Source organism: Eumetopias jubatus, unplaced genomic scaffold (genome assembly GCF_037043125.1).
Source record: "Eumetopias jubatus isolate StellerSeaLion01/CBP00866 unplaced genomic scaffold, mEumJub1_p1.0 scaffold_8, whole genome shotgun sequence".
Classification (NCBI taxonomy): Eukaryota; Metazoa; Chordata; class Mammalia; order Carnivora; family Otariidae; genus Eumetopias; species Eumetopias jubatus.
In genome coordinates, this window is record NW_028274814.1 from 95,462,555 (window position 1) to 95,742,610 (window position 280,056).

The following is a 280,056-nucleotide window of genomic DNA, read 5'->3' on the forward strand; positions in this document are numbered from 1 at the left end:
TTTCTTCACTCTTGGCAAAAGAGGAGGAGTTAGTTTTGTTTATCTTGACAATTGTATGTAAAAGCATTTGGCATGCCTAGTACATAGGAAGTGGTCAATAAACAGTCACTGGCATTTTAGTGTTCTCTGTCACTTAGCTTCTAGTATTGGTCTATTCCACATGGAGGCACACTTCTAGGTGCAGATCTAGGCTTTAACTTCATGGAGTCTAGCCTGTTCCAGGACTGGGCACACCGTCTTGCCCAGCTGTGTCCCAAGATATCACAAGCACAAATAAGTGAAATTGGCCTGAAATGTGCAATTCCTGTGGGCCTAATTATGACAACATTGTTCATACTTAAGACTCTAGGAAATTTAGGGGTGCCTGGCTGGCTCAGTCCGTGGAGCATGTGACTCTTGATCTTGGGATTGTGAGTTTGAGCCCAACGTTGGGTGTAGAGATTACTACAAAATAATAATAATAATAATAAAAGGGGCACCTGGGTGGCTCAGTCAGTTGAGTATCTAGCTCTTGATTTCAGCTCAGGTCATGATCTCAGGGTCATGAGATCAAGCCCCATGTTGGTCTCCACACTCAGTGGGGAAATCTGCTTGAGATTCTTTCCCTCTGCCCCATCCCCAGCTCATGCAGGCTCTCTCTCAAATAAATAAATGAATCTTTAAAAATAATAATAATAATAATAATGATAAATGAGAGAAAAAAGACTTAAGGAAATTTGACAAATTTATAGTATGTTTTTGTTGAGTTTGGTGACCCGAACTAAGCTATTTTTATATCTCGAAGAGCGACCTAAAGTGCTAGGACTGCCCTGTCCAATCTTTTAGGGTAGGGGTCTACATACATTTTCCAAAGGGGACAGAGAGTATTTTAGGCTTTGTGAGGCTATACGTTCTCTGTCACTTCTCCTCACTTATGCTATTGTAGCATGAAAGCAGCCGTGCTACACAAGTGAGCGCTGTGTTTGAATGAAAACTGAGATTTGAAGGTCCTATAATTTCCACATCGCACAATATTTTCCTTCATTTGATTTTTTTTTAAAGCATTAAGAATGTAAAGAAACATCCTTAGTTCACAGGCCATGCGAAACGGGCTGAGGGCCAGATGCAGCCCCAGAGCCCTAGTCGGCTGATTCTTCTGTTTCCAAGACTAGGTAGGAATATACAAGAATCGTCAACCCCAAGAGGGAGCTCTAGGATTTGCTCTGTGAATTCAGAGTAGACACCTCAGTTTGGGCCTTTGTAAAGGTCCCCGAGCTGACTAGGCTAGTCCAAGTTTCCCCATGCAGAAGAGCTTTGCAGAAGAACCAGGAAGCACAAGGACACTGACTTATTTCTTCTATTTAATCACACACGCTTGTCATCTTTCTCTTTCATGAGCGGCTGCGAAAGCATCAGATCACGAGGAATTCCTTTCCTAACCTCCTAAACCTATTGCAGTTTAGTTTCTTCCTTCACTCTGATGTCCACATCATCTGAGACCTTGGGGTCATATCCAACCAGGCATGTTCCGGTTTAGCTCATCCAACTGAATTGATCACTTTCTTTTCCTTGAAACCTCTTCTCTCTTCTCTGCATTCCTCTCTCCAGGATTTTTTTTTTTTTCTGGTTGTTTTCTCACCGGTCCTTTCGGCCAATTTTTCTGTGTCCTTTAGTGTTCCTTCTTTCTCTCTGTTTATCCTGTAAATATATGTATATATATTTCCCCCCCCCAGGGTTGTCTTGAACCAGCATTTTTTTTTCTTACTTACCCATGGCTGCAAATACTGTTTTTATGCTACTTGTCCCGGGCCTAGATTTCCAGTCCCAATTCCCATGCTGAGCTCTGGGCTGTACATTCATTTACCTCCTAGAGAATATATTTAGATGTTCTGCGGGCATCTCAATTGAACATGTCCAAAACCTAAGTTACTGTCTTCTGTTCCAATCTTTTCCCCATCATGAATCCCCTATCTTGATAGACGGCATCAGTACCATCCAGTTTGCCATATTGTCAGCAGTATACAGGATCTCCCCAACTGAGGCTCCTCAGCTGAGAGAGAGTTGAGAGAGAACTACGATCTCTGTTCACAGAGGTGAATCATGTGGCCCTTTCCCCTGGCCAAAGATGATTGGATTTGGGGTGGATACTTAACCCAATCTGGATCCATCGGATTATCTCCTGGGATTATCCTCAGCCACTAGGGGTGCTTGAGCTACAGCTGGTGCGGCTGTGTGCATGGAGAATAGAAAATTGGTCTACACAGAGAGATTGAAGTTGACACACAAAGAGAAGAAGGGAAAGTTGAAGAAATGGATGGAGTAATCTTGACTCTGCCGCCGCCCCCCAACTTCCCAGCTGCCTGTGCCCTGCCTGCAGGGCTGCCTGTGTCCTTGAGTCACCACCCTCTGATATAAAATAGCTTGCCTCTAAACATTTGTAATCAATTACTATATTAAATTTTCTCCATTGAGTTATCTAACATGAATTTTGTGTTCCTGTCTGGACCCTGACTAATGTAAATATCTTTGCAAAGGAGCACAGAGGTTGACATCATTTATTTTAAGAGCTGCTTATGTTTCACTGTACAAATTTCCACCATTTATTTCATCATTTGGCTATTGATGAAAACTTGTTTCCAAGTTTTTTGCTACTGCAATTAGTGCTATAATGGACATCTTTGCATATATATGTATTTCTATAGGACAAAGTAAAATTGCCAGAAGTATTGCTAGGTCATAAAGGGAAATATATATTTTTTAATTTTAATTATATTCCCAAATTTCTGCCAGAAGTTTGTACCGATTTATACTATCAACAGTTGTGTATTAGAGTGCCTGTTTACCCCCTGGCCAACTCTTGGCTGATCTCATAGGTGAAAAATATTCCATTGTTTCGATTTGCATTTCTTTGCATTCTGAATGAGAATAAGTATCTTTTCATATATTTGCTAGCCATTTGCATTTCTTTTTCTGTGAACTGCCATGTAAACAGGTTTATTTTTTGCTTTTTTTTTCCACTCAATGTTATATAACAGGAACTTTAGGACAATAATAAAAAGCAACATCATTAATAAAGACTGCATATTATTCCATTCTGACAATACCATAATTAGTCTTTTATTATGGGAAACAATTATTGTTTCCAATTTTTTTATAACACTTATAAATTCTTAGATAAGGAATTATCAGGACAAGGGTGTGTGTGTGTGTGTGTGTGTGTGTGTGTGTGTGTGTGTGTGTGTGTGTGTGTGTGTGTTGTGTGTAAGGCTTTTGATACACACTGCCAGGCTGCCCAATGAAAAGTTTATCCCAGTTTGGGTTCCCACCAGCAGGCTATGAGGGTGCCCATTTCCCCATACAAAAGTATTCCGCCAAGAAGTAACTTAGGGAGTTTGTATCATGAACTGCACGTGCAAGATGATCGATCCCCTGACCTGCGGCCTGAGTAGTCAATCTCCAGAATTGGATGTTGAGGCTGCTCAGGTCTCCAGCATGAGCAGTTTCCTTTATCCATCACGGTGGAGTTAAAACTACAGACCTGTCCTTTTCAATATGTTCTCATTCATTCCACAACAATTTATTGAGCACGTATTGTGCTGCGAGGCTTTTTCTTGCCCTGCAGGTCTCCCATCAAAAAGGGTGAAAGCCACAGTTACCCATAATTAGAAATACCATGTATTTAGAAAATGCTTGGGTTTTGGAGAAGGCCCAATCATAGACTTGTGTGGATTTAGGCAGGGTGCTTAATTTCTCTGCACTTCAGTTCTCTCTTGTATACAATTGAGATTATGAAACTGGTATCAGAGGACTTGACTTGAAGGGCCTGAGTGCCTGGCATATGTAGGCACATGTAGGTGTTAGCATAGGAATTAAACGTGTGGGCTCTGGAGTCCGGATTCAATCATGGCTCCATTGCTTATTGGCTTTGTGACCACAGGCAAATTACATAACCTGTCTGTGCCTTCTTTCCTCAATTTAAAGTAGGCATAAACATACTTACCTCATACCGTTATTGAGACGATCAAATGAGATGATATATGTAAAGTACATAGCATTAGTACCTACAACCTAGTAAATGCTCAATTACTAAAAGTTATTTTAAAACAGCTTTATTGAAGTACAATTTACATATAGGCATACTTTTATTGTGCTTCAATTTATTGCACTTCACAGATACTATGTTCTTATAAATTGAAGTTTAAGACTTTTGTGGGAGGAAGTAACCGCAGATGTGGTGGAAATAGCAAGGGAATTAGGATTAGAAGTGGAGCTTGAAGGGGCGCCTGGGTGGCTCAGTGGGTCGGCATCCACCTCTCAATTTCAGCTCAGGTCATGATCTCAGGGTCGTGAGATGGAGCCCTGCATCAGGCTCCACACAAAGTAGGGAGTCTGCTTGGGATTCTCGCTCTCCTTCTCCCTCTACCCCTCCCCCCCCAAATAAATAAATCTTTTAAAAAAATAATTGGAGCCTGAAGATGAGACTGAATTGCTGCAAGCTCATGATAGAACTGAACAAATGAGGAGTTGCTTCTTATGGGTGAGCAGAGAAAGTGGTCTCTTGAGGTGGGATCCACTCCTGGTGAAGATGCTGTGAAGCTTGTTGAAATGACAACAAAGGATGTAGATGATTAAACTTGTTGATAAAGCAGAAGCAAGTTTTGAGAGGACTGACTCCAATTTGAAAGAACTTCTGTGGGTAAAATGCTGTCAAAGAGTATCACATGCTACAGAGAAATCATTCGTGAAAGGAAAAATCAATTGATGTGGCAGACTTCATTGTGATCTGATTTTAAGAAATTGCCACAGCCGCCCCAAACTTCAGCAGCCACCACCCTGATCAGTCAGCAGCCATCAACATAGAGGCAAGACCCTGCACAAGCAAATATAACTCACTGGAAGCTCAGATGATGGTTCGCATTTTTTAGCAGTATTTTAAAATTAAGGTATGTACATTGATTTTTTTAGACATAATGCTATTGCACACTTAGTCTACAGTATAGTGTAAACACAACTTTTATATGCACTGGAAAACCAAAAAATTCATTTGACTTGCTTTATTGTGATACTCGCTTTATTGCGGTGGTCTGGAACCAAACCCACGTTATCTCCAAGGTATGCCTGTAGTGTTAAGGGCTGAATTGTGTACCCTCCCAAATTCCTATGTCAAAGTTCTAACCCCTGGTTTCTAGAATAGAACTGCATGTACTTGGGGTGCCTGGGTGGCTCAGTCGGTTAAACATCTGCCTTTGGCTCAGGTCATGATCCCAGGGCCCTGGGATTGAGCAGGGAGCCTGCTTCTCCCTCTCCCTCTGCCTGCCACTCCCCTTGCTTGTGTGCACTCTCTCTGTCAAATGAACAAATAAAAAATCTTTAAAAAAAACCAACTGCATTTAGAGATAAGATCTTTCAAGTTTTAATTAAATTAAAAAGAGGCCATTAGGGTAGACACGAATCCAATATGACTGGTCCTTACAAGCAGAGGACATTTGGACACACACATGGGTGGAGGGAAGATGATATGAAGATAAAAGGAGAAGACCATACAGGCTGTGGAGAGAGGCCTAGAACACATTCCTCCCTCACAGCCCTCGAAAGGAACCGACCCTGCCCATACCTTGATCTTAGACTTCCAGCCTCCACAAGTGGGAGACAATACATTTGTGTTGTTTCAACCACCCAGTCTGTGGTGCTTTGTTACAGCACCCCTAGCAAACTAAAGCACATACCGTAAAATTCACCCATTTTCGTGTATAATTCAGTGATTTTTAGTAAATTAAGAGTTCTGCAATCTAATCCTAGAATATTTTCTTCACTCTAGAAGAAACTTTGCCCCCACTTGCATTCACTCCCCATTCCCACCTTCAGCCCCAGACGCCACTAATTTTCTGTCTTATGATTTGTCTTTTTCTGGTCATATAAATCATCTCCAACAATTAGGAAATCTTACATGTCAAGAGCCCTTACCTTCTATATCCTGATTTTCTATTGTTCAAACGTCTTATATTGAGTTTACATGTATTGCCCTGTAACTTCTACACAGTCACATGCCTATTATAGTTTATTTGTAATATAAGACAAAAAATATTCTATCTACTGAAGAATTGTCAGAACGGGATTGAAATATTCAGTCAAAATGACCAGCATGATCATAAATTCAGAAATTGTTGCTTGTTTTTAGCAGTCAATAAGGAAAAAAAGACTCTGAAGGAGAGTGCTCTCTTGAGGTTCAAGAGGATAGAGAGCCCAAGAAGGGTTGCAGTGGAACCGCTCCTGAGATCCGTTGTCGTGGCGAGACCTGAACTGACAAGCTACTCCCCAGAGCTGCTCAGGTCCATCCAGTAACTAATCGGGACATCCCATTAAGACCACACGTGCAGGGCCTCACCCAGACAGCAGAGCACCCCAACTGCCAAATGCAGTGTCCAGGCTGCACGGAGATGGGGCTTTGTGCAACACCCCTTTTGTTGAAAAGATCCATTTAGATGCAATCTAGCGAGGGCATTATGTCAGAACTACAAATGGAGAAATCTTGGCTTTTCTCACCTGGAAGAGCTGGCCCCTCTGTTCACGTTACCAACCCAGAATAACTATAAACTGAAACTGTGGATCGGGGGACCGATAAGTACACATGTGACCATTTATTCAAGAATATTTATCAAGTACCTTCTGTGTGCCAGGTACCTCTCTAAGCCCTTGGGAATCTATCCGTGAGTAAACAAAGGTCGCTGTGCTGGTGGAGCCAGCATTCAAGAGGGGAAAGCCAGAAAATAACACTAAACATAGTCAGAATAAAGAAGGTGACTCAAGTGTGAAGTCGGAAGGTGTGAAGTTAAAATTAAAGTGAGGGAAAGGGGTTGGGAGCCCTAGGGTTGAGCATGGACAAGGTTGTGACTTTAATCTTTCCTTTTTTTTTCCCAAGCCACTTCCTGGGAATTTGAGAAACAAGACAGAGGATCATAGGGGAAGGGAGGGAAAAATGAAACAAGACGAAACCAGACGAAAGATGTGGTTGACATAAAAAAAAGCTGTATGTATTTAATGTATCAACTTGGTGAGTTTGAAGATACATATACAGCAGTGAAACCATCACCACTTTGTGTGCCTTAAACAGACGAAAGATGTGGTTGACATAAAAAAAGCTGTACGTATTTAATGTATCAACTTGGTGAGTTTAAAGATACATATACCGCAGTGAAACCATCACCACTTTGTGTGCCTTAAACAGATCCATCACCTCCAAATTTTCCTCCTGCCCTCTTTGTTTATTCTTCTTTTCTTTTGTCATGAGGTTGCAATTTTATTTTTTTTAAAGATTTTATTTATTTATTCATGAGAGACAGAGGGAGAGAGAGAGAGACGGGGAGAGAGAGAGAGAGAGAGAGAAGCAGAGGGAGAAGCAGGCTCCCAAGGAGCAGGGAGCCCGATGCAGGACTTGATCCCAGGACCCTGGGATCATGACCTGAGCCGAAGGCAGACGCTTAACCATCTGAGCCACCCAGGTGCCCATGAGGTTGCAATTTTAAATAGGGTGATCTCTGTTGGCCTTATTGAGAAGGTGGTATTAGAGCACGATGTAAAGGAGGGGGCGGAGTTAGTTAGCAATTCTCTCTGGAAAACGTGGTGCAGGCAGAAGGAAGAGCCAGCGTGTCCTCTCTAAAGCAAAAGCAATTCCTGGCGTGTTCAAGGAGCACCCAAGAGGCCACCTGGAACAGAGTGATCAAGGGAAGAGTGGCAGAAGCTGAGGACTTTTTGCGAGGACTTCAGTTGTTATTCCAAGTGAGATGGGAACCAGAAGAGCAGTGTGATCGGAATTAAGTTTGGAAAGATCCCTGTGGATGGACCAGAGGGGAACAAAGATAGACGCAGGTGTATAGGTTAGGAGCCTATTTCAGAATCCAGGTAAGACATGATGGCGGTTAGGGTCAGGAGCAGTGGACATGCTGTATTTGTGCAACTGGAGATTCATTTAGCCAGCAAATAATTCATAGGCACTGTATGTGTGCTGGGATGCTGTGGTGACCAGCCTAGTGTTGGTCCCTCCCATATTAGTGTAGGTGACGGTCATAGTTACCATGGATGGAGGGCTTGCTGCCAATCAGGGTGGCTTTAAGAGGTGCAAAGGTGCTTTCTCAGTGAACCTGGATCTACTGCTAAAACTCAGGTGTCACTCTTGTCCCCATTAAAGGGGAGGAAAGGTAAACCCTGAGAGGGTTAGTGAGTGGCACAACAGGCAAAGGCAGAATTCAAGTGCAGTGGGTTGTGTTCCAGAATGCCTCCCTTAAAGATGGCAGCCATGGGGGCACCTGGGTGGCTCAGTCGTGAAGCGTCTGCCTTCGGCTCAGGTCATGATCCCAGGGTCCTGGGATCGAGCCCCGCATCGGGCTCCCTGCTCGGCGGGAAGCCTGCTTCTCCCTCTCCCACTCCCCCTGCTTGTGTTCCCTTCTCTCGCTGTCTCTCTCTGTCAAATAAGTAAATAAGTAAATAAATAAATAAATCTTAAAAAGATGACAGCCATGGCGGGGTTATAATAGGATGATATGGGAGGGAGGAGATGACTTTGAAGCGGAAGTTTTTGTTTTTCTTTTTTTTAAGATTTTATTTATTTGAGAGACCGCAGAGTGAGAGAGAGAGAACACAAGGGGGGGCAGAGGGAGAGGGAGAAGCAGACTCCCTGCTGAGCAGGGAGCCCCACACAGGGCTCCATCCCAGGGCCCCGGCATCATGACTTGAGCCAAAGGCAGATACTTAACCAGCTGAGCCACCCAGGTGCCCTGCAGCTGAGGTTTAACAGTTTGCCGGGGGAAGGGTGGGTGTAGGGAGAGGAGAAAGCAGGGGTGAGAAGAAGAGTGTCTCAGGTACAGGGAAGATCATGTACAAAGACAGACCTAGAAGTGAGAAAGCAGGGCCTTAGAAAGACTGAAAAAAAAAAAAACAAAAACAGAAAAAACCCCACCATGTTGTTGAATCTCCAAATGTGTGAGGGGTAGTGATACAGAATGAACCAGAAAAACAGGGAGTGCAACTTTGGGTTAGTACATCTATGGGTCAATAATCTAATTGCGAGATGTGGTATATATACACAATGGAATATCATGCAGCCATCAAAAGGAATGAGATCTTGCCATTTGCAACGACGTGGATGGAACTGGAGGGTATTACGCCGAGCGAAATAAGTCAATCAGAGAAAGACATGTATCATATGACCTCACTGATATGAGGAATTCTTAATCTCAGGAAACAAACTGAGGGTTGCTGGAGTGGTGGGGGGTGGGAGGGATGGGGTGGCTGGGTGATAGACACTGGGGAGGGTATGTGCTATGGTGAGCACTGTGAATTGTGCAAGACGGTTGAATCACAGATCTGTACTTCTGAAACAAATAATGCAATATATGTTAAGAAAAAAAAAAGAAGAAGAGAGCAGGAGGGGAAGAATGAAGGGGAGTAAGTCGGAGGGGGAGACGAACCATTAGAGACGATGGACTCTGAAAAACAGACTGAGGGTTCTAGAGGGGAGGGGGGTGGGGGGATGGGTTAGCCTGGGGATGGGTATTGGGGAGGGCACGTTCTGCGTGGAGCACTGGGTGTTATGCACAAACAATGAATCATGGAACACTACATCAAAAACTCATGATGTAATGTGTGGTGATTAACATAATAAAAAATTATTTAAGAAAATAATCTGCGTATTTATCTTTAATATTTTCTTCCTGGGAATTTGAGAAACAAGACGGAGGATCAAAGGGGAAGGGAGGGAAAAATGAAACGAAACCAGAGAGGGAGACAAACCATAAGAGACTCTCAATCTCAGGAAACAAACTGAGGGTTGCTGGAGTGGTGGGGGGTGGGAGGGATGGGGTGGCTGGGTGATGGACATTGGGGAAGGTATGTGCTATGGTGAGCGCTGTGAATTGTGTAAGACTGCTGAATCACAGACCTGTACCCCTGAAACAAATAATACATTATATGTTAATAAAAATAAATAAATAAAAAAAATATTTTCTCCTGAGATCTCATGTTGCAAATATATCAATTGGAGGAGAGTGGATCTTGGAGTCAGAGAAGTAATGGCAGCCCAAGAAGCAGCTTGCAGCTTGCAGTGGGAAGGCTAAAGGCCCCAGATCTCCATCACCCCCTCCATCTAATCCAAATAAATATAGTAAATAAAGCAAGGAGCTCGCTATGCAAACACAGCTTCAAGAAAAGTCCTCTGCCTGCATTTCCATCTAACCCTTTTGGAGCCTCCACTACAGACAAGACTAACTGAATCCTGATCTATCATTTATTAGTTTTAACAGGAATTATTTCACATCGATAAGCTTCATTTATCTATTCTATAAAATTGACATACCTATCTCAGGATTATCATCACTCTACTGAGCTCATGCATACAAATTGCATGTTTGACACTTTCTATTCATTTGCAGAGTTCAAATATCTAAATAACAGTTCCACATTCAGATAAAGAGTGCATTTTGATTCTCCCACAAATCGGATAAATGATTTAGTCTTAAGTGATACAGGAATAAATGTTTAAGTTCTACAAACTCCATCCGCTTTAGTCCAGAACTTTCTATTTATTTCAAAATAAGTTGGGAATTTCTTGGCATATGATGTCTGGAAGGAGGGGAATGCACTGACTTGTCAGAGAATGCCCTGGACTTTGAGGGTAAGAGCTGGTCTGGCCCACTGAGAAGTGCCCAGGCTTTAAAACCAGACTAATTTGGGATTAACGGGCAGTGTGGTTGATTTCATCAGTGGCATTGGGAATGAATTTGCACTGTGTTACACTTACACAGCTTTCTTTCTCAGGAGAAATGTTGCCATAAATTGTTTTGTGAGACATCAACAACTGGTCAAGGGAGAAAGTCTTCCACAAAATATTATAGTCATTGGGAGGACAAAACTCTGGGAAATTCACCCAAATTCTTGCGGGCTGCAGACAGACGTCTGCAAAGAACATTAAAATGAGCAATTCGAAAGCATAGTATCATGTATAGTGTGAGCCCACGTGCGTATGGAGCAGTATTTTGTCCTCAAAGCCAAGGATCCTCAAACTTGTTTCCCCAGTTGGCCTTTGTACCCCTCTATTAGTATTTTTTTTTAAGATTTATTTATCCATTTGAGGGGGAGGAGCAGAGCGAGAGGGAGAGGGAGAGGGAGAGAGAAACTTTAGCAGATTCCTCACTGAGCTTGGAGCCTGACGCAGGGCTCAACCCCACGACCCTGAGATCATGCCCCGAGCTAAAACCATGGGTTGGATACTCAGCCAACTGCACCACCCCGGGCCCCTCTAGTATTTCTTCTTCTTTTTTTTTTTTTTTTTAGGATTTTATTTATTTATTTGACAGAGAGACAATGAGAGAGGGAACACAAGCAAGGGGAGTGGGAGAGGGAGAAGCAGGCTTCCCACGGAGCAGGGAGCCCGATGTGGGGCTCGATCCCAGGACCCTGGGATCATGACCTGAGCCGAAAACAGATGCTTAACGACTGAGCCACCCAGGCGCCCCCCCCCAATATTTCTAACTTAAATTAGGTGGGAAAAAGTCCAGTGTACTCAGTGGTTCCAAATCAATATTTAGTCTCAAAAGAATTTGGAGTTGGTAGCGGACCCAGTGACAGTGACAGTTTCAAAGCAAGTGTGGATCCAAAAATGGGAGAGAAACGTCCCTCATGCTTGGTAATCTATAAAAGCCAAGGCTCTCTGTGTGTGGGGACAGGTGGGGGCAAAAGCATGTGTGCAGGGAGATGGACTCTGGGGAGAAATGGGAAATGAACTCTGGGGGAAATTGTGTCTGTGAGGGCAATGCCGGGAGGGAGGGGGCGGGACAAGAACAGAGTGCAGGACTGTCTGTCAGCCTGATCCCAGGTGGGAACAGCCAGCCTTCTTTTAATGTCGTGTGCATCACTGCCTGAAGGTGGCATCTCTCACTCTGAAGGACTCCTGTGGAGATTAAGAAGCCTTGAAATACATTTGTGGACGGTCAGTTCACATCTGTTTTCTATTTGTCATGTTCTGTCAGCACTTCTGTGAGAACAGAGCCATCACACCAGCTTTGGAAGCCAGAGGCAGCTGGATCCTCCAGGCCTGGCAACTCCCCGGTCCATGGTCCCACCTCAAGTGGCAGAAGAGCAGAAAACACCGTCGCAACTTGTCTCCGTCTCTGCCGCCCCCACTAACTCTTAGCTGTACGCAGTGCTTCAAAGAACAAATGGGTAAAAAGAATTCAGCCTGGTTAGTCAGCTGTTCCCATGCCCATGAAACAACACAGCGACAAACAGCTAAGAGGCTTTTCAATCCTCTGTTGTGTTTAATTTGTTATCTAGCAAGCAATAAAAAGAAATTCTCCTGAGTTTTATAATATTTACAGTCCTCTAGCTAGGGAACTGGAGTTTGCCCAGGAGGCATATTGCAAAGTGATTGTCTGGCCCCAGGGAAAGACCCAGAATTCAGTAACACTCTTGTTGGCCTAGTGATGTTTATCAGAACAGTGAAGATTTCCAAATGGCGCTTATCAGTTTGTGAAGGCACTTATCACAAGTAAGGAAAGACTTCCATTGATTTGGTTCAAAGGACAGCCCAAGACACACAGTGGGTCACATTCCCTGACTAGCTCCCTGCAACCCTCCCACCACTGCTGGATGACCTAGGCTGGCTTCACCAGGGTCTGAGTTTAAAATTACACGGCATCTGTGACAGTTCACTTTCCTCTCAGGTCGGTGTGTAATGCTTAATTTTGATTTAAGAATGCCGTTGGTGGGAGATGGATGGTTAGTACCCAATTGTGTCAGGGCCAAATTTTCAAGATCTCGGCTGAATGTCTTCGAAGCTTCTGAGCAGATGAGAAAGGATGTCCACCGAATGCAAGTTGGTACAGCCACTTTGGAAAACAGTGTGGAGGTTCCTCAAAAAATTAAAAATAGAGCTACCCTATGACCCAGCAATTGCACTACTGGGTATTTACCCCAAACACACAGATGTAGTGAAAAGAAGGGCCATATGCACCCCAATGTTCATAGCAGCAATGTCCGCAATAGCCAAACTATGCAAAGAGCCAAGATGCCCTTCAACAGACGAAGGGATAAAGAAGATGTGGTCCATTCAACATACATCTCCAAAAGCTAGTAAACAAAAGCAAAAATGAACTTTTGGGACTTCATCAAGATAAAAAGCTTCTACACAGCGAAGGAAACAGTCAACAAAACAAAGAGGCAACCCACAGAATGGGAGAAGATATTTGCAAATGACACTACAGATAAAGGGCTGGTATCCAAGATCTATAAAGAACTTCTCAAACTCAACAGCCAAAAACCAAATAACCAAGTCAAAAAATGGGCAGAAGATATGAAAAGACACTGCTCCAAAGAAGACATACAAATGGGTAACAGACACGTGAAAAAATGTTCATCATTAGCCATCAGGGAAATTCAAATCAAAACCACACTGAGATACCACCTTACACCAGTTAGAATGGCAAAAATTGACAAGACAAGAAACAACAAATGTTGGAGAGGTTGTGGAGAAAGGGGAACCCTCTTACACTGTTGGTGGGAATGCACGTTGGTACAGCCACTTTGGAAAACAGTGTGGAGGTGCCTCAAAAAATTAAAAATAGAGCTACCCCTATGACCCAGCAATTGCACTCCTGGGTATTTACCCCAAAGACACAGATGTAGTGAAAAGAAGGGCCATATGCACCCCAGTGTTCATAGCAGCAATGTCCGCAAGAGCCAAACTGTGGAAAGAGAAAAGATGCCCTTCAACAGATGAATGGATAAAGAAGATGTGGCCCATATCTACAATGGAATATTACTCAGCCGTCAGAAAGGGTGAATACCCAACTTTTACATCAACATGGATGGGACTGGAGGAGATTATGCTAAGTGAAATAAGTCCAGCAGAGAAAGTCAATTATCATATGGTTTCACTTATTTGTGGAACATGAGGAATAGCATGGAGGACATTAGGAGAAGGAAGGGAAAAATGAAGGGGGGGAAATCGGAGGGGGAGACGAACCATGAGAGACGATGGACTCTGAGAAACAAACTGAGGGTTCTAGAGGGGAGGAGGGTGGGGGGATGGGTTAGCCCGGTGATGGGTATTCAAGAGGGCACGTATTGAATGGAGCACCGGGTGTTATACACAAACAATGAATCATGGATCACTACATCAAAAACTACTGATGTACTGTATGGTGACTAACATAACATAATAAAATTAAATTAAATTAAAAAAAAAAAAGAAGAGATGATGACCACCTCCAAATGCATAAAGGCTGCGTGGGCAGGAGGCTCAAACTCCTCTGACTGTAAACCCTTTGCTTTCCAAGTCTAATTATCAGTGTTCTCCACTAATAATCCTGTGATGTTTTAGGACTGGCTTTAAAATGAAGAAATATTTAATGTTGTTGATCACTATCCTTGTGCTGTGTTGCTAGGACTGTTTATTTATTGGTGTTTCTGTAAAAAAACAAAAAACAAAACAAAAAAAACAGCAGCCGTTTGCTATTGTGGAAACAATCTCAGTGGAAATCAGCAGGACTTAGTCTGATGTGGGCATTTTTGTTGCGTGCCTCCCCAGAAGTGCTTGAGTTAATATTTTTACAATAGAAAAAAAAGCAGGAAAAGCTTTTGAAGCCAGATGTCTCTTTAAAAAACTGCCGATGGGGAATCTTTTCTCATGGTGAGATTTCGGTTAAGGTGATCAAATAAAATCAGTCATATTTAAAGTTTCTGGCTCTTTTGTTTATCTCAGTCAAATAAAGCTGTGTATTCTAGTGAAGAAACCAGAGGTCAGAGGCCAAAGGCCAAAGACAGATTCTGGTGATTGTCTCGTATTAGGGAAGCCATTTTCACAGTGACTTGAGCGTTGGCAGGTGGTAATCTGTTCAAGTCATGTTCAGAGGATGGAAGAGCACCAAAATCTAAGTCTGTTTTGGACTGAAGATACTGTGCTTGCAATTTGTATAAGGCATTTTTTACTAGTTCTCTGATCTGTACCAAATCTTGATTGCCAACTATCTCTCTTTGTTAAATGTCAATAATAAGTAACTGCTAGTCTAAAACGTTCACCTGTCAACAAAGCGATGTAGGTTTTGGAGAGAGTCAACAATCAAGAGTTAAAGTGACTCCGGTTGGTTTTCCCCCACTTATTTCCCTTGGTAGAATCCATCCTCCGGTGGTAGTTAACTCTTGTTTATTTGTTTCGTACTAAGCTAAAACCTACGTAATCTAAATACATTTGGAGCTAATCCTTCAGCCTGGCTATTTGACCACCATCATCCTTGCCAGTGAATTTTCAGTATAATTGACTTAAGTTTCACTTCAGTCCTTTCTCCTGCCCACCTCTCTGACTTTTCTTCCTTTAGTGCCCGACTCAAGCATCACGTCCTGTGAGCTCTCGCTTTCCTATTCTCAGTCACTCCTCCATGAATGAAATCCTCCTGTACTTTGCATATTCCTCTACTGCTCACCACACTTCATAGTCATGTGTTTATATGTCATTCTCACCTATTCAAATGAGAACCCCATCAGGCCAGGGCCTGTGCCTCATTCATCTTTGTATGCCAGCACCTGGCTTCATGTCTGCCATTATAGAAGGCTTGTCTAAGTACTTAACCGATTGAAAGGATGCCATGTGGTGGGTACTCTCCTGGGATAAAAGATGGAGAAGGAGCCAGTCCCTTTTCTCAAGGAACATACAACGTAGTGGGCCAGAGAAGACCTGGCCATAAATACAATATAAGATTATGTGTGACAGGTGGCATTATCAGTGAAATATTCGAGATGGGACTCAAAGGATGATGGGAGGACCTTCCAAACAATAGACCTGCGTCAGCGAAGAGAGAAAGCAGGAGGTATCTAAGTTGTCTGGTGAATTTCAAGTTGTCCAGGTGACATTAGGTAGGTGCCAGGAAATGGTAGGAGGTTATGTTGGAAACCTCCAGATGGCTGAAGGTCATAAGTTTGGGATTTTTTTCCTCAAATGATAGAGGACTAAAAGTCTCTGATGCACCAAGAATGGTGTGGGAGGGTGGACTGTCATTGCTTCGAGGTTTAAATATGCCTGTGTTGCTGAGAAGAATGTGGACAGGAATCTTGACTAATTATATAACTCATTCTCTTAGCTACTGAATGTAGAGCAGTAGAAAGACATGATCACAGCAGTGTTTTAGAAGGACGATTTTGCCAGGGTACAAAGAATGAGATCTGCATGAGGGGAAGGAGGTCAGGGAGGCCAGATGGGAGGCCAAGAGTTTTGAGGGCCTGAAGAAATGCCTGAGAGGTCAAAGGAAAGGAATAAAGTGATTTGCAGACTGGGTCACTGTGTGAACTCCATCAACAGTTAACTAGTCAGGAAGGACTTGTTTGGTCAGGAGGAGGGGGCAAGAGGCAAGATGATGAATTACATTTCAGATGTATTAAGCCTTAAGGTGCTGGAAGCACATCCAGGAGGATATTTCCAGCAAATCATTGGAGATATGTGAAAAGAACATGAGGAAGAGAGGAAGAGATATTAGAGGCAGAGAAATTTGGAAGCTCTTCTCACATGAAGGGATGAGTGGCAAAAGCCACATGATTCAGTGAGTCCATGGAGGTGAGTGGGGCCTTAGAAAATTCCATGACTAAATCTTAGGAAATGATTTCGTTTAGGGGGCAGAAGGAAAACAGCAAGCAAAATCCCCCAGTATTAGAGATCTAAGAGAACAGGGAATAGGGGGCTAAGGGAACCAACCTGGGTGTGGTTTCTAGAGAGGTTTCCATAGATGCAGAGAGTTCAAGGGCAATGAGGATGGAGGAAACACCTGTGTAACATAACTGGAAGATCACTGGCAACTTTCAAGAGGGCACCTCCAGTTGAAAGCTAGGAGGGAAACCAAAATTCTAGCAGGGGATTGCAAACTCAAATGCTTATAATGATCAGAGAGGTAACAGAAGTGAGCCAAGGAGACTGTGATGATCTGATGATCACATGCCCCACCCAAAGGTAGCAGCCATGTCCAGACCATTGTTGCCACATGGAAAAGTTGACCCAGGACAGCCCGCTATCTGACCTTTACAGGGAAGACTGAAATTCTTATTTTTAAGTGAAATTCTCCAATTTTAAAAATATGTGAGAGTCAAATGAAACATGCCTATATGCACTGTATCTGGTATTTGAGTCACCAGTACTAACAACCTATGCTAGGTTTGAAGGCATTGATGAGAGGAGAGGAATCTTCTAAGATATAACCAGTCTGCTGGGTGTTTTAGAGACTGGAGTGCTAGCAGGTAACAGAGAGAAGATGGAAGATTGTGGAAAGAGAGGTCCAAGGGAGGAGGTGGAAATCATGAGATCCATAGGAAGAAGAGATACCTTTTCCTTTCAAGTGAGAGGGATGAAGAGAGTAAGAGAGCAGTGTTAAATATTGAGAATGAGACTTGAGGAAAATTAGGGAAGATTAAGGACTTTGAACTTAATTCCATCAGTGAACTCTAAGAAGTAGATGTTGAGATTTCCTGCTGAGGAAGAGGGAGTCGAGGACTGTACTTGGGCCATGGGAGGTGGGGACTGTAGCAGTAGTAGCCAGGGTTAGGGTTCAACAAGTGACAAATCAAACAGATAAAGATGTGGTTGAGGTTGATAGCATACATCTATGGGGATTTTACATTTAATCAGCACTTTTTAAGTGGCTTCTGCATTCTGGGCACCAGGGGATTTCCAGTCAAGGAGATGGATGAATAAATAAGTAATTATCACAAGGCTGTAAATGTCACAGAGGGGTGCAAAGAGGGTGCTTTTGGGACAAGAGGAGAAACATCCTGGAAGGCTTTCTGAGGAGAGAGGATTTAAGTCTATGTTTGAAAAATAAGTTGTAATAGAGAATAAACTGATGGTTACCAGAAGGGAGGTGGGTGTAGAGATGGGAGAAATAGGTGATGGGGACTAAGGAGGGCACTTGCTGTGATGAGCACTAGGTGATGTATGGAAGTGTTGAATCACTGTGTTGGACACCTGAAACTACCATAATACTCTATGTTAACTACACTGGAATTAAAATTAAAACTTAATAAAAGAAAAGGAAAAAGAAGTTGTAGTCACTATGAAGGCAATGGTGAAAGTCAAAAGAGACAACATATACAAAACATTAGAGGTAACAGCAGGCATGGTGCATTCTGGGAATTTCAGCTAATTCCCTGTGTCTGAAATGGAGTGCCCTTGGCAGAGCCAGAAAGGATGAAATTGAAGAGTAAACACAAAGAAACATGAATGGTCATGGAACTTGGACTTGCCCTATAGACATGGAAAACCCATAGAAAGATTTCAAACACAACAGTGACATCATCCGTTTGTTAAAAGAACACATTGACTAGAATCGAGAAGATCAAGGAGGCCAATTTTGATGTGCCATTACTCAGCCACAGAGGATATATCTTGATTGATTTAAGTTAATAATGACAATCTTAATCTCTTTATCCTCTGATTGATCTAGGGTTGGGACATGCAGCCCACTTTAGGTTAATAGGGTATAAAACAATGTCCACAAGTAGCCTCTGGGAAAGTAGGCTTTGATAAGTAGGAAGTACTTGAGAGGAAAGCTTCTGTTGTCCCTGTTCTTCCTCTCTTTCTGGATGTTCTGTGAAGACTAATGTTTGGAGCTGCAGCAATTATTTTGAGATTATGAGGCAATGAGTATAAGGATGAAAGCAACAAGTTAAAAATGGCAGAAAACAAGACAGATCCTGGGCTCTTGGTGTTGGAGGAGGTCATCAAGAGGATGTGACCACTGTTTGACCCACAAACTGGACCCAAGCAATCAGAGGTTCTTCACCTTCTTCCCTGTCCTTGGAGTATACCTTTCTGCCCATCATTTCTATAACCAGAGCCATTTCAAGGGCACAACTTGAGAAAGTGATGTGTTGTTGAGACTATCTGAACTGTGTATGTGACTGAACCCCATTAAAGCCTCTATATATAAGCCTTTAAGATTCTGGTGAGTGGACATACAGATCTACTTGTCTTGTGGCTACCCAAGATGAACCTTGTGTGTAAGTCCCCTTGCTTATTAAAACTGCCACCTACCAATCTGGAGTAGTCCTCCTCTTTCTTTGGTCTCTCCTTGCCCCCATGTATAGGGGCAGTTTCGGTATTCACTTAGGAAACTCCCAAGGTTGCAAACCAACTAGAGTGGCACTTTTGTTTCCAAAACCACTCTGGGATGACCTGCCTTGAACTTAACAAGTCAGTAATTGGTGTACCCATGGTTTAAATCACGATTAGCTGGATATTTTCTTAATTGCCACATTGCCTTATATGTGGCCATCACAGTAGAAAGTTTAAGAAGGAAGAGATCCTAAACTGCTAAAGGTAATCACTCACATATTAGTCCTATTCCTGTGCTCAAGAGATACGATGCATACTGTTGGTTAATCTACATCTATCACCCATCTTTACCCTTCCCTTCCACATGTCACACCCAAATTAGACAAAGCTACCTTATTCATCCATGTTCTCATCATTGTAGTTTACTTGCTCTCTCCTAAACAGAATTCATTTCTTTCATTTAAAGTCCCAGTGTCACAAGATGTAATGAGCACTGGGTGTTATATACAACTGATGAATCACTGAACTCTACCTTTACCTCTAATAATACACTATATGTTAATTAATTGAATTTAAGTAAAAAAAATAAAGTTCCAGTATCGGGGCACCTGGGTGGTGCAGTTCGTTAAACATCCAACTCTTTTTTTTTTTAATTTTTATTTATTTGAAAGAGAGAGACAGCGACAGAGGGAACACAAGCAGGGGGAGTGGGAGAGGGAGAAGCAGGCTTCCCGCGGAGCAGGGAGCCCGATGTGGGGCTCAATCCCAGGACCCTGGGATCATGACCTGAGCTGAAGGCAGATGCTTAACAACTGAGCCACCCAGGCACCCCTAAACATCTGACTCTTGGTTTCAGCTCAGATCTTGATCTCAGGGTTGTGGGATCCCTGCATCAGGCTCCACGCTCGGCACAGAGTCTGCTTGAAATTCTCTTTCTTTTTCCCTCTGCCCTGTGTGCTCTCTCTCTCTCTCTAAAATAAGTAAGTAAATCTTAAAAAAAAAAAAAAAAGTCCTAGTATCTTGGGACACCTGGCTGGCTCAGTGGGTAGAACATGCAACTCTTGATCTCGGGTCATGAGTTTGAGCCCCATGTTGAGTGTGGAGATTACTTCAATAAATAAATTTAAAAAAATAAAGTCCCAATGTCTTGGTATTATATTAAACTATAGTTAATTATGACATCAGGGGTCTTGTTTTCTCTATCTGTGTGCCCCTAGCACAAAGGCTGGCAAAGAGTAGATGCTCAAAAAAAATGTGTTTTAAATGGAACTTTGATACAGAGGGTTTAAATAACAATAAAGAGAATATTGGACCTATTTTATGTTTCCCCAGATTTGCCTCACTGACCTTCCAGCTGCTCACTGATAGAGAGCACTGATGCTGTTCACCTCCCCTGGTGTGAGGACCATCTCAGGCGTGGCCTCCATCACACCCCACAGTCAGAACTGCAGTGGAACCATGAATATCAAGCCAGCTCAACCTGACTCCTGGAGCCTCTGACTCCTCCCACCACTTCCAGACTCAGAGGCAACACTGTGCCTCACTCGGGCTGTGGCTTCCCCAGTGGCTGCCTAGAGAGGTCTTGGGTTGCACAGCCCAGGAGTGCAAGGGACTTATCACCCTGTGAGGTCTACTTTGCCCAAAGAAAGACAGGAGGTGAAGAGAAGCTAGTACATTAACTCTTTTCCCTTCCTCCTTGAGGAACCACTCTGGGCACCATGATTCCATATGGTGTGAACAAGCAACTCACCATGTTTCTCATGAAGCCGTCACCAATTCCCTAATGTGCCACTTTGTATTTACTATTTCTCCATCCCTGATTGACCTCCTTTCTACTCACTCTTGCAGCTCTGGTATTTTATCTCCTTCTTTCTAGTTATATTAGCATATACCCTTGCCTCAACTGTTGTTTTTTAGGTGAAGAGAAAGATTCTATTATTCAGTATCAGTTTTCTTATTGCATCTTTAAAATATATTGTATATTTGTGGATGCCACCTCAGTTTATATTCTTTCATACATAGGCAGCCGGGGATGCCAAACAACACAGGATTTTTTAAAAACTCTTTTTAAGTAAACCATTATCCATGAGAGACATTTCTTAAAAATCAGTCTGTCCATTTTTTAAACATACTTTTTTAAAAAAGATTTTATTTATTTATTTATTTGAGAGAGAGAGAGAGAGACAGCATGAGCAGGGGAAGGGGCAGAGGCAGAGGGAGAAGCAGACTCCCTACTGAGCCGCGACGTGGGGCTCGATCCCAGGACCCTGGGATCATGATCTGAGCCAAAGGCAGAACTTAACTGCCTGAGCCACCCAGACACCCCCATTTTTTAAACATTGTTAAAGGAGATGAAACAAGGTCTAAAGGGCATCAAATTAATGCCTATGATAAGCAAATATTTAATTGTCCTTGATTTTAAACACTAAGTTGTCCGTTTGAGCTTGATAATGACTCCTTTAAAGTGGCATTATTTCTCAAGGCATCAAGCTTGTGTTGACAAGTTTCTTGAAAGAGAGTTGAAAGAATAATTGAAAGATACACAATTAACTTTTGCTTAATGTTTGGCTATCTTAATGTCATCTTACATCAATAAAAGCTACAGCAAGTGATCAGAGTATTTAAGTTATTTTCTTTTGACAAATGTGGAATACTAGATTATTTTTTAATCATTATTCTGTTTATCACAGTCATTTTTTTGATGCAGTTAAATTTGTTTTATACTGACTACATGGAGGAGTTATGTATAATTAATGGGAATGTCCTCAGGGGAAAAATGAGGCTTCCATCTCAGTGGCAGCATAATCATCATGAATTTATGGATGACTCTTAACTGTAGGGGTCTGGAATCATTAGCCAAAGTAAATGAAAAACATAATTTACAATAAAGATATTAACCTACATAATTTTATCTGAGATAACAAAGTCTGAATATTTTAGCATATTGCTAAGCTACCCAGAACAGAAACACATATACAAAGGAAAAAAGAATACGTATTGGGTCTGCTCTGGGAAGAACAAACAGAGGAATTATACAAGTTGAAAGGGACATATCAAGAAAAAAAAATGGAATACAATAAATCTGGCAAAGATTACATTCTTGATAATTTGAATTTAAAATTATTCAAGCATACATTCTTAAGAATAGAAAAGCCTTCAGAACTCCCCAATTGAGATTGGAAAATAATAGCTTTAATACTAAAATATGTACATATTAAACACACTCAACTCTCAACCATCTGCTAATGGATGAGGGTACACAGGACCTAAAATCAATCAGCAAATGTTTGTTAAATGCTAACTGTGGTGATTTTGTCTAGAGACCACTGCCTGGATACTTGCAACTATGTTCCCTGATCAAACTGGAAATTGCTAGCATCAACTTTGACCTGCTTAATAATTGAGCTTGCCTAATCACCAGGCCCTCTAGAGAAGAGAATATAATAACAGGGAGGGAAGGAATGGTAAGGGAGGTAGGATGGTCCTAAGGGAGGAGAATTTTGTGACCCAAATGTGGCCACCAGCATAAGAAGAATAAGGAAAAGCTTTGGAATTACTTAGAAGCAATCACTGGTATTCTTTAAAAGAGCAGTTTCAGACACTCCATCTTCTGGCCATGATCGAATAATTGGAACTGAGATTAACCTTAAACAACTAGGAAACTGGACAAAATATAGGTAACAACTGTTTTCAGACTTTGGACAACAGGTAGCGTGGGACTGTGTTCCCTTGAAGAGGGTAGCTCTAAGATGGCCATGGCTTTCTGCCTGGAGACATCTGCCTGGCCATAGAGTAGGAAGGTGGATTCCGTGTAAAACACAACAGTTTTATTAAGTTGAAGTGACAAAGATCAGAATTCAGGAGGGCTGAAGCTGCTGGAAGTTTGTAGGGCAGAGTTGCAGAGAGGAGGAAACTACCTAGAAAAAGAGTTCCAGAAGTCTGTATGGCTTTATTTGGAGTCTTTGCTGAGTACAGTGAAATTCCACAGTTTAGGTAGAGAGAGGCTGGGGAGCTGTGAACTGAACAGTTCCTGAGCTTACACAGGGCTGGGATTGCTCAAGTTCTCACCAGGCAGAGAGGAGAGTCCTCACTGATCACTAGGAGTGTTCTACAGAAACCCTCGAAAAACCATGCTTTAGTAATGTTACTAAACTACTCCTAGAATAAAGGCAACTTTACATCCACCCTAAAAAGGCTTAAAAACAAGCCCCCAAAAGCTCAAGTACCTTTATTGCGTACCATAACAAAACACAATTTTTAAAAGGAAGAAAGCAAAACCCAGACACTCACCAATGTAAAACTCAATATGTCCAGCATCCAATAAAAATTTACTAAATGTGCCAAGAAGCAGGAACATGTAACCTATAACCAGAAGAACAATCACCCCCAAAAGACCCAGGAATGATAAAGATGGATAGAATTAGCAGATAAGATTGTTAAAGCAGCTCTTATAACGATGTTTGACTATTTAAGGGAAAACATGAACAAAGTGGGGCGCCTGGGTGGCTCAGTAGGTTAAGTGTCTGCCTTCAGCTCAGGTCATGATCTCAGGGTCCTGGGATCCAGCCCTGTGTTGGGGTCCCTGCTCAGTGAGGAGTCTGCTTCTCCCACTCTCTCTCTCCCTCTGTGTGTGCTCTCAATCTCTCAAATAAATAAATAAATAAATCTTCAAAAAAAAAAAAAAAGAAGAAAAGAAAACATGAACAAAGTGAGAGAGAAATGGAAGACATTTTCAAAAAGTGCAGTTTCAACAGAGTGGTGGAGAGAGACACCAGACTGAAAAAAGGGAAGGAAAGGGGAGCACAACATGAAGGTAGTGGGCAGAGACCGTTTATTTCAGAGGGATGGCTGCAAAGACAGAAAGGGGCAGCAAGGCCTATCAAAGGTTTGGATTATTGTTGTTTTTCCCTAGGAAAAAATGAGAACCTAAGAATGAGAGCTAAAGACAATTGTTAGAAAGAAAGAGGCTGATGGTTCTAAGCAGATTTAGGAGAGAAAAATTTATCTCTGAAGAGAAGAGGAATGATATTTCCCTGAGATGATGGAAAGAAGCTGAATATAAAATAGAGACAGAAAGTTCAAGGGAATTAAACAAGGCCTGGGTAATTAATGGAGTTTCAGTAAACAGAAGGCAAAATCATTTACTAAGAGGCCATGAGATTGGGAAATCCAATGAGTAAAAAAATGAGAAGAAGAAGCCTGAATCAGAGAAAATGTAAGCAATGAATAAAAGAACTACAGTGGGGTAGCCCAAAACAGCCCCATTTCCCCAAACACTGTGAATTGAGTGGATGCCAGAATTAGTAAGAAGGAAATAATAAAATGCAAAGGAGGAGGGTTTGAGTTCAAACGTGAAAAGGAAAATGATTTCTGTTTTCATTTTAGTATACTAAATCCCAGTGAAAACTTTCTGAGAGAATAATGTCAAGGGGATTAGAATGGTGAAGAAACTGTGCCCCAGGAAAGAAGAAGGAAAATGAGAGGTGGGAAAAACTGGGTGAGTTGGACAAGAGTAGAATGGCTGTAATCTTCAGACCAGGAAATTTTATTTTTGCAAGTGTATTTGTAAGCTTGGATAATAAAACTAGGCGTAAGTGACGTTGGGTTGCAATGCAAACTACGAAGCTATTACATTTCTGTGTTGCATGTTGAGGTGAAAGAGTCAAGCCAGGAGTCAGAAGACATGATGTTGTGTCTGGCCTCTGACAGTGACCATCTTTATGGGCTAGTTATCTCATCTCTCTGAGTCTGTTTCCACATCTGTAAAATAGGCAAAAGGCCAATTATGCCTACTCTGAATGAATTTGCACAAATCGAATGAGATTATACACAAAAACACTTTGTTCTCTGTTTAGTGCTATAAAACACAAGACATGTGTAGACCTTTTTTGGGTTACCCACCCTGCTCCCGGTGATTCATCTTTCTCTGAGAGTTGCTTTCCCATCCCCCACTTGGATTTACTACATCACTCCACCCACCTACCCACAATGGATTGGACCAGGATTGAACAATTAATCCTAGATGGGCCAATCAGATTCTCTGGGGAATTTAGAATTGGGACCAAGTCTATCCAGTCTGAACTGATTATTTGAACAGAAATGTAAACTGTGGAGAAGTGGGTTGGTCATCTGCTGCCTGCTGAGGGCAGAGAGATGTGGAGAAAGCCAGTCTAGAGAGAGAATGAAGCTGATAGGCAGGGGGGAACTGAGATCAGTGTGTGTGTTGGGGGTGTGTGTGGAGAGGACTAATACTTTGTATAACTGCACAGTTCTGGGTTCTTCCTCTTGGCCTGACTGCTTTACTTGTCTGGGATTCTGTAAAACACTCCTGTGTCCTAGACAGGACAAATCCTGTCTTTCTTTCTTTCTTTTTTTTTTTTTCCATAATATGGCTCGTGTGTTTTTCTGTACTTTTCAACTAAAGAATCTTAACTAAAGCGATATAATGGGTTCAATAGTGTCCCTCCACCCCACGCAAAATTCATGTCTACCCAGAACTTCAGAATGTAACCTTATTTGGAAATTGGATCTTTGCAAATATAGTTAAGATGAAGTTATACTGGATTCAAATGGGCTTTAATCCAGTGACTGGTGTTCTTAGAAGAATAGAAGGGGGATACAAGAATGCACACAGAGAAGGCCATAAGAAGATGAATGTAGGCAGAAATTGGAGTTATGCTGACACAGGCAAAGGGATGCTTGAGGCCACCAGAAGTTTGAAGAGCCGAGGAATAATTCTTCCTTGGATCCTTCAAGGGGAGCATGGCTCTGATGACACCTTGATTTTGGGCTTCTGGCTTCCAGAACAGTGAGAGAATAAAATGTATGTTGTTTTATTTATTTTTAATTTTTTAAAAAAGATTTTATTCATTCATTTGAGACAGAGAGATACAGAGAGAGAGCATGAGAAGGGGGAGAGGCAGAGGGCGAGGGAGAAGCAGACTCCCTGCTGAGCCGGGAGCCCAACATGGGGCTTGATCCCAGACGCTTAACCATCTGAGCCACTCAGGTGCCCCAAATTTATGTTGTTTTGAGCCACCCAGTTTGTGGTACTTCATTACAGCAGTCCTAGAAAACTAACACAAGGAGCATTATAGAACAATTTATCTCAACATTGCTGTTTTCAAGCTTTGTTGTCGTGGAAAGGGCTAGACTCTATACTAGGGAGACACCCCTGAAGCTAAGTGTCTTCTAGGCAGCCCTTTCTGAGAAAGGTTTGTTCTGCATAAAGTTGTTATATTTCTTACCATGTGAAACCACTGCTACTACTCCAGCCACACATGCTTAGAACCAAAGTTTCCTGGGAATAAGCTAGTCAGAAGGAGGCCAAGAAGAGTTTGGTGTCAAACTGCTTGATAGGGCTCACTCTGTATTAAATGGTGACAAATAAACTCAACCAGGAAATACAAATGCTAATTAAACAAAGAGTAGGCAATATCCTAATCCATGCTGAGCTTTTGTTTCATTTCTCCATGAGCCTATAGATTTCCCTGTCTGGGAAGCTCTGTGACTAAGAATGGCTGCCACAAAGCAGAGGACATCCCATGGTGGCCCATGAATCCCAGCAACAAACCTCCATTATCAGGGATCATCTGGGCACTGATCCTGTTTCAACTTGTTTTAGTCTGCTCAGGATACCATAATAAAATATTACAGGTTGGGTGAGTTAAACAACAAAAAATTATTTCTAACACTTCTGGATGCTGGGAAATCTAAGGTCAAGGTGCTGGCCAATTCAATTCTTGATGAGAGTTCTCTTCCTGTCTTGCAGATGGCTGCCTTCTTGCTATGTCCTCACATGGCCTTTCCTCCGTGGGTGCACAGAGAGAGAGAGGAAGAGAGATCTCTCTGTCTCTTCCTCTTCTTATAAAGCTATCAATCCTATGAGATTAGGACCCCAATCTTATGACCTCATTTAATATTATTAACTCTTAAAAGCCCTATCTCCAAATATAATCACATTGGGGTTTAAGCTTCAACCCTTCTCCCTAACATCTTGTTAGAATCTTTTCAGCAAACAGCTGGCTCATTCATGATTCTAATGCAGGGGTTACATTGAAAGACAATCTTAGATAATTTCTGTCACCTCACCAAGGTACAAAATGCTTCTAATTACATAAATGAGGACACACACACGTATACGTATATACACACATATGAATACATATTTGTAGTATATATATTCATAACTTCCTACATGCCAGATGTTGGGCTAAGTGATTTTTATATGTAAATATATATTAATTCACTTCAACCTTACAACAATCCCATGAGGCAGGTAGTGTTATTATGCTCATTTAATAGTCTAGAAAATCAAGGCACAGAAAGGTTAAATAACTTGTCCAAGCTCATACAGCTGGTATGTGCGAATGCTGGGACTCAAGCCACACAATCTGGCTTCAGAGTTCATGAATTAATAAGCCATAGTCCCAGTTACAAGAGATTGCTAGCGTAGTGGAGCAAGGGACAAGCAAGAGGTATAGATAGGAAGATTGAAATCAGAAAATTATGGGCAACACACTCTTTTGGATGAATTGTCTCTCAGCCTACTAGTCTCTCTGGATTTTGATGGCCATGTACTAACTGACAATCCTGGAGGTAAACACAACTTGTCTTGGAATAAGACTGTATCAGTGTATGGCTCCATGTGTTTACTTTATCTGTCTCTGGACGTTGGGCAAGCCATCCAGTATTTGTGGGAAGAGATGCAAAATCTTTCTCATCACATGTTGTATGTACTGAGCAAAGATCTGGTCGCTGTAAAGTTTTGTCCCCAGGGCAGAAAAGGAAGAAGATTGTGTTCCTTCCCATTGCTCTTACTAATCAAGTGCTCCTGTGTGCTCCAACAAGAAGTTCTTCTTAGTTGGATGAATGGATGTGTAGAGAGGCAAGAGGCCAGGACTTATGGGCTCAAGAATGTGTAAGATTTATTGGAGCTGCTGGTTAGAACACTGCTGTTTTCGTGAACTGGACCAAAATGCTCTCACACCAAGCTTTCACCAATAAAATAAATAGCCTCAGGTGTCTATCGACCTAAGAGGACCTGCCTGTAGTTGATATAATTGCCAAACCACTCACTGGGAACTTGACAGATGAGTCCTTTAGCTTTCAATTCAGGATGAGAATTTGCACCAAAAAAATAAGACTCTCTTTTTAAAGAGAAATATAAATTCCTATTTTCTTAATCTTTCATTTATTCAACAAGTATTTATTGAGTGCCTACTATGTGAAGGCACTGTTCTTGGAGATTGAAATAGATCAATGAGCAAAACAAAGATTTGTGCCCTCACGGAACTTGTATTCTAGTGTGGAGAGATAGATAATTAGCAATAGACATGATGAATAGGTACGTTATATAGTGTATGCTAGGAGTCTATTGGTGTTCTAGAAAAAGAAAGAAGAGCAGAATAAGAGGAATTGAAACTGTTGGGAGCTGGTTGCAATTTTAAATAGAATAGTCAGGGTAGGCCTTATTGAGAAGGTAACATTTGAGCAAAGGCCTGAAGGAGTTGAAAGGATTGGCCAAGTGGACGTCTGGGGAAAGAGCACACCAGACAAAGGAAACAGCAACACAGGGGTGTGTTTGGTATGTTTGAAGAATATCAGGAAGCCAGGGTGGCTGGAGCAGTGGGGTGGGGAGGGGATTGTGGAAGATGGGAGAAGGAACAAGGACCTGTAGGCCACTGTAGAGACTTCTACATTTACACTGTAGGATTTTTATTCTGAATGACATGGGTCTCTATTAGAGGGTTTTGAGCAAAGGAGTGACATGTTCTCTCATGTTATAACCAGATCACTTTGACTGCTGTGTTGTGAGCTGATTGTATGAAAGCAAGAGTGGAAAGGGGGAAACCAGATAGAACACAATTTCATTTATCAGGAAGAGAGACACTGCTAGCATAGACTAGGTTGTAATAGTGGAAGTGATGAGACGTAGTCAGATTTTGGGTAGCATTAGTGGGTAGAGCCCATTGGAATTGCTATGGATTAGACATGGTATGTAAGAAAGAAAAAAAAACAGATGAGTTAGATACCTATGATCATCAAGATGGAGCAGGCTGCAAGTTGTTGGATATACAAATCTGGAGTTCAGGGGAAAAAAGTCTGGGCTGGAGTTATAAATGTGGGAGTTGTTGGCATACAGATGGTATTTAAAGCCAAAGGCTGAATGAGATCACTAAGGAAATGAGTGTGGATAGAGAATAGGTCCGGGGACTGAGCCTTGGAGCATGCCAACATTAATAAGTTGGGAGAAAAAGAGGTTTCAGCAAAGGACATCAAGATGGAGTAATCAGGAAAGGGGAGAATGCAGGAGTGATGTTCTTGACCAGGCGAGAAGGGGTACAATCTGATATACAAGTGGAGGGGTTGGCTCTGAACCGGAACACAGGGAATTCTTCTGTACTAACCACACATTTTGGCTAACTGAAGGCACCTACATATCTGGTGCTGTCTTTATATAGTAAAGATCATTCTTGGTTATCAAGGAATTCTTTTATGGTCTTCCCAAAGCAGTTCCCCAACTGGCCACTTGGTGAATGATAATTTCTTTCTTTTCTTTTTTTTTTTTTAATTTTTTAAAGATTTTATTTATTTATTTGAGAGAGAGAATGAGATAGAGAGCATGAGGGGGGGAGGGTCCGAGGGAGAAGCAGACTCCCCGCTGAGCAGGGAGTCTGATGCGGGACTCGATCCCAGGACTCCAGGATCATGACCTGAGCCGAAGGCAGTCACTTAACCAACTGAGCCACTCACTAACAGTCAGTGCTTCACAGGTGCTGTCACACAGATCTCATTGTTGAACACAACATATTTTCTGTCTTTCTGATGAGATGGCAGCCCAGAGGAGCTAGAGTGATAGCCTAAGTTCCCCACGACCAAGCCAGGAATGTAACGAAGTTCTCGGTGTTTGTTTGTAAACGGCTGCCATAATAAAGCACCACAAACTGAATGGCTTAACAACAGAAATGTATTGTCTTCCAGTTCTGGAAGCTAGAAGAGAGAAATCAATATGTTGGCAGTGTGGATTGCTCCTAAGGCTGGGAGAGAGAATCTGTCCCATGCTTCTCTTCTGGCATCTGGTGATTTGTTGGCAGTCTGGGGCATTCTGACCTCATAGATGCATCACCTTAATCTTTTTTTTTTTTTTTTAAGATTTTATTTATTTATTTGACAGAGAGAGACACAGTGAGAGGGAACACAAGCAGGGGAAGTGGGAGAGGGAGAAGCAGGCTTCCCACTGAGCAGGGAGCCCAATGCGGGGCTCGATCCCAGGACCCTGAGATCATGACCTGAGCCGAAGGCAGACGCTTAATGACTGAGCCACCCAGGTGCCCTGCATCACCTTAATCTTAACCTTTATGTTCACATGGTGTTCTCCCTGTGTGCTTATCTCTGTGTGTCTAAATGTTCCCTTTTTGTAGACACCAGTCGTCTTGGATTAGAGTCTTGCCCTACTCCAGTATTACCTCATCTTAACTAATTATATCTGTGAAGACCCTATTTCCAAATAAGGTCACATTCTGAAATGCTGGAAGCTAGGGCTTCAGCATGTGAATTTGGGGTGGGGTATGGGGGAGACACACTTCTACCTAAGACAGCCTTCCAATGTCACATTTAGTGCCAGCCTTAATGGTATAGATTAGGCAACTGCAGAGCAGGTAGGATTGGAATAAGTGGGATTGAAAAGATCTTCTCCCTTGTGCGTCTCTCTGATGCCAGTCCTATCATTTGAACCTGCCGTCTTTGATGTGACTCTGCTGTAACTGTTTTGACCTGTTTCAGAAAGCAGAACCTTGAAGAAGAAGAGCTAATGACTGGGAAGCTAAAGAGTGAAGGGATTTGCAAGGATAGGTGTTCCTTTAAGGCGGTGGCCATGTTTGATGAATACATGTTTGCCTTTTATTAAAACAACAACAACCCAGCTTCCTCGGGCGTCACTCCTGAGACTCTGATTCCACAGGCCTGGAGCCAGGACCCTGCATTTTAGCATGTTTTAAGGTGATTCCGATGCCGCACCTTGAGAGAGTTACCTGAAGAGCCAGGGGTTCATGGTGTGAGAATACCGAGGTTGGAGCCAGACCAGGCCTTGCCATCCAGAGAGCGGGCAGAACTACAGAGCCCCGGATCTCAGAGCTCCAAGGGCCAGAAGAGACCATCAAGATCACCTCTTCAGATAGAAAACAGAGCCCAGAGGTGGTGAAGCCAGAGCATTTTGAGTGCTTAAGAGCAGAGAGAGAAGGAAAAAACAGGACTTAAATAGAGTAAGAGGATTACAGTGAATAAAATGAAAAGAGAGAAGAGAAATGTGAGGAGCTGCCCTTAAGCCAGTGTCTAGACTAGATAATGTCTCCTTTCTCTTTATCAGGTCACAGAAGTTGTCATGCTTCAGAGGAGGCCACTTTCCTGCTTCTGAGGTTGGTTTGGGTTCCTGAAACAGGTGCTTACGCACGAGACAAAGGACAGGTCTGTTTTTTAATGGGTATTTGTTGGGATCCACTGCTTCTCGTGGTGCTGTATTGTCCTCAGCATACAGACATAAAATAGGAACCCAGGAAAAACACTTTGAGTGTGTGATCGTGTGATGCAATCCATGGATGATCTGCAGCTAACTATGATTAGACTCTGATAGGTAGACTTCCTGAGAACATTCTGAGTAGAATGATCTGTGTCTGCATAATTTCTTTACTCTTCCTTCAACTTCTTGACCTCACTTAGTGTTCATAAGAACCCTGGAATACATATTACCCTCCCTGGACAGATGTTTTAAAGATGAAAATATGACATGCTCTTTTTCTGCTTGTAATCCTTCAGTGATTCCTCACTGTTTACCCATTGGCTCCTTCCTTGGGGAAATATGTTCCAAGTCAATAACCTAAGAGAAAAAAGGGCAATTTGTACAAGGATGTACATAATAGCTTTATTCACAATATTCAAAACTGAGAACAAACCAAAATGCAATAATAAAGGGCAGAGCTAAGCAAATCCTGCCCTCTCACTACACTGGAATACTCTGTACCTGCTTTAAATGATAAGAATCTGGTCTACCCTGAGGCACGAGTGTGTCTCTGTGTCTGTGTCTAAAGGTGGCAAATGTGAAATCAATTTAATAAACAGGATAATGAACACCTTGATTTCAACTCTGTAAAAATACACATGTGCATACTGACAAAGACCGAGCAGTAAAAAAAGTAATGAAATGTTTGACGCTGTATGTGAATCAGATCTGCTGTTCAAGTGTGACATAAACATTTCAGTGGGGAAGAATAATGCCTTTGGAATTTTCTTCTGAGGACTCTCACATAGGATTTTATACTGTGAAGAGGAAAACGAGACATGGAACTCAAAACCTTAAGACTTCAATACAAGAGGGTGGGCCAAGGACACGGTGACAGTTTTATGTTGGGATGGCCGTGTTTGAGTCAAGTTGGAGCCAGGGCAGGGCATGGCCGCCCAGGGCACCTTCACTGAGGGTACCCAGGTAGGCACATGCACCCTTGGCTTGGGGTTCCATCAGTCCCTGCTGCTACCACAGCATTTCAAGGCCAGTGGGAAATCACAGAGCAGGGAAAGCACTGCCCTATTAACTGAGAGAAAAACTGGTCAGACTTGATCAAGCAGAACATTAGTGTGTGATGTCAAACTGACCTTCTGTACAGTTTCAAAGAGGCTTCAGGAACAGTTCAGCAAGCTGTCTTCTCTTTATTGGTCTTTGCTGTGGCCGAAAGCATAAAAGCATGGTACCGAGGGCTTGCTGTTGATGCACACAAATGACTGCGGTACCGTCAAGTCTGTATCTATTCAAATATGTTCATTAGGTCTCTGGCTAGCTTTCTTTCAAGGTTCTTACACCAACCCTAAGTCTTACAGTATTTGCCTTTTGTACTTTTCAGTAAACAATGTTCGCATCACTTGTGTCCTCTAGGTTTGTCATTCACTGTGTACAGAGAGGGAGTGGGGGGTTGGTCAGAAAAGATGTTGCCCTTCTAGATTGTCTGCGTTTTCTGTCCTTGTAAATCTGGGTCACTCAATCTTGGCTTGATCCTGGCTTGATCAGGCCCTGAGAAAAACTGGCTCTTGCATCCCAAACTCAGGTGAGTCTAATTTGTATCAGAAAATCAATTTAATCATTGACAATGAGAAATATAGCAGCCAAGTGGGGCAATATTTGTGTTGGACAGTTTGCGAGTTCTCTTCCCACAAAGGAAACCAAACAAAGATTAGAAGTCTGTTGCTGTGTGAGCATCAGCTACTGGTACAAGCAAGGGTTCTGAGAGAGTTTTATTTACAAACCAATCTACCTAGAATTCCCTGACTTCCTTTCAACATGTACTCCGCTAAAGGCCCAGGGCACACCTCACCTGTTCTTTGAACCTTCTTTTACCTCTGGGTTCTTGGGAAAAATTAATCACTTCCTCGGTCAGGCTACCATAACTTTCATACCTCTATTATAAGACCAATCAACTTGTATTGGTATTACTCAGTAATTCTTGATACATCTGTCTCCTCTGCTGTTTCCATCGTCGGGACAGGGCCTCTCTCATCCACTTTGTTGCTCAATGCCTAGCACATAATAAGTGCTCAGTTGAGGGTTGCTAAATGAATGAGCTATTTCTCCATCTACCCTAATGGCCTTTCTAAATCAGTTCTTATCAAATAGAGGTAGGTAGATACTAAGAGAGAGAGAGCGAGAGAGACAGAGAGAATCCTATTCCCTAACTGTGAGAGACCTGTCCAAACACCATACCGTGGAGAACCCATAAAAGCTAGTCTTAGGCAATACTCAGTGCATTATGTTTTCACGCAGACTGATCTGCTTATCTGATCCTTCTATTATTATTCCCTGGCCTCCCTGTAGGCCCTGACTTATATATGCCTTAATCTGCCTCTTTATTTTAGTGAACAGTTTGACCCCTTCCACAAGCATATCGATTTGGATTCTCCTAACTCCTGTTTACCTGCCCCAGAAATGCTGAATCAGAACCCGCAAGTGATTTGTAGGCATCACGAACATTGGAGAAGCTCTGCTTTAAGTCTTTAGGAGGCCTACCGCTCCTGGCTGCATGGTTTTCCTTTCTAGCTTGTCCTCTGTCTTTCTTCAGACATCAACACCCATTGTATTAGTTATCTATGGTTGCATATAAAATCACCTCAACTTATCACCTTAAAACAATACTTATTATCTTACAGTTTCTGTGCATCAGGAATCTGGGCAAAACTTTTTTTTTTTTTTTAAAGAGAAAGATAGAGAGAGATCAGGGGATGGGGGAGCAGAGGCAGAGGGAGAGAGAGAATCCCAAGCAGGCTTCATGCCCAGCACAGGGCCCGACTCGGGGCTCGATCTTACAACCCTGAGGTCATGACACAAGTGGAAATCTAGAATGGGATGCTTAATCGGCTGAGCCACCCAGGTGCCCCTGGGTAAGACTTATCTGGATCCTCTGCTCAGGGACTCTTACAGGGTGCAATGAGGTGTCAGCTGTCAGCTGGACTTTAGTCATCTAAGGCTTAGCTGGGGAGGAGTCACTCCAAGCTCACTCATGTGGTTGTTGGTAGGACTCATGTCTTCATGGGCTGTTGGATAGAAGGCTTCCTGAGTTCCTTGCCTGGCTGGTCTCTCCACTGGGTGGCCCACAACATGGCAGCTGGCTTCATATAGAACAAACAGATAAAAAAGCAAGAGAGGGCAGGTGAGATGGAAGCCAGTCTTTTTGTAACCTAATCTCAGAAGTGATAGCCCATTATTTTTTGCCTTATTTTATTTGTTAAAAGTAAGTCAGTAAAGGTGCTCTTGGGTGCCTTGGTTGGTTAAGCGTCTGCCTTCAGCTTGGGTCATGATCTCAGGGTCCTGGGATCGAGCCTGGTGTCAGGCTCCCTGCTTGGTGGGGAGTTGGCTTCTACTTCTCCCTGTACCCCTCGGCCTCGCTGGTGCTGTCTCTCCCTCTTGCTCTGTGCATCTCTCTCTCAAATAAATAAATAAAATCTTAAAAAAAAAAAAAAGTAAGTCAGTAGGTCCAGTCTATAACACAGGGAGAGAATTAGACCAGGGTGTGAGTAATGGGAGGGGGGATCTTCAGGGGCTGTCTCAGAGGCTGCCTACTACATCCATGTTCATTTTCATCTAATAACTTGGCCGACTAGTTTCTACTTCAGTTACACATCTGGGTGGTCACACATGGCACCTCAACACCACTTGGAATTTTATAATCTCCAAACTCTCACCCTCTGTGTTTCCTGTCTTGACTACAACTTTTCATTCTCTCTGCTTGTCCCACATCTTCACTCCTATTACACCATCCTTGACAGCAAACAGGACGTCCTATCCCTTCCAGCCTTTCTTGTCCTAGTGTGCTAACCCTCTTCCAGTCTTACTCAAAGGTCCATCCAGGGGGCTTCCTATGAGCAGCTAGTTGGGTATGGCCTTCCTAAAAACCTAGAAACACCCACAGTCACCTATTTGATTTGTGGGATTGTCCCACTTTCCCTTCCTCCACTTTAGGGCAAATCTAGTATTCTCTGCTCTTTCTTCCATTCCCCGGTTGATGAACATGCCTGAAGGAAATCATAAAACCACGCTGATTTGCTTCACTTATAAATGGATGCTCTCTAACTTCACAAGAGAGGTAACACCTCTCTTCGGGAATATATCTCTTCAGAATTTATCCAACATCAGTTCCAGAACTTTCTCATTCTCCTCAAGTCCCCATGGCTACCTTCACTATCCTTGGTCTGTCCTTGGTCTATCCTTAGCTTTCCTCCAGGGGAAGCCTGTTCCCATTTGGCTGTCTCCACTTTAGCATGCTCTCACCTCTTCATTCATTATTTTTTGTCCTTGTCTCAGAGGAATAGGTGCTGGTTTTCCTTTCTGGGTTCCAACTCTTCACATGTCCTTACAATCTATTCTGCCCCACTTCTTGACTTCACTACAGCTCCTCCCTCTCTCTCTGTATTGCCTTCTTCCCCTCAGCTTACAAATTATGTCCACAGTAAAAGTAACCTTGACTCAGTTCCTGCCTCAAGCTATGAGTTCATCACTTTCTTAATTTCTACCACTAAGTTTATTTTTAGTTTTATTATAATATTCAAATATAAAGGAAAGTAAAGGGGTGCTTGGCTGGCTCAGTCAGTACAGCATGCGACTCTTGATCTCAAGGTTGTAAGGTCAAGCCCCATGTTGCGCGTAGAGATTACTTAAAAAAAAAAAAAAAAGAAAAAGGAAAGTAGAACACCATAATAGCTACCAATATACTTGCTCCTTGATTGAACAATTGGCCATTTCTTCTTCATCTTTCTTTTCATGAAGTATTTTAAATTAGAGACATCATGACATTTCACTCCTAAATGCTTTAAAATGCATCTCTTAAAAACAATATCATTATCATAATTAACAAAACTAATAATAATACCTTCATAGTATGTAAGAGACCATATTCATATTTTCTCAATGGTTTCAAAAAATGTGTTTTTCAAGCCAGGATTCAAATAAAAACCATCTGTTGCTCAGGTTGTTGTATGGTTTAATTTTTTTTTTTTTTTTTTGATGTCAACGGTGCTCCCCTCCCTCTTTTTTATGTCACTGACTTGTTGAATTGGGCCCATTGTCCCTAGCTTTGTCCCATCTTCTGGATTGGTCTGATTGTTTCTTTTTTGGTGTCATTTAACATGTTCATTTACCCCTAAATTTCCTGTAAACCGGAGATGAAATATAAAGGCTGATTTCAATTCAAGTTAAACATTTTTGTCAGGAAAATTCGTAGCTGGTGTTATGTACTTTATATTACATCACATTTTAGGCACATTACTGCTGATTATCCACTTTTAGTGATGCTAACATTTATTACTGGGTTAGGGAGGCAACAGCCAGATCTCCCCTCAGTTAAATTACATTTTTTTCACTTGCAATCAGCAAATAATCCATGGAGTGATATTTTAGTACCATTTTGGCACCTCTTCAGATTGTAAACATCTTTTATTCTGTAAGAATGAGTATATCAGTCATGGTTCATTAGAGGAAACAGAAGCCAATCTGGATTTTTTTTTTTTTTCCATCAGAGAGATATCTAATTCAACTAATAAGGAGCTTCCAAATTCACTGGAAGAGCTTGGAAAGAAGGCAAGGCTAGGCCTCCAGGGGGTGAAACAGACTAAATTTAGTACTGTGTCCCAAGGCTCATGAAGCCACCATTGCCATGCTGCAGCTGTATCTCCACATTCTCAAATCTAGGACCTAGAATTTAGCAGAAAAACTTATTGTCTCCATATCCATGCTGTCCAGAAGCAATGGTCAAAGGAACAAGAAGATGGCCTGCCCCTAATTTCTACCTTCCAGATCTAATATAAGTACATTTCATTTTTGGAACCTAATTCATATCCTGAAAACTAAGATATAAAACAGTCTGCATTTTTTTTTTAACTTTCCAACCAGCCTCTGTACACCATAAGCATTAGAGTAGTTGTTGATCAAGATAATCCATGACATCTACCACAGTAGGGCAAGGGCAGTAAAAGGGAATATACCTGAGACTTCTAAGATTCTGTGGCAGGAATAAGGATCTTTCTCTTAGGCTCCCTGCTCTGCAGGCACATTGCAGAATGGAGAAGGTAAAACCCAACGGTTACTACTTCTCCATATGCTTTTCATTTCTGAAGATTATGTTGATATCTCTCATCTACTCTTGCCTCATTTTACATTCTGTTGTACTTGATGGTTGTAATTTTTAAGCTCTCAATTTTATAAGAGTTTTGGGAGAAAAAGAAATAGCAACCTTTTCAGATCTACTAGATGATTGCCAAACTGTTCCACAGACATGTGTGAGTGATAGGATCTCCTCCCATGTCCTTGTGTGGAGGATTTGTGAGATATACCAGCATACCAGAGTGCAGGTATTAATAATTTAAAAAAATTCCCCTAAGTAATTCTAATAAGCCCCACCAATACCACCATTTTTGTATTACTTACTCATTTCTGTATACAACATTACTCTAAAACTTAATGGCAGGTAACAATAAACATTATCTCACAAACAAATATTATCTCACAGTTTCTGTGGGTCAGGAATCTAGTCTTTGTGTTCTTGTTTGGCTATAGTTCACTCATTTTCATTGCTATAAAATGCTCCATTGTTTGCATGTACCAAATTTATGTATTTATTAGAAGAATAAATGGACTAGAAGAATGGATTAGAAGAACAAATGGACATTTGAACTTCTAGTTTAGGGCTATTATTAACAATGCTGACATGAAGACTCTCTTACATGTTGCTCATAAAAAGACTTGTTAGCACATACTTCTTGGGTTTATATCTAGTCCTGGAATTGCTGGGTAAAGGGTATGTGTATTGCCAGTATTTACTAGATAGTTCACATCTCCAAAGTTGTACCAGCAGGTGTGTGAGAGTTACTGATGCTCCCTATCCTTGCCAATGCGTGGTATTGTAAGACTTCTAAAATTTTTGGCAATCTGATGGTTATGAAAAGATATCTCACCCTGCTTAATTCACTGATCACTTGAGGTTGAGTCCTGTTTCTTATGTTTACTGATTATGTGTTTCTTCTGTGAGGTCATTATTCATATCCTCAGTTAATGTTTCAGCTGGTTGTTTTTTGTGGGTTGTTGTTTTGTTTTTTGAGAAAGAGAGAGAGAGAGAATGAGAGCAGGGGGAGAGGCAGAGGGAGACGGAGAGGGAGAGAGAGAATCCTGAGCAGGCTCCATATCCAGCATGGAGCCCCATGCGGGGCTCGATCTCATGACCCTGAGATCATGACCTGAGCTGAAATCAAGAGCTGGATGCCTAACTGACTGAGCCACCCAGGCACCCTTCAGCTGGTTATTTTTATGTTTCCTTGGACATGTAGGAGCACTTATATATTATGCATATTACCTTTTGTTAGTTACACTGATTCTCTCAACAAATATTTACTGAGCACTTAGTGCACTTAGAGGATACAGCAGTGAACAAGACAGAAAAAAAACCCTCTTAGTTCATGAGGCATACATTCTAGTATAGGGAGAGAAACAATAAACACAATAAATAAGTGAAGTTTATGTATATTGGATTTTACATACCCTGGGATAAACGCTATAGGCAGAAATAAAGCAGGGAAGGGGGATAGGGAATTCTGGGGAAGGACTACAACTTAAAATAGGGAGGTCAAGGAACGCTTCACCGAAAGACCGACATTTGAGTCAAACCTGAGGAAGGTGGGGGAAAACAGGCCCCGGGGATATTTGGTGGAAAAACACCTTAGAACAACAAATGCAAGGGCCCTGGAGTTGGAGCATAAATGATTGGTGCAGGGAACAGCAAGGAGGCCAGTGGGGCCAAAAATGAGTCACAAAGAGTTGAGATTGGAGCAGTAAGGTGGCGAAGGTGTATGTGCAGCATGTAAAAGATGTTGTGGACCATTACAAGGACTTGACTTTTACTCTCAGTGAGGTGATAAGCCATTTGAGGAAAGGAAAGATTTGAGCAAAAAAGTGACCCAATCTGATTACTGTTTGTTTGGTTAAAGATTTTATTTCTTTTAAGTACTCTACACCCAATGTGGGGCTCAAACTCACAACCCTGAGATCAAGATTGCATGCTCTACCAACAGAGCCAGCCAGGTGCCCTGACTTATTGGTTTAAAAGGCCCACTGTGGGGCACAAGAGCAGAAGAAAAGTGAGTAGCTTTCAAAATAATCCAGGTGGAAGATCATGGACTGAGGTGTTACTGAGGTGGTAAAAAGTGATTAGAAAAAATTAAAAGATAACTTATGAGTAACTGTGACCCAGCTGAGGTTGGGTAGTATTTGTTGGGTAGTTATTAATTTTTGTTTTTCTATTCTAGAAGAACTTTCTCTAGTGATGCTTAGGACCAGAGACTGTGGATGGAGAAAGCAAAGGTCACCAACCCTTCAGTGGGGATTGGTATGATGATAACAGTAAACAGGCAAAAATGGTAATAGAATGGGCTAAGGTGGTATCAGTAAAGGTAGTGAGAAGTTTTCAGAATCTAGATTTATCCTGAAAGTAGGACTAACAGGATTTGTTGTTATATTGGACATGGAATAAAAGCAAAAGTGAGAAATCAGGGATGACTTTAGGTTTGTTCTGTTTTGTTTTCTTATTTTTTTTATCATAGAAGGTTAGAGTTTTTATTAGTTAATAATGAAAAAACTTCAAGAAGATCAGATTTGGTAGAGAAGATTAGGAGCTCATTTTTGGACCTCTTGTGGTTGAATTGCCTTATAGACATTCAAGTGGAGGTGCCCAGTTGGCAACTGGACATATGAAACAGGCATTCAGGAGAATTTAAAGGGAGTTTTACTAGTCAACATTGTTGAAGTAACAAACCACCCCCAAATCTCAGTGGATTAGAGTAACATTTATTTCTTCCTTTTGTTACATATGGGTGGCAAATTGATTATGACTCTACTCTAGGCTGTGAGCCAGCTATGTCTGATTCAAGTGTATTCTAATTTGAGCCCTAAGCTGAAGGAACAGCCACTATCTGGCACATGGTACACTCGTGGCAAAGGGCAGAAGCAAGAGAGGCCAACCTAAACAATGCAATCCAATTTAAAGCTTCTCTTTGTACATGGCATACACCACATGCTTACATTCTATTTCATTCATTGGCCAAAGAAAGTCACGTAGCCCAGCCTTGCAATGTGACAAAGATGTATATTGTGCACTGAAGAGGCATTTTGAGACAAATCCAAAAATGTGGATGTACGATCTTTATAGAAGGGAGGGAGCAAATTGTTGTAAAACATGGTTCAAACTACCATAAAGTGCGTATAGACATTGAAGAGAAGAAATCCAAAGGCTGAGCTATTTCAACGTTCAGAGGTCACGGAGATAAGGTAAAACCAACAAAAGAGTCTGAGAAGGAGCAAATAGTAAGGTAGGGAGAAAACCATGTTGGAAGTCAAGTAAAGAAAGAGTCTCACAAAGGAAGGAGGAATCATCTTGGTCACACACATTGCTAATAAACAAGCAAGATGAGGACTGATATTAACCAATAAATTTAGCCACATGGAAATCTTTGGTGATCTTGACATGAGAATTGATGATACAGTATAGGGGCAAAAACCTGATCAGTGTGGGTTCAAGAGAGAGTGGGAGGAGAGAAGTTAGAGTAGTGGGTACAGGTGGACTACTCTTTCAAGGATTTTTGCTTAAAGGGGAAAGAAGGAAATGAAGGAGTAACGGGTGGGAAAATTGAGGTCAGTGGGAGTTTTTTTTAAGATGGGATAAATAAAACCATAGTTTCACGATGATAAGATCCTGTAGAGAGGGAAAAAGTGATAATGCCAGAGAGAAAGTAGACAACTGGTATACTGAGATCCCTAAATAGGCTGGAGGGGGTGAGGTCTAGTGTAGAGTAGAGGACTGGTCTTCATGAGAACCATAGACACAGTCTGTTCATAGCAACAGGTGACAAGGCAGAGCAAATGGACACAAGTGCAGGTAGGTGAGTAGGTGTGATGGTGGAACAGATGGTAATTCTTTTCTTATTGCTTCTGTTTCTCAGCTAAATAAAATGCACATCATCAGCTGAGAGTGAGAATAGGGAGAAGTTGTCAGAGGTTTGAAAATGAGAAGAAAATATAAGTAGTCTAAGAGAACGGGAGACCGAATGCACTAGTGAACAATAATGATTGGTAGGTAGCATTAAGGGCCTACTTGAGGTTAGTGATAACTGTGTGGGTTTTGTTTTGTTTTGTTTTTTTCTCCACCCACAGCTGGCAGCAGAGGTGTGGGTGCAGAGTTAAGTAGAGAATTACATTTATCCAGATAAGAAACAGGCAGAAAGTTAGATTTACCTAGAATTTATCATGTTAAAAAAAAAGTAAGAGGGACAAGGTAGTTTAAGATGTACACAAGGGGAGGTACATAATGGTTGATCATGGGATTTAAATTGGATAATAATGGAAGTAGAACATGGCACAGGGTAAGGAACAATAAAATGGTGGAAGATTTAATAGATTATAGGTCCAAATATATTTGACAAATTGTTGGAGTCAGAGATAAGCTCAAAGAGTAGAAGGCCTTGGTCAGAGAGTGTGATGCTTGATACTGGCATTATGGAGGAGTTGTCGTTATGGGTGACAAGAAGATCTAGAGCAGTGCTGTTCAACAGAACTTCCTGAGATGATGGGACGCTTCCATGTCCATTGTCTAATATGGTTGCCACTCACGGCTACCGATCACTGAAAATGGGCCAACTAAGGAAATGAAATTTAAATTGTATTTAAGTTTAATAAGTTTAAAATTAAAAGCAACATGAAGTGAGTAGCTACCAGATTGAGCAATGCAGTTCTAGAGATTTGGCCTTGTTAGTGAGCAGCTAAGTTGGAAGACAACAGTCCTGGAGAAGAGGAGGCCAGATACTTAGGGGCTAGATTACTGAAAGGACCATATCAGGAAATGGATATTGAAACCACCGAGAATTATGACACGAATAGTGTTGGGATGAGAGCGAACTGCCGACTAAAACCTTCAAGGACTAAAACCTTCAAGGAACGACAGGTGTCTCAGGATAGGAGGATGAGGGTAACAAGGAGCAACGTGAACGGCATAGTCACATGACACGTTAATCAAAACAGAGGGTTTTAGGAAGGAAGGAGCGGAGGAGAAAGGTTTAATCGGCAATGCAAGGAGGACACTTACCCCTTTGTCTACATCCAGTGGTATAATATAGGCTTTGAAAATATGTTCTTTCATTGCAAGGAAAAGTTTCTGGATTGTCTTATCACTTATTTATGGTGTCTTTGGTTGAATAAAGTTTTCCTTCTTAAATTTGGAAAATGTATTCACTTTTTAAATGATTCTCATTTTTAACCTAAATTAAGAAATCCTCCCCTACCCCAAGGTCATAAATATATTATCTAAAATTTTCTTTTAAAAGTGTTATAGATTTGCTTTTCACATTTAAGTTTTTAATTCCTCTTAAGTTTATATTTATGTGTGGTATGAGATAGAAAACAAATTTAATTTTTTCCATATAATCTATTTTCTGAAGTACAACCTCACGAAGTTCACTCTTTCTGACGGTGTTACCACCATCATATTAATTCTTGAAATTAGGTCTCTATCCCAGATGATGTACATTTTAATACAATGTGTTAATTGTAGATGTATGCTGCTTAGTACTCTGTGTGTGTGTGTGTGTGTGTGTGTGTATTTTAATTCTACAATTACTTGGCTGTTATTTCTTCAAATATTGTTTTTCCAGCATCCCTCCATTCTTTTGGAACTTGTATTGAATGTAGGCTGGAGCTTCTCAATCTGTTTTTCGTTTCCTGAATAACTGCTTTTTCTTTAGCTAGCTAGCTAGCTCTTTGGCTGTCTGTGCTGTGTTCTAGGTAAATCTCTCAGCACCGTCTTCCAATTCAGTAAAGTCACTCTTCAAATGTATCTAGTCTGGAGTTCAACTCATCTGTTAAGTTTGTAATGGCTATAAAAATATGTAAATTCTAATCATCTTTGGTTGTTCCTTTTTTATATCCAGATGTTTTTTATTTTCTATATACTCACTTTTTACAAATTATTATTAATATTAATAGAAGTTGTTCCTTGGCTTACATTTTTTAACATCCTAAAAACATTTATTTAAAAATAATTGTCAGGGGCGCCTGGGTGGCTCAGTCGGTTAAGTGTCTGCCTTCGCTCAGGTCATGATCCGGGAATCCCGGCATCAAGCCCCGCGTCGGGCTCCCTGCTCAGCGGGGAGGCTGCTTCTCCCTCTGCCACTCCCCCTGCTCGTGCTCCTACTTTGATATGCCCTATTTTGATACAGTTTTGAAGGAGGCCTCTAACTCTTCCTCCAAAGATCTAACCATTTGTCCTCAAATCATTTAACAAATTATTTATTGAATTGCCAGTTTCTACACTTGTTATTTTTTAAATAGTCTCCAAGTCTGTCTTATTCTTCTTTCTTTTTCTTTTTTTGTCTTAGTCTTAGTCTTTGTATTCCCATTGTTACTGCCCTCGTTTCAGTCACTGTCATCCTGTAGACTTTTACCTAGATTGCTGTCTAGCCCCCTAACCCTTGTTGGTCTTACATTCCTTAAACATGCTGTGGTCGAAATAACCTTTGTGTGACAGAAAATTGATCATGTTACTCCCTGCATGAAACCTTCCACTGACCATCTCACTCCCTCAACATGTAGTAAAAACCATTTAATGGGGTTTACCCTTATGTCACCTTATTTCTGTAGCTTCATCTCTTGCCATTCATTCTCTTCACCCTCATCTCTACTGTCCACCCCTAAGGCATTTAGCCTCCTGAATATGCCACGGTCTGCCTCCTTTCTAGGCACATGTTATTCTTGGCCTCTGCCCTACCCCACTGTATCTTTGTTGACTAACTCATCTGTCCAGCAGGTTTACTATGATGTCACAACCTCCAATAAGCCTTTTGTGATTGGCCTTGAGCCCAGATTAGGGGCCTCTCACATATGAGACTTTCCCTATTACAGTACTACCCAGGCAGAATTGCAATTGCTTATTTGCTTCCCGTCTAGACTGTAAGCCAGTTGGAGAAATTTTGTGTTCTGCTTCTGAAACCTTTGCATCTAATACATAGTAAATTTCTACAAGTTGTTTTTGAATTTGATAAAAAGTTATCAACTACAGGGGCACTGGGGTGGCTCAGTCGGTTGTGTCTGCCTTTGGCTCAGGTCATGATCCCAGGGTTCTGGGATGAAACCCCACATCAGGCTCCTTGCTCAGCGGGGAGCCTGCTTCTCCCTCTCTTCCCCGCTCATGCTCTCTCTCCCTGTCTCTGTCTCTCTCTCAATAAAATAAAATAAAATAAAAATTTATCAACTACATGGTATATAGCAGACACCACGCTGAGCTATGGGAATGGAAGAGAAAACAGGAACGACAAGATCACTCCCCTCATACAGCTTATACTCTAGTGAGAGAGACTGGCCATAAAACAAAAAAAAATAAAATAAAAAATCAATTGCAACTGGTGTTAGGAAGAATATAAACAGTTGGCTGTGATAGGGACTAATAGAGGGTCCTACTTAGATAGGATGGCCAAGAAATTCTGCTTTGAGGAACTGGCATTTAAGCTAAGAACTAAGGAATGAGAAGGGGACAATCATGTGAAAAGCTGAAAGTAGAGCATAGCAAGCAGAGGAAGGGCAAGTGCAAAAACCTGGAAACAGGTAAGAGCTTGGTGTGTTCTAGGAACTCTGACTGCGGAGTTGTAACTGCTGGGATAGAGTGCATGGTATGAAATCAGAGGCCTGAGGCAGGTAGCCGGATCACGCAGGGGCTCTTTACCGCAGCCAGACACTTGGATTTGTTCTAACAGGCCGGAAAATCCTAGAAGGGTTTTAAGGGTTTGAGGAGGAGAAAGGCAAGCTTCAATTACATTTTAAGAGTTCGCTCTGGCTGTTTTGATAATGGAACGTACGGAGATCCCCATGGATGTATGAGGGACTAGTTAGACAGCTATTGCAGTAATCTAGGAGAGGGGGCGTGGTAGCTTAAACTAGCATGGTCACAAGTAGGGATGGAGACAAGTGAATTAATTCAAGGTATATTTTGGAAGTAGAACAATTTGAACTTGCTGGTGGAGAGACTATGAAGGGTAAGGGAAAGGGAGGAGGCTAGGATACCTCCCACACTTCTGACTTCAGTGACTGAGTGAATGACCAGTGTTGTTATTTATAGAGTTGGGACAATGGGGAGGAACGGCTTGGGGAGAACACAGGGAAATTAAATATTCTATTTTGACTATGTTAAGTTTGAAATGTTTGTGAAACAACCAAGTAGAGAAGTCATATTAGCAGTTTGAAAATGTTGAATACATTGAATATCTGGAGCTTAGGTGAAAGGTCTAATTTTGACGTAGGCTTCAGCATGAAGCCTTAGGAAATGGATGAGCTCCCCCAAGAACAAAGGCCATGTGGGGAAGAGAAGGTACTACTTAGACACTAGATCAGTTACCAGAGTGTCTCTTCTCCCCCACCTTGTCATTGGACTGAGCTAGGAAATAAATCTATGCATATACATATGCACATAAATATGTATTCACATACATCCACTTGTATACATATATAAAAACCACATTCAATTGGAGGGGGAGATGAACCATGAGAGACGATGGACTCTGAAAAACAAACTGAGGGTTCTAGAGGGGAGGGGGTAGGAGGATGTGTTAGCCTGGTGATGGGTATTAAAGAGGGCATGTTCTGCATGGAGCACTGGGTGTTATGCAGAAACAATGAATCATGGAACACTACATCAAAAACTAATGATGTAATGTATGGTGATTAACATAACAATAAAAATTTTAAAAAACCACCCACATTCACATCCATTTTTATTTCTGTGTCTGTCTACCTATATTGAAAACTGTGAGTTCACACTGCCATGTTCCATTTCAATCCAGTACTATGGGGCTCATTCTCCTATCACTATTTATAACACTCTTCTCTCACAGTGAGAAACTTGCCTGTCATTATCCTCAGGATTCTACTGATTTACTTGATCTCCCCGTGTGTAGCTAATCTCCTGACACCTTTAGGCTGCCACCATGCTAGAATACCCTCCCTGAGCAGGCCCTGTCCCTCATGAGGCTCTTCTGCCCAGGAAGAAAGTTCATTTTTTTTTTTAATTCAGGTTCTGCATGTCTTATTATGTACAGCCTTTGGTACTTTATTTGTTTTTGTTGGTTTTTTGAAAAGGCACTTTTAAAGAGTTACATTTTCTGATTATTGCTTATATTTGAAAAGGCTACAATATGTGATTTCATTTTTCCTATTTCCCAGTTTGAAATGAAAACATTGTTTCTATTTCATTGCTTTTATTGGTTATTAGTAACACTAAACATTTTTCGAATGTTTATTGGCCATTTAAATTTATGTTTCTGTGAATTGTATGGATCCTTTGTTTACTCTATGGGCATTTTTGCACTTTTTTTTTTTTTTTGGCTTAATTTTTCCCAGGTATTTTATTCTTCCTGATGCAAATGCAAATGGGATTGTTTTCTTAATTTCTCTTTCTGTTACTTCATTATGTGTGTATAGAAATCTAACAGATTTCTGTTTATTAATTGTATCCTGAAACTTTACTGAATTCATTTAATTAGTTCTGATAGTTTTTTGGTGGAGTCTTTGGGGTTTTCTATATAGTATCATGTCATATGCAAATAGTGACAGTTTGACTTCTTCCCTACCAATTTGGAAGCCTTTTATTTCTTTTTCTTGTCTGATCGCTCTGGCTAGGACTTCCAGTACTATGTTGAATAAAAGTGGTGAGAGTGGCCATCCTTGTCGTGGTCTTGATCTTAGAGGAAAAGCTTTCAGGTTTTCCTCATGGAGTGTGATATTAGCTGTGGGAGTGTTTTTCTTTTTTTAAATCAGCTTTCCTGAGTTCTTTATCAATTCAGGAGAATATTAATCCTTTACCTATCTAAGTTGTCACCAATATTTCCCCCCAGTTTTTTATTTGTCATTTAAATGTATCTTATTTTGATTTTTGACATGTGGAATTTTTCTTTTTTTGTAGTTAAATTTACTGTTCTTTAGTGGCTCCTCCTCCCCTTAGTTTTAAGTTTAGAAAGAGACCTCCCCTATCCAGGATTTAATAACCATACGTCCCCCAACCCTTCTCCTTCCTCCTCCCTCTCTTTCTCCTCTGTCTCTTCCTTCTTTTTCATAAAGCTGCCTTAAGGCCAGCTTTAAGTTAAACGAGCCACTAAGCCAGCCCAAATCGCTTTGGTCTCTTGTGTGTGTGTGGGGGGGTCTTGTAGACCAAAAAAAACCGTGGAACTGGGATGGATTTCTCTACAACACAACCCTCTCCCTTTCCCTCCTACATAAGCAGTTCAGTGTTGAGCTCCCTAATAAGTGTATGTACATCTGACAATTCATAAACTGCTGCAGTGAAAGGTGGCCTTTAAATATTCTGTATATAAATTTAGCCATTTATACAGAGAGAATGAAAAAAATATGGCCTGATTCTGATCAGATGCTGCTTGTTTCTCCTTACACCATGGGGTTCTGTTCTATGTCATTTCCTTTGAAGTCAGTGGGAGCTCTGTGCAGGACGGCACTGTGAACACCGGGCTCTATACATGAAGGTGAGAACTGCCATTACGATAAACTATTCGGCAGTGTGGTGGAGGGAACATTGGTTCAACACACTTGGTGGCTACCCTGCAGATCCCACTGTCTGTGAGAGCTTTGTTCAACTGGAGCAAACAAGAACTTTTTGAATTTTGACATACAAGGGCTCATTCAGCAGAGCATCCCCTGTTATGAGAGGAAGCACAGTGCTGGGCAGACATTGCAGTTTTTAGCCAGCACACTGAGGGCATTTCTCTCACATTCTCTCCATCTGTAAAGAGACTGTTTTCAAGACCCCAAAATGGTTTTCTATAGATTGGAGAGATGTATAAATATTTTTTACATGTTTGTACTCACGTATAATGAGGGGCAGACTACAGTCATATCAAAGTCGCCAGGCTTTTCAATGCGGAAAGAAAGAATTCTTTGCGAATTTTAGCTGAGCGTGTTATTGGTTGAAAAGCAGAGCTTACAATAGAGGCAGTGAAACTTTGATTTCTGGAGATGATATTGGAAATAAAGAATCATGTACATTTGCTTGCTGTCTCAGGAGGATTATTTTGTTAGTTAGCCCACAGAAACTCTCTCCCCCCCGCCCCCCCGCTTTCACAATGAGTAATGTACCATTTTTTTAGGAAGCCAAATCAAATGATAGATTGAGGTTATTGTTCTATAGACATCCGAATGAATAGAGGGCAAAGAACAAATTGCCCAAACCGATGGGTGATTTTTTTTCACCCACCCCATCCCCTGGCTTTGAAATAGTGGTATTCCCTTACTGATGCCTTCGTCATATCATTCTGCTCCTGTCTCCAGGCCCTTGCTTAGGCTATAGCATACAAGGCCACTCACTTCCAAGGACCCCTCTCAGAGCAGGACACCAGCATTTTGTATTTGTAACATCTCTTATTGGATAGCATCGGAGTGGAGCAGGCATATTTTATTTACGATTTCAAATTCTTTTTCAGAAAACTTGTATCCACCCCTGAATATAGAATACCCTTTCTTTCCACAGGCCATCACGTGGTTAGCATGTAGACAATATTTAAATTCCTGGGACTGGGTGACATCGCCAAGGGAGGAAATAAATGTAGATGGGGGAGAAGAGAGAACTGAGTTCTGGGTCACTCCAAATTCAGGGGACTGAGAAGAGAAAATATATCTGGGAGACCACCCCATAATAGTACACGAGGAACAACATCATTCTTTGAAACAATAGTTATGCTGTAATATAACAAACTAGAGAGTGAATATGCCTTAATTTATATAAGCTATCCTCTACCAATAGCTTCTTAACTCTTCCTCCCACTCTCAGCTTATCCTTTACTCCAGTCTTCTCTTCATATTCCTTTAGGTTAACCTCGGATGAATTTTAGTTTTTTGTAACCAGATGAAAAATGGGAAATTGAGGAAGTACAATATATTACATTTATATGATGAAATACAGTGCAGCTGTGATTTTTAATAAGAAAGTACTCACAAAATCATGTTAAGAAAGAACAATCCCAATTTATACATAAACATGCACACGTACACACACAAATATAAGACTGGAAAAAAATGCTATATGTGATCCCATCAAAAGTGTAACATATTTCTGGGTGGTGGTTTTCCAGGTGACTTTTATTTTATTTCTTAGGCTTTTCTGTGTGTGTGTGGCTTGCAAATGTCTCTCATTAAAAAATAAAAAAGTTGTTGTTGGTTTTTTTTTAAGTGTACATTAATTATGTTGCTTCATAGTAGGGAAACCAGCTTTGATTCTTTACTGCCTGAAAAGATAATGCCCACATATCTTAATTTAGTTGTCAGCACCCTTCAGACTACAGGCCCAACCTGCTTACCCAAACGCTTTGTTTCAGTTAAAGGGATCTGCTCAAGGTCTTCTGAATGTGCTCTGTGCTTTTCTACTGTTAATGCCTTTTTGAAAGCTGGGATCCTTTTTATTTCCTTCTTTTCCCTATAATTTCTACAAATCCTTTAAGACACTACTTAAGTCCCACCTCTTACTTGGTCCTAAGACTGTGCATGAAGGAGGAGGTCTCCAAAGATAAGAGGTTCTGTTATTCATTTAGCATTTACCACACAGCATGTTTTGCACTGTTGTGGTTCCTCCTCTATGAGTCCGTAACTTCTCTCTCCAACTGGCCTTTTGATTCTTAGAGGGCAGATTTTGTGACTAGAATTCTTAGTGTCCCCATACCCCCCGGGTCTTATACACAGTATGTGTGTAATGAACATTTGTAGTAGTTTCGAGTCGGGGTTATTTCAAGTATATCTATACTATAGGTCTATACCTCTATATTTTTGATCTATCTCTTTACATATATGTTTGCATCTTCTAAGTGCGTTGAGCTTATTGAAGGAATAATAACATTTTTTTAAAGATTTTATTTATTTATTTGAGAGAGAGAGAGCACATGAGAGGGGATAGGGTCAGAGGGAGAAGCAGACTCCCTGCTGAGCAGGGAGCCCGATGCGGGACTCGATCCTGGGACTCCAGGATCATGACCTGAGCCGGAGGCAGTGGCTTAACCAACTGAGGCACCCAGGCGCCCAGGAATAATAACATTTCAGCAGTTAATTTACTATGAGGCAAATATTTTAAATGCATGTAGTTATAAACTACTGCTTAAGCATTCTTCCTTCCTTCACAAAAGGTCATTAATCTTCTCTTCAGGAGTATTCTCTTCTTACTGTCTTCTGAAGTACAATGTAGTTTTACTTTTCTTCTTTCTTCCCCTGGTCCCAAATACAGTCTCCACATGTGCTCTACCTTTGTGGGTGAAATGCTTCCTGCCTCAGTAAAATCCAGCTTCTAAACGAATTTCTGTTAGTTTAGAGAGCAACTTGAGGATTTTGCACTTGGCACCGTTTGATTTCCTTGGCGTCTCTCCATAGTCACCATTTAGAAAGCTCCTGGTCTGCAGGATTTCTCTCCATCATACACTCTGAGGAGATTAAAAAAGGATTGTATTACGTTGGCTTGAAAATGTGATGGAAAATGAAATTTGCTTTACCAAGAAAGAAAGCTTTTGAAACTCAAATTGTCCTAATAAGGCCCTTACATAGGGATAGTTCTTGGTGGAGTAAAATGACAGATATGGGAAAAGTTCCTTCTTATTTGGGTTGCCAGTAAGTAAATAGCACAATATTTAAAATCACTCACACAAATAAAGCAAGCTGCAAAACAATATGATTATATTTATGTTTTGTAAAATATAGGTGTTTATATCCTTTATAAAGCAAGCTTTGATTAAGATCTTAAGAAAGGTCCTAAGCACTAAAGAGCTTCTGGTACATATGAAATAATATCCCTATTATTTACTTTAAGATTAAAACAATGCTAAAATTCAACAAGCATAAGGAAGTCCCAACAAATTCTGATTTTTAAAGATCTATGCATTTGTAAAAATGTCAAGTTCTTTATAAAAAAATTTGGGGGGTCTTGAATTGTTGGTGCCTTAAGTACATACTTTACCTGCCTATTTATTGGGTGATTCTGTTATGTTTACGTGAATGTAAGTGCACAGAAAAAGGTCTGGAATGAGAACACCAAATTATTAACAGTGGTTCCACCTGCAGAGAGGAGTGGGCTGGGGAATGGGGAGCATTGTACTTTTCCATTTTACTCTATTTTTTCCCCTCATCATCTGTACCCAAAACGTAGTCATTTATTTTATGTACAATTATTAAAACAAACGCATTGGGTAAGTAAAATGCCTCACCTTTTCTTTTTTTTCTTTTTAATTTGAGGGTAGTTGACACGCAGTGTTACATTCGTTTCAGGTGTACAACATAGTGATTCGATAGGTCTATACATTATGCTATGCTCACCCAAATGTAGCGCCCATCTGTCACCATACAATGCTATTCAGTCTGATTTATCTCACTTAGCTTAATACCCTCTAGTTTCATCCATGTTGTTATAAATGACACAATCTCATTCTTTTTTATAGCTGTGTAATAATCCACTATATAAAAATAAATATATATGTATCTGTTCCACCACGAATTCCTCTCAATCTGTACTTTGCTATCAAATTTTAATATTAAATGCTTATATTTGATAAATGTTCACATCATCTGGAGGGCAGCTCAGATCATCCTCCAAACTGAATGTACTGACTTTTCTTTCTTTCATTCAGTACCATGGTTAGACGGCTACTCAACATTAGCCCTTAGCGCCGTTACCAGTCAGTGAGCTCTCACGGTCTGCCAGGCACTGTGCACAGCTCTGCATGTACTCACTGATTGAACTCTCACAACAATCCTGTGAGGTGGGCGTTACTATCACTGTCATTTGACAGTGGAAGTAGAGGCTGGAGAGTTTTCACTGTCTCATGCAAGCTGGATCATACAGCTAGCAGGTGAGGCAATTGAGATAGATCTCGGGCAGACCGACTTCACATTCTGCATAGGGAAGAGGAAGGAGGTGGAGCTCAACTGTAGTTTAAGATTTTTACTTTACTTCATAGGTGGCAGATACACTGTTGCCTAAATGGGAGGTGAATAAGCATCTAGGTCTGGTTGATGTGTTGGTTGAAAATTACTATTATTATGAGGATGATTATTATAGTATTTAGTAATTATGCAGTACTTTATACTTCAAAGAACTGTGCTTTATAATCATTTATTAGCTGTGTCTCAGAGCATCTCTATGGTACAAGATGCACTTATTGCGCATATTTTGCAGAAAGAGAAATTGAGGCAGAGTGAACTGGGCCACAGTTGCATGAGAAACAATGAGGGTGGAATGCGACCTCTTAAGGTCTGGAGACTCACTGAACAGCCCAATCTGGACAACAACAGAAGTTTAATTCTTGAAACCTTTTAAAGGGAGTTCTAATATTTTTTTCTCATATTTACTTAAAAATTAAATGTAAAATATGGTAAAAATTGGTGACCATTCCCTTTTACATCCTCCATTTTTGAAGATTTTATTTTTTATTTATTTGTCAGAGGGGGCGCATGAGGAGGGGGGAAAGGCAGGCAGAGGGAGAAGCAGGCTCCTAGCTGAGCAAGGAGCCCAATGCGGGACTTGATCCCAGGACCCCAGTATCAGGACCTGAGCCAAACGCAGACGGTTATCTGACTGAGCCACCCAGGCATCCCAGATCCTCCATTTTTGAACTTTTTTTTTCATTTTTGAACTTTTACTGCGTTTATGTCAATGTGACATTTTTGCTTGAATTCAAACTTGTTATCTCCCATTTCTCCACACAAGCACAATTTAACTATGGATATTGGTTTCCAGTGTCAATATTATATTGCTTCAAATTGCTTCCATTGTTTTAAAAAGATATCTTTTGTTTGTCACATGCATAGGGCTGTTCATGATAACTTGCAAAAAAACAAATTTTGTGCAATAATTATATTGGAATTAAAGGAAGTCATAGATTTCTGGCACTCAGTTTTAGATTTATACACTTCAAAACTGAAGATTATAAACATATCAACATGACCTGGGGTGGGAGGGAGAGAGAGAGATGAGAAGGTTCTGTGTAGGTTTATTACAGCACCTGTTAAAAACCTGGAAGAGATAGCATGCACTCTTCCATAAATCTGGTAGTTTCAGTTGAGAGGCAGTCATGGCTCTAGCACATGGGAAAGTCTCAATAAATATTAATTTTGTGGTTAAGATCACGTCTGTGGAGACAGATCGCCTGGGTTCCAGTCCTGGCTCCATTACTTACTAGAACTAGTGGTGTTTGTGTCTCTCCAGCTGGCATGAGGGGGTCGGGCGGAGGAAAGGCTCATACTCCATTACATTAGCTATCATGAAATTTATTCAGGTATTTGCTATTATTTGTCTTTTCGATTTTCAAGGCTGTTGACAAATAACATTAGCTACAATGCCTTTAAAATGTTGGTGGTAGTATTTATCATTTGATGTCTCCGTTTGCCTGGCTTGTTTAGAAATGGTACAACGTGGTATCCCACAATTGTCTACCCCGGAAAAACAATTTAAAACTACCCTAAAATACATTGCAATAATCAGTTATGAGCACCTGTGAAATCTACACTCTTCTATACTTGTTTCTTCAAAACATCCATATGATCCCACACACCAGTCAGAGGCTCCAAACTCAGTGCCCACCACGAAGATTTCGCATGTGAGTGCGGCTGACTTCTTGCACTACCTGAATAAGGAGCTGCATCTGAGCTAAAGACACTGATGCCGTGGGGGATGCACATCCAGTTGGCCAGAGCGTCTACATTTTCAAGAGATGCCAGAAATTGGGATTTTTACTTTACATGATATTTCTCACTTAAAAATTTTTGACTCTATTTATTTCTTCTATTTTTTTTTAATTTTTACCTCTCAAATTTGTTTCTTAGTACAAAAGTCTGTGGGTCAAACAACACATTTGAGGGCCATTTAATGTGAAATACCGGCCAGTTATACTAGCACGTACGTACAAGTACACTGTGCTGTTAGTCAAATCAGCAAATGCTTTCCAAGCCCTTGTGCTAAGGCATGAATAAAAGGTGGGGAAGACAAAATATGACAAAAATCTTCACAAAACTCACAAGTCTAATGGGGAAATAGGCAATAATGTCACAGAAGAGAGTGAAAAATGCTATAGCAGAGTGTGGAACCCAGGACTTAAGCCTGGTGAGTTAAGCATTTGACCAGGCCTACGTTAAAACAGACAAAAAACAAAGAAGCCTATTATTTGAAAGTTTGGCAAACGGTGGACACCCAAGTAGATGGCTCTTTTGTTTCACAAAACACCTTAATGGATTTTTGGGGTGGAAGCTATGCATGGACAGGGCCAAGCTTTGCACGGTTCCAGGGGGACCATTCCTATTGTGGCTTGTACAATTGGCACCCCCTTGAGCACCATTCAGGTTGTATTCTTTATGAATGGTACCCCCTGGATTTGTGCAACCTGGCGATTCTGTCAACAAAGATAGGCCTGGAGTCTGGCCTGAGAGGAGGATTGAGCTAAATCCTTCTACATAATAAAGAGGAATTTTAAATCTTTGCCTAGTGGGTGGAAGCAGGAGGGTGGAGGGGTGTCTGTGATGGTGAGAAGAAAAAGGTTTTGGAGGAAAGATCTCTAGGATGAGGGTGGGCCAGCGATTTGGCAACAACCTGGAGCCCATGAACCTGGTGAGAGAGTCCCTGTAATTTTTAAGAGTCGCATAAGATCCTCTGTCATCTTCTTTAACTTCTAGGAGACACTGACAAATGAAGTCAAACAACTTATTCTTTGGCTTCAAGTATAGCCTTTGAGCCTTTTATGTATGAATCAGCAGATAACCAGGAAAGATTCGATGCTCAGGCTCACTTGGTTAAATATACAATACTGTAATAACTTGCCTTTTTACTGTTTTTCTTCAAAAAGCTCAAAGTGCTTATACTTTTATTTCCTCATTTGTTCTAACATTCCAGTGTGGGAGGGGAAGATTTATGATAACATTATTTATAGATGGAGAAATTGAAATAGAGATTAAGTTGCTTACTCAATGTTGCATAGTTTGGGTGGTGGAGCCCACACTGGAATTTGGTTCTCCAAGCTCCTGCCACGAAGTGGAGAGATCCTGAGTTTTGGAATTAGAGAAATCTTTGTTTGAACAACCCAGAGTTCTGCCCTTTCAATAAGAATGTGGCCTTAAGTCAATTATTTCACCTAGGTCTCAGTTTTTCTCTTCTGTAAAATTAAGACCATAAACCTCATACTAGTGTAGTGAAGATTAATTTAGAAAATGCATGTAAAGCCCTGCCACAGAGCAGTTCCCAAATAAGATTAGTTCCACCCCTAACCCAGTATTATCTGGTTAAATTTCAGTACAGATTTAAAGTAATCAAAAAAGAATCCTCCGTGAATACTCATTTTTTTTTTCAAGCCTCATCTCCCACTGAGAGCAAAACATGAATAGAAATGCTTCCACACATCATTTAATTCAACGGGCGAACTTTTGCTTCGGTGGAGTTATTCCTGTTGGGGATAATTAGAAAAAAAGAGTTATGTGGAAGACAAGATAGTAGAGTGCAGTGTTTCTAAAACTTGAGAATGTATCAGAGTCACCTGCAAGGCCTGTTTAAACACAGATTGCTGGGCTCCACCCTGGAGTTTCTGATTCATGAGGTCTGGAGTGGGGCCTAATAATTTGCATTTTTAACAAGTTTACAGACGATGTTGATGTGGCTAGTCCAGGGAGGATAGCTCAGAGAAGCACTAGCATGGGTACGTGAAATTCAGGGGGTGGGGCCCAGCAATCTGTGTTTTAACAAGACCTCTGGGTAATTCTGATGCACTTAACCAGTTTGAACACCACTGGCATAGTGATGAAAATCATCTGAGGAGACAGACACACGTTCAAATCCTGACTGTGCCATTTACTAGTAAGATCAGTTCTGTGATAGACCTCTAGCATATCTGAGTCCAGCGGGAGGCTGACAAGGTCAGGATTCCTTCTCACTATCCTTCTAAGCTTCTCTGTGGAAAGAGAAGTTAGTGAGTCCTGCCAATCCAGGCTCTGTTTTTCACTTCTTCACACTGTGAGGCGCGAAAGGCTGCTTAAATCTGGGTATTAGGGAAGTATTTACAAACACTTCTGCAAACACAAAAATAAAATAAACAAGACAGCGCTGTAAATAAAGCCAATGGCAAAGGCATTGTTTATATCTTAAATTCATAATAATGGGTTTTGAACCATTTCCATTTTCCTGCCTTTCTTGCTAGAAAATTTTTAAAAACCTTCCTCCCCCACAGTTTTAAGAGCTGCTTGTAAATTTGTTTTGCAGACAGTATGCATGTTAAGAGGATCCCCCCATCCTCTCTCCCATATCTGGCCTCAGATACAGAATCTGCCTCAGATGTTTGGTGCTTTCCTGATTCTGTGGCTGAGGAATTCCTTCCTCACTGCCCCCCCCCCCTTCTTTTCCTGCTTGGCATCTGACCCTGTGGGTCCTCAGACTGTCCTAGCTCCCAGTGTCACAAGTATCCAGGCTGGCCCCAGGACATTCTTTGGCTTACCTACCTTCATTTTTCCTATTGCAAAACCCTCTACTCTTTATTTCCTTAACCTTTTCTATCGCCTATTGCTAACCCCCAGTTTTCCAAACTGCCCCTTACTAGAGTGATCCACAGGAGGAGAAATTGTTCCTATTGATGGTGACGGAGAATTGTTGACTTTTATCCAGTCCTACTTGGTACCAAGTACACTGAAGGGTTTATCATGCATGTTCATTTTGAATTCCTACACAATCCAGAGATGATTATCCGTATATGTATATGTATACGCACACACGCAAATGAGGAAACCGAGGCTTAAAGAAGTCAAGCAACTTGCTCAAGGTGAAAAAGTAAAAGTACATAACAGGATGCAGGCAATAAGATTCCAGAGTCTCCTGGCTCTTGGCTTCTGCTCAAATTCCAAGTATAGGAATATAATTTGCCTCCTGCCCTTAAAGAGCTTAAAAATCTTGTTAGGGGTGGATGAGGTTTACACACACAACACAAGTTAAAATCGAGAGCCACTGTTTGTGGTATTGGGTTTGGTATCTTTGACCGGCTTCCTCCTCTGCAAGATACAGATAAGAACAACAACCTCAAGGGGTATGGGGATGATTGACCGAGTTAAGCATCCGAAGCGCGTAATACAGTGCCTGTAGCGCAGTAAGCGTTCAGTAAATGTCAACTATCTCTATTTTTAAAGGAGGCGGACTGGAGTGGAGAGCATACTGGAGAGTCGGGAGTCTGGCTGTATACGCCGGACCCCTGCACCCAAATTCTCCGATCCTCGGTTTCCTGGTCCGTAAAATTAGGTGGCAGGAGTGGACTAACTGGAAGAGCAGTAAGGGACGCAGCCGTTGCCTGGAGATCCGAGAGGCCTCGGGGCAGAAAGGGTTAGTGACGAGTCTGGGGGCGGCTTTACGGCGCTCAGCGGGAGAGGCCCCGCCCCGCCCCGCCCCGCCCCGCCCCGCCCCGCCCCGCCTGGGAGGCCCTGGCAGCTTCAGCCCGCTAGCAGTTCCGGTGCCAAAACTCTTCCCTCCCCCGCTTCCCCGGAAGTGCTTTTCCAAGGTTCGGGCCGGAGAGAGGCCTTGTAGGCACAGCTGCTGAGCCTCGATCGGCTCCGAGTAGGGGCTCCTGCCCGGGTGGGAGCCCGGGGGTCCGCGGCCGCCGACCCGCGCCTGCCTCCTCCCAGCGCCCAGGCCGACGGTGAGTGGCCGGGGGAGCACACCCGGACGGCCGCGGGCCGCGTCAGGGCTTGTGCTCTCGGGCCCCCGCTGCCCGCTCTACGCTGCGGGCTCCGCTGTCGGGGTGCGGGGAAGGGGCTTGTCGACCGCCGACGTCCTCGCCGAGTCCGCCGGGCGGGAAGGAGCAGGCGGCGGGGCCTTGGGGTGGGCGGGGCGGAGCCGGGGAGGGGGTTCTTGGAGCTGTTGTAGCCGTTGGGACTTGAGAGTGGGGATGGGCTGGGCCTCGGTCCATCCGAGCTCCTCATTTCTGCTCCCCCAAATCTTCCCGTTGCCTCCCGGATTTGGTTTTCTCTGTCGACCTGGGGCTGGGAACATGGACACCAGACTCAATCTTGGGCTCCAGTTCCCGACTTTAGCGTCCTCCGGGTCTGTCCTCGGGTCAGTAATTAGCCCGGGTCCCAGGGGTGTCGTCTCCTCAGTCCCAGGGCTGGGCGATGCATGTGTAGATGCCGGGGGTCTTTTGCAAAGCTTTTCATCCACACCCGCCTAGGGGTTGCCCGGGGATCGATTTGGACTGCTCTCAGGACCGGTTTGGATACGTAGATCAGTGTGGCACCGGCGTGCCTCCCATGATCTTTACTCACTGGAAAGCTTGCTCAAGCTGTTGCTGAAGTCATTTAGAAAAACAGTTTGCTTGAGGAAAATCAGTAGTTAAGTTCCCTTATTTTCTTGCAGACTTAAAAAAAAGGATGCTATTCTCTAATATGCACTCCTAATTCTGGTGGCCATCTGAAGTCACAGTTGAATGGCTAGTTCATTCTGCGGTTATTGCACGAATTGATTACAGAGGGTTGGAGAATTATTTGTACCCCCTCTTCCCCGAAGTTTGTATACCTTCATATTTGGACCTGTCATTTTCCTTAACTTTTAAAGAAAAACTTTTCACAGTAACTCCTTAGAGTTTCCCCATACTGTTAGAGTTGTGCTGCAATGCAGAAGTTCACACAGGTGGACAGAGGTGGTGTGTGTGTGTGTGTGTGTGTGTGTGTGTGTGAACCTATATTTTAGAAGTGTTTACCTCGGATAAATTGAGAACTTCCTAGAGGAGAAAGTGATGTAGGTAGTTTTTTTAGTGAACAGATTTCAGGTAGTAGACTGCTGGAAGGTTTGTAGGCGATAAGAGTTTTCCACATTTAATAGTGATTTTTAAATTACGATCACAAGAGAATGCGGTTACTGCAGGTTGTGACTGTCGTATATACAAACCACCTTTGTGAAACCAGTGGCACTTAACTGCATTTCTCAGCCTGTGCTTATATTAGAACTTACACTGTAGTTTTTTGGGTACTTATCTCATTCTGTCTCCTCCCACTACTGGAAGGGGAGGTAATGTCATGCATTAGGGAAAATACACTGAAGTGTTAAGTTCAGTGGTAAGTGAGCTCTCCTGTGCAAAAGAAAATTTATTTCAGTGTTGTTGATTTTTAGCAGGCAAAGGGTGGATGGCTTCTTAAAAATTCTGTTTCTTTTATTCCTTTACTGACTGTGGTCAAAGGGTGGTTGATTTTTAAAGTCCCTGGAAAAAATTGTGGAGGGAAGATTAGTTGCCCAACTTTTAGATTTAGATGGAAACTGTAGATTCTTAGCTGTTTGAAGTACTTAATTGTTTAGAGCTTATGATTGGAATATCTGCAAAAGGAGTCCAGTTAGATATGATTATGGATCCATACATAGTGAGAGTATGATAGCTAATGTGTTTTGAAGGGAAATATTTTAAGAATTATAAGAGCAGAAAAAGGTAATCGGGGAATTTCAGGTACCCTTAGGCACTGTAAGTTTTATTATGTTCAAGTCCATTCAATAGATACTGAATATTTGCATTGTAAATTTTATTGTATTATTCAAGTCAATGGGTACTGAATTTTTGCTGTGTTAGGCATCAAGCTATATTGGGCAACCGTGTAGGAGCAATAAAAATTCATGTTTTGGCAATAATTTTCTAAGGTGTATCAGAAATCATGAAGAGGTAAATTGTATTGCTTAGGCATATTGCAAAGTTTTTTAATTGTAGGCGGGCGTTGTGTGTTTCATGAAAAGCACTGTTAGGCATTATAGGGTACAAAGATTAAGTATTTGGTCTTTAGGAATTTGAAATCTAGAAGGGGATGTAAGATATTTACATAAAAATATGTAAATACTTACTGTGTGAGTGGTTTGACCTAAAGTTTGGAGTTACATGAAAGGAAAATGGGTTCATTATTAACTGGAGTAATCAGCTAAAAAGTGGAAGGTGGGTGGTGGAGGTAAAAAATACTCTGAAGCTATTGAGCACTTAGCATCATGCTCTGTGCTAGTTGCTTTCCATACATTTTCTAAGCTTCACAACAACATATAAGCATCTTTCTTAATAAATAAGGAGGGCAGTGCTCAAGTATATTAAGTAGCTGAGCCTCAGTTTGAATCCAGGTCCACCTGGTGCCAAAGCCTGTGCATTTCCACTATATCATGCTACCTCTCAATAAACTGGTAGCCTGAGTTTCACATTGCAGAGGGTAAGACTTTTCTAAAACAAGAATTTAGGGGTCGGGAGTAGGTGGATGAAGGCTTTTCAAATAAAGAGAGTGATGTAAGCACAATGGTGGAGGTGGGAAAGTTCATTGTATACACAAAAAAGTTAGTGGACAGGTTTCTTAGAATATAGGGTTCATTTTTGGAAATAAGAGATGAGGTCTGAAATTTTAAGTGGGTCTGGATTGAGGAGCATGTTTAAATGCTGTATTTAGGAGTTCAACATTTAGGAGGTATTGAGAAACAACTAGGTCTAATAGTGTAGTATGTGAAATGATTTGTTGTAGAAAGCCAGCTTTCAGTATAGTATCCACACAGGGCAAGGGCAGTGGCATTGAGATAGAGTGGTGGAGGAGGGATTGTTGGGAAAGGTTTGGAGAAACTGGAAGTTGAAAATTATATTCATTTTAAGTGTAGGTGATGGTGATGGTAGTACTATTACTAGAAATATAGGCAAGGAGGTGCATAATAAGATCAGTTTTGAATATGTTGAGTTTTTTATATACTTGCAAAACACTGGAATTGCCCAGAGGCTTTTGGAAATATGGGTTTGTAGTCCCTGAGAGAGGTCAGTGCTAGGCATATATTAAACATGGATGTAGAGAATGATACAAATGGATGTACTGGTTGAATCTGTATAAAGAGATGAAAGAGCTGAGAGGGAGTTTACAAGGAAAGAGAAAAATGAACCTTTATTTTAGATGGCATCTGTTTAAAACGGAAGGAAGAGATAGTCTGTACTGTATTCTGCTCCCTCCCATCGCAGATTCAGATGGAGTACAAAGAATCTGATCATTGAAAATCCAGTTGGGAAATAAAATTTTCTTGCCTTTGCAAGCAAGGATATTATGCTATCATTACCCCATTTCATGGAGGATGAACTATTTCAGACTCACTGGTTCCAGAGTGTTAGGCTTTAGTTACTTAAGAGCTGTTTAGTCGTTTCTTTTGGGCATTTGTTGGCAAGTGATATGTGAGGATTTGGAAGCAGATCTGTTAGGTATTCTATTTATTCATATTTATGACTTTGAATTTTGGTTTTAATATCAAAAGCCTTTGAATATTCAAATATAATTTTTGTCTCTCCTATTCCTACTGGCTGCTAACAGTGCCTTTCATGGAAAATGGTATTTAATTACATACTTGTCTTCCAACTCTCTTTTATAAGTACTTTTGATTAACACAGGTAGTTTTGTCTTTAATGTTCTGATTATCCTAGAGGGATGGAATGATAAGCTACTTTTTTCCATCATGTAATGATACATATATAAATACTATGTATTTTTATTTGGAAACTAAGGACTAAAGACTTACGGAATTTCATGTAGTTTTCTGTTTGACATTTGAATATGGGGAACCTGTGTATTAATGTGTAAAAGATTGTAATAGTTTGCGGAATGAGGCTTAGAGTTGTAACTTTTTGAGGGCAAGTTTATTATTTTTAGACTGAGTTACCAGGGAAGTGTTTATTTCCTTCTTGAGAATTAATACATTCCTTTTGTTTCTGAGAAATATGTTTTTTACTATATCACAGGCTCATGGGAATGTCCTGAGAGTCCTGCGTCAGTCTTGTTGGAGGCAGGGGGTTTTGTGTGTGCTTTGTCTGGGCTGGTTGGCTTAGTTGCAGTGAGCCTGGTATTAATGAGGCAAAGGTCAGGAGTTCCATTTAGCTTCGGTCTGAGTGATGGCCAGGGAAGTACACCTCTAGCCAGCTGTCTTGGAAATTCCTCGGTTGTCATTGGTCACAAAGGTGACTGGATTAGGGTGGATCTTTATACCACTGAAAGAATATTAGAGGAAACTTATAATGGTTAGTAATTCTGACTCTGGAATTAGACAGACCTGTGTCAAACTTCTTTGTCCGCGATGTTGGGAGAGTCCCTAAACCTCTTCAAGCCTCTACTTCCTCATTATTGAATAGGTTAATATTTGGTTTGGGCATGTCCTACTGTTGTTTTCTTTTTCCAAGTGGGAGTTAGCTGCTTAGACCTGTGGTTCCCCAATGCTGGACTGTGGAGAGGTGTCAGTCCATGACAGAGTTTTCACTTGTCTGAAATGAGAATGAGTTAGCTTTTCATAAGGCTAACTCTGTTGAATTTAAAAAGATAATATTTTTTTCTAAAATTGTCTTTTACCATTTTTGATGTAAGCGTATTAGTTATTTTATGAAATAATGGTGGTGGTAATTGGTAGTTATTTTCTTTTTAAATGTTCTTGGCAAAATAAAAGTTGGCAACTCTATGCTGGTCCCCCAGTTTTGTTTTTAAGATTATGGTTCTGTGAAATCTGAAAATCTTGGCTTAAACAGAACCAGAGAATTGGGGGAGATTACTCATCTCATATACATAGTCAAGTGAGGTTTGAGGGTACATTCTACCCTTCTGTTACCCTATAGGAACTGTATTTTGATTCTCACCACCACTGAATTAATTTAATGTTGTCATGTTTTACATTAAGACTTTCAAGGAGCAGTTCAGATTATTTTCAGTACAAACAAGTTGCTTCAAATTATTTAAGGCTGTATTTCTCAACCAGAGTCCCAAGAGGAAACTGGTGAACTGTTGGGGAGGGCTGCCTGGGGGTGCTGCTGTAAGTCATTACTCTGTTGATTAGCCAACAAGATAAATAACTGGCCTTTGCCATAGTGAAGTAGTAGAAATTGGCTTTCCTTTTCACCTCTTCTGCAGGGAAGATCTTTGAAGCTAGAGCAAGAAAAGCTTTTTTATTTAATAAAGCAAGTAAACCTTGTACAAATATCAGTATTCAAAATGCTTTCTAGAGAAAGAATAGTTCAGCACTTTGCATAATGGGTTATGTAAGTGGAGCCACAGAAGTCCTCCTGGGGACATAAACCAATTATTAGTATAAGCGCTATTGAAATTGCATTCAGTTGTCTAGATGAGAAGTATTTTGACTCCCTTGTTCACTTAGCAGCGTTGGGGGGGTGCAGAAAATTTAAGGTGCAGACCTAGCCTAAATGACTGTTAAAGTAAGGCTTAACATTTGTTTCCTTTTAGTGTTTTTGGTTAGGTAATTTTAAAAATTGGGAGTGCTATAGAAATACTGAATATGTGTTAGAATGCCTAAAGCAAAATTTCAGGTTAGGCTGAAGTAGTTTAGGCCCTCTGTCTTTTAATTTTAAAGGCGACTGGAGGTTTGCTGCTTTAGATATTAAGGATGTTATTGTTTTATAGAGTTTCGTTGTATATCATTGTTTCTGGTAAATAAAAGAATCATATAGAATTTATTTATTTTAACAATGCTTACATTTTTCCTCCAAAATACTCCTATTGGCAGAAATGAATGGTATGCTCATAAATCTGGAGAGGTAGCCCAAAGTGTCCTGCTATAAGTAGAAAATTTCATGATTCCTATAGGGTTTTATTTTAAGAAATCACATGAATTTCATGTTTTGCTATTTTATGTAGATGTAAAACAGTGTTTTAAAGTCAACTAAAATTGGTGCCCCCAAGAAGGGGTGATACGTTCATCCTGTGGATTTTCGTATTTCTGTGACATGGCTTGTATTACAGTTCAGTGGCACTGTGCTTAACTGTTTAATTTTGGCTCATTTAAAAAAAATGCTGTGTTCTGATGGTTTTTGGTGGGACATGGGATGGTGGACAATTATTGACACTTTTATATGTTTTTAACAAACAGCAAACTGTTTTGAATACTACCAAGGAGCTACAGTTTCATGGAAATAAAATGCCTTTAAAAGGAGATTTAATAAATTTTAAGGTGTTCTTTTGTATTTAAGATTATTCAATTATCAATATATTTCTAGTGTTATAAAATATATAGCAGCAGTGTCTAATTGAACTTTCTGTAATAATAGAAATGTTCTATATTTGTGCTATTCAATCTAGTGGCCCTCATAGGGCTGCTGAGCACTTAAAATGTGTCTGGTGTTACAGAGGAACTAAATTTGAAATTTTATTTGGTTTTAATTAATTTAACTTTGAATAGTCCCACTTATGGTCAGTGAGTACTGTACTGTACTAGACGGTGCTGCTCTCAAGGGTTAGGAAGACATGGAGAAGGGAGGTTAGAAATCTTCATGCCACCCCTCAGTTTAGTTATAGGCAAAATTAGGCCCTTGGTAAGTATTTCTTAAATGAAATAATATTTTTATTGTTTCAATTTTAAAAAAATATTTATTTACTTATTCGAGAGAGAGAGCACACGCGTGTGTGGGCTGGTGTGCACGTGTTTGGGGGAGGGGGGCAAAGGGAGAGGGAGAGAGAAACTCTAAACAGACTCCACGCTTGTGCAGCCCCACGCGAGGCTTGATCTCACCACACTGAGCCAAAACCAAGAGTCAGAGGTTTAACTGACCACTCCACCTAGGCGCCCCTATTGTTTCCATTTTTAAGACCAAAGTTTGTGAAGTATTCTAGATTTTTAGAGAGTGATTACTATTTGATTTTTTTCTTCTGTTGATTTTAAAATTTTACTTTTATTACAAAAGCATACAGTATCCTGAATGTACAATTTAAACAATTGTAAAATGAATTACCACCAACTAGCTTGAAATCTAGAACATTGCCAGTATCTTTGAAGTCAGTTTATGCTCCTTACCACTTGTGTTCATTCTCTGACACGCTTCTTAAGAAACCACCATCTAAATTTTGTTGTTAATCATTCCCTTTTCCTTTTAATTTTCACGAATTAAAGAAAATTTCATTTCCTTCTCTCTTCCAGTTTGGAAGTTAAACTTTATGTAGTTTTCCTTTATTTTTGTTTTCCCTCAGTCCCAACAAATTGGATATTATTACCATTTTAAACACTGTTGCTTTAATTTGCCTCTGCATTTACAAGTGTCTTTGCTCATCATTTTCATTTGCATCTCAGACCTCTTGTTTGGGATCTAAGATCATTTTCTCTCTGCCTGAAATATATCCTTTAGAATTTTCTTTAGTGGGGGTCTGTTGTTGGAAAACTTTTCATTTGTTTGAAAATGTCTTTAAGTCTCATTCCTGAAGATAGGTTTTTCTGAGTATGCATTCTATGTTAGCAGTTATTTTTTTCCTTTGTTCATTATAGGTCTTATTCCATTCTCTTCTGGCTTTTATTGCTGTTGAAAACCCTGTAATCTGTCTAATTGTCATTCTTTTATTATAACTATATTTAGAATATTTAGAATCTGTTTTCCACACTTTCATTTTGATATGTCTAGAAGCTGATTTCTTTTTATTTATCATGCTTGGAATTCACTAGGCCATGGAATCTGATGATTGGTGTCTTTCAACAATTTTGGAGAACTTTTGGCCATTTTCTCCTCAAATTTTACCTTCTATATTTTTTATCTGGAACTTGTATTTGAAGTAGGTCTTCTTACTCTACCCTCCATGCCTCTTAACCTGTCTTCATATTTTCCATTTTTTTATCTTTCTGTGTTGTGTTCTGGATAATTAAGTCCTTTCCTCCAGTTAGCTAATTCTTTTTTTTTTTTTAAGGTTTATTTATTTATTTGACAGAGAGAGACACAGCTAGAGAGGGCACACAAGCAGGGGGAGTGGGAGAGGGAGAAGCAGTCTTCCCGCTGAGCAGGGAGTGTGACGCGGGGCTCCATCCCAGGACCCCGGGATCATGACCTGAGCCGAAGGCAGACACTTAACCGACCGAGCCACCCCCGACCGAGCCACCCAGGCGCCCCTCAGCTAATTCTTGCTTCAGCTGTGTTCAACTAGTTTATTGAATTTAAAAAATTTTTTCAACTTTGTTTTAACTATTACATGCATTTTTATAGTAAAATATACATAAGTAGAATTTACCACTTTAAACCACTTGAAAGTGTTCAGTTCAGTGACGTTAAGTACATTCACTATCACCGCTGTCCATCCCCAGAACTTTTTTTTTTCTCCACGAACTGAAATCTCTGCCCATTAAACAATAATTTCCCATTGTCCCCTCCACCCAGCCCCTGGCAAGAACTATGTTACATTCTTTTTCTATGAATTTGACTATTCTAGGTACCTCATTGTAAGTGGATTATATACTCTTTGTCCTTCTGTGTCTGGCTTATTTCACTTAGCATAATGTCTTCAGGGTTCATCCATGCTGTAGCATGTTCATTGAATTTTTAAAAATTTTATTTACTGTTTTCATTTTTAGAAGTTTCTTGTAGTTCCTTTTTAAGACTGCTTTATTCTTACTATTTTTTGGTAGTCTTATACTTTTTTCTTGTTCGTGTTGTCAAGCTATCTTTTATTTCTTAAAAACCTATTAAATATACTTATTTTATACTTTGTCTCTGATAATTCTAATATTTGAAGTCTTTGCAGATATGATTCTGCTATTTGTTTTGCTGTATTAATTTTGCAGAGTGGTTTTTAATAGTACTTTAAAATTGTATAAGTTAGAGCTTATAAATAAACCCCTGGAGGTTAGTATCCTGTTTTCTTAAATTTTGCTCAAGGTGTTATCTGGTTTATTTACTGTACAGTTACTTTTTTTCCCCTTACAACTAATAAATAACCCGTAGGGAGGTATCCTAGTGTTTTATTTTTTCTTGATGGAAAACTAGTACAGTAATATACCTTACATTTGTATAGGGCCTTCTAGTTTGCCAAGCATTTTTATATTTTATGATTTTATTTTAAAGTTCTGGAAATAAAGCCTCAAGAGACATAGCTAATAAGAGGTGGCATTGGAATTCAAACTCGGTTTTCTTAGGATTCTTTTTACAAGCTATGCTTGCCTTTTAGGTTACTAGATAGACTGTAATCCAAGGACATGGTCTGTACACTGTCAGTACCTTGGACTTTTGAATGAAGAAATATAACATAGGGGTGCCTGGGTGGCTCAGTTGGTTAAGCGTCTGCCTTTGGCTCAGGTCATGACCCCAGGGTCCTGGGATCAAGCCCCATGTCAGGCTCCCTGCTCAGTGGGGAGCCTGCTTCTCCCTCTTCCTCTGCCTGCCTCTCCCCCCTGCTTGTGCTCTCTCTCTCTGTCAAATAAATAAATAAAATCTTTTTAAAAAACCCAACAACATAGACATGAGTTGCTGTCTGACAGGTGTTTTATAAGGTAGTAGTTCTATTGTAATTGTGTTATTTATGTATTTTATGTTTATATATACATGTAGATATATATATATATAATGTATAATTATGTACATATAATCATTGAGAGCTTAGAGCTTGTGTGGAAGGGGTTTTTGATGCTTCGCATAACTCTAGCTAAGATTTTTCAGATAAAAAATTGATGTATTTGCCTATAGCAAAGAAAATTTGGTTTCCTTGAAAACAGTATCCTGTATCACCAAAAAGGTGATAAAGATTAGTGAGGTGGATTTTCTGATATTAGTTCAATTCTTTTTCTAATTATTAAACAATTCTTTTAAGACTTAGGTGATCAGAGGAAATGATTCAAGGTTTTCCTAAGGTCACTTTTTGTATGATAAACTAGGATGAAGTGTTGGTTACTGTAATCTTTTGACCTGGTGAATTGGTAGAAGCTGGGCCCTAGCCAAATTCATGCCTTTTTTCTCTTTCCTCTTACTTTTTATCTCCCATTCTTGGTTAAAGCTGGAGGGACTTGGGCATTGAATCTTGGCTAGAACATGAATTCATTCACTGACTGAGTCAGTAAATAGTTCTTGGGAGCCCAGTAGGTATCAAGAACCATGCTAGGCATTGAGGTTAAAATGGAGGATTAAGATGGATGTGGTTGCTGTCATGTAGCACAAACTAGAGGTCATGAACTATTACATCCTTTGTCTGTATTAGTCATTTATATATTTAAATTGAATGTATGTAAGAAAATCATATTTATATCTTTAGACTTTTCTGGCAAGAGAGGATTCTGAAGACTATTGCTTAATGGAATATGTAAGTATAAAGTTTGAGATTCAGAGCTATTCAGTTAAGCATATTCTGAAAATTGACTGGTACTTTCATTTAAATTGAAGCCTTTTATTAAAGCCTGACCTAAGTAAGTTATGGTTCAATCTAAAGACTGCTATTTGCCTCATATGTGGTTTTGTGCATAGTTAGTATGTAGTAGTGTCTTGGAAGTTCTGTATCTCATGGTTCATTTTACATTCCTCTATCTCCCACCCCCTCAAAAAAAAGCATAATATATTTGCAAGCACATGTGTTTTTTTTTTTTTTAACTTTTATTTTGAGGTAGAGACTCATAGGAAGTTGCAAAAATAGTAGTGTCCTATATATTCCTCACTCACTTTCCCCAATGGTGACATCTTATGTAGCTGTCATACAGTATGAAAACCAGGAAGTTGAAATTGATACATTACTGTTAACTAGACTACAGACCATATACAGATCTCACCATTTTTTGAAAATCTGCATTTCTGTGTATGTGTATAGTTCTGTACAGTTTTAGCCCATGTATAGTTTTGTGTAACTACTATAATCAAGATTCGGAACTGTTCCATCACCACAGAAGAATTCCCCAGTGCTACCTCTGTGTATTCACAACCCTACCCAACACTAGTTTTGCCATTATGAGAATAATGTGTGAATGAAATAATACAGTATGTAATCTTTTGAGGTACATATTTTAAAAATATAATTTGTTTTAGGGCGCCTGGGTGGCTCAGTTGGTTAAGCAACTGCCTTCGGCTCAGGTCATGATCCTGGAGTCCCGGGATCGAGTCCCACATCGGGCTCCCTGCTCAGCGGGGAGTCTGCTTCTCCCTCTGACCCTCTTCCCTCTCGTGCTCTCTCTCATTCTCTCTCTCTCAAATAAATAAAATCTTTAAAAAATATATAATTTGTTTTAATTCTAAAAGTAAAATAACATTTCAGAAATGTTAGACAATGGAAAAAAATTTTGAAACCACTATTCTAATAGTCATCATTTTGGAGTTTTTTTCAGCCTCTTTCATACAATGTTTTATGTCATGTTTTTAGTATATGCTCAATTTTGTTTGCTTTTTTTAACTTAATGTTATATTAAATATTTTCTGTTATCATCATACTTAATTTTCACTATTATAAGAAATGTTGCAGAAAACACCTTTGAGCGTATAGATTTCTTCATATTTTTAGTTATTTCCTTAGGGCAGATTCCCAGATGTGTGATATTGGGCCAAAGGATATGAAGGTTTATTAGTCTTGAAACATTTGGTCAAATTGCTTCTCAAGAGGATAGTATTACTAGTACTGTTTCACTGTATCCTTCTTAGATTGGATATTGGTGTTACTTCCCTGACCCTCCCCCCCAACTGAATAAGGTAAAAAAGGTACTTCATTGTTCTAATTTTAGAGTGCAGTTCTTTATGTAACATTTTTTTTCCTTGAAGAGGAAAATTGATTGTAATGTCAGAATGACATGAACCTTTAAAAATGTGATTTTGCTTTTAAGTAATTTAGAAAAGCATTTTAATATCTCTATTAGTGTTCAACAGTTCTGAGCAAGAGGTTGAATCACCAGATCTTTCTCTTTACCTTAACTGTAGCCTCCTTAGTTGGCAAGTTTGTTACCTGCCAAATGATTGCCAGTTTCTGCATGCTTCTCTTTGGTCTCTGCCATTATTTCTTAGTTACTATCCTCAGTCTGGATCCTTGACCTTTCCCCCATCTGTTCCCTCATCAGAGAATGGCTGCCCCCTCCAATGGTACCACACTGACACCTCATTCATTTTTCCTATGTTCTTGTCAGCTTTAAGTGCACAGTCATGCAGACATGTTAATGCATTATTGTGATGTTATCCTTGTGGTTAAGTATAATCCTGGGGGCTCTGTACAGTCTCGTGGGGCATTCATTAGTGTTAAATGTCTTCACTTTTTTGATGGCCACCACAGAAGTTAATATGGCCAATAATGTATGGGGTATATGTAATGTGCATGAATATAAAAAATCATGATACAAGGAAGTTGTACACCTTTTATTTTTGTGGATGTTTTAGAAGACAGCAATATTATATTCTTAGAGCAGTAGACCATCAGGGTAATAACAAAACCCTTAAAGTAAAGCAGAAGTTTTTAGTTGAATGTTACTAAGTGCCATGCACTGTGCAAGTACTTTATTTAGTCTTCACAATTTTCCCATAAATTTTTTTGGGGGTAGCTAGATATGAAGATCTCATATGTGATGTGGAGTAGATAATTGAGAAAATTGGTTAGCAGGGAATCATAAAAAAAGATACATTATTTTTGATATTACCTTGAATATACACTACATTCCTTCACCGTTTTTTTTTTTTTTTTTCCTGTACAGCGTCAGTGTTTTTCTTTGTGGATGGGTCCTTTGATTAGAAATCTAGATTGTCTAGGAGTACCTGGGTGGCGTAGTTGGTTAAGCGTCTGACTCTTGGATTTGACTCAGGTCATGATCTCGGGGTCCTGATATCAAGCCCCATGTTGTGCTCTGCACTCAGTGTGGAGTCCGCTTAAGTTTCCCTCTCTCCCCCCTCCCCCTTACACCTACTTGCTCTCTCTCTTTCTCTAAAATACATAAATAAATCTTTGAAAAAATAATCTGGATTGTCTTTTTAGCATAATCTGCACCCAGGAGGCATTATCTGTTGGATATCCTAACGGTATCCCTTTCCTACAGAGAGAGAATGTAAGGTATTTTTCAATGTGTTCTATAAAATCTTTCTGTGGTTTTATGCCTTTTTCCTTATTCTTCTAAAGCTGTTTTATATACATCTAATTCCATAATAACTTTTTAAAAAATAATTAGCCTTTGAATCTTTTTGAACTTTTCAACATAATTTTCAGAGAAAACAACCCCTTTCACACCCATAATCTGTCAGAAACAGCTGGCTCTTGTTAAGTGTCCAGCTCATTTGGTGAGAGCGGAAGGGTGGAGACATACTAGGAAAGTGGTCTACTTAGAAGACTTTACAGGTGCAAGTGGTCAGCCCATGGTGGGCATCCGGGAGCGGTTTATGGAGGGATTGGAGAGCTTTATTTCTTTAAGTTACGATGAAATAGAGGCCTGTTAAAAGAGTTTCTACTGAACTATTATTCTTACTTCCATTTTATAGATGAGAAAGCTGAGGCCTCAGGGAGTTGAGTAACATGCCCGAGGTCAGACAGATAATAAGCGATAGAGTCCAGGGTTTGTACCTGACATATGTATAGGTTCAGATATAGCATGTCCTCACACCTGCTGTGCAGGTGCTTGATGCCTTTCAGGTCGTCTGATTTAGCCAGTTCAGTGAGTACACTTGAGTGGTCTTCAGGTCATGCTTGGGGATAGTGTTTTTGTAGTTACTCCACATCTCGGGTCCTAGTTTTATTTAGCACTTTAGTATTTGTTTTGTACTAACTCTGTAAAAAAAACAAGAGCGCATACCCGGGTGAAAGTTAGGCTTATCATCATTTGTTTTATTTTGTATTGGATGTGTTATATGTGAGAAATATGGCTAAAATCTTGCAGTGTTGTAACTGCTGAGGAAATTGTGAACTAAAAAACTTAAAGGGGAAAAATGGAGTGGAGAACACAGACATAAACTTTGCTCTTCCTCCTATTAAATTTCCTTCATAGTTTGGGATCAGACCAGTCATCTTTATCCATGTCATTACTTGTTATTTCCTGAAGCATCAGTTGAGCCATTAGGATTTAAAGAAAAGGATATTTTCTTATAATTCATAGGTGTCTTTCTGTGCTCACCCAGAACACATAAACCTTTTCTTGAAAATGTTTTGTCACCTTTTAGAGTCTGGTATGTATTTTTAGTTTGCATTTTGCTTTTTTAGAACAGTAAAAGAAAAAAAAGAAAAAAGAAAAACCTAAAATACTGTTTCCATTAATTTCCAGATGTTAGAATCCAAAAAAGTTTGCCATAAAATAAAATACATGTATTACACAATAATTCATTGGGTTTTCTATTTTTATCACTACAACCAGGGCTTCTGATCACTATGAGATAATTGGTGTGTTGCCACATTGAGTTTTCTAATTCCAGCCCTCCAAAAAGAAATTTAATTATTTTAGTTAGCATAGGAAGCTGTATTTCAGATAGTATATGAGACTATTAGGCTATTTTTAAATCTTGAAAATAGCTTAAGGAACTCTCAGTTTTCCCTTAGGTAGTCCTTGACTCAGGATTGGAACCAGTGATAGGAATTTAAATATTCATTTGTATAGTTGTTAATCCCTGACTTTGATTTGATTATAATTAATATTACGATTAGCAGTACTTTTTTTTAAAGCAGTACTCTTTAATTGAGTGTTTCAAGTACCTCAGACACTCTTGAACATAATGAATAGTTTAGTAATAAATATAGAACAAAAATGAAAATTGTCAGTTGATAACATTCTTGTCCTTTTTCTTTGAAATGTCAAGATACGTAAACTTTGTATAATAATGCTGAGGCACTTTTTACCTCCTGTTTTCTTAAGTATATCTTTATTTCATGAGTTTGTTTGTTGTTTGCATTAGTCTGAATATTTGAATCCGGCCAAGGAATGTGTGGATTTTTTGATATGCCAGCTAGCACCTTTCATTTACTAGATATATTCTAGACCTTATTAGACTAATTGGTTCTGACAACAAACCTTTGTGCTATTTAGTTTGATTTTCTGTTTTGTTTTAAACAGATCATTAAGTCTGTAAATTTAGAATTGTACATAGCAATATAGCTGTGTGCTTAGATGTAAGTCAGTGTTGTTAACGAGAGACCCAATAAAAGGATTTCTTATTTTACAAAAAATAAATGTGATCCTCTCCCTAAATATTACCATGTTATATACTCCACCCCCTTCAAGATTTTTTCCCCTAGTTTTCTGGTTTTATAATTGAACAGTCAGATTGTAATAAACTTTTGAAGCATAGAAGGAGGGCATTAGATTAGTATTAGCAGCTCTATTATCTGTTCTTTTCATCTAGTAGCAAAACCAAAAATCATATTAAGTAGCAACATTTAAAAATCAGCTTTAGAGTTTGAACTGCTTCTTTTAATTTCTTGAGTTTTAGTTGAGGGACTACTGTGTTCAATATTACTTGGAAAAGAGAAAAATACCGTTAGAAAAATAGTATCTCAAAAGTTTGGTATTTTGCCATGTGAAACTTACTGTCCATGACTTTGTCCTTCCCCTTCCCCCCCCCTCCCCGCCCCCCGTTTTTAACTGCCTTTTGGATTCAGTGATTTTGGCACTTAGATTCTTTACTAAATATTTCTGGTGCATGTAGCCATTTGAGATTTAGACCCTAACCGGGAATTCCAGCAAGATAGTTTTTTTTTTCTCCTTTTGGTAAAGCACAGTTTTTAAGAGTGCTGACAGGATTATGTTGCATCCAGTTTTATTTCTGTAATCAAGGTTGCTTTGAGTGAGATAAATTTCTTCACCTATTCATCTATTATACTTTGTTTTGAGTGATGCAGAGTTGCCATAGTTATACATCTTCTCTCTAAGGAGGAGATGAGCCTTCTACTCTGGTACGTTGGTTGTTGGGTAACCTCTAGTAGCGTAGACTCTCAGTCGTAGTTAACATTGCCTGCAGATCAGGAAGTAGAACTATTTATGCATCAGAAGATCAGGGAGAATTGTCTAAATTCCTTAACAAATTTTTAACTTATTCATTATTTAAAAAGAGAGTTATTTATTTATTTTAGAGACAGAGAGAGTGGAGAGAGAGAGAGCAGGAAAGGGTCAGAGGAAGAGGGAGAGAGAGAATCTCAAGTACTCTTCCCACTGAGTGTGGAGCCCATCACAAGGCTCCATCTCATGACCCTGAGATCATGACCTGAGCTGAAATCAAGAGTCGGACAAGGGCACCTGGGTGGTTCAGTCGTTAAGCGTCTGCCTTGGGCTCAGGTCATGGTCCCAGGGTCCTGGGATCGGGCCTCACATCGGGCTCCCCGCTCAGTGGGAAGTCTGCTTCTCCCTCTCCCACTCCCCCTGCTTGTGTTCCCTCTCTCGCTGTGTCTCTCTCTGTCAAATAAATAAATAAAAATCTTAAAAAAAAAAAAGTCAAACGCTTAACCAACTGAGCCACCCAGGTGCCTGTTAACTTACTCATTTTTAACAAAAAGGGCAGTATGTGTACATGGTTCAAAATTTAAAGGTACAAAAAGGGTTTATTGTGAAAAGCAAGTCTCCTACTTCCCTGTTTTGTAGGTCCCGTCCTTTGAGACAGTTGCTGTTTGTAGCAAGTTTTCTACATTTAAACCATATCCACTATTAGCTGTGTTGTTTCCCTTGTGTTGAATATACTATAAATTCCCTTTTTGGTGGACATTAAGTTTGTTTCCCATCTCTTATAAATAATGTGGTAGTGAGTATTGTATGCATTTCACTCCTGTGCAAACATATCAGTACTTTAAATTTTAGAAGTGTAATTTCTTTGCCGATACTATACATATGCATTAAAATTTTTGATAGATACTGACAAATTGTTCTTGGTGTATTCTTTCTAAAGTTAGAGTATTAGTTTTATAAGGCAGTGTTTGCAAAAGTATGATCACTAATTGGTTATGTGTTTATAGCTAGATTTATTTTCCTTATTTTTATTATAAGGTAGTTGCAAATGGATTGCTCACATTGCACAAGTTACATTCACTTGTTTACTTTGTCAAAATGTATTGTTTTAATTACTAGCAGTCATTATAATTTTACGCGTTTACATAGGTAGCCTCTATCTTGTAAACGAATTGTTGAAAAAGGATTTTGGCTAGGGGCTGGATGTAGGGGAAATGGGGAGTTGAAAAAAAGGGATTTGGAATTAGGAGCCTATTTTTCGAATTAGTCCTATAAAAATGGTGTTTAGCTTACTAGGTCAGGCCATAAAAAATGATGTGACCCTTTATATCACAATATTCAAAATACCCTTTATAACACTGGTGGAAATTCATTCATCCTGCTGCATCCCTACCTTAGGGAGCTGGGTTGTGATTTCCATTACCTGGGGCTGGAGACTAGGGGTTAGATAGGGTGATGCCTGAGGAGCAGAATGCCTGGAGGGGGCAGTGAAATGAGTTGGAGGTAAAAGAGTGAACTTAAGGTGGTTTATTCCTTCCTTTTGTTGCTACCTGGCTGTGCTGGGACAGGGTAAGGGAGGGAGCAGGGAAGTGAGAAAGATAGGATTTTCCTTCCTTTTCCTTCTTAGTAACTTTCCTCTTTTATTAGTCCCATTCAGGAGATCCTGATACCTGGGATTCAGGTGAGTTGAGATGAATTAAGGCTTGACAGAGGTGATGGAGAGGGATGAAGAGTGGAAATGTCTGTAAATGTCAGAAGGTTTATAGAGGCTGAGGATAGGGAAGTAGAATAGAAAAGATTTCTAGTGATAAGACAAAGAACCATCTGTAAAGCATTTATAGCTCTCTCTCTTTTTTAATCTTTTATATTTTTTTGGAGGCAAGTGGGTGAGTAGTGTTGAGGGCATTTTAAGCATTGTTTGGGGGGGAGAGGACAGTGACATCTTGGCTTCATGTGTTTTTTTTTTTTTTAAAGGGCACTCTAACCTTTCTTCCTTGAAGAGGAGACATACACAAAGGCTCTGACTTAAAGAGAGTGTTCTATTATATCCCAGTTGGTTTAAAGGTATCTGGGCTGGTCTCACTTGAAGTGGTAGCAATAATTCTCTATTTGGTTCCATGGTGGAGCAAAACAGAGCTGACTTCAGCCGCTGTCCTTCAGACATGTCTAAATTTCTCAGCCTATTTATGAGCATCAACAAACACTTTGTGCATACTTCTGCCATGGCTTGAATGCGTCTATTTTCCTTTAATTTAGCTTAAAACTAGTAATGGAATTCCTGAGGTTTTGAGAGGAATAGTGTTGGCAAGCTTAGTTTTGAAACTAAAGGCAAATTAAGATACCACGCAAAACAGGAGACTATTACTTTAGAAAGGGATCTTAAAACTCTGCTGACATTTGCAAACCCAATGTCTTATATTTATATAAGCTTTAGATAGGAACTGCTATTTTTCTAAAATTGTTGGTTTAAAAATAATTGTTACATTTGTGCATTTTAAAAGTTGCTTTTAACACACTTTGGGTATGCTGGAGCTCAGCCTTTTCAGCAAAGTACTCAGACATTTGGGCATCAGCCCTTTTGGTCTTACTCTGTCTCAGACCATTTAAGATAATTAAGATGGATTGTGGATGTTAGGAATTTGATAAGCTTCCATTAAAATCTAATGTGGTTTAAAAATTGCTTAAAGTGGCCTTTGAATATGTTAAAATATGCTGCCATCATATGAATTATGAAATTTAGCTGAGTATTGCTAAAATGACAAATGCTAGCACTTGTTTGTTCTTTAAGTGTACTGTTTCATTGCCTTTGGAAGAGATTAGCTGCAGGTACCCTGAAGGATTATACTAATTAAAAATAGGCCTTTCCCTGATTAAATCTCTTTAATTCTAACTTTTATGTGCATGCCATTAGTATTCATTTGTGGCCTCAGTATTTATGTAAATTTTGCCCACCAATCCATGAGCTTTTTTTGAGTGCTTATTCTGTGTTAAATCTATCTGTATATTTTATTTTGTTAGGTATCTCTTACTATTTTTAAATTTCTCCAGTATAAGAATTATGTTTTCATATATTCTTTGGTAGTTCCCACAATGCAGTGCAATGAATGCCTTGTTGTGGGTAGATGCTTAGAACTTATTTGCCTGTTTGGCCATTTAATAGATATTTACCCAAAGCTTACTTTGTTCTAGAGGCTGAGGATACAAAGGTAAGGACTCTGCCTTCAAGTTGCTTAGACTTTTGATAAGAGATTCAGAAAATAAATCAATTATAGTTCCATGTGTCATTCATATTTTGAAGTTATATTTGAGAGGGCCAGAGCTCTACCTCTGAGAAAAGTTTTTGTACTCTCTGAGGAATGGAAGCTAACATTTTTAGGTGTCTAAAGGGTTCTATGTCAGTTTATCCTCCTAAATCCTTTGGCATAAGGATGATATCCATTTTAAACATGAGGAAACTGTCTTAGAGAGGTTATATAATTTGCTGAAGGTCACTTAGCTAATAAGTTGTAGAGTTGGGAATCTAACTGTTTTTTCATTTATACCAGGATTTCTTAACTCTTAACACTGTGGACATTTGGGCAGTAATTCTTTGTTGTGAAAGATTGTCTTGTGCATTGAAGGATGTTTAGCAGTACCCCTGGCTCTGCCCTAGGCCAGGACTAGGGTGAAGCAAGGGGGCACCTAAGGCACAAAATTTAAGGATTTTCAAAGTGGCATTTAATTCTCACATCTGAGAAAGTTCTCCCACACCAGCCCTTTGGCTTCTAGGTTTTGATTCAATATTATCTGGTAATGATATGAGAACTAAAAAGCCCCTAAGCATTTAGATGTTCCTTGGGAGCTGAAGAATAGTATGAGAGGAGTTTTTTGCATCTTTTGTCTCCCATCCTAGAACACATATTCTTGGGCAAAAGTGACTAATAAGAAATGATGAGCATGGTGTTATACAGAACTAATGAATCGTTGAACACTACATCAGAAACTAATGATGTTCTATATGTTGGCTAACTGAATATAATAATAAAAAAAGAAATGGCATAAAAACGTGCTAAGTAAATTCCTTCTAAATATTATAGAGTTTATAACCCCTAGGTGATATGTTACAGAACAAAGATACCAATTGCTTCAAATAAATGAAGAGCAAATGGATATATATTTTTATATATTTATATTATATATATAAATATAAATAAATGTAGAGCAAAAACTATTGAATATATTCAGCTTAATTTACTTTCTGCTTGGTGGTCTAGTACTTTCTTGCTAGTGTTGATTTTATTTTATTTTAATTTAATTTAATTTTTTTTTTTTTTTTAAGATACACAGTGAGAGAGGGAACACAAGCAGGGGGAGTGGTAGAGGAAGAAGCAGGCTTCCCACTGAGCAGGGAACCCGCCAATGTGGGGCTCCCGGGATCATGACCTGAGCAGAGGGCAGACGCTTAACGACTGAGCCACCCAGGTGCCCTTACTAGTGTTGATTTTATACCATTAGAAATTCCATTAATTATTTTCTCATATCTCTGCTTCAATATAAGTATACCCTTGTTGTATGGATACACCCATTAATGCCTTTGATTGACTGGACTGTAGTTTGCATGCTAAACTCAATCGAGGTTGTTGGTGTAGTTTTCTAAAATGGATTCTTTCAAAAATTGAGTATATAATAAAGACCTGAATTTTAGGAATATTGAGAAAATAGTACCTCCAGAATTATTAATAGCATGCCAGATTTGGAATCTTAAATAGTTTTAACTTACATTTAACTGTTTGATAAAGCATTAATATTTGACTTGTGATAATACTGTTTTTCTCCTTTATTTTATATTGGCGGGTTTGGGGCTAGATTATAGTAGGTAATCCGAAAAGTTAGTAGAGCAGACAACTCTTATTATTACAGGCAATAGAGAGCCATCAAAGGTTGTTGAATAAAAGAGTAATTTAGTAAAGATAACTTTTCAGGAATATTATTCTCATAACTGTATGTATAACGTATTGGGCAGCAACCTTCACAAAGGTCAGTTTAGAGGCTAGGCAAGAGGACGTAATGTGAGTCTGAGCTAGGATGCTTGAATAGGAATGGAGAAATGAGTCTGGATGGGAACATTTTATAGAATATATTTTTTCTTGATTATAAAAATACAGTAAATGTATAGAATGCAGAAAAATGTGGAGAAGATGGTACCTATTTTTATTTCTATCATCTAGAAATATAACCACTTTAATATTCTCAGGCATTCCTTTTTAGTTCTCTTTCATCTTATGTCCTCCTGAGTGCACCCCCCACCCCAGATTTTGGAGAGAGTCTACAAGGCCAGACTCTCTTCTCATAGATTATGAAGTTTTTAAAGAAAATGGTTTTCTAAGATGACATAATTTTATTCATATGCAACAGGAACCCAACACATGTTTGTGGAATGAATGAATTTAGTAACTGCTGGAATTCAGTGAAAAGACTAAGATAATGCCTAGGTTTTGAGAGTGTGTGAGTAGTGGTAAAAGGGAATTTGGCTAGCTTTTGATGGTGAAGTTGGAAGTGTTGGTAGTGATAGAGTGATCCAGAAGAGAATGGGTTTTATTTGAAGGTATTGAATCAGATGTGCTGGCACAATATCTGAAATTGAAATCTGGAGCTTAGCTGAGTGTTTGAGGTGATCACAGTGAGAAAATGTGGAGGAAGAGTTGAGTTTAGAAATAGCCACAGTTCTGGTCAGAGCAGTGTTTCTGATGCACCAGGTTTTGAGGACCACTCCAAAATGCAATTTTTTCCTTACTATTGTTCTTTGAGTGACTCTTTTACTTAAATACATTTATTTTGAAGGGAAACATTATATTGGTACTAAAATGGCAAACACATGTAACTTGTTTTAAACAGTTGGCAATGGAAAAATGAAAGTGGTGACACCAAATATAATGGTATTAAATTTTAGCTAGATACCATTACCTGTTAAATCCTCTGAGTTTAAGTCTATTCAATAAAAAACCAAATGAAATGAAAAAACAGTAAGACTTTGTAATTAGAAGGCCCAAGGGCTTGACAAGCTAATAACTTTCTCATGAAATGATTTATTATTATATATGTGCCACGTACTGTGGTATATATCCCATGCTTTGGGAAATGCTGAGCTGTGGTAGAGGGCAAGGAATCTGCTGTGGAGACAGAGGCAGCTCGTGGTCAGACGAATGAGAACTAGGAGAGAACGATGATGTCCTAGAAGTCTTAGGGAGTTCCAAAAAGGTATGTGTGATGCTGTTGAAAAATCAAGGAAGGGTTTTTGATAACTTGCGTATCAAGATGTGGTGTTGTCTATTTAATGCACACCAAGAAGTTTCTGCATTCTGGTTATTCTCATATATTTGGATTCAGCCAGGTCCCATCGGCAAACATGTAGAGATTGATAAAATACTTTCTTGGTGTGTTAGCAAGTTTTATCTGGGGTCTATATAAATAGTGAAGAAAAATGTGGAGAAGGAACAAGACAATTATGAGGAAAATACATTCATGGCTTTCAAATAAGTAACTGTTAGAACATTATTTTGGTTATGTTATGCTTACGACAGAGATCTTAGCAGGACTAGTTACTTCAGTAGTAATGATTCGGTAAATGAAATTTGTAGATCCAGGCGTAAAGATGAATTAGGTTGCCATATATATGGACGAATACATAACACACACACCTGTGCACACATATGCATGCACACAGTTACGGTTTCCCTGAAGAAGAATTCTTCCCCCCTCTTTGGATCCTATTTTGAGGAAATTTGATTGTATATCTTCATAGGAATAGTGAAAAATTTTGAGGAGTAGTTAATATGCAGAGTTTTTGTCTCTGAGTCATACTCCAGGGCATGAACCAACACTGGTCACAGACAGATGTGAAGTTCTTTTTACTTTTGGTGGGTTGGTGAAATTAGTGTATTAACACTTTACTTTTATTTTTGTTGTCCTTAAATGAAAATTTGTCCTTGAACTCTGAATGAATTTTGGAAGTTCTTTGAGTTTATAATGCTAAAATCATTCTGTGAATTACCCATAATAGTACTTTGTTGTTTTCTACATTATACAATTTATTTTCAAGAATATCTAAGTAGAATATGTGCTTTCTACACCTTTTTCAAGCTGAATTTAGGTGGTCCTGATTTAAGATTAACCTTTTTAGATGTAAAAAAAAGACTTATATAGGAATATGCAGTACTTGAGAAAATTCATTAAATTGATACATATGATGATTCAGCCGTAGTCCCTTGCCCCCTTTTAAAGAATGAGGTGAAATATAAGTAGACAAAATACATAGTGGCAGTTGCCAGGCCCCTAAAACCTATAACCATCCTGAAGTGTAGTACTGCATCACCTAACCACCACTTATAACAGTGATTCTGTGGGGAAAAAGACATTCATGACTCCCAAGCAACCAACCAAGAAATCATTTTTTGGAATGTACTGTGTTTAAGTTGGGAAGTGCTGTAGAAGTAATTGATTCTGGCAGAAAAGAAATGTGTTAAAAGAGAATTGGGTATCTCTTTTGCCATTATATGCTCTGGAAAGTGCCCGAGTCTGAAGTCTGTATCTAGTGGAAGTATGATTATTACGATATTTCTTTTACATTGTATTAGGGCCTTTAAACTTATTTTGAGCAACATCCTATTTGTTACAACAAAGAAACCAGATGGAAATGTGATCCACTATGTAGAAATATCCTCTACTGCTCTTCTGGAGATTTTTCTGGTTCTGAGTTTCTTCAAGCATATTAGGATTTTTCAACTCTGGCTCTGCAGAGTGTGGAAAGAGGCAAGAACTTGAACTGGCCCCATCAACTGAAAGTAAATTCCTCAGTAGTTTTATGTTGGGATTTCATTATCCTATTGTTTACTAAAATGCCATTCTATTATTATTGATATTTTTACCAGGCTGCAAACATTCTTTAATGGATTGCATTGGTTTAGGCATCTATAAGAGCATCTGTGAAACAACTATGTATGGAAAAACACGTATCTGTTTTGTATTAAAGGGAAATTATTTATTAAGATGGACTTTGCTGGGTGCAGCATGTCCAATTGATAATGTAGTTATTTCAGTTTCTTATTCTAAGAAACCTCCTATATAACACAATTTACTGTGAATTTTGGTTGTGGACTACTCTTTCAGGAAATACTTATTGCCTGCCTGTGTGCCAGGCATTTTTTAAGGTGCTGGGTATACAGCAGAGAATAAGAGATGTGTCCCTGTCCTGTGGAGCTTTCATTCCAGTGAATGAAAGAAGCAGCGAACAAATGAATATGTATGGCTTGGTAATGATAAATACGAAGGAAATGAAAGCAGGGCAGTTTCCAGTTTCCGAGCATGTTCTTCATTATGTTGACCCTTCTTTAGTTTTCAGGCAAATTTATGCTCTGTGTCAGGCCTTCCTGTTGTGGTGTTGCTATTGGTAAAAGGAAACCTGCCGCAGTAGCAGCCTATACCCTTTCCCTTGAGGAGTCCTTGTATTCATTTTCTGTTGCTGTGTAACAAATTGCCACAAACTCAGTGGCTTAAAACAACACACATTTATTAGTTCATGGTTCTATGTGTCAGAAGTCTGGGTGCAGTGTGGCTGGGTTGTCTACTCAGGGTATCACAAAGCTGAAATCAAATTGTCATATGGGCCGAGTTCTGGTCTAGAGGGTCTTCCGAAGCTTACTTCCAAAGCTCAGGTTGTTAGCAGGACTCACTTCTTTGCAGTTGTGTGACTGAGATCCCATTTCCTTGCTGGTTGTTAAAGTAGGAGCCACACTTAGCTCATAGATACTGCTTGTATTGTTTGCCACATGGCCCTTTCCGTTTTCAAAGCCAGCTATGGAGAATATCCCTCATGTCTAATCTGTCTCACCCTCCAATCTCCCTGCTTCTCTGTCTTATTTCTAGACCTAGATTTAAAGGGTTTATGTGGTTAGCTCAGGCCCACCTGGATAATCACTTTTTCTTAAAGCCAACTTTTTAAAAGTCAGCATGATCATGGGAGTGAAATCTATCATATTCACAGTCCCATGGACTGTGCCGGGTATGTGCCCTGGGAAGCAGAGATCTTGGATCTTACAATTCTGCATACCACAGATGGTCTCTGTTGCATGGCTGCCAATAAGTATTACAGTTGCCACTGCTGTGTGTGAAGAGGACCATCAGCAGCTCTCCTCAGTATATTTATTAGATATCACAAGCTTCTACAGTGATAGTAATGGATTTCCCTTGGGCTCCTAAGAGGAGTTTCATCAGAAGTTGTTCGTAGTGAGTAGCCAGAGTGGTGGAGCAGTGTTTCTCCATTTTCCTCGTCAGTGCTGGGAATGAGATGGGGAATGGCTCAGGAGAGAGAGCAGAGTAGAAGGGTAGGTTTTCAAGGCCTGTTTCACCCCTGGGGCTCAGAGTTTAGCTGGTTCATAGAAATGAGATCACCAAGGGTTTTTTGCCCCGCCCCCAAAAGGAAAATTGTATTTTTACAGGTTTTTTAAGATTTTATTTATTTATTTGAGAGAGAGTGCGAGCAGGGTGGGTGGGGGGAGTGGGACAGAGGAAGAGGGAACGAGAGAATCACAAGCCGATTCTGTGCTGAGCACTGAGCCCGGGCGAGCCCGGCACAGGGCTCAGTCTCATGACCCTGAGATCATGACCTGAGCTGAAATCAGGAGTCAGACAGTTAACCTCCTGAGCCACCCAGGCGCTCCTTTACAGATTTTTTAGTAGACAGAGCTTTTAAAGGAATTTAAAGCATAGATCTGGGAGACTGAGCTGAGAGTTTATTTGGGAGACTGAAATGAGAGTTCATTTAGGAAAACTGATGAAACAAAGTATAGTTTATAGAGGAAAATAACTTGTCTACTATATTAGCAATTGCATCCCATTACAAAATATATTTTTTCAGGTAGAAAAATTCTTATAATGTAATAATGTCTTTTCTGTTTAATGCATATTAATAAAACTTTAAAAACACACACTAAACTTTTCCTTCATCATCAAAGTAGTCAGAGTCTGACGTGAGTAAATGGACAACCAGTTCTAATTCCATGCTTCCTAAGTTGGTCACAATTGTGCCTCTGGTTGTAGAAATCTTCTAATTCTTAACACGTTTCCACTTTCCATTCCTAAGGAGTACTGCATGTCATATGGGACCTGACATTACCAATGAGGAAATGGAAGCAAAGGAAATGTCAACCTTCCTTTGTAGTAGACGATTTCTGGCTTATGTGTTGAGTATATATTTCTGTGGGCACATGTCTCTGCTTTTTAGTGGTGGGAAAGTAGGATTTACTGTGTACTAACCTTGGAAAACTAATTTCATAAAATGAAGGATACACATACTATGAATTAATCTCTTTAACAGTAGGGTTTAATGATAGGTGCTAATAACTAAGATTGTATTCTCATATTAGGGAAAAATTCAGATCTGTTGAGTCAGTGAACAGTATGTCCCATAAGTTTTGATTTATATTTTAAAATACACAGGTGGTCTTAGTTACAAATAAACAAGAATACCACTTAAAAGACTTGTAGTGGAACATAAAAGTTTTATTAGACATGGAGCTATGTTCTGTCAGTAACTCGACATTTTGAGGACAGATAGCATCCCGATTCCAATTTGAGATTGGGTACAAAAATATCCTACGGCTGAGAATAGGCAAGTAAATCGTACCAACAAAAACCTTTTGTGTATTTAGATCCCCTAAGACGGGAGGGAAAGTCTTCATTGAGTATGCATGGAAAAATGTGATATATGCTCTTTATGCTTTAGATGGGACCTCATATTTTCTGATGATTACTCTGTACCATTGATTTTCAATGCGAATTCCAAAAAATGTTCCTGCATATGAATTCCTTGTTTGTTTCTTTGTTTTCTGTTATTTTCGTCTTTGGTTAATTAGAACCCCCACTTCTGTTTCTTTATTTTTTCTCTGCTCTTCACATATTCTTCAATTACTGTTTTTATACTACTTTAACCTAAAATTTTCTCCTAGTGTTCAGTAAAGTTATCTTCAGATGTCTTTTATTTTCACCCTAATACTGTTTGAGTTGGCTTTTAAGACATGCTTATTTTGCATAAATTTCTCCTCATGGAGAAGAGTCATTTGTAGCATTAACACTTCTGGGAATTGTTTCAAAATTTAGTTTATTGTCTTAATGTTAATAAGACTTCCAGAAGTCTGGTTTTTGGTCCTATATTCCAAAGAATATATTTGATTTTGTTGTTTTAATTGGGTTGTATAACATTTGGTTTGATCCCAGATCCTTCATAAAATTAAAATTAACTTTTAGTCCTCTTTCTAGTTTATCCAATGTTTTAGAATGGTACTACAAATATAATTGTGCTGATAAATTTGGGAAGTGCCGATATGTATTCTTTTGGGGAAATTATTTGAATAAGATATATTACTATTAATGAGACTTTAATAAATGTTAATACTATACTCAGCTATTAGATAAAACTTTGTGGTGGCAACAATTAAAAATTGTATGATGTAATTTTTAGTAAGATATGGAAGTTTGTATAGTGTTTTTTATATATAGTTATCAGTGAAATGTAACTAAAGTGAAATGGTGTCTAACTGTGTCCATTAGGGTATATTTTGTTGGTCAAATATTTAATTAGTCTAATACACGATCATTGAAACAGACTAATAATTTAATACATAATAGTCCATATTCTGTGTGTTTGTGTGCATGGCACATGAACTGATATATTTTCAAAACATTAAAAATAATAAATTCCTGAAAGACTAATGTAGTACTTTAGTGATTTTTACTATTCCTTATTGAGTTTGTGAATATGATTGAGAAGACACTCAGATCTCAGTTTCTGGTTTGTTCTTGATACCCACTACAGTTATTTCCTTATTGATAGGATACAGATAATAAAATGTTAAGGTTTTTTTTTTTTAAGATTTATTTATTTATTTGAGAGCCAGCGTGCATGAGGGCGGGTGGGGGGTGGGTAGGGCAGAGGGAGAGGGAAAGTCTTAAGCAGACTCCTGGCTGAGCACGGAGCCCCACTTCACGGGCTGATCGCATGACCTTGACGTCACAACCAAAGCCCAAACCAAGAATGGGATGCTTAACTGACTGCGCCACCTGGGCATCCCTAAAAAGTTAATGGATTTTAGGGTCAGATTACCTGAATTTGAATCCGGGCTCCACCACTTAGCTGGATGACTTGGGTAAGCGATTTAATATCTCTGTGCTTCAGTTTCTTCATCTGTAAAATGGGGATACTGGTACCTGTGTCATAAGGTTATTATGAAGACTAAATAAATTGTAAAGTGCTTAGAATAGTGATACACATAATAAGCACTATATAAATGTTCGTTAAATAAGATTTTAAATTACAGTTTACAGGATAATTCTTGCGCTTTTTTAGTCATTTACCAGAATCGTAGGATCCTGCAGTCTCTTCATATTGCAGCCTTCAAATGGTTACCAATTCCTAAGGCTTACTGCTACCACCATCAGCTCCACTTCTCTATTTCTATTTCTGTATTTCTATTTCTTTTACTTCCTGCTGCTGCTGCTTCTGCTACGTCTCCTTTTTCTGCATCTGCATCATCATCATCATCATCATCGTCATCATTAAAGACTCTGCTAAGTTAAGGTAGTTTTCAAGATGTGCCACTGGAGGCTAAACATGGCAAGTTGAAATGCTAGAAGGAGGTCACTCAACTAAGAAGTAGGAAAGTGGCAGATCTGGGATTAAGACTGGTCTTCCACTCCAGGTACGTTGCCTTTGTATTATGCCACGGCTGCTTTAGAGGGCTGAAGGTTGTCCTTGGTTATTTTGTGCCTCTATTCAAGACTTCTTTTCCCTGCTCCTCCCAATCACACATATACACGCATAAAAATATTGGAAGGAAACTTAATTACACCCTTTGTATACTAAGTAAATGGGATCAATTAATTCAGTGGTGGCTTTCTGTGGAAGCAGGAGGAAGCACCTGGCTATTGCTCAGGGGTGTTTCAGTGGAAGTGTAATGTAGAAGCATGAGAGTCTTCTGCTTTTGCCTATGCGGAAACAGAAGGAAGTGAGAGAGACTATAAGGGACTATGACTCCTACCTGCTAGACCAATGAGTGTTTTTCAGTTTGTGATGAATATATTTTTTTAAGATTGATTGATTGATTGATTGATTGATTGATTTAAGGCAGAGGGGGGAGAGAACGAGAGAACGTGCACCAGCACAAGCAGGGGGAGGAAAAGAGAAGGAAAGAGAGGGACAAGCAGACTCTCAGCTCCATGCAGAGCCTGACGTGAGGCTTGACCTCACAACGCTGAGATCATGACCTGAGCCAAAACCGAGAGTCGGGATGATCAACTGACTGAGCCACCCAGGCGCCCCTGTGATGAACATTAATCTACTTACACTAGTAAGAATGGATACCATTTGTAGATGTATACCTTATTAACTTAAAGAAGGGAAAAATTTGGGTATAACAAGTAATATAATTTCTGAGAAAGCTTGTAATAAGTTTGTGACTGATAACTATATGGCACAATAACTTGTGCATTTCATGAATGTGATTATTTTACAGTGTTTCATTTATGTATACTAAACATTTTTCTTTTTTAAAGTTTATTTATTTATTTATTTTTTAAGTAATCTCTATACCCAATGTGGGGCTAGAACTCATGACCCCAAAATTGAGCTGCATGCTCTATGACTGAGCCAGCCACGTGCCCCTTCTTTGATTTTTAATCCCTATTTATGTTGCTGTCTGTTTACAACCAAAATAATTTAGATAAAACATTGAAAAAATTCTGTATATGAATTCTTGAAACAATGACTTTAGCTCTGGAAATTTGCTACCTGAGCATCATCCTCCCTTTCTCTGACCATTAGAATGTCCTGTTGTCTAGAGGACACACTGGAATGGTAGCATATTTCAATTTATTGAAAAGACTGTGGTTCTGATCATAAAAGTTTGATGGTAAGACCCATTTGGCTAGCATGTATTATATAATACTTACTCAAAAATGGATGTTATTTCTTTTTTACAGTGGCTGTAGCATTCCAATACTTTTGGATGTTGTAGGAGATTGAGGTTGATAATGAAGTCATTCCAGTGTAAAAAACTTAACATGTAAAGTTCTATGCAGGATAATGGATAGATTATAGGACTGGAAATCAGGAAATCTCAGCTGTCCTTACACAGTTTTGTTGCTAAACAAAACTTTGTTAGTCTCTTTATGGAAGTGTGATTATAATACTCTTACTCTTCCTCAAATAATGGAATGAGACTAATCAAAATAATGTGAACATTTGATACACAGTATATGTGGTTGATTAAGTTTTATTTTTTCTTCGTGGGTAATTTTCCTTCTGTTTACTGCTTCATTTATTTTCCTTTTTCTGGGTCATTGTCTTTCAGATTACTTTTTAAAAATTTTGCATACATTTGCCTTCAGTATTTCATTATGAAAAAATTTAAGTATACAGCAAAATCTAGAAAGAGCGGCATTGATCTTTCTCTCCAAGTTTCTTCAAATGCTTTTCTACTTGGGACCCAGTTCAAGGCCCATTTTCATTTTCAAGGCAACTCTTACTTTATTTTATTTTATTTTATTTTCTGTTTCACTGTGGTACTTATATAGGCCCTTTTCTTTCTTTTTCTTTTTTTTTATTATGTTATGTTAATCACCATACATCACATCATTAGTTTTGGATGTAGTGTTCCATGATTCATTGTTTGCGTATAACACCCAGTGCTCCATTCAGTACGTGCCCTCTTCTCTAAATTTATAATTATCATTTGTTTCATAGTTTAATACTCAGCAGTTTCACTCTTTTATATTGTTCACGAATTGCTTTCATGTCTTAGTCTTGGCAAGCCTCACCACACACACTTCACACCTCTTCTGCATTGCTAAATTTCAAACTCCTTAGTGCAGGAGTCTTGTCTCATATGCATCTTTCCCTTTCATGTTTCCTAACATGTGGGCACTCATTGATAGATACTTAGGTTTTCTTTGGTCCCTGTATCTCTCACTCTTCCTTGTTTCAGTATCTGGGTGTTGAGTGTAAATAATATAACATGTAATAGTTCTCCCTCATCTGCAGGGGATACATCCAAGGGTGCCTGACAGTGCAGATAGTACCAAACCCTATTATGCACTATGTTTTTTCCTATCCGTACTACCTATGATAAAGTTTAATTTATAAAATAGACACGGTAAGAGATTAACAACAATAATAAAATAGAACAACTACAATAATATATTGTAATAAAAGTTATGTGAATGTAGTTTCTTTCAAAATATCTTATTGTACTGTACTCACCCTTCCTGTGATGATGGGAGATGATAAAATGACTACATGGTGAGATGAAGCAAAGTGAATGACGTAGGCATTGTGACGTAGCATTAGGCTACTACTGATCTTCTGACACTCTGTCAGAAGGAGGATCATCTGCTTCTAGGCTGCAATTGGTTGTGGGTAACTGAAACACATGGACAAGGGGAGAAGGATTACTGTATATGATTTTAAGGCTCTTAAGCCTTTGTAGAAGTTGTTTATATTTGGAAATATGTAGTTAGTACGTGAAGTTGAACAGTTATATGTTGTAAATCAGCATAGTCCGTTAGTACTACTGGGAAGGGAAACCAGGTCTCATGGTTTTTATCTTTATATGAAAAGAACTTCATTAATTTAAAAAAATTAATAGATTCTGATGTAGTTGTTCATGGTTTTAATCTTGTGCTTTGAAGCGTTTTCTTTTTCTGGAATGAGGTTGTTGGTTTTGACTGTGTAGAAGAAATATGTTAATTAGATTATATTTAGTTGGTGAATTTGTACCCACAAGAATGTGACTTTTAAAAAGTTGCAAGTTGCTACAGTTCTTGCAGATAAGATTGTTTCCTGTTTTCTTTTGCATATTTAGTACTTTGTTGATTTTTCCATGAGGTAGCCTTTCAGTTTATCCACATGTATTGTTTGACATTCAGACTTAAAGGTAAATTAAACACTACCATCCCTGGTGCTTACAAATGCTAGCCATTGAAAATGTCAAAATTTGGATTTGACCCAAGAGTTACAAATAATATAAGCTTTTGTATAAATATATCCAAATATATATTCTTAGGGCGAAAGGAATAAATAAAACACTGTGTTTATGGAGTAGTTTTAAACAGTTAGGCTTTAGAATTGCTACATGCCCAAAGTATTTCTCCAGTGAATTGCACACTGTATCAGTTCATGAATTGTGTTATAAGAAAGGTATTTAGTACACTGGACCTCAGTACTACTGAAAATTCAGTAGAATTAACAGAAATCAACATGATAGTTTGAAAAAAATGATGTATACTCAATTGAGACAATTTTAGATCTTTTTAACATGACAGAATCTGCTTTACCTCTTTAAATTTTTATTTAAAAATTAAAGTGATATTTGTATATATGTAGTTTTAAAAGTCGAATAATATTTCAAAGCTTATAAAAACAGCATTTATTCTCTCTTTTTACCGCTAATTCACAATCTTTAGAGGCAGTTAGTTTCAGTTCTTTAGCTATTTGTGCTGATACTTGCCTTTATTTTTCTAAGTCAGTTCTGCTTTGTGTTGGCTTTTCATTTTAGACAGTAGTTCATTTTAGTAGTAGTTCATTTTGATTTCCTTCTAAGAAAAATGAGGATTAGTCATCGTAATTAATCCACTGCCTGCAAACATTTACATAAACTTCCTTTTCTGTCATGTTCCTTTTATAGGATATTGGATTTTTTGGGGGTAAATTCTTTATTTAGTATTTAAATTATTATGACTATGCAAGTATTTTTCTCAGCTGAGTCATAGATTCACTGGGATTGCATTTCCTTTATTGTCCAACTTAATTGTTTTCTCAAATAATTATCTGAGTTTGAAATTTTATGTACTTTGTGCCTATTAATCCATTTGCAATTCTCTGACAACTCTAAGATGCTTTCAGTATAGCTGGACATATCAGGCAATCTCTCAGCCTCATTTTCTTCTTGGAGACTGCCTTTTGTATCCTATGTAGAATGCAGACTTTCACATAATTCTTCCTGGTTTTCAGTAAGGAATTTCGTCTTGCTTTCAGTTGTGGCTTGTGTTACTGAGATCAGGGTCTCTGCTCCATCCTCCCCAGAGATGCATCTCTAGACTTTCTTTCATCAGTGATGAGGAGAAGATTGGTTTTTGGGAGGCGGCCACTTAAATGAAGTTTCAATCTGTCATCTTGTTTCTAGCCCCCTGCTGCATTTTTGTCTTCATCATGCTTACAATATCTGAATTTCTCCAGCATGAATCCACTTACTTCTCTTTTTTATTGTGGTAATATGATAAAATATACATAACCTGAAATTTTCCATTGTAGCCATTTTAAAGTGTACAATTCAGTGGTATTAGGTACATTCACATTGTTCTGTAACAATCACCACTGTCCATCAATCTTCAGAATTTTTACATCAGCCCAAACTGAAACTGTACCTACCAAACTCTTAACTCCCTGTGTCTTCACCAGCTTGCTTCTCGATGGCTTCTTCTTCGGTTTAGGTTTCAGCTTTCTTGCTCTTGTTAATTTACTTACCACTTTTCTCCCTTTCTAGCTTCCACAGTATTGTTGACTTCTCTCATTTGCTGATGTATCTTTCTTCATTTTCTTTATTCTTATGAGTTTTATACTTCTAAAAATTCTAATCTTTTAAGGTGAGGTTTCAGGAAGGAGTCAAAGTCAGTCTTGCTTAACTGAAGGTCTGCTCTCCCCCCTATATTCTTCATTTATCATTTAAAAAATTTTTTTTTTTAAATATTTATTTATTTGAGAGAGTGAGAGAGAGCATGAGCAGGGGCAGGGGAGAGGGAGAAGCAGACTCCCTGCTGAGCTAAGGAGCGTGATGTGGGGCTTGATCCCAGGACCCTGAGATCATGACTTGAGCCAAAGGCAGATGCTTAACCTACTGAGCCACCCAGGCGCCCATTTATTTATTTATTTATTTTTTTAAAGCCCACATGAGGCTTAAACGCATGACCCTGAGTTCAAGACCTGAGCTGAGATCAAGAGTCAGCTGCTTAACCAACTGAGCCACCTAGGCACCCCAGTTTTTTTAAATTAGGAATTTAGATACAGGTGTGCCAGACAAATAAAGGCAGTTTTATAGTTATGTTGGCTGTCAAATTAGGATGCATAGATGTGCTCCTTCTTTATCCCTCGTTCCTATTGTGTTAGGTGGTTTTGATTCCTCAGACCTATTACCACCTCCTCTTCTCTCTCCCTAGCAAACCCAAGATGGGGCCCACTGTGCTAAGACATATTCTCTGCTGCTGCAGCAGTGAGAGCCTGGCCCTTCCGTAGGGAGTGATTTTGGGAGATAGACTGTTACCTAGAAATTTCTGTAAAAGTCTGTTATTCCAAAGTGTAGTTGAGGTTATTTCCTCCTCTGTGCCACTTCTCTTGAGTGTCCTTGACAGATTAATTTCTCCTTCTGGGCCATGACACCTGTCAGTTTTATTTTATTCTAACTACATTAGATCTGTCTACACTAGATAACTACATTATATGATCTGTCTCCTTTCTTTCTTAGACCTAGTGTTTCACAAGGTGTGGAGAGTACTCCCACATTCTAATACAGCTTTTGGTCCATAATGAGTAATGAATAATTATTTACTAAATGAAAAAATAATCCACCTGGATTGATTGAATTTCCTGTTTTCTGGCAAGTATATTATCATCATGCCCTTTATCACCAGTGTCCACTGAATGCTATGCCAGAAACTGTTAAGTGCTTTTTGCTTGTTACTAGAGGTCAGTTCTGTGTGGAGAATAGAGGTGTGGTGAGAATGCCTGGGTTCAGATAAATAAGCAAGTTTTTTAACCTGTCTGTGCTTTAGGTTTTTTTAACCTGTGAAATAGAGATCATATCTACCATGTAATGTTGTGAGGATTAAATTAATACTTCTGCAGTGCTAGATCAATGCCTGGCACATTGTTTTATAGTGAAGCTCTTTTTCATCTTTATGGGGAGATGGCCTCCTATAATATCATTAGAATCTGATGATAATAGATGATGATTTTTGATAGAAAATCAAAGTAAAATGACAAATCTAGCTACTATTAAAATATTTAGTTCTTTGAATTTTGAATATGAACATGTTCTGAAATGGTCTCCATGGACAATAACAGATTATGGCATCTAGATAATTTTAACTGAGAGAAATAGTGTCCTCCATGTGTTGTGTACTGGTTAAAGTTCTATATTTTTTAAATACAATCTAAGATCCCCAAATTCTTTTTTTTTTTTAAGATTTTATTTATTTATTTGACAGAGAGAGACACAGCGAGAGAGGTTAACACAAGCAGGGGGAGTGGGAGAGGGAGAAGCAGGCTTCCCGCTGAGCAGGGAGCCCGATGCAGGGCTTGATCCCAGGACCCTGGGATCATGACCTGAGCCGAAGGCAGACGCTTAACAACTGAGCCCCCAGATTCTTTTCAACAGAAATGTATTAGATAGCAGTGTCCATATTCACGCTCTTTTCTTCCTAAGAAGAGTTTTAGGCAGCTCATTGATGATTTTGATAATTGGCATGCTTGCTGTCTTCTAACATCTCCCTCTGAGACTTTGTGCTGAGAGAAGAGAACCCTCCATTCAGTCAGCAGTTATAGAAAACTTGCTTATGCATTTGAGTGTTGTGGATGCAAAGCAAGAAGGAGGCGTATTTGTTTTCCTCAAGGAACCATCATCCCTTCATCATTTCAGTAATATTAAAATCAGATGTTCTGGCAGAATGTACTCACACTCTTTGACCCAGAATTCCATTTATAATACTTTATAAACAGAATAAAAATGTGCACAGAAACTTATATACAAGGTGTTCATTAAAATAATTATAAAAGCAGAAAAAAGATATGAATTTTGGTACATCCATTATATTTTCCAGGCTTTCAATTAAAAAATGATTATTAAATAATTAAAATTGTATTAAAAAATCTGTTCTGGTCAAACTATGTGTGAGGATGGATAGAAGTTTAGGTCTGTTGTTGAATCCCATGATCTGTGTTAAAGTTTGTTGTGAGGATTAAATGAAACACTGTGTGTAACCTGAAAAAAAAAAAAACAAAACCTCAGTAGATATTTGGGGCTCTTCACGTTACTGTTTTTCCTTACCCTCATTCCCTCCTTAATGGTTTTTCTTTTAAAATCTTCCTCCACTCAGTCTAAACCAGGAATGGCAGTGTTTGGTTTGGTCTGACACCTCCCATTGCTTTGTAATAACCATCTAGAGGTTTCCGAGGCTTCTGCCAAGCTCCATAGAGGTGTCACCTGTTACCTGTTTCGGCCAGTTTTTTGAAGGAGGGGAAGTAGCAGTACTGTATGTCACCTTGGGTTTGCTATCCTTGCTTTAAACTTTGTCTCTTTATACACATAGTTACTCCCATTTCTCTTTGGGTTTTCAGGTATTTTTTGTTCTTGTACCTTATTTTGATAGGAACTTGTTAGCTCTCATCTGCCTCCTTTTTAAAGCGTTTTGATTGTTATATTGTTGTTTGATAGCATAAATTACTCCTCATTATAGAGTAGTAATCCAGAAATAGCCTTAAGTCCTCTTTAGTCTTGTGTCTTCTAGCCTCTCATGAAACCCAAGCATAGTTAGCTTGTAAGCCTGACTTGAACACGCCTCATTTATTTTATTTTTTTTGAACATGTCTCATTTAAAGAAGAGTTAGGTTCTGTGTGAACTTTTTCTTTTTACTCCCTAAGTAGAAAGATACGTTTAGCTTTAAACAAATGCAAAGGAAATTTTCTGTAAGGGATTATGGTCTTTTTTAGGGCAGGTGGATTATAACCAGAAAAATTTTGTTGTCGTCGTTGTTAAATACCATAAGTTTGATTTATGTTGTTTAGGTATAATTCATGCAGTAAACTACAACCAATAAATTATAACTGGTGATTAATGAAATATCCCTTAGCACATAGGCAAAAATGATTTCACTTTTTTTATTTTTAAAAATATTTTATTTATTTATTTGACAGAGAGAGACACAGCGAGAGAGGGAACAGAAGCAGGGGAAGTGGGAGAGGGAGAAGCAGGCTTCCCGCAGAGCAGGGAGCCCGAGGCTGGATTCCATCCCAGGACCCTGGGACCATGACCTGAGTTGAAGGCAGACGCTTAACGACTGAGCCACCCAGGGACCCCATGATTTCGCTTTATAACACATCTTGGAAGTTATATAGAAATGAAGTTATGGGCACTATAAAGGTCTTTACTTTTCTCGATGACTTTTTCTACATTGATAAGTCCAGGATATTTATAAAGTATCATAAATCAGACCTTTATTTATATTAAAAAGAATATTAACAGTTGGATTTTGAAATCACTTGCCTTGGTTTTAATATTTTTTTGTTATTTTTAAATCCAGGAATTAAAACCATATGGTGTTAAATTAACTTTATTTTGACTCAATTTGAAGGACAGGCTGAAGATGTTTTAGTGATACTACTGAGCTAGAAATCATAAGATAGGTTCCTTGGGTAAGATGTGTTTAACCCTCATGGCCTCAGCTACTTCTGTCCTATAACATAATTTAGGACATCTAATGCATGATTGTCATGAACCCTAAACATCTGTGGCCTTTTTTCTTCCCCCACAAATCTCTGCCAAAATTCAGTTTTTTTCTACCGAATTTTTAATACGTTAGGTATATATTAGATGTCAAATGCTTGATTATTTTTTCTAAATTTTAATCTGAAAAGAGTATCAGGTTTTTTTTTAAGGCTATATTTGATTTTGTTCAGATTTTTCTTCTTTTTTTTTTAAAGATTTTATTTATTTGAGAGAGAGAATGAGATAGAGCATGAGAGGGTTGGAGGGAGAATCAGACTCCCTACTGAGCAGGGAGCCCAATGTGGGACTCGATCCCGGGACTCCAGGATCATGACCTCTGAGCCGAAGGCAGTCGCTTAACCAACTGAGCCACCCAGGTGCCCCTCAGATTGTTCTTCTAGTCATTAAAGCATAGTTTTAACTCTGTATGGTAACTGGCTCCTGAGATCCAAAACAAAACACATTTAGTCCCCCAGTTTCACCCTCCCCACAAACCTTGTATCACATTTATATTGACAAGTAATAAAATTAACATATTTGAGCTGTAACATTCTAAACAGTGGAAAAAGCATTACTGAACTGTAAAATAGCCCTGCAGAGAAATCTGGCAGAGGAAGAGGAGTGTGTTTTATATATTGAGAAAATCAGCCTGTGGCAATCAGGCACTTACTTGCTCTGCACCGTTTTAACAGAGAATTGAATAGTTTTGTTAAATATAGATATTTTACCGAGTTGTTTGTTAAAACAAAAGAGGACTATTTAAGGCTTTTTGATAAAATTTTTAAAAATTTTGACCTTACAATGATCCTTAAGAGGCAGAGGAGCCCCTTGGTTGTAGAACCTCAAGTAAATAGCTCCTGCCGGGAAGAAAGCTGTTGAGAATAGATACAAGGTGGTTTTAGACGTGTTAGGTTAATTTCTGTTACCTCAATGATGGTCACTCCTTGCATTTAGTTATTTTCTTCTATATTCAAGAAATAATACATTATTGACTGTATTCCTTTGAAATAAATCTAAAATTGATGAGTTATTTCTCATTTTAATTCAATCATTTTTCTTAGGAAAATGATTATCTAAAATGTGTAAGAATAAGATTTCTAAGACCTTACAGGATAAAGCAGTTGGTTGAAAGTGAACAATACTTTTGTGTCTCTGGAGAGATTTAAAGTAGAGTCTTTTTTCCCATGTGGGGGTGGGGCAAGTGAAAATGGATGTTACCCTTACCTGATTTGTCAGTAAGAATTCCTGGTGGCAGTAAAAACCAATTCAAGCATATCGCGTATTTTAAAGGGATACTGAGTAGAGCTCAGGGGCTCATCAAATTGTTGCTCCAGGGTTAGAGAACCAGTATTCAGGGCTAAGCAGCCAGAAACAATGCCCAAAATCACATTACACAATGATTCCCATGAGGATGCTAGTAGCATCTAGAGACAGACTGACAGACGCCACAGCCTGCCCCAGTGACACGGCTAGCTCTGGATGACTCTAAATGCTGCCACCTCTGCCCTGAACTTGACCTTGCTGCAATTACTCCACCGTTAATGTGGGAGAGAGTTCCTTTTGGTCTCTATTTTGCCTGCTCACTGTTGCCCATTTGTAGTCTAGGCTAGGCATGTGTATTTGGCAGAGCCCATGTCCTACATGTATACATGTGGGAAAGTGTTTAATCTTTTGAAACCATAAAATTGGGGGGGGTGGATTCTCAAATTTAAGATGCGGGAAAACTATTTGACCTTCTGAAATCATAAGGTGGGGAACTTCCCAAACTTAAGGGAAAGTTCAGATGCGAAGCCGACCAAAAAAAAAAAAAAAAAAGATAAACATTGACTGCATCTGATGTTTTATATGTAATATGTGTTGAGTCCTCACTGTGTGATAGTCACCGTGCTAAAAGTGTCTTACAAGCCCTATCGCAGACCATCCTCACAGCATTAGACGTGAAATAATTGGCCAAGAGAGTTCAGTCAGTTCAGAGCTGAAACAGAAACTCAGAGCTATGATTCCAAAGCCTGTGCTTATAACCTCTGTATTAAACTGATTCTTTAAAAAATCCCCCCCATACATTTATCTCAAAATCTTATAAATAAATCTGTTAGATAGACCACTCAATTTATTAAAATCTTATGTATGGCATATATATGTATTTAGGCATTTTAAAGGAAGTTGAAAATTTGTGGTTTTAATTTTCTCTATTTTCAACTGACTAATTTCTGATTCTTTTTCTCATTTTGTGAACTGTAATTTCACATTTTGTGACTTTGCCACAGGCTACAGCCTGATATGGTGCTTTCTTTTGGCATATCAGTGCTTGGAAGCCAGTTACTGAGTGTAAGGGGAGACAGATGGACAAGAAGGAGGGGGGACATAGACATGACCAAGACTGAGGCAGGAAGGGAGAAACATCACACACATACATACACACCCCCCCCCCCCCAGGGAGACACAGACAAATAACATGTGGAAGGAATGGGGGGGGCACACGACACACATGTTATCCTACAAGCAGCATCATTCTTTGTGTCCTTTGTTATTTGTAATGGCAGCTTGAAACACAGTGGAACTCCTCCTCCTCTGCTTTAGGAAAGTCATTGAGGCCTTTTTTTTTTTTTTTTTTTTAAGTTGGAATCAGTGCTTTCTCTAGAGTAAACAGTAAGTTTTAAGCCTCTGTAACAGAATGCATTTTAAATTGACTTATGTACTTCTATTTTAAAACTAAAAAAAATATGTGATATCTAGGAGTAATAAACAGGAGCTGTTATTTAACTTGGGATGTATCCAACTTGGTTTTGGGGGGAGGACTCATAAAGAGAAACTCCCATAGTTACTATGATGTCAGCCAAGTTAGAGTATTTCTTCATAAACCACAACTCTTGTTAATTATTGCTTTAGCACAAGTCTGTCTGTCCTGCAGATTTTTCTATGCTACCAAAATAGAGCTTTATAATACTGTTATTTTATTCACTTGTGCCTTTGGGACTAAATGGGCAGCTATAATTTTTGTGAAAGTGAGTAGGTCAAGTGCCCTTCCACACACATACTCTTGTAGGCAGTCTAAATGTGGGTTTGGTGCTAGAGAAATACTTTATGTAAGGTAAATGTCCATGAAATTAAAAGTGATTTTTGTTGTCTTTACATATTACATTTTTAATATTCAATATACTATGTTTTTTGTCCTTACCTTGGTCTGATCTTTCTTAAGATGTACATTTTAATTTGAGAACTCTTATTTTTCTGTGAATTTCTTGTTTTGTCCAGTGCTGGCTGTATACAAAGGAATTTTGTATAAATGCAATTGATGTTATTTACTCGGCTATTCTGCTACTTTACTTTGAGATTGATGCCTCTTTTATTAACATTTTAGCAGGCCAGCAATCCTCAAATGGGCATAGTCCTTTTATTAAGCTACCAGGTTGAAAATATGATACTGGCATATAGACAAGTTTCTTCTCTTTATGGACATTAGCTAATGGTGAATGTAATTAGTCATCTTTTAAGAGATGTTCTGCTGGGCCAGAGCAGCGATCCATCCAACCCAGACTGTCCTAAAGAGCTGCAGTAAGGAAACAGGTTACTTATTGGAATTCTGTCATTCCTAAAGGACACATAGGCCATTTCTAATTTCCCTTAACTTATGTACTATACTCAGTTTTCATGCATTCTTTTAAACTCTTCAGCATGGCACTCCATTCTGATTATGTTATATATGCATTAAGCTAAAATACTTATTATAGATTTGTTGGAATGGGTAGCTCTGGGGGAAAATACCATTTATAATGTGAACTTCAGTTCTGTCTTTGCTCATAAGCTGTTTCAGTTTCTTCACCTGTAAAATATAAATTGATTTCACAGTTTTTTTTCTCTGCTACTCTCAAAATCTGTTCTGTTATTTCTAATATGGCCAATTCATAAGGCTTGTCTTTCTCACCCTCCTTCCTAGCATTTTCCCCCCCTACATGGCATTTAAAAATAGAATATCATGAAGGAGGGACAAGTTATGTAGGGCCACTGAATTCCTTTGAATTAGCTGATGGCTGTACCGAAAAGTTCTGTGGATTTTTAGGAGAAATGGTATTTAATAGCTGTAGTTCAAAGAAAACAGGTATAGCTTGTATTGAGTGTTTCAGGACATGGATTTATTGAAGGTCTTTTCATGTGACATGAATTCTGCTTTTTAATTCGCTGGAAACTAGTTGAAGACATTTGTCATTCCTTCTTTCTTTTGTCCCTTGTACAGTACCCATTCTTGAGAAATTATCTTAAAAGAGTTCGGTTGTAGAAAAAAATGTCTCTAACATATTGCTGAACAATATTTAGAGCCCAGAACTACTAAAGAATGAAGGTGGTATTTTCCTCCTAACAGATAAAGGAGGAATGTAGAAAAAAATTGTAACTCCTTCTTGGTTGATTTCTACTTTTGAAGTTATGGGTTACCACCTAGAAAAGAAAAGGGCTGAAGTGAGCATTATAAAAATTGTTTCCACTTTTGAGGACATTCATGGAGTTAGGTGACAATTCCTGGGACACATACTTGTGATGACAGTATCTTCAAGAGGAGGGTGTCACATACTGAAGTCTTTTGGTATTTAAGTAACTCAGCTCCCTGAAAGAAAGGTAAACCTACTTTAATATCAAGCCACTTTCCATAGTGACTATTTTATTGTGTATAGTATTAAAATTCATGAAAAACAATTAAGCCACAGACTCTGATACTTAGATTGGTATAAATCTCCTTGTTATATATAATGTTGAAGATATAGAAGAAAATTAACTCCGGAAATATTTACCTTGATGTTCTACATAGAATCGCATGTTAAGATGGCCTATTGTTTCTTACTAAGAAGTACATTTTATATCATGGCCAGCATTTGCCTAGCATGTTTGTATTCGAAACAGAAGTTTTTAAAAATAATAGTTACTCATGCTGTGTGTGTGAGTGCCAGGAGAAGGAAAGGAAGGAGAGAGAGAAAGAGACAAACATTAATTGTAGGGAGAGATTGTATGTGTGATAAAGTTCTAAGAAACAATACTCTGTATGCTATGCACTTCCATTTTGTTAAAATATAAACCAAAATAGCCAATGCTGTAGGTGATGCCCCCAACATTGACTTCAAAACCATGCAGGCTATCCTATTATCTTTATTTAGTCTTAATAGTAGGTCTGCACACAAAGTATTTTGTCATTGAGAAAGAAACACTAAAATCCTGTTTGTTTTTTTTTAAATAGGTTGTATTATTCATAATTGGTGTTCTGGGGGAGAGTATGTCCTCCCCTTCATCATTCCTAACCATCAGTGCAATGAATTAAAGTTGAGAGAGATTTTTTTTAAGTGTTAATTTATGCTGACAATTCCCAGGACACAATCAAGTATTTAGAAGAACAGCATATGTATTTAGGCCTTTGGAAACTTTAAATCATCAGTCTGTTGAGTCTCTTCTCTGTAAAGGAGTCCATTGTTTAAATGGCGTGTTTTTTAGTCAATGGGGATAATTCGTTCCAAGGAATTTTCATTTTCTTCACATAACTAAGGACATTAGTGAAGCAAGACTACCTTTCCTCGGTGATGTGTCCTGATTGTAATTACCTTTTTATTTTACAATACGTATGTTATGTTTATTTATTTTATTGTGTCATAGGCAGTGGGTGCAACTAATAATTATCAGATTTACATTTCTGAAAAATTATTTCTACAAAATATTTTCTGATTGATGACTCATTAGATTCTGTTGAGTATAAAGAACTGAGGCCAGTAAGTGTCATCCCGTGGAGTCAGGAACTAAGGTGTTCCACGTGAGAAAGTTTTCAAAAAAGGAAAATTAGGAATCTTCTTTTTCTTTTTTTCTTTTTTAAAGATTTTTTATTTATTTATTTGACAGACACAGCGAGAGAGGGAACACAAGCAGGGGAGGTGGGGGAGGGAGAAGCAGGCTTCCCGCTGAGCGGGGAGCCCGATGCGGGGGCTCGATCCCAGGACTCTGGGATCTTGACCTGAGCCGAAGGCAGGCACTTAACGACTGAGCCACCCAGGCGCCCCAGGAAAATTAGGAATCTTAACTCTACTAATTTTGTTGTAAATTTTAAGAAGTTAATGGGATACTTTAATGTATGTATTTGTATATATCTACATATCTATATATCAAGAGTGAAAGAAATATTTCAAACATCCGGAAAAGTACAGAAACTGTTTTGATAAACCCCTGTGTACCCCGTCTATTAAATCTTAATGTTTCTTCCCAGACTTCTCTGAGTGTATGGAATAGCCATCAGTGACTTAGAGGTGATACAGGTTAATCATTGTGAAAGAATACCAGTTAGTGAGCTGTGGTGTGACTCCCTTAGACCTCAGTGTTGCATATTTTTCTGATTCATCTCTTAATGCCATAAGTTTCCTATTAATATATAACAGTGAACCTTCCCCCTTGTCCTCTTTTTTTAAAATTTTTATTTTTTTAAAAGATTTTATTTATTTATTTGACAGAGAGCGAGCGAGAGAGGGAACACAAGCGGGGGAGTGGGAAAGGGAGAAGCAGGCTTCCCGCTGAGCAGGGAATCTGATGTAGGACTCGATCCCAGGACCCTGGGATCATGACCTGAGCCAAAGGCAGATGCTTAAAGACTGAACCACCCAGGCAGCCCTCCCCTTGTCCTCTTATCTAAAGCAGCTTTGGAAGAATGGAACATTTCTTATATGAGCCACCTGGATTTACATGTTACTCCTATAGGGCATATGTTGTATTTGTGACTAATAATTTCATTCCAGTTTACTGCAGATTTTAATAGTGAAAAGAAAACAGATTTTACATCCTGGAGCTGTTTCTTTCTGGTTTGGACAAGTTATTTAACCACTCTGTGTGCTCTGTTAATACCTTTTCCATAGAGAAGTTCTGAGAATTAAGTGAGCTAATGTAAATAATTGGCACACAGAAGTTGCTCAAGACGGGGGCACCTGGGTGTCTCAGTCGGTTGAGCGTCTGACTCTTGATTTCGGCTCAGGTCATGATCTCAGGGTCATGAGATCAAGCCCTCCTTGGGGCTCTGTGCTGGGTGTGGAGCCTGCTTGAGATTCTCTCTCCTTGTCCCTGCCCCCCCTTCTGTGTGCACATGCACTCTCTCTCTCTCTCAAAAAAAAAAAAAAAAGAGTTGCTCAAGAAGTGTTACTTTAATATCACAAGCCTTCTTTGACATGGTTGATCTTGCTGAAGTCTGATTTCTAAATGAGGGGGGGTATTTCTGCACAAAAATACTCAAGACTTCTCTTCACCCCCCTCCCCAAACAAAGCAGATTTTAACATTAAACTGCTGATTGTTTTCTTGTACTCTTGGTTTCTTTTTGTACCTAAGGTCTGATAGACACATAACAAGTGCTTTGTGAACCTTAAACTAAGTGAAAATAGATTGTTCAGATGAAAGGTATGTGGATAAGTCAGTTTTGGGGCTATTCTAGAGATCTCTTGCCAGAACTGGTATCTTTGTTTTGGTCTTCGGAGACTATTAAATGTGATCACTGAGTCATACTTGCTGTTTTCTCTGTCCCCTGGCTATCTCTCTTAAGATTTTGAAGCTTGCCAGCCAAAGGATGTTTAAAAGGCAGAGTAGGCTTTAGCCCAGGGGAGTTTGTTTATTTAAAGAAAAATAAGTTCAAACATCCCTACCATGTCATAGCTAGTCTAGTCATGTTAGAGTTAGTGAGTTCTTTTGATTCTTTCTGGTGGTCATGGTGCCTAAAGGTAACAAATTTGAAAGTAGTTTAAACTTTTCCCGAGATTACTTGGAACTTTATAATGTAATCCCAAAGAGAAGTCCCTGAAGGAGTGGGAGGAAAGGGCCATTTATTTTGCTAGTTGTTGTTTTTTAATGGGACTCATTTATTTATTTATTTTTAAAGATTTTATTTATTTATTTGAGAGAGCGAGAACATGAGCAGGGGGGAGAAGCAGACTCCCTGCTGAGCAGGGAGCCCGATGCGGGGCTTGATCCCAGGACCCTGGGATCGTGACCCGAGCTGAAGGCAGATGCTTAACCGACTGAGTCACCCAGGTGCCCCTTTAATGGGATGCATTTAATTCACATCATTTACCACTCCTTCCTAGAGTTATAATACAGCTGATTTAAAAACGAAACAACAACCCAAAAACAAAAAACAAACCCACACTATTGTGCTTCTTTATCATGCTATATCTTCATTAATTCTTTGAAGTTGGGACCATGAGAATCTTTTAAAAGGGACAGTATAGTTCTCCAGATATTTAGACACAAAGATATGGTAGTTGGTGACTTTATTATCATCTCCAAAATACTTCTCCTTACATATTCTCTGCCAGATAAGAAAATCTGAGGCAGATATTTTGCCTAGGGTACCAGGACCTATCTCTTGATGAGATCACTTGTAAAAACCAAGTCCTAGAGGAAGTGGAGAAGGAATAAGACAGAGAGATACCTGGTGTTCCAGGCAGAGGGAAAGACAAGTCCTGAGGCCCTGAAGTGAGAAGGTGCTTGAAGTGTTTAAGGAAAGGCAAGGGGCCAGTGTGGCTGGAATGGAGTGAACAAGGGGGAAAGTGGTAGGAGATGATGTCTGAGAGATGGGGAAGGGAAATATCAGATCATGGTCCTTAAGGCCTTTGTTAGCGATTTTGGCTTTTAGAGTAGTGAGATGGACTCAATTAGAGGGTTTGAGCAGAAGAATGACATGATCTGACTTTCTTTTGAAAAGGATGAATCTGACTGACTTATTGAGGTGAGCAAAGGGAGAGGCTGGGAGATCAGATAGGGAACTATTAGAGTAATGCAGATAGAACTAAGGTGGCATGGACCATGGTGGCCAGAATGGAAGTGTTAAAAGTGTAACATTATGGATGTCTTTTGAAACTGGAGCTCCCAGGATGAACACTTAATGCGTAGTGATGAATATTTCTGCACATAGTGTTTGACCCATTTTTAAATGATGTTATTGCTGGATTCAAATTTTGTCTACTTGATTTATCCATTATAAAGTTTCCCATTAGTCTTTTACCTAATGGTTTTAGCAACCATTGATCATTTTTTAGATCCGTTTTTTCATTGTGTTACAAAATGATGATTTTCTAATCTTCCTTCTACATTTATAATTTGGAATCCTATAAAAAAGAGCTTTCACTTATTGGCTGCTTGGTTACCCTAAGGTATTTTTCATATAAGAAAGCCAGGATAAGTGCTTGATTCTTTCCCTTTATCAACTTTCAGAATAATAAGTTAGTGCTGTAGCAGCCTCTAAAGATGACCATGATTTTTAAAAAATATAAATGTTTCGGGGGCTCCTGGGTGGCTCAGTCAGTCTAGCATCTGACTCTTGGTGTTTCGCTCAGGTCCTGATCTCATGAGTCATGGGATGGAGCCCCACGTTGGGCTCCATGCTCAGTGGAAGTCTGCTTGGATATTCTCTCCCTCTGCCCCTTCCTCCGCTCACGTGCGTTCTCTCTCTCAAATAAATAAATAAATCCTTAAAAGAAAAAAATTATTTAATGTTTCAATGGTAGTCATTACCATTTTGATGTTCAAAATGTCATTATCATTTGATGTTCATTTGATCTTAAAATATGTCTCCAATGTAAAAACTGTAAAACAAGGTCTGAGAAGTCTGACTTCCATCCCTGTCCCTTCCATCCTGCTTTCTCTTTTTTCTGTAGATAATCATTTAAAAATGATTTTGGTTTATCCTTCCAGTGCTTTTTTCCTTTTGAAAGAAAAAAAACCTCAAGTCTATATTAATATTTGTAGTCTTCCCATTTTTTCCTTTCTTTTCTTTTCTTTTTACAAAAAGAATAGCATTGTGTGTAATACTAATTCAGGTATAGCATGGGAAGTAGGGAACTACTGGTCTCGTTGAGGGTTATTCTTGAAACTTGTCAACTTTTTATTCCATGTAAAAGAGTTTCTTATATTCTTAGCTATCTCCACAACAAGCAGCTAAAGAACATACATGTTAAAAAAAAAAGCCTACTTGCAACATTTAGCAATATTTAGCAAAATTATATATGTAGCAATTCCCCTTTTAGAAGTTTTCCCCAAAGATTGCAATAACAAAATTACAAAGTGATATGTGCCTTTGTTCTGGCTTGTACCTATGGCTTTGTTTACTGAGGAGAAAACAGTAACGATGATGTTAGTTGGCATTGATATCATTGGTGTATGCATGGAAGAAATGGCGTTTTGAGAATTTGCCATTTTGAAATAGTCCCAGGTTAAATATCTCATCAATTAAAATTACATCACTCATCAGTTTATTCTTTCAATAAATATTTACTGAGCACTTACTGCGTGACAGTCATTGTCTTAAGTGCTCAAAAGATATCAGTAAATAAAGCCAATAAAAATCTCCTCTGGAGCTTCCTTTCTATAGGTGTGAGGGGGAAAGAGACAAACACGCATCATCAGCTAATTTATTGTTTTCAAATGTAGAGTTTTAGGGCTCCCCTTCTACATCTTCCTTTTTTCTTTTTCCAGTCTGTAAATGGTATTCTTAGGAATTTCAAGACCCTGGTGTTTGGAAGGCATTGAGGACTGAAGAATTTATAGATCTTTATACTCAGTATGTGTAACCTAACTGTATAATTCTGGTCCTGTGGGATGATAGCATATATTCCATCTCTCTCACTCTCTCTCACCTCATCCTCAGCCCTGTTAATGTTTTTTATTAGAAGGTTGCTCAAGAAATTTTTTGATAGTTCCTTTTATAGACACTAAAATTTAGAAAATTGTCCTTAAAGATTTGATGTTTTTGTTATAATATATTCTTAATGACTACATCTTTATTTCAGAAATGACCATTAAGAAGTAGATGCCCAGATACAAAAGTGATGAAACAGTCAATTTGTCATAAAGTAAGATGCAGCTGTGGCTTTTCAACCAGATTAGTAAGTGTGGCCAAAATTTTTTTAAACTTTATACTTATTTTATCTACTTTGAAAAGCATTGAATAAAGAGTATAGTGGACTTAAGTGTCAACTTGTATTTCTGTTTTTACTTTGGATTGTATTTCTGTTTTTACTTTGGTTTGTAGTACAAATTAGAGCATGTAGCTCTAGAAAATGTATGTCTGTGTTGTAATAAAACAAATACAGTTGAATATAGGCTTAATTGCTCTTGATTTTTTAAATCCTTTTCCCTATATTTATTTCATATCTTTTCTTGATTATTACAAGATTATCACAAATTTATTAACTCCTCCTTTACTACCTCAGAATTTGCAAACAAGGTACACCTCATCTTATGTACCTTTTTAAGAACCATAAAGGTAATATTATAAAATCATAGCTTTAGAGGAAATATATCAAAAAGAGTCACCATAATACCACTGTCCGAATACAGCTACTTTTAAAATGTTTGGATATTTGTTTTCCTTCCCAGTCTCTGTTCTATACATTAAAAAAAAAAACAACATCATTTTGATCATAGTGTTGTGAAGATTATGCTTCTTTTATATCTTTTAAAATTAAATTTGTTTCAGATGTTTCTCCCTGCAAATAAAAATGTACTCTTCAGTACAGGGTTTCTTACTGGGGTAATGAAAATGTTCTGGAATAATATGGCGGTGATGGTTATACAACTTTGTGAATATAGTAAAAAACCACTAAATTTTACACTTTAAAGGGGTGAATTTTATGACATATGGATTATACCTAAAAACTACCCTTCAGGATACTAAATCTTGGTAAGAGTAAAACCCAATTGAGTACTGATGTTTTAGAATATGAAAATGTGCTGAGACATTACGATGTACCTAGAAGAAATGATCTGATAGAATACTGTTTTTGTAATAAAAATAATAACTTTTATAAATATTTTAATAAAAATATTAAAATACTTTTATTATTAGAGACTTATTGTCTCTTAAGTTTTGGTAATACCAAATGTCATGGTATTCTGAATGTACTCCATCAGCATTTTGCTAACTTTTTATTTTTAAGAGGCTTCCTGTTTTGAAACTAACATTTCAACTTTTCTACCTGAAATTTTTTTAGGAACAGAATTGTATCTGTTTTTCTCAGAAGAGAATTCCACAAGGTAAGAAATTGTTAATATAGTAATAAAACAAATATAGTTGAATATAGGCTTAATTGCTCTTGATTTTTTTAATCCTTTCCCTTATATTTATTTCATATTTCTTGATTATTAGAATTATTATTAGATTATTACAAGATTATCACAAATTTATTAGCTCCTCCTTTACTACCTCAGAATTTGCAAACAAGGTGCACCTCATCTTATTTGAAGTTAAGATTAAAAGGGTGTGATAAAAGTAGTCACCTTTGGAACTCAAGTACTGCTTTTCATGGCATCCTTGTTCTTAGCATTATTAAGGAACTTAGCATCCTTAGGATTGGGTTTGTCCATTTTAGGAAAAAAGTTTTCTTCTTCCCTTGGGGCCCATTCAACTTTTACCTCAGTGGACATTACCTAAATGACTTGGGGTGGTAGAGGAGTCCTAGAAGCTCTTTTAGGGGCTTTAAGTTAAGGGAGATTATTTACCTATGTTTCCACCAATGAAAATTACAGAACTCCTACATTTAGTTTAAAAAGTGGAATGCTTTCTCCTAGGTAGATAATAAAATATTTAGTCACATTTAGTATTAAAAAAATCTGATCATCTTTACAATGAATTTTAAATCAACATTGATTTAGATTGTTATACTTTTTAGACTTCTGAAGGATGAAATGTTCAAATGAGTAGATAGTAAAATCACCTATTGGTGTGCTTAAAATCAATTGCTTGGCTGTAAGAAGTTACATTGTTTAAATTTTCTCAGGAACTCTTTGGTACAGGTAGTAGTGATCACTGCAGATGAATTTAATCTGTCAACTGGAAAATGCTTATAAAGTGAATTATTCAGATCAGTAACTCTTTCTCATTTATTGTCCTTTGTGCTGAGGGGAACATGCACTCTCAAATACATCTTTCCCACCTATTTTTGAAATTGCTACAGGTTTAATCAGGTCAGTTTTCATCCTGATAACTGAAAACAAAGGGTTAAAATAAAGAGACCCGTTGGCTGCTGAGGAGAGAATGGGTGAGCAAAGCATCATTAGTTTTCACTTCCAAGTTTCTTGTGAAGCTTTTCCCCTATATTCTTCTTCTGTCTCTAGAGGGTAAAGGGAGGGAGTTGTGGAACCTGTGTGTAGCACTATCTGATCCTCCAGGGCACTACTCAAAGGCAGTACTTCAGGAGAAATCCAGATCGTTCTTTTCCTGGACCATTGTGCTTAAAGTGAAAACAGAAATTTCAGAAGATTTAATCATAGTGAACTTGATCTGTTACATTCTGTCCCTGTTCTTTGGGCAAATGAAGTTTGAATTCTTAAACATTAATACAGTCTATGATACGGTGATGGTGGATCGTACTACTGTCTGGTACCCTTAGGCCTCTCCTGTAAGTGTTGGGTAAATATTTATTTTTATAAAAGCCAAGATTCTTTCATAGCCTTTTTTTTTAAGATTTTATTTATTTATTTGTCAGGGAGAGAGAGAGCACAAGCAGGGGGAGCGGCAGGCAGAGGGAGAAGCAGGCTCCCCGCTGAGCAAGGAGCCTGATGTGGGACTCGATTCCAGGACCCTGGGACCATGTCCCGAGCCAAAGGCAGACGCCCAACTGACTGAGCCACCCAGGTGTCCCCATAGCTTTTTCAGAGTAGAAGATAATCAAGGCAAGATTATTCATATCTATATAGTATCATCCTCCTACACAGTCAGAGGTATTAAAAGGACAATGACAACTTTAATAAAAATTACTGTTCACTGTACACTAGCAAATAGTTAAAATGATAAATTTTATGTTACATATGCTTTACCACAATTTAAAAATTTGTTTAAATTTTTGAGCAACTCTGTTTACTATGAAAGAGGATGGTTATGTTTCAAGTATCAGTTTTTAACCTCAAGTACAGGAGTATTGAGTTAATGATATTCCTCAGTTTGTGTCATACCCATCATCATTGGTTCATTAAAGGACTGTTTTTCTGTTTTCCTTTATAACTAGTCCCCATATAAGTGACCTTTTAATATATTTGATATGTATCCCTTTATGTCTTATAAAAGGTTTTATTATTTCATGTATTTTAAATTATACATTAGATCTTAGTCGAATTCTTATAGTCCCCTTCACCTACCTCCCTCTTTATTTCTAAGATTAGGCCACGTTGCTGAGTGCTCATCTAATTTGTTTTGTCTAACTGGTACATTGTGCTTTAGGTTATTTATTAAAATGAAACTGTTAATGTAAAATTCCTTAAGTGTATGAGGAACATTAATGAGCATTTAAGAAAATGAGCATTTTAGAAATGAGCATTTAATTAAATGAGCATTTAAGAAAAGTCCCAATTTGTGGTCATTTTTTTTATATCAGAATTGAATCTGAAGAATGGAATTAGATGCTGTGGAAGATAAGAGGAAATATAAACATCTGTTCCAAAGGCTAAGAGTCTGTTAGAACAATCAAAGGAAAGAATTGTGGGGCCTAACAAAAACATGTATTTTTCTTCTAGAAACAGTGTGTTAAAATGCTCGAATCTCCAGTGTTAGCCACAAAAGCTTAATAGTTGAAAGATAGCAGTAATATTTTGGAACTTCTACATTACCTATTACTTTTTAATTTCTACATTGTATTATATTTGAACATTCATCTTTTTTTTTCTTCTATTTCTTTGAGGCATAACTATGTTCTGTGAATTCTCATCACTGAATCTAATACAGAGTAAGAAGAGTACAAATGCAGGTTTCTAAATTTGGTATGCAGAAATGTAATTTCATCTGTAGTAGCACATTATCAGCAAAAGCAACTTCTCTTGGATCCCCTAACTAGAAACTACCAGAGAGTGGGAACTTTAGAAGCTCCAGGTCCATGGTGATGGTATGTCTTGCAGCAATGAAGAGGAAAGAGAGAGGAACACTCCTATGAGAGGAGAGGGTGATCCCTGACTTTAGAAGAAGGATAATGATAGCTGCGATTGGATCAGGGAAGGGCTTCCAACAGATAGAAAAATCTAAAGGTACCTTGTCGGGAGCAGTTTGTGTGGGAGGAGGATCTTAGGGGCACTTAGTTCTGGGGTCTAAGAGAAAATGTGTTACTGATTCAGTAATGGAATGGAAAAGGGGTAAGAGAATTCATGTTTGCTAAAAGTGAAGCCAATGTTGAGGTTTATTTATTTATTTATATGTCAACACCTAAGTATTTATAAGATCTTTGATGGGAAGACCAACAACTCTGCAAGTTGTTATTGAGTTAGTATCCCATGCATTGTTGAATACTCCCCACACAACAGTTCAGAGAATTAGACATCAGGTAACATAGTCCCTTTTTCTAGTTTCATTAGTTTCTGAGTATTTTATACGGCATAGTAATTTCATTATTCTCACTTTGTTATCTTAAGAGATGGCATAAATAAAACAGTATTCTCATTTTACAAATGATGAAACTAGGAGCGGAGTGAGCTTTAGGTTCTTTTTACTAATCTGTACTGCCACCCTGTCAACTGATATTTTCTCGATATAGAATATTTAATTACTAGTTTTAACATAAAAAATGTTTCTAACCTGGAAGAACCTCGTAGCCTAAAAAGTTTTAAAAACACACATATACCAACAAAAATCTAGCCAACGAATAATTACTGATAGTCACTTAACCTTAAGGTTCATTAAAATAGCTTTAATAAACTAACTTGAATTTTGTCCTCTACTGTTATATAGAACATTATTTCAAAAATCATTCCAATTTGGGGCACCTGGGTGGCTCAGTCTGTTAAGCGTCTGCCTTCAGCTTAGGTCATGATCTCAGGATCCTGGGATCCAGCCCCACGTGGGCCTCTCCACTCAGCGGGGAATCTGCTTGTCCTTCTCCCTCTGCTACCCACCCCCACTCATGCACTTGAGCGCTCCCTCTCAAATAAATAAAATCTTAAAAAAAATTTCCAACTTACAACAAATGCCATAAATTTAATTTTTTTAAGTTTAGAATATGCCTGTTTACTTAAGGATTAGGTGTCTAGTTTTGATGGATGGGAGAATTAGAATTCCCAGTTTGTGGGAATGGAACGAGCAATTTGATCTCACATATTTCAGAATATGGTAATCCCTTCCCCCCAGATCATTTGTTTGTAGTATGAAAATCAGGAAAAGTGTGTTATAAACCTGTATCTTTTCTCCTGAGTGACTTAATTTGGTTCAGGCCCAGCTTTAGTGGTATAAGTACAGATCAAGTTTGGTTTTGAGTAATCCAGTTTTATCCTGGGGCATTCTAGGTCTGGAGTGCCTTTGGATATACTAACCATTTGGTTTCAATACCTCGTTGACATTTGATCCTGTGGAAAGATTGTGAGAGATTTCACATGTAGGTGGTGGGATAAAGGAACACAGATTGACTCATAGTCTATTGAGTAGATTGGAGTTATAGGACTTTGAAGTTTAGCAGTGTTATTGTTATTCAAAAATAGGCTATGGTGTTAAAAAGACAGGTCTTCTGACTCTGATTTCTTACTGTATATTAAGACTTCAAATGTAATTTAAGTAAATTTGAACTTTAAAAAATGTGGATAACTTTATCTTTTTATGAAAGAATACAGTTATTTCAGATACCTTTTTTGTTTCAGGTTCCAGTCTTTAGAATTCCATATGAGCTGCCTTTTTTTTTTTTTTAACTGCTTGCTTTCAGATTTAAAAAAGAAAAACAAAACCAAAAAACCAAAAACTCAGAATAGGTTGAAACCTGACACAAATTGCTGCCACAGAACAAAAGTGCTGATCAAGTTAAATCAACCCCTGTAATGTGTATTGAAAGGAAAACCTCTCCTCTCTCTCCCAGTTTGAAGAACAAGCATTTTTCCTGCCAAGAAGGGCTGACTTTAAATGGACCAGCTGTCCATATTAGGAGCATTGGGTTGCTAAGGTGACCATGGCTGTTTGGAGAAGAATGCAGCTGAGAGGGCAAGTTCTTGATGTGTGAGCTGAGGGAAGGAATGTGGTGTGATTGTGCATCATTCCTCCTAATCACATGCTCACAAAGTGCTGTGTGGGCAGCATGTAGAAACTACAAATCTGAGTGCTAGAGCTTGTGTGTGGTTAAAATCGTTTTGTTTTCATGTGAGCCAGAGGCTTACAGTTTAGATTGAAAACATCTACCTTGTATGTATGTGTGTTGTGTGTTTTGGATGAAGGGGAGGGTGTTTGATGGTAGATATGTTGGGAATGAATTTATTTGGTATGTTGGACACATACTTTCTATTTGTAAAACAAAAATTATCTTGGGATAAGTGTTCTTTCCAACTCATCCTTTTCAGTCATATATACAGTGTTATTAGTTCCCCAAGTGAATGATGTGTTCATCATTCACTTGGGGAACTAAGAAAGTTCACAAGAAACTTGGACACTTTTAGTTTCAAAATTATTTGAAAGTCCTAAGAATATGTTATCTATTTGGTCCATTTCTGCCCTCCACACCCTTTTTTTTTTTTTTTTTTGTATAGTTCTTACTCTTCCCAAGGGAGATCTTATCTTAATACATTGTGTTTCTTCCCTGAAGCATCCCAAGATAGGTTTGGCATTTAGTAAAAATGCCAAATTGGAAAGACCAGCCTTTGGATCTCTGGTTCAAGGAACAGTGGGAAGTGTCCTCCAACTAACAAGGCCATTTACCTGAAACACTATTTAGATTTTACCATGGACATCATTGCTAATATTTGAAATGAGATATAGCCACATACATTGGTATAGACACTTACTGAATGAACCGTGAGGCTTTTTGTTTTTTTACCCTTGCTAACAAATCCTGACAGTAACACATTGAACTTAAATGAGAGCATAAATGTGCAATATCTTGAAGATGTGAAGTCATTGGACATTGGCAGCTCTGTATTACATTAACATCATATTCTTAATCAGATAGTCTACTTGCTTTGATAAAATTGCTGTTGAATTGATTACTTTATAAAATATGGAGGGAAATTAAAAGATTAAAGTAATTTCAATATTGAATTCAGTTGGTTATTCTCATGGTATACCTTGATAAACTTTTGATGGCGTTCTCTATCAACTAAATGCTTTATGGTTTTGCCTTTCACATTTAATTCTCAAATCTCCTAGTAGTTGGTTTTTGTTACAGGTATGGGTTATGAATTCACTCTTTCCATCTGTTTATTAAAATTGTTCTTCATTTCTTCCCTGATATGTGAAATTTCCTGTCATAAATCAAGTTTTCATATATAGGTAGTTTTATTTCTGTACCACTGATTTTGTTTAGCTCTGAATCATTACTGTACTATCTTAGATATCTCAGATACTCAGTTCTGTTTCTTGTCTTGTTCATGACCTCAAAAAAATGCTTTCAAATTTCACCATTTAAAATGATACTTGTCATTTTTTTAAATGATGGCCTTTACCAGATTAAAGAAGTTTCATTCTATTCTTACCTGGCTAGGACTTTTATCTCTTCATTTTAAATCATGAATAGATGTTGAACTATATTGAAAGGCTTTTGTATAACTTCAGCAATGATTAAAATGTTTTCCCCTTAATTTGTTGATGTAGTCAGTTACATTGATTTTCAGATTCGGTTAACTCAGCATTGCTGGGATAAACCCAATTTAGTCATGTATGGATTATCTTTTTTATAAATTATTGGATCTAGTTTGCTTACATTTTGTTTAGGATTTTTCTATTAGAGTTCATGAGTCCAATTGGCTTTTATTTTTCCATTCTTATATTTTCCTGATCAGGTTTTTAACATACCTTTTTAAATGTTAGTTGTGTTAAAATATACCTATTATAAAGTTTACCATCTTACCCATTTTTAAGTATATGGTTTAGTGTAGTGTTAAGTATATTCACATTGGTTGTGAAGCTAATCTCTAGAACTTTTTCATCTTGCAAAACTGAAACTCTGTACCCATTAAACACTCTTCATCTCCTCCTGCCCATTACCCTGGCAACCACCATTCTTTCTATTTTTATGAGTTTGATTACTGTAGATACCTCCGAGAAGTGAAATCATACCGTATTTATCTTTGTGTCTGGCTTTTCACTTAGCATAATGTTGTAGCATGTACCAAAATTTCCTTTTTAAGGCTGAATAATATACCATTGTATGTATGAACATTTTGTTATCCGCTCATCTGTTAGTGGACAAGTATGTTGCTTCCACCTTCTGGCTATTGTGAATAATGCTGCTATGAACACATATGTACAAATATCTCTTCTACATGCTTCTTTAAATTCTTTTGGATATAGACCCAGAATTGGTATTGCTGATAATGTGGTAATTCTATTTTTAATTTTTTAAGGAACTGCAGTCCTGTTTTTCATAGCAGCTACACCATTTATGTTCCCACCAGCAGTACAGAAGGGTTCCAATTTCTCCATATACTTGTCAACACTTATTTCCGTTCTTTTTTTTTTTTAAAGATTTATTTATTTGAGAAAAAGAGTGTGCGTGTGTGTGCACACAAGCAGGGGGAGGGCAGAGGGATAGGGAGAGAAACAGGCCCCCTGCTGGGAGCAGAGCCTGCTGTGGGGCTTGGGGCGCCGTCTCAGGACCCTGAGATCAGGACCTGAGCCGAAATCATGAGTCAGATGCTGAACCGACTGAAGCTGCCCAGGCACTCCCATTTTCTGTTTTTTTGATAGTAGCCATTCTAATGGTTGTGAAGTAGTACCTCATTGTAGTTTTGATTTGCATTTCCTTAGTAACTAGTGTTGTTGAGGATCTTTCCCTATAATGGTTGGCCATTTGTGTATTTTCTCTGGAGAAATGTCTGTTCAAGTCCTTTGCCCATTAATCAGGTTACTTGTGTAGTTGTTACTGTTGTTGCTGAGTTGTAGGAATTCTTTATATATTCTGGATATTAACACCTTATCAGATATATGATTTGTAAATATTTTCTCCTGTGTCATAGGTTGCCTTTTCAGGCTGTTAATTATTTCCTTTGATGCACAGAAGTTTTTAATTTTGATGTAGCTCAATTTATCTGTTTTTACTTTTGTTGCCTCTGGTTTTAGTATCATAGCCAAGAAATTATTGTCAAATCCAGTATCATGAATCTTTACCCCTAGCTTTTTTCTGAGAGTATTATACTTTTAGGTCTTATATTTAGGACTTTATTTTGAGTTAATTTTTGAATAAACTGTAAGGTAAGGGTCCAAGTTCATTCTTTTGCATGTGGATATCTCGTTATCTCAGCACCATTTGTTGAAACCATGGTCTTTTCCTCCATTGAATGGTGTTGGCATCCTTTATCCTGGTTGGGTTTTGATATGAATTAGAACATGTTTTTCTTTTTTACTATTCTCTAGAAGAATTTGTTTAAAATTGTAATTTTTAAATTTTTTTAAGTTTGTTTTTCCTCCACCATTTAGTGGGACTTACCTGTAAAACTCTCTGGGTTTGATGATTTTTTTAGTGGAAAGATTTTAAACTGTAACTGTTTGTTTTTTGTTTTTTTTTTAGGGTTTACTTATTTGAGAGAGAGAGCGAGAGAGAGAGAGCATGAGCGGGGAAGAGAGGGAGAAAGCGGTTCTCGATGCGGGGATCATGATCTGAGCCAAAGGCAGACATTTAACCTACTGAGCCACCCAGGCGCCCCACTGTTTGAATTTTTTTAATAATTATTTTTCTGTTTAGATTCTCTATTTCTTATTTTTAAATGCTCAGTTGATTTATTTGCCCTTTAAAAACTGATATATAATTCACATATAAAATTCACCCCTTTAAAATGTAAAATTCAGGTTATTTTTAATATTTCCAAAATTGTATAACCATCTCCAATATCTGATTCTAGAACATTTCATCATCGTCAGAAGAAGCCCTGTACCCATTAGCAATCACTCTCTCTTCTCCCTTACCCCATCCCTGACAACCAGTTATCTACTTTCTTTATAGATTTGCCTATTCTGGGCATTTCCTATAAATAGAAATATATAATATGTGGCCTTTTTTGTCTAGGATCTTTCACTTAGTGTAATGTTTTCAAGGTTTATTCACATTGTAGCCAATATCAGTACATCTTTCCTTTTTTGTCAGAATATTATTACATTGTGTACATATACCACATTTTGTTTATCCATTAATCAGTTGACACACATTTGGACTGTTTCAATTTTTTGACTATTATGAATACTGCTATGAATCTCCAAATACAAGTTTTTGCGTGCACAGATTTTTCAGTTATTTTGGTTATGTATCTAGGAATAGAATTGCTGGGCTCATATGGTAACGCCATATTTAACCTTTTTAGCATCTGCCAAACTGTTTTCCAAAGCAGTTGCACCATTTTACAGTCCCACAAACCAGTGTGTGAGGGTTCTAGTGTCTCCATATCCTAGCCAACACTTGTTATTGTCTGTCTTTTTGATTATAGCCGTCCTAGCGGGTGTGAAGTGGAATCTGTGGTTTTGATGTGCATTTTCCTAATGACTAGTGATGTTGAGTATCTTTTCCTGTGCTTATTGGCCATTTGTATAACTTCTTTGGAAAAATATATACTTAAAGCTTTTGTCCATTTTAAAATTGGGTTGTCTTTTTATTGTTGAGTTGTAAAAGTTCTGTATATATTCTGGATACTAGACTCTTCAGATATATGGTTTCCAGATGCTTTCTCCAGCTCTTTGGATTGTCTTTTCATTTTATTTCACTGTGTCCTTTGAAGCACAAAAGTTTTTTATTTTGATGAAGTCCAGTTTATCTGTTTTTTCTTTTGTTGTTTGTGATTTTGGTATCATATCAAAGAAACTTTTGCCTAAAGGTCATGAAGATTTGTGTGCTATGAGTTTTATGGTTTTAGCTCTTACATTTAGGTCTTTGATCCATTTTGAGTTAATTTTTATTTATAGTATAAAGTAGAGGTTCCAATTTATTATTTTGCAATTGGAAATCCAGTTGTCCCAGCACCCTGTGTTGAAGAGACCATTCTCACATCAAATTATCTAGGCTCCCTTTTTGACTATAAATATATGGATTTATTTTTGGTTTCTCAATTCTGTTTCATTTGATCTATATTTCTCTTCTAGCCAGTACCACTCTTGGTGATTTGATGCTTGATGACAGTAGCTTTATGGTAAGTTTCAAAATTGGAAAGTGTGAGTTCTAAATCTTTTTGATTCATTTTTAATAGATTGTATTTTCTAAAAACTTTTAAAAGATCTTTCCAAACTTTCAAATTTGTTGCCATAAAATTGTCCACAGTATCCTCTTATCAGCTTTATCTCTGTAACATCTGTAATCATGTTTCCTTCCTTTTTTTTTTTTAGTTTTTCTTTTTCCCAATTAGTTTTTCCAGAGGTTTATTATTTTAATTACTCTTTCAGAGAATGAACTTCTAGTTTATCATCTTGTAAATATTTTATGTCCTTTTAGGTCCTGCTATTTATTATTTCTTTCTACTTTCTCAGAACTTTTAGGTTTTTGTTTTTTTCTGTCCTTTTACAAGGACTTGAATTTGGATTTTTAGTGTTTAAATTTGCCTCTAAGTGTCATTTGAGCCTCCTTCCTACAAGTTTTGATATACAGTATTTTTGTTTTTTTTCATTAAAAAAACTTCGGGATCATGACCTGAGCTTAAGGCAGACGCTTAACCGACTAAACCACCCAGGCGTCCCCAATGATGAACTTCTTAATGACCTTGTCCTTTGCAAGCCTTGGATGCAGTTAATGTAGCAAGTAGGCTGTATATGGCTGCAGCCCTTTTTGACACAACCATTGTACCTTCCTTTCATGGTCATCTTGGAAACAAGGGCTCTATAATTCTGATGACATATATTAGGCCTTCTTAATCTATTTTCCATGTTTCTTCCCCCTTTTCATCTTTTTCCTTTTCTACAAATTCATTTAAGGCTTGCTTGTAGTTATAAATTCTTACAGGAGATATTTTTCATCCTTCTGCCAGCACCAAGGTCAAGGAGGCAAGTGTGCTTGTTCTCAGCTTCTGCTGAGTAGGTTTACCGTTCATTCAGCTCTACTTTGCAGGTGTAGCCTTTTGGATTTTCAGCTACACGCAAAGTTCTTTGATTACATTCCCCTATTGGAGAGTCTCAGGGTATACAGCCTGCCTCCAGCACCAGCGCTGTAGTTTTCAAAGTAGTGTTGTGAGGTGACCTGCAAGTCAAGAGCCACCTTCCAGAGCTTCTGTGTGCATTTGTGCCAAATTAGGAAATTTAAAAATACTAAAGAAATATTTATACAGCATTCTAGATTTAGGCAATAGATCCAGTCTGGGTATCTAACCTATCATGTTGCCAGAAATGGAAATCCTTGATCCATTTCAAATAAACGTACATTTAGGTAAGATTTATGTAATAAATATGGCACAGAATTCCCACCAGCAGGCATCCATTAAATAAGGCTCCTAATTCTATAAGTTTGGATAATTCATTCCTTTTTTTGTGTGTAAGGTACACACACACACACACACCCATACTTAATTTTCTGATTTAACCAACTTAAGGTCTGTTTTAAATTGGACAAGATGGGTTTTCCTGAACTTGCTTAGTATCTGTGGCAGTGGAAAGAGTACTACTTCCTTTAGGTAGGGAGCCCTTGTGTGAGTAGCAATAAGATAGGGGAAAAGGGGAGTCATACCCAGGTATTCTGAACTAGTGAAAGAACAGTTGTACCATTCATCTCCCCTTTAGTGCAGATGACTCGTAGTAAGTTGGGGGCAACATTATAGGCCATCTTTGTCTTACAAATTGATTGTTACAAGAAGTTTGTTAGACTGTTGGAACGGATGTGTGAGGGCACACCAAGCATGACCACATTTAATATGAAACATAAAAGAAAATCTTGCTTAGGATTTTGACCCTCATTTTTTTCTTTTAGAAAAAGTGATCCTGGTAGCCCCTTATTCTTGCAGAGGCTTCCTCTTTCTGAGAGTACTGCAGCTTCATTTTTTCCTTGAGGCCAGGAAGCTAGTCCTTTTTGGCTACTTGGATCTCCCAAAGCAGCCTTAAAGCTTACTTCTCTGTTGAGAGAAGGCTCTGAAAAGATTTATCTTCTCTGAAACTATTAATATTGATACTTTTTTCTTTTGTTTATTAATATGGAGAATTATTTTGGTTTTTCTAATGTTAAACCAACCTTTGACGTTGTTTGCTAGTATTTTTGTACAAGTGTTCATGAAGGACGTCAGCCTCTAATTTTCTTTTGTTGTGCTGTGCTTGGAATCAAGGTTATACAAGTCTCAAAATGAGTTAGAGAGGGTATCTTTATTTTCTGGAATATGTTGTGTAAAATTATTTCTTAATTGTGAATTCATCTGTGAAGCCATCTAGGCCTAGAATTTCTTTATGGGAGGAATTTTTGACTCCTGATTATTTTAAGATTTTAAGGCTATTCATATTTTTGCTTCCTCTTGAATTAGATTAGGCAAGTTAATTTTTTCTAGGAATTTATCTATTTCATCTAAAATCTCTAATTTTTTGGTATGATATTATTGTAATCTTATCCTTGGAATATGTAATTTTGAGCAGTTTTCAAACTGTTCTGTGGACCTTATGTGGGTCCCCGAGATCAGGTGGTCTGGGAGGTCAAAACTATTTTCATAATAAAGATTTTTTTTTCTTTTCTACTGTGTTGACATTTGCAGTGATGCTCTAAAAGCCATGGTGAATAAAACTGCTAACACCTTAACACAAATTAAGGCAGTGGCACCAAACTGATGTATTATATTTTTCATTGCCATGCATTCATAGTTTTTTTTTTTTTTAAATCCAGTTTTAATTAAGAATGTCCTGATGTGGGGCGCCTGGGTGGCTCAGTCAGTTAAGTGTCTGCCTTCAGCTCAGGTCATGATCCCAGAGCCCAGGGATCGAGTCCTTCGTTGGACTCCCTGCTCAGCCTTTCCCGCTGCCCCTCCCCCGCTTTAAAAAAGAAAAGAATGTCCTTGATGAAGTAATACAAATATTAATTTCTTTTTTTAAGATTTTATTTGAGAGAGGGGGAAGGTGAGAGAGAGAGATCACAGGCACGAGGGAGGGGTAAAGGGATTAACAGAGTCCCTGCGGAGCAGGGAGTCCGATGTGGGACTTGATCCCAGGACCCCAGGATTATGACGTGAGCCGAAGGCAGACGCTTAGTGGACTGAGCCACCCAGGCGCCCAAAAATATTAATTTCATTAGATCCTGACTTTGAGTACTCGTCCTGTGTACTGAAGCATGATCATCATCTTCAGAAAAAGTGCTTGCTCAACCGAGATGTGAGCTGAACTAGCTGCTTTTTTCTGTAACACCTCCTTTTTTCCCCCTTGAATAAACAGGATAGGCAAACTTCAATTATTTGAACTTATGTATTTGACATTTGTTTTTCTCAAAAATGAACTAAGTGGGCCTAACACTTCAAGAAAAACAGTTGTATTTGTAGCCGATCTTAAAAAAATTTTTTTTTCAAGTAAGATTTAGAATTTTGGAAAACTTTTACCTAATACTGTGAGCTTGACAGCTTCCCAGATACTTAAAGGCTTTTCTTGTGAAGTGAGTAATGATATTAAAGAATGTGATTTTCTTTTTCTTCATATTATATTCTGAATTGTGTCAATTTGGATCACCTGCATAACTCAGTGAATTAGTATTTTCCAGATGACCAATGTGTAATGATACTAAATCACATATGGGTAAAAGATCCATTCTAAGTGCAAGATAAATCAGTGGATTTTAATGTAATAGAACATGAAAAGTTCATTGGTACAGTTTTAGAATCCACAGTGTAACGAGCCTTCAGGAAAATACCATTTGTTGAGTTCAGGTGTAGTTTCAAGAATATCAACAGTTATTTGCAATAATTATTAAAATATTCTCTTTCCCAACTGTATATCTGTTGTGAGGCTAGATTTTCTTCATATGCTTATATACTTTAACCAAAACAGCATATTGCAGAATCAGTCTTAAGAATCTAGCTGTCCTCTAGAAAGCCAGAAATTACAGATATTTACAGAAATATAGTGTCGCTTATCTTAATCAAGTTTTTTGGAAAATAAGTTTTTTTTTAAACAGTTTTTTTCCATATAGATGTAATTTATATTAACACATCATAAGCTTATCCTTTTAAATAAATTAATAAATATTTTAAGCATTTCTCACATTTAACTTCTAATTTGGTAAATATCAATAGATAATAACTCAGGTAAAACCTCTCTCAAATAATTTTTTAAAAGTGTAAAGGGGTCCTGAGACCAAAAAGTTGATGAACTGCTTGCTGACCTACAGAAATCATAATGACATTTCATTTGTATTTCTGACATTATGCATTTGTCCCTCTTTCCTTTTTCAAAAAAAAAAAAAAGGACATGTCCCAATTTTATATTTAAAAAAAAATTCAGTCTCCTTTATGGTTTTCAGCTTATTTTCAAAATAAATCTGTAAAATGATGTTAAATGCATCTATAATTGCATTAACTGATTTTAAGACTCTGTAGGTCTAGTACAGTCTATGCATGAAAGTATTTCTATATCTTGTTATGCAAGTTATCCCAAAATAACATAAAATTCAATTAAAAACAGGCCCTCCTGGAAGCAGTGACATCCCAGTAGCAAGAGCACACCTGCTTCCCAGATCTTGGCTTCTAATACAGCTCTCTATGAAAAGAAACCAGGGCTCCTTGGAGAAATGGCTGAATCAAGGACTGGGGCAAGCAATATGTAAGATCAGCATAGAGCATCTTGTAGTGCCAAAAAGTAAGAAAGTGCTTAAACTCATAATGATGGGACTATGTCAGAGGGATGTAGGAGCCAACTGAAAGAACTCCTAGTGGTGAAAGGTGGACAAATTTGAGCAAGAAAATAAGTGTAAGGTACTACTGGATTATAACCCAATTATAAAATAAATACCCATGGCTCCATATGGTTTAAATAAGTTGTTGAATAAATAAATGAATGGTGAAGAGACAAATCTCCTGTGCAAAAGAACTCCAAATAATGTATGTTGATACTCCATCTTCAACAAGGTAGAGCATAACTCCTCACTCCTTGAGCGTGGGCTGTGCATAGTGACTATCCTGTTAAAGAGTACACTAATGAAAGGAGATTGGGAGCAGTAACTTTACAGTGGAGAAATCTGATAAACACTACCTTAGCCAGGTCAATAGTGATAAGTCCTATTGATAGTTTGTTCCAAAGGATATGCTGTGATGAAAATGGCACTTTACCTCTGTGGTCTTCCTCCCCAAAACCCATGACCCCAGTCTATTCGTAAGTAAAACACCAGAGAAATCAACAATAGAGGGACATTCTGCAAAATACTTGACCAGTATTCCCCAAAACTGTCAAGGTCATCAGAAACAAGGAAAATCTGAGAAACTGTAGCCAAAAGGAGCCTAAGGGAATATAACTAAATATAATATGGTATCCTGAATAGGATCCTGCAACAAAAACATTATGGGAAAACTAAGGGAATTTGAATAAAGTGTGGATTTTAGTTAACAGTTTATATCTATATTAGTTTATTAATTGTAGCAAATGTACCATACTAATGTAAGATGTTATTAACATGTAACACCAGCTGTGGAGTCAGTCTTTGGGAATTCTGTACTATAGTCTCAATTTTTCTCTAAATCTGAAACTGTTTTAAAAATAAAGTTTATTTAAAAAAAACACTGAGTCCCTTAAGTATGTTTTTAAATCCAGAAATCATGTACTTAACAACTTATACCAGATTTTTGCTCATATTCCACTCTTAAATACATATTACTCCTGGAGCAACCCAAGTTTTTAAAAGTCTAGTAAAAGAGCAATTTGCTTGAGGGTGTTGCATAATTGATTCTTATAAACAGGCCCAACATTTATTATGTTGTATTTGATGCCAGCTTTTGGCCTACTCACAAATGGTAGAAAGTTGTATTTATTGATCTTAAGTCCTTTTTAGATTCATTTTAAATTTTTTATCTTCAAATCAACAAAATTTTTATTAAAAAATATGGACCATACCTTTGAATGTATAATTTGTTACTTAAAAGCCCTTTCTTATTCTTTGATATAATCTTAACCATATTTTTTTGGTAAAGATTTATTTATTTGAGAGAGAGTGTGCCCACGGGCGTGCAGGAGCTGGAGGTGGGGGGCAGAGGTGGAGGGAGAGGGAGAGAATCTCAAGCAGATTTTCTGCTGAGTGCAGAGCCCTATGCAGGGCTCCATCCCTTGACCCTGAGATCATGACTTGAACCGAAATCAAGAGTCTGTCACCTAACCAATTGAGCTGCCCAGGTGTCTCAATCTTACCAGATTTTTAATTAGTTTTTTTATTTGAGTGTAGTTAATACACAATGTTACATTAGTTTGATCTTAACACATTTTTAATAATTTAAAGAGAGTACTGGTTTCAAACAGTAAGTAATTTCTCTTTTTCAGAATAGATTTGCCTTAGTCACTTGAATGGTGATTTGGTTATCTTTTTATTACTAAGTATCACTGGAGACATATATTAGGAAAACAGCATTTATTGCCTCCAACCCACCTATTTTCTTGTTGGGGGGGGGTGGGGATGGGGAAGCGTGTACTGGATATTTTCCCCTAGTAGCATATTTAGTTTTGACAAAATAGACGTACTAATTTGTAGCGTTTTAATTAAAAACTGAAAATGTGCATGCTAACAAACCCAATCTTAAGCAGTTGCAACCGTGTTGACAAGAGGAACAAAGCCTTATTTTGTTAGCTTTACTTTTGCTTATTTGTAGATGGAAGAAGAAAAAGGAGTTCTTTTGTCCTTTGAATTTTTAAGCAGATTTTTGAGTCAACTAGTATAAAGAAAGAAAATATTTGAAGAAGCTAGCTAATATTAATAACTAAATCATTTCAGTAGCCTGTGAAATTCCAAACTTACGCTTTCCACTTACATAATTGTATCCCTCTTTTAGCAGAAATATCTACCAAATTAACAAGACCAAAGAAATACCAAATAATTAGACCAAAGATACTGGTATTGAAATTGCATATGGCAGGTAATTCAGGTGTTATTCAAAGAAAATACTAATTTATTAGGCATCTTTTAAGGTTAAAAATTACAAGAGCTTAGGGAAAGGTTTAGGATCAGAAATCCAACATAAATAGTAGTCTCAATCCTCAGAAGTCTGTTCATCTTCACCGAGGTCTGTGCCAAGACTGTAGAACTTCAAAGAGTGACATAGCTTGGTGGAAATAATACAGCTTGGATAATGATTTTTGAGGCAATTGAGTTGCCCAGTTAGACTCTTCAGGTATCATCACATCTGCTACAGCTGCAATCCAAATGAGTCTTTGAATCTATGTAGTATGAGAAGGAGGACATCTGGTACCACCTAAGTCTTGTGAGTAGACTTGCTCACTTTGACAGCCCAGGGATAACACTGTTTCTGAGAGAAATTTCGTGATACCATATGCTAAATTTTAAAGCATTTTCCATGAAATAATTGTCAGGGTTCAGACCAATCTAAGTAATAAATTTTGAGCTCCATTTTAAAATGTAATCTTAATAAATAACGATTAAGTAACATGTTAATTAGTAAAAATATATGATTATTTGGTTGTGGTTTTATTGATATGTTTTCATATTGAAGAAATTCAGGGGCAAAATTTATCAGTAAGTATGTTGTGATTGTGAAGCATTACCTAGTACCTATTTATTCATTCAACTGAAACTTACTGAGCATTTAGTATGTGTCTGGCACTGTTTGGACACTGGGGATATAGCAGTGAAGAAAACAAAGTCTTTGCCCTCCTATGGAATTTATATTTTGTGGTGTCTATGAAGGATAGCAACAGGGAATCCAAAAATGAGTCAATATGTAGCATGCTAGTTGGTAATAAGAAGTCATTTGAGAATAATATAGCAGTATAAGGGAAAAAAGGGAGTACCACTGTGACACAGGGGTTTACCTATTTCATATAAGGTGCTCAGGAAAGTCCTCTCATAAATTGATCTGTGAGTAAAGACCAGAAACAAGTGAGGGAGCAAGGATAACTGTAGGAAGACGGTTTCAGATAGGACAATAGTTGCAAAGGCCTGAAGTAGGAACATGCTTAGTGTCTTTCAGAAACAGCCAGGAGGCCAGTGTGGTTGAACAGATTGGGGTCAGGGGGAGAATTAGTACATGAGATCAGTAGTGGAGTGGGAAGGAAGGGCAGGAAACAATACTAAAATATTTGGGATCTTGTAGTCCAGGCCATTAAAAAGTCGTTGGGGAATAGAAGGAGACATTCAAGGTTTTGTCTGGAAAAGTTGTGAACAACTTTGAGATGGGCAAAAAGTGATAAGCAGGTTTTTATCTTGCTCATCGATCAGGTTTATCTCTGTCTCATTTTCTTTGAGTTACTTTACAATTCTGTAATCTGCAGAAAACTGCTAAAATCGTAAACAATTTTCATTCATAGGAGTGCAAATTAATTGTGTCCAGTGGAATACAGTTGATTATTGCCCTTTGAATATACCCATTTTACATCTATTTGTAAATTTACACCAGAATTCCCTATTCTTTGTTTGTGTGTGGGTCTTGGAATTTTTCTTTCAACCAGTTGTAACATTTTAATGACTCCCTTATTAATGAATGACTTAAATAATATCTTGGACATATATTTATTTTACTTTGTGTAATGAGTCATGATTTTTTATCATTAAAAAAATTCAGTATCACTTTTTGATAGAATTAATGTGCTGGTTGCTCTGTTGAGAAAAGACTGGAGCAGGACAAGAGCAGAGGCAGATTAATTAGAAGCCTTTTGCAAAAATTCAGACAAATGATGGTAACTTGAGCCAGAGAATTAGTGGTATTAATCATAATAAAATTTAGTAAAGTTAGATTTTTTTCCCTAAAAAATAGTAAAAAATCCTTTTCCCTTTTATTTTTAGGTTGGTAATTTTTATTTTACTTTCTTAGATATTTTGTTGTTTTGAATAAGAAATGTAAGAGGTGGTGACCATGGCTCTTTTCTTATAAGGTAGTTTTTCTCCAGTGGTTAGAGGGCAATATATAATTACTGTATTGAAAACATCAATAGCAACTTGTATCAATCAGGGTTCTGGCAGGAAACAGGACACTGACAAGTGTAATAGAAAGAATTCAATGATGGGATTATTTGCAAAATTAGACAGGTTAAAGGAAACCAGCAAGGAATGATGACCAGGCTAGTTAGCAATAGTAGGAAGCTATTACCACTTCTAGATCTAAAAGGGACAGGGGAGCGAATGAGCACCCGAACCAGCAAGAGCCCTACTTACAGGAGCGGGGTTGCCTGATAGGAGCCATCAGAAAAACTTTAGTGGGGAATGGAGCCACAGCCAACCTGGTCTGTTGGCATTCCATGCAGGTCAGGCTTCTAGAGAACAGAGCAGAGTGGCTCTGGAGGGTCAAATGGAAAATAGAATTGCAGATAACTTTTAAGTTCTGTCATAAAAACAAGTAAGCAAACAAACTAATGGGCTTTAAAAAGAAAAGAAAGAGTTACTTTTTTAGTAGTAGAAGTTAGAAAAACTCAGTTGGGTAGGTTTTAATGACATTAAACTAAACAGGATTATTACAACTAAAAATCAACCATAAAATTTGGCTAAGACTTAAAGGTTGTTTTTGTTTTTTAAGATTTTATTTTTAAAAATAATCTCTACACTCAGCATGGGGCTTGAAGTCACAACCTCAAGATCAAGAGTCGCATGCTCCACCGACTGAGCCAGCCAGGTGTGCCCCAGAAGTTTTTTTTTTTTTTTTTTAATTGCGGTAAAATTGGTATAGGATATATTAGTTTCAGGTATACAGCATAATTTGGTATTTGTATACACCACAAAGTTACCACATGAGTCTGGTTTCCATCTGTCACCGTGTTATCGTGGTATATCGTATTGACTGGTTTGCAGATTTTAACCATCGTTGCATCCTTGGAATGAATCCCACTTGATCATGATGCATGATCCTTTTAATGTATTGTTGAATTCGGTTTGCTGATATTTTGTTGAGGATTTTTGCATCTATGTTCATTATGGATATTGGCCCTTAACTTCCTTTTTTTGTGGTGGTTTTGGTTTTAGTACATCCTAATCCTGGCCTTGTAAATGAGTTGGAAGCATTCCCTCCTCTTCAGCTTTTTGGAAGAGTTTGAAAATGAGACGTATTAATGTCTTCTTTGAATGTTTGGTAGAATTTACCAATGAAGTCTGGTCTTGTACTTTGTTTGTTGGGAGGTTTTCCATTACTGACTCAATCTTCTTGGTCTATTCAGATTTCCTATTTCTTTTTGATTTAGTCTTGGAAGTTGTGTTTCTAAAATTATCCATTTCTTCTTTGTCCAGTTTGTTGGATTATAATTGTTCATAGTAGTCTCTTTTGATCCTTTGTATTTCTGTGGTATCAGTTGTGACTTCTCTTTCATTTTTGATTTTATTGAGTCTTTTTCTTGGTGAGTCTAGGTAAAGGTTTGTTTATATTTTCAAAGAACTAGCTTTAGTTTCATTGATCTTTTCTATTGTTTTTTTAGTCTTTCATTTATTTCCACTCTGGTGTTTATTATTTCCTTCCTTCTATTAACTTTGAGCTTTGTTCTTTTTTTTTTTTTCCTAGTTCCTTTAGGTATAAAATTAGATCAGTATTTCTCTTGTTTCTTCAGGTAGGCCTGTATCATTGTGAATTTGCCTCTTAGAACTGTTTTTGCTTCATCTCATAGATTTTGGATGGTTGAATTTCCATTTTCATTTGTCTCAAGATATTTTTTAAATTTTCTCTTTGGTATCTTCATTGACCTTTGGTTGCTCAGTAGCATGTTGTTTAATTGTCACATATTTGCGATTTTTGCAATTTCCTTCTTAACTGATTTCTAGTTTCATACCATTGTGGTTGAAAAAGATGCATATTATTTCAGTCCTCTTAAATTTTTTTAAAAATTTTATTTATTTGAGAGAGAGAGCAAAAACATAAGCTGGGGAGAGGGGTAGAGGGAGAGGGGGAAGCAGACTCCCTGCTGAGCAGGGAGGCTCAATAGGACCCTGAGATCATGACCCGAGTGAAGGCAGACACTTAACCCACTGAGCCACCCAGGCTCCCCTCAGTCCTCTTAAATTTGTTAAGATTTGTTTTGTGGCTCAAGATATGATTTATCCTGGAGAATGTTCCCTGTACACTTGAGAAGAATGTGTATTCTGCTGCTTTTGGGTAGAATGTTCTGTATGTATCTGTTAAATTCATCTGGTCTAATGTGTCATTTAAATAAATGTTTCCTTTATTTTCTGCCTGAAAGATCTATCCATTGATACAAGTGGGATATTAAAATCCCCTGCTATTGTATTGCTGTCAATTTCTGTCTCTAGGCCTGTTAATATTTTCTGTCTCTATTTAGGTGCTACTATGCTAGTGCATAAATACCTATAAATGTTATACTCTCTTGTTGGATTGATCCCTTTATTATTATGTAATAACCTTGTCTTTTATTACACTTTTTAAGGTCTATTTTGTCTGATAGGAGTATGGCTACACCGGCCTTCTTTCTATTTCCATGTGCATGGAATGTCTTTTTCCATTCCTTCACTTTTAGTCTGTGTATGTCTTTAGATCTGAAGTGAGTCTCTTGTAGGCAACATATAGATGAGTCTTTAAAAAAAAAAAAATCTGTTCATCCATTCTATGTCTTATGATTGGAGAATTTAGTTTACTTACATTTAAAATAATTATTGGTAGATATCTATTTATTGCCATTTTATTAATTGTTTTCTGGCTGTTTTTATAGTTCTTCTCTCATCCTTTCTTCTCTACCTTTGTGTTTTGATGCCTTTCTTTAGTGTTGTGTTTAAATTTTTTTTCATTGTCTTTTGTGGCTCTACTATAGTTTTTTGATGTCATATTTTACATCTTTTTATTTTGTGTATCCCTTAATAAATTATCATAGTTATAATTAATTTTACTACATTTGTGTATTTTCGCCTTTACCAGTGAGATTTTTACTTTGTGTTTTCTTATTATTCTTTTCTTATTCTTTTCAGCTTAAATAAGTCCCATTAACATTTCTTGTAAGGTCAGTTTAGCTTTTGCCTGTCTGGAAAACTTGTTCTCTCTCCTTCAATTCTGAATGATAACCTTGCTGGGTAGAATATTCTTTGTTGGAACTTTTTTCCTTTCAGCACTTTGAATATATCATGCCACTTTCTTCTGGCCTGTAGAGTTTCTGCTGAATATTCAATCTTATTAGGGTTCTCCTTATATGTAACAAGTTGTTTTTCTCTTACTGCTTTTAAGATTCCATATCTTTAACTTTTGACATTTTAATTATAATGTGTCTTGGTGTGGATCCCTTTGGGTTCATCTTATTTGGAACTCTCTGTGCCTCCTATACCTGGATGTCTGTTTCCTTCTCCAGGCTAGAGAAACTTTCAGCCATTATTTCCTCAAGTAAGTTTTCTGCCCCTTTCTCTTTCTCTCCTCTCCTTCTGGGACCTTTATAATATGAATGTTGGTTTGCTTGATTTTGTCTTATTGGTCTCTTAAGCTTTCCTCACTTTTAATTGATTGATTGATTGCTGCTCTCTTTGGGTGAGTTCCACTGCTCTGTCTTCCAGGTTACTGATCCTTTCTTCTACTTCATCTAGTCTGCTGGTGAACCCTGCTAGTGTGTTTTTCAGTTCATAGTATATTCTTCATGTTGGTGACTTCTGTGTGGTACTTTCTTATATTTTCCATCCCTTTGTTGAAATTCTGTCTGTGTTCATTCATTCTTCTCCTGATTGGTGAGTCTTTATGACCATTACTTTGAACTCTTTATCAGGTAAATTATCTAACTTATCTCTGTTTCATTAAAGTCTTCCCTGGGGTTTTATCTTGTTCTTTCATTTGGAACATATTCCTTTGTTTCCTCATTTTGCTTGTCTTTCTGTATTTGTTTCTATGTAGTAGGTAAATCACCTATCTCTCCCAGTCTTGAAGGAGTGGCCTTGTGTAGATGATGAACCTAGATGAACCTATTGTTCAACCTTGCTCTAGCTCTTGGTTGTTCCTCAAACCTTTGTGATTGTCTGGGTAGCCTGATTTACTCTCAGCAGGTCCTAGTTGATGAGGATGTGCCAAGACCTGCCAGTGTTCCAGAGGGAGTGATCTCAATCAGTACCTGGTTTCAGGCCAATTGGAAGCCAGATCCTCAGGCTTTTAAACTATGCAAATGTATACAGTACTGAGGGACTGCAGTTCATAAACCCTGCTGATTTCCAGACCAGCAGATCTGGAGGTGTCCCCTGGGCCATAGTTGCAAAAATCTGGGCTTCAGAGGAGTCTGTAAGCTCGTTTCTGGGAAGTACCAGTGATCTGTGGTGCAGCCCAGGGAGGGCACACAGATGGTGCCTCCCTGCTTATATTCCCTGACGGCACCTCTGTAACCTCTAAGTGTGTGGCACACCTGAAGCCTGTACCTCCTGGTACTGAGGGTATGTTTCTGTTTGCTGTTTGTGCAGTGCCTTGGGTGTAATAACCTGCCTAGAACTGTCTTTCTGATTTTTGTAGTCCTGTGGAGTCCAGAAGTGCAAGCCCTTTGGCTTCCAGGCCCAGGTGGTCAAGGGGCATCCCCTGTGTGGACTGTGTTCACCCATGGGCTTTATGAGACTGCTAGAGAGTGCCAAGGATAGAATAAACCTGCAGTTTTAGCAAGGCAAGGAAAGAACTTTGGGGTGGGGCATGCCCGTGGCTTTGGTAAGGCTGTGTCTGCATGTGCCTGCCTGCAATGGTAAGGTAGAGGGAGAGTACAAAAATGGCACTTGCTCATACCTCTCTCCCCAGAAAAACTCCCAACTGGTTCTTCCTCCTTTAGCAGATACTTTAAGATTAGTAAATACGTCTCCTTCACATATAATTCAGTTACCTCTCAAACTGCTGGTTTTGCACGGGATCCAGGGATAAGTGAGTCCACACACACGCCCCTCAAAAGGAGTATCTCAAGATCCCCACAGCTCCCCAGGGCCCCTGGACATAAACCCTATTGGTTTCCAGAGTCACATGTTTTTGGGGACTTGTCTCTCCGGTATAGGTCCCAAGGGTTGGGGTGCCTGAAGTAGTGTACAGACTTTTCACTCCTTGGGGAGAGGCTCCAGACTGTGAGATTACTTCTTACTGTGGGTGGTTGCGGTGGAGGGTGAGGAGGTAGGATAGTTGGTGAGACCATGTCTCTGCCGCACTTACCTAACTTGATGTGGCCCTTTTATCCCTTTTGGAGGGAGCTGTTCAGATGGCTAGTTTTCAGTTCTTTTTTAATGGGATTTTTTTCATATGTAACTGTAGATTTGGTGTGTCCCCGGGAGGAAGTAAGTTCAGGCTCTTCCTATGCCACCATCTTGGACGACTTTTTACAAGTTTTTATATCATATTAAACGTTTTATTTTGGACTCAGAAGGTTAAAAATGCCTTTCTGGGGGTGCCTGGGCAGCTCAGTTGGGTAAGCATCTGACTCTTTATTTCGGCTTTAGGTCATGATCTCTGGGTTGTGAGATGGAGCACCATGTCAGGCTCTGCACTCAGTAGAGTGCTTGAGGTTCTCTTTCGCCCTCTCCCTCTATCCCTCCTACGTGCTCATGTGCACACACACACACACACTCTCTCTCTCTCTCTCTCTCTCTCTAAATAAATCTTAAAAAAAAAGCCTTTCTCTTTTGTATGTGTTTTTCTTAGAATTAATTGAAAATGATTTTTAAAACTTCATAGAGCCATTACTTTATATTTCTAATACTTAAGAGCTTTTTTGTTGTATCTTTCCCTTTGTCCTTTTAATGCAGGTGTTTCAGATTTACTTTAGTCCTTGAAAATTACTTCAGTTGAAAAAAAGGTCAAAGTCATCTCATCAACTTCTTGACCAGTAGTGGAATCTGCTGAACCTTGCTAGTGACTGGGAACTCCGTTCTTTTTAGAAGATGAAGTCTGTTTTATTCTCACAGATTTCTGTGTTTTGGTCCAATTTCTGTTTCAGGAGCAAGTGAAGTCTGTTATTCCATGAAGCAGAAAGAAATTTGATGACAGCTGGCTGTTGCTTCTCTGCTTTTCCTTACTGCTAAATATTCTTTTGTTCACATGAACTTTCCATGGTTTCTGCGGTCTTACCGATGAGACACTGCTTCTTATCCCATCTCACCTCAAATCATTCTGTTACTTAGGCTTTTGTGATAGCACCCTCTTTGAGATTTTCTTTTGCGTTCTTGCGTTCTTGGACGGTGCCTGTCCAGTCTCTTTTGTGGACTTCCCTTCCTCTGCAGTTCTCTTAAATATTGGTATTTCTGAGTTTCTGTAGGTCTTTTCTTCTCACTGGGCAGTCTCATCTTGTGCCATGCCTTGCATCCATAAGTTGACGACCTAGATTTATATCTCCAACTCAGATCTTTTTTCCCCACCTCCATACCTGTATTTCTGTTTGCCTGTTGCCTATTCCCACTAGGATGTCTGACGGGCATCGCAATGTGTTCAAAACTGAACTTACCTGCTTCTCCAAACCTTCTGTCTTTCCTGTGTTCCCCAGCCCAGGTCAGTGAATGTACATTCCTTGAGTCTTGCTTTCCTTCCCAGTTTAATCAGTCATCAAGTGTTATTGATGCTAACTTTTATATTTTGATCTAATCCATCTTTCTCCATTTTCATTGTTCACTACCCTAATTCAGACCCTGCCCCCAATTGTTATTAGTAATAACAGCCTCCAAACCTGTAACAACCTTATGAGGTAGGTGGTGGTGGTGTTTTTAACTTACCTATGAGGAAACATAGATTCAGAGAGGTTAGGTAAGTATTCAGATTTCTGTTGCCCTAAAGCCCAGGATATTTTCATTCTGTCATGCTGCCTTGCTGGCCTTATCAGAGATTGATACTGCCTTCTGCTGGCGGAATTGAGAATGCTAAAAACAAAGCCTTTTATTTTAGATTCTGATGTGGTATATTAAAATATATTAAGATAGCAGAGCTGTCTTAGGCCATTTATCAATTATATGAGAATTAAAATTTTGCCTTAGCTGCATTCTGCCTTATTTAGCAGTGTTCATAGTTTCAGAGAATTCACATTTGCAGTTTGCATGTAGAAAACTTTTAAGGCTTTGACAAGAATGTTACATGTACCTAATTATATGAGACTAATATTCTTTGTAGCTAACCGTTGAATTAATTAAGTTCACAGATTTCTTTTTAAAAAAGGAGTTAAAGTGATAGGTTTTCAGCCAGAACTGGTGAAAAAATATTGGGAAAGTGAGACAGAGTAAAACATCTTAGAAATTCTCACTGTTTTCTGTAAACATTTGTTTTCTCCACATTTGCCTTTAAAAAAGAAAGAAATATTCTCACCATTCCTTTAAAATTATATTTTATCATAAGTTGTGCTCAAAGGGAATATCCCCAGTGATCTTAGCTGTACTTTTGAAGATAACTCTTCAGAATTACCTTGACCTTGGATGATTGATATCCTGAGTTTAAGATCAAGGTAAAACTGAAGGAGAACAAACCAATGAAACCTTTAGGGAAAGAGTGCATATTGTCTTTGTTAATTAAAGTGGTAGACAGAGAAGCTAAAAATTCTAAATTTGGCTTTTAGTAAAATTTGGATTCATTTTTTTCACTTCATTTCCCCATTTGAAGAATGAAGAAAAGAGTACCTAGCAGTCTGCACTGAAAGATTGTAATCTAGACAAATATTTATCTAGGCTTAAAAGAACATTGGGTTTTGGACACTCTGAAATCCTGTCACTTGATTCTAATGATCTTCTAGCATCTGGGAAGGAGCAAAGAAAAGATTTTTAATGTACTTCCCTAGTGTCATTTGTAATGAGTTGATAGTTTTCATTGACTGTATCCTATACTTCATTGATTCCTTTTTTTTTAAGATTTTATTTATTTATTTGACAGAGACACAGCGAGAGAGAGGGAACACAGCAGGGGGAGTGGGAGAGGGAGAAGCAGGCTTCCCATGGAGCAGCGAGCCCAACACGGGCCTTGATCCCAGGACCCTGGGATCATGACCTGAGCCGAAGGCACACGCTTAACGACTAAGCCACCCAGGCGCCCCTACTTCATTGATTCTAAGAGACTTTTTCCAATTTTATTAATAGAAATTTAGGTGTCTCTTACAATCAGTGGCATGTCATAGTTCAGTTGGCAACTTTTTTTCTTAGTGGTGTATAAAATATCAGCCTTAAACTCAGTTGTGTCTTAGCTTTGATGAAAAACAGTATGTATCTCCATTGGTATTCCAAATAATAACAACAGGAGTAATACTTTGTTACTGTGGCCTCCATACCTGAGGATCTTTTTTTGGTCACATCTATTTTCTTAAACAAAACTACGACTAGAAAGTAAGCAAAAAAGGCTTCCAATGCTTAAAATTGTTATATAAAGCTCATGAAGTAAATACCATGTATTTTAACAGAAAATATTCCTTTGTCTCTGAGTACAGGGTGTATTTTGCACCTATTCTTAATAGGCTTAGTTATCCGATTATAGAGTCCACAAGGATTCAAGAGTAAAAAAAAAATGCACATGCATGTTTAAGTGACAGTTCTAGGACCTGCTGTACTATCAGCTGAGAATGAGGGTGACCATAAACAAAGAATTAAAAAACTTTTTAAAAAATGACACAAAACCCAGAACTGGCCACATAGTGCTAGTTTAGTAGGGACAGCCAGCCTGCTACAGGTAAATCAGCCTGATTACAGCTTGGAAGAAACTCTATCAAAATGCAGTCTGTTTGATTCTACTGGCACTTCCTCTAAGGGACAAAATGTATTTTATTTTTTCATTTTTGAGTGGGAAACATTTGTTATTGATTTAGTTTCCCCTCTTATTGCTTAATGGAGTACTAGAACATATTTTGCCTTGAAGGTAACAGAATAATAACTTTTATGATACCTTTCAGACATCGGAAATAGGATTTGATTGTTTAATCCCAGTGGTCTCTAGATCCTGATCATACTTGAGTTACATTTGTAGGCCTTAAGGCTAAGGGTTGGACATAGGTTGTAGGAAGGTACTAGAGAAGGAAAAAAGTAGAGGAGAAATACCTAAAGAGCACATAATGGTACTGAAGAATGTTTCTGGAAGCTCTCAGTGGGCAGTTGTGCACCAGACGTCCAACTGCATTGTTGTTATTTTTTTTTAAGATTTTATTTATTTGAGAAAGAGAGAATGAGAGAGAGAGCATGAAAAGGGGGGAGGGTCAGAGGGAGAAGCAGACTCCCTGCTGAGCAGGGAGCCCGATGTGGGACTCGATCGTGGGACTCCAGGATCATGACCTGAGCATAAGGCATTCACTTAACCAACTGAGTCACCCAGGAGCCCTGTTATTATTTATTTTTTTTAAGATTTTATTTGTTTAAATAATCTCTGCACCCATTGTGGGGCTGGAACTCACAACCCTGAGATCAAGAGTCACATGCTTCACCAACTGAGCTAGCCAGGCATCCCCAATTGCATTATTTTTGTTTGAAATAAACCCAAGCTATGTATCTCCACAGATTCTTAGTATTACGGGAGCCTTTCAGGACATTCTTCTGAGACATGTGAATTCTGAGCACAACTTTGCTGGCTGTGAGCACCTTTAGCCTCAGAGTGGATGTTAAGTTCTGTGTATTGGCAGGTTTCCAGCATTTACTAATTAGGTTATGCCTACTTAAATACTCCTGGCAATTTCCCTTGGCCACTGCATTCTTCACACTCTGCCCTAACCTGTTTTGTATGCAGTCTGCCTTTGGGCTCTGCTTAGACATTTATAACTTTTCTTTCAAAAGAAGTTTTTAATAAAGTATTGATTTGTATATTTTTTAGTTAATAATTTATTTTTGATTATAAAAGCAATACACTGTAGAAAATATAAAGAGAAAAATTTGCTCTTCATCCTACTACCAGTGAACAAGCGTTAATATTTTAGTGTGTTTTAGTCTAGTCTTTTTTTCTGGGTTTATGTGTTGTGTGTAGGGGTGGGAGAGAGAAAAATAAGTGTAAATGTTATTTTTTAAAACGAGAAGCCTCTTACATTTGCTACTGGGCACAAAGTAATTTTTAACATAAACTTTATTTTTACAGAACAATTTTAGAATCACAGAAAAGTTGGAAAGATAGTACAGAAATTCTCATATGCCCTTTACCTGGCCTTCCCTAATGTTAATCTTACTGAACTATGGTACATACTTCAAAACTAAGAAATTAACACTGGCACAATGCTATGGACTACAGACTTTATTTGGACTTCCCTAGTTTATCCACTCATGTCCTTTTTCTGTTCCAGAATCCAATCCGGGATACCATATTGTATTTTAAAAGAACAGTTTTTTTTCTTATTTTCTGCTTAACTTTATACCATGAACATTTTTTTTTGTCTTTAAGTGTTCTTTAAACAATGCTTGTTAATGGCCCCATAAGAGCTGATCAAATGGATAGATGTACTCTGATGTAAATATTTCTGGTTAACCTTGTGTGTTGGGTGGCATTTTGTGAGGTTGAGGAGTGTTAGAAAACACACACACCTCAACCATTTTTTTTAGTGGTGTACTTGAATTGGGTAATTTTAATGCTAGATTATAACAGTAATTTTGAATACATTACTCTAAAAGTAGAAAATAATCGAGCTTATTTTCCTTTGAGAATATGTTTAAGAGCATTTTAGGTTGAGTTAAATGCAGAAAATGATGAGCTATTCATGAAGCAGTTTGTTTTGAAGGTTATTAGAGTTGCTTGGCATTTGCCTAACCTTACTTTAGGCAGATTGTATGTGTACATTTTATATACACAAACCGATATTTAGCCTTTTAATATGAGTCTAGTACTAGCATGATACCCATCTGTGTTTGGAAATACAGATTTATGGTATATTCTGCCTATACACTTAAATATTCAGTTTTGAAAATTATCACTTTATTTCCTTTTCTGATATCCTTCATTAATGTTTATTTAGTTCTAGGTTAAGCATATAATAGAAAAAGCGAAGATACTTAGAGATTTTCTTGCATGTCTTATATTATTTTGTAGATATTTACAGCTTGATTGATACTGAATAAGTTTTGTATTTAACATGGAGTTTGAAGGTAGAGTGGCTTGCATTTAGTGTTTTGTTGTTTTACAGAATTAAGCCAGATGCTTTTTAAGAACTATTTAAGAACTATACTAAGCAAAATACTGTAAAATTCATATTTAGATTTTACCTCTTACTGTTGCTCTGTTTAGTGAAACCTCATAGGTTAAATATTTATTATGCTAGAGTTCAATCCGGGCTAGTAGACTACTCTCTATTAGGAAATTTATAAACTAGAGGTTTATTATGAGGGTTAAGCAATCGTTTGTTAATTTGACACAATTGTATGAATTAATATATAGAAATGACTGAGTTGAGGAATATGAACATGGAATTCTGATATATAGTACTTAGAGAAAATTGAATGCACTAGCTCTGTAAGATCAAATATATTTATTCCAATTTTCAGAGTTAGTGATAAATCTTTTCTGGAGAATGCCTAGACTTTCTTACTGCTATCTTACAATTATGTCTTCTCTCTGTGGTGCAGTCTGTGGATTTTTAGTGGAGAGAGCTATGCAATCTGTTATATAGAATGTTCATCACTTTGATGTTACTGGAGGATGGTATTTGATTTCCTTGTACATATTTTTATGTCACAACATAAAGTACTAAACTAAGAGTTTTTTGAGAGTTCCCAAGGTTGATGATAGTTTTTCCTATGATTCAAGGTGCTGGAATTGTTGCCATTGGTACTGATTACATTATTGAGTTAGCTAAGGCAGAGTGACTCATCTGCTGGGTTTGCACATCTGTAGTTGTGTTTTTATATCTTAGGTCAGAGATTATGGACGCTCAGACTTAATTGTATAAATTTCATCAGCCGTGTTTCTAGGTATGAGTATATTCCAAGGTTATAGATCACTCCAGGATTGAATTATGAGCAGTATAATTAAAGGCAAAGTGGTGTTTTATATCATCTTCCATTTTAATATTTCTCGTTTTATTTTTATCAAGCCATTTTAGTACCATTTTCTGACTATTTGCTAAGTGCACACATACAATTGTTGATAGGTAGATAAATGGTAAAGATAATAGCTGTAGATTCTTCCATTTCATTCTTAAAAGTCAGAATGTATGATTGAAAATGACTTTTTCAAATTCAGTGTGTGAAATATGAGGTTAAAGTGGGTAACTTTTTTAGGGTCTTGAAGGAACAGCTGAGGTTTAGGTCATCATCCTACAGTAACATTCACTTGTAGGCAGGTCTAGATGCTGTTGGGAGAATGCTTATGTTTATAGATGGATGCTGTGATTGGTAGGTTAGACTTTGGGCATCATAGACAACAGTAGAACACTATTAACTGTATTCTTAGGAATTAATTCTTAGGAATTAGAAGTTCGCCTTGTACGGACTCTAGATTTTTAGCTTCTATAGGACAGTATTTTGGTAAGACATTAGTGGCATCTTTAAGATTATAAGGGAGAATGTGAACTATGGCAGAGCAAGCTGGCCCTTCATGAAATGGCACGAGCCTGTCTTCCTACCTATCTCTTAATATTTTCCCATGCATACCCTACATTCCAGCTGTACGGAATTATTTGCTGCGTCTGGAGCAGGCCATATCCTTTTATGCTTCTGTGCTTTTGCCTGCACTCTTCTTGGTCTGGATTGCCCTTGCCCTAGCAAACTCCCCCCAATCTTTTAGGACTTGACTTAGAGGTTACCTTTCTCAGGAGGCCTCCTGTCACTTGTCTTTCCTTCTGCTGTGAGATGTTCTGATGGCACTGGCCTATGGGCTTGTAACTCATTGTTTTCATTTTCTTGTCTGTCTCCCTCACTAAACAGTAAACTCTTTGAAATCAGGGAATATGTCTGTATCTTATTTCTAGCATTTAACTCAGTGCCTGGCAAAGAGAATTGGTGCTCAGGAAATACTTGTTGAATGCTTCAGTGTGAAGATGGAAAAATTAATGGGCTCAATTTTTTATTCTTTTATTCTCTCCTTAATATTGATAACTGTTTACAAATTACTATAAACCTACTAAGTAATTTTTTGCTAGCTTTAGTCAAACAACTATATATGAAATAAGGAAATGTTACTTTGTTAATATTTTAGATTTATCCACAGGAAAATGAATTGCTAACAGTTTAAATATACATAAGTATGTGCTTAAGTTTTCTTGATCATGCTGGTTTTACTTATCTCTTACAGAGAAAACAGAAATGAGAGGAATCTGGTTTAAATTGCAATACCAGGAATTTAGATTAGACATAAAGAGTTTCCAGAAAATAAAGTACCAGATATTGAAGTGTGTAAGTAATGTAATTGATTTTTTGAAGAATTTAAAAAGGAGGGTGGTGTGGTTAGATGTTTATGAATTGCAAAGTAGTTCACCAACATAGTCCCTAGTAAAATAAAAAACCTAAAGGAAGAAAAATCTCCTTGTATGGACTTAGGAATATGCAGATACAACCATATTCATGGATAGATGCTTAAAAAACAGTTGGGTACTTTTTTGGTTTTGTGTGTTTGTGTGTACTTCAGTTTTCAGCTAACAAGGAAACTTGCAGGTGTCCTTACCTTTCTCAGAATGTCTCTGGTTTTGGTGACTAGCAGAATATACTGAGAAATCTCTCCCCTTAGCTTGTTTTGTTTGTTTGTTTGTTTGTTTGTTTCTTAACTCTTCTTAAGAATAATATAAAGAATAAAAAATCCTTAGCAGTGTTAAGAATAAGCAGGAAATGAATACATACTAATAACCAGTCAGACCACTGACATAAAGAACACGGTTTTTGAATGTCATTCTCTTGATTGTTTTAATGTAATTAAATGTGGCGGTTAGCTGTGCCCCAAATTTAGAGTTATATTGCTATGCTTCTAACTATAGATATTCTGTCCTGGCTACATTTGAACAGAACTACTGTAGAATAAGCCAAATTCACCCTCAGTGCTAGTGAACTGAAAGAGCAAATATACCTTCCTAAGCACCAAATTTATAATCACACTCATGAATAGAGTTCAGTGTTCTCTTTGCTTGTCATTCTGCAAGAATCATATTGGAATAATTTAAGACAGCTTTACTAAATTTATTAATGTAGCTCTTGTTATGAGGATAGTGCTTAAGTTTTAGGCTTCTGTGCTTATAGTGCAAAAGGCTCCTTTGTAATACAAGAGACAGGATTTTACCTGTAGTGGTGATATAATAATTCCTTGTCTTTTTAAACACTATATATTTTTCTAAATGTTTTGATAGCTAGAATTTATTTGGTTTTCACAATAACTCTGTGAAATAGGTATCCTAATCTTATAAATGAGGAAATTTAGGCACAGAAAGGTTGACTGACTGCCATCTAAAACATTGTTTTAAAATAAGTTATTGTTACTATTTCAGTGGCTAGCATTTACTAATTGCTTGCTATATACCATGCACTGGTTTAAGCTTTTTATATATATTAATTAATAAGAGCTTGGGCTTTGGAGTCAGATTTGGATTTAATTTGGCTCTTTCTCTTATTAGCTGTTGACCTTGGGAAAGCTACCTAACTTATTCAAGCCTTGGTTTTCCTCATTTGGAACACAAATATAATGATAGTACCTACTTCATAGGGTGGTTGTATAGATTGAGATAATCCAAATGAATCTATGTCTAGTATACAGTGAAGGCTTTAAAAATCAGTTTGCTATAGAAAAATAAGGTGTTAGTAGATAATATGTAGTATAATTTTCAGCTTCTTGATAATTTTAGTGTAAAATCATTGTATTCTTCTTGAGTATGTAGTCATAGTTGATCTGATATACCTATTTTACAAAGTAACATCCATGTTACAGCAAGATTATAGCTCCGTATAATGTCTATAGCTACCTCTTTCCTCTCACTACCTCCAAATCAGCTTTTGGTTCTAAGCCTTTTGCTAGTGGGAAGAAACCAAAGACAGTTAACAAGTCATGGATAATCTCCAAAGCATTCATGTTTCAGAGTCAATGCAGGACACCTGTGATCCATCTGGGTTATGTTCATTCCAGGAGTGCTGTAGTATATCAGTTATTTGGAACTCAGAATGTGTTTTGGTATAGAAAGTATCCTTTTGAACGAAGCCCACAAAGTCTTTTAATCCCTGATACAACTGACATGCTGAATATTTGCATTGGAAAAGCAGTAAAAGCAAGTAAAAACTTGACAATACTTTGGCAGTGCTAATAATCAAGGAAATAAAATGATAAAACTAGATATATATTGATAGAAAGTACAGTGGAACAGGAAGCATCAGTAATCTATCTCCCCACCTAGGCAACAGTTGCACTGGCAGAATCTTTTATAGCTGCTTTGGTACTTCCAAGTTACTGAAGTTATTGAAGACTTGCATGTGCCAGAAGGCTTGGACATAAATTGCGATTAATTTCAGTCAGTTTCAGCTCTTAGCACAGCTACCCAGCTTTTCCTCCCAGCCCTGTGCAGCTTATACCCAGCTTGTGAGAGCCAAGATAGGCAGAAAAGATCCTCTTTTCCAAATGTCAGAGATCTGTGCTTGGGTCACTGACTGCTGCTTCTGATCACAGAGGTTCACACAAAGAAGTGGGCAACCAACCATTGTTGTTACACCTTCCCCCATTGTTGCAACCCCCTCCCCTCCAGCTAAAGTGACTTCTAGGATTTTAAAGGACTAGTACCTTCTTTTGCCCCATTCATTTTTCTCTTTTTTCCCTTTTGGGAAACAGACATTAAAGACCACAACATTCAAAAACAACTGCATATACAGGGAAAATTTGAAGGTGACCTCATGTGTCCAGATAAAGGCCCAGAAAAGTTCTGAGAAGACAAGACCTTAAGTTCACATGTCAGGCTGACTGTTGGCACAGGGCCAGCCTACAACAATCAATAAAATAAAAACAATCACAAAAAACAGCAAAGGGGAGAATCTGATTTCCAGAATTACCATATTTTTAGATTAAAATGTCCAGTTTTCAGCAAAAAAATCACAAGGCATACAAAGAAATAAGAAAGTATAGTCCATCTAAAGGAAAAAAATAAATCAACAGAAATTGTCCCTGAAAAAGTCCTGATGATAGACATATTACAGAAGATGAAAACAACAGTCTTAAAGATGCTCAGAGAACTAAAGGAAAATGTAGAAAACAAAAAATACCTTTAAATAAAGAGAAAACAAAAAGAAATCAAATAGAAATTCTAGAGCTGAAAATTACAATAACTAAAATGAAAAATTCAGTAGATTCAAAGGCAGCTGTGAGTAGGCAGAACAAAAAGTCAGCAAACATGAAGATGGGACAATGGAAATTATCAAGTCTGAGGAATGGAAAGAAAACAGATCGAAGAAAAATAAATGGAGTCTGACGGAGCTGTGGGACACAGTCAAGTGGAGCAACATACATATTATGGGAGCACTAGAGGAGATGAGGGAAAGGGGAGGAGAGAATATTTGAAGAAATAAGGGCTGAAAACTTCCCAAATTTGATGAAAGACACAAATATAAACATCCAGGGAGCTCTTTGCACTCTAAATAAGATTAGCTCAAAGAGACACATCCAAGATGCATTATAATTAAACTTCCTAAAGCCAAAGACAAGGAATCTTTTCTTTTTTAATATTTCATTTATTTATTTGAGAGAGAGAGAGACAGAGCACGAGTGGGGGGGGAGGGGCAGAGAGAGAGGGAGAAGCAGGCTCCCACTCAGCAGGGAGCCCAACCTGGAGCTTGATCTCAGGACCCTGAGATCATGACTCGAGCTGAAGGCAGGCGCTTAACCAACTGAGCCACCCTGGCACACCCCAAAGACAGAGAATCTTGGAAACAGCAAGAGAGAAGCAAATCATCACATACAAGGGATCGTCAATAAGATTATTAGCAAATTGCTCATTGGAAACTTTGGAGGCCAGGTGGCGGTGGGCTTATATATTCAAAGTGGTAAAAGAAAAAAACTGTCAGCTGAGAATTCTGTATCTGGCAAAACTGTCCTTCAAAAATGATGGGGGAGATTCAGACATTCCCAGATAAACAAAAGCTGAGGGAGTTCATTACCACTAGATCTGCCCTGTAAGAAATGTGCAAGGGAGTCCTTCAGGGTGAAAAAAGGACACTAGACAGTAACTTGAAGCCATACGGAGAAATGAAGATCTCACTAAAGATAAATACAGGGGAGTTATAAAAGCTAGTACTATTGTAACAAAGATTTATAACTGTACTTTTTGTTTTCTACATGATTAAGAAACTAATACATTTTTTTAAAGATTTTTATTTATTTATCGAGAGAGAGAGAGAATGGTAGAGAGAGAGCATGAGAGGGAAGAAGGTCAGAGGGAGAAGCAGACTCCCTGCTGAGGAGGGAGCCCGATGCGGGACTCGATCCTGGGACTCCAGGATCATGACTTGAGCCGAAGGCAGTTGCTTAACCAACTGAGCCACCCAGGCACCCGAAACTAATACATTTTAAAGGGGAGAAAAAGCTAGTCTTGTAATTTTGGCTTATAATTCTTTTGTTTTCTATATAAGAGACTAATACAGTGTCTGCCTTCAGCTCAGGTCATGATCCCAGGATCCTGGGATCAAGACCCACATCAGGCTCCCTGGTCAGCTGGGAGTCTGCTTCTCTCTCTCCCTCTACCCGGCCCCCCCCCAGCTCGTGCTCTTTCTCTCTCTCTTCTCTCAAATAAATAAATAAAATCTTTTTTAAAAAAAAGACTAATACCTTTAAAAGAATGATTAGTTTATGTATTTGGGCACACAATGTATATATAAAGATAGGTTTGGGACATCAGTAACTGAAAGGAGAGTGGGGATGGAGCTGTAAAGGAGCAGAGGTTTTATATGTTACTGATGTTAAGCTAGGATAAATTCACATTGGATCATTATAACTTTAGGATGTGAAATCTAATCCCCATGGTAACTACAAAGAAAATAGCTATAGAATATACACACAGAAGAAAATTAGAAAGGAATTTAAACATTTCACTATAAAACAATCATCTAAACACCAAAGAAGACAGCAATATAGGAAATGAGGGACAAAAAAGCTTAAGGCATATAGTAAACAAATAGCAAAATGACAGAAGTCCCTCCTTATCGGTAATTAATTGTAAATGCACTAAGCTTTCCAGTCAAAAGACATATTGGCAGAATGGATAAAAACACATGATCCAACAGTATGCTATCTACAAGAGACTCCCTTGAGATCCAAAGACAAATAGATTGGAAGTAAAAAGGTGGAAGAATATATTACATGCAAATAGTAACCAAAAGAGGGCAGGAGTGGCTATACTAATATCAGATAAAATAGACTTTAAATTTAAAAAGGTAATAAGACGGATGCCTGGGTGGCTCAGTCTGGTTAAGCATCTGTCTTCTGCTCAGGTCATGATCCCAGGGTCCTGGGGTTGAGCCCCACATCGGGCTCTCTGCTTAGTGGGGAGTCTGCTTCTCCCTGTTCCTCTGCCTGCCGCTCCCCCTACATGTGCTTTCTCTGTGTCAAATAATAAAATCTTTAAAAAATAATGAAATTACAAAGTTATAAGAGACAAAAGGGTATTATATATTAATAAAATATTCAACAGAGCAAGAAGGTATAACAGTTATAAACACTTATGTACCTAATAGACCATCAAAATACACAAAGTAAAAACTGACAGAATTGAAGACAGAAATAGACAGTTTTACAATAGTAGTTGGAGACTTCAGTACCCTACTCATAATAATAGATACACTATAAGTAAGGAAATAGAGGGCATAACCAACTAGTGCTAACAGACATACAAAACATTGAAAGATTTCACGCAAAAAAATTTTAGGACTAATAAACGAATTCGACAAAGTAGTAGCATACAAAGTCCATATGCAAAAATTAGTTATGCTTTTCTACACTAACAATGAACAACCTGAAAGAAAATTACAAAAACAGTTCCATTTACTGGAACAGTGCCGTTAAAAAGAATAAAATACTTAGGAATTAAGTTAACTAAAGGGGTAAAAGACTTGTACAATAAAATCTACAAAACATTGCTGAAAGAAATTAAAGAATACATAACTAAACACACCCCATGTTCATGGATTAGAGGATGTAATATTGTTAAAATGTCAGTGCTATTCAAAGAGATCTGCAGATTCAATGCAACCCCTATCAGAATTCCAAGGATTTTTTTCCCCCAAAATAGAAAAACCCATCCTAAAATTTATATAGAATCTCATGGGACCTCAAATAGCCAAAACATTTTTTTTAAAGGAATAGCAAAACTGGATGACTCACACTTCCAGATTTCAAAACTTACTACAGAGCTACAGTAATCAAAACACTATGGTACTTGCATAAAAATAGACTTACAAGACCAATGGAATAGCATAGAGAACCCAGAAACAAACCCTCACATATATGGTCAACTAAAGTTTCACAAAAGTGCCACTACCATTCAATGGTGAAAGGACAATTTTTTCAACAAGTGATTCTGGGAAAACTGGATATCCATATGCGAAAGAATGAATTTGGACCTTCACCTAACACCACACATAAAATTTAACTCAAAGTGGATCAAAGACCTAAATATAACACATAAAACAATACAGTTCTTAGAAGAAAACATTAAACAAAAGCTTCATGACATTGGATTTGGCAATGCTTTCTTGGGTTATGACATCAGAAGCAGAGGCAACAAAAGCAAAAATAGACAAATTGGACTTCACGATTATTCAGCAGACTAAAATGGCAACCCATAGAATGGGAGAAAATATTTACGAACCATATATTTGATAAGGGTTTAATATCCAGAATATATAGAGAACTTATTAAAGTCCAAAACAAAAGAACATTCCAACTCAAAAATAGGCCAAGAACTTGAATAGACATTTCTCCAAAGAAGATATATGAATGATTACTAAGCACATGAAAAGATGCCCAAGATCATTAACTATTAGGGAAAGACAAATCAAAACTACATTGAGATTACCACCTCATACCCATTATGATGGCTGATACCAACAAACAAAAACAGAAAACATGTTCGTGAGAATGTGGAGAAATTGGAACTCGTGTGCCTACTGCCATTGGGAAAGTAAATGATGCAGCTGCTGTGGAAAACAGTATGGCAGTTGCTCAAAAAATAAGAAATAAAATAACCATGTAGTCAGCAATATCACTTCTGGGTCTAAATTAAGAGAATCGAAAGCATGGTCTCAAAGAGATATTTGTACATTCATGTTCACAGCTGCATCATTATTCACAGTAGCCAAAAGGTGGATAAATGTCTATCAGTAGATGAATGGGTGTGTATGTGTATAAATGGAATATTGTTCAACCTTTAAGAGGAAATTCTGACACCTGTTACCACATGGATGAACTTTAAGGACATTTTGCCTAGTGAAATAAGGCAGGCACAAAAAGATAAATACTGTATGATCTCATTTATATGAGGTACCTAGAGTAGTCAAACTCATAAAAACAGAAAGTAGAATGGTAGTTGCCAGGATTAGCTGGGAGGGGAAATGAGCTGTTTAATGGGTACAGAGTTTCAATTTTGTAAGAGGAAGAAGTTCTGGATAGTGGTCACACAACAGTATTGAATATATTTAACATGACTAAACTGTGCACTTAAAAATAGGTAGGATGGTTAATTTTATGTTATGTGTATTTTACTCAAAGAAAATTAGGGAAAGAAAAAAGTCTAAATGTGGGACAGAATCAGTTTTCAGACATTTTGTTGGATGCTTTTTAATATTTTCAAGAGCTGTGTAGGTTTGGTACACTGATTCTTTAATATGTTTCATTTCAAAACTGAAGACTTTTCCTTGATTTAGGATTATGGAAGGATCACTCTCACTTCTTTTAATAATATTTACTATGATTAAACTTATTTCAGGATGGGAGTTGTGAGATGCTTATAAATGCAATGAATAAAAAGAGGAAGAGAGATTTTCCTGAGTTAATTGGCTGCCTAACATCTCCCAGAAGAGAGAGATGAACAGACAATATGTATTCATATAAGGGAAGTGATTTCTGTTGGAATTAGCTAGATAATTTTACAAGCCAAAGACAAAGCATAATATATATTAAGCTTCTGGAGAAAAGAAGGGTGTGTTAAGGCAGAAGCACTGGGTTGCTGCCCACTCTAACATGGTGTGTTGCAGCTTATGAGGGGCACAAGCAAACACCTGACCAAACTGCTTATTTTGTATATTGGTTTGAAGTCGAGAATTGAAAATTTTGTTTGCATGTGGGTTCATGATTTGAAAATGTTCATTGTGGATATCAATTGTTTGTTAACTCTAGTTAATATATAGATTAAAATGAGACTATTTGCAAAACCCCTAATGCCTGATACAGTGTAGTTATTCAGTAAATGTTACCCATGTTTGAGTTTGATTTTTTTCTGTGTTGTAAAAAGGGACTAGATTGACCAGGAATTTCCCAAAAGCACATTGCAATCTCTTGAAACTCTAGATTGTAATTTATTGCTATAAGGTATATCATGATCCTGTGACTGTGTGGCATGCTTGTTCATATTAACTGTCTCCTGATGACTGAGTCCTCTGATTTGGTTCTGGAGGGCTCTTGTAGATGAGAAAAGTACAGTGGGTGGACTCTAAAGAGTCTGTTCTTAGGAGGAGTGACGGTGAGGTTTAAGAAAAGTGACTGGAAGTGGAGAATTAGCCTGCCACTCAGTGAAATTAGAACTGGAAAGGAACCTCGGAGGTGGTTTATTCTGACCTTTCATTTTATGGCCGAGGAGACTATAGAGAAGTGGTTTGTCCAGTGTCATAGCTGTAGTGGAGAATCAGAGTCAGCGGCTTCTAAAGCTTCTGATATCCAAACATCCTGGAACTTAGACGATAGCGTTTTTACTTGACCGTGTGAATGATAACCTATACGTGTCATTTGCATTTTAAAAATAAATCTTATATTTTTATACTTGAGTTTATTGAAATAGATTAATTGAACTAACAGTGCTACCAGAAGTCTCATAAGGAAAATCATTGTTTTAAAAGAAGTAAGAAATTCCTGACTTTTTTCTGTTTCTAGATTAAGTCAGCAAACAAAGAAAACATGGTATTTTGAAGTATGATTAAACTCCTGATGCTGCAGAAGAGGCTAAGAATATTAATGGCCAGATCTAGGTAAGTTGAGGTTTACCGTAGGGAAAAAAAGAAAAAACTGTTAAGTTCACATTATATTCTTTTAAACAAGAGATTTTAGTTATGTTTTCTTGAATGCAGTCATGTTGCCTCCTGACTTGCTGTCACCTCCAACAAATAGGGACAAATGGCTTTAATGAAACTAAGGCAGTGTTTATGAATTTAAAATAATTAGCCAACTTGCTGCAGTATTGATCTTCCCAAACGGTAGCAACCTTTTGCTCTTGAATGTACCTTTGGTTACTTTCCCATGTTGCTTTCTCGAGAGAGCATAGTTATGTTTTTTTTCCCCCCTTGAGGACAGTTTTTATTTTTTTTATTCTTTTAATGTTATTTATTTTATTTTATTTTATTATGTTAATCACCATACGTTACATCATTAGTTTTTGATGTAGTGTTCGACGATTCATTGTTTGTGCATAACACCCAGTGCTCCATGCAGTACGTGCCCTCTTTAATACCCATCCCCAGGCTAACCCGTCCCCCCACTCTCCTCCCCTCCAGAACCCTCAGTGTGTTTCTCAGCGTCCATCGTCTCTCATGGTTCGTCTCCCCCTCCGATTTCCCCCCCTTCATTTTTCCCTTCCTGCTATCTTCTTTTTTTTTTTAACATATAATTCAGAGCATAGTTATGTTTTTGCTGAGTTATGAATTTGGTTGGATAAGATGGTGAAATCATATGGCTTCTCATCAAGTGTTTACAGTATTAATGCACATTATTAGGTCTTACACAACTCAGATGTAGTCTCCAAATATTAATCTGGTGGTCATAAATGCAGAATATCTAGGATCATGCCTTCTCCCTCGCCCTGGAGTTTGTGGTTTGGGAGGAGGACTCAGATGTGGATGAGACTCCACATTAAAAAGTCTCCTTCTGTGCTGGAAGATTGACCACAACTTGCCATTGTTTGAGCTGTTTCAGTCTCCCGCTTCTCCTAAGCCTGTTATTCAACCTTACCAAGGCCTCCTGTTCCTGTTTGCCTCCATTTTGTCCCCATTTCATCAGGCCTCTTCTTTCTTTACTTCTGTCCTGACCAGACCTGGTGATCCATCACTTCAAACCCCTGTTATTGCCAATATCCTTTAATTTCCTTGTCCTCCTAACCCTCTGACCCTGGGTTACCTGAACGGTCTGCCCTCTGAACTGCTGAGCGCTGCTGCAAACCCAGCATCATCTTCCTCTCCAGCCTCCGCTGAGCTCTCAGGGCAGCCTGCTTAATCATCCTGCCACCTTTCTGGGGGCAGCCCCGCTGTGAATAATCCTACCTTCTCCTCAAGTCCCTCATCCTGCAGACTGGCCTTCTGTTTCACAAAGGACATTCAGGATGATAGATGTTACCTGCTTCAGCTTCTCTCCTATGCTCCAGCCATCCTTATTGACTTCCCTCTCTCCTCAGAGGGCAAGGCATTCCTACTTCTAGGGGCAGACTTCTCATTCTGGGTCCTGCAGCTCCTCTTCTCCGGTCTCCCCTTTTGTCGTGATCCATCGTGTAGCACATTTTTTTCCTTTGCTTTTTGTCCTAAAAATTTTAACCTTTCTTGACCTACTAATCACAAACCTGCATGAGTCTATGTCATCTGAAAACAAGTAACTCAGGCAACATATTTTCTTTTGAAACCATGTGTGTCTACACTGAAGCACTTTGCCCTTTCCTTTCTGAACCTGTTCTTGAAAGAGCAGTTTCCATTCCTGGGGGGCTACTTCCTTATCTTCCATTTGTTCACTTCAGTTTGGTTTCTGCCTCTACCAGTCTACCATGAGTGGAACCCTCCTTCTTGACACTTTCTTTTTTCAGTTGGTACTGTTTTGATTTTTTTTTTCCTCCTTCACTTCATCCCTCTCCTTCAATACTTTCACATTTCCCAGAATTAGAATTGAAATTCCCCAGAATTCCAACTGTAGACCCCTCTTTAGGGGTCTCCCCGTCCTTGGGCAGTGTGTTCTGCTTTATGACTTCAAATACCATGTGTGTATCAGTATTTTCTCTCCTTCCTCAAATCCATACTCATGTATTTAACTCTCTGTTGCATATCTCCATTTGGTTGTTCTTTAGAATCTCCACTTAACATGTCTAAAACTGAACTAACCACCATCACTTCCACTTGAAGACCACCGTGGTTTTCTGTCTCAGGTAATAGAACCAGCACCCACCATCTGCCACACTGGAAACCGTCTCTTCCTTCCTGTCTGCCTAGCCAGCTGCTCCATGCTGCTGACGGGTCTCCCTGAATAGTTTAAAAATTCCTCTTTTTTGTCTTTATTCCTAGTATTGCTGCTCTGGTGTTAGGTCTGTAGCATATCTCATTTTTCAATATTCTCCAACTGGTTTTTCTTCTCTGAACTGAACTGCCACTTAAATTTATTCTGCAGGTGGATATATTTAAAATGAAGTCCTGAGCACCTCACTTTCCTGCTCCAAATTCTTCACTGGCTTTCCATCATGTGTAGGATAAAATCTATTCTCCTTATTAGCATGGCATACAAGGCTTTTGGGTCACATGTTAGGCTTTTCATTAATTGTTGTTGTACTGAATTGACACATTTCGTGTGGATAGAGTTTTCAAGTAGGTTGCACCACCACCCACATATCCTTGACAACACAGGAGGTGCTGCCTTTAACAGGTAGCCTGTGAAGGTGGCAGGTAGAAGAATGATTTTCTAGGGGTCCCTGGCCGGCTCAGTTGGTGAAGCATGTGGCTCTTGATCTCAGGGCTGTGAGTTTGAACCCCACGTTGGGTATAGAGATTACTTAAAAAAGTTAAATAAAAAAAACTAAAAACAAAAGAAGAATGATTTTCTCCTTCTTTTGAGAAATAGTTTAAAAACATTCCTTTGAGGCACCACCTTTTGAGGCAGAAGCCACACTGTAGTAATCTCTTAGCTCTTTATGTTCAGGAACAGGTCGGTGGTGAGGATGGATAAGACTTTGTTTCTGTCATTTATCCCTCTACTGAAAAAAAAATGTTTTTAGTATTCTTTTGCCTCTTTCTCATCCCATAATTTATTAAGTAGTTTTCAGGCATTCCTTGTTTTATTACACTTTGCTTTATTATGCTTTGCAGATACTGTGATTTTTACAAATTGAAGGTTTGTGGCAACCCTGCTTTGAGCAAGTCTATCAAAGCCATTTTTCCAACAGCATTTGCTCACTTTGTATCTCTGTGTCATATTTTGGTAATTCTCACAGTGTCTCAAACTTTTTCATTATTATATTTGTTATGATCTGGGATCAGTGATGATGACTCACTGAAAGCTTAGATGATGGTCAGCATTTTTAGCAATGAAGTATTTTTTAATTAAGGTACATACATTGTTTTGTTAGACATACTGCTATTGCACATGAATAGACTGTGGTATAGTGCAAAACATAACTTTTATATGCACTGGGAAACCCAAAAGTTGATTTGACTCGCTTTGTTGTGACATTGCTTTTTTGCCATGGTCTGGAAGCAAACCTGCAGTATCTCCAAGGTGTGCCTGTATTAATTTTTTTTTTTTAAAGATTTTATTTATTTATTTGTCAGAGAGAGAGTGGAGAGCACAAGCAGGGAGAGTGGCAGGCAGAGGGAGAAGCAGGCTCCCCGCTGAGCAAGGAGCCCGATGTGGGACTCGATCCCAGGACCCTGAGATCATGACCTGAGCTGAAGGCAGACGCTTAACCAGCTGAGCCACCCAGGCGTCCCAAATCTTTTTCTTTTAAATACCTTATTAATTTATTTGTCAGAGAGAGAGAGCACAAGCAGGGGGAGCGGCAGGCAGAGGGAGAAGCAGGCTCCCCACTGAGTAGGGAGCCCGATGTAGGACTCAATCCCAGGACCCTGGGATCATGACCTGAGCTGAAGGCAGGCACTTAACAGACTGAGCCACCCAGGTGCCCCTAATTTTTTTAAATTAAACACTTAGGGACCACGTCAGGACATGGTTATGTCAGGTGATATGCTTAGTGCCCTAGAAAATTAAGAAGAGAAGGTTCCTATCTTCAGGGAAATCATAGTGAAGTCAATGTTGAGACGGATAAACATTACAATAGAATGTGATAAACGCCATGATAGAGTCATATCCATTTGACTTGGAAGACACTGAATGCCATCTAGCTTCAAGTTACTTGGAGTCCCAGATCCCTACCTTGTTGTTCAGGACCTTTATACGGTTTGGGCCCTGCTTGTGTTACGGCCGACCCTGTACTGCAGTCGTTTTGGACACCTCACTTTTTTTCTGAATGCAGTACCACCTTTCATGATCTTTCATGACCTTTGTCTTTGTATTCTTTGTACTCTTAACTGTCTCAAGTACCTATTTCTGTTTTTTGCCCAGTGCATTGTTTCTGTGCACCCTTTTGAGTACCAGCTCAAATGGTGCGTCCTGCCCTGCTAACCCAGAAAGTTACTTGCTCCCTTTTCTGGGCCCACAGAACTCTTCTCATATTTTCATATAACATTTAATCATAATGCATTATCTGTTTACATCTCTGTCTCTCCCTCTAGACTCCTGACTCTTCAGAAGTACATACTGTGACTTAATCATCTTTATGCCATGTTATTTAGCTGGCATATTACTTAGAGCAAACTACCAAATACGAGTCTTAATTAACTTTACTATTTTACTTAACACTTCTTTTGGTTTGTGCACTGGTACACTTTTTCATCTGCTTAATACTTGTACCTGCCAGCATTCTTTACCTTTGTTTAGTACAGTGCAGTTCATTCAGCTCACAAGAGACTTAGAGCACTACTCTGGGCTCGGTAATGTGTTAGGCGTGGGGAATGCAAATTAGTTCTTGGGAAGGAGCTTACAGTGCAGGGGGAGCAATAGTTAAGTAAACAGATGATCTATCACAATTTCTGCTAAGTAAGCAATGTGAAGAATGCTATGATACTGGGAAGCCCAGGGTGCCTTGGGGGTGTAACTCTCCCAGTTGCTTGGAATCAGAGAAGGCTCCCCGAAGGAACTGCACAGTAGGATCTTGAGAAAGGAAAGGAGCAGCATGGAAGGATGTGGGAGGACAAGTTGCTCTGGGGCGACTGCTGAGTGTGACTTGGGAGGGCTTGAAGCAGAGACAGAGGGAGTGCAGACTAGCTCTGTAGCCAAGGACGAGTTGGTGAAGAACCTTGTGTCATGCTGACAAGCTCCAAATGTTTTTCTAAATGTAGTGTGAAGAGCCCCTGAAGAATTTTAAGCCAGTTTTATCAAATTTAGGTTTTTAAATATTAAATAGCTTCTTCTGCTTTCTTCCCTCCCCCTTTTCCAAATATTGTCACATTCATTCTGATTCTTCCCCTTTTTTTAAGTGATGTGTTGAATTTTTCCTTTGTTCATTTGGAGTTTTCTTGAACACTTAGTGTCACCTATAACCTATTATCTCTAACCTTGTGTGGGAAAGGAGGATTAGACAGACATGCTCTGTCAGTTTTGCCAAAATTCTCTATGTTGAGTTACTCCTTGATTGTTGGGTTATTTTTCTCTCTTAATGAATATTCCAAATTTGTTTTTGTGTCTTATTTACCAATCAGCTTTTGCCTGGTGAGGTACATAAAGGATATACTACAGTGAGTAATAAGAATCAAAATACCTTCCAACCTTAAAGTCCATCATCCCTTTGGAATTTTATTAAAAGAGGGACATGAAATTTCTGATAAACCATTGAGGGTTAATTCCATGAATGACTTTATTTAAAGTGCTACATATGAGATGAGACCTTAATTGGTTTATTTGTTTTTTTAAAAGATAATTTTAAAATAGGCAGACCTTTGCAAATTAAACTGGCAATTTGAGATTTCTATGAAGTCTACCTCACAAAATTATTTTCCTTGTCACTGAGCAAAATTTACCAGCTGAATGTTTGAAATCTAGCTCAGCCCTGTACCTTCTTGGGCTTAAATTTCCTCATCAAAATAATGCAGGACTTGTGATAGATGATTTCTAAAGTCTTTTTCTGTTTTATGAGTTTTGTATCCTACATTTAATAATTTTTTCCAAATTATCTTTCATGTAGTGCTCACATGGTCTTCTGAAGAAGCCATGGGTAGCTGTTGTAGCTGTCCAGATAAAGACACTGTCCCAGATAACCATCGGAACAAGTTTAAGGTTAGTAAAACTGGTTGAGTTATATCTCTCTGCCTACTCGGATGTTCTTCTTTTTCTTCGCATTCTATATCATACCTCCTCATTTTTATCTCCGGACTCTTCTATTTCTCTTTGTATCCATTCTGCCTTTTCTTGTTTTAACAGATGATGACAATATGTTCTTACTGACAGTGTGGAATCCTCTTTTACTTTCCCTTTGGTCCTCTCTATCCAATTAGAGCCATACAGTTCTAGTAAAAAAACAATTTTAATGCCATTTTATAGGTGCCTCTTCAGTCTGGTCACCACCTCCCAGTCATTGCTTCACGTCTGGATAATTTCTTAGCAGAACTCTGCCTTGAGTCAGTCACCTTTGTGATCCATCCTGCAGTTGACATCATATTAATCTTCCTCTTTCATCATTCTAAAACTTCTAGTGTTCTGTTACCTAGAGCACAGGTGCTCCATTTCTTACCTCTCCACAGCCATTTAGTGTCTCCCGTAGCCTGACCTCAGGTTGTCATACATCGTGGCCTCTGGATCACACAGACCCAGGTGTGAGTCGAAACCGTGTTGCTTTGTAGCTTTGTAACCTCAGGCAGGTTACATTATCACTGTGTGTTTGTTCCAGTTTTGTACAGTACAGTGGAAAAAATAGCATTACCTGCAGTTTAGGATTGTTATAAGGATTAAATGGAAAAAATATGTGGAAAGCGCTCTGCCAGCCCCAGGAATATAGACAGTTTTCTCCCAGTGTTACCTACTCCTCATAGTCTCTGGCCATTGTCAGAAACTGAGCAGTGCAAGGCCTCCCATTCTGTGAACTCTGTGCCAGTCTTGTCTTGGTCTCCCTGAAACATACCTTCTTCGTCTCTGCTATAGCACTGCATCTTTAGGATATGCCTCACAACCCCTGACCCACTGGTTCTCTCCTGAGGCCCAGCCGAAGTCCCTCCTCTTCTCACGTGAAGGCTTCCCCAGCCACCCTAGGCCACAGTTACTGCCTTTTGCAGCCTCTGTTGGCACCCATTTGTCCATTGCTCATATACAGCTTTGTGTTGACTTCATGTTTGTACATCTTCTATGCTCACTGGGCATGTGAGCTTCTTGTGGATAGAACCAGATATTTCACTGCTATGTGATCCATGCCCTGCACACACATTGGTTGATGAATGAACTACTAACAAAGGAGCGAATAAGTGAACCAGTCAGCAACAGTGCGTTTTACTGATAGACGGGTGAAATACGTGTATGACCGTCAAGTGACAATATTAGGTTGGCACTAATTAAATGTTCTTTTTTAGGTCATTAATGTGGATGATGATGGGAATGAGTTAGGTTCTGGCATAATGGAACTTACAGACACAGAACTGATTTTATACACTCGCAAACGGGACTCGGTAAAATGGCACTACCTCTGCCTGCGGCGCTATGGCTATGATTCAAATCTCTTTTCTTTTGAAAGTGGCCGAAGGTGTCAAACTGGACAAGGTAGGTAGATCCTTTAATTTTTTTGCTCCCCAAACAGTAACACATTTGAAAATTGTTCTTTCAGTTATTCTGTTTACAATGTTTAAATAAATACTTTGCTTTTTTCCTGATAGAATAAAAATTCCCCAACTAAGTGGATTGTTAAGAAAAGACACAGTAAACTGTGTCTTCATTTATCAGGAATTTATTAAGCACATTCTCTTTGTACAGAGTTTTGACTCATATTATTTAAGATTTTCAGTAGATGATTAGTTCCAGTAAATTTACTATATGTATCTTTACTGTTAGAACTTTTTGGGGAAAGAACCTAAACTTTAGAGTCAAAGAGAACACGGTTTGATTTTTTTGCTACCTACTGCTTGGCAAGTTACATGATCTCTGTGGAACATCAGGTTTCTTCTCTATCGGAGAGGAATGCTAATCCCTACTTTATAGAACTGTTGTAATAATTAAACAAGGTAAGGATTGTAAACCATCCAGCAAGGGACTGTCAAATGGTAAAGGATCACCTTGGTAATGGTGACTTGGGTGCCCCCTGCTGTTAAAAAGCAGACCAAAGCAAGTGTTCAAATCTTGTTTTTGTCTGCCTTGTTTTGGGCTCTCTCCCTGAGACATGGGAAAATTAGTCTGTGAATTTCCTTTTGGGTTTATGTTTTGAAACAGAGAATATCATTAGTTTATCAGACATCTATTTAAAGGGCCTTTCTTCCTGTCAGGTCATACAATGCTTACTTTACAGTTTTGTTCTTTGACAGGTGTTCCTGTATCTTTTTTAAAGCTATAGCTACCATTTTCCCCTTCTCTTTTATATTTGTAGGAATCTTTGCCTTTAAGTGTGCCCGTGCAGAAGAATTATTTAACATGTTGCAAGAGATTATGCAAAATAATAGTATAAATGTGGTGGAAGAGCCAGTTGTAGAAAGGAATAATCATCAGACAGAATTGGAAGTCCCCAGAACACCTCGAACACCTACAAGTAAGTACCAATTTCCCCTCCTATATTTTGGGAAAAGTTTTCAATTAGCCATAATCGCGCCTCAGATGAACCTCATTGGCTATGATACTGCCACTGTGCAAAGCTCCCTCTTGTATTTTGAATACTAGACATTTATAAACTTTGGATTATGGATATTTAGTCTCTAACGCCTTAGAAATCACCATTGGCTAACGTAAGTGTAATGGTTGTCAGTTTTTTTGTTTAAACTGTTAGAGCTATAAATTAAGAGTTCTGTGTTACCTAAAATGTGAATGGAAAGTTGGAGTGGAAGGAGGGTGTTGTTTGTGCTCTGGTTTCGGTTGTGTCTTGCCAGAAAGACCTTGCTTAATTTTCTCAGTGCAGATTTCATTTTCATTCACTTTTATCTCTCTGTCCTGCCCCGATATTCTGCTTTTCTTATTAAACCAATAAACAAAAACTCAGCTCCGGGGTTTGCTGCTCAGAATTTACCTAATGGATATCCCCGATATCCCTCATTTGGAGATGCTTCATCCCATCCCTCAAGCAGACATCCTTCTGTGGGAAGTGCACGCCTGCCTTCAGTAGGTGAAGAATCTACACATCCTTTGCTTGTGGCTGAGGAGCAAGTAAGCATGTACTACTGTCTAACGGGATAATGGATTAAAGTGTGGAGTTAAAGCATTACTGCGCTGATACGTGGAAATTTTAGTCTGAATTTTAGCTTTCACTGTTTATGACTTTTGTAGTGAAGAATCAGAGGAAACAGCTTATATTTCCTAACATATGCCAAATACGTAAAGGTGTGGAGGGAAACGTAGCATTACAGTAGCCTGTGGGCTCACAGGAGAGGTACATCTATAGATAAAAACAGATATAACTAATGGTCAGTTCTTGCTATAGTAACTGCTGATGGATTTGGAATTTATACTGCTTTTTCTATCAGTGGACTACTAGCAGGAAGGTAGGTTTTGTTGTCAACGTTTTTATGAAGCTATTTAATGTTTCTAACTATTGTGTTTTTCATTTGAGGAATGAAGTATTTGGTTCATCATTGTCTATATATTAATTAGTTATTCTTATCTTTTGTAAACCAAATGGTCACATATCATTAAGAAATTTTTACTGTTTTAAAATCTGTTTCTCTGTGTTCTTTACAAAGTAAATGAGTTCTTATTTACTATAATTACACTTCCCTCAGTTTTTACATTTCATTTTTGAATTTTTTCAAATTTTATGTATAGTCTTCCAAACTCTTTTTTTAAGATTTATTTTAGAGAGAGAGCGAGCTCACTTGTGGGGGGGAGGGGCATAGGGAGAGGGAGGGAATCCTAAGCAGACGCTGCCCCCCTCTGCCCCCCACTGCCCCCAGCGCGAAGCCTGATATAGGGCTCAGTCCCATCACGCTGAGATGATGACCTGAGCCAAAATCAAGAGTTGATACTTAATTGACTGAACCACCCAGGTGCTCCTAGTCTTCCAAACATTTTTATAGCGTTCCCTGAAAATACTATTGACCTTTTCTTTAAATAGTGATGATTTCTTAGTAGGTCATATTTATTTTATATCAATGCATTTTGTAGAACTCTTATTAAATCTAGTAGGGTTTATCTCTTTATTTGGTCACATTATTTGCAAATCATGATAAATTTCTTTTTTTTAATACTTGTTATTCCTTATTTCTGAATCATGTTTTAATGCATTGATGAGAATTTCTAAAACAACATCAAAATAGTAATCCCAATTTGTTCCTGATTTTTTTTTTTAACAGAATGCTTTTCATTATCAAGTACAATGTTATGTGCTATTTTAGAGTAGTATTCTGTTTTGTGTTTGTTTGTTTTTTAAGATTTTTATTTGTTTATGTGAGACAGAGAGGGAGAAGCAGACTCCCGCTGAGCAGTGAGCCTGACACGGGGCTCGGTCCCAGGACCCTGAGATCCTGACCTGAGCCGAAGGCAGACGCTTAACCGACTGAGCCACTCAGGCGCCCCTAGAGTAGTTACTCTTCTATCAAGTAAAGAATGTATTTCCACAATCCTCTCCTCTGTCCACCTTTTTATTAGTGAAAAACAAGGACAGAAGCTTTGAAGGGAGAGTATAGGGAGAAGGCTCATCGACAGAATTTAACTGATACGGTCAGCCTTTTTTTGCTTTTGTTTTAAGCAAGTTATTGATCCACTTCTCTGTTTTGTTTTAGGTACATACCTATGTCAACACTACAGGAGTGCAGGAAGAGCGGAAGAACCGCACAAGTGTGCATGTCCCATTGGAGGCGAGGATTTCGAATGCTGAAAGCAACACACCAAAAGAAGAACCAAGTAGTATTGAGGACAGGGACCCTCAGATTCTTCTTGAACCCGAAGGAGTCAAATTTGTCTTAGGACCAACCCCTGTTCAAAAGCAGTTAATGGAAAAAGAGAAACTGGAGCAACTTGGAAGAGACCAAGTCAGCGGAAGTGGTGCCAATAGCACAGAATGGGACACTGGATATGACAGTGACGAGCGAAGAGATGCACCCTCTGTTAACAAACTGGTGTATGAAAATATAAATGGGCTATCTATCCCTAGTGCCTCAGGGGTCAGGAGAGGTCGTCTGACATCTAGCAGTACCTCAGATACCCAGAATATCAACAACTCAGCTCAGAGAAGAACTGCATTATTAAACTATGAAAATTTACCAGCTTTGCCTCCTGTTTGGGAAGCCCGCAAGCTAAGTAGGGATGAAGATGACAATTTAGGACCAAAGACCCCATCTCTAAATGGCTACCATAATAATCTAGATCCAATGCATAACTATGTAAATACAGAGAATGTAACAGTGCCAGCAAGTGCTCACAAGATAGACTATTCGAGGCGTCGGGACTGTACACCGACAGTCTTTAACTTTGATATCAGACGCCCAAGTTTAGAACACAGGCAGCTCAATTACATCCAGGTTGACTTGGAAGGCGGCAGTGACTCTGACAACCCTCAGACTCCGAAAACGCCTACCACTCCCCTTCCGCAAACCCCTACGAGGCGCACAGAGCTGTATGCTGTGATAGACATCGAGAGAACTGCTGCTATGTCCAATTTGCAGAAAGCACTGCCCCGAGATGATGGGACCTCTAGGAAGACCAGACATAATAGTACTGACCTGCCCATGTGAGCCTGGAAAGCGGTACATCGTTTGCACCTTTGTGAAGTTTTCAAAAATGAAGATGCAAGTGCTTCATTTTCATTTCTAAACACTAACTCCTTTTATAGACTGATAAGATTTTTTTCTGAATATTTCCTGTGCTTCTTTAACTAAAGGGAATTAAAGTAGAGCAGGTACTCATTAAAGAACACTAATTTCAGTATATACTACTCATTACTGTACAGCAGCATTCCCATTTTCACAGTGCCTATTTAAAATGAGAGTTGAAGTGAGTGACATGCTGGTTGATTTTTATCAATATTCTGGACTGACGCATATCATTCATGTCTAAGTCACGGTTGGCATTTAGAACATTTTATAAAGCCTCTTGATAATGTGCACTGCTAACAGATAACTCTAGGCTTTGAAAGTACTCTTTGTAGATTCACTATTCATGGTATATGGCCTCCAGCATGTAACATGAGGAATCCTTTATTTCATTAATTGTAGGCTTTTTGACTTGAGCCAAAACATATGTAAAGGAAATAGAAGTACCACACCTCCTTATATACCAGTCAGTTCCTTTGCCTTCTGCGTTACTAGAAAGAGTCCTGTGCCCGTGAATGTGGTTTGCTCTTGGTGTGTTGAAAGGCAGGAAGGAGACAAGATTTTCTGTTTACTCATCTCATGTCATTTGAAGGGCATGCCCACATATCTTCATCAGAATTACACTAGACGCAAGAAATCAGTCTCAGGTCACTTTACCCAAAAACATTTGGAAATCTGAACCACGGTCTCTTGGAAGTTTCTCTCCTATAGATTAGTAACAGTGACATTGTTTTCTGGAGGCGTTTGTGCCATTGGGTTGCCGTTTACCTTCAGTTTTTTCCTTTGGCGTTTGGGGTGGCTTATTTTGTTGCTTAATGTCTTTTTTCCATTTAAAATGTTTGAGTCTGTATATAGTTTTGAAATTGGATTATGTGTTCGTTGTTTAGTTTGCATTTTTGTCAAATTATGGTTTTGAAGGTTCATTTGGAACTTACTGTTTTTCTATAACAGGGTTGCCCTTGTCCAGTATTTATTTATATGCTGTTTACTGTTCAAGCTGATAAAAACATTCGCTCAATTTGAAACTTCACTTGTGTCCATAGGTGATCTCTTTAACAGCCGAGAAAAAAGGAAGCTACTTTTCACATGCAAAGTTCCCTAAAGGTACTGTGTTTTCTCTGTGGGCACTCTCCCCAGCACTTTAGCAGTGATTCCCTCGTCCCACAGCTGCAATTGTACTTTGCCCACAGTAGTGCTCCTCAGCTCTGCTGTCCTTTTACTCATAGCTGGAGCTTTGATGATCCCTTGATTTAATTCGAATGCTAGGATTGTTGCCAGCATAGCAGGTACAGAGGAAGTCTTAGAGCAATGAGATTGTGTCATAATTTAAGATTTAAAATGAATTGAAGTTTATATAAACTGAAGAGAGTCCATATGTCTAACTCTTGGAAAATCAAGAATGTTCCAGTTTCTCAAACACTAGAGAAGACAAGAGACGGTAGAGTGGAAAGGTTAGGTTACTGTTTTCTCTAAATATGAGGAAGTTTGAGGTCATGATTTGGATCTATCTACCAGATGTAACTAAGGTTAATTTAGCATGAAAAGGTTTCAGTCATATAGCACCCAACCTGATCAGTAAATAACCTAATTATAGGACAGTGGATGGATTAGCAGAATAATAGAGTGGGACCATTATAAAGAAAATAAATTATTAAAGGTGTCTTTATTATTTTCAGTGCCATTGGTTTATGTGCATAGCAGAATTTTCTTTCTTCTCTTTTTTTTTTTTTCTGTGAACTTGGTGCTTACTAAAGTGTTCCCTGTTCTCTAAAAAGAGAACAGTGGTATAGGTGTGCAGTTTCCATTTTTAATATATTGTTCCATTTATGCTTTCTTCTGAGTAGATTGCTAATCGTGCCAAATTTATGTGATGGTTTTTGTAACGTGGAATAAGACTTATAATGGAACCAGTACATGTGGTTTTCTCCAAAACAAGCAGCCAACACAGAACCTCCAAATGAAAGGGCTGACCTATTGATTCATTTTGGAGGTTGGATACTTTATTTTCTTTCTTTTCCTCATCATTTTCATTTTCCTTCCGGGTTCTACTTAGTTTTTATATATTTTAGGTAGCTCCAATATAATCATTGCAGTTTATGCTTTAAATACTGTGTGCTTTAAAAATGAAAATGGGACCAATTTGTCTGCTACGAATTTGATTTTAGGTACTCTGAGTATTAGGAAGATGTATACAACTGGTGTTTATTTCTAGATGTCTCTGGAAATCACCTGTGTTCCTATTTAATAAAAAGTAATGTAGAACACTACTTGTCCTTTGCAGTAGTCTAGTCATGGGCATTAAGCTCTGTCCTGGAAGAATGTACCTGTCACTAGGTGCATTTTAGAATGAGATATTTTATTGGGATATAATTGTGGCCATATGTTTCAGATTTTCTGAGAGGGACCTAATTTTAGATATTCTGTTCCGTTGATAGACCATGGGATCCCACTTTTTGGTTTTGGAAATATAATCATCATTCATATGCTTCCCCCCCCCCCCAATAGAGTCCTCTTTTATCCATACAGGTGATAGCAGCTTGTTATCCCAGATCAGGGGTTGGAAACTGATATGGGTATTACCTGTGTTTTTTCTTCATGTGTTTTCTTTCCCAGTTTCATCTTCCTTTAAAAATGAAAATATGGTGCCTTCCCTCCCTCCAGGAAGATTGGCAAATCGTTCCTTTTATTTACTGCTGCTGTGGAGTGATGAGATATGCACTTTACTCTTGAAGACTCAGCAAAAAGCTTTTCACTTCCCAGTATATCCAGAACAGATCACATTTGGGACTTATGAAAATTTGCCAAGCAATCTTTGTTTTTGTAGATATTAATGTTGACCCCACAGTTCAATGTTATAGGTCAAACTAGTGTTTGTTTATTCCCCCCCTCAAAAAAATCTGTGGCACAACATATAAAAATGTACCTCAATAATGTTCTATTAAAAATGGGACAGGGGCCTTATGTTTTCATAATTTCCCAGTAATGTGCCACCATATTTTTGCCTCAAGGTAAAGGTTTTAACAAGCTAAAAAGTACTTCCCACTTCCCCCTGTGCTGTTCCTAACCCATAATGCCCAAGTGTTTTGTGCAATGTGTAGTGTGTGTGTGTAAATATATATATATGTATATGTGTATATGCATATATATATATAAATATCCCCTTGAAATAGACATACCATCAGAGACAACATTCAGAAGTAACTGATATATTGGCATCGTATTCATATTTCTGATATGTGAGGTCTATGGTACTAATTACCTTTTCCCTGATGTTTGCCAAATTTGAATAAAGGCATTGGTACGAAATTATAGAATGTATAGAAAATGCTTTTGGCTTGAAAAACTAACAGATATTTTATGACATACCACAATATACTCTGCCCAAACCAGCACCCTGTCTGTCCTGTGCTTTTACATCCCTATTCCCCGTTCCTACTTCCTCATTTTTTGGGCGTATAACACGATTCTTTTGTAGCATCAATACAATTGCAATTCTATGACAATTGGACAATAATAGCATGGAAGCGGACTGGTATTAATAGTACAGTAGTCACCGGTGTGCCACATTTGCATTAGTAAATGCAAAATATACATTTTATAAAGGAAAAACTTTGTGTTATGTTTTTATTTTCATTACATTGTATAATACTGTAATATTATTGTATGTCCTAATTTGCATTATAAATGTTTTTTTCCTACATAAAGGCATAAATATAGCAACTTTGTATAAAGGTAGCGTGTTAGATTTTTAATTTTTTCTTTTATAAAAAATTGTCTAACAGTGGGACTACCATTGCCAAATTGTATATGAAATAGGAATTTTATCCCCTATGGTTAATTTCTTTTATAAACATTCCACATTTCTCTAATAAAAGACATAAGTGATACTGTACTATGCATAAATTGTATATTAATGCTGTTTCATATCAGCATTTTAAATTTTGGTTTGCATTTTTAATATTGGCAAAATTTACCACTGTTGATTAAAACCTTGTTGTATATGTAACAACATCTTTTGCCCTCTATCCCTTCCCACCCTTTGTTCTCTGTTTCTCCCTATCAGTGCCAACTTCATACATTTTGTAGCATGGCAATAAAATATAACTTTTACACTGAGGCCAAGTGTGGCTTTTTGGAGGACGTGGAGCTGGGAGGATTGCCCTCTAGTCGTTCTTTGCTTATGACTTTTTGCCATATAAACCGTATCTCCAGGCATGAGAAGTTATCTCATATATGATGTAAACATGCTTTTAAGGACAAGTGTGAATGTGCTTTTAAGCTTAATTTCTGTCATAGCAAATAACTAATTTTTTTATCTTTGGAAAAGTCAGAGTTCTTGGAGTACAATCAAACCTTTATTAACTGGAGTACTTAAAGAATAAGCTAATAATTGAATTTAGTTCAACAAGGGCTAAGCAACACATTTTTAAAATCCTTATTTATTGTAGAGTATTAGTATACTGTCCTAAAAATTATATGTAAAATATGGTTTAATCTTAGATGATTTAGGATCTTGCAATGCCTTACTGTTGTCATTCTGGCATAAATTTCCATAATGAGGTACTCAAGTTGATACTGGAAGCTGAGCTGACTATACACTGACCTTAAGCATTCATGAAAAACTGCTTTGTTGAATAAAATCTGATCGGAATTCTTATGGTTACTTTCCCCTTATTGCCGAAAGTAGATTGCAATAAAACCCCAATAAAAGTTTGGTTGGATACCTATATAAAGTTTTCCTGTATTTATATTTCATACATTTCTTAAAACTTTATAAGAGGTTTTATTTCTTAGTCTCATATCATTGCCTCCATTTTCAAAGTGATCATATAGTGAATGGGTTAAAGATCATGTTTCATCAAAGTGAAATGAAGTTATAAATATTTGATAGATTCTCTCACAGTTTTATCTCTGTGGTCATTCCAACTAGTAGTTCTCAGCGTTGGGACTCCAAACCTATTTTTAAGTCACAGTGTGACACTGCAAAGCCTATTTGGGTACAGCTCAAGATGGAGATCATTTAAACAATGAAGGGATAGACAAGTCCACATATGATTGGCTGCTTACTATGTGCCAGACACCATGGAACCCATAGATTGGTTAAGATGTGGCAGACACCGCATCTTGGGAAATTTGGGCATTTGTTCTCAGAAATTACAAACTTCTTTGGATTATTTCTGTATTTTACTTTTGAGGTCCTTTGAAGACAGTAGCTATTCACAAGTTATTCTTATTTAATGGATGAACATGAACTAGGTCCTGTGCTACTAATAAAGATAGCAGTCCTCGTGCTCAAAAGGATTTGTAGTTTTCTAATGGGGGCAATGCCTTTCTTCCCCGCCCTGCCCTCCCAGAGAACTAAGCCCTGAGACAAATTGTATATGATAAGTTCTTCTGATACCTCTAGAATGGTACTAGCTGTAATACCTTAGGAGAACTGAAAAAAATGTTACTTCAATTCTTAATATAAGTAGTATGATACAGACACACACAAAGGAAGGGCATCAAACTCAGTCTAAGAAGGGAGATTTTCGAGAAAAACCTAGAGGAGGTAATCCCTAAGGTGTTTGAGGAGAGTCTTCATAGATTTAGAGGAGGAGAGGAAAGACTGTCTTAGGGAGAAGGAATAAAGTACAAAGGCACAGTTGTATATAACTATACATAGATCATGATTGTTCAATGGCAAGGGGTTCCATATGACTGGAGCAAAGACTGCAAAGGCAGGGTAGGGGATACAGAAGGAGGAAGAAATGAGAGCACAGAGGTGTAGAACACAAAGGAATTTTTGTTTTAATCTACATGAGGTGAGAATTTGGAGGATTTTAAACACTGGAGAAACAATAGATACTCTGACAACACGGAGGAAAGCTGGAGGATGTGACATTTTAATGAAGCAGGGAGACTGATTTGGGATCTTATAAAAATGGAAGTTAAACTGGATAAATGCCACTTCAAAGGCATTGTTGAAAGAGTATTTAGGTTAGTTACTGCTGTGCAACAAACCACCCTTAAACGTAGTGGCTTAAAGCACCAAATCCTGTTATTTCTCCCATTGCTGTAGATCAGGGTGGGCAGACCTATGGAACCTATCCAAAGTTATAAAGCTAGTAAATAGAAGAGCTGAAATCCAAACCCATGCAGCCTGGTTCCAGAAGTTGAGTGGAACCCCCAGTCTCAGGCTTAGGTAAGTCTCAGGCCTGCCAGAGGAGATAATGTTTCCGGGTAAGTGATTTGGCCCACAATGGAAACAGTCCTTTTTAATATCGTGTAGGCATCTCAGCTTCTCATTGTGACTCTTCTCAGTGTGTGATTGGGGAATCTGCCCATTAAAGTGCATTTCCTGCAAGAAGAGCAAGTTTTCAAAATCTTGGTAGATTTAAAGTAACAATTTGTCTAATCTGAACACCCCTTTTCATAATGGACATTGAGAATAGTGTAAACCAGGGTCAGCAAATTTTTTTCTGTAAAGGATCAGATAATAACTATCTTAAGCTTTATGGGCTAGACAGTCACAACCACTCTGCTACTGTATAATTCTGTATCACTGCACAGTATAAAAATGAATGGGTAGGGGCAGCTGGCTGGCTCAGTTGGAAGAGCATGTGACTCCTGATCTCAGGATCATGAGTTTGAGCCCCACATTGGGTGTAGAGAGTACTAAAAACAAAACAAAACAAAAAAAACTTAAATAAAATGGGTATGCTTGTGTTCCAACTAAGCTTTATGGACACCAAAATGCAAGTTCCATATAATTTTAATGTATCACGAAATAGTCATCTTTTTTTTTTTGCCTCAATCATTTAAAAATGTGAAACACATTCTTAACTCTCTAGCCATAAAAAAATAGGTGGGAGGTTGGATTTGGTTCCCTCCCCACAGTTTGTAAACCCCTGATGTAAACTAACCCTCTTAAAGTAATATCTGAAGGGTAAAAACAGTTAAAAATTGAAAACATCTACCAATGTTAATAACAATTGCCAGTAAGTCCAAGCACTTGCTAAGTGATCAATTACTCAGAGGAAGAAAAGGGTATCAGTAGATGATAGAAAACTAATAGGCTTTTTAAAAGCACCTTTTACTGTAACCGTCCTAGGCGGTCAACTTAGAGTTAAGTAGAAAATTTTGTTTTTATAAACAAATATTTGGAATCAATCTTGGTCTCTACTAACACATTATGTAAAAGTATATTAGTCATCTCTACTAGTGGAGGGGAAAAGAACGAGTGAAATGTGAGACATGAAAAATGAGCAAGCAGGGCAAAGATAAGGTAAATGTCTCCATCAGAGTTGACAAGACTTTGTCCTAGACAGTCAACGTCCAATTAAAAAGATCTTTTTAAAATTCAATGAAAGGGGGACGCCTGGGTGGCTCAGTCGTTAAGCGTCTGCCTTCAGCTCAAGTCACGATCCCAGGGTCCTGGGATCGAGCCCCGCATTGGGCTCCCTGCTCCGCGGAGAACCTGCCTCTCCCTCTCCCACTCCCCCAGCCTGTGTTCCCCCTCTCACTGTGTCTCTCTGTCAAATAAATAAATCTTTTTTAAAAAAATAAAATTCAATGAAAGGAATGCAACTGCTCCTCGTAACTCAATAAATAACGTTTAAAATTAAAATAGCAATAAAAATATTCAGTAAGATAATGATATCCCCAAAAGCTCCACAAACTGAAAAAGCTGAATGTGCTTGCTTCTGGGGAAAGAAGTGGTGAGGTTGGTGAGTTGTTTCGTTATTAGTATACTTTAAGGCAATTTTTTTTAAAGATTAAATTTAAGTAAAATTAAACACGCGAGCTGGAACTCCGTTGCTATGGCAACTCCGCGTGGCGGCGTCCCTTTTGTTCGTGGGGGGTTCTACTTCCACTCGGCCCGGCTCCACCCAATACGTCAGATCCTCCCCTCCCCGGTCCCGAGCGGGTGGTGCCGCAGGGGGCGGAGCGCGAGTCAAAGCCCCGCCCCCCAGCGTGACGCGCTGCTTTTCTGACCGCGGTCTTTCACTCAAAACCGGCACACCCTCCCTTCCCCAGAGGGCGGCGCCAGGCCGGAGCTGCGCGCCCGCCGGGGCTCCGCCCCCTGCAGGAGAGCGTGTGCCGTCATTTCCGGCTGCTCTTCCCTCTGGTACCCGGTGTGAGCTGAGGGATTAGCGTGTGTGCCGAACTCCTCGGAACCATGGTGAGCCTGGCCCCACTGGCCCTGCCCAAACCCTGCCTCGTCCCGCCGCGCCCTCCCGCCCGCTACCCCTTCTGCTCTCCCGTGGCCGGGGGCTCCTCATGTCTGTCCCCGGGGACCGCAGCACATGGCGCGGGCCTAGGCGTTTGGCTTGCGCCGGGCCCGTCGGCGAAGCCCTCCATACCTAACGGGGAGGTGTGGTCCTCCTTGCCAGCGTTTTGTGCTGACTCTCCATAGTCGCGGAACGCGAGGCCTGGGGGTCAACCCGAGCGAAGAAATTTCTAGTGCCCCGGCGGGTGGGTGCTACAGGCCCCGCCCTCCCTCTCGGGGCGGAGCCTGGGGCAGCCGGTCTGGAAGGGCTGGAGGGTGAAGATGGAGGCGAATCGGCCGCGTTGCCTCGTCCGCCTGGCGGTTGTTGCGCGAGTGGCCTCCACGAGTGGCCTGCAGCCCCTGCCTGCTTTATCCTTAAAGTCATCTTAAGTCTTGCCATATTTAACAGTCATTCTTTTTGGTGTATAATTATTACTCGTAGAGCACTTGCAGACCCCAAAGGTAAACTCCTTGCTTAAACAGGTTGTATAAGTCCCTCACTCCCCCTAAGTAAATGACCGCTCCAATGACGGAGATCGTCATTTGTTTGAAAAAGTAGGCTATGCTGTAAATTAATTTTCTCTTAAATATGTACATGTATTTCTGGTGGAACGCATCTATGTATACGTGTTAATATTGGTGTCCAAACTGATTGTTGATTTTCCTTTTTAGGCGTCCCTTTCCCTCGCACCTGTTAACATCTTCAAGGCTGGAGCTGATGAAGAGAGAGCAGAGACTGCTCGGCTGGTGAGCCTTGTTCTCCCATACTTTTAAAGATCCAGTTATAATTTTAGGAATTTTAAGACTGTAAAATTGATTTTTACTTTCAATCTTTGATTTTTTTACTCCAGTCTTCTTTTATTGGTGCCATCGCTATTGGAGACTTGGTAAAGAGCACGTTAGGACCTAAGGGCATGGTAAGAAAAGCAAGGAATCCTTATGTTTTGATTCTGCTTTAGAGCCATTTTTGGAAATCTAGTTAATAGCTCACTTTTTGGGGGATGCTTTTTAAACTTTGAAAGTTAACTCTTGTATACGTAAGACATGGATATGATCTCCTTCTGAAAAATCAAAACAGTACTCCTACAGCTAAAGTCCTCTGTGACAACCATAGTTCTGTTTGGATGTAAGTTTTCCGGATACTTGTTTTTATGTAGATTTATGTGCATATTATGTATTATGTGTTATATATTTTTTGTTTTATAATAGGTATTTGTATGTACTTTTTCTGTAGGTTGTGTCTTAAAATCTCTTTCAGTGTAGATATTTATATTTTGTATTTATTCATTGTTTTCGCTATTACAGTGCTGAAACAACTTTGTTAATGTCTCCCTGTTCTAGTGTTTTTAGGGGCGGACACCAGGGTTTGCGTATGGAGTGTATGCATTAAAAAAAAAAAAAAAAACTGAATGGATACTGCCAAATTGCCATCCAGAGTATTTACACATTAGCAGTAAATGAGAGTACAGATTGACCCATGCATTCTTCAGATGTATTTATATCTTGAATCAAGTATGTTCCTTTTAGGATAAAATTCTGTTAAGCAGTGGACGAGATGCCTCTCTTATGGTAACCAATGATGGTGCAACTATTCTAAAAAACATCGGTGTGGACAATCCAGCAGCTAAAGTTTTAGTTGGTGAGTCTGAAAATGATAAGGTTTCATTAACATTTTGAAACACATTTTTAAATAGGCTTTGTTGACTACTTTCAATTAATTGATGTCCCCTTTTCAATTACTATCATTATTAAAATATAAACTTCTGGAGTGCCACGCAATTATTAATAATAAAACGTTTCAGACTGAGAAGGAAGTTCCAAAGAGTTTGTCAGGTGAGGAAACCTAGATAAGTGAGATTCAGGTTGGTTGTGGGTATGTTTGGAGAATTAGGTAAGCTAACGGAGAAGTAATTTAGAATGCATTTATATCAAATACAAATGAGTTACTAACTAGCTTCTTATTTCTAGATATGTCAAGGGTTCAAGATGATGAAGTTGGCGATGGCACTACTTCTGTTACTGTCTTAGCAGCAGAATTACTAAGGGTAAAAGTATTTGAGCAATTTTAACCTCATTTTTTTTTTTTTGCTCTTGTATCAGAAGTAGTCAGGTCCTTTCTGTGTGTTTTCTATTTAAGAATGTTTCCACTATTTATTAATAGGAAGCAGAATCTTTGATTGCAAAAAAGATTCACCCACAGACCATCATTGCGGGTTGGAGAGAAGCCACAAAGGCGGCAAGACAGGCTCTGTTGAATTCAGCAGTTGATCATGGGTTGGTATACCAAAATAATACTGTTTGAAACATTTAACATTCTTTTCAAAATAGGCTCAATGCAGGAAGTCTGGAAAACAGTGAAAAGTATACACAAACATGACCCTATTGCCTCATCCTGCCCCGATAACAAAACAGACCCCCACATTACACTCGAGATGTAGTTTGGGTTTCCAGTTTTTTGCATGTAAAAATCAAGAAAAACAAAACAAATAGAATCATTATGTAATCATTCTAACTTAGTTGATTAAAAAGCATATTTTTGGGTGTCTGTATTTTCTGCAATAGTATAATATTTTTAGTTTTAATTTTCTGCAATAATTTTTTTTTTTTTTAAGATTTTTATTAGAGAGAGCATGGGGGGGGGGAGTGAGAGGGAGAAGCAGACTCCCTGCTAAGCAGGGAGCCCGATGCGGGACTCGATCCCAGGACTCCAGGATCATGACCTGAGCCGAAGGCAGTCGCCCAAACAACTGAGCCACCCAGGCATCCAATTTTCTGCAATAATTTAATAGTAGTGTAATTTATCTATCTGTAGTCGGAGATCTGTTTTGATAAGTTTTAGATTTATAATAGTAGTTGTGACAAACCCAAAAAAATGTTTGAAGAGGGATAATTGCTGGGTCCAAAAGTATATGTATTTTAAGGCCTTTTTATTTACAAGTAATCCTCTAGAAAACCTTCATAAATTTTCACTCTTAATATCTGTATAGCAATACCTGTTTATCCAGGTTCTTGAAGCATTTGGTATTTTGTTGTGTTTCTTTTGGTATTTTGCCAAATGGTGGGGAAAATAGTATCCTTTAATTTTGCATTTCTTGGTTACTGTGAACTTTCTTTTGCTATGGCTTAGAGCCCTGACGGGTGAAATTATCTATTGATAAGTATTTGGATAAATTTTGAGAAGAAAAATAGGATTGATACTTTTGAAGAAGCATTTTAAAAACAGGCATGAGTGTTTTTGGTTTTTTTTTTTTTTTAGTTCTGACGAAGTTAAATTCCGTCAAGATTTAATGAACATTGCGGGAACAACATTATCCTCAAAACTTCTTACTCATCACAAAGACCATTTTACTCAGTTAGCTGTAGAAGCTGTTCTCAGACTGAAAGGCTCTGGTAATCTGGAGGCAATTCACGTCATCAAGAAGCTAGGAGGAAGTCTGGCAGATTCCTATTTAGACGAAGGTAGGAATATGTTGAATGTGGGAAAACAAGCTTTGATCAGACGTTGAGGGCTAAATAGTGAATCAGGATTTTAGCTAGTCAGGACTGGTAACACTTTACAAAGGCAGAAAATTTGTATTTAAGAATAGAAATCATTGCAACCATTTTTGTCTTTTTGATCCATTTACTATACTTACTGTGTGCTTCATTTCACACCGTCCCAGCATTTCTTTGATAATCTCTAGGTTTTACTTTATACCTTGAAGTTCTTGCAGTCTCTAGTAAAGAGAAATTGTAGTTTTAGTAAAAGTCAGCTATTCTCAAATGGCACTTTTTCCAGGAAGAGTTTGTGTATCATTTAATTGGTGGGTATTAAGGTTATAGTTCTTGGTGTTCTTAAAAAGTAGTAAATAAGTCTTAGCAACTGCTCTTTCCTTAGTAATAATGTATTTTGTTCTTAGAGTATGAATTTTCAAAACATCTTTATATTGTACTTAAAAATGGCTTATGGAGTGGAATGTGTAAACGTTCTGTTATAGAGGAGAAACAGGAACAAGGGTGTGTTTTACCAGTGATTCGTATTCCAGGTTTTGCTGTATGTCATTTCTCTCCATTTTTCTTTAAGGATTTTATTTATTTGAGAGAAAAGAGAGAAGAGAGAGCACAAGTGGGGGGGGGGAGGGGCAGAGGGAGAAGGAGAAGCAGACTCCCCCCGCTGAGCAGGGAGCCCAATGCAGGGCTCCATCCCAGGACCCTGGGATTATGACCTGAGCCAGAGGCAGACGCTTAACCGACTCAGCCACCCAGGCGCCCCATTTCTCTCTATTTCAAAGGAGTAACAATTCTAAAAATATTCTTTGTTGATTTTGTATGCAAGCGCTGTGTAGCATTTCTAATAGGGCCTAGTGGTAGGGAAAGATAATGAAAACAAGGATAGCTACCATTCTTGAATGTTCTGTGCAAGCATTCTAATAGGAATTTTACTTAAAATCTCTTTTATTCCTCATGATGTTGAACTAGTGATTGAGAATTAGGTTTATCTGAATAGAGCAGAAAACCCAAGATGATAATGTCTTAAAAAGGTAAAAGTTATACATCTAAAAGAAGCCTGGAGAGAGAGTTCCAAATTACAGGCCCACAGGCTAGAAACTAGCACTGTGGTTAACTCTTGTTTTACAGATGAATAGCTAAGGTTAATTTGTCCAAGGTTGCACACATAGCCGGTAAGCAGCATGAGCATGGTTGGGGTTAGGTTTGTTTGACTCCATTGTACATGGTTTTTTGTTTTTTGTTTTTTGTTTTTTTTTTCATTTTATCACCAGCCTCAGTTCTTTAAAAAGTTCAGTAATCTCTAGCAATACCTCGTTTTCCTGAATCTTCACAGTTTTTCTCTTGCGTTGGTCTTAAGCTAATGAAAGTGGACTTACTAGCTTTATATTACAATCCACACCTGCATATTTTGTATATATGTGAAACAGAAGTTTCAAAATACTGTGTTTATTCTTAAGGTTTGTGCTGTGTCCTTAGATTTCCACCTGCTAAATTGATTTTATGATCACTTGCTTTAGTGAAATGCTTTATAGGTTCTAGGAACTTGGTGAGTTGGACTTAAATGCATGTTCTTTGAAAAAGTAATTTGATAAAGCAGACATAAAGATTTATCAGTACAGCTTTTGAAGTATTTACTAAAATACTCAATGTGTTGTAGGCTTTCTGTTGGATAAAAAAATTGGAGTAAATCAACCGAAGCGAATTGAAAATGCTAAAATTCTCATTGCAAATACTGGTATGGATACAGACAAGATAAAGGTATGTTAACTACATTTCTTAGAATTCTAATTGTTAGCTGCTTTATAAATTCAGGCTGGGAATCACTTGCACTAAAAAAACCTAGAACACATAATAAATGTATTCAAATATGTAATTTTAGTGTATTTACATAAAAATATTTATGCTGTGCAACTCAGGAGTAATGAAAGTGTTACTACTTTTATGCTTTCCTTTGTCTTAGATATTTGGTTCCAGGGTAAGAGTTGATTCTACAGCAAAGGTTGCCGAAATAGAACATGCCGAAAAGGAAAAAATGAAGGAGAAAGTTGAACGTATTCTTAAGCATGGGATAAATTGCTTTATCAACAGGTCTGTATGTGCTTTTGCTAACAATATTTGTAATAATCTAATGATTTATATCTACAAAGATGTATGCAAATACTTCATATTGAATTAGTGACTTGTTACTTAGGAACTGGTGTTTTTTCCAAATAGAATGTTACAGCAAAGCATATGTATCACCCTTTTGGTGATGTTTTATGTTAATTTACTTGACTAATAAACTTTTTCATATTAACAGTAATAGTTTTCTGATCTGGCAGTTGCATCTTAATTTTGGGCAATCATATACATATATTTGGTGGAGAGCTTCAGTTTTATCTTAAATGATGGGACTTTGAAGTAGCAGAAAGTTAATAGCAAAGGAATAAAATAAGAATGAAGAAATGAAAAGTAATAGAGTTTTAGGGCTTTAATTTGTATGAAGAAGTATGTGTAAACTTTTCCCACATTTTCTTTCTTAATTTTTAGTATCTAAGGTGTTTATGGATTTTTTTCAAAGGCAATGGAAAATTTTTTTCAGTAAAGCTAGAAAAGGCTCTATAAAAAGTCATGACTATATCCACTCCAGTGGCCTGAGTCAGCATAACATGGAATCAGTGTTCAGGTGGCAGGCACTCTGGGCTCACAGCTTTCTTCCATGGCTCTCTGGCCAGCTTCTACCCTGATATTACAGGGTCAGGTATTTAGGATCCAGTGGTAGTGTGTGCCACCTCATAGCAGCGTCTAGAGTGGGCAGTGGAGGAGTCTTAATACTCACCATGTCCCCCTTTGCCCCAGAAGCCCAGGCTAGAGTTTTGGCAAGAAGTTCTCTATTCCCCTCCAGGATGGGGGGCTTGAACCCACTGCTTTGAACTGTTTGCTCATTCCCACCTCAGGGCCTTTGTGTCTAATTTTACCTCTGCTTAGATCTCTTGGATTTTTTTAAATGGTGAAAATACCAAGAGGAACAGCACATTTCTAGCAATGAAATGGCAGTGGTTAACTTTGACAGTTAATATTTGATGAAAAATCAAATATTTGCGGGGAGGGGCAAAGAGAATCCTAAGCAGGCTGCATGCCCAGGGCAGAGCCTGACGTGGGGCTCAGTCCTACGAGCGGGAGATCATAACCTGAGCCGAAATCCAGAGTTGGAAACTAAACTGACTGAGCCCACACAGGGGTCCCTTACACCTAATGAAAAAAATTTTTTGGCCTTTTTTTAAGTTCCAAACTTAAACCTGTTCTTCTTACTCCTATTAAAAAATAACATTTCATTTTGGAAAATAAAAAAGTATAAAGAAGGAACAGAATCTGAGGTCTAACGTTCCTGAAATTCATTCTTTCATTAAGTCAACTTGTGTATGTGTGTGGTGTTCAAGTTTCAGTTTTTCACTTAGCTGTGAACACATGCTATAAACTTTTGTATATTGCCTTTTTTTTAACCTAACAATATAAATTTTTACTTAACATTACAGTTTTTATAATTGGTAAATTGTGATGTACACAAACACACTTGTAGTGGACATTGAGGATATTGGCAGGTTTTGCTGTTCTCTAAAAATTTTTATACCTACCTTCATTAAAGATTTCTAATATCTGAATTCATTTTCTTGCTGTAGAGCCTCAGGAGTGGAATTAAAGCATTTGAACATTGATATGGTTTTTGATGCATTTCTGCTACATTGCTTTTCAGAGTTATGGTCCAGTTCATCCTATCAATAGCAATATAAAAAACTTGTTTGCAGTGCTAGCATGGATGCACTAAGTTGTGTAATTTATGAATTCTTGTATATGGTATTTCTAATTTGTATTTCTTTATTGGTAAGGTAAAAATGGTTCCATGTTTTTTAGTCTCATGTATTTTAGGCTTGTGAAATAGCAATTTTTAACATTTTTATTTTATTTATAGGCAGTTAATTTATAATTATCCTGAACAGCTCTTTGGTGCTGCTGGTGTTATGGCGATTGAACACGCAGATTTTGCAGGTGTGGAACGCCTAGCTCTTGTCACAGGTATGGGAAAAAAGGCATTAATTTCTAACACTAATCACTCTTGGATTTATTGAATGTTAGTAAATGTAACTTTTGAGAGTGCAAAGAAATACTCTAAGGGGCTTAGAATATAAATATTCTGAAATCTGATTTACAGTTTTTTGACATCCTTATATACCGAATTATATGCCATGTTTGCCATAGGTTATAGATGTTTTGTTTTGTTAGAGATTTTATTTATTTATTTGATAGCTAGTGAGAGCAGGAACACAAGCAGGGGGGGTGGGAGAGGGAGAAGCAGGCTTCCCACCAAGCAGGGAGCCCAGTGCGGGGCTTGATTCCAGGACCCTGGGATCATGACCTGAGCCGAAGGCAGACGCTCAAGGACTGAGCCACCTAGGAGCCCCATCTTTGTTATATTGTTTTAAAGATACTAGATCTTTTCTCACAAACCCACAGAACCAGTGATCTACCCCTCCTCTAAAGAAACTAAAGCTTAAAAAAAGACTGAGTTTTATCAAGAACTAATGATGTAATGTATGGTGATTAACATAACAAAAAAATTTAAAAAAAGACTGAGTTTTATCTAGTTTATTCATTGTTTACTTCTAGTGCTGAGTAGTCGATCGCTTTGCGTCCTTTCGCTTTGCGTCCTTTGTGATAGTTACAATAGTAACTTTTAGTGAACATTTAATTATATGTCAGAGAGTGGGTCAAGTGCTTTTAAACATTGTGTTTGTTAATTTTTTTAAATTTGTGGAGGTAATGGGTCACCTGGGTGGCTCAGTTGGTTAAGCGTCTGCCTTCGGCTCAGGTCATGATCCCAGGGTCCTGGGATCGAGCCCTGCATCGGGCTCCCTGCTCTGCGGGAAGCCTGCTTCTTCTCCCTTTGCCTGTCACTCCTCCTTGTGTGCTTGCGCCCCGCCCCCACTGTCAAATAAATTTATCTTTTTAAAAAAATTGTGGAAGTAATGTTGAAATAAGTGTGAAACAATCCAGCAATGAATAATGAAAAGTTAGTATACTATAATACCCCTCAACAGAGGTATGAGTTTCATAATCCCAGTTGTGTGGAATAGAAATGTTTATAAGTAAGATAATGTCTCCGTCAAAATGACATAGCGTTGCAACTTGTTGACTTTGTTGTAGCAATAGTTTTTTTTTTCCTCGTAATAGTTTTTAAAGTAACTGTTAATTAAGTAGCCGTTGAAAAACTAAGTTTTGCAGCCCTTACTCTTAATTTTCAGGCCCTTGAAAATGAATGAATGGGTTGGAAAGTTGGTTTGAGATCTTGAAATGAGAATTACGGAGAGGGGTTCGAGATACAAAGCCACTAGGAATGTTGAATTCAGTTTTCAAGTGCCATGAGTATTAAAAATAAAAGTGTACTAATTATTGTAAGGGTAGAATTGGTTTCATCTTAGAATAACTTCTTAATCCATTTTTAATATTTTGAGAAGCATGGTCTTCTGACCTAAAAAGAGAGATTTTTCTTTCATTAATTACTTTGACGTGGGTTTACTTGCTTTAATTAAAGTTCTTTAAGAGCCATACATACTTGATGCTTAAGGTGATAAAATTTATGGTGTAATTCCTCCTTTAAGGCAATAAAATTAAAGATAATGACATAAGAAATAAATGTGAATGATAGCACATTCATGGGATAAGTTGATATCTTAAGGACTTGATACATGAAATTGCCACATATACTCAGAAGAATATTGATTGCACCATGCACAACCCACGGCAAAGTTGGCCCTGTTGTGCCTCCCATCCTTAGCTTATGTGGTGTCAGGATGCATGAAGTTGGTACTTGTAAATGTCTATAGAAATATTTTGTCAGCAAATGTAGGTAAGTGAGTGAATTTAGGATAAACGAAATTCTCGTAAGCCAAGTTAGTCTCATTTTGGGGGTATGGGGTGTCCCAAATATCTGTTGTGTCTCACACCTAGAACACACAGCAGTCTCAGGCTCAGGCCAATCAAAAGTCAAAAAGTTAGCTAAACAGATAATCATAAATGAGTAGAGTTGGAAAGACCAGAGTTCTTTCTAATAGATTTTTTTGTAAAATAAAGTATCAATTATTCAGACTTAACAGTAAGGAGTAGGAAAAGAGGGGTTGGTTGATGATGGTGGAGGGAATCTACTTTATTAAAAGAGAGTAAAGAACTAGAGAAAAGGATTTTAAAATAGAAACTGAAGTTTTACAATTAACCAGGGAAGGAGGGCGCCTGGGTGGCTCAATTGGTTAAGCGACTGCCTTCGGCTCAGGTCATGATCCTGGAGTCCTGGGATCGAGTCCCACATCCGGGCTTCCTGCTCAGCAGGGAGTCTGCTTCTCCCTCTGACCCTCTTTCCTCTTGTGCTTTCTATCTCTCATTCTCTCTCTCTCTCAAATAAATAAATAAAATCTTTAAAAAAAAAAAAAAAAGGAACCAGGGAAGGAAATGGCTGAATCTTTCAGCTTACACCATGGGAGATGTAGGGAAAATAGGAATAGGAATAAGATATAAAAATAAACTTGCTTTTTGTTTTAAACTATTTTATTTATTTGTTTGAGAGAGTGCATGGGAGGGGAGCAGCAGAGGGGGAGGGAGAGGGACAAGCCGACTCCACGCTGAGTGCGAGCCTGCACCACTGGATCTCACGACCCTGAGATATGAGCCAAAACCAAGAGTTGGATGCTTAACCAACTAAGCCACCCAGGCGCCCCAAAATAATTTACTTTTTTGATATCTCATTCAGTTTGCTCTGGGAAATTCTCAGTATACATTTCCCCTTTTTCTGGGCCTTATAGGGGCATTCTGAGATTTCAGTTATCATGATGATTAGCAGGTATCAGGTGTCCTGTAAGCAGTTTCTAATGTCATCTGTAAACATAACAGAACTAGTCAAATACTTTCATGTTTTGGGAAGTTGGATCATAAGGCTACTGGTCTTGTAGACTAGATTCAAAAAGAGAATCGGAGTTTAAATTCAGACTTAAAAGTAAATGGTAAAGTCCCAGTTTAACCTTCAGGGAAAAAAAAATAACCTTTGGGAAATAGTATTATACAGGGTGCACATTAAAGACAGACTACGTGGATTTGAATCCCAGCTTCACCGTATTATTTGCTTGAGCTATGTAACTTTGGAAGAAACTCTTAAGTATCTCTTTACTTCAGTTTTATTAGTTTTATATCAGATAATAACAGAGCATCTCTCATGAAGGTTATTGTAAAGATTAGTTTATATGAAGTGCTTCAAAGAGGGCTTGGCCTATAAGTAAGCAGTCAACTTAAAAAATGTCTTCATTAGTTCTTGTTAGGAAACAAATTTTAAACATCATGTGCATTTAATTAACATATGTTTATGTTCATAGGTGGTGAAATTGCTTCTACCTTTGACCACCCAGAACTAGTGAAGCTCGGAAGTTGCAAGCTAATTGAGGAAGTCATGATTGGAGAAGATAAACTCATCCACTTTTCTGGGGTGGCCCTTGGTGAGTGATTATGTAGATCCTGATTTAGGTTCCTAAATCTTTGATAGGCTCTGTTGAAGTTAAAAGAAATACTCTGTTTATTAGAGTATGATGTGTCTTAATTAGTGAGAAGCATAGGATGCATGTTTATTTCAGTCTCTTTTGAGGTTAAACTCACGTTAACCTTGCTGATGTGAACAGTATGTATTCAACATGATTGTTTCTTCGATAACTTAGAACTATTGTGAACATGAATAATTATCAAAAAGAACGTTAACAGCAGAGGACATGTTAGCCTTTAAAACCAAATAATAATCATAACCACTATCTACATAAATAATAGAAGGCAAACTCTTACTTTTTGTATTCACTGACCTAAGAATATTATTTTTTAACTTTAGGTGAAGCTTGTACCATTGTTCTTCGTGGTGCCACTCAACAAATTTTAGATGAAGCAGAAAGATCTTTGCATGATGCTCTTTGTGTTCTTGCCCAAACTGTGAAGGATTCTAGAACAGTTTATGGAGGAGGTAAGTGTTTTAAAAATATTAAACATGTTTTATTAAAGTATAGTAATGGTTTGGCCTTAATGATTTCTAGAAAGTTTGTATATAATGCGTTTGCACTTAATTTTAAAATGCTTGATGTGTCTTAAGGGAAATCAGTAAGTCAGTGTGTTGGAGATAACTAAACGTTGTATTTTATTGGAATTTCATTTTCACCTGCAGGTTGTTCTGAGATGCTGATGGCTCATGCTGTGACACAGCTTGCCAGTAGAACACCAGGCAAAGAAGCTGTTGCAATGGAGTCTTATGCTAAAGCCCTGAGAATGGTAAGTTGATAAAGACATCTGAACTTACACATTTTGTGAGTATTGATGGTTTTTTAAACGAATACATTTTTCTCTCTTGGACACGTTTGCTAATTTTTGGCTTTTAAGATAAAGAACTGGTTCACACCACTTAAATTTGATTCTGGAGCTTATCTTTTTTTTGAGCAGTAATTGAAAGGAACAATTTTAATTGTTTCTAAATGTATAATTTTAAAAAAGCTGTCCTAGTTAGGACTAAGTCAACTTTCTTATTGTAGAATAGTTAAACCATTTGTTTTTTTCACTTTATAGTTGCCAACTATCATAGCTGATAATGCAGGCTATGACAGTGCGGATCTGGTGGCACAGCTCCGAGCTGCCCATAGTGAAGGCAGTACAACTGCTGGACTGGGTAAGAAAACGACTGTAGTAATTAAGAGTAACTCTTTACCAAATTCTTTTTTTAAGATGAATTCTTAGGATAACCATAGAGAAGATTTCTGTGGCGCTTGCCTCTGCAGCCATTATATGTCCTAGGAGAATGTTTAACTTCATATTCTCAACACTGTCAGAACTGTTCTTCCATAAGGGGTATAAAACTAGTTAGAAGACTTGTAATTAGTTTATTATGTGTTGACTGTAGGATTTAAATATATAAATAGTAGTAATATCCTGAAATAAGTATAAACCTTATTAAATTTCTTATAATAAATATTAAATCCTACTCTCACAGGAAACTTACTCTGAGGCATTCTTGAGTGCAGGTCTTTACATAGATAAAAGTGGCCAAAAGGGCAAATTTAATTCAAATTGAAAGATTTCCCAATGAACTGTCCAAGACATTACAGGAATAGTCATAAAGGGTAGATAATCCTGTTACTGGAGAAGAGAGAGCTAATGAATTATGATCTGTCAGGTGAAGTATGATTCTCACAAGAGGAAAAGTAGATGACTTTTGAATTCTTTCAGTTCTTAATCCATGGTGGGATTAGTGATAAGCACATTTTCCGCAGTAATTTTACATATATATATATGTACACGTATATAGACACGCATTTACATAGGTAATAAAGATAGGTGATTGAGTGTTCTGTGTAAATTTTCCATTACCTGAGCTAATTGTCCTTCATTAGTACAGATGATCAGTAGTTGACCTTTTAATTTTCTTAAAAGGCTTTCCTTGAGTATTAGACTGATGAGAATGCTCTAACTAAATTGAGTAGTTGAGTCTTGTAATCTCATTTTTTATAACGATTTATAACTTTGTTGTAAGTCATTAGAGATATTTTGATAATTTAGTTAAAACTATTGTTGCTTATTTAGTAAATACTCTCTTTTTAGATATGAAGGAAGGTACCATTGGAGATATGGCAGTACTGGGTATAACAGAAAGTTTCCAAGTAAAGCGACAAGTTCTTTTGAGTGCAGCTGAAGCAGCAGAGGTGATTCTTCGTGTGGACAACATTATCAAAGCAGCACCAAGGTATCGTAGCACTTAAACAGTTTTTAGGAAGCAACAAATAGATAAATGTGTATTTGGTCATTGTAGTTGATAGAAAAAGGCATTTCTGCCTAGCTAAAAAGTATTATGCACATTATTTAAAATATGTAGTCACAACTCTTTAAATCAGAAAAGCTTAGAGGGAGAGAGGTATGGGTGACACAGGGGAGCTCTCAGGATTGAAAGGTCCATGAAGAACCAGATTATATGGGGGCGAGGGCTGTAGTGTTAAGAACGAATGTCTTTTCACCAGGCTGAGTTTGCTCCAGTCATTTTCTGTCCTGTACCGTTTTTCATATAGATTATCTTAAGCTCATAATGTGCAGAGTTCCTTACGTGTTCCTATTTCAGCAGTTTTTGTTTTGTTTTGTTTGTTTTAAAGATTTATATGTTTTAGAGAGCGCAAGTGCAGGGAGGGGCAGGGGAGGGAAAGAGAAACTCTAGCAGACTCCTGGCTGAGCTCGGAGTCCTTTGTGGGGCCTGATCTCACAACCCTGAGATCATGACCTGAGCTGAAACCAGGAGTCAGATGCTTATCCAGCTGTGCCACCCAGGGGCCCCTCATTAGTTTTTCTAAGATGTCAAATTCTTACAGAAACTCATTCACACAAAAAATAGTTAAGCAGCCAGAAAATCTTAACTTTTGAAGATTCAGTTAATAATTTTAATTGTTCTTAGTAGTAGTTACTAAAACGTTAATTTTGCCTGTTACGGTGGTGGTTCAGGTAGATGGGAGACGATGATTGCTTGCACCAGGAGACAGAGGGAAGGGTGGTGAGAAGGGGTTGGTAAAAGGTTTTGAAGGTAGAGCCAGCAGAATTTGATGATGGTTTGGATATAAGGTGTGAGAGGAAAGGGAATGAAGGATAAGCTGAGGTTTCTGTTGGGATAACTGAGTTTTTCTTATCTCAGATGCAGAAGACTTTGGGTAAGGACGGTGGGGTGGTCAAGCTTTGGCATTTGAGCTTTCCATTGAGGAAGCAGTTGGGTAATTGAAGCTGAAATAGAGAAGCTTGAGCTGTAATTGTAAGTTTAGGAGTTGTCAGCCTGCATGTGGTATTTAAAGCCATGAGACCAGTTGTGTCCCCAAGAGAGGGAATGTAGCTTAAAGGAAGGAAGGGGTTTTAGGCACTGGTCACTTGAGAATTCCAGTAATGAGTTTGGAAAGATTCAGAGCAACTGGCAGAGGACACTAAAAAGGAACATGAAGTATAGGTAAAGGATAATTATTAACTGGGTGGTGGATACATGGGGATTCTTTATATTAATCTCTGCTTTTCTGTACATTTGAAATTTTCCATAATACAAAATTTTGAAGGTTGGGGCCTGGGTGCCACTGAGGTAGGAGGAAAACTAGGGATGGGGTTTTCCTCAGAAGCTAAACGAAGAAAGTGTTTAGGGATGGGGAATGATCAACTGCCACAGTGATAAAATACATTGGTCCAGTAAGATAAAAACTGAAAATTGACCTTAAAGATTAGATTTAGCAACAGAGGCCGTTGGTATTCTTGACAAGCAGTTTTGTGGAGTAGAGGGGACAGAAATCTGAAGTAGGTTTGACAGAGCCAGGAAAGGAAGACTTGGCGGAAGTGTATATAGACTGCTTTCTCAGGGAGTCTCTTGTGAATGGAAGCGGGGAAGTGGGATGGGAGCTAGAGGACCTGGGTCTCTACTGTGAACAGTCAGTGCTGTACGTGGGAGTGATCTGCTAGCGGGGTGATGGATGCAGTAGAGGGAGCAGCCCACTGAGTAGCTGTTAGGAGGAATGAGAGAACGAGAGAAGGGCTTGGTTTTAGATGGAGCACGGGGACCACAGGGAGTTCGTCCCTGGGAACAGGAGGGAAGGAGGAGCACTGTCAGGAGATTGCACCTCAAGTGGATTCTGTTATGAGGAATCTCTTTGTGTGGAACCCTGTTGCACCCCTTCAGCGGCTTCCGTAAATGGCAGCTGTCATCCTCTTATTATTGGAAGAAGGAAAGAGGAGAAAATAGTGATTTGGATGTGGAGAGAAAAGGGGAGTGGTATTTAAATCTGTGGTGTAGTGGAAGGGGGACTGGGCTGAAAAATCTGAAGATTCTCTTTCTCTGGTACTGGTTAGGGTAGGGTAATGAGGAATGGTCCTATTTTGGAATGGAGCCTTGGTGAGGGAAGGAGGAGTTGAGAGAAAGTTTCTTGGAAGCTGTGCCAGCAAAGATGGTTGAGTGTGGTTCTGTTTTCTCCTGTCTTTTTAAGCAGAATGATAGCAAAAGGAAACAGGTCTGTAAAGTTTTCTGGCTTGACGGCAAGGTCACATAACTGCACCCACCCTCAGAAATCTTTGCAGTGACTTGGCACCCTCAACCACATTTGAAATACACTAAAATACCTCATTTGATCTGATACCACTGTTTTAGTGGTTTAAGTGTCTATTAAATTTAGTAGACATACTCAGTAATTTGTAGTAAAGAAACATGAGTAATTATTTGTGTTTATCTCAACCTTGGAATTTTTTTTATACTTAATCTCCAGGGGACTCGTTTTCCAGATTAGTTGCCCCATGACACCTGCTGGAGAAATTTTTCTGTATTGATATCTTTCAGCATTCTTAATCATACTCCCATAAGCTTCCAGGGTTGGAAGATCTTTCTTTATATTTTTTATATTGCCCCAGTATGCTGTACTCTTTGGCTCTGTTTTTATACTTTTTCTGCTTCTGTAGAATGATTGCTCTACTCTAGAAGCAGTGCTTACATAGGCATTAAGTAAAAAAATTCTCTAGTGCCCTGCCCTGCCTCCTTCTTGAGAGAGTCATTATTTTCTCACCAGAGAATAAAAGTTTAACATCTAAGATGTATTGAAAGGCACTGTTTACATACTTCGGTGAGTTACCTGACCCTATCACTAGCCTATCTGCTGGCATTCATTTTCATTATTTAGAATAATGATCCAGAGATTTTCATCTAGAGGCCCCAAAGCCTTATCATTTTACAAATTCTGGTTACGAGTAAACTGTCTTTGTCTTTGATTTAGTAAAATGCCCTCACACATTAGTTGAAAACCTGAATTAACCTTTTTTTGGAGAGTATGTTATTTGTTAAATAGGTTGTTTGGATGAGAAGTTGAGAATTGCTAAATACCTATGGGTCTTCACATTCCACAGATTTTGTACTGTCTTCTTACTAATACAATAATAATGAGGGATGTTAGTAATGAGGTAGAAACATCCTTGTTATAAGGGATTGGTTATAATGGTTTTGATAAAATTAGGATTTCAGCTGTGTTTGTATTTAATATAAACCCTTGGTTATAGTCACGCTTTTCAATTTTACAATTGCGTTTTCTTAAGTGTTTGTTTTGTAATACTTGCAGGAAACGTGTCCCCGATCACCACCCCTGCTAAACATTCCCATGTGCTGTTGAGCTCTGGACCAGTTAGTTCATAGCAAAGTTGTGTTTGAAAGACTTCGACCTTTTAAAGAAGACTGTGGAATTGAGAAGTTTATCTGTGGCTCTTATATCCTTAAGTTTGGACATTTAACTGACCTTCTATTTTAACATGGGTCTAATTTATTTGCTGTTTCATTATCCATAAAATTTAGTTGATTTAAAAGTTCATTTCTCATACTGCATCAAAATAAAAATTTGAACAATTAATTGTTCTTATCTGTCTTAGTGGTGGTTTGTACTTTTTTTTTATTTAATGGGAGCAAATGATTATACTCTCAGTATGGAGTTGTTCGGCTTAACTGATGATTGACCGTACACATTTATGAAATAATGATCTTGTCAAGTCCAAGTCAGATGTGATAAACATAAACATAGGTTAATCTCTTGGTTTGTAATTATATGTAACCTTTATTAGCTGTTTAATTTTTATTTAGTGAAAGTATCTTAAAAGTTTAGTACTCAGTTTAATTTTGTGTTGTCTAAGTACTGTCTCTTACATAGGGCAAAATGATCGTGGTTTCTGTTACTTCAAGTTTGAAAGAGTCCTGTTTTAAAAGTCATTTGTTACAAGTTGTTTCTCAAGCACCTTTGATGCTTTAATGGGTAATATCTTAAAAAAAGATGGATGTGGTGAGATTTAGGCATTGTTGATTGTTGATCAGTCAGGATTTTTTGTTTTTGGCAAATGGATTCTAGAAAGAGTGGGAATAGGGATAGGTATGTACTGAGTTAATGGTTTAAAGGTGAATTTAGATATGGAGGTTATTAATGCCTCAATGTATGGCAGAAGTGAAAGTCTAGCTAGCAGTAGGTTGAGTTTTTACAGGGTATCTCTGCTACCTTAATGGAGACATATTTTATTCCCATAGAGGAGCAAAAGGGTTTTCAAAGAAATGCTGATAAAACAACCTGTTTTATTGTGTTTGTTTTTCTAAAGTAGGCTCCACGTGGGGCTTGAACCCATGACCCTGAGATCGAGCCACATGCTCTACCGACTGAGCTGGCCAAGCGCCCCCAGTCTGTTTTGGTTTTGTCTAAAAAGTTTGTCTAAACATTTTAATATTACTTTTGTAGAAGCTATTAAAACTGGGAAAACTTGTTTTTTTTTGTGATCCTAGTGTATGTCCTCCAACATTCACATAAAGGAGAAGCTTTTCCTGAGATTATCAAAGAGAATTGTACTGATTTTTTTTTAAGTACTTTATCACATCGTAACATCTGTTTTCATCTCCATACCTCGGGTGGAACAGGTGAGCATATCATGACCAAGAAAACCTACAGAGGTTTCAGTAGAAGTGGGTTTAAACATCTGAGAGTGCTAGATAGCCTGGAGTAAGATCTTAAAAGGATACTTGGGCATGTTTTCTCCAGAGGTCTTAAAAAGAATACACCTGTTAAGTATTAATCTAAAAAGAGGTAGAAACATGGGAGCTTCATTGTTATATCCAAAAATACACCCATGCCTCTTTTCCTCTTTGAATTCATATCCTTTGAAGACCTTACATTGTTGTCATAGACCTAGACTAGCTCAGGTTCACAAATTTTAATGTCTTTTCAGTCAGAACTTAAACACCAACCTAGGCCCTGCTATTCCTATAACAGTTTTAGGATGGAGTTTCTTATAACTCAGAAACAGTAAATACGTAAGCAGTGAGTTTTTCACAAAACTTTTGTGACATGGAAATAGAGATTTGGAATGTATGTTAATAGTAAGGACATGAAAAATTGTCTTAAGTGCTTAGGATTTTTAAATCTATTCTAAGTAGCCTTCAGTTTTTCTTTGAAGGGTAATATGTGTACTCTTTATTCTCCTTTTACTGTCTTCAAGCCAGGATCCATTCTTTGCCTGCTTGGAGGCCATGGGCCCACCCACTTTCCTTGCTGACTGCCTCACCACTTCCTGTGGTTTAACTCAGGAGGCACTGGCAAGATATGGGGTTAGGGAATTGATATTTTCTTCCGGCTTTTGCTCTTTGTCTCTGGAAATGGCTGCATCCCTGTGAGACCTATCAACTACAGTTTCACTGGTAGCCCCTTTCTTCATGCCTTTTAGCTCTTTCTAGATTAGGGTAACATTGCTGTTCACTGTTCATCTAGCCTCATGGGTGGTGACTTCTCCTAACACTCCTATCTGGCTGTCTCAATACTATCTTGATCCCCCACACCCCCAATATTGTCTAGTAATAGGCCCTTAGGATTGGCTCTCCTTCTGCCCCTCCCACCCCATGTGTGCACTCACGTACTCTTAAAAAAGATTTTTCTCTGATGCATACATTTTGGGTTTCAGGGCTTTTAAAATTATGAGTAAAAAGTTATATTTGGTGCTTCATTTTCCCCTTTTTAACTTTCTAATTATGCCAGAATTTCAAGAAAACATCGGAGGGTTACAGAAATGTTAATATGCATTTACATGCTTTATAAAATTGATTGAAATCCTGTAGTGAAAACATTTTTGGGTAGCAGGAGCAGTGGTGAACCCTTAACCATATTGTTTGAGAAATGTTTGTTGTATGTTATTTTAGAAGAAAACCACTGGACTAAGTGCCAAATGTTTATAATTTGACATTTGATTCAGACCAGTTAGCTCTTTAGACGAGAACTCTGTACAGGTCAGTTGGCATCACTCTGTTTTATGGCTGTAGCCTACAGGGGTGGAAAAGGTGGGCCCATGAATCTTAGGAGGAGGAAGACAGGGTCAAAAGAAATCAGAGCCATCTATAAGGCTGGCTGTAGACACAGTTCAGAAGGCAGTTCTGTTGGCATAACGTTTCTAGCATCTACTGAGTATATAGTTTTCGTTTTAGTCAGACATGAGAAAATAAACTGTAGATCTAGTTGCCTAGTGGAAATCTGGACTGGTTACTAAAGGAGTTAAATATTTGACAGCCTATTATATTGAATGATTAAAGGGGATCTCTTGGCAGTCTAATCGGTTGCAAATATTCTACAGACTGGGAGGTAGCAATAGGAAGAGATTGTGATATGAAACGTTTTCTTCCTCTGGTTTAGCAAGAAATATTTATAGTAGGAAAACACTTGAAAATAGTCTGTGCAGTGTCATTTTAGAACCAAACATTGCTGGGTAAAGTTGCTTTTATGGCAAAAGTAACTTTTCAAAAGCTAAACACAAAGTTTTAGTAAAGAGGACACTTTTTGTGTCCATGCTGGAAGGGTTCAAAAACATAAAGGACTATATTATATTAAATCACCCACTGACAGCAGTATCTTTGAGGTTGATGTATTTATGTGTAGAAGAAAAGGTCACAATTTACATTTTAAAAAACGGCCAAAATATCTAAGTTATACACTGACCATCAAAAGACCCTGTCTACAAAAATCAACAGAAATCAGAGCAAAGGCTGAGAAGCTGCAGCTAGAGGCAGAAGCGTCCTATGTATACCACAACCTGCAACTCAGATTTCCAGATGCTTGGTTCAAATAAACATTTTTCACCTACTGCCTTTATTCTAATAACGGCTCTGGAAATGTTTCCCTCAATGGAAAGGGATTCAGTTCAGCTCTGCTTCGTTAGTGTGAATAAACGGACTCTGCAGAGGCAGACAGGATTACAACTGGGCTTGATTTTAATAAGACCACATTGCCAACAAGGGGTTCTACTTTCTAGATGACTTCTAGCATTGTGGTAACAGGAAGCAGTTGAGAGCAGATCTTGGGTCATACCCTCTAGGGAAAACCAGCTAAGTCAGCATGAACCTCTAAGTGTAAAGTGGCAGCCGGACTCCACCAGGAGGCATTTTCCATCGGGTCTTCTCACAGCATGCACTGAGCTGGAGGGAAGAAGCTTCATCTTGAGCCTTTGCAACAGCACAGAGTTGTGTTGTGAGTCTGACTGAGGAGGTAAAAATGTCTTTTATAAGCGGCCCGAATTAATAGTATTTTCATATCACTTATGGTCATTCATAGTAACACAATTTATCCTGCAAAGGGCTGGAGCCAGGCGAATTCTTTAGTAAATACCCTAATTGAGGCGTTCATGAGCATCTTGACCAGCCACTTCTGGAGAGTGGAGAAGGACAAAATGTCCTGGCCCTTCTTACTCTTCAGTGTTTCAAAATAGCTGTTTGGAGAAGCTGATTTTCTTGCAAAGAAGTCCTCATGCTACCCAGAGCACACAGCTTCGCTTTGGGAGAGATGTTGGCCAGAAATTTTTTCTTCTTGGTGTGGTTGAGGCATTTCTTCTCACTTGATCAGCCCCCACTGGCAGAGGCACCCCACATATCCCAGAGCAATCCTTTGCACTCTAAAGGAGAGGTGTCCAGAAGACACTGGGGTTGTGTCCTTGGCCTTGATTGACAGCTGAAGCTTTTCAGGAGTTGGGAGGAAGAAGTAGAGAAGGCAGAGCAGGTGCCTCTCCATCCTGGCTTTCCTCCTGGGTCAAGGCATAGCGTCTGGCTTTCCTGGGGTCGGGCTCTGGCGTCTCCTCTGCCCATCTTCCCACACGGCGCACACCTTTGGCCACCTTGGGTGCATTCCTGCAAGGATTATGGTCATAGATGACCAGCTTCAGACTTGACAGGTGGGCCAGGCTGGGGAAGTAACGGATGCTGTTCCTGTCCACATCGATCACCTCCAGGAAGGGCATGTGCAGCAGCACAGCAGGGAAGTCAGTCAGCAGGTTGCCTGAGAGCCAGATGGTCCGCAGCTCCTGGAGGCGCTGGAGCTGGCCTGGCAGGAGACGCAGGGCGTTGGAGCCTGCGTGCAGCGTCTTAAGGAGCCTCAGCTCACAGACCACATCTGGCAGCTGGGTGAGGCAGTTGGCCTCCACCCACAGGGTCCGGAGATTCTGGAGCAGGCTCAGCTCACTGGGGAGGTCGCAAAGTTTGTTGTTACCCAGGTAGAGGATGCAGAGCTGTTTCAAAGTACACACCACCTGAGGCAGAGCCTTGAAGTTGTTGAAATCCAGGGCCAAGATCTGCAGATTCTGGAGCTGCTCCAGCTCAGGAGGCAGGCTGTTGAGGCGGTTGTCACTCAGGTAGAGCTTGACCAGCTCCTGGAAGGAGCACACGTGCGCGGGGAAGCGGTGGAGCCGCTTCCCACTCAGGTCCACCATCTTGTCCGTTGGCATCTCCCGGAGGTCTCTGACTACGTAGCTCTGGCAGCAGTCGGTGGGGACGAAGGCCACCAGGGCCCTGATGGCGTTCCCCATGCCGAGGCCGGAGGCACAGTGAGTCCCGGCCCACTGACTCGCCGATGGAGCGCCCCGGGGGCGGGGGCTGCTGCGGACTGCCCGGAGGCCCATTCTCCTCTCCCGTCATAACCTGGGATCGGCCTGACAAAAGCCAGTCACTTCGACAGAGAAAAGTGCTCACGATAGCCACTTGAGTGTCGGGTGACAGGGTCTGGGAGGCCAGGTTTGATTCACAGACTTGCTTTCAGTCACCTAAGCTCCGGTTGCCTTTATCTACATTTTTTGTTTGTTTGTTTCAAGCTGAAAATAGCTTCACTGTTTTTTCTAATGATAAAACATTCAGACCTTATATAAATGTGTAACAGAAGAAAATAGTCCTCTTACCAGGGATAAATACTGTAAACATTTTAATGTATGTCCTCTAGCCTTTTTGCCACAAGTAACCAATTTATTTTTAAAAATTTACTTAACACTGTTTAGGAGTCTTTTGTCATAACCTATGCACATAGTTTTGTGTTTGCATAACCACCTGTATTCCATTACATGGAGGCATCGTAAGTGCATACAGGTCTGTAATGTCGGGCACCTACCTGGCTTACAATCATCCTCATACTTGCAGTGTGAGCAGTCATCCACTAATTTCCCTAGGACAGTTCCTTTAGATGTGTTCTTGGGTCAAAGATATGCATCTTTTTAAAGGCTTTTCCTTGATAGTGTTCCTCCCTACCCCCACCGCATCTGAACCAGTGTACCTATCCTTCTAATAGTTTTCCATAGTTTACAATTTGCCTTTGACAAAAGACAAGTAGAAAAGCAGGAAAGAAGAGGAAAGCCGGCCTCCTGAAGCTTAAATAAATGAGGATGCGTCTGTGGCAGCGAACAGTTAATTGCCAACCTAAGGTTTGTGCTTTTCCTCCACAGTGTCCAGTCGTAGGAAGCAGCTATCCAGCCAGGACAGGGCCTACTACTGGGCTTGGGCAGAGAGTCTAATTCTGGCTAGTGGAATGTGGGCAGAAGTGATACGTGTCTCTTCTAGGCCTGGCTCATATAAAACCTTGCCTTCCTGCACACTCTTTTTCCCCATCTGCTTGCTGGATATCAACACCAAGGGTGACCTTAGAAGCCACCGTGTAGAAGTCACATGTTGAAGTTGGCAGGGCCTTGGTTATCCTGGATCCCTGAATAAGTGCTAGGATCAGAACACTTCCCTGCCTCCCTACACACACATTCCCTACCACCAGTTGGATTTAGATAAATGAGAAATAAACCTCACTTTTGTTAAGCCATCCAGATCAGGGAGTGTATCTATTACATTATCTTAGTGAATAGAGCATTTGATAAAAATAAGGAGGTAAGTCTATGTATACTGATACGCAAAGATAAGATAAATGAAGGGGGGGGGAGGCAGGTTTCAGAAGTTTTTTATGAGCCCATCTGTGAAAAAATATGCATATATTCTTGTGTATGCATAAAAAGATAGCTGAGACCTAACAGTGATTATCTCTGGGGAATCTGCCTGAAGGTTTGGGGGTGATAGGAATCCTGACCTTTCCATCTTTCTGCAAGTACCCTCTTGTGCTGTCTGACTGTTTTTTCTTTTTTAAACTATAGACCTACATTTTAAACCTATTCCAAAAGAGACAATCTATCAGCCTGCCTGCTATATGGATAGAGTGCCGGGGTTTGAGGGGAGGCTTGGCATACTCTTCACCTTCCTCCAGTGCCTTTACTGTTCAATTGCTCCTAACAGCCTAAGCAGAGCAGGAGAAGAGCATTCCACGAGAATGGCTATTTCAGAGCTCTCTGATGATGCAGGGCCACTACCCACCTTTCTTCTCAGTCACAACTGAAGACTGAACGTCCTTGGACTTTCTACGCATTGACTGTCAGAGGCTATTATCTTGAGCCTTCTCTTTGCTTTGTTGATTTGTACTGTAATAACTGAATAACCACATTCCTCTCAACAAGTACTGTACTTTGCCTCTATATTTAGCCTGGCTACTGGTGACCACAGATGGTCATGAAGCCGCTGCCCTGTTGCCCCTAGAAATGACGAGAACAATGATTGCTACCTGTTATTATTTGTAACCAATCTGCTGAATACTAAGCACTGTGCCAGGTGCTTTCCGTCTACCATCTCTTCTCAGAACACCTGCCAGAAATACATTTTTTTCAAGATTTATTTATTAGAGAGAGAGAATGACCAGCGGGGAGGGGCAGAGGGAGAAAGAGAAACAGACTCGCCACTGAGCGTGGAGCCCAACACAAGGGCTTTGATCCCAGGACTCTGAGATCATGACCTGAGCTGAAATCAAGAATTGGATGCTCAACTGACTGAGCCACCCAGGTGCTCCTCAGATAAATACTTTCTATCCCCAATTTTCAGAAATTGGGAATTTTCAGAAATTGAGAAAACCAAGGCTCCAAGAGGTTTCGTAATAACATCAAATATTTATCGAGCACCCACTATGTTCCAGATGCAGGGAATTTTGTGGCTAACAAGATAGCTAGGACTCTCTCATGAAGTGTACAATTCCACCAGAGCGAGGATGGTGGGTTCTCTTCCTGGAGTGAAGGTCCCATCAGCTGACAAACTCTGCCCTCACGGAACTTCCACTTGGCACTTTTTATTTTTTAAGATAAGGCAGAGGGAGAAGGAGAGGCAGACTCCCCGCTGAGCAGGGAGCCTGATGCGGGACTTGATCCCAGAACCCTGGCTGGGATCTTGACCTAAGCCAAAGGCAGATGCTTAACTGACTGAGTCACCCAGGCGCCCCTTCACTCGGCACTTAAATACCAGCCCCTAAATACGAGCAGGTAGCTGAGGATAACCATACAGTTGAGAAGGGCCTTTTGTATGAAGGATGGAGATGGAAATAAGCGAATACAAGAAATTAAAAAAATAAAAATAATGGAGAGAACAGAAGAGGATTATAACTACAGTATTTTCAGAGTTTGTCCTGCCCTCACTTTTCATGCCTTTTATTGGGTTTAAAGTGAATAAAATGTCCCTTGGGAAGCACGGAGGGTTATGGATTAACCATTACCATGATTAGTGTATTGACCCACCCTGGTGATTGTCCCTGGCAAAGGGACAGCCTGCAGATTCGATGGCATTTCCTAGGTCCACGTGACCCTCTCCACAAAGCCGCTGGAAAGACCACATCCTCATCAGACCACAGATGTCTGTGCATATATAAAATGCATCACATGATCCCTGTGACCCTGGAGGGCTCTGTACTGGTCGATCTAAGGGACAGGTAGGAAATGTGCAAGGCTCAGCTCAGCCAAGAACTGAAGATGGTGAGAAGTCTCGGAAAAGGAGTCAGAACAGTGTAAGAAGGCAGCGGTTTAAAGCAAGAGATGGGGGCAGGCAGGCCGGCTGCTGACAGTGACTGGTTCCTGGGAGGTTTCCCAAGGGCTCCGTGCTCACAGCCCCCCATTGCTCAAGGCACATAGGGTTGTGATCTTTAGGCTTCAGAAGGGCACTGACCACTTCATCTCTGCTCTTCATCTGCTTTGCTATCCACTGTGCCCTGACCAGCCCTCAGCTACCCATTTCCCACCTGTTGGCCACAATGCCTCCTTGTGGCATCAAAGCCTCCCCTTAAGTCTGGGCAGAGGCTTCTGATTCCCGCAGAACGAAGCCCAGACTCCTCAGCGAGGCTTATAGGACCCTACCAGATCCGCCTCTGCCCATCTCTCCAGCCCGTTAGCTACCTTCCTCCCTTGCTGCCTCCTGTGGCTCATCGAATGTGCCACCTGTTCCCCGCATCAGGAGGGACGTTCCCCGTGCAGCCCCCTCCGCCTGGGATGCCCTCCACAACCCCCACCCCTCTCCACTCTTCTCATTTGTACCATTGTACCGAGCATGTCATGTCCTGACCTCTCAGACTGGGTTTCACGCCGTCTAGTGATTCTACACTGTGTGACAGTACTTCCCTGTAAAAACCTACTGATTGCCCAGCTCCAGGACGGGACTATAATCTCCACGAGGGCAGATCTGCTGGGATTGGCTTCCTGTTGCATCTGTCTGTCTCCACCTCAGTGCCTGGCACCCAGTGGGTCCTCAGCAAGCAGCAATAAATGAGCTGACGTTAATTGGCCGGTGAAGTAGGACTTGATTTGCATACAGAATTATTTTTAAATACTAAAGACAGCACTAAATACAGGTAAGAACACAGATGTGATTTATTATGCCCATCAGTACTGCTATAGATAGTACCTTGTATAAAAAACCTTGAGTTTAACACACACACACCTGATTATGCTTATAATGTATTTATAATGTGATATATAAATATAAAGTTTCACATTATAAAAGTATTTGTTGGGGTGCCTACATGGTGCAGTTAAGCATCTGACTCTTGGTTTCGGCTCGGGTGGTAGTCTCAGGGTTGTGAGATCGAGCCCCCGCTTAAGACTCTCTCCCTCTCCCTCTGCCCACCCCTGAACTAAATAAATAAAATCTTTCAAAAAAAAAAAAAGATTGTTTTATTGGGAAAGGGGGAGTTGGGGTGGATAGTTTCACATATAGAATGATAAACTGTTAACAGAGTTACTTTTCTGACTGGTGTTTTAATCAAAGTTTTTTTTCTTCCTAAATAAAAACTACTTCTAAACCCATAGTCTGGGGCACCTGGGTGACTCAGTCAGTTAAGTGTCTGTCTTCGGATCAGGTCGTAATCTCTGGGTCCGGGATCAAGCCCCAAGTCGCGGGCTCCCTGCTCAGCAAGGGAGTCTGCTTCTCTCTCTCTCTCCCCACTCCCTCCCTCATAAATAAGTAAAATCTTAAGCCCATAGTCCTAAAATCTATATAATTTGGGGGCCTGAGTGGCTCAGTTGGCTAAGCGTCCAACTTTTGACTTTGGCTCAGGTCATGATCTCAGGGTCATGAGATTGAGCCCTGGGTTGGACTCCACGCTCAGCATGTAGTCTGCTTGAGATTCTCTTCCTCTCCCCCTGCTCACGCTCTCTAAATAAGTAAATAAGTAAAAAAATAAAATCTGTATATCTTGGAGTAAGTCCAAGGTTAGGCCTAGAATAAAGGCTTCTCTTTTCCTATCACCCCCAGCACCACTAAGTCAAGGTCTTATATATATATATATATATATCACCCAGTGTTGTGGTAATTGTTATGGAAAACAGTGTCTTCTACCCTTTTTACTAAGTAATACAGAGAACTAAGTCTCAGGGTCTTCATACTAGAGTCTTCCCTCAGCCCTGAAATGTTCCCTTGAAGCCAAGGGTGTGTGTGTGTGCACGCGCACATGGGTGCACATCTGTGTGTGCATGTGTATTTATGCATGTGGCGTTCATGTGTGGTGTGTGCACATATGCGTACACATGTATTGTGTTTCTGCATGTGTGCATGCATATACATATGGCGTGTGTGTGTATTGTGCACATGAATCTGCATGCATATTTGTGTGCACGCATGTGTGTGGTGTGCGCGCCTATCTGCACGTGTGCATGCGTATCCATGTGTGTATGTATGTGGTGTGCGCATTCATGTGTATATGTGTGTGTGACTGCATATGCACATGTATTCATGCGTGCATGTGGGTGCAGATGCACATGGGTACATGTGTATCTATGTGTGTATGTGGTGTGTGCATTCATGTGTGTATGTGTGTGTGACTGCGCATATGCACATGTATTCATGCGTCCACGTGTGTGGGTGCAGATGCACATGTGTGCATGCGTATCTATGTGTGTATGTATGTGGTGTGTGCATTCGTGTGTATGTGTGTGACTGCGCATATGCACATGTATTCATGCGTGCATGCGTGTGGGTGCAGATGCACGTGTGCATGCGTATCTATGTGTGTATGTGGTGTGTGCATTCATGCATGTATGTGTGACTGCATATATGCACATGTATTCATGCGTGCATGCGTGTGGGTGCAGATGCACACGTGTGCAGGTGTATATGTGTGTGGTCCCTTGAAAATGCTTTCAGGCCTGTTCTTCATCTTCCTTTCTCAGCTTAACGAGCATTTCCTCAAAGAAGGTCCCCTGACCCTGACCACCCTATTATTATTGAGGCTGTTTCCGCCCTACAGTTTCCCTCCCTCTTAGCTCTTACCACAATTTGGGTTTGTTTTCTTTATTTCTTAGTTCTCTTGCTCTCCTGAGGGACTGCGAAGTCCTTGAGGCCAGGGATGTGCCAGTTCTGTTCAGTGCTGCATTCTTAGCACAACGACAGCACCTCGGACAAAGTGGGCATTAATTTATTCCACAAATAATTGATGAACCACAGACAAAATTCCCTGCCTTCCTGGAGCATCTGAAGGAAGGAAGGATGCAGTACTCTCGGATTGATAAGGGAAACTCAAATCACTAGTAGCCAGTAACTTCACAAGATATGCTGAGTAAATAGATTTTTTTCTACCAGGGATTATCACTGAGGTAAAAGAGAGGGGCCTCTGAGAAAGACTCAGGATTTACCCAACTGGCTGACAAGATGACACGGCGTTGGAAGAACCCGGAAAGGAACGCACAGTGGCTGGGTAACCTGTAGGATGAACGGCCGTCTTGGACCCTCCCAGTGCGGTTCTGGGGCGGAAGCTGAGGCTTTCCCCTGAGATTTCAGCCCACGACCCCCGAACGGGCCCAGCCCGCTCAGCGCCCAGGTCCGGAACGGTGGATCCCCAAGTCGCTCCCAAGATACTCTGTCAAGTTCACTAGATTCTCTCTCAGTGTTGAGCTGCTGGAATCGGTTCAGTAGCAACTGCTGAGCCAGACAATTATTCCGAGGAAAGGGAGCTTTCAGAGCGAGCCGCGCGATGAACACGAGCCCTGAAGGAGTTCCTCCGCCTCACCGCCTCAGCGCTTCACCCTAACTAACCCTCAGCGCCTCACCGCTTCACCCTAACTAACCCTCACCGCCTCAGCGCTTCACCCTAACTAACCCTCAGCGCCTCAGCGCTTCACCCTAACTAACCCTCAGCGCCTCAGCGCTTCACCCTAACTAACCCTCACCGCCTCACCGCTTCACCCTAACTAACCCTCAGCGCCTCAGCGCTTCACCCTAACTAACCCTCACCGCCTCACCGCTTCACCCTAACTAACCCTCACCGCCTCACCGCTTCACCCTAACCCTCACCGCCTCAGCGCCTCACCGCTTCACCCTAACTAACCCTCAGCGCCTCAGCGCCTCACCGCCTCCCGGGGTGGAGAGCCAGGGGAGGAGTGACCGGCAGTGGGCACGGCAGCCGCTTTACAGGCTACAGGTGAGTGAAAGGACCCAGGTCGGGGAAAACGGGCCTGGAGGGGAGTCTGCCCGGCAACCCGTAGGAGCCAGCAATGAGGGGACACCTCTTCTGAGGCGGGCTTTCTTGAAGGCCGTTTCAGTGCCCCGCCGCGCGCTACTGTAGGGAGGGCGGGATTGGCTACCAGAACACAGATCGGGACTTTCTACCTCACTGGGGTGTCTCGTGGCTCTGCCAGGTTTAATGCAGCCCTGTGAGTCAACAGGTCCTCCCAACTTGTCAGCCTTTGCCTGTGGTTCTTACCTAGGGGTGACCTTGCCCTTCAAGAGACATGTCTGGCATGTAGGCAACGTCTGAAGACATTCTTGTTTGTCACAACTCAGAGTGCTCCTGGATGTAGTGGGTGGGGGCCAGGGCGGCCGCTCAACATCCCGCGGTGCCCAGGAGCGCCCCCACAGCGAGGAATTGCCAGGCCCCAGCTGGCAGCCCTGCGAGGCTGAGACGCCCTGGGCTATGTCCTAATGCCAGCCAGCCCTCTCCAGGAAAAGCAGCACTGTATTTGTAAAATGCATACAGTAGCTAGTATTTTTTTTTTTCTTCTTGCGTAGAATACCTTTTTGTTTTCTTCAGCTTTTCTTTCAGTTTAATAAGGTGGAGTAGGATGGTGTAGCAAGACCCATTGTACAACTATACTTTCAAGAAATTCCTTGGCGTTCTCGATATTCTTCGATCTTTCTGACAAGTAAAGGGTTGATAATGTGAAAGTAGGCTTTGGAAATTGGAATTGCTTATAAACTTTATACAGGACTCATGAAGTCTCTTATAAGTCGCTGTGATTTTTTTTTTCTTTGTTTTTTTGCAGAGTAGGTAGGGGTCAAGGAGTGGGTGAATCTTTAATGTGTTTTCCCGTAGAAACAATGCTATAAATGGTGGCATCCCAGGTTAATCTACAAGAATTGGCTGCATCCATAGAACGACAGAAGTACAGTGATGATACAGTGGTTGCATTCCTACTGACTTCTGTGTCTAAGACGGTTTTCATGAGGAAATGGATTCTAAGCTGCAGCTCAAGCATCAGGCCCAGTAGCCAGAGGGGCTTTCAGAGAATGGTTGATGCTACTGAATTCTGGGGCCACCTGGAGCTGGGCACCTCGCTGCCTCATACGAGCAGGGTTCCATTAGCAAGGAAGAAAGGAGAGGTTAGGTGGGAAACCCGCAGTACCTGCCATGGACGCGTCTAGCGTGTGTGGGTTGGTAGTTTGGTGGATCTGGGGTGGAATTGTAGTTCTAGCATTTCCTGCCTGGATGGCCTTGGAGAGGTTGCCGGATCTCTTTGAAGGTCTTTCTACATTTGTCAAATAGAGATAAGAATGTCATGGTGAGGACTGAGTGACAGTAAATGTCTGGAACATAGTAGAAGCTTAATACAATGTCGGCTTTCCCCCTTCCCACTGCATACTTTCTCTCTTATCAATCAATCCTTGCTTGGTATGACATCACGTCTTTAAGGAATGTCAATATTTGCCCAAGGTCCAGCCACATCCTTGAAATTGCTGCTAACTTAGAACCTCCTGGGATGGATGGAGCAACCTCACAACTTTTGCAACCAGTGAGCTATCAAAAAGCCTGGTGAGTAGTGGGCAGCCACTGAACAAGGACAGTGAAGCTGATCTTGGAAGCTCTGGCATGCCTTCAGCTCATCATGGCGTGGAGAGGTAAGGGAACATTGGCACAGCCAGAGGCTGTGACATCATCTCTCCTTGGCTGTCACCTGCCATCCCCTGCACACTGCTGAGCTAACACTGGGATGGGACAAATTGAAACCGGGGATGCGCCTGGCCGTGCAAGCTCACTCATCCCTCTCTACCTTGTCAGGATTTCTTTGAGCCGAGTGAAGCCCAATAGGCATCTTCTTGGAGAAGCAGGGGCTCTGGAGGAGTTTGAGAAAGACCACCTGCCACAAGTTTTTGCTGGTAGCTTTCTGTGACCCTTCCCTTACGAAGTGTATTTATATGAGAGAATGACGGAAGAGCAGTTAATGTGATTTATGGGAGTAGATTCTGTGAGTAGATTGGGGGTCTGGGGACATGAGCTCTGAAAGGCCACAAACTAACCTGAACTCCCCAGAGGCCTAGGACAAGCTGTATTTTTCTCTTTTTCTCTTGTTGGAGAGTTTCGTCCATCTACTTTTTTTTTTTTTAAGATTTATTTATTTAATTTTAGAGAGAGGGAGAGAGAAAGAGAGAGAGAGAGCATGAGCAGGAGGGGCAGAGGGAGAGGGAGAGAATCTGAAATAGACTTTGCACTGAGCGTGAGGCCCAGTGCCAGGCTCGTTCTCACAACCCTGAGATCACGACCTGAGCCAACACCAAGAGTCACATGCCTAACCGACTGCACCACCCAGGTACCCCTCTCCCATCTACTTTTGGAGGGAGGACTAGCATGGGTTCAATATTGCCCCATCAAAGGTGTCGTTCAGATTGTGGGGCTCCGTTTGAATCCTGCCCAGTTAGAGTCACACTGATGGGAGGGCAGGGTGCTGTAGGAAAGGCCCCTATTTGGACTCCAGGCATCTGTGTTGGAATTTCTCTAATTGCTGTGTGCCTGGGGGCAAGTTGTTTAACTTCTCATCCTCTCCTTTCTCTCATCTGGAGATGAGAGGATTGGACCAGGTGGGCCATAAGGTCCCATCAAACTCGGCAGCAGAGACTCCCCACTGCGTGACTTCAGTGTCCCCACACAGGCTGTATCATTCAGCGGGGCAAACGGAGGTTCGTTAGGGTAGGTAAGTGGGGGTGGGGACAGTGCTTGAGAAAAACATTGTTATTTTTGTTCTAGTTTAAATTCTGGGATACTAAGTTAAAATGGCAAAGATCTTGACCCAGCCTTCCTTTTTTATTTTCCTTTCGCATATCTCTGCCATTCCCTTCTCTGAGCCTCGGTTCACTTACCTGTACAATTGGAGTAGTCACACCCACCGCATGGGGTTGTCACGAGATAATGTGTTTAAAGTCTCTTGCCCATTAGAAGGCACTTGAAAAATGGTTGATATTAGTATCCTTTTATTATTAGTGTTATGATTAGCGATTGGGCTGGGATTATTGCAGGGAGTCCTAAAGGTCAGCCCTGGGGCCGTTTTTCTCAGCTCCTGGGCCCCAGCTGGCTTCCTAATTCGGTGTTGGGAAGACCCAAAACCCACTGGGCCAATTCTATGTCCTTTTGGTCCACTGTGCAGCACCCCAACTCCTCCCCGCACCATGGAATAGTAAAACAAATTAATCCTTTGGGCTCCCATACAGATACTTTGTTTCCATACAGCAAGAAAAGCTTTGTATTGACTTTGAATGGTATTCTTTGATATGTTGGCAAGATGCTGTTGTTTGAATAGTATCTTACAATGGCTTATGTCCCCCTTCCAGGGGGAGAAAGCAGTGTACACCAGGTTCCTGCAGCTGGAGGAGGAGCGAGCATTTGATAAATCCTTTCGTTAAATGCTTTGGATGGCAGCCCACAAACTTGCAGAAAATGAGCCCTAAGTCAGGCAAACCAGTGGAAGTGGTTTGAGGGTCGCTGGCTGTACTTTGGGCAGAGCTGCCCTGCTCCTTTGTCAGAAGCATAGCCCTGGAAAGAATGTCTTCCTCTAAAAATAGAGCAGTTGGAGGTGTGGCTACCCCAGCAGATAGTCTTCCGGCAGCTTCTCGAAAGGCCAGCTGATAAAACTTTCACTCCTGGTGCCCCAGATGACTCACAGCTGTTCTCCAGACCAAAGCGCCCTGGGGATGCTGGCCTCGAGCCACATGTCAGGTGCTTTTCATCAAACACGATGTGGGAGGCGGGAGTCGGCGTCATCAGCTGGGAAGGCTCGCCAGTCCTCTAGAAAGGATTAGGAAGGGTTGGCAGCCTGAGCTGGAAGCACATTCCAAAGCCCAGTGATCTCCTTGTTTCACTTTACATGGACAAATTTTTTTTTCTTTTTTACTTCTACCGAAAATTGGACTTTTCTACCATCAGAAGTTGGGGAATAGTATAGTATAGTGGTTAAAGAGGTGCACTCCGGAGCCAAACTTCCTGGGTTTGAAGCCTGGTTTCTTTCTTTCTTTCTTTTTTTTTTTTCATTAGTAAACTATTTTTTTTTGGAGCAGTTTTATGGTCATAGAAAAACTGAACAGAAACTACAGAGAGTTTCTACATAGTCCTGTCCCCACACAGGCACAACCTCGCCCACTATGGACATCCCACACGTGGTGGTACATTTGTTAAAATCAGTGAGCTCACACCGACACGTCTTTGGTACCCAAAGTCCAGAGTCTGACTGGGATTCACTCCAGCGGTTGTACATTCTATGGATTTGGACAAATATATAATGATGCATCCACTATTGTATCATACAGAATAGTTTCACTGCCCTAAAAATGATCTGTGCTCTGCCTACTCATCTCTCCCTCTCCCCTAACAGGGGACCACTAATCTTTTTTTTTCCTTTAAGATTTATTTATTTATTTAAGAGAGAGCACGTTGTGAGCAGAGGGAGGGGAGAGAAAGAATCTCAAGCAGACTCCCCTCTGAGCATGGAGCCCCACTCGATGCTCGATCCTAGGACCCTGAGATCATGACCTGAGCTGAAATCAAGAGTTGGACTCTTAACTGACTGAGCCACCCAGGCACTCCAGGCAGCCACTAGCCTTTTTACTGTTTCCATAGTTTTGCCTTTTCCAGAGTGTCATATAATTGGAATCATGGTCTGTTCAGATTGGCTTCTTTGACCTAGTGGATATGCCTTTAAATTTCCTCTATGCCTTTTCATGGCTTGATTGCTTATTTCTCTTTAGTACCAACTAATATTCCAGTTTATTCATTCACCAATTGAAGAACATTTTGGTTCCTTCCAAGTTTTTGTATTTATTTTTTATTTTTGGCAATTATGAATAAAGTTTTCAACTTCTTTGTGTAAATGCCAAGGAGCATGATTGCTGGATCATATGGGAAGAGAATGCTTAGTTTCATCAAAAACTGCCCACTGCCCAACGGTCTTCCAAAGTGGCTGTACCATTTTGCATTCACACCAGCTATGAATGAGAGCTCCCATTGCTCCACATCCTTGCCAGCATTTGGTATTGTCAGTGTTCTAGAGTTTTCGAAACTTTTGATCACCTGAGGCAAGTCACTAAGCCTTGGTTTCCTAATTTGTGAAATCTGGAAAACAGCACCTTTATTACTGGGTTGTCGTGAGGATGAAATAAAGCCACCCACATAAGGTGTGGAGGACAGGGCTGGGGTATGTACACTCTCAATAAATATTAGCTGTGACGTCTGGATTAGGTCAGATTTCTGCTCCCAAAAGCCTTGAGATTCTTGGGCACAAAATGATGTTTGTGTTGGGGGTGGATTGCACATAACAAGAGTCAGCCCTGTGCTCTTTCCCGCACTGAGGACTTCATATTGGGTCTCATTCGAATACTACTACACAGTACATACCCGCCTTGTTCTCCATTTTCAGGTGAGGAAGTTACAGCCCAGAGAGGTTGAGCCGACTGAGCTAAAGTCACTCAGCTAAGAAGTAGAGTCGGGTGAGACTTCGACATGAGTTCATAGGACACCAAAGTCCAACAGTAAGCCCCTTGCGACACTGCCTCCCTCCCAACCTAGTCTCCCTGCCAAACTGTCCACACCTTTGGCTTGGAAATTTAGATTTACAGGGTCATAGTCTTTCCAGACCATTCTTTGGTTAAGTCAGAAGTCAGGTTCCCATGTGAGTATTAATTGCACCCCAAACTTGACACATCAAAATGATGATGTTGAAGTTCAGGTTGACTGTTCTGCTCTTCTGAGGGCTCGGCCAGTCTCTAGTGTTCATCCATGTTGCTGCATGCTTCCCCCACCTCTTCATGTGGCCAGCTCCCACTTGCCCTCAGGGCTTGGCTACCGCATTATTTAATGCAGTGAGACTTCTGGGTCAGGGGCCCTCTTTTGCTCTTTTAGCGCCTTGTCTTTTCCCCCATTGTAGCTCTTGTCACTCTGTATTACACTTTCATGTCTGGCTCCCCTACTAGGCTGAGCACCATGAGTGCAGAGACTCTAGTGGTCTTGCTCGCTGTTGTATGCCCAGCCCTCAGAACAGCACCAGGCACCCAAGGTGGGATTAACAGGTATTAGTGGAATGAATGACTGAATGAATGACTGGCATAAGGGGTTGGTGCTGGACTGCAACACTGGGTTTGGTGGTTTATTTTTCCGGACCCAGGCTGGGACATCGGCATTGACATCCCACCTCAGACATTCATCATCGTGTTTGACTTGGGATCATCCAACCTCTGGATCTCTCCTTCCTATTGCAACAGCAAGGTGTGCAGTGAGGAATGACGTGGATAGGGGTGTTTTAACACTTAGGTAGACTCTTGAGCAGTAAAGCTCTTCTCCTCAACTCACTCTGTGAGCAGGGCATGAACCCCAGATGGGCTTAATCCATTCTGTGTCCCCTTATATTCTTGGGAGGGGGTCCCAGAATGACTTTCCTGGGGTTTTAACTGGAGATAAATCAGTCGGTACATGGTGGTTTGGCCATATTTGTTGTTAAAATGTAAACATATTGCTATATCGGTTGGTAAAGAACCATTGCCCAGAGCCTCTGAGGATTCTCCCCAATGCACCAGCTTCTTTGGCCCCTCTCCTGAGACCCCCTTACCTCCCCACAATCCAGGAAATAGGGTGGTGTAACAGGAGGCTCTCAAGACCCCATTTCAGCTCCATGGCTGGTATCATACTTCTTCAGTCTGAGTTTTTACATAATTTGAGTATTACTCCTGGCAGAGTCCTTCCTGTGTTCTTAGGAAGTGGTCCAGGGAGGAGGGGAGGGAGGGGAGGCAGAGCAGGAGAGGATTCAGGCAGTAGGTCTATTCCCCTGGCGTTTGCGTAGAACTTAGAGGATGTGGGAATTTGGACATTCCAAATGAGTGATGAGTGGTCTCCTGCTGCCCTCCGTTCAGACAGCTGCTCTCCACATTCCTTCAGGAGTCACCTATCTGGAGAAGGTTTCTAGAACAATAGCCACCATTTATTGAGCTTTTACTATGTGCTTGGTACTCAGATGAACGTCCACTGATCTCTCCTCACAACTCTGTGGGGCACCTGAACAGTTACCCTGATCTTCCAGACGAGGAAACAGGTCTGAGAAGTTCGGCGGTTCTCAGGTCATTGAGCTGGTCAGGGGCAGAGTTGCGAGTCTGACCAAAGATGCCACAGCTCCACAGGGCCTGCCCTGGAGGGGAATAGCTTCGTTCTAAGGTAGAGAGAGGCACAGAGTCTTCTGGCAAGGAAGAGCCACTTTCCAGGAAACTGCAGAAAAGTGAAACAGATTGACGGAAGAGGACTGCCACACGGCCACGTCCCTATGCTGGCCGGAGGGAAACTCGCCAAGGATCCCAGGCCCTGAGATGGCCGCCTGGGGGAATCCCCCTGCTCAGAGCCTCTGTGCTAACCTCTGCTGGAAGTGAGCCAGGCACCAGTCCCCAAAGTTCACCCTCAAAACCTGCCCTGAGGGCAGTGCGCTTGGCTGACTGGCCGTGTGACCTGTCTTGAGGTTTCCCATGCTCATTCCCCATAGCAACCCTGGCTCTCTGGGAAGTGCGCTCAGGTAGGCCAGGATATTATAGAAGTCCTGGCCGGGAACTCTAGGTCAGATTCTTCCTGGAGGTCCAAGTACATACCTGTTGCTTTGACTAAGAAATGTGAAAATTTCATCTGAGAACAGAAAATCCTTGAAGAAAACAAATCTTTAAGAATCCTCTTCAGGGCGCCCGGGTGGCTCAGATGGTTAAGCATCTGCCTTCGGCTCAGGTCATGATCCCAGGGTCCTGGGATCGAGTCCCGCATCGGGCTCCCTGCTCCTTGGGAGCCTGCTTCTCCCTCTGCCTCTCTCTCTCTCTGTCTTTCATGAATAAATAAATAAAATCTTTAAAAAAAAAAAGAATCCTCTTCAGTGAAGAATTTACACTACACCTTGATTTCAGTTATTAAAAAAAAAAAAGATGGAAAGAAGAAAAAAAGAGGAAGCATGTTAAAATGCTAACAGTTGTTCTGATGTGGGGCGATGTATTTTTCTTTCCAATTTTTCCAAAATAATGTGTTTACTTTTACAAGGAAAAACATACGTGTTTAAATTCCCCCTTTCTTTCTGCAGTGGCTTTTGTCTATCTTGAGGCATTTGAAGGGGATGACCAAGAGTAGAGCAGCCAACCAGCCAACCTTCCTCTTCGTGACTTTGAGAAAATCAGTGCCCTGATCAATTTTCTCATTTGGAAAATGGGAAAACAGTAGAATAGGGGGCTTGGTAAGGTTAGGATGAGCATTAAATGGGATTACCTGCGTAAAATTTTTATTACAAGTCTGGCTCATGGTAAATGCTCATGATAAGTGGTAGTCATTATGATGACTAATTGACTCTTGATGTTATTAGTTACTCTCAGGAGCATCGGTGTTATTGTGACCAGCAGAGGGCACTCCTGGCCCCGGGAGTCCTCCGGACGGTGGGGACCCCAGGATTCCACTATCATGAGCGTGTCTTAGGTAGATGGATGTGAGGAGACAGCACACAAATGCCCCTGCCTTGCTCTCTGGTCTCTAAGTTCCCAGCCATGTGCTGAGATAGAGATTTGTGTTAAGAGTTGGAAGTGGCTGACCTCTAGCTGTAAAAGAAACTGACCGTGCTGCTCACAAAGATGCATATGCGATGGATTCCAATCTTTCCTGTGGAGTTCCCTTTGGCAAAGAGGGAAAGCATTCCCCCTTCAGGACTGGAATCTCCTGGGGATAGTGGGGGTAGAGAGGGGCAGATGAGTGAGTCTGGGGGGTTCTACTACTTGGGTTGAGTGGGGGGCAGAGGAGAGGCTGATGTTCTACTGGTCACAGGCTCTAGGAGGCCATGTAGAAAGAGGGCCACACTCTCTGTGAGTTGGTGACTCCACTATCTCTCTCCAGCTCTGACCTCTCCTCTAATCTCCAGACTTGTCTGATATCCAGTTGTCCACTTGATGTGTCTACTTAGATGGGGTTAAATATACCCAAAATAGAACGTTCTTCCTGACTACTAACAACCACCACCATCAACGACTACTACAACAAAAATAAAACAAAAGTGAGCCCATACTCTCAGACTGTCATTCATTTACTAAACAAACATTTCTTGAGTGTCCGCCCAGTGCCAGACTGTGGTCTAACCTCTGGGGGAGGGGTTACAGCGGTGAAAAGAACAGGCATGACCCCCCCCCACCGCCCCATTATAGGGCTATATGGATAGAAGCCAAATGTCTGTAACAAGGAAGTGGATTGTGCTGCTCCTCTGTGTCCTGGTGGGAAAAAAACACAAAATTATGAGTATTATGCTTGCTTTTGGGTACACATTTGAGTAGGGCTACTGTGAAATTCTGACACTTCAGTGGAGAGAAAGAGAAGGATGGTGAAGGGATCGTAAAACATAAAGATTATTTAGCAAGATTTGGTTTCAAGAAAAGGGGTGTGTGTGTGTGTGTGTGTGTGTGTGTGTGTGTGTGTGCGCGCGCGCGCGTTCATGTGCGCATCAGCGCGTGTGCGTGTGGGAGGCTTCTATAGACGCAGCATAATGGCATTCTTCAAATGTCTGCAGGTGGTCCTCAGTGTGGAGAAGGGTGGACAGATTAGGTATGAACCCGGAGGGGGTACAAGAATGAGTGGGATCCGGTTGGCAGGAGGCAGCTTTTGGCTCAGTGTGGAGAGAGCCATCTACTGAGTGTGACGTTCCAGCGTCCAGCAGGTCACCTTGGGAGGGGCGAGTTGTCTTTCGCTGGAGGGTTCTGGCTGGAAGGATCTTGGCAATGATACTGTAGAGAGGATTCTGTCACACAATGGGGTACTGAACTAGGCGCCACCAAAATTTCCTTCTCACCCTGAGTTTCTAGGAACTGGCAGATCAGTGATATGGAGACCCAGTGTGGATGCATTTCTGTAACCAGCCTGGTGCCAGTGGGGTATCAGCAGCCTCAGAGGTCTGTTCCTTGGTGTCCTGCAGATGAAGAGACTCTCTATTCCATAATGTCCCATCCATTTGAGAAGAGAGGAGCAGTTGGATCTGAGGGGCCCGCAAGATACGGTGAAGGCTGGAGCTCCCTAGCTCTGCTCAGGACAGTGTGTCAGACTTTTTTACTGGGGCAGCCTTGCCTTCTCTGTCCCCATCCTGATCTACCTCCTCACCCTCACTAACGTCCCCTGGCACCGAGCACACACACCTGTGGAATCACCTCCTTGATCTCAGACAACATACTCATCTTTATTACATTGTTTTCCCTCCTGATAAGACTCTTAGCTGCCAATTTCTTAGATTTTTCTCTTTGGTAGGCAACGCATTTGAAGAAATTTGAAATGTGAACCAAAGTTTTAAGAAACAAGTTATGTGTGACTAGGCTGTCCTTAGTTCCAATCTGGTAATGCCCCTGGATTAGAGGAGCGGGTGTTTGGCCTGCTATTCAGAATAAGGAGGAGGCAGACCACATAAGGCACTGGGGTTACTGAGTGGGCCTGGGAGATTATGTGGGATACCCCTCTTCATTTTTGCCTTTTCCCCTTTTCTCCTACACCACCCCATACTTCCTTTATTTTCTCCTTTATCACCTTAGACCAGCAGCCCCCGCCCCAGCAAGACTCCTTCCCACCCGAAGCCCTTCCATGCTTTGGAATGCCTTCCTCTGGTCTCTAATGTTCAAGGCCCTCCCTGGTGGCAGGACTGGGGTGAGGGTGGGGCTGGCAGTACCATCGGGCAGGTGTCCTGAGGCTGATGGGGGTGTCCTGTGCCCTGTGACCAGGACCTGGTTTCAAGAAGGAAATGCCTGGCCAGTGGTCACTCCTGGGGTGAGTGTAATTTTCTTCTTCTTCTTTTTGGCATAAGATTGGGCCTCCAGAAAGGGGCACACTGATTTGGGGTGACTCAAATTGTTTATACAGAGAGGGGCCCTTGCACATCCTAGTTATGGCCCTGGTTACTCTCTAGTCCTATGTCCCAAACTTCCTCTCCCAGAGGCAGTTTCTAGTGCGCCTGAAAAACTTCAGCAGCCCTCACAGATAAACATCACAATGACCCTTGGTTTAGGTGGGTGAAAGTGGAGGGTCTGACCCCGGGGCTTCCCGAAGTGCAACATGCTATAATGCTGCCACCTGGAGGCAGGTCTGGGCTGCACTGTTGGAGGAACCCCCCCCCCCCCGCCACCCCCGCCTTTGTCCCCTTCTTGGGCCTTTGCCTCTGCAAGTGGAGTTTGCTATATGCTTTTGTCAACTCAGTTTAAGGCAGCACATTGAAGAAATTTTGTACCTCTACCTTTGATTCAGGAAAGGAGTCCTTTTTATACCTTCAGGGAAAAAAACATTAAACATTCTCACATCTTACTTTTGCTCTAAAGTCAGGCCCACTTCATTACATAATAATAAAGGCAGTTAACAATTATGGAGCCATAACTTTGCATCAGGCCCCTTGTTAATTGCTTTACATCCACTATTCCATCTGATTTTTAAAACAACCCAGTGAAGAAGATACGGGCGTCAACGCCATTTTATAGTTGTTGAAATAGAGGCTAGAGCAGGTCAGGTAACTTGACCTAGATCACACATCTAGGAATTATCTGGGCCTGACTAGAACCTCTCCCACAGCTCTTATTCACCATCCTATTTAATACTATGAGGATATAATAATGGCAGCAAACATTTATTATGTGCTTACTATATGACACACAATATACTAGGAGTTTTGTCTGTATCAACTCATTTAATGCTAACAATAACAGGCATTACAATGATCCCCATTTTATCTCTGAGGAAACCAAGTCACGGAAAGGTTAAGTAACTTTGCACGAGCAGCGGTGGATCCAGAATTCGAACCCACACAATCTGCATCCAAAAGTTCACATTCATCCCCTTTATGTTCTCTTCTTGACAAAAGGTGATTAGGCCACATTTGAGGTTGAGTTTTCTGAGTGGAACATGAAGTAAAAGCAAGAGCTCCCTTTGCCCCCTGCACCCCTGGGGAAGACCACTGATTTGTCTCCCATCACCTTCCCCGGGGACCAGCAGAAACATGTGCGTCCACTGACACAGACACAGGAAAGGTGTGAGCCCTGGTTGTGGGGGCTGGGCAGCTGGGGTGCCCACGTGACCCCTGTCCGCTTGCTGGGATCCCTGGAGTCCCTGAGGGATGGGATTGGATACCAGCGGCTTGCAAGTTCTCCATGTCGCCGCCAACTCTGGACAGCTCTGGATCTTAGCAGCGTTGTTTATAGCAGAATTGCACTGCCTGTTTGGGGAGGGTAACAACAGAGTGGGGTTTGCAAAAGCCATGCGTGGGGGTGGCCTCAGGTAGCAGAGGTGAGGCAGCTCAGAAAACCGCCCTGGTGGCTGGGGGGGCTGGACCCAACCCCCAAATGTTGACGGGAAACAGGGAGAGGCTCCTTTCTAATCTGATGTTGGGCTTCTTATTCTTTTTTCTCCATCTCCTCAGGGCCTCCCACAGGCTTTCTGAGTGTCCCTTGAAGTATATTCTGAGGAAAGTGACTCTGGACTTAGTGTTAGCTGAACACAAAGCCAGTTCCTTATGGCTTTAGAGGTTTCTTCTCGGCCATCCCTTCCCCACACCAACAGGGTTTACCAACTAGGGCTTAGCTGTTTATTCTTCTACTAGTAGGTAGACCTGCCCTTTTCCTTACAGGGGTGAATCTAGCTTTTAAAAAATTACATATCCTTGGGGCACCTGGGTGGCTCAGTCATTAAGCGTCTGCCTTTGGCTCGGGTCATGATCCCAGGGTCCTGGGATCGAGTCCCGCATCAGGCTCCCTGCTCAGCGGGAAGTCTGCTTCTCCCTCTCCCACTCCCCCTGCTTGTGTTCCCTCTCTCGCTATCTCTCTCTCTGTATAATAAATAAATAAAATCTTTAAAAATTACATATCCTGAGGCACCTGAGTGGCTCAGTCGGTTAAGCATCTGCCTTCGGCTCAGGTCATGATCCCAGAGTCCTGGGATCGAGCCCCGCATCGGGCTCCCTGCTCAGCAGCTTATCCCTCTCCCTTTTCCTTCTCCCTCTCCTTCTGCCTGCCGCTCGGCCTGCTTTTGCGTGCGCTCTCTTTGTCAAATAACTAACTAACTAACTAACTTCAAAAATTACATATCCTTTTATCTACCCTCTCTGTGGAGCTGCCCCCTGTTATTCCATGTTCCATGCAGCTTGCTCGGGAGCCGACCTCAGACTGAGGTCAATGGCTGGAAATAGCCGGAGGGCTCTAGGCCGCCCCCACCCGTGGCAAGAGACAGCCAGCTGGCCGGCTACTATGAACAGCAGCTAGAGTTTCTCCAGTGGGAACGACACACAAATGACATGCTCTTCCTGGGTTGTCTGGATCTGACATCCATGCAAGGCCTGCTGCCAATGGGGCCTGGTCAAGCGCAGCCAGCTAGTGCCGGAGTCCCTGCGGCTCAAATGATTTGCCCTGTCAGTGAGCCAGGGAGAACACCAAGACTGTACAGTTCACCGGGAGAAGCAGGTCAGAAAGAGGACAGAATACAGGTTTATCATGTGTGGCTGGTAGGTTGGGGCTGCTGGAGTTTATAGTAATACGTAGGACGATGACTTGCTACCGTTAGCTTTGCATCTTCCTATTCTTTCCCTCTTTGCACAGATTAGGGAAAACCGCCCTCAACCTCACGTGGTTGAGGTCTCTGTGGAGCTGCGGATGCTTTAGTAAAAGAACTGCCAATTCAGGACAGCCCCCAGGGCCAAATAGGCCACAACCAAGTGAAGCAGGCCCAGGGTGGGGCAGTTGGCAGTGGTGGAGACTGTGGTCAATTGGAGAATCCTGGACAAGAAAGAGCTGTAAGGAACTCAGATGCAGGCCACCGACCACCAGTTTTTCGCTGCGGACCAAAGTCATATATCCAACTCCGGCACAGACAATCACATTGTATTTTAAGTGCTTCTGCCCTTCCACTTTCCCTTCGTTGGGCTTCTGGGATGCCCCCACATCTATCCTTGGGTAATGAACATCTCCCAGCGAGTGTATGCAGAGGTGAGGCCCTAAATTCAGAACGTAATTCTCTTAGGGAGGGACCACATTGGGCACTTTATTAGGTTCTTTGTTGGGAAGCCCATGCGCCCGGATGCTAAAAGTCAGCGGAACTCTTTCAGTGGAAGAGCAGATGATACTTGGTTGTGTTTAGGAGCCAAATTGAGGAATTCTAGTGTTGTGCCTTTACACGGGGACTCAGGACAGGGCTGAGGGTGCCCGTGAACACCCAGGATCCACCCATCTTTGAGCAAAACCTGTTCCAGGAGGGTGGAGATGACGGTGGAAAGCCCTGGAGGGCCCCCTGGGGAGGGGCAGACTTCCTGCTGCCTCCAGGGACGGTGGCCTCCTGCTGTAATACCTCCCCGTCCAAGGATCCCGCAGCTGGAACCTGGACCACAGTTTGATTGTGGACTCCGCCTCTCTGATTCCATCCTGCCTTCCTTTGAGCGTTGCGGGATCCTGAGCTATCCTTATAACACAGTCGCTCTATCTTCTTCAGCGAGAGCTCCTCACGTATCAGGCTTGGCTCTTATAGTTCCGTCTCAGCCTGTTGGAAGAGATAGCTTATTTCTAGTGGATTTTTATGCAGTCTAGTGTAACAGGAGTTTACAACCTTCAGGCATTCAAATGGGCAAATCACTAGTCAAAAGACAACAGGAGGGGATGCATTTTGGAAACAGTTTGAATTTAGTGGGGAGGAGTTAGAGTTTTATGGAGTTATGACTTTCTCTTTTAAAAGCTTTCTCTTTTCCCGTTCATACCCTCTCTTTCTCCTCTCTCAGATGCTACTTTCCTTCATACCAGTGTATCTGCTTTTCAAGAAATACATGGAACTGACAGACTGCTTGCTTAGCAGGGGGCAATGGGGGGAAACCTGCCTCAGTCTATGGAGGAAAATAAAACTGGATACCTATGTACCACTGTAAAGATCATAGGAAAATCTAGGAGAGTAGGAGAGCATCATGACATAGGGGTGCGGAAGGATTTCTTATCCAAAACTGCAAAAGCATAAAACAAAAAACCTTGATGAACTTGATTATGTTAAAATTAAGGATTTCTAGTCAACAAAAAATACCACGGTGGGCACTTTTAATAGACACTCAAAGGGTAGGAAAGATTGTTGCAACATCCAAAACCAACAAGGGTCTACTATTGTTCTAGAATATAGAAGGAACTCCTGAAAATCAACAAGAAAAACACAGAAACCCCATTAAATAAAAGGGCAAAGAATTTGAAAAGGCAATTCAGAAGAGAAGTCCTAAAAGAATTAAGAAGTATCTATAGGGATGCTTAATCATTAATAATTCAGGTAAATGTCATACAGTGATCAGTAATACTTAATTGGCAGGTAAATGCCAAGTAAACAATGATTAGGTGTCACTTTACATTTTTTAGATGGGAAAAATTCATAACCTAGGTGGTGCCAAGCACGGGGCAGGGAGGCGGTGGTGGAGAAACCATGTGTGGCGGAAGGCCAGCCAGCGCTGCGGTTCTGGAGTGTGTCTGACAGGAGGGACTCAGGTTAAGTATATCCAGACTCCAGGACCCTGCGACTCTGCTCTAGGGTATGCACTCCATGGGGCCATGAAGGAAGCCTTTGAAAGAGCTTACCGTGAAAGGGATGGAGGCAATAGGGGAGTAGATGAGTGAGCTATAAGACATCTCAGAATACGCCAGAGTTAGAAGCAATGGATGGGAGGTACACAAGGGAGCTTGGGAGGACCTTAAAAACATTGTACAGAGTGAAAAGACACACAAAGAAACAGATGAGACCTGTAATATAAAAACATTTACATAAGTTAACATTTGCACCCAAATACAGGTGGTGTAAGAATGTCTACAAACAAAGAGCTTTACATTAAACAAATTAAAATAGTTTGGAGGGAAACAGGATTGGGGACGAAAGGAAAGAAACATACAAACAAACAGGAAGAGAAGGACAGATGATGCGGGAGGCAGAGGATCATAACTCCCATCCGCCCAGCTTCAGCTTCATGGCTGACACTCAGCAGTTGCCTCATGTCTCACGAGTGATGATGAATAAAAGCCAAGCTGGTGACATCATCCAGGACTTCACCAGTTTTCTGATGTTATTCTCCTGGGAGCACTGGGAAATCCACCAGGTTGCTTGGCCTATGGGGAAGAGGTAGACATCCTACCCACTGAAGCAATTCTCTACTAAAGAAATCCCTTCTGTACAAAACGAAATGCCAAATTATTTCTCTAGAAGATATGGTTTATTTGTTTGGTCCTCAGGGAGTCAAATATAAAGGCTGAAGCTCTCCATTATCTAGCAGTGGATTGGCACAAGTTCTCACATAATATTTGGTAGAATATATTGTCGCCACACTTTCTGTGAGCCACACTGTCAGGCTAGCAATGGCGTTTAGCCACTCTTCCTGGTAAGAGCCAACTGAGGAATTCTCTAAGGGTGAACCTCGGGGTTCGTACCCACTTTTTCTGGATTTGACCTATCGGCTCCTTTCGCATCAGGGAGAAGTGGTGCCTAGCTCGCAGCTGGTGCACAGAGCAGGAGTTCAGCCAGTGGCTGAGTTCATCTGCTCTCTCCTAGTCCTGTTTCTTTCTCATCTCTCTTCATTAGTCTCCCTGATGGTTGTCTCATTTTAACCTTCCTATAGGCCTAAATCAGAGTTCCCAACCTTGGCATTTGGGGCCGGATAGCTGTTGTAGAGTTCTGTCCTGTTCATTGTAGGATGTTTACTTTAGCAGCATCCCTGGCCGGTAGTGCTCCCCCCAATCCCAAACATCTCCAGATATTGCCAAATACCTCTTGGGGGCAAAATCATCTCTGGTGGAGAACCACTAGCCTGGACAGAGAACCTGGCGGTGGAGGGGGGGCGGCGCACATCAGCATTTCTGTACACAGTCTGTTTTAGAAATGTTCTTACTTGTTTCAGGATACAAGATGCAGCATTCCCTTTGCTGACTCTGTTCGGTAAGTGTTTAAAACCAGAAGCTCCGAGAAGATGGGTCCAGGTAACCACCTGGCTACATCTACCTGTGACAAAGTAGGCAAAAAGATTTGGGCCTATTTTCTGAATTAATTCAGAAACAAAACAACACAACACAAAAGCGGAAATCCTTGGTCTGAGTTAATTGAGTCATTCAGGCAAATGTGTTTCTTGGGCCGCTGTTTTCCCGGGTACGTGCTTCTGTTTCCTGTTTGCCTTGGCCATGGACGCAGGCCCAGCAGAGGTGTGAAGGGAGGCTGGAAAGAGGTGAATGTCTGTTGGGGTCGCCTCTCTCCAGCTGTGCCAGTGGGTTGGGATAATCTGGGTTTTCTAGGATTTGCAATAGGAGGACAAGGTGGGCATTCTCGAATTGGTTCTTTTGACTCAGTGGCCATTTTAGTGGGAATGACTATCCTAAAAATTAGGGTTCATAGAACTAAGAAAAACAGTGCACGTGAAAGGATTGAGGATCTCCAGGAGATAGTCAGATAAGACGAAATGAGGAAAATCCTTGGTTATTACTGTTAACACCCCCCAGCACTTCAGAAAATGTTTGTTGTGGGCCAGTACATGATGATTTGATGAGGGAAGGGCATGTGGAATCAGATTCGAATTTGGCTCTTGCTTAGGAGTTTTTACAGTTGTGGTGCTTATTCCAAAATTACTGGATATAGAAGCAGGTTTAGGGAGATTAGCTGCCCTAAGGCAGTTCTCTAACTTCATACCAGGGGTGCTAAGCCCTGTAGAATTATAGTGGAAAGAACAGGAGCAATTAATTATTCCTAGTTCCACATTTTGACTGAGGGGATTGATACATAGACTGGGCAGGGGAGGCACTCATTGCCATGGTGATGAAGTCTGGGGGTACGTGTGGTGAAAAGTGAAGGAATGATGAAACACTGGAAAGAAGGAAGGTGTGGGAGACTCTGGGAAGCATATGAAAGAAAAAAAAATGAAGCCAAAAGAGAAATGACAAGCTTTCTTGAATGAAAGAGATTAGAATCCTTGAGAATAAAGGCATCTTGACAAGCAAATGACTAAAGTGGAAAGGGGAAAGTCCTTTTTCCTGCAGAATCGTGGGGGCATCAAGTCCAGCCCTGCCCATCGACAAGACATTGCTGCCTGGGGCTCCCCGCCTTTTCTCATAAACCCTGCCAGCCCCTCACAAGGGCCAGTGAGACGGTGCAGAGAAGAGCCCATTTCACAGGTGAGCCTATGAGAGTCAAAAGGACAGGTGCTCGTTCAAGTTCATAAAGCTATAGGGGCAGAAGTCACACGCTGGTTTCGTACTCCTCATTTCATTACACCTCACGGCTGCCTGGGCTCAGCAGATTCTCAGAGAGTAGATGTTACGATGAGAAGATTTTAGAAAAATGACTGAGGACTGAATCAGTTTCTCTGGAGAAGAAGAAACAAGGGGGAAGACACTGAAAAAGAGGTTGTGTAAGGGGATGCCAGGGTGGCTCAGTCGTTAAAGCATCTACCTTTGGCTCAGGTCACGATCCCAGGGTTCTGGAATGGAGCCCCACATCGGGCTCCCTGCTCTGTGGGGAGCCTGCTTCTCCTTCTCCATCTCTCCCCCTTCTTGTGCTCAGTCTCTCTCTCTGACAAGTAAATAAATAAAAAATCTTAAAAAAAAAGAGGATGTGTGAGTCTTTAAATGAATGGACAATTTTACATTTCTCCACTCCATTTAAAATGTGTTTTCCATGGCTTAGTTGAACCCAGCTGAAAGTGGATGGCTGGAGTGGCAGAGGCGGTGAGCCATGAAGTACACGAGACAATTAAAGAGGGGAGAGAACAGCCTTCTTTGTTTTGTGGGGGGCCAGTCATCCCTGAATTCTTGGACGACAGAGAAAAAGTTCATGGGCCTTTACCTTCCCTGACTTGTGGACAGGCATCAGGGCACAGCCAGCTCCAGAGGTGCAGAGAGAAAAAGCAGCAGAGTGGGCTCGGCCTCGTTGCACTCTCTGGCTTTAAGGATTGCATCTGATGCACAGCAGAGCCTGTTCTGGGAATGGACAAGCCAAAAAGACTAAGCCACCAGGCCGGGTGGCCATTTAGGGGGTAGAAGTTTCCAGAGCTCAGGAAAAAAAATGGGCTAGGCAGGCAATGAAGTCAGGCACCAGAGAAATCTTTTTTTTTTTTTTTTTTTTTGCAGCTTTGGTCTGTGTTGAGTAAAAACTCATTTTAGAATGAATAGAGAATTTCTTCATATGATGTGGGCAATTGCCAGCTTGAATTTATAGCTGAATTCAACCACATGGGCTCATTGAGTGAGTCATTATTCAGCTTCCAGTGCAAGGAGGAAATGGGAGCCCACCTCAGAGTCTGATGAAATCTTAAGGAAATTAAACAGTTCTCTAAACAAAGGTGCATATGGGGTAGATGGAAGCAGAGATGAATGAATACTCTCCTAGTCTGGGAGAGTGGACTCCTAGAATCATACATTCTGTTTGTGTATAATTTATCACCTTGGATTTATGAACAAAAATTGGTTATATTTTGAAAGCAGCTAAGTAGAAACTTGTTTGAATTTGAGCAATAGTTAAAGCCAAAGAGAAGAGAGTAGAGGGACTTAAGTTGAAACAGCCAAAAGAATAGCATTCAGAGGCTGGGAAAGGGTTAGGGTTCCTGGCTCTCAGCTGCGTGATATCATATTATATGATATATGCTTGACTGCATAGTCCGTACAAATGCTTTGGGAATATCGGTCCTTTCCCAGGGGCTAACACTCTTGACCCACATAGAGAACCATCAATGTATAGTATTTCTTCCAATATTATTTCCTTTTAGTCTTTTGAGAAAACCCAGTTGAAGTAAATGTCACTGCTGTCGTGCAGCTTGGGTGGCCCAGGTGGATGCAGTGTCTTATAAAAATGTGCTAATTATAACATTGCATGCTGGGAGAAGTTGGGGGGGAGGGTTCTGCCAACTTTCTTCTTTCAGAAAAATGAAGAGGACCATGGCTGGGTTCAAGCGGGGAGCAATGCCCTCCTGTATGCATGCATGAGAGACTGGGTAGGGGCGCCCGGGTGGCTCAGTCAGTTGAGCATCTCGTGAGCCTCATGAGTGGCTCAGGTCATGGTCTCGGGGTCATGGAATCGAGCCCCGCATTGGGCTCCATGCTGAGTTTGAAGTCTGCTTGAGATTCTCTCCCTCTGCCCTCCTCCACTCTCTCTCTCTCAAATAAATAAATAAATAAATTAATTAATAAAATCAATCTTAAAAAAAGGAAAAGACCAGGTAGACTCAAGCAGGGAGGACTCAGAGGGCCTGCCAAGGCTGGAGAAGTTCAGGCATGGCTTCCTTGGGGCATCCTCCAAAATTGTGGGCAAACTGCTGGCTGATTCAGGGCCTTATACGTGGCATGACACCGTGAGGGAGCACTCAGGTTAAGAGGTTGGACTCTTGGGTAAACCTGGGTTTGAATCCGAGCTCTACCACTTTCTGGCTGTGTGATTTAGTCACACTATTTTGCTTTTCCAAAGGCTCTGTTTTCTTCATCTTTAAAATGGAGAGAATAGCATATTGACCCATAGGATTCCTGTGAGGATTAGTGAAATTCTCTGTGAACTTTACAGGCTGCTGCCTGGACCCATGAGTACTTGATAAATGGTAGCAATTAGGGTTACTTTATTTGTTAAGTCATATGTAGTCAAGCTTCATCATACAACAGAGATAGTGAGACACAGCGTTCTCCACACAAAGTCGGAGGCCCCAACCAACCGCCACCCTCAACAACTCCTTGGAGGGAGTTGGTCAACGTCCTGTCCCCATCATGCCATCCTGGACCCCCTTAACCTCCTGGCTCCAGTATCCTACCTCATGCCAAACAACCTGGCAGACACAGTAACTGGTCCCATGTTGTGACATGATTGGGATTTTTGCTTCGGAGTTCGAGTTAAATACACTCAAGCCTTGTTATTCTTTGGTTCCATAAGCACTTGGTTAGGCAGGTTCCTTGTCCTCTTGGCTTCCGGTTTCTCCAGTGTTCAAGGCCAGGGGGTGGCTACAGAAAGAATGGCAATGGCTGCCATCAGCCCCCACACGCCTTCCACCGGGAGTCCTAAGTGTGTCAGGTTGGACTTGCAGACATTTTGATTGCCCTGTGGAGGCATGGCCAATGCCTCATCGTTTGCAAACCAGGGCAAAAAGTAAGCAGCAGAGTTGGCAAGAGAAAATAGTGCAACCTGAAAGGTGGGACAGAGTAGAAGGGAAAGACAAAAGGATGAGAGAATAAAAGAAAACAGAGAAAAAGAAACTGAAGGGAGATGGAGGTTGTGATGCTGATGAAGCTTAAGAATCAAGAAGTGATAACAGTTCTAGAAAGGGGGAGTGAGACGGTTAGAAAGCCTCAAAGAGTCAGTATCAGGAAGGAGCTTTTGTGGCATTGTGTGACACATCTCCCTCTCTTCATGATTGAGGAGCTGAAGAAAAGAGAAAAAGTGGGGAGGAGAGCATCCTTTGTCTCCCGGTAAGCAAAACTGGGGGACTATCGTCTACGAGGCCCTTTCCAAATCTAACATAATCTCTGAATTGTAAGTCATATATATATTTTATTAAGATTCTCTATTTGGTTAAGATATGTCACTGTGGTCTGTGTGACTTCCGTGAAAGTCACCTTATAACAGTTCTCAGAAGCTAGGATCAAATGCCCTCAGTTTTAAGTAGCTTATGAATTTTTTTAAAAAGTTGACCAGTTCGAAAGTAAGAACCTCAGCTAGAACCAGGTCCTAGAGCTTTCTGGTCTTCCCTTGGGTGATTCCTCAGCTGGCTCATTGTTAAAATCTATGATATCTGTTTCCTTGGTGTCCAGGTTTTCCATTAAATACAGCATATCAGGAGAGGCTCGGGAGCCAGCCACAATGTTGATTCCACTGGTCTCTGAGGATGTTTCTGCATCAAGTAAAAGAACGGGCTGAGGGCTCACGGGATCTGAACTAAGGCCTGCCGGTGAGGTGTGGCTGGACTCCAGGAACCCCGGAAGGCTCCACCTTTTCAGGAACTTGTCATCATTAGGGTCTTCCCCAGAGGCAAACGTGTGGACGTTTCTTTCATCTTTGGCTGAACTAATCTGGGGACTGGGGTCCCTAGGAGGTGTCCCTTTCTCTGTGGGGCATGGAATCAACCCCACAGGGACCTCCTGCTGTCCAGTTCTGCTTGGCTCTACCCCAGTAAAATCTGCACTCTGGATGGAGGCAGTGGAGCCATCTGACACGGGCACCGGTCCCTCAGCCACTGTGATCAGTACCTCGGGGACCTGCGGCATTTTGGCGGGGGAGACCCTCATGTTGGACTGTGGACTCAGGCTCTGCAAAGTGCTCGTCCGGCTGGTCTCCCTGATGGTGGACAGCTCCCCCAGGCTGGAGTAGAGCTTACTGCTCCCCTCTGGGGAGCAGGGTTGCTTCTGGGTGCCTAAGGCACGGTGGGGGCTTCTCGAGGGCACATCCAGCAGATCCCTGGCTGGGCTGACCTCACCACTTGGGGGAAAGAACATGGAGCTGTCACTGGCCTGCCGGCCGTAGCTTCTCCTCCGGGGACTGGAGGGGTGTTCGTGGGCACTCAGGAACCTCTTGACTCTCCTAATCACAGAACGGCGGTGGCCGTGCTTCTCGTAACTCCACAGCCACTCCTCTCCAGGGAAGTCGGACCCGGACAGTCTGAAACACACAATGACACAAGGCAGGCAGCTCAGCTTCGGGGCCCTGACTCTCTGGGCAATGCCTCAAAGTTAAGGACAGAGTCTGGTATGTTCACATTCCAGATTTTGAAATGGAGATTTTAATTTGAGAGTCCAGCAGAGATTCTCGGAACTCTTGGTCCCAGGACCTTTTTAAACTCTTAAAAATTACTGAATACTCCGAAGAGATTTGTTTATGTGGGTTATACCTATTGCTATTTATTGTATTGGAAATAACTGAGGAATATAAAAAAAGAAAACCCACACATACAAGAATGTGCAAGCTCACATTCCATTAAATGTTAAGTGATGACATCATCACATAGCATGGAGCCTCTGGAAAATTCCACTCTACACTCAGGGAAGAATGAGACTGAAAAAGGTAAATAACATTTTAGTGTTGTTACAAAAATTGTTTTGATCTTAAGGACTTGGGTCTTGGGGGTCTTGGTTTTTGGGGATTCCCAGCGGTTCCCAGACCACACTTTGAAAATCACTAATCTAGAGATTTGGACATTAAAAAAAAAATAAAGATACAATGGGTGTTCCTTCACCCTTATTACAGGTGAACTAAGGCCATGAACTAAGGATCCATAAAACCCCTCAAAATAATGGATCATAGCTAAATTCAAGACCATGCAAAACACAGCTGACATTTAAGTACCTTCCATGCATTAATTCACTTAATTATCATATTCATTGTGTGAGCTGATACTATTATGATTCTCATTCTACAGATGAAGAAACTGAGGCCCAGAGAGATTCCTGAAGGCTGTGTAGCCAGTGGGGGCAGAACTCAGAAATCTGACTCCAAAACCTTTGTTCTTAATCCCTTTTATATACATGGGTATCAGGTGACAAGGGGGAGCCTGGGCGGGGGGGAAGTGCAGATTAATGAGTAAAACGATCTTTGCCCACAGGTAATTTGTTACCATCGCTGGTCTGCTCACCTAGGGTTAAGGAAGGAGAAATGTGAACTCTGTGTGTGGCCTTGCAATGTGGCCTCGCAGTGTGGCCGGGCTCCCTGCTGCTGAAGTTTGATTTGGTAATGTTGAATTTTCAACATTTGAGACCTAAAACAAATAATCCTACCCTTTTGAATCTTCTCCTTCAAGGCTGAAAGAAAATGGATAATTGGGATGACAGTGAGGGCTATGGGGTAGTAAGACCAAGTCCGGCCTCACAATACATGGTGTATGTACCGTCTTACTGAGGTTCGAAGAAGAGCTACTTAAGCCTTGCCCTTAAACTGCAAATGCTCACAACGACTCTGGGAGCAACTGTGCTCTGTCCACCCCGGTGCAGGATTCATGTGGACATCCGTGGGGACAAGATGCCTACACAATGCCAGGTGCACTTTCTGTGACCCAAAGGGGAAAGTTGGAACAGCACAATACTGGTGTAACCTGAAAGGGCAAAGTGAACAGCAAAGAGAACGTTGTTCCTCCATGTTTATGAATAAAAGATGGCTGGTTGAGAGGATTAACTGGCTAAATGTCCCCAAATGGCATCCGATTACAACCTCGTGCTGTTATTCTAAAACCCCAGCAGGGCCCTTGGCTACCAGATAGCCTCTGCCTGCCACCCCCGCCCCCCACAGCTGGGCTGTGCACGACTCCGATTCTGTTGCACGGACTTGGGAAATTCAGACTCATGCCTCAGCGGCCCCGGGCGCCCAGCTCATTGGATTTCATGAGGTCAGATCTGCAGTCACACTTCAAGAGTGCACTCGGTTACGGAGGGCACCGGGGGAGCAACAGCACGGGTTGTTCACCAAGATCGCCATGCTGGGCATCTGAGGCAGAGCTGGCCATCTCCCTTCATAGGGCGAGCCTCCGTCCTCCATTTGGGATCTTGACTTTTTATACGGGATTTGTCTTCCTTGCCTTCTTCTAAACCACACAACCGTGTAAAAACGATAACATCTTCCAGGAAACCCGGTTGTACTATTAGTACTTCAAAACTTTGTAAATCCCAAGGACACAATTTTCTAACTATGCACTGATGTGATGGATGTGTATATTCAATGGGGGCAAGAGGATTAAGGCCCTGTGCCACAAATTAGAGAAAAACAGACCAGTTGCAAAGAACAAACTGCAAAAAGGGCAATGCTCTTGCTCTTGCTCAATCAATACCGATTCACCAAATGACACCAGGCAGGGCTGCCAATGAGACCCCACTGCACCTTCCTGCCTCAGGAGACTGTGGTGTGGACACGTGAGATTTATCCACTTACCCGACTCAATCTATTGAGCACCAGCTATGAATAAATTGGCTGCATAAGTACTGTATCACATCATTTAAAAGGAGGGAGAAAGCATGTATATAAATAGCTACATTTGGGGCCAAGTTTTCGAGCTGGCTTTTGACATTGAGTAGGAATCGAATGGGCGGAGAAGGGACAGAGTATTCCAAGGGGAAGAAGTGACTTGAGCAAATAAGACAGGGGAAACTCTAGGGTGTTTGTGAGGAATAGGAGATACCTGGGTTGTATCAAGCACAGAAGAGTGTCAGGCAGACAGCTGAAAAGGCAGCCTTTATTGTGTTATGGAGTCTCACATACTAGGTCAAGGGATTTGGACTTTACGCAGAGGCAGTGGGCAGCTTTGGACTCCTCAAGAATGGAGGGCATAACTAGCTGTGTGCTGTTTGGTAGTAGTGTGCAAGCTGGAAAAGCTACCTGGAAGGCAAAGTTGATGAATGTTGTCATCTAGAAGTGCTTTGGATGAGAAACATGATGTGGGAACTTTCCATGCTATTAGTCAGAAGGACCTATTAGTGGGTCTTTGGAAGATCACTTGGCTGCCTGTGATCTGGGGGACTGACGTGGTGAAGGAGGCCCTCCGGGTGTTTATGCTATCAAAAAGCAGGAGTGAGACTCCCGAGCATGATGAACCTAACAACCTTTCGTCCAAATGTTTCCATGAGCGAACGTCTCACTGCCTGCACATGATCCCCATCTCCTTTCTTCCATAGTCATGGTTCCCAATATGATAGCAGAAACCATGGTCTAAGAACAAAATGGTTTAAAGCTTAGAGTACATGGAATAGAAAACATTTAAGGTTTTTCATTTCCCAGTTGGGAGGTTTGGATGTATCTTTTAGGTCCTTTTAGACTTTTTTCTCCTCCTTATTTGTTTTTTTTTTTTTTAAGGATTTTATTTATTTATTTGAGAGAGAGAGAGAATGAAAGATAGAGAGCATGAGAGGGAAGAAGGTCAGAGGGAGAAGCAGACTCCCTGCTGAGCCAGGAGCCCAATGTGGGACTCAATCCCGGGACTCCAGGATCATGACTTGAGCCGAAGGCAGTTGCTTAACCAACTGAGCCACCCAGGTGCCCACCTTATTTGGCTTTTAAAGTGTACCTTTAGTATGGGGTGAGTACAATCCCGAGGCCCCAATATAACACCACTTAAAATGCCTCAAAACAATGATAGCAGAAACATTGTATTGCTTTACATTAGAGAAGGTCAGCTGAAAAAGTTCTTACGTTCTGGAATTCGCTTGGACTTAAATAGGCAGGTAATTAGAGCTAGGAGGACATTCATGGAAAGTGCCATGCAGCCCTTAGTGTCCAGAGACAGAGTTTGAGAATTGTCTCTGTGGTGAGGAAAAGGATTGATTTCCGGGAGCTTGCAGAGCCAGGATTTCTGCTGCCTGGGCTGACTCTAACCAGTTGTGTGACCTTAGGAGAGCCACTTAACCTTTCTGTGACTCAGCATCATACTCGATAAACTACTTCCTCCACCTGCCTCACAGGCTATTTGGGAGTTCAAAAGGAGTAATAGATGTGGAAAAGCTTTGAAGGGTAGATGATATGAAAAGGTCTCTGTCAGGGACCGGCAGACTGTCAGAGGTGACTTCCAAGTCATTGTTGACTTCTTGAACCTGGTTGGAGGAAAGGATAGTGTCTGCCCGAAGGTGACTCCCTTTTCTCCTCCAAGAGTGTATGTTAAAAGTGTCACTACACCTTGGAGCTGCCAACTGACAATGAACGCCTTAGAAGGGAGGACTCTAAGTCATTTCATGGTTAGACGAGGGCACTGAGTGAATGGAGAGGAAGCATTGAGACGGGAGAAACTGGGTTCTTCTGGAGAAGGAAGATGGGGCTGATCAGGTGGTGTTCGTGCCACTAGCAGACATGGCTGAATCCTGCAGGAAACACTGACTGCACAATGTAAATCATTAATACGGGAGAAATGAGAATAAGGAAGGTTATGCCAAGTATTGGGCTCTTTTTGAGAAAGAGAGGTGGGGGACAGACAAGCTAATTGGTGCAAGCCGAGCCTAGGAAGGAGAGCATGCATAATTTCTACAGGTTGCATTGGCGCCAGGATTGGATGTGTTCTTATTTCAATCTCAGCTGTTAAAAAAGACGAACAACTTACATTTTCGAAATGTCTATTGAGCACTTAGAACACCATCAGCCCCACAGTCCCCTTTGCCAGTGACAGATATCTGAAGGCATGAGCTGTAGTGACTTAATTAAGGGCTTTCGAGAAGCTGCTTGAGCTGGTCAGGGCGCTGAAGAACACTTGTCACCTCCTGTTGCCATAATAAGAGGCAGGGGACCGGACTGCTGGAGATGGTGGTGACTTTCAGAATCCTTGGGGTGTGTCTGATATGGAAAGACCAAAACAACCCTGATGACTTGAGAGATTTAATGCTTTTTTTTTTTTGAGCAAGCTTTTTACAAAGCAACCCCTTTCTCATGTGTATGATAGGTAAAAATAGAGCTTCCAAAGGTTGAAGGGTACAAGTGGATGATGCTTGCCTTTTTTAGTCTGGGCCATGTTTTTTTTTTTTTTTTAAATCTTCCCCCTAGATTTATTGATATACAACTGACATAAAACATTCTGAAGTTTAATGTGTACGATGTGATGACTTGATACACGTGTGTATTGTGGAATGTTTGCCACAATAAGGTTAGCCAACATCATCACCTCACGTGGTCGCCATTTTTGTTCTTGTTGTGCCACATTTAAAGCAGTATTTTGCCAACCTAAATTCAATTAATTTAGGTCATTTTAACAGAATTTTAATGAGGAATTTAGGAAACTGATGTTTAATATGATGAGTTCTACTTCTCACATCAGATTTATTGTTTTCAAATTGCTGGTGTTACTCAAAGTCAGGCAGCTGCCTTGGAGGGAGCCGATAATTTGCCTGAAAATCTCTCAGGGCAGCAGGAGCACGTGTGGAGGAGCATTTATTCATGGCAAAGCCATCAGAGGCGAAGCCTGTTATTTATAACCATCTGCACTCCAGAAGCTTGTCAAAGCGGTAGCCCAGGATTTATGAGATGGGAAAGGTAACTCTTATTCTGTGCTGGGAGGTGCGGAGCCAAGCGTTGTGAGGAAAATCCAGCAGACAGAAGGCTGTATCCGCCCAGCACTCCCTTGCTGGGGGACAGTCTCCAGAAGTGGAGCATCATGGGAGGTTTGCTTAGCCCAGAGAGGTGCACACGGAGCTGGCCACCCTCCTGCTACCTCTCTCTTGCCTCTCTGCTAGTTTGGACTGAGGATTATGGCAAATCTGGTAAAAGAACAGGCATATCTAGCCTCATGTTACCACTCTGGTTATGCTCACTTAGCCTCCGCTGGCTGACACAAAAATAAATTGTGGTCCAAAGTGGGGGTTCACTTACAATCCCCCACGTTTCCACACTGTCGTATTCTACGAGAGTTTTGCTAGAAAAGGAAATTAAGTCATCTATACCTCTTATATCTTTTAGAAGGTGAAAATTGAGTGCCAGTAGTGAACCCATGTCGGCATATGAAAGAAGCCCTGGGAAAGTTCTAAAATTACAAACTTAATGCCATCTCCTTGGGAGGTTCCATCTCTCCTTCCTTTCTGGTACATTAAGTGAAAATCAATGTTCCAAGAATACATTTTTGTTGAAGTTAGTGATTTGGAAATTGAGATATTTTTGGTAGTTTATAACCAAGCATGCAATAGTATATATCAGACTGTGTATTTTTTTGTAAAGCTAAAATATTTGAATATAGTTACCTAAGAAAGGATTACTGACTAAAACATCCATCTAGAAGTGTATTTAACCACGATTTAATAAAGTATTTGCTTGTTAAATACATGTTTTGGTATATTTGGGCTAGTATCACTAAGAATACTTCTGACTATACCATGCAATCCTAGTGCTTTGTGCACATTAAATATATATGTATAATTGCAAAAAAGTAATTGTATTATCTCTACACATTCTTAGAAACTTTGGAATAAAGATAGATAAGTAAAAGTCATTGTTTCCGGGTAAAGTGGTTGCAGTTTTACAGTACCAAATAAATCTTAAATAAATCCCTCAGCTCTGAACCAGAAGGAACTCCTACAAAAATATTTATATTTCTCCTCTTTTCTAAGTGCGTCCTGAACTGACTTCATAGACCCATTCCTTAAGATCGCTCTAAATGTGAGGAAGCGGTGACATATTTGAATCCTGGCAGAAAGCCCAATAAAGCAGTGTTCTTTAAATGGTGCTGCAGTCAGAGGTTCAAGGTTCCCAAGCTGAGCGCATGCGTCTACATCAGCAGGACAGTGAGCGCGAGCACAGTCCCATGTGTATACACTAGTGTGATCCATTTCGTAAGCAGCAACAGCCCCTCTTCTCCAGGGTTTGGAATCCTTCAGCTGTTATGGATAGATATTTCATTGGGGTTTTTCCAATGCCTTTAAGGGATTATTGCTTCTTTACTCTTGGTGGTTTTGATTTTCAAGATAGGATTAAAGGGAGTTATGAGACTTCAGGTCTTTCATTTCCATGTGTTCCATTCCTCAGAGACTTTTAAATTTGCGCTAATGGATAATCCCGAGTATTTAGAAAAGAATAAGGATTTTAGAGTGACTCATGATGGTATAATGTGAAAAGCATTCTACCTCCAGCTAGCTGTGGTAGGCTAGGCCTGGATCTTACTTTTTGTTTGTTTTAAAAAGAAGTTTATTTTCAGCAATGCTGGCATGAGTTTAAGCATTCTAGGTTTGTTTTGATAAAGTTTGGCTTATTAGACATAAGTGTTTAGTAGTGCCCAAAGAAGACCCATTTGCATTTCAGGGCTTGGGCCGTGTTTTCTTTATGTGTGTCTTAATGGACAACTCTTCTTATGGCTGCTTGCCTGTGTTCTCTTCGTCTTGGTTAATAGTGTCTCCACGGTAAAGACAATGCCAGGATGCCTTAATTAAAACAGCAGATCACCACAATGCATTTACCCTCTGCTGAATCCTTATTCCTATCTGTGCTAGCTCCTAATTTATTCTTAAAGATGCACATTAGACTTCTCAGCTCCAAGGAGCTTTGTCTGATTCACCGGGCTGGGTGAGCATTTCTCTATTGCTGTGTTTACCACATTGTATTATAACCTGTCTCCTCATTATGTCTGTGAGCTTAAGAGGTATTTGTTTGTTTTTTTTTTTTTTGCCTCTGCCTAGCATTTGGTATATAACCTACCATATACCAGGCCCTGAAAGCATATTTTGCCTAGAATAAATGGATGAGTTTGTTGTGTATGTGAAGATACAAGGAAAAACATGATATTGTAAATTTGTACTTGAGATAAAAAATGGGGAAAAACTTTATTTCACTAATATACATTTGATAAATGTGTAGAAAATATGGCAATATTTTGAACATGTTCCTGAATATAGAGAAGAGAGGAATTGTCTCTAAGGAATTTCCTTTTTATGTGGAAATGAGCCGTGTATTGAATGTGAAGGAAAATATGAAGCAGAGTAATTTCTCAGGTTGCCCCTGGACAGTACTTTTGCTCAGTTATTGAAGGGCATCGCCTTAATTTTTAGAATTTCTGGGTCATGGGAATTGTGATCATAAGCTTGAAACATTGACATGAAAACATAAGGGAACTTTGATTTCTGAATTAAATATGCTGGGAACATACATCCTCAATAGAATAAGAAAATAAAAAACTAACTCATCCAGGAAAGGATTTTATATGCACATCAAGCAGCAAACACTTGTCTGAAATGTTTGCATCCATACTATTTTGACACCTGGTCTTTATTCTAATGCAAAGGGCTCCTTGGCTCAGTCATCATCAATAAAATCACCTGTGCTACAATAATCCTTACTCTTGCCTTCCCTTTTCCCTGAGCCTCAGTCAGATGGCTCTCTTGATATTGACCTTGTATTTGGTGAGTGAACAATACAATGCATAGAGAATTATCTTTTGTGATTTCAGAGGACATCTATTGCTTTTGTCAGCCTAGCAAACCATTCACCCTTTCCTGGTAATACCACCCTAATTTTCTTTTTCTCTTTTTAAAGATTTTATTTATTTATTTGACAGAGAGAGACGGAACACAAGCAGCGGGGGTGGGAGAGGGAGAAGCAGGCTCCCCGATGAGCAGGGAGCCCAATGTGGGGCTCGATCCCAGGACCCCAGGATCATGACCTGAGCCGAAGGCAGCCACTTAACGACTGAGCCACCCAGGCGCCCCCACCACCCTAGTTTTCTTAAGACATCATCTACTCCATATGGTTGGTTGGGGCTGGCCACACCCCTTAGTCCAAAGATGGACATGTGAACCAGCCTTGGCTAATCAAAACATCATGTCTCCCTGTTGATAGTGATTGGTTCAACAATGGGCATGTTAGCCAAGCCCAGCCAATTAATTCAGTACTTTAATTTTAAGAGTTGGAGAAGAGATGTACTCTTTCCATAGGGTTTGCTGAGAAGATAGGTTGTAGGCCTAAAGCTTCTGGCTGCCATCTTGCCATTTTGCCATCAGGAGGGGAGAGCCTTCCTGAAACCTGAGCCAGTGGAGAGAAAAGCGGGAACAGAGAGGGCAAGAGTGAGTCCTGGTGACATTCTTTGAGCATCTGGATCCAGCCACACTCAAAGTGAGACTAGTCTCTAGATGTGACCCAAGAAACCTCTTTTTCCTTATGTTAGTGGAGTTGGTTTTCCATCACAAGCAACCAGAAACAGCTTGTCTAATAGCACAGTCCTGAAAGGAATTGACAGTGATGGATCAAAGAGGGCATTTCTGTGAATTCTCCAAAAGCCTGCATTCTTGGAGCGACTTTTCCTGGGTTGTGAGGCTCCCCTTGAATGTTCCTCATTCATGCAGAAAATCAAGACCAAGTGAGCTTTTGCCTAATTGTTTCTTTGATCAATTGGTTCTAGAGGAGTCCAGTTAAATGCCTCCCCTAATAGACTCTGGCCTTTGCCTGTGCCTGTTCCCATCCTGCTAACAAACAGCCCGTCTTAATTACAGGAATTCTCTCTGACAGCTAAAAACTTTGCTGCATTCTTAAATGTCACATCTCCTAGTTTTCTCTGAAGCATTTTATTTTCTGTCCTAAATTTCCCAGAACTAGCTTAATACAAATAATGGCTTAGACTTGTTTAATTTTTCTATGCCTCACTTTGACGTCCACAAATGAGAGATTTACACAAGTCAATACTGACAACGCTCTATGGTTATATCTGGAGTGTTTTAGGTTTACAATCTCATTTAATCTTCTCAATAATTATTTGGGGGTAGATATTTTCTTTGAGGTCTTGTAAATCCCTAATTCTGAGTTTCTATATTTAGAAATAGGAGAAATATGTATCCTAATACTTTGTAAGGAACATGGACACTTGCATGAGAATGTAAAATTATGATGATTGGGATGAATGTGCAGATCAAGATAAAAATCTTGAGACCAAAAATATACCATTTTAACCATCCTGTACAAACAACTACATGGACAACAGCAATAGAGTCCAAGGGCGCTGACGGTCTAAATAGCATCACTGCCATGATTCCCGGACCCTATCAAATGTGCTGCTTTCTTTTCTCTTACAAATTAGATCTTCAAACACTTTGCATTAAACAGTGACGGAAATGGAGGGAAAGGTTAAAGCCTACTGAGATGTCCAAAAACAAACTCACAGAAAAATATCAGTTACTTTTCAAAATTGAGAAGGATTTCAAAATCCATGAAACTGCTCCTGAAGAATTAATGACAAAAGGCTGAGAAGTGCAAACAACAGTGAATGACTCTTCGTGGAGCCCAAGCAACCGGCTAGGGGGAGGGATGAGCACCCCAGGCTGGAGGAAGCCCTGGCCAGGGGAGTACCGGGCTTAGCAGGCCTTCTAGAAGCAGAGGCAAGCCTAGTCTAGAACGTGCAAACTTCTCTAAGGTGTGCTTTGAGGACAACAAGGCAACTCTCCTGGCTCCTAAATCATCTCATTATTTGCCACAACTCCTGAAATTCTACTTTGTCATCTTTTCCTTTGGATCTTGAGAGGCTTTTAGCCTCAGAGGCCTCTTTGGAGCAGGAGTGCCATAAACCATTATTTGTTAGGATTAAGAGACATTCTGCCAAGGGTAAAGCCTTATAGGAATATGGTGGAAGCTAGATATCCTGATGGTAGGGAAAGAGGAGGGCTGAACACTGTGGGGGAGAGGAAAGAAGGTCCCAGGGGGCAACGACAGGACATGAACTCGCCTCACAAATCTGCTCAGGGCTGGCCTCAAAGAACAGCAAACAGTTTAGCCAAAAGTTATAAGAAAAATCCTGCAAAAGTTTTTTGCCTTTTCTACAATTTTTTAGAGGGGTTCTTCTTATTTTTCTAAATTTGTCCACAGTCTTCTCTTTAAATTACTTAGAAACTGTGGCATCTGCCTTCAACAAATATACTTAAACTTCCCCCACATTCACACATTTCTCCAAAATCAAATACATTATCAGATTTAATAAAATTATTCAAAAACTGTGCATGATTTACTTCAGGCCTCAGCCCATTTATTTAAAGCTAAGTATACAGGGACAGATTGTTATGTTAAAACTGCAGAACAGAGACTGACTGGTCTACTAAACATAGTTGAATTAAAATCCTAGAGAAAACTTTTGATAAAACTTACCTCATTCCTTAAGATTTGCTTGTCTCCACATAGTCTAACACAGTGCCTGCACACGGTATACACTCAATTAATACTTGTTACAAATACATTTAATTATGATAGTCATAATTAAATGACTATATAATTGAATAATTAAACTACTTTTCAAATTGGAAGGAAAAAAAGAGGATAGTTTCATAACTACTGGAAAAGTTTTCTGTGGTATAAAAACAAGGTAAAGTGCAAATTACCCCCAAATACACACACACACACACCACATTTAAACCAGAAACAATAGTTTCTTTATTCTCAAATTTCCGTGGGCATATTAATTATATCTGAAAATTTGAAAAGTCTAGCCTCCTAAGATATTAATAATTGAGAGTTGTCATGAAAGTAAATTCAAGATCAGGACATAAAAAATCAGAACAGTGCCCTCATTATTTTCTAAATATTGATGATTTTTAAAAATGCACTTACCCCATTTCGACTGTTGACCCAAGAAATGAGGGTATGCAGTAGTCAGCAGCTGCCAGTGTATAAGGTGGTCGAGCAGCAGAATCGTTCCAGTAAATGTCCTTCTTCATCTTAGGTAAGCTCATGTGCATTTCATCCACAGCTAAAAGAGAGACCTAAAATCATCGTTTTATTGTTAGAGTTAATTCGGTTGTGAGTTGTATTAAGAAAGAAAGTTCCAATGGGTGGATGGGATTTGCAGGAGGATAGAACAGTCTGAAAGAGTAAATATACAAATGTCTATTGTTCATATTTGTTGTAACCAGGGCTGCCTCACAGTTATACATGTTGTTTACTGCCAAGAGCACTTGGCAATGGGGGTTAAGTAGGGCTATAAAATTGCCCAGACTTGGTTTATCAAGCCACATTCCCAGAATGGAGCTAGCTATGTTTTACCTGGAGGCGGGAGAGACACGTTTTTCTTCTTTGTTCAAAGTTACCATGTTGTCTAATGGCTATCCTGACAGCAAACTCATAGTTCCAGATATTACAGGAAGTTGAAGATTCTCAATATCCCATTCTGTTGATTCCATAAACATACTTATACTTGATATCATTTCTTATGTGGGCTGATTTTTTGTTTGTTTGTTTGGAAAACTATATCAGCAAGTCTACACTGCCTAGGGCTATATATAGCGGTCTCTTCCTGACTTTGACACACTGATGCATGAATAAATTATTAATCTTCTGCAAATCCAATTTTTACAAAGAGCAAGTGGCCTAACCATTATGCTTCCTCCCTGACAGACTGACAGTGTGATTGTTGGAGAAGGTCACGGAGAGGAAGTAACTTCTGTTGACCCGAGAGCTGAACCCAGGCAATCATAGGTCCCTCACCCCCCACCCCTACCCTGTCATTGGAATGTACATTCTGCTCACTGTTCCCACAATGGAGCTGCTTCAAGGACACAGCCTTGGGACAGCAACGTGTTGTTGAGACCATCTGGACTGGAAGTGTGGCTGAACCCAGTTAAGGCCTCTGTATAAACTTGGAAGATTCCAGCAGGTGGGCATGGAGATCTACCTGTCTTGCAGCCACCCAAGCCAAGCCTGGTCTCTCAGTCCCCTTGCTTAGTCAACTTGCCACCTACCAATCTGGAGTGGCCTTTCTTCCCTCTCTGCTGACCCTCCACGTTTGGGCCAGTTGGTGAACCAACAGTGATCTATGGTGAAACATTTGAACCTCTTTAGGAGCCGAGTAAGAGCCTAAAGCAAGTAGACAAGTTGAAATTCTTTTCTCAGCCTGTGAGCAAGAGAATGGTCTGAAGAGAGTCCTGTCAGAAAGGAAAATTCTCTCATGCTGGTTCTTCATGAAAAACCTCTCTGGAATAGTGCTTTGGGGTCAGGGTCCTGGGGTCCACTTGGTTTAGTTCAGGCAGATTTGAGACACAAGTTGGTGTAGCCCACATGCCCAGTGTCCAGCTGCATAGTCATCTGACCGCAGGCTCCTACATCACATGAATTCAGGAACTCACCTCACACCAGATCATGTCTGGCTGCCATTTTATGTCCCTGCTAACCTCACTTGGGTGGCAACAGAAAACAGATGAAAGAATGGATGAAAATACTGCTCTATAGTAAGATGGAAGAGGCTGTGTAAAGCTAATAAAGAAACTTACAAAGAAAATTGGCTTGAAATTCTGCTTAAAAGGGACTAAACTTCACTACAACGGAGACCCAGGGCCTGTGAGGTTCCAGAAGGATGTGAGACAACATACTGAAAAGCCAAACCTCTTTCATCTGTGACTAAAGCTCTGAAGTTCAGGGGCCTGTATTCAGAGTCTGTTCAGATTTGAAACATCACAAGTGATTCATTATTAATGTTTGCACAGGAAAGAGAAGCTCCTCTAACCTGCAAATTTCTGTCAATGCACCAGTTGGTTTCAAAATCATCATCATCTTCTCCAAATGGGTTGATAAGCTGCTCAGCTACCTGCAGTTGAGAACATAGAATAAGTCCATCATGATGCTTGTGAAGACTAAGAATGCAGGCTGAAGGTGATGAAGATGATGCCCTTTGCTACTTTCATAATATGAAGCCCGGGGTGGGGGGGTGGGTCGTTTCACGGATACCGATATTTATCCACAAGTGAGACTTGACTCTCAAACCACGAATGAAGCACCTGCATGGGTTTGGTCTCCAGTGATCTGTCTGTTCAGCTGGGGACAGTGCAGGCCCTCCCCAGGAGAAGCTGTGTACCGTTTAGGAGCCAAATGATTGATGTTCAGGTACAAATCGAGCCAGTGAGAGTTGAAGGAGCACTGACGAGGTGCAAGGCACTATGTTGGGCACCTGCAGGGCTACATAGCCTGTGACCTTAAGGAATTTACAAGGCCCCAGGTGATGAGACAAAATGTAACCACGGGGAAGATAAAACAGCAAAGAAAGACTTAAAGCACAATTAAAGAGAATAATACAAGGACTTTTCACATTTATTGGACATAACAGCTAAATGAACGAGTCAGAGAGCTAGCAAGTCATAAAGCTGGAATTTGTCTCATTTTGTTTTACTCTAAAGGATTTTCTGGTACCTGGTAAGTCAGTTTTCCCACTGGAAAAGTTTAGGTAGGTCCTTATCGCATTTTTTTCACATATTTTCTAATAGTTAATCAATATGAAATGATCTACTGTGTTCTGGAATTGAAGAGACTTGATGAGAGATTTATATGCCAAATATGTAATGCTCCTTTTTAAATTATCCCTTTGAGGGGTGCCTGGGCGGCTCAGTTGGTTAAGCATCGACTCTTGGTTTCATCTCAGGTCATGATCTTGGGGTTGTGAGATCGAGCCCCACATGGGGCTCTGCGCTCAGTGCAAAATCTGCTTGGGATTCTTGCACCCTCTCCTTCTTCCCCTTCCCCCCTCGCACTATCCCTCTCTCCCTCAAATAAATAAATAAATCTTAAAACAATCCCTTTGATTTTTATTATCTAGATATGTCCGTGTGTGTGTGTGTGTGTGTGTGTGTGTGTGTGTGTGTGTGTGTGTGTGTGATTTTACATTGGGTCTAGATGAGAAAAACAAGTGTATAAAATAAAGGCACCATTGATTAGTTGAGTTTCTATATTCTCAGACTATTTGGCAGAAAATCTACCTACTTAGTTTTTAGGATTTAAGTTTAACCACTAACCACTTAGAGCAGCTGTTCTCAATCTTGGATGATCCAAATCACCTGGGGAACTTTAAAAGGTCTTGATGCCTGGGTCCCTCCCTCAGAGATTCTGATTTAATGGAGGTGAGGTTGAGCTGAGGTATCAGTACTGGATGAAGCTCCCGGAGATTTTAGTGTGTGGCTGGAGTTGAGAACCATCGACTTGGAGAGGCACATCTCCCTTCTTGTAAGTGACAAAACTGGGCAGTGCCTGTGCCCTGAATCAGTCAGCTTCACAGCAATATCCACGTCAAAGTCCTTTACTGCAACTTCCAGGGGTTATCCACCCTTTCTGGCCTGGGGTTTTCCTTAATGGGCCACTGGGTAGACCCTAAAAATATTTTTGTTACATCCAGAATTTCACTTTTATGGGATCAGTCCTGTATATAGTATTAGAGTCTACATTTATCTACCCAAATGATACTTATGTTTCTGGATTGACTATCTCAAAAAATATCCTTTACTTTCTTAGAAGCTCCCTTTACAGCAAATAACTGAGTAATATACTGTGTATAAGGTTAAGATGGGTTGTTGTTTTTTTACACTTTGAAAAGATTTATAAATATTAGGATAGGAAAGATAAAGCAGCTACTTAGAAAGTGAGATATAATCCATTGGGTGGGAACATACTTCTTTTAGGGTTGTCTGTCTCTTAGAGGAGCTAAGATTGTATTTTCATGTTTTGCCTTTAAAAGTATTTTATAAAGGAACAGAATGTTAATATTTTAGAGAGCATTTCAGAAGGCAGGAACTGCTAACGGTTCTGAACACACTGGGCAAACACCTCATATGGACAGAAAGCAAAGAATAAAAAGCTCAGCACAACTCAGGGGACAGGACAATAAAAGACCAGAATGATCGAGCATTTGGGCCAGCGTGGTGATTTTCTAAGACTAGAGTCTTCTTTTTTTCTCTAATGGGAGACGAGAGCTATTAGTTTCTCTTGCTCTTTCTCTGTTTTAAATGGGTAAAAATAAGAATCACTGTCACCTGGCTGAAAATGTTTGCGCCAGTTAAAAAGGACACGCCTTTAGTTTTTGAAGTGCCGACATGTTTATTTTCCCTGGTTACGATTCAAACCAAAAAGTAAAGGCACTGGCGGGGAAAATTTTGCCACAGCCTGGAAGGCCGCCTCAGTGCCCACATGCAACATGTGGCTGGCTGGAAGGTCAAACGTTGGACAAGTGGATTTTATTCAAGTCATCTTCAAACTATCATTAGATTTCAATGAATGGAGCCGTTATCTTTGTGTGTATGTGTACTTCTCTTTCGGAAGTTCACAGAAGAGCTGGAAGACTCAGGCCATGATGTATACGCATGCGTCCAGGGTGGAGTGGGGGGAGGGGAGGGGAGGGGAGGGGGGTGCTGGGGGTGGGGACAAGTGCAATTCTGTACTGATGGTGGGACAAGTCCTTCTCATGGCTCTGATGTTTTTAATTTCCTGGCAAACCGAATGTCGTCATAAATTCCGGTGTTTCTGGTTTTGATTCTGATGAATCATTTTCTGAGGCTCAGTTCTGGTTTTGAAAATGGGATGCATTTAATGTGGGGCAGCTAGTGGGATTTCAGAGAGTCGCAGTTAACTATGGAGTTGAGCCGAACCAAGATAATAATACAATACTAATGCTTAAGGCTTCTTATTTACTCTCTTGTACTCTGCCTAGCTGCCTATTGTGGCATAAAATGTCAAGGCAGTTACAGTTATTACTTTAATTACATTACTATAATCTTTTATTTTTAAGACTTTATTTATTTATTTGACAGAGAGAGGGAACACAAGCAGGGGGAGTGGGAGATAGAGAAGCAGGCTTCCTGCTGAGCAGGAAGCCCGATGCGGGGCTCGATGCGGGGCTCGATCCCAGGACCCTAGGATCATGACCTGAGCCGAAGGCAGATGCCTAACGACTGAGCCACCCAGGCGCCCCTACATTACTATATAATCTTAATGGGAGCACACAAAGACTTACAAAAATCAGAAGCCATAAAAGAGTGTTCTTGTAATCTCTTCGCTTCAGATTGCTGTAATGCGGTACTCACCACCTCTTGAATCCCTACTTTAAAAATAATGACATCTCTGGGCAATTAAATGTTAAATCTACCTTTTAAGGGCTCCTGAACGAGTGACTCAGTAAAGGACCAGGGTGCAGAGTGTAGAACAGGACAGGGATTACAGAGCGGATCTCAGGCACGGAGACCATGGGCTACCTTGAGCCATCCTGCGTAGAAGAAGAACTGCAGGAGAGTGAAGATTGGAATGTAAAGGTCTAAGTCATGCCCCGCGTAACCTTTGGTGGGATCCAAAAACTGGCGTCCAATCAGGCAGGCGAAGAAGAAGGTGTAGACAGCCAGCGTGACAACCTGCGATGGGGAGAAGCCTGAGTGAGAGCCCAGCGCCCAGCACCCGCAGCAAGTAGCGAGGAAAAACCACATGCAAAGTGTTTGATACCTGGGTGTAGACCAGCGGAATCCCAACCCAGTCATAGCCAAATAAGAGGCTGCACCAAGAGCGATATTTGTTCATCTCCTAAGCCAAAAACAGATAAAAACACAGTTTACTAAAATGATGGGTGTGGCAATAAATATTTCCTGGGATTCATAATATGGCCGTGGCTTTTATGAATGTCTGTAAATGATGAGGCTGACTTTGTAAGGCTGGTAATTGGTTCAGAAGGCAACTCCAAAAGGAAAATTCTGAAAATGACAATCAACATCATTCCACAATGCAAAAAGGACGACTACAGTTGGACATTTTAAAAAATATTAAATCAGGACTTTATATAACTATCCCCTATTCTGTTGAATCCATAATTTCCAACATGTATATTGGCCCAAAGTGGTGATGGGAAGGCAGGGGTTAATATTTTAAATAAGTCATTTCTATCCATTTTGGTAAATTTCTGTGGAGAGCAGACTTTTTTGTTGTTGTTTCCCTACCTCTTTTGAAAACATGCTTACTATAGATTTTAGAAAAAAAGGTGCATCCTGCACGCCCCCACCCCCTCAAATGAGGACTTTACAACACTTAATAGAAAATATCTCTCTTTGGAGCAGGAAGGACTCGAATCTATTGATTTCCCCCCCCCCTTTGTCATGTATAAGTTATTATGTAAGACTGGGAAGAAGAGTTTCTGTTAATTTAGGAGTTATTTTTATATCATTCACCCATTTTTGCCTAATTCAGGCAGGAGACTGTCATGGTACATGTCTATCTAGCCCTTCTGTAAATTTGTTTCTCAGATGAACTCAGGGTTATTTCATTTAATGAAAACATCATTTTGTTTCCTGGAGTATCTGAAAAGTTGGCTTAGCCTCAGGAAATTCCAGTTTGCGGGAACTGACTGGGCAGGTTTATTTGTACTCTAGATTTTATTCTAGGATCCTGGAGCCAGGGGTGGTAAATATGCCACGTGGGCACCAGATCATTCAGAACTCTTGGCAGCTATTGCTAATCGATTAAGGGACACTTTCTTACAGAGCCTATTACAAAGCCTAATTCTGTTTAGACAGAGTTTCTAAACAACCACCACCAATCAATATGACTTAAAACCTATGTATTATTCCTGTCCTGCATGTTGAGGGTTCTGATACTAGCCCAGTCTTTCTGGTTCCTTTGGAACCAGAATAACCTGTTACATCCAGATGCCTGTTGGTCTTTGATTAGCATCTTATACTGATGGTTTGTGATGTACTTACAGTCATCAATGATTGCAGATCAACACTGTCTCTGATTCTACCTTCCTTTCGGGCTTTAGCTGCAAGATTTCCAAACCAGATAAATGGAACCCAGTATTTCAGATGAGGAGATTTGAGATGGTCAAATAATTTTCTTTCATCTGTTGTCATAAAACCTTTAGTACAAAACAAAAATAGTGCAATTATGCAGAATTAGTTTAGCACTAATACATTTACCATAAATATTTTCATGGTTACTATGTGAGCATACAATGGGGAGATATTAAAAATGCATAAAATGAAGGTTCTTGCCTCAAGTAGTTTATACTTGTATTAGAGATAAGGAATGTGTATGTGTGAGTGCACACACAAGTTATCTAACAATAATATATAAGGCAAGGCATGTTGGTAATCCGTCATAGAGATGGCCAGTAGGAAGTAAGGTGACATTAAATGTGGACTAGAACATCTGGGGAAGGTTTCCTCTTTAGGTTTTGGTTTATTCATCTAAATTTGGGAACACGAATACTTAGAAATGTTAGGATTAATGGGATGCCTGGGTGGCTCAGTCGGTTAAGCGTCTGCCCTTGGCTCAGGTCATGATCTCAGGGTCCTGGGATTGAGTCCCACATCAGAGAAGCCTGCTTCTCCCTCTCTCTGCTGCTCCCCCTGCTTGTGCTCTCTCTCTCTCTGACAAATAAATAAAATCTTAAAAAAAATATGTTAGGATTAAAAGAATAAAAGGTGTTAACATAACAAAGCACTTAGTATAGCGTGGAAACCATGAATCACATACTTTTCCTCCTGATCTCTCGCTCCCTTCACAGTCCTGATCAAACAGGTCCCCTTCTGTGAAGCCTTCCTTGATGCCTGTCTTCTCCTTCCCCTGGGATTTCTCCCCTTCAAACCTCCCAGACTGTGCTCTCTGTTGCCTTTTATTATAGGAATGTCATACATAAAAGTTTCTCCTGCCAAGACCCTTTGGAAGGGCAATGAGTGTATGATCTTCATAGTGCCCACAGCATATCTTAAAAGTATATTTTTTACAGTCTTTATTTGTGTGTGTGCGTGTATATAACACAGTTTGCCTGAGCTTGCAGTGACATCTCTAGCCTCAGTTTTCCCAGGTGTAAAAGAGAAATGATAATATCTACTTCCCAGGGACGTTGCAAAATTACCTGAGATGATGACTGCATGTCAAGAGGTTAACATAATGCTTAGCACATACTTAGCACTCAGGAAGTGCCAAGGCATAATACATTATGAAATTTTAGCTATCCGCCCCACCCCGCCAACCTGCACACCAAGGAAAGAAGAGATTTGAGTAAGAGGAGAGGAGAAATATGGGAGCAGGTTTATTTAACAAACATTTGCTGAATGTCTATTATGTACCAGGGTTTGTTCATACAAATATGTGCTTTATTTTCTATTTATTTGGGGGGGGCAGGGGCAGAGGGAGAGGGAGAGAGAATCTCAAGCAGACTCCCCACTGAGCACAGAGCCCCATGTGGGGCTGGATCCCATGACCCTGAGATCATGACCTGAGCCGAAATCAGGAGCTGGACATTCAACCAATTGAGCCACCCAGGCGCCCCTCAAATATGTACTTTAAAAGCTTACAGTTTACACTTGACTTTCTACTTTTTAAAAATTTTTTGAGTTATTCAAATGGTACAGAAACCCAAAAGGGCCAAAAGAATATTAATAAGAAGAGTTAGTCTCATTTTCCCAGCCACAAAGTTTCCCTCTCTGAAGGAATCACTATGACCAGTGTATTGTGTATCTTTCCAGAGAAATATCGTACAGCCTTAATTTTTAAGAACACAAATGGCTTTACACTACATACATATCTGTCATTTGTTTCTATTTTTTTATTATATCTTGGAGATCTTTTTTTTAATATATACAGAGCAACATCATTGTTTTTAATGGTTAATCATATACAATGTTCTATTTAGTCCTCTTTTGAATAGACATTTAAGTTTTAATTTTTTTGCTATTAAAAAATAATGATGCAGGTGCCTGGGTGGTTCAGTCAGTTAAGTGTCTGCCTTCGGCTCAAGTCATGATCCTAGGGTCCTGGGATGGAGCCTCATGTTCGTGTCCAGGCTCCCTGCTCAGTGGGAAGCCTGCCTCTCCCTCTCTCATCCCCCCCTGCTCGTATTCCCTCTCTTGCTGTGTCTCTCTCTGTCAAATAAATAAATAAAATCTTAAAATCACTACCTTGCTGAATGAAGATTCTATTTATTCAGTATTTGAAGTAAACCTAGTATCAACTACAAAGCCAATATTTACCAACCGGAGACTCGTTTTAGATAATGCTCAGGTTATTTATATTAGTTTAGAAGGGTTCTGCCCGTGTCTGAGGAATTGGGCTTCCTCTGGATGTCAAAAATAATGAGCCTGATCATTCTCTTCTCGTTTCTCAGTGCGTCTCAAAGTTGTTGCCTGATCCAGATACTCTGCTTTTTTTTTTCTTTTTCTTTTTAAAGACTTGCAGAGCATGATTGAACCTTGTTACAAGAAGTTAATACACCTGACTTGTCTTGGATCTATACTTAAAGATTTGCAGCAGTGGTTCATACTTTACCTGGAAGCCTATTCTCAGATATTTCATATCCATTGGCTAGCAGTTATATTCTTGGGATTTTACTGCAATTTTCAAAAATTACCCCATTTATATACTAGCTGCAATCTCTGTCATTTGACCAAAGAATAACTTTACCTCTGCTTATTTTTTATTCAAGAGTATGGATCAAATTGTGCTGGCAAGTTCTTGGCTTCTTAGCAGAACGTAACTATGCAGAGGGTTTATTCCGGGCAGACCCTAAAGCTAGAGTTAGCTCCTCCCCTAGGTAGCACACCCACCAATTGGAAGGGGAAATGCAGAGCAAGGAAAGCTGGTGATTTTTAATTTTTCAGCCCAGAGGTACAGAGTACTTTGCTAGGCTCCATGGAAGATGGGTGACAAACCAGACATTAATATGTCCTCCAAGAGTGCACAGGCACGGTGGTTTTGCTCTTCCCCGCAGGGTCACATGTCTTATCTGAACTAAACCTGTCTTTGGAAATCAAGTCATTGGTCAAATACAAGGAAATATATATAGATTGTTGGTCAAATCAGTTGAGAGAACGTTTATTATGAAATGGAATGCTACCTTTATCAGGACTTCAGGCCACTGTAACCAGAAACCAATGATCTTTCTCAGAATGCGGTCATTTCCCTCATCTTTAGGACTGTGTGATCCACAGGCACTGATCTGCCACAATTTGGTAGTCCTGTCAGTTGGGCTGGTCCTCACACAACCCTGTGACCTTGACCTGTCACTCTCCATGCCATGTACCCTCGGGCCCTATCCACAGCCCTGACATTGCTATTTTATCTTGCTGTTACATGTGCCCAGAGCTTCTCTTGCTTTCTCTTCCTTCTGGCTTTCTGGCCAGTTCAGCTTTGCTCAGCAATTTTTCTACTTATCCCAAGAAACCTTAATATTTCAAATCAGAGTAAAACACACCCACACGATGGCAACTTGAATTGTGATTTGATAGAGTAGGACCTCCTACTTTAAGGCAAAATGTTATTGCCCTCAAGCCAAAGGCCTAATTAAGTCCACTGATAAACAATTGTCCAGTCTTTATAGATTTTTGTCGCTGTACAGTTGGTCTATTTTGCCTCAGTTGAAGCTGAGGCAGATGTCTTTTGATTTTGAGGCAGATGTCTTTTGCTTTTAAAGCAGAGTGTGCAAGTGCAATGAGACTCTATTAGCAGAAGAACTAAAAGCTCGGCATCTCAGAACCTGAAGGCAGAATGGGTTTATTGCCAGTTCTTTCTGAAAGATAAAGTTGTGCATTCAGCATCTGAGCCTTTCTCAGAGAGATGACTTTTTCAGGAAGATTGCAGTGTGCTTGGCTCATTTTCATCTCTGTACTGTACATTCAAAATGAATGGAACAAAGCCACTGGAGTCAACTACAGCGCTCCTTTAAACTCAACGGTAGAGGTTTAGAAATACTTGTCAACTGGAAAAATCAGATGGAGATAAGAGAGGTTGAGGGAGAGAGATGGTATCACATTGTGAAATGCTGTGCACAGCAAGATGTCAGACTTTTTTTTTTTTAACCATGAACCACAGGGGTTCCCAAACAATGATTGGTTCTTCCAGCTGGTATGCTCTCTGATATTTTCTGATCGGTTCCGTTCTATTCTATTCCATTCCATCCCATTAAAAATGTTGGTTGCAAGCCATTAAAATGATTTAAGAACCCAATAATGAGGGGCACCTGGGTGGCTCAGTCGTTAAGTGTCTACCTTTGGCTCAGGTCAGGATCCCACAGTCCTGGGATCAAGCCCCATATCATCGGGCTCCCTGCTCGGCGGGAAGCCTGCTTCTCCCTCGCCCACTCCCCCTGCTTGTGTTCCCTCTCTTGCTGTGTCTCTCTGTGTCAAATAAATAAATAAAATCTTAAAAAAAAGAACGCAATAATGAGTTACAACCCATAGTTTGAAAAACTTGAAATAGGATTTGGTCGAGTAAAATCAGTTTCTAGGATAGCAATGCTGACCAGAGACAGAGAACCTTCTCTCTTTTCCTGATATGGGTAAAACATCTCTACTCAGCCATATCCCTGTCCCCTGATAGTTCACTGCCTTCTACACAGGACACACAGGAAATAACACCCCCCAAATCAGTGCTCTTAATCCTCACCTGTCCAGGTGGCCCAGAATTTCATTTGCCCGGAGTGAATAGACCTGAGGTGACTTGCTGGTGAGGTTGGAGGAGTTAACAGTGTGCTCTATGCTCTGGTACAGTGCTTCCTAAACTCTGCTGCATATTAGGATGGTCAGGGGGGGAGCTTTTAAAACTCCCACTGCCCAGGTTGAATCAAACACCTATTGAACCCCAATGTCTGGGGGTGGGAGCCAGGCATCAGTATTTTTAAAAGACCCCTAGTGATTTTAAATTGCAACAAAATTTAGGAACATCTACCCTAGTGCACAGAATTGCTGTGCCATTTTTAGCATTCTCAGCGTGGGTCAAACATCCTACAGTGTTTCCAGGAGCTTGTTTGAAATGGGGATTCTGAGGTGCTAAGCCCCAGATATTCCAATTTCACCAGCTGCCCAGGAACGTGCAATTTAAAGTACCCTTGATTGGGGCGCCTGGGTGGCTCAGTTGTTAAGCGTCTGCCTTCGGCTCAGGTCATGATCCCAGGGTCCTGGGATTGAGCCCCCCCATCGGGCTCTCTGCTCAGCGGGAAGCCTGCTTCTCCCTCTCCCACTCCCCCTGCCTGTGTTTCCTCTCTCGCTGTGTCTCTCTGTCAAATAAATAAATAAAATCTTTAAAAAATTAAAGTACCCTTGATAAATAAATGTAGTCTACGATCATACTTTGAGAAACAGTGAGTGGATGCCTTGATTTAACTTTTAGAACTGTGTGGGATTTTCAAGCACTGACCCGCTGAGACTACCCATCCATGGCATTAATTCAAGTAGGGCTAGCTCCACCGTGCACTTTCTCTCCTGTGTAGAGCAAGTGTGCGTAAGTGAGTTAAGTTTCACTCACAGGATGACGTTCTGTCTGTTCTGGGCGCATCATGTGAGACTATAGGGGTAACTGATTCAGGTTGTAAAAGTTCAGCCAAGAATAAAAACTGGCACAGCCGTGAATACCACCAACCCCTTGGCATCTCTCTGGAGCTCAGAGTAGCTAGAGATTTCACAGAGACCAAGGAGCCCCAGCGTCATGGAATGCGTCCGAAGGAACTTGAACAGCAGACCACAGGGCAGAAAGTCAATACTATACAACATCCATTCGATTTTGCTTAGTGAGAGAAGATCACAGGTTACATGATCTAAGTACGGGGCTAGCTTTCTGGCCAGTGCATCTAAAGGTAGAACTTGTGTCTCAACGGCCATTTGACAACTAGGAGTTTGCTTAGTTGTATTAATGTCTGTTAACCATAAGTGCCGATAAAAATTTTGATGGGGTCTCCTCAGGCTCTCTCATTATAGAAGAAGCTCAAGGAACTTCACATTATGATTCTGGGGCTTTAAGAAAACTGAATAGTGCCCCTTCCTCAGATTTTACTGTTTTTCTTTTCCTCTCTCTCTCTTTTTTAAGTAGGTTCCATGCCTGAGCCCAATGTGGGGCTTGAACTCATGACCGTGAGATTGAGACCTGAGCTGAGATCAAGAATCAGACACGTTACTGACTGAGCCACTCCAGCACCCCAAATTTTATGGTTTTCTAATCACTTATGGGCTACCAAGCACAGAAGGAAACGATTTTGGAGAAAGAGAAATGCAATGTAGAGATATAAAGTTCAGCTGTAAATACAGTTGTGCTTGTCTCTGAAAATGATTCATGTGAGCAAAGATTTGTAGCAATCTTTACTGATCCTTGAGTCCAGGGACCAGATCTATTCTCACTTAGAGCTGTGCTCCCGTGCTCAGCACGGTGCCTGGCATATCATATACACTCAGTAGATCTTTGTTAAATAAGCAAATGCATGACAGATTTAGCAACAGCTTTAGTAATGTTTCTTTTAGAGGAATGTAGATAATTTCCCATTACCTATTTTTGTGCTTCTGGTGAGTAATTTTGGAGAGAAATATTTTTTTCTCCTGATCACTGTGAAACACCAGATAAAATGTTTTGATTCAGTTTCATTCCATAATGCTAACACCCAATTAAGGCCGTCGCTTGAATCGGCAGAAGGTCTGGATTGTGCACCTGACTTAAGATGAATGACATCTTCCGGGGCTGGTGATTGAATGACTGGAATTTTCCAGGCCAGGTTTGTTGCCAATAGGCAAGATGATAGAGATGCTTCTGTTACAGCTACTCTGGTAAATAACTGATAACAGACTAGTTTAGGGAATTTTTAGCATGATAGATATTATTTTGCACTCTGTTATTTCTCTTTTCATGTGAGCAGAAATGAAACCATTTTATTTTTAATTTGAGAAATTTAACCTGTAACATCAGAGCATATGTATTACCCCCATGGAGTGCATTTGGTCCTTTTAATTTTCCAGGCTATTGGAACTTGACTGTCGAACTTAAAATTAAGCAAGGAAAGTTTGGGGGATGAGCAGATGAGTGACCTAGCTCATCCGGCTCCGGTCAAGGGATTGCCAGATGCTTCAGAAGGAGATGCTGGTCTTCGTTCTTTCCGCCCTCTCACTCAGTTCCTCCTGGCCAGTCCTGAATCTTTGTGGCAGGGACCCTCCATGAAGGCAGGTGCAGAGGTTAGAGGGAAACTCTGATTGCCTTAAAACCCATTGTTTCTCAGAATGTGATCCAGGGACTCCTTGCCTCAGAGTGTCCAGGGGCTTGTTAAATCCATTTATTCCTGGACACCACCCCAGATCTGCTGAATCAGAATCTCTGGGGGTGGTATCTTGAATCTGTGTTTTTAGCAATATTGATTTTTTAATAATATCTAATGTGCATTGAGGTTTGAGAACATGTACTTTTTCTGAGAGGGGATTTTATGTGGGAAAGTCACCTGACAGGAAGTAGGGTTTCTTGTGCTTTCAACATTGCCTCCAGCCTTTGCCCCAGCCCCTCTGGGGCCCCTGTGCTTTACTTACCAGCCCTCTCTGCCCTCAGGCGGAGCAGGTGCCCTGGCTCTGGGCTCAGGGCCTCTGCCAAATGTTTTCCGCCATCCCTGAACTTCCTGTTCTTCCCAGAAACGTTGGCACAGGCCAAGGACAGTCAGACAGTGGCGGAGGCATGTGTCCAGCTCGGGGAGCTTGGAAACTGAGCCCGTGTGCACACTGAGTCAGCCCTCTCTGTGGGGGAAAGGAACAAGAGGTCTGGTGAGTCGGCTGCCAGTCCACAGAGTGGGTGACCCCTCAATGTGGCGGGCCGTGGGCAGTCAGGAAGGACCCGGCCTCTGGAGTGGCTCCTCCAGCTTCGAGGGCAGTGGTTCGGAACCTTGGCCCCGCTGCCCAATGCACAAACTTTATGTTCCTGGGGGCACAAGCTGTCCAACTACCACCTTTTCTGCTTTTTGTGAGAACACTGAGGAGTGAACGAGAACAGTAGGGACATGTTCACTGTGATATCAGCGGTGGCCACAAAGGCACCCACACAGGCTTTAGCCCCTCCTGGCTCCGTCAGTTCTGTCCTCCGTCAGAGGCTCAACACCAACCAACTGAATCACTGAAGTCAGAAGGAGGCTTGTTATGCCCATGCATAAAAACCTCCAAAAACAACCCCAGAATACTAATCTTTTTAAAAAAAAAAATCTGTTTTCAAGGCCATTTCAGAGAAGGAGACTGGATACAGCAACCTAATTTGAGACTATACTCAATATAAAGGCAGAATCATCTCATGGTTTTTAAATATGTATTCATTAATATATCCCAACAAACTATCAGATCGACTAACAACAACCCAGCACAACAACCAACTTTTATTCAGTGCCTGCCAACAATGATCTCATTTAATCCGCATCCCATTGAGGGCTGCTTTAACAGCTTCTCTCCTAAATATTAACACACCAAAGAGAACCATCCTTCCAACATGATTTGTCCTCAGCATACTGTGTCCAGGAGTCCAGGTTGAATAACTGCATTTATTTCTTTTTTTAAGATTTTTTTTTTTTTAAGTAATCTCCACACCCAACATGGGGCTTGAGCTCACAACCCGTGACCAAGAGTTGCACCCTCTGTAGACTGAGCCAGCCAGGCGCCCCCAACTCCATCTACTTTGAGGAGTGAGAGAGAGAGACAACAGAGCCACAGTGCCTAGGTGAAAACTCACATTGCTGGTTCCTACTAGAATCTACTTATGTTTTGGGAAAAATATTAACTTAGGATTTCCAAGCCTGAATTAAAATTCTGGCTCTTCTGCTAATTAGCTGTTGATCCAAGGCAGGTCACAACCTCTCTGAATCTTCCTACCTTTCTCATGTTTTATTTATTTTTTGAGGCCCAAGTGAAATAATATTTATGAAAATGGATAAACTATACAGTGCTAGAAAGGGTCAGATAATATTAAAATGGTTCTAATAAATATGGTAATTATTATTATGGTATATTTACCTAAAGGCCATGTGACTCCTTGCCACTTAATTTTGAAGTTGACTATTTGCCACTTTCCCTCCTTTGCCCCCAGGTAAACTTCTTGAGAGCAGTAACTATGTCTTACTAATTTTTGCCTCTTAAGACTGTTTTGGGCACATAGTAGGTCATCAATAAATGTTTCTTGAATGAATGAATAAATAAAAGAAAATTTCAGAGGAATTTTGAAGGTTCCCATCCAGGCTGAGTGCAGTCCATGGAGGGCAAAATCATTCAGAATTACCTGCTTCAACCACGTGGTCCATCGTTGGGAACCTTTTGTACACAGCTGTGCTCACAGAACGGAAGATAAGCAGAGATGTGAGATTTACGTAGCGCATCAATGTCCTTCTGAGCAGGCGCCCATGCTCGTCCCTTCCGTGAACACTGCTAGAGATGAGAAACATCAGCCTGTCTGGCCAGGGCAGATTCACAAACTGGTTCCACCATCGGTTCACTACCAGAGTAACATAAAACCCTGCAAAATAACAGGAAACTCTAAAGCAATTTCTTACAGCAGACATGTTGACCCTGATGCTTTTAGCAGAATTTCAGTCTTTTTAGGGATTGGGGTGTAAAAATATGTTGTTATCTGTATCTTATGAATTTGCCCTCCAAAGAAAAAAATTAAGTAATTTGTGCCTGGCGATGCCATAGCACCCAGTAAGTGGGTATTAGAGTTCAAATATTGACAGCAAAAATGGACAGTTAGTGAAGAGGAAGCTTGATTGTCCAATAACAAATGATGACCTCAAACTTGTTTGGTGTTAATTTAGCCAAAGCAGCCCTGAAGGCAAACCTTGCGGGTGGTTGGGGTTCTATTGCAAAGCAGTGGCTTTTCAGGCATGCCTCCCAGCTTGGAAACACTCCCATGCAGAGTCATCCATGTCATCCTAACGGAGACAGCTGTGTGGCTGCATTCTGCGTGTGACCTATACTTACCAAGCACAAAGGTTACTGGAATTTGTTCAGCATATCTGTCACAGTAAATTGATAATTTTTCAAAGTAACGTTTTTGGGCTCCTGTAAGTAACAATCTGGAGCAAAAATAAAATGCACAGCCCTTTATGATATTATACTTCTGCACCTGCTTTGCAAGTGATATTCAGTGCAAACAATTAAGCACAAATAATTGTAATTATTTTTAAGGAGCAATAACGTTTTTTCCTACCTAAGCTGACGTATCTCAAAAGTTTTTAATTGCTGAATGGTTCAAGTACCAATGTTTTTAATACATAAATGTTATTGGCCATTAGACAGTGGGGTTTATTAACTTTTATTTTTAGATACTTTATATTTTAAGCTTTTATGTGATGAATACATTGGATTTAGAGCAAAATACCTCATGAAAGGGTGCAGTTTTCAATTATTCATCAGGTAGGCTTAAAAAAAAGAGTGTCTTGATTAAGTGAATTACAGTTATTAAGTTAATTACTAAATAATAACCCTAAATTTGACATCCTGGTCTTACTCTCTCCTGAATATGCTACTTAGCACATTCTTGATTATATGTGCTGTACTTTGAAGGATATTGTAACTGTTTATTTTACAACCTACAATTACTTAAAATATAGAACAACACAGATATAACTAGAAGTAAAAATTTTTATAGTTACATAATATAAATATAAAAATTTGTATTACAGATCTGACCAAAACTCATTTTCTGGTATTGTTCGACAGAAATTCGTTTGATGAAACTATTATTGATGTTTATATTATAGGGAGGGGATTCAGATTCAGAAGAAAGGTCTCAAGGCAAGTTAATAGTAATGGCCAAGATCTAGAAAGAGGAGCAACACAGATGAATTTGCATGAAAGAATGAGAACAGCTGTTCCAAGGGAGGAAGAAATCCCTGGGAAATCCATTATAACATGTGCCAAAGGCCTGTTTGAGGCAGTAGAACTTGGATACAGGAAGCAGAGGGATAATGAGGTAATAGTGAGCCATCAATCAGTTGCAGATGAAAAGCGGGTGCTTACAGAGGGGTCTGGGGTGCAGGGTGGGCTTGGAGTTCCCGCCTCGGCTTTGGAGGAAGTGTCAGAAGTTCTCAAGTCAGGAACCGGTTACACAGGCCCATCAAGGTCATGCCAATGACAAGTCACAGCCAGAACAGTTACTGATACTCAAATAGAAATGGTCAAAAAGGATTTAAATATGGAAAGCACAGACCATAAGATCAGACGAAGCCAGGTTTGAATCCCAGACCTGCCACTTACAGATTTGGACTTGGAACCTATTTTTAAATTTCTCTGAGCCTCAGTTTTCTCATTGGTAAATGGGGATAATAATACCTATGTGTTAGGAATGTTATGAGGCTTAAAGAATATATTATATATACAACTACTTAACATATGGTGTCATACTTAATTGATAATAAAGGGGTTGTTATTATTAATAATCGGCCAGAGGAAAAAATATTCAGCTACTAGCTACATAGAAAGTTTACTAGCTAGAAAGTACTAAAATGATGATTTTGTCAAGTTCATCCAAAAGTAAAAAGAGATATAATCAAAGAAATGAATTCTGGCTTTGTCTTACGATTTTTGCTGAGTATAATTATTTGCTTATAATAGAATTTTAAAACAGGATTAGTACACATGAGAATGACACTATGTCTATATTTTTCTACAAGTATGTTTGGCTTTTTTTGGTAAATTCAGCCTATAGATCTTGGTATACCTTCAATCAAGATCAAACATCTATTTTAACAAGATTTTATAGTTGAACTTGAAAAAACAAAGAATGATTTGCACAACTGATCATAGTTATAAATGTAAGCACTTTTGGTCTTTAGAAGGAATATATGCATACAATTTTGTGGGGTATAAATAAGATCCTGGAGCAAAAGTTGAGGCCCCATGGAGCATTTCTGGCTATGATGCAGCTGCTCTGAATGCTATTCTATCCTAAGCAGCAGTAGCAGCAATAAACTCACATTAGTAAAAATAAACTAATGAGACAATTATTCTGAAACGTCATGTGCCTTCCACCATTTCATATTCTGAAGGATTAGTTGACACAAAAATAAATTGTCCAAATAATATTGTATTTATAAGACACATCTGAAGGATCATTAGAGGTTTGTAAATAAAACTTTCCCTTTACAGATATTTTTGATAGGCAGCAAAATAGCTCTTCCTATTCTACTTTTGATAATTATCAGCTGGCCAAATTACTATCCCTCTTCTTCAGATGGAGTCCTGCTGCTGCAAAGAAGAAGGTAGGTAAGAGCAATGATAATACAAATTTGTTCATCTGTATGCAGGAAAGAACAAACTGAAATACATCGAAAAGGTGGAAATACAGCCTCAAAAACCTTTAGCTTTCTTAAGTTTTAACTTCCCCAGAGTAGAAATGTATGCATCAATTTTAATTTAAAAAAACTCATAAAGCTTCTCCTTGGTATTACTGATAAAATTTTATTAAGACTATAATTTTAGACATGAAAGTATTTCTTGGACATGATTTTTCTCAAATTTTCTGTCAGTCTGACAGGCATAGGTTGTGATGTTATAAAGAATAAACATCTTCTGTTGTGAATGTAACATGCCCCGAACTCAGAAGATATAAATAAATTAGTTTTCAGGCTTAGTTGAGGTATTGGTAAGATTGACAGGCACCATCCGGGATAAGATCTTGTCATTCCAGGCAAAAGAAAGGAAAGTTGCCTGATATACACCACTCACGAACACCTTACTTATGTGGGTAGTTGCTATGAGCTGTCAAATCATAAACTGAAATTATCAATGACATAGCAGATAGGCACAAATGGTTATTCATCTGTGGCCTTTGCCATTCAAAATCATCACTGAGCGATGATTTACGCATAAATCTTCCCTTTTGTACCTCTAGCAAAGCTCTGGCAGCATGACTAATCCCTCGTTGTGATCAATTAACGTGGGGCGGGAATGAGAGCCACCTGAATATGATAGTTAGAGTCTACTTAGCATCCTAAGCACGGTTAGGTGTGGATTAAAATACTCTGTCCTGAGTTGAAGAGGCAAGAGAGGATCATGCAAAGGAGGAGGTTACATAATGCAAAAGTCAGCGGCAACCAAAGGCTCAGATTTTTGAGACTGTATTCTTACGTGATATTTGATGGCCGTATAAGAGACATGCAAAGGAAGGTACCTGTACACCAAACTTATCGCCGTGTAAAAAACAGCAAAGACAATAAATTCCCTGTACAGTAGTTTGTAGATGCTGCCCCTCCACTTGAGGAGTAACCTATGAAATCCAAAAAAAGTGGCATTTGCTACTTTACTGGAGTACGTGACAGTCATCTTGGAGAGCTTTTTTTTCTAGAAGAGCAAGAAGACAAAACACAAGTAAAAAGCAATGTTTAAGATTCAGCATAAGTCTATGTCTCAAAGAAACTCAAGCCACTGACCAGCCATCTCCCCATTCTGCCTTTCTCTGTTTAAACGATTTGGAATTTGGAGATAAGCACCATCTCTGCGTTAAATCTTTTGGTAGAAAAGGGGAGGAAAGTAGTCTCTGGAAAAGGTGATATTAGAACCTGCTTCGATTTCTAAATATTATTTTCAGGTTTTATAGTCATCACCCAGTAATATTTGAATGAATAAATATGATATATGAAATATGTTGTGGTATCACCTGTCATGTATTTTCTTAATTCATGGGAAGATTTAGGGTATCGGTATGCTATATTAATTGACATTTTCAAAAGCACTGGCCAAACTTACTGTTTGGGTCTTTATTTGCTAAAGTATGTAAAGAAGTATTTATTTCATCCTTAAATTTCCTAAGGGGAACTTATGGCTCTCTTCTTAGAAATCAGGAGATAAATTGTTGAAAAGAAGCCTCTTATGGGAATTTAATTCATGGGTCACTTTTGGTGGCGTTAGTTGGATGTGGGTACCTCTGTAGTGGGGCTCTGAGTGCACGGTAAGCACTGTGTACACTTTACAAGAAAGGGCCACTGCGGTAGTAGGATAGGTGTGCTTTCCCCAAGGAAAAGTCATGCATAAAATACTGAGGGAGGTTCACTTTCTGTTTGGAGCTGACCAAAAGGAGGCCATTATTTGGGCTCTCTCTACTTGGATCTGTTCCATAGATGTGAGTAGGATGAGAATTGGACCCCAATGCCTAGTTCCAGTGAGTTCTCTGCAATTCCATTGCTTTTCAACAAGACAGCAAACATTCAAGTTCTGAGATGGCCCTGAACTAATCTTTGTTTGAAAATCCTGCCCCACTACTCTCTAACGTGGAGCATATACAGATAACATGAAATTTCTTTGAAATCTTTTTTGCTTCAAAAGGATCTATGAGGAGGGTCTTATAGAGCTACTTAGGTTTTAGGTAGAATTGGGCTAGACACAGGAAGTAAATCCTCTAGCAGATTTCTTACATGAAGTAGCCTGCAACGCACGTTTTATCTAAACAAGAAAATTTCCTGGGACGCGTGGGTGGCTCAGTCAGTTAAGCGGCTGCCTTCAGCTCAGGTCATGATCCCAGGGTCCTGGGATCGAACCCCGCATCGGGCTCCCTGCTCAGGAGGAAGCCTGCTTCTCCCTCTCCCTCTGCCTGCCACTGCTCCTGCTTGTGCATGCTCTCTGACAAATAAATAAATAAAATCTTAAAAAAAATAAACAAGAAAATTTCCTGTCTTTATTCAGAGGTGGGAAAACAATCCAACTCTAATTTGCCTTGTTTCCCTTAAAGAAATAAAACTCTGGCACTATATTCACAAACTTAAGTCTTCGACATCACTGATGTTCGTAAAGAAACCGGGGCTTCTTGGCATAAGTAAGTGGCATTACAAGAGGACAGGAACCATGCCACAAAACCAGTCTCATTTTCCCATCTTTACTTTGTCTCTCTGTCTAATGTGAGTACAGCCAAAATTGTGGGAGAGGAGCATAATAAATTAAGCCCATTTCATAATTTGTTCTCACAGGCAGCCTCGTTTTAGGTAACAGTCCTCCACTTTCTTTAACAGTTCACCCGTCTGTTTCAGCCTTCTGAAAAATTAAGATCAGATAGAGTAGAGGTCAGAATGAAAATGCATGGGTACTCTTTGTGCACTAACCTATTTCTTGGGTTTGGAGTCTCCGACAGGAAAGAAAATCTTCCAATTTCAGGCTCCCCCTGAAGAGGAGCCTTCAGGTCGGTGTTGCGCTCGGTTTCACGCTTCGCTCATGCACACTCAGATTTTCTTTCCTTCTTTGGCCACCGAGAAGACCCGGAGTGTGACAAGTCCAGGAGTTAAATGTTTTTCCACTTGTGGAGGCCTGTTTATGCCAATTTGCCCACTGATGACAGTTATAGCCGGGAACAAACAGAAGCAACAGCTGCTGATGTAGCTTTTTTCTACTCTATAATTATAACTCCACCTGCCGCCCAAAGTACCCCTTTGAATGAGAAGTCGGAGGTGACGTGAAGGAGGTTGGGCCCTTTAAGTCTGTTATTTTCATTTTGATTCTACCCTGGGATCAAGGAAGAAAGATCCATTGTTCCCTAAAGTGTTCTGAAGAGGCTTCACTGGGCAAAAAGGGGAATCGGGACAGTCTGTGTGTGCTTAGGATGAAGAGCGAGTTTTTGTGAGGCCATAAACTGGGGCAGACGAGAATATAAACAAGATTTTCACTCGTTTGAGAGATATCGAGAATGCTCTTCCATTAAAAGCAACAAGCATGTATGTTTGTGTGAGTGTGTGTGCACATGTGCGTGCAAGTGCATATTTTAGAAGAGCATAGAAAATTATTATGTGTGATGGCTTAGTGTAGTGGAAAATAGCACACGGATTCATTACATTTGTTATCCTTCCGTGGGCAGCTAGGAAAATTTTTTAACAATTCAAAATGGCTTCCATAGTTTCCTTCTTGAGAGAGGTAGTTCATCCGCATTCTTTAAATAATGAAATAAATAATTTAGGGTCTTTGCAACCTTCTAAAGTAATGTGTGCACCAAGCATTGCAACTTCAGCTTAACTGAAATGACTACAAAAAACATATATTTTTTTGTGAGAAAATTATAAAAAAGTGCTTATTCTAAAATTGAGAAATATACATTGAAAAGGTTTTTTTTACAGCATTTTTAAGTTTTATATGCATTTGCCTGGTTTCTTTATCAAACTATAAGTACCCTAGAACAAAGACAGAGCATAGGTGTCTGATTTCTTCCCCCATCCCTGTTCATAGTTCCAGAATGGAGCCCTGCGTATAATGGATATTCAATATGCACCTGTTGTCTGATTATCATCTTATCGTCACCATGATACTTCTGTAGTACATTTGGGGGAATTTGTGAATGTTTTAAAAGCACATATATCATGCTGCACATTTTACATTTGGTTGCCATGAAAAGTGGTTGGATAGACCTGATGGTGCATTTATAAGGGTTTGCAAGACTATCAATGTTATAGAGTTCGAACAAATCTAAACCCAAGTGCTTGTGAAATAGAAACATGGGAGGTGTTTGGGGGCACCTGGATGGCTCAGGTCATGGTCCCGGGGTCCTGGGATCGAGCCCCACATTGGGCTCCCTGCTCAGCGGAAGCCAGCTCCTCCCTCTCCCACTCCCCCTGCTTGTGTTCCCTCTCTCCCTGTGTCTCTCTCTCTGTCAAATAAATAAATAAAATCTTCAAAAAAAAAAAAAAGAAACATGGGAGGTGTTTTTAAAAAATTCTCACTTTTGTGTCTCCTACTAGATGTGTGGTGGTCCTGAAATGTGGCAGGATTCCCAGCAGTCATGACTGGGTAACCAGGGGAGTCGGCCTCCTCTATGGGGCACGGTTGGCTGGTCTCACTTTTAAACAAGGTTAATGATGTTCATCTTTCCCATCGCACTGTTTTGAGGAATGACTAATTAATGGTTGAGATCGCATTCTAAATGCACATTAGTCAATAGTGATTAGACTAAATGAACAAACTCTCATTATTGAGTTCTGAGCCCAGTGGCTATGTCTAACATGTCCCAAAAAATGCCTTTCAGAAGTTAACCCATTAGAGGGGACAGGCCACTGTAGCTAATTTTAAAATATCCAACAAACACCAAATTGCACAGTTAACTGTTCATATGACTTTTTGAAGAAAACTTTAAAGTTTCTTGTTAAAAACAGACATTTTTCCAGATTCTGAAAGTAACACATGCTTATTAAAAAATAAAAAGTAAAACAACATATGAAGAACAGAGTCATACTCTGTCATGCCACCCTAGAGGAGTGGTAATCATTTGGCATAAAGTTCATCTTTTTAAACTTTTATAAAAAATATTTTAACTCCTATAATTAATAGCAAACAATATGATAGACATCTCTGTGTGTGTATATATATATGAACAACAAATATATATGTATGTATATATATGCATATATATATGCACATACCATTCCAGTCATATTTTCTTTTGACAGCAAACATCAGGTTATGTAATCCTGACACTCTGACTCTCAACAATCCTAATAAACACATTTGCTTTGATTCCAGTAAAGATCCAGTGACAGGAAAATTCATAAAGAACAACTGATCATTTCTAAGTGATGAGAATACTGATACTTATCCATAGGTGTCAGGATAAATCACCCATTGTTTCTCAAAGGCAAACGAGAAAAAACTGAGGTAGCCCCTGCCACTTCCTCAAGGAGAACCAACTGTTTAAAAAGCCCCACATTCATTTTAAACTCTTCTGCTTATTTCATTGATGTGAGAAGTCTTTGCCAAATTTCTTCAGCGTGCTTGGTTGAACATGGTCACGTGCATGCAAAACTTTGCATTCAAATATTCAAAGACCAGAAGTTGTATTTTGGAGAATTGGATTCTGACTCTAAGACTTTTGGACATTATTTTTTAATTTATTTCAAAAATTTTAAAAGATTTTATTTATTCATTTGAGAGAGAGAACATGAATGGAGGCAGAGGGAGAAGGAGAAACAGAAGCCCCGCTGAGCAGGGAGTGGGTACGGGACTCGATCCCAGGACTCTGGGATCATGACCTGAGCCGAAGGCAGACGTTTAACCAACTGAGCCACCCAGGTGCCCCACTTCTGGACGTTATTAAATGGGGAGTAAGGAATCATTAAATGTTTCTGAACAGGAAAAGGGCTTGAAAAAAATCTGTGCTGCAGAAAGGTGAGTCTGTGAGCACAGAGTGTGATGGATTTGAGTGGGCAGGGACTATAGGAAGGGAACCAGTTTGGAGTTATGGCTGTTCTGGTATGAACTGGGGTGGTGGGTGAGTGGAATGCAGAGGAAGGGTGGTGAGAGAGAGCCCCGAGGAAAACTACTACCAGAGGCAGAAACAGTTGTAGGGGCTACGGGGAGCGAAAGGAGGAGGAGGAAAGAGATGGCTGCTAGGACTCTCGCTTTGTCCTTTGAGCCCATTTGCTTATGAAGAACAAGAACTACAGAATATGATTTCAGATTTGTTCAAGTGACACGGTTCTCTGTAGGGCACCACGTAACTTTGATGTTTTATTTGATCCTGCAAATAAGAACATTTTATCAGAAAGAAATGGGTGCAAAGTAAATCACAAGTAGGAGCTCATGTGCCCAGAAAAAGTCAAGTTGTTGAATTATGTATGATTAGCTAATCCTCAGTTTTTCTGTTAATAATTCTGTTAATAATTTTTCTGGCACTTAACTCATTTTGCAATATGCTGGATCTCTCTAAAAAAGATAGTAGTCAGTGCTAAAGCCCAGGAAAAATTCATAAACTTTCTATTGAGAACATTCATTCATGCCTTTTTTTTTTCCCACGGCAGAGTACCTTGGCTCAGTTGGTTTGAGAACCATGCACAGTGATATTTTTGCCCGCCAGATAATTTTTTATTGGCTCAGAGGGACTGTAAGCTTCTTGAGAACTCCTGCCTTACTTTTTCTTGTTTCTCTTTCTTTACTGGTTGCTGTGAAGCATGCAATCGCTGCATAGCAAGCAGCTGATTGGGACAAGCCATGTGTCAGTCCGGATGTATGGAGGTTTCTGATACATGTTGTTGGCGATAGAACTCTGCCAAAAATCAAACCAAAGTGGGGTTAATTAATTTTTTTTCTTTATGACTTCAGGGGAGAAATAGAGAACTTCTAGGATTAGAAAGGCTATTGAATTTTATTACAGATGAAGCTCTAAGCTCATAAGAGACTGGATATTTGAGGAGTCATCATTACTTTCCTTACACTGAGTAATTGCCAGCTCAGCAAAACAGAATGCATTAGTTCAAATTCTGAAGGTTATCTTTTTCTAATGGAAGGTACAGAAACGCTGTTCTATTTTAGGGATGGAAGCTTAGAGTCTAGAGAATTATTACTATGGTGCTTAAAGTGTATCCTGTGCTTTCTAATCAATGGTATTTCTTAAATGGATGGTACCGCTTAGCTCAGGTACATTCCTGATCACTAGAGAAAAAAAAAAGCCTGCAACACAGAACCAACTAAAAAACAGTTTAGTTTTACATGAAAAGCATGTAAATCCAAGTATATTCCAAACAGCTGAGAAATTCTGTTACTTCACCACTATAGTGGTAGAAGGTGATCATTTGGAAATTATAAAACTATGTGGGCAAAGGGAAGATATAGGTAAATAGAAAAATTCTAAGCATAAATATCTGGATACCTCTAAGACACCTTTCTGTCTGAGGTAAAATGCATGTGGAAATGAAAAACAGATGTTGGTTCTGGTTCTCTCATACGGTGCGTTGTTGCTTAATGGCTACTGTTGGGGAGGGTAGTGGGTTTGGAGTAAGAGAATGAAGGAGAAACTTCAGTTTGTGCTCCATATAATTTTGTATTTTTAAAATAACATCCATATTTTCATATTTAATCATATGCAATAAAAAATCTTATTTGATATCACTTCCAAATCTATTCCTCCAGCTCAGATCTTTCCCCCAACTCCAGAATATTCGTCATATTCTCATCAACATCTCAAATCCAACATGCCTCAAACTGGACTCCTAATCTTTTCCCTAAAAAATACTCCACCTGCAACCTTTCATGTCAGTTGATGAAAATTCCTTCCTGCCAAGAGGTAAAAACCTTGGAGTCACTCTCAGCTACTCTCTTTCTTTCATACCACAGTCCAGTCTTCCACAAATCCTCCACTGTCCAAATAGACTCAGAATCTGTCATCTCATTCTCTTCTCACATCCCTGTCTCTTCCTCTCCCACCTCCCTTGAGCCACCATCATTGCTCTCCCAGCTTATTCTAGCAGCTTCCCGGCATGCCTCCCTGCTCTCCACCTGCTCCCTTCAGTCTTCTGACAAGAAGGCAGAGTGCTCATACTGAAAGGTAAATCAGGTGAGTGGTGTCGCTCCTCTGCTCAAAGCCCCTCCATGGCTCCCTGTTAAAAGCCCAAGTCCTTAAACCATCTGCAAGTTTCATGGCTTGCCCCATTTCCTCTCAGGCCTCATTTCCTATTATTCTTCTCTATCCAATGGGTCACATTCGTCTCTTGTCTTTCTTGGAACATGTCTGGCATGGTCCCATCTTAAAGCCTTAGGAATGGCTCATCTTTGTGCCTGGAATGCCCTTCCTACAGGTATTTGAGATGTTGTCTCCCTCATTCTTTCTAATCTTTGCTCAAATATTTTCTCAATGATCTGATAATTGTACTTAAAGTTGCATACTGACCCAGCACACCTCTGTCCCCATTGTAGTCTGGATCCCCTTTATCCTTTTGCTTTTTATCCACGCCATTTATGTCCTTTATTTTTTTAAAGATTTTATTTATTTATTTATTTGACAGAGAGAGAGAGAGAGAGAGAGAGAGAGAGAGAGAGAGAGATAGAGCGCACAAGCAGGTGGAGTGGCAGGCAGAGGGAGAGGGAGAAGCAGGCTCCCCGCTGGGCAGGGAGCCATTTCCCCTTTAAATATACCACCTAATTCACACCTTTATTGTGTTTATTGCCTTACTCGTCCCTACTAAATTGGAAGTTTCACGAGGGCAGGGGGCTGTCTGTTTTGCTCACTGATGAAAACAAAGTGTGTCCAATGCCTAGTTCAATAAATATTTATTGAATGAATACATTTAAAAAGAGACTAGGGAGGTTCCCACTTTTTCTCATGTAAATTTCTTGAGAACCGACTCCGTTATTTTGTTACTTGCTTTATATCTAACGCCCAGAAAAGTGCCTGGCATCTAATAGGCACCCAATAAATATTTGTGATATGAATAAGAGAACATATATTTTTACTCAGATGTTTAGCCCATCTTTTTCATATGCTTTTTATAGAATGAAAATGAAGAGACTTGGTATTTTTCCTGCAGCGGTTTTATAGCACTCCAGAAAGCTAAAGACTGAGAGCGTTTAGGGACCTCTGAGTACTGACTTTGCATTCTCTCTGGACTGTGGAATGCTACACCTGCATTATGTGGTCACCTCTCTTCTGAATTTCTGTATCCTTAGCTAACTCAGGAATTTAGAGAGTAGGGGTGTGAATGGCCTCTTCCAGGCATCCATCTGTAACTCTGCCTCTTACATTTTTTTTTTTAAACTGAGCTCAAGGAGATTCAGATGAGGATACCACGTATATTAAATAGCTATGAGGAAAGAGGCAGGAATAAATCGATTCCTTCTACTTCCTATTGAATACTCCATAGCATCATTTTGTTCCAGGCATGGGACTGAGCACTCACTTTGCCGGTGACAAATGCATTGCACACCCATTAAAATAACAGGGTAATGAAAGGATGAATACAGTAAATGTTCTTTAATGATGGTCTAGGTGGTGGTGATATCATTCTTGTGGCACATAAGGGGCCTCGAGGTTCTTGACCTTGAATGCCCTTCTGGGATAGGGGATATGATTCTTGGTAAAGATTAAGTTACCAAAGTCCTTTAGTGGAATTTTAATGACTACATCCCAATAGCAGAGTAATAGTATATGAAGGGTGTAGATATTCTGTTAAAGGGTATTTCAGAGCACATTCTGATATATTTCAATATTTCTGTGACATAAAAATGGAGGTAAATTGAGAATTAAGTCTTGTCTTCACTCCTTACCCACCCTCTACATACCCTGATAGTTTGGGGATGACTCATATTCACTCATATCTGTTTTTCACATAGACTCATGATTAGACTAAATTAAAAGCACAAAAGTGAGTTGCATAAAAGCAAACTCCTAGAATTCAGCTCATAGACCTCATGGCATCCTATAAAAACATAAATCTTGCCTTTAGGAAAATGCGATCTGCTTGTGTGTGGACAAGGCTACTTTTTCCTTAGTATAGCATTATCTCTTATAAGAAGACCAAAGAAAAAGGTAAGTTATATACAGTTTCCTTTCCCTCATGGAAAAACTAAGGGGTTGCTTCTTTCTCTTTGGCTTCCCTTCTGCAAACCCATCTTTAAAAAGTTTAATTTTGTTGTATTTATCATTAGACTATTTAAGAGAATCAGGATTGTACTTTGCATACGTCATTAATATCTAACAAAATTACATATTAACTCCCCTTTGACTCAGCAATCACATTTCCAAAAATCCATCTTGAAGTATGCCTCCAATAACGCAAAAATGCATATGTACCAAGAAATCAACTGCAGCATTATTTGCAGCTGCAAAATGTTGGATAGAACCTAAATGCCTATATGTAGGCAAGTGGTTGAATAAACTATGGTAATCCGCAAAATGGAGTACTACACAGATGCAAAAAGGAATAAGAATGATCTTTATAAATTGATAGGGAGTGACTTCCAGGGTGTATCGGGTGAAAAAAAACAAAATGCAAAAGAGTGCCTACAGCAAATAAGCATGTGGAAAGATATTTGACATCATTAGTCATTAGGCAAATGCACATCAAAACCACAATGAGGTACACTTCACACCCACTAGGACGGCTATAATTAAAAAATAAACACAGCAAATAGCATGTGTAGGCAAGGATGTGGAGAAATTGGGACCCTTGTACATTGCTGGTAGGAATGTAAAATGGTGTGGCTGCTATGGACAACGGTTTGGTGGTTCTTCCAAAAGTTAAACATTGAAGTTACCCTATGACCTGGCAATTCTACTCCTAGGTTTTTACCCCAAAATATTGAAAATAGATATTCAAACAAATATTTGTACATGAATGTTCATGGCAGCCCTATTCACATTAGCCAAAAGGTAGAAACCACCCAACTGTTCATCAACTGATGGACAGATAAACAAAATGTGGTAAATCCATACAATGGAATATTACTTAATCATAAAAAGAAATGAAGTACTGATACATGCGACATTGTGGATGAACCTCAAAAACATTATGATAAGTGAAAGAAACCAGATCCAGAGGTCACACATATTGTCTAGTTCCATTTACATTAAATATCCAGACTAGGTAAGTCCATGGAGACAGAAAACAGATTAGTCATTGGCAGGGGCTATGGGGAAATGGGGAGTAACTTCTTAATGGTTATGGGGATTCCCTTTGGGGTAGTGAAAATACTGTGGAACTAAACAGAGATGGTACTTGTATGACATGTGAAGGTACTGAATACCAGTGAACTGTACACTTTAAAATGGACAGTTTTATATTCTGTGAATTGTATCTCAAAAATAGAAGAAAGAGTTCCTATAGTGCGCCTGCTTTCATGAAAGAAAAGGGGGAGATAAAATATACATGTATCTGTTCATTTGTGCAAAAGATATAAAAGGATTAAATCTAATGAAATTTGTTACTCAGAATTGGGTGGGAGTGGGGTGGGAAGAAGGAGGAAGTAGGAATGGGTAGCAGGGTTGGGAGATTGACACTTACCTGATACTCTGTTTTGTAGTTTTGGATGGTTTTGACTCTTAGAACCATGGTGCTATTTCACATACCCCCAAAATAAAGAATTAAAATCAACCAGGATGTGTTAACTCAGGTCAAATATGCATTCATACGTAGTCTTTCTGCGAAGGTTTTGAATCTTACAAATAAACATTTCACATTTCAAACCTAAGGTTGAAAGAAGGTCTTTGTCCTTTTAGGAAGAAAGAAGGTTCTAGAGACAAACAAAAAGGCTAGACTCTTAACCATAGAGAACAAACTGGTAGTTATCAGAGGGGACATGTGGGAGGATTGGTGAAATAGGTGATGGGGATTAAGGACACACTTATTGTGATGAGCACTGAGTAATGTATAGAATTGTTGAAACACTATATTGTATGCCTGAAACTAATACAGCACTGTACGTTAATTATACTGGAATTAAAAATTTTTTAAATAAAAAATAAAATTGTGTCAAATATACCTTGATAAAGCTGTTAAAAACATAAAAAAAGATTCTAAACTGATTCTGATTCAGATGATGAGCAACTTGAACTCTTTCAGGAACAGGTTGTGCCACATACCGGGCTGACTGGCACAACCATAAGTGGTAATAAGCAATTGTTTCTACTTCTTACACACATGGTTTTATTATCGTACAGAGCTCTTGCGTCTTCACAGAAAAACAAGTTTATGGTGAGCTAGATGGAGCCAGGAATTTCCAAGACCAGTTGTCACTTCCTTTGAACACTCTTAAACTCAGACATAGGAATAGCCATGCTGGCTCAGCCTTACGATTTATCTTACTCTGGGGTCTACTTGAGGAGCAGCAGTGATCTCTTTGGATGCCAACTTTACGGCTAATAATTTCCAAGGTTTCAATAGTGGTCAATTACGATCCCGCCTTCCTTACATTTCTCTAAACATCCCCTTCAATTCTTGAAAATAGTATTATTGTTTTGTGAAAATGATAACATGCTCCTGAAAAATTCAAACAATTCAGGATAGTAAAAAGGAAGGACAGAAACATCCCAAATTCTACCAATCAACAATGACTGTTAACATTTGGTGATGGTCTTTCCAGACACATTCTATGCCTAGATACACATGCACATTATTTTCCATAAATAAGACCTTATTATACATGCTGTGTGGTAATCTGCTCTTTCACTGAACAATATGCCTAGATATGTATGCTACACATCACACATGTTTTATATATGCGTTCAACACTCCCTTACTGAAGTCCATTTAGATTGTTTCCGATTTTTTACTTTCAAAAAATGCTGTGACAAACATCCTTGTGCATATTTCTTTTCATGTTTCTGCAAGTGTCTCTGCATTAATGGATTGTATTATTTTTAGATTGTAGACACCTTTGAGAATCTCATGAGAGCTATGTACCAGCTCCCTTGCGAAATACACATATTCATAGACTTCATTTTGACTGACTTTTTTGTATGGTTCCTAGGTAACACCCCTCAAAGTTCATCCTTACTAAGCGTCCTTGCTAAAGATCCCTGGCCCCCAAATTAAGAATACCTACTTTAGGGTTAACTTTAAGATGTAAATTTTAATAGCTTTTAAATGTATTTATATTAATTTATCACTTGTGTGAAGTACTCATATGTCTCTCTGTCTCTTAATTGGGTCCACCCTCCAGTCTTTGTCTAACTCTAGAGGTTTGGTGACATAGTAAATAATCAGATTACATAAATTTCCATTGATTGCCACAGGGGCCAATGTGATTTTAAACACAAAACAATGCACTCCATCTTGCTTTATAGGCTTTAAGAAAGTTGCATAAACAAAATTCTCATAGGTTAAAAAAACTGTATTCAAGCATTTGATTCCTTCATTCAACAAATAGATATTGAGAAACAGCTATGTGTCCATCTTGGTGCTGGGAGTTAGAGATACAAAGATGAGTAAGGCTCCCTCCCTTCCTTCAAGGGCTTCACTGTCTAGAGGGAGAGTCAGGCATACGAACATGTCATTGTCAGGTGGGGAGAGATTACAATCTGCTCTCCCAGGGCAGGGCATTTCACACCACAAAGGTGTGAAATAGCATACACTTAGGGAACTTCAGGGGGTCCGTGTGACCGAAGGGTAGTGGTCAGGAGGAGAGAGCCATCCTCCCTGAGGTGTATTAGCCAACCTGTTCTCTTCACACGGCCCATTCTCCAGCCCCACCCATCTGAATGTTCTTCCCTTTCCTCTACACAAGACTAACTTCTCAGGGAGACTCAATACTGACTTGAAATTCAATCATCTCCAGGATGGCTAAAGGGAATTGAGGAAGCCAAATGGTTCAAGAAATCACTTAGGTTACAACCCGCGATGCAGCTGGGTTATTTGGTGATAACATTTCCTTGTGTAGATTTGCAGATACAGATGTCCTATCTATTCAATCACTCCGGGAGACGAAAACCAGGAGTAACCACAGGCCAAGTTTACGTATAAGTAAACTTCAGTGGATGAGTAGTTTGCTTGCTGCCACGTGGCGTGTGTAAATCTTGTAAACACACAGCAGTAGGCTGAGAAGCTTATTTTTGTGGGGTTTTTTTGTTTTTTTGTTTGTTTGTTTGTTTTGCCATACTTTATACCTCTTGGCTTGGACGTAAGAGTTTCAGTGCCCTTAGAAAGAAACCCCTTCATTTGTCTCCAGCACAGCCCAAAGGTCTCTTCAGTAGCTTGATTTCCTTTTGCAAAGGTGAATCTCACCTCTCTGTTGTGGCTTGCCTGCCATTTTAGTCCTCACCTCTATCCATTCCTCTCATTTTTTCTGCTGCATCCTTCCTCTTTCTTCACTGACCACCATCTCCTTTCTTTAGGCTTCTCACCTTTGGATTGCCAGTCATTGGTAACTTCTTCTAGGTCTTCACATCTGCAATTCATCCTCTGCTCCCCTCCCTTCCCTGCCTTCCTGAGCCAGGCCTGGGGTGCCCAGTGCAGGACAGGAGGCCATCCACCAGCTGAGGTTACCGCCATATTTGAAAGAGGAGGCAGGAGAGGAGTGTAACCATTTCCCCCAGCGTCGTATTTTTTAAGAACAGCATTCATAAAAATATTTTAGTTATACTGACTTCCCCTAGGATTTTGATGTATGGCTGTTCTCAGGATAAAGATTTAAAATAAAAATGCTTGGGTGTGTGTGCACTTTTCATTCAAAGTGAAAGTATAGGTTGATGCACAAAATATGTTTTTAATACATTTAGTATGTACAAATATGAGTCACAGGCATCTGAAATCAAGCCTATTCAAGCCTACTGAGAATAGGGATAAGTGGCATTTAAATAGGACAAAGAAGGATGACTGATAGATCTGCCAGCATCCCTTTGACTGCTCCAGGTCAGTGACTTCAGAGAAAACCATTTACAAACCTCTGCAATGTTTCTTGCACATTTAATAGTTTTCTTTGGGTTTTTTTTTTTTTTTTGCACATTCAATGTTGAATGTGCAAAAAACCCCTTTATGTTAGTGTCTAATGTTACTTAATTTTGTTTTTGATGTAAAATGTAACTTTTTTTCCCTTTACATTTTATACTTCACTGAAGTGAAAATATACTGTTTTTCTAATCTGGTTCACACCTATAGCCAGGGATCCTTTTTTAGGTTTGAAAAGTGTTTATGTTATGTTTTTATAATTAGTATAAATTTTCCATTTTCTCATCAGTAAATGGGAGATCACAGTAGGGTAGGCATAAAGTCACAGGGTTGTAATGAGTTTAAACGACTTAATACATATAATGACAGCAACAACTGACATTACTTGAATATTTTCTATGTCCCGGGTATCACTTTGAGTGCTTTGCATGTATTACTACGCTTACTCTTCCCTAGAACTCTATGTGGTAAGTCCTGTTATTACCACCTCCTCCCTGTCTTTTACACACGAGGAACCTGAGGGCAAGCTTTGGAGTAATGTTCCCAGGTTATAATGTGGCAAATGGCAAAGTGGAGACTCAGATTCAGGCAGGTGGGCTTCAGAGCCTGCACCCTATCCACTGTGCTATATGCCTTTCAGGTAAGCTAGTGCCCAGAAGAGCCAGCCTTTGGCTAGGTAGGAATTTTTATAAACATTTGAAAAGTATAATCCAGAGCGTGAAATGAATGTTTTTATGTTACTAATGCTCAGTGTAGTCTCGCTAGGGCATCTTTAATACTTGATAGTTGCTACTGTAGTACATTTTCAGCTCCCTTGCTTTCTTGTTTTTCTGAATGCTTTTAAGCATCTGACTTCTGGAAAGATCATGAGGTTTAGAATCAGAAAGTGTCTGACTCTTCTAGCTGCGTGGTCTTGAGCAAGTTACATGCCTCTCTGAACTCTGGTCTTCTTATCCGTAAAGATGACGATAACATCTGCTTCAGACGGGAGGCATGTAATGATCAAATATTCAAGTGCAGAGGAAGGCACTCAGGGAAGTGAGACAATGAGTCTAGAATGTGACACACAACGCCCAGGACTGACAGCATCGTCCTTGCTGCCTCCCTGGCTCAGAGTTTTGCCAGTTCTTGATGAAGATGGATCTCACTGACCATCACTGTTTTGTTGCTTATATATTATGTCTTGAATGCTCTCTGTAGAAAATTGTATATTATTCTAATTCTATAATCCACATAATAATTCTTAGTGGATCTTTTTGCTATTTTTATCAATACTGAACATACAGAGCTTTTTTAACATACACTATACATGTTTCTAATTTGTGACATTAGCAAAAATTCTGGTGTGCAAATAATATAAACAATTTGTGTAATAGAAAATACAATTAGTTAGCCATGTATGGGAAATAGCTAAGCCTCTCTAGAGATCAAAGAAATGCAAAACAAAAGACATATCATGTTTTACATATGAATATATTCTGAGCTAGTGAGGGTCATATTTATTATTGATGGGTATATAAACCGGATAAAAGCCTGTTGGAAGGTTTTTATAACATATAACAAGAATCTTAAATATGTTCATGTTTTTGAAGATAATTTGTTTCTGGAATCTAGCTTCGAGAAATAACATGAAGCACAGAAAAACCTTTTAGGATAAAGCATTCATTGTGGCATTATTTATAAGAAGTGGGAAACAACCTACATGCCCTATAAGCTGTGAATAGTTAAGTGAACAAGATGTTCTTTACATAATGGGTTACTGTGCAATTATTTAAAATTACACTTATAATTTATAGTGACATGGAAAAATACATGTAATATAATTTAAGTGAAAAGCAAGAATGATATAGAATAGTCCCAACTAAGTAAAAAAGAAGTTATAAAAAATACAAATATCTGGAACTAAATATACAGCATGCTAATAATAGTTACTAGTGAGGTAATGATTATGAATGATTTGTTTTCCTGCTTTTCACTTTTCCATATTTTTCAATTTTTGTTCACAATGAGTGCACACTATTTTATAATATTAAAACCCAGAGCAAACGCTAGGTGACTGAGGATTTCGTTGCTAGGATGGGCAGCAGTATCTGTTCCGGTAGGATGCCTCAGCAAAGCGGAGTCCTGTCTGTGTGCTCCGTATTATGCTGCTCTCTGGGGTTTTTGTGAGAATTAAATATTCTACTATGGGTAACTGTGGCCAGTATAGATTGCTACCTGGTGAGACGCTGTTATAGAAAATTTAAATTTCACAACCTTATACAGGACACGGGAAAGCCACTGTGAAACGATTTTTTTTTTTTTTTTTTTTTTTACATTTCCAAAGAATTCACAAGTTTCCTTAACTAGCCAGATTTCTCAGGCATTCTATAGCACACAACGTCCCAGGAATATTTTCTTTCTGTGTGATGTGAGGATACATTTGTATGTACTGGCACCTTTATCAGAAGCGCACCAAGAAAGAAAAAAACAAATTTTGATTCAGTCAGTTGCTTTTCAAAAAGTTTTCACCACTTATTTGGTGGTGAGAAGTAGGGTCGTGGTTTATCCGGGACGATCCTGGTCTACACCTGTGGTCCTGGCATAATTATTAATACTGCCCTCATTTTCTCTCAAAATTGCTCTGCTTCAGAGAATGAGTTACATGGTCACCCTAGCGATTTCGGGTACGGGGAGAGGGGAGGAAAGAGTGGTACCATCTGGACGCTGACTCTTGAGTGGAGGGGGTGTGTGGGAGGGACAGTTGGCTCCTGACAGCCAGCCTGCCAGAGAAGGAGCCAGAAGCAGCTCGCTGAAGGGACAGATAGTAGCCCAGTTGCCAATAAACACTGGCCCACGGGCTGTATCACTTAGTCTAATTAGCCATATATCTATCACTTGATAGTGATTTTGATTCCGACAGCATTGGCTCTTCTTGGAGGTGGACCAGAAAATCTGTCTAGTTGATTTAAGACGCCAAGGACACACCCGTCCCAGGGTTCTTTCCTGTCAGCCCACTCTGGTGCCTGGCATTTCCACCTTTAGAGTTATAATGAAATGTTAGCAAAATAATTCAAATTATCATCTGGAGAGAACAGTGCAAGAGAACCGGGGAAAGAGGACAATTAAGGAATTGGAAGGCTCTTCATCCCGACTCTGCTCTTCCGAGCGGAATAACCCGGAGCAAAGGACTCAACTGCTCTGAGGTTCAGTCTCTTCAGCAGTAAAAAGAGGGGAACAAAACCTACCCTGCCTATTCCTTGGGGTAGTAATGTGACCAAAATGATTACTGTATATGAAAATGCTCTGCTAATACAAAAGCACTCTGCAAATATCAGAGACTATTAGTATCATGAAGTTTTTAAAATAAAGTAATGCATTAGCTTTAGCTAATAGCATCACTTTGGAATGCAGCAAGCATTTCCCCCAGTCCTGGGGGGGAAAAACCACAAATTGGGCAAATTTTGATGGGTGGCAGCAGGGAGGAGAGAGAGGACTGAAGCAGGCTGGCTGATCATCTGAACCATCTGGAGAGGGTTTTAGGGGGGAAAAAAAGATTGGTGGGCTTCATCCCAAGAGCCTGAGATTCAGTTGACTAGACACAGCCCCGAGGAAGCAGGATGGGGGTGGGGAAGCTGCCAAGCAGGATGCAAAAGGGAGCAGACAGGGCTATAAAGGGGGGGGAGAAAATAATAGAACTCTGTTGTTCTGACAAGTTTTTTCAGAGTTAGCCTTGCTAGGAAACTAAGGGCTAAAATTAATTTTTGTAATTTTTGGTTATATTCCCTCGCAACCAACCCCCCCCATTCTAGATCATAAACTCCATGTGGGGGGGGGGGTTCTTGTCCTTTGCTTCACCGCTGAAGCACAAGCACTTAGACATTTCCTGGCACATAGTACCAGGATAATAAAAATTGCATAGAGAAGTATTTGCCTGTTTTCCCCACCCATGGCTGTAATTTAAAGTTGGCTAATTTTGTTATTGCAGTTCTGAAGCTACTAAAAGGAGGGCTGTCAGACCAGGTTTAGGGGGAGGGCCCTGCTCCAGGTCACGAAATGTTAGCTCTCATGGGCGGTAATTGCTCCTTCTACCACCAACCTCACTTCTTTGTTGGTGACTTGTCAAGTTCTGCCGTCATGACATCTTATTTGTGTTCTTCTCCTCAAGCACTAGGGCTGCCCTACCAAGAACAGAATTCTTTTTAAAGTTGAGTTGAGTTGCTTACAGTAGTCCCCTCCCCCCTTATCTGCGGGGGATACGTTCCAAAACCCCCAGGGATGCCCGGAACTGCAGATGGTACAGGACCGTATTCATGCTATCTTTTTTCCCATATATACATACCTATGATAAACTTGAATTTATAAATTAGGTACAGAAGAGATTAACAATAATAATCTAGTAATAAAATAGAACAAGTATAATAAACTGTAATAAGTGTTCTGTGAATACAGTCTCTCAGAATATCTGAGTGTGTTGTACTCACCCTTCTTGTGATGATGTGAGATCATACAAGGCCAACATGATGACATGACATGAGGTGAATGATGTCAGCCCTGTGACGTAGTGTTACTGTACTACTGACCTTCTGACCATCTGTCAGAAGGAAGATCGTCTGTCCAGCCTGACATTGACCATGGGTAACTGAAACCCTGGAAATTGAAACCACAGATAAGGGGAGTTGTCCCTTATAAATTGACTTTATCATAGGTATGTATTTACAGGAAAAAAACATAGTATATATATATAGTGTTTGGTGTTTTCTGTGGTTTTAGGCATCCTCTGGGGATCCCTCACAGATAAAGGGGGACTACCGTATAGCTTCAATATTCAGTTTGCTGTGATCTTAGTCTGGGTCCTCTACGACAAGACAGTCAGGGGCAAGGAGGAAAGTGTGTCCACTTTACCTGGAAGGTGCTAGCCAAAGATACTGAGGGTGAAGAAACAACAGAAACGAGGTAAAAATAAAATGCAAAGCCCTGGGACGTGATGTGTCACCACACTGGCCAGGGGTTCCTAACAGGCCTGGCAAAGACATGGCAGGTGCTTGGCAAGTGTGTTGCTTGGTATGCAGACTCCTCTGGAAAGGCTGCAAGATAAAGCAATACTTCAGAGTAATCCTCTGCAAGAAGGCAGCGGGGGAGATTTTTCTGTTCAGATCCCTTCTGTCTCTCATTTCCCACCGGCCAGTGTTCACCCTATTGGGAGGTAATCCTTATATTTTCAGCCCGTGGCAGCCACTCAGGATGCCAATTCCCATGCTCCGTGGTGTGGCATTTCATCCAAATCTAGAGAGACAACTCGACGCGATAAGGCTCAGAGTGTGGGGAGTAAGGGCTATGCAGGACCAGGATTCCAACTTGAATTCCAGGCAGCTCAGGGAGTTCAGCAAAGGCAATGGTTGTGTTAAAAATACAATAGGGGTGTCAGGGTTACCTTCAGCAAGAAGAGGCAGTAGAGGAAATCTGAGAAGGTGCACAAAGATTGCATCCAATACCCTTGCTTTGCAAAATGGAAATTTTGCAAAAATGAAATCGCACTTATTGTTCTAATACTTGTTTTATTTTAAAAAGTCATGGCCAAAAAATAAAAATAAATAAAATAAATAAAAAGTCACAACCATTTTTTCCCATCAGTGTGTTGTGATCATTCTTTTTAACAAATGCCTAAGATCCCAGACAATGCATACGCTGTCATTTATTTTGCCATTTCCTTATTGATGGACATTCACGTTGTTCCCAATTTTCCACATTATAGTAATTATCCTTAAGCACTATGTATGAGTCTCTCTGGCGGACATATTGAAAGTGCTAAAAATAATTTGAAAAGAAAGATCTTATTTAAAATCAGTCACCACACTCTCCTGGAGCTTTACGGATCTGATCCTTGTGACTACATGAATTATGCCCTATTGCATTTTGCCCAGGGTCAGGCAGTTCTGAGTTTATGCCCCTGACTGCAGTCTGCTGGCTTTTCAAATGGAGGCCTGCCACATTGATAAGAGCATGCTACCCTCCCAGGAGGCTCCTAATTCAGAGAGGAGATTACTTTCCATTTTTGCAGATGCCCAAAGCCTTTTCACTTGAGTTATTTTGCCAGTGAATAAGTGTCTTGAATAAATAAAGAAATGAAATTCTATGCATTCTGACTTGCCCAGCCTGGGTTTCCCAAGCCCTATCATCTAGGGAGACGTAATTAGTCAGGCAATGGCCTACGGGTGAGAACTTGGACCAGACTGTGCATTCTCTGACCAGGGATTTGAAGTGTTCATTGATAAGAAAAACACCACATGGAAAATTTTACATATCTTCTATCTCCGGTTTCAGGCATATGTTGGAAGAAAACTCTTTTGCCTATCTTGTTAATGCTTTGACATCTTGACAGTTTTGAAGGTAATGACCCCTGATGGGGAACAACAGGGACTCCATCTGCTTTTCTTCTCCAGGCAACTCATCCCCGTCGGTCTCCAGCCCACCGCGACACACTCTGAAGATCACTCTGGTGTCCATCCTTACTAATCCTGCAGTGGTTAACTATGGCATTTCTCAAATCTGCAATTTTTCTGACTGTAATAAACCCACCGCTTTACTTTAAAAGTCAACTAACCCCTTCAGACAGTAGATTTAATTATATTACAGGATACAAACTAGTCTTTGTTCTAGTATCCTTTTGATTTCTTTCTCAGAGAATCTTAATAACATGGGCCTGTTATAAAATATAAATCAAATTTTACATGAAGCCATTTAAAAAATTGATCAGACCAAATAGAAAAGACAAAATTATTAGTGTAACTTAGCCCTTAAAAGTGTTTGACTAGTAATGTTGAATGAACCCAAGAATGCTTTTACAATCCTAAAAAAATAAATCTGACCCCTGAATTTAGAACCAAAACAGTATGTGTTTATTTTATATGATACCATTTAATATTTTAACGCATGCATCTTATACCGCTGTATTCGTTATTTATCATATTAAGCCTGGAGAATTAGTTGATAATTTCAGGTGAACAAATTACAACAACCATTTTTTAGGATAGTTTAATTATGGAATATATTTTGTGATTCTTAGTGATAAAATAATTTCAAAAATTATAGACTGTACCTTCTAGATTCAGTGATTTCTAAGATGAGGAAATGCCTATCACCTATCACATTTCGGATCAGCATGAGTTCGCACTGTACCAGCTCAAGCTAGAAAGCATAACATTTCTATTTGCTTGTGCAGGAGAAATTTCTCCTGTGATACAATTTCTATGTGATACGTTTTTTGAAATGTTGAAAATTGTTTATTGACCCCCGTAATCACCTTTGCACATCTTCAAGTTTCCAGAGACCCCAGGTTGGTAGCCATTTTCTTAGGTAGGTTTGATATCATTTCCTAGATGGTATGAATGTTGTGAAACTTGTACCCTGCCTGATACTCTTCTTATAGGGGCCTTAAAAGGGCAGTTTAATAATTATTATTGGATTCTGAGTCAATGGTAGAAAACAGCAGAGAATAAGAGCGGGAGGGTGGGTACTTACCTCCGTAGTTCCTTCCGTGGCGGGTCACCACAGGCTGACTGCATCCCCTGTCAGGTGACAACTCCTGTCAGGCAACTTTATCCATACAGTCCTTTTTCTGTTCCTAGTTCAAGTAACTGCCTCTTTCCTTAAACAAATCATTTAATGAGGCCTTTAAAGATGTACATTTGGTTTGTTTCCAGTATTGTATTAAGAACAATGCTGCAGTGAATAACTTCATATATGTCATTTTTTTTCCTTGATTCGGGATCAAAGGATTATTGGGAGTCGGGGCACTAAAGGCAGTAAGTTGGAAAGACAGGAAGTGAGATGTCAGAAAACAGAATGATGGAGTTAAGATCATGAAGTTATTGATAATGACAAGGTCTGGAGCATGACTGCGGGGTGAGTGACTGAGGTGTGGTGAGAACAATGTTATTTGAGTGGAGGAATGAAAAAAACTGAGGGACTATGGTGTTGGAAGGATCACCAACAATATTTATTAAAATCCCTGAGAATTAAGACTAAAGAGAGAGAGTACCAGATTGTAGCTAATATCACTGAGAAACAAGAGCAAATGACCTAAGTGTCAATGGATGACAGTAAAAATGAACATTATTAGGTGAACTAATCTGATAACAAGGGCTTTAAAACTGGGGAATTTTAGTGAGCAGAGTGAGAAAAGTCTGAAAGTGACAATGAGAGCAAAGAGGTGGCCTACCCCACCCGAGGCCCCAGTATATGACCGTGGGAGAGAAACAGTCACTACATATGATTGTGGCAGGGGAAGGAGTAGCCTCAGGGAAGAGCCGGGTTTCTAGAGCAACAAGGCAAATGAAATGCTGAGAGAAGAGGTTGAGGATACAGGGAATTTGGTTGATGATGGCTGAATTCCAGAGGGCACAGTGGAAGGATTCCATTTAACTACACAATGTTCACAAGCAGAACTTCTGCTATAGTTTGGCCAGTTAGCTCCTTTTTGCCTGAAGTTCATCTTCTAGTAGTTTTCTTAAGAAAAGCTAATAGGAACAATGTTACCTGGGTTTTTGCATATTAAAAACTCTTCGTCTCTAGTCTTGATACTTGAAAGACAGTTTGGCTGGACTTACAGTCTTTGTGTCCACCTTCTATATTTGAGTATCTTATATATGTTGCTCCACTGTCTTCTTATAATGAACATTACTGTATAGAAATATAAGACCAGCCTGATAGTTTCCCTTTTTGAGTGACTTGATTATTTGTAACCTTCCCTAAAGGATTATTTTTTTCTCTGTGTAGTCAGCAGCTATTCTAGGTAAAATGTCCTTGGACTGTAATACAGTTTTTCAATTGAAGAGTTGTTTTTTAATTGAACAAAGTTGTCTTCAATTGTATCTTTAAATATTTATTTTCTTCCATTATGTTGAGTCTTTTTCTTGGCAGGGAGGGAGGGACACAAATTATAAGTTTTGTAAAATCCCCTTTGCCTGTTTTCCGTGTCTATTATTTTGTTTCTAATCTTTTTGACTCTGTCATTTGATTTTGCTTGTTGTTCCCATTTCTTTTCTCTATATTGTTATCTTAAGTTTCTTTTCTCTTTTACTTTCCTTCTATTTTTGTCTTTATTTCTTTGAAGGTTTTGTTTTTTTCCTACTGCCTCTCTTCTGAATTATGCTAACTCGACGTTCACTATGATCGTTCTTGAAGTCCTGCATTTCTGCTTTATGTTTTTGTTTGTTTTCTTTTCATAGAGGTGATTGATTCATTTATTTGTCTTTTATTTAAAAGATTTTATTTATTTCTTTATTTTAGAGAGAGATAAAGTGCACAAATGGGCAGAGGAGCAGAGGGGGAGAGAATCTCAAACAGACTTTCCACCGAGCGAGAGCCCAACACGGGGCTCGATCCCATGACCCTGAGATCATGACCTGAGCAGAAATCAAGAGTCGGTCACTTAACCAACTGAGTCACCCAGGCACCCCAGGGAAAGATAGTTTTCCAAAAAATTTATGTCATAGTGACATTTTACTGCTAAAGTGTGCATTCCATGTTAAGTTTTGCTCCTTTTCTGACAGATTTTTGTGTATAGTTTCTTTATGTTGGTGCTGTGTTACTTCCTTTCTTATTTCTCATCAGTGAATGAAATGTGTTTTCCTGGACAAGCGATTTTTAAGTTTCCAGTAAGGGTGGGAGGGAGCTCATTTTCGCTAGGTATGGGCTCTCTTCTCCTACCACATGAACAGATCGCTCCCTGCGAATATGGCTTATCTGTGTGATTTTTTTTAAAAATTTATTTTAGGAGGAGAGGGGCAGAGGGAGAGAGAGAATCCTCAAGCCGACTCCTCACTAAGTGCAGAAGCTGATACAGGGCTCCATCCCAGCATGGCTTGCCCCAGGTTCCCTACCCGCTTTTGCAAAACAAAGGATAAAATTTCTTTAGCTCAGGCTCTGTTCCTTACCTTTACATGTTAACGCTTTTGCTAGCAGTGTCTAGCTGGGTCTTCTTGCTGTTGAGATCCATCCCTGTGTTTTTTTCTGTCTACTTTCTCCCATATAATTTCTATTCAACTTCAGCTGCTTTTGGCAACTCCTATACATGTTCTAGAATCTGGGCAGTATACTAGAATCCTAGTTGGCAAAAGAAGAAAAAAATGGTTTGTGGATTTGGGAGAAGGGAGGTGTAGGTTGTGTTTATAATCCTTGCCACTCTCAAATGATTTCCAAAGATAGAAAAAGAAAATACTAATATAGCTAGTCATGCTTATACCAAAAGTTCTAATTCCTTAGAATTGTGATATCCACATTTTATGGATAATCAGAAACTCATGTGCATGGCCTGAATTCTCTCCTAATGGTATTCAAAATTAGGGATTTTTAGGAAAACATTAAAAGAGTCCTTCAAAATTACTTAGTCAACTGTTAAGAAAATATGCAAGAGCCTACCAAAATTAGGGATGACTCATTGGCTAGGCCTTACTAAAGTCTCAGAATTATGATATGCTAGAAACTTCAAGACCCCAAGAGACAGACTAATTAAGGGTTTATATTATAATTATTCATTTACCCTTTCTAAAATACTGTGCTAAGCAGTATTCAGATATTTCCCATACTACTTCCAGTTTGCCTCAAGGTCAGATTCTACAATTATCTGAATTGTTTGGGTACTGAGCATTGCTGGCGCTGAATTGGGGACAGAAGTCCATTCCTTGCAGCCAAAAGTGTCTGCTTGTCTGGCAAGATTTATTTCACATGGGGATGACGTCAGAGTATCTGGTCCTGAAAAATATTTACCTAAAACAGAAACTCACTCATTAACTTTTATTATGACAATGAGGATATAGTTAGGGATGTGACTGAACAATTCTTGAGATGTCCGGACTGTATTCAAGCAGCGTACAGTTATTTCTATTCCAAGTTGTTGTTACTGATAGTTGCCATCAACCTGGATTACGATAGTTTCAGGAAAGAGAGCCATGTAGACAGAAATTTAGGACAATTTTGTGATCCATAGGCCACTTCTCAAATTCTAATTAAATGGTGTCTTTTTTGGTAGTATAGTTTCTTTTCAGGTCTGTGAAATTAAATTCTTCTCGTCACCAAGCTGCACAAATAGAAGAGTTACTTGGTAATTCAAACACATCTTGAGGTTTGTGTACCAAAAGCAGCTGCAGAAATGTAAAATATGGTTCATATTCATCAAAACACGTGTCTTTGGAAATCTGGGCTTTATGCCTACCAAAATAGTACAGCGACTCCTCAAAATCTATAATTCCACTAAGCCCAGTTGCCACAAGTTCAATTCACATGCCTGGTTTGAGCCTGAGCTCTTCATATCCTGAAACCAAAGCCCTTCCTTTCCCCTCTGGTTTCAAGCTCAGTGTCTTCAGGTGTTTCATTAGATCAGCAAGAAAGCACAATCTCTTGGGCCCAGCATGCTGAGTAAGTTGGGCCTGTGAGAGCCCTTTCAATTCCCCAAAGTCATTGACCTCAAAACATCTCTTTAACTAGTTCCCATTATCTAGCCTGACTGCGTTAAAACAAACCCAACTGTACACACAGCTCTGTCTTCGTCCAATCAGCTGATGGTGAAGGGCACAGGCATAAAACATGCTGACAACCATGACAACCTCCATTCTTACACCGGGAAAAGAATCTTATGCAGCTCAGGTCACGAACTTGCCTGATGAAGGCTGCAAGGAGCATCAGAATTCTCCTTTGTCTTGGGTTAGTACTGAAGCATTCCCTCCCACCCCATGTCATTGCAGATGCCCCACCTAAACACCCGTGCTTATGCCAAACTTCCCAAACTCCTTGCTGGCAGAGAGAGCCCTTGAAAGCTTTCTGTGTTCTAGCTAACCAGGGTCAATTAGGTCACCTGCGGGATGCTGCTTTAGAACATTCCATTCCATACGTTTGGCAGGTGGGCTATGCATCTTCATCTGGAAATTCAATATGTAAGGGAAATGAAGAGCAGCTAACTGCACTAAACTGGGGCGGAGAGCAAAAATGCATCCCTGCTTTAAGGTCTGTATGAAAGTCAGTGTGTGTGAATAGGGCATAAGTATATGAAAAGGAGATATATTCTTATTCTCACATCTATTTATATAAATGTATAAACATATATATATAATCTACCATATTAATTATGTTACTTATGGCTTTTCTGTCCTTATTATTTTTTACCACTTGATCTGTTCTGCATGAGAGGTACATTTGTCATGTTTCCTATTGATTCCTCCTTGAAACTGCTGTAGTTTTTTCTTTATACATTTAAATGCTATGCAATTTTGTATATAGGTATTTATAAGTGTGACATCTTAATTTTGTATCTCATGCTTTATTGTTATAAAGTGCTTGTCTTTGTCTCATTTAATGCTTTTTCCCTGAATTAAGCTTTGTTTGAGATAAAATTTTGATACTGGCTTCATTTGCTTAGTATACTTTCATCTCTCGTTTTATTTCCATTCTAAAGCACTTTGCTTTCATTATCTTATGTATATAGCATATAGTTGGGATTTGATTTGATATTCCATCTGAGAAAAATTTTCAACTAATTGATAAATTTAATCTTTTTAGGTTTATCGAAATGAAAGTTACACTCTATTTTTAGTTCACCTATCATTTTTTTTGTTATACTTTTAGTTTATATTACTTGTTTAACTTTTTGTCACTATATGGCCTGTATACTCTTTGGTATGCATGTTTTTGAATTTGGAAGGCATGTATTTCTGTTTCAGTGGGTATCTTAATAACTTTACAACTATATTTTTAGATATTATCCAAAGGAATAAGCAGTATATTTCCTCTTCCTCCTATCCCATTCCCTAATTATATATATATATATTTTTTGTAGTGTTCACCTTATTTCTTTTCCCTCTCAACTTCTTTTTGTTTCATTGCTACATTGTCAGGATTTATTATTTACTCTCTGTTCTATGACCATAATTGTCACACTTGTTTTAGATTTAATTCTACAATTAAATGGATTCAATGATCACTGTCAGTTGTTTTTTTGTGTTTTTTTGTTTTGTTTTGTTGGTCCTAAATTCATCTTTTGTTTGGCTGAAGTTCGTTCTCTACTCCTGTCCTACAAAAGGGCTCATGAAAACCATACTGCTTGCATGTTTAAAAATGTCATATATTACATTTGTATTTAAATAAACTTCTCTGGGGGCACCCAGGTTGCTCAGTCAGTTAAGTGTCCAACTCTTGATTTGGGCTATATGTTTGGTTAAAATTTTCTTTTGCTCAATGGCAAGTTCTTTTATTTTTTTATTTTTTAAGAAGTTATTATTTATTTGAGAGAGAAACAGAGAGCACGAGAGGGAGGAGGGTCAGAGGGAAAAGCAGACTCGCCACTGAGCGAGGAGCCTGATGCAGGACTCAGTCCTGTGACTCTGGGATCTTGACCTGAGCCAAAGGAAGTCACTTAACTTACTGAGCCACCCAGGTGCCCAATGGCAAGTTTTTTAAATGAAAATTTTAATTTGGCTTTTTTTTTTCCTGTTCCCTTCTTTTTTTCTTATGGTATCTTTGCATGCTGGTTCCTTTTTGATTGATTCCTCATCCTTGAAGAACAGGTTTTCCAAGTTTTCTAAGATATGCTATGTGCAAAAAGTTTGTGCTGAGGAGGGGCCTGGACCATGTCCCAGACTAACAGAAATCCTTATGATACAAACATTGTGCATGACTACCTTTCATTTCTCCTTCTAAGAGACTGGCAGTTGCAGGACTGCTCAATTGCACTTTTTTCCATCTTGCCTCACCAACAGAATGCTTCCCGAGTATATGGTATGTTTGAACATTCCTCTTTCAACTGTGCCTTGTCTTCTTCTCTTTTATAATAAATCAGGTTGACTGGAGGCACTTCTGCCAGCCCATATACTCGATCCCCTTGTTTCAAATGCAGGATTGTTGGTTTTGCCCTTAAGGTAAGTCACTTACTTGTGTGAAAGTGTGCTTTGTTGATGTTTTCTGACAGCTATAGCCATTGACATTTTATCTGATTGGTTAAGCCTGGGTCACACACTCACCCTTGAAGAGGCAGAATTCAGTTCCACTTGAATCATATGGACTGAACATGGTGAAAG

General features: G+C 39.8%; 4 protein-coding genes and 1 pseudogene across 6 annotated transcripts; 2 read left to right on the forward strand and 3 right to left on the reverse strand.

Moving 5' to 3' along the window:
• The first annotated feature begins 58,159 nt into the window (after positions 1–58,159).
• FRS2 (fibroblast growth factor receptor substrate 2) lies at positions 58,160–163,333 on the forward strand. Of its 2 annotated transcripts, XR_015768725.1 has the most exons (12): positions 58,160–58,309; positions 106,615–106,710; positions 107,818–107,860; positions 117,843–117,889; positions 139,934–140,034; positions 148,739–148,833; positions 154,845–154,936; positions 156,220–156,406; positions 157,224–157,382; positions 157,827–157,990; positions 159,562–162,580; positions 163,252–163,333. XR_015768725.1 is itself a non-coding variant. In XM_028110876.2 (11 exons), exons 7-11 carry the CDS (start codon positions 154,871–154,873, stop codon positions 160,510–160,512), a joined length of 1,527 nt encoding a protein of 508 aa, XP_027966677.1. In that variant the 5' UTR covers positions 58,160–58,309; positions 106,615–106,710; positions 107,818–107,860; positions 117,843–117,889; positions 139,934–140,034; positions 148,739–148,833; positions 154,845–154,870; the 3' UTR covers positions 160,513–163,295. The 2 variants fall into 2 exon arrangements, 1 of the variants encoding a protein (XP_027966677.1); XM_028110876.2 differs by having other exon boundaries at positions 159,562–163,295.
• LOC114215121 (U4 spliceosomal RNA) lies at positions 157,405–157,487 on the reverse strand (annotated as a pseudogene).
• Positions 163,334–168,665: 5,332 nt separating the features above from the next.
• Positions 168,666–185,769, forward strand: CCT2 (chaperonin containing TCP1 subunit 2). The gene is made up of 16 exons (XM_028110954.2): positions 168,666–168,754; positions 169,514–169,588; positions 169,693–169,758; positions 170,369–170,480; positions 170,810–170,886; positions 171,003–171,115; positions 172,098–172,300; positions 173,988–174,088; positions 174,291–174,418; positions 176,280–176,383; positions 179,725–179,844; positions 180,225–180,353; positions 180,552–180,655; positions 180,947–181,046; positions 181,976–182,117; positions 185,485–185,769. Exons 1-16 carry the CDS (start codon positions 168,752–168,754, stop codon positions 185,513–185,515), a joined length of 1,608 nt encoding a protein of 535 aa, XP_027966755.1. The 5' UTR covers positions 168,666–168,751; the 3' UTR covers positions 185,516–185,769.
• A 4,120-nt stretch (positions 185,770–189,889) lies between these two features.
• On the reverse strand, positions 189,890–190,729 carry LRRC10 (leucine rich repeat containing 10). Its single transcript, XM_028110746.2, has one exon. The coding sequence runs from the start codon at positions 190,727–190,729 to the stop codon at positions 189,890–189,892; it is 840 nt and encodes a 279-aa protein (XP_027966547.1).
• A 28,960-nt stretch (positions 190,730–219,689) lies between these two features.
• BEST3 (bestrophin 3) lies at positions 219,690–252,212 on the reverse strand. 2 transcript variants are annotated; one of them, XM_088025635.1, is made up of 10 exons: positions 252,061–252,212; positions 248,868–248,962; positions 248,170–248,403; positions 238,875–239,029; positions 237,628–237,705; positions 237,387–237,539; positions 233,882–233,962; positions 231,994–232,145; positions 219,940–220,629; positions 219,690–219,909 (listed from the first exon to the last, which is right to left on the reverse strand). In XM_088025635.1, exons 1-10 carry the CDS (start codon positions 252,210–252,212, stop codon positions 219,690–219,692), a joined length of 2,010 nt encoding a protein of 669 aa, XP_087881761.1. The 2 variants fall into 2 exon arrangements, with proteins under 2 accessions (XP_087881761.1, XP_027966779.1); XM_028110978.1 differs by having other exon boundaries at positions 219,690–220,629.
• Between the last annotated feature and the right edge of the window lie 27,844 nt (positions 252,213–280,056).

Coding starts and splice junctions, on each gene's coding strand:
- LRRC10 (XM_028110746.2), bottom strand. CDS start 190,729: ATGGGGAACGCCATCAGGGCCCTGGTGGCCTTCGTCCCCACCGACTGC.
- CCT2 (XM_028110954.2), top strand. Junction 170,481..170,809: donor AGCAGCTAAAGTTTTAGTTG/GTGAGTCTGAAA, acceptor TCTTATTTCTAG/ATATGTCAAGGGTTCAAGAT. Junction 171,116..172,097: donor AATTCAGCAGTTGATCATGG/GTTGGTATACCA, acceptor TTTTTTTTTTAG/TTCTGACGAAGTTAAATTCC.
- BEST3 (XM_028110978.1), bottom strand. CDS start 252,212: ATGACTGTCACGTACTCCAGTAAAGTAGCAAATGCCACTTTTTTTGGA. Junction 237,540..237,627: donor TTCCGCTGGTCTACACCCAG/GTATCAAACACT, acceptor TCCCCATCGCAG/GTTGTCACGCTGGCTGTCTA. Junction 232,146..233,881: donor GCATTGACAGAAATTTGCAG/GTTAGAGGAGCT, acceptor CGATGATTTTAG/GTCTCTCTTTTAGCTGTGGA.
- FRS2 (XM_028110876.2), top strand. CDS start 154,871: ATGGGTAGCTGTTGTAGCTGTCCAGATAAAGACACTGTCCCAGATAAC. Junction 157,383..157,826: donor AACACCTCGAACACCTACAA/GTAAGTACCAAT, acceptor ACAAAAACTCAG/CTCCGGGGTTTGCTGCTCAG. Junction 157,991..159,561: donor TGCTTGTGGCTGAGGAGCAA/GTAAGCATGTAC, acceptor GTTTTGTTTTAG/GTACATACCTATGTCAACAC.